The sequence below is a fragment of the Molossus molossus genome, unplaced genomic scaffold (assembly GCF_014108415.1).
Source record: "Molossus molossus isolate mMolMol1 unplaced genomic scaffold, mMolMol1.p scaffold_m16_p_10, whole genome shotgun sequence".
NCBI classification, from domain to species: domain Eukaryota; kingdom Metazoa; phylum Chordata; class Mammalia; order Chiroptera; family Molossidae; genus Molossus; species Molossus molossus.
The window spans coordinates 22,757,487-23,045,844 of NW_023425345.1; the positions used below are offsets into that span (position 1 = coordinate 22,757,487).

Genomic DNA, 288,358 nt, shown 5'->3' on the forward strand with positions numbered 1-288,358 from the left:
TTTATATATTCTGGATATAAGTTCTTATCAGATATACACATTGGCAATATGTTTTCCCAGTCTTTGACTTATCTTTTTATTCTCTTAATAGTGTGTTTCAAAAAACAGAAGTTGTTAAATTTGTGAAGTCTAGTTTATTAATCTTTGTACTGTAGTTTGTAACTTTTTGTATATTATCTAATAAATCTTTGCCTAGACATTTGTAGTTTTAGGTCTGTGATCTACTTGATCTAACTTTTATATATGGCGTGAGATATGGCTTAAGGTCATTATGTTCTTACAGATATCTAATTGTTCCAGTATCATTTATGAACATAAATGTTCCTTCATTGAATTTCCTTGAAAGCTTTGTTGAAAATTAGTAATCATATACATGTAGGTCTATTTATGCATTTTTTTTCTGTTCTATTTATTTATCCTTTTACTTTTACCCCACTGTGAATTTATAGTCAGTCTTGAAATGAGGTAGTATAGTCCTCCAAGTTTGTTTTTATTTTTCAAAATTGTTTTAGCTGTTCTAGGTCCTGTAATTTTTTAATATAGATTTTTAGATAAATATATTATATATATATGTTATTTTGTACATGTATGAATACGTCGGGGGGATTTTCTGGGTCAGTGGGTACTTTCAAATAGGCCCACAAATTTAACACTACAGCAATACATGAATTAAAATGCCTATATCTCTAAATGCTCATCAACCAGAGGTGTAGTGAACCAAAGGCTCCTCATGATCATGATGAGTTTCCACTCGGGGCTCTATGCTCAAAGGATAATGATGAGTTTTCACTTAGGAGAAGGTCTTTCAGGTTCTTCACATTGGATCAGCTAGAAGACAGACCTTTCCCTTTTGGTTAGCAATAATCTTCTCTACCGCAAAACTCTGATGGTAATCAAGTCTGTATTTTCACAGTAGTACTGAGATTGTGAAGGAAATAAAAGGTGGGTAGAGAAAATTGTTCTGGTACATGGGAAAGGGTAAGAAAATGATGTGCCAAGAGCTAAGGAAGGAGTGATTTTCAAGGTGGAGGGAGCATTCACCGGCATAAAATGCTAAAGAGACATAAAGTAATATAATGAGAGAAGAGTGTGTAGTGAAATGGACAATAGGGAGGTCATTGTTCATCACCTTTCATTGGCGTGCTGGTGACAGATGTGACATAAATAGGAGGGAAGGAAGTGGAAACAATGAGTTTAGAAGTGCCTTTTAAAAATTTTGTTATGGCAGGAAGGAAAGAGATAGTATCTAAATAAAGGGTTATATGTAGAGCCCATGTATTTTTACATATATATGAGAATAACTCATGTTTGTAACTTGAGGTAAAAAATTAAGTTGAAAGGGAGAGATTTTAAAAAATGCATTCAAGACCAAGATCTTTGAGGCACTGGATGAATATGAGACCCAAAGAACAAATGGACTAAATAATCTGAGGTGGAAAGTATGCCCTTTTCCCCATGGACAAGGGGAAGATGGGGAAGGATTCTGATACGTTTGAAAGTGATAGGGAAGGAAATGTACACTGTTCTTGTCTGGTGAACTCCATTTTCTCAGGTCACATGCTAAGAATGAAGGAAGAAGTGATAGGTTTGGGATGTATGGAAGTCAGAATTTTGGAATTTCCACAAAGAGAAAAGAGAGACATCTGCTTAGAGACAATATTGCTGGTCAGCATGGAGAGCTCAGTTGAGGCCCGAGGCCTTATATGTTAGAGATTTTAATCAGCACTATTGCACGATTATTGGCAGCAGCCCACATCAGACTAGTTGTAATAACAGAGAAGTCAAATGGTAGGAATGGTGAAGGGTGGGGATTATACAGGGTGGTTTCAGGGGAGGAAAAAAGATGTTAGGAAAGAAGGAGTCAGTATAGAGGAGCCAAATGGGGGGAGGTCAAAGGATTTAGTGGGTTTTGATGTTCTGGAGCCACACCTCTGGCCCTGTAAAGACTTCATTTGTTAAACAAGGACAGTCATTTTTAATATCTCAAGGATTGGAAAATGTTGGCAAAGGACAAAAATTTATTCACTCATTTTTGGAAATTTTTTTTTCCATTTGGGTATATTTTCTTTCAGGCCCTGTAGCAGAGAGATCTGGTGTACAGGTAGCACGTAGCTGAGGGTCATATCTGAGAGCCATAAAGGCTTGGGTGTATGGAAAAGACACCTTATCTAAGGAGGCCTCATCCTCCATTCACTTCCCTTAGGAACAGCAAAACAGGTCTAACTGCAGATAGTATTAAACTTAATGGTGCCATTAACTGGCCAAACCTCTCCATTGCCCACTTTATAGTGGGGCCACACTATGTTGTAAAAGAAGCTTGAGGAACTCAGGGTCATATTTCTCCCAGTTGGTGAGTATGCACCCCAAGGGGTATCTTAAGGCACTGTGGACTGTTTCCCCATCTATGGGGAGACAGATAAATTCTAAGCTGAGAGTTAAAGGCATCCTTGCTAGTCTCTGGGCTGTCCTGTGGTCTGAGAACCACAGTAGGGCAGGTTTCCTATCACCTGGGAACTACCCAGGGTACGGAGTGCATACCCTGTGCTCTGAAGGCAGGCTTACCAATGATCTCTGTGGTGGCCGGTCACAGGGAAGAAGGACTTACTCTGCTCAGACAGGTGGACTTCACTCCACAGGGATATCGTACCATTTCAGTGCCACCCAGGTGTGGAGTGTTACCCCGTGCTCTGAGGGCACTTACCAAAGGTCACAGTGATGGCTGGGCACTGTAACCAAGGACTTACTTCACTCTGACAGGTGGACTCCACCCTATGCCAGCCAATCTCAAGCGAGGTGTCCCTGCCTATCTCCTCCAGACTTAGCCGGCCTTATCTGAGGTCTCCCATATCATATCTGTCCGACAAGGGGTGTCTAATATCTTTAGGACAGAAAACGCATCCTAAAACTTTAGTTTCCAGTTGTCGGGCTAGTGACCTGTTGCTCTGCCTTTCATGTTCCCCAAAGCCCTGGTCCTTTAGGAGGCCTGGGAGAGAGAGAGCAACCGCCCCTCAAAAGGAAGGGAGAGTGCCTGTTAAGTTATCCCTGGGTTTCTCATAGAAATTGGAAATACAGAAAAGATGGTTAGGAGTTGAGGGTGGTCCCGTTCCCCAGTTTCAGGGACCTTAAGGAGTACACAGAAAAGGTCTTTTTTTAAAAAAAATCTTTATTGTTGAAAGTATTACAGATGTCCCCCTTTCTTCCCCTCATTGGCCCCTCTCCTAAAAGGTGTTCTAAAAAACAGGTAACTCACAAGGGATCAGAGAAGGTTCCTGGTGACCTATGTATGTTAGCTGGACTGGCCAGACAGAGACAGCGCCTCAGGTCCTGTGGGCAAATCCTGTTGGCCTTCTCTAGAAAGATTAGTCCCTTATCTTTAGTGTTGTTATTGTTAATCCTCACCTGAGGATATTTTTTCATTGATTTTTTAGATAGAATAGAAGGGAGAGAGAGAGAGAGAAAGAGAGAGAAACAAGATGTAAGAGAGACACATTGATTGGCTGCCTTCGGCATGACCCGGACCATTGAACCTGCAACCCAGTTATGTGCCCGTCAGTCTGCAGGCTGATGCTATAACCGCCGAGCCAAACCAGCCAGGGCTGTTCCTTATCTTTGATGCCAAATGAGTTTAGGTTCTCATTTATTTGGCCAAAGGTTTATTTCAGACCCTCAGAAAGCAATTCCAATTGAAAAGCCAAAGTTAAAAAGCAGCCATCCATTATTTCGTCTGTCCTTAGTTATCCTAATTTTTATCTTTAGCCTAGGTTCTCTCAACTCTTAACCCTTAGCTCTACCTTGAGGATTTCAAAACAAGCAGCTCAAAGAAAGCCAGCCTCTTACTTTAAAACAGGAAGGTCTGGAATTCCAAAAAACTCACCTGATTTAGATAGTGATATCCTAGACTTATCCATAATAAGATAAGACTTTTTGGGGAGGGGCTAAGTGTATTTTATTTTATATGTGTGAGAGACGTGATTCTGTAGCCAAATGACAGATTTAGTAAATTGTGTTTCCAAAGGTGGCCACAACACCTCCAGCTACATGCTTTTTTATAATGTGACCTTGCTTCTCCTCCCTCAAGATATGGAGTTTGTTTCACTTTCTCTTGAATATAATTTGACGCTGGGATGCTCTTGACCAATTCATGTGATAGGAGTGATACTACATAAATTCCGGGACTAGTTCATTAGTAATCTTGTAGCTTCTGTCTTTGTTTCTTGGAACCTTTCTCTTGAGAGCTCTGAAATGCCATGTAACAAGTCCAGCTATGTTGCTGGAGACATCGCAGAAGAAGCCCCAGGCTGCCTGAGAGGGAGAGAGGCCAAGCTGTCCAAGAATCCCAGATGACTTCAGATGATTTCAGTTTCAGCTGCTATCTGCCTGCAATTTCATGAGCAACTCCTGGCAAGACCATCAGATGACTCACTCAGCTAAACCCAATCAATCCATAAAACTTTGAAATATAATAAATTGGTTGTTGTTTTAACTTATTGAATTTTGGAGGGATTTGTAATATGGCAATACATAAATGAAATAGGTATTATCCATTGTAAGATGTGTTCCAATTTCAGAGATGTTAAAATGTGAGAAATGTGCAATTAGGAAATGAAACAAAAAAATAGAAACACATGCAAATTACATGAATAGATAATTTGTAGAAGAAGAAATCTTAATGGCTAATATAAAGAAATGCTCTATCTTTCTAGTTTTCAGAGAAGTAAATATTAAAAGCATCAAGAAATAAATGTTCTATTTTAAAAAATGAAGAAACTAGAAAGTTAGATAAATATGACAAGAATATGGTAAAAATGGGACCCCATTATGTACTACTGGAATATAGAATACATTCTGGCCGAGTACTGAAATTAAGTTTCTGTGTATCCTTTCATCCAACAATTTCAATCCTGGTTCTATAACCCAGATAAATGATCACACATGGCAGTAAGTTGGCATGTATCAGAATATTCAGAGCATTTGTCATCAGAATTAAAAATTTCCCAAACTGAAAGTCAAAGAGAAGAAAGACTAAAAAAATAATAGGACAGAATATCCAAGAACAAAAGGGACAATTACAAAAGGTGTAACATATGTGTTATAGGAATACCAGAAAGAGGAAAAAGAGAGAAAGGAACAGAAGAAGTACATAAAGTAATAATGACCAGGAATTTTCCAGAAAAAATACAAAACCCACAAAAACAAACAAACAAAACAACTACACTAAAATATGTCTTATTCAAACCACAGAAAATCAAAGACAAAGAGAAACTTCTGAAAGAAGCTAGAGGAAATTTAAAAAGCTTTGCCTGCCCTGGCCAGTTTGGCTCAGGGGTTGGCGCGTCGGCCCACGGACCAAGGAGTCTCGGGTTCGATTCTGGTTAAGGGCATGTACCTTGTTTGCGGTTCGGTCCCCAGCCCCGGTCAGGGTCGTTCAGGAGGTAGCCAATCGATATGTCTCGCTCACATTGATGTTTCTTGCTCTCTCTCTCTGTGCCTCCTACTCTATCTGAAGATAAATGGAAAAAAAATATCCTTGGATGAGGATTTTAAAAAATAAAAATAAAAAAGCCTTTCCTGTAGAGAAAGAAGGATAAGAATTACATTGGACATCTCCTAAGAAACTATGCAAGCAAAAAGAAGGTGGAGTGAAATATTTGGTGTTGATAGAAGAAACTCACCAACTTAGAATTCTTTTCTTTCTTTATTAATTTTAGAGAGGAAGAAAGAGGAAGAGAGAGATAGAAACATCGATTGAGAGAGAATATCAACTGGCTGCCTCCTGCATGCCCCACACTGGGGACTTGGCCCACAACCTGGGCATGTGCCCTGACCAGGAATCAAACCGGTGACCTCTTGGTGCATGGGTCGATGCTCAACCATTGAGCCACACCGACCGGGCAACTTAGAATTCTATATCTAGATACATTATCCTTCAAAAGTGAAGAGAAATAAAAACCTTGCAATGCAACCAAAAGCTAATTATTCAAAAAGATTAATAAAATTGATAAAATTTTAGCCGGGCTAATCAAGAATAAAGATAAAAGATACAAATAACTAATATCAGAAAGAGGTCACGTCACAATTGATTCTATGGAAACTTGAAGGATAATAAAGCAATATAATGAACAAATTCATGCCCATAAATTTGATAACTTAGATGAACTGGACAAATTCTTTGAAAATTATTATCTATCAAAACTCCCATATGAAGAAATTTATCATCTGAATAGGTCTATATCTGTTAAATAAAATAAATAATTAATAATTTTTAAAACAGAAAGTGCCAGCCCCAAATAGTTTCACTGGTGATTTCTACCAAACATTTAAAGAAGATATGCCCTGGCCTATTTGGCTAAAGCGGTTAGAGCATCGGCCTGTGGACCAGAGAGTCCCAGGTTTGGTTCCCGCTAAGGGCATGTACTTCGGTTACAGTTTGTACCCACTCCAGTTGGGGTCGTGTGGACGGCAACTCAATGTTTCTCTCTTGCATCGATGTTTTTCTCTCTCTTTTTCTCCCTCTCTCCCTCCTGCTCTATCTGAAGATAAATGCAACAAACAAACAAAAATAAAGAAGACATGACACCAAATTCTCTACAATCTCTTCCAGAAAATAGCAGCAGAGGGAACGCTGCCTAACCTATTCTATGAGACCAACATTACCCTAACAGCAAAACTAGAGAAAAACATTACAGGAAATCTCTCTCATGAACAATAATGCAAAAATTCTTAACAAAGTATTAGCTAATTAAATTCCACGATGTGTAAAATTAATTCTATGCTATGATAAGTGGGATTTATTCTACGTATGCAAGGCTAGTTTAACTTTTAAAAATCAATGTAGCCTGGCCGGTGTGGCTCAGTGGTTGAGCGTTGACCCATGCACCAAGAGGTCACTGGTTTGATTCTTGGTCAAGGCACATGCCCAGGTTGTGGGCCCAATCCCCAGTGGGGGGTATGCAGAAGGCGGCCAATTGATATTCTCTCTCATCGATGTTTCTATCTTTCTCTCCCTCTCTCTTACTCTCTCTCTAAAATTAATCAAAAGAAATAAAAGAAATTAAAATCAATGTAATCCATCATAGTAATAGGATAAGGAAGAAAAATTATATGATTATAACAATACATGCATAAAAAGCATTTGAAAAAAATCCAACATCATGATAAATACTCTCTCCCATCTAGGAATACAGGAGAACTTCCTCCACTTGATAAAAAACACTTATAAAAACCCTACAACTAACATTATATGAATGGTTAGAGACTAGATGCTTTCTCCTTAGAACACAGAAAAGGACAAAGATATCCCCTCTAACCATTCCTATTCAACAGCACCTCGAAAGTCCTAATACAAGAAAAGGAAACAAAAGGTATGCAGTTTGGTAAAGAAAAAATTGTCCTTGTTTACAGATTAACATGATTGTCTATGTAGAAAATCCAAAAGAATTGAACCTTAAGGGAGGTTTGGGGCAAGGTTCCTAGCTTTTGATTTTAAAAGAATAACTAGTAAGGGGAATAACAGAATTTGAGAAGGAAAAGAGCCAAGTAAGAGACCAAAGTTTATGGCTAAACTGACTGAAGGATTCAGACTTTTCCTCAGACTAAAACAGTTCTTCCAGGCTGGGCAGAAAGATCAGTAGATTCTTTAGAAACTTTATTTACAAAAAAAATTTTTTTTTCTCTTTATTGATTTTTTTTAAAGAGAAAGGAAGGGAGAGGGAGAGAGAGAAACATCGAAGAGAGAGAACATCGATTGGCCGCCTCTTGCATGCCCTCCTCTGGGGATTTGGCCCACAACCTGGGCATGTGCCCTGACCGGGAAGTAAACTGATGACCTCCTGGTGCATGGGTTGACGCTCAACCATGGAGCCACACTTGCGGGGCTTCTTTGGGACTTTAGAGGGAAGATCTGCATGGAGCACCTGGAAGGCTGGATGCCAGGCCCAGCCATGTGTGTTTGTTCAAAGATTTCTATAGTCAAGAATAACAAGGAGGCCACAGATGGTGGATCTAAAAGGGTCATGTGGACTACAGGCAGACGAAGGCAGTAGGGTGGGATACAGCACCTTGATCCTATATCAGATCACCAGGTGGGAAAATCCTTAAAATATTTGATATAAATTTTTGTAGTCCAGTGGGACTAAGTTTACAGATTCACATCTTATTTATAAAAAAACAAAGAATGTAATATTTCTTATAGAATACACCTATTCTGAAACAAGACAAAACAGCTTCCCCACCCCCAGGACTGTGAGTGCACTTCTGTCCACAGGTAAGAACAATTTGTATTAGGTACCTTATTTTGTTATCTTCTTATTTTTAATTTCCTCTCATTCTCTCTTCCCCTTGTCTAACTTTTAAAATTGCTTACAAGGTTTTTTATAATTAAGAAAGCAGCAGTACTCATATTTTTAACCTTTGCTGCCACCGTATGGCTATCTTTCATTACTGTACGTGAAAAGAGGGAACCTCAGAGCTCCTGCTAAGCCATCAAAACAGGGACAAGTGTAGGGGAAGCACATTAAAATAAAACTGCAGAACATCCAAGATGGTATTTCACCATAATGCTTACTATCTTAAACATGAATCTAGTATACGCTATATGTATCTCTTATGTATCAGTATTTGTCCCTTAAAATCTTACTGGTTTGTGTCTAATCTTATTTTAGTAGTCTTTCATTTCTCATCCTACTTCAAACCAGGATGCATAATTACTCTGGAAATACATCACTGCTGATCCCGACTTGCCAGTTAGTGTCAATTGGGGCTTTTAATGAACCCCAGAAAAAAAAATTGCTTAGGAAGCTGATTTTATCTACAGTAGGCCTATGTCTTAAAATTTCTTTGTGGAATTTCATTTTGGTTTGGTAATGGTGCAAAGCATTTTGGCTTTCCCCTAAATGGTTAGAATTAAAGAATACAGTTTTAAGAGGTGTAATATACTCACAACTCATTTTCAGGCACATTTTGTGTGTGTGTGAGAAATAGGGACTAGTTTAATAATCTCCTTGCCACCTGTCTACCACACTAGCCCCTTTCTGTTACTTGTGACCATCCAAAATCAAATCTGATCGTGCCACTATTCTCTTTTTAAAAGATTCGATCATTCATTTGTTGCTTTCAGTTCTATGTCCCACATATGAGTGAAATCATATGGTTCTTAATTTTTTCTGTCCGATTTATTTCACGTAGCATGATATTTCCAAAGTCCATCCATATTGTTGCAGACGGCAGTATTTACTCTTTTATTATGGGTAGGTCGTGTTCTACCCCTATGTTCTTTGCAGCATTATTCATGGTGTCCAAGACATGGAAACGACCAAGTGTCCTTCACCAGATGATTGCATAAAGAAGATGTGGTACATGTACACAATTATAGACTTTCACAATAGCAGGTCCCTTACAAGGATGTCTTCTAGAACTGTGAAGGAAAAGCTCAGTGTCTGGTAACCTGGAAAAGGAAAGAGAGAATAATTCAGAATCAGGTAGGCCTCATCTTTCTTTCTTTGGCTTGATTCAATCTTTATCCTTTGAGGAACAACTCTTAGTTGACTGATAGCCTTCAGACTCAAATCGACTGTGCTTCCCAACTGATCACATGTGTGGATGGGATTATAAATTTTAGAATAGGAACCTGAGGAACTAGAGAAGAGGCTCCTTGGAGTAATAAAAACTCAACAGTTTTGGAACAATTAAAGCAATTTTTATTCCTCTATAATACCCAATACATGGCTCTGTTCATAGTAAGAGATAAATTCTTTTTACTGACAGACTGAATCTATCCATAATTATATTTCCAAATATGTAGAGAATAGACATTTTTCAAAGTGTAAACTTAAACTTACGTGTACAAAATGAGAATGGTGTTCTTGTGTTGCTAATAAAATTGATCACATTACTCTATGGTAAAACTGACTGTGCTTAATATATCTAGGCTGATAGCATATCATCTATCATCTATCAATTTTTTATACATGTGTAGTAAGGTGAGGTTGACATAATCACTGACCAACTTATGGGAATACTTCCTACCCTTACTCAGCAACTTTCAGCAGGGTTTCTAGATGATCAGGCCTGTTTGCGGTAAAGCGCGTTTACTTGAAGTAAATAGAAATATTCATATTCCCATTTTAGTAAAACAAATCTATATCCGCTGGCCTCTCCCACCCCCACTGCTTCTCATACTCCAAGTTCCAGCGAAGCCTGCAGGGAGGACAGAGAATTTAAAATATTATCTAATGGAACAGAAAGGATGTGGTTTTCCAAAAGGCTTTCCTTATGCTTGCTCTTATATTATGCACTTCCCAGGTGCAAAGACCCACCTAAAGGATACCCAACCTGATGTGTCTAGCAAGGCTGCAGGACCCTTACCTGTTTCACATAAATACAGATATTGTTCTTGCTCTCTTCTATCCTGCTCATGCTAGATAGTTCAAATTGAGGAAAAAGGGAGAAATCACTAACGTCACTTAATAAATAAAGTCCTTGGGGTAAGCGACAAGAGGACAGTGGGACTAAAGTCTATATAAAAAGAAGCTGAGATTAAATTCTTTTCAGTGATATCTTGACCACTGTTTATTTTACTAATGAAAACTCATTGCTAACCATTAGGCTGAATAAAAGCCACTAATTTCACAAATGAAAACTCATTGTACATTTATTATGATAATTAGCAAAGCCTCTGTTACTGATGGGAAAGGAACGTAATTGAAATGCTCCTAGTGGCTGACTGCAGCACAGCCTCTGAGATCAGTGTTTTTCAGTTCCCGGTGAGAGGAACTTTGGATAGCTTTATGCATTCCTCACCCCAAACCTATTTAATCAGACTCTGGTGTTGGTGCCCAGGCATAAGTACATATTTAAAAGCTCTGTAGATGATTCTAATCTACAGATCAGAATGGAAGGATTTTAATGTGAAGGATTGAGAAATACTGGCTTAACTGATCATATTTGGAACATGAATTATTGATTAGGTTAGCCATTGTCCATTAAGCAGTAACTCTCATCCTGTCTGTACATAAAAATCAATTTCAAAATAAATAGTGCTGCTTACACTCCCATCCCAGGCTAATTAAACCAATTAAATAAGAATAGTTTGGCATGGAACCATGGTAGTAGTAAAATGAAGCAAACCAAAATCCTCCTTAGGTGATTGTGATATTTGACTCTTGTCCCTAAAATATAGCTCATTGGTTCTCCTAGGATCACATGAAGGGCTAGTTAAACCCGATTGCTGAGCTCTGCCAATAGAGTTTCTGACTCAGTAGGTCTGGGATGGGGTCCTAAGATGAGCATTTCTGTCAAGTTCCCAGTTGATGCCAATGCTGCTTGTCTGGAGACCACTCTTTGAGAATTGGCTTAAAGCAGTGGTTGAAACTTGGTTATGCATTAAAATTACCAGAGAGGCTTTTTAAAATTCGAATGCCCAGGCCACATTCTAGAGCACTAGCTTCTACTAATTAAACATGCTTAATAATACCACAATGTCTATGCTAAATTATTTAAAATAAATAACAGACATCATAACAAGACTGTGAGACCTTAAGAAAATTTCTTAACCTACATCTCAGTATGTTGACTTAATACCATTATTGTTATTTACTTAATATGTAAAGAAGTGAATGATAAAATTCTGCCATCTCTTGGGTGTTAGGTTTTCTTTGTAGAAATATTAGATGGATCAGGGTGAACAAGTGCTATTCAATTTTATTTTATTTTTATTTTTTATTGTTGAAAGTATCACACATGTCTCCTTTTTTCCCAGTTGACCCCCTCCCTCCTCGGGCTCCTGCTCCCACCCCCTCCTCTCTTCCCCAACCTAATGCTCATGTGGATTGATTGTGCATACATACATATAAGTTCTTTGGTTTTTCTCTTCCCACCCCTCCCACCCCCAATCCCTCTGAGGTTTGTCAGTCTGTTCCCTACTTCCATGATTATGTATCTTTTTTGGTCAATAGCTTATTTTGTTTGATTTTAAATAACTTATTTCTTGTTTTTTTTTTTTTTAAGTGGACAAAGGCTGAGGAGAAAGAAAGAAATATTTGGGAAAAGGAGGAGAATCAAAGAAGTCTCAAAGGAGAATCAGAGAAGGAAAAAGAGAAGTAAGAGTAGAAAAATGCTTTTCACAAAACAAGATATGAAGAGTATTTGAGATTTAAGACCAAATGAAGATTATGAGGTTAGATGATCTTTAATTGTACTTTACAGAGTAAGTATTCTTTCTCCTTATACAAGTTGGAAAGTACTGAATTCAATATTTCTTCTTAGTATTATGCTTTTTATTAGTTGGATTTTAATTTAATTTTCAGAATAGTAAATATGTTCACACGGTTCAATAGTTAAATAATTTAAAATGGTATTTAGGAAGTGGTCTCTTTCTCAGCCTTGCAAACTTTCACTTACTTTTCCCTGTTCCTATAGGTAGGTAAACACTTTTTGGTAGTTTTTTTTCCTCCTGGTGGGTATCCTTCCAGCCTTATGCTATGTAAATGCAAAAATTATGGACATATTATTTATGCCTCTGCCCGTTTATTACATAAAGGGGTCTATACTTGGTACCTTGTTATGCGTACTATTCTTTCATAACAACATAATCCTGGAGATATATCTGTATTGATAGAATGCTTCCTTTGTATTTTGCTGTTATTTAGATGTTTCCTAATAAGTCGTATCCTAAATTCTTGCCAACTCTTTCATAGAATAAGTTGTTATACCCTAATCTGCACATTAACTTCTGATTTATCAGTTGGGTCTAAATATATTTTAAAATAATTTATTTTTACAAGGTAGATTCAAGTATTCTATTTCTTTCTGTTTGCATTTCTATCATAACTGCCCAAATGAATGCTCTGGCCAACTGGCCCAAAGTGGGGAAAGATGAGTTTGGTGGTAAGGTACATAAGCAAATGCAAGATATTATTAAATTTCAAAATAAAACATAACACACTCTGTAAACTAACCCTACCCAACTCTATCTTATTCCCTGTCATGTCTCCATATACCTTTATAGAAAGAAGAAATCTCAATTCACAAAATTAGATATTGTCAAGACAGACCACTCTTTAAAATTTTGCCTAATTTTAATTCCCAAATTTCTATGCCACTATTTTTAATTATAATTAGGCCCCTTCCTCAGGGTCATATTAGAATTTGGATATGATACCTCAAAATAATTATCCAAATATGTGTTTTTTCTTTATTAATATTTATTATTAAAAAAATTTTTTTTCCTTTATTGATTTAGAGAAAGAGGAAGTGAGAGGGAGAAAGAGATAGAAACAACGATGAGAAAGACATCGACTGGCCGTCTCCTGCATGCCCCCACTGGGGATCAGGCCCACAACCTGGGCATGTGTCCTGACTGGGAATCAAACCAGCAACCTCTTGGTGCATGGGTTGATGCTCAGCGACTGAACCACACCAACCAGACTTTATTGATTTTTAGAGAGAGAAGAAGGAAGAGGGAGAGAGAGATAGAAGCATTGATGAGAGAGAACATCGACTGGCCACCTGCTGCATGCCCCGCACTGGGGATTTGGCCCACAACCTGGGCATGTGCCCTGACCTGGAATTGAATCTGCGACCTCTTGGTGCATGGGTAGATGCTCAATCACTGATCCACACCAGCTGGACTGTACTTTTTAAAAAAATTCATCTTTATTGTTGACTGCATTATAGATGTTCCCCCCCCTTTTTTCCTCATTGACCCCTCCTCTTTAATCCTGCTCTCCTCCTACCTTCCCCACACTATCGTCAGTGTCCATTGGTTATGCATATATGCATAGAAATTCTTTGGTTTATCTCATCTCGTATTCCCTCCCACCTTTCCTTTGAGGTTCATCAGTCTAACAACCAATTTGTACTTCTTAATTCCCTCATCTTTTTCACCCATTCCCCAACCCCCGACCCATCTGGCAAGCAACAAAAAGTTCTCTGTATCTATGAGTCTGTGTTCCGCCTGCTCATTTTGTTTGTAGATTCAATTGTTGATAGATATGTATTAATTGCCATTTTATTGTTCATATTTTTGTTGTTCTCCTTCAAGAAGACCTTTCAACATTTCATATAATACTGGTTTGGTGTTGATGAACTCATTTAGCTTTTTCTTGTCTGGAAAAGTCTTGATATGTCCATTGATTCTAAATGATAGCTTTGCAGGATAGAGTAATCTTGGTTACAGGTCATTGCATTTCATCACCTTGAATATCTCTTGCCACTCCTTTCTGGCTTGCAAAATTTTTTTTTGAGAAATCAGCAGACAGTCTTATGGGAGCTTCTTTGTAGGGAGCAAACTGCTTTTCTCTTGATGCTTTTAAAATTTTCTCTTTGTCTTTAACCTTTGGCATTTTGATGATGATGTGACTTGGTGTGGACCTCTTTGAGTTCATCTTGTTTGGGGCTCTCTCTGCTTCCTGGACTTGTATGTCTGTTTCTTTCACCAAGTTAGGGAAGTTTTCTATCATATTGTTTCAAATAAGTTTTCAATTTCTTGTTCTCGTTCTTCTCCTGCTGGCACCCTTATGAGGTGAATGTTGGCATGCTTGAAGTTGTCCCAGAGGCTCCTTACACTATCCTCATTTTCTTGGATTCTTTTTTCTTTTTGTTGTTCTGATTGGATATTTTTTACTTGCTTATATTCCAAATCGATGGATTGCTTCTTGGTTTCTCCTACTCTACTATTGATTCCTTGTAAATTATTCTTTATTTCAGTTAGTGCCTCCTTCATTTCTGACTGGTTCTTTTTTATGTTGTTGATGTTCTCAATAAGTTCCTTGGAGGTCTCCTTAAGTTCCTTGAATGTCTTACTAAGTTCCTTGAGCAACCTTATAACCAGTGTTTTGAACTCTGCATCTGATTGATTGCTTATCTCCATTTTGTTTAGTTCTTTTCCTGGAGTTTTGTTCTTTTCTTTCACTTGGGACATGTTTCTTTGTCTCGTCATTTTTCCTGCTTTCCTGTGATTGTTTCTATGTATTAGGTAGAGTTGCTATGTCTCCCAGGCTTTGTAGGGTGGCCTTTTGTTGTAGATGTCCTATAGAATCCAGTGGCAGAGTCTCCCTGATCACCCCAGCTGGTCCCTCGAGGTGCACCCCTATTGTGGACTGTACATCTTTCTGTTGTAATTGAGTCTCGATTGCTGTTGGCATGTCAGTGGGAGGGATTTACTCAGGCTGATCAGCTGCAAGGACTGGCTGTGCTCACTGACCACTGGCCTCTGACTACCTTGGAGGATCAATGGTATAGGGACCCACCACACAGAGCAAGACTTACTTCATCAGGGCTCTAGTACCCACTGAGTCCGCTCATTGAGTGTGTCACTTGTGGAGGTATTTGGGTGGTGGTGTTCCGATGTGGTCTGAAGTTGTCCACTGGGTGTGCTGACTCTGGGGCAAGGTTAGCCACTGCCTGTGTTCTATCTGGGGTCACCCGGTAAGCTACAAAGTGATCTGCAGATGGCTGCTTTTTGTGCTGGGTTTGGAGGTGCCCAGGAAAAGCCAAGTTGTGAACCAAGTCTGGTTGCTTCTAGTGTCAGGCCTGGGGTCCCTTAATGAGAGACATGGGGCTCTCTGAGACCAGATACTGTTTGTTTGAGAGATTTTAGCAACTCTGAAGCAGGTTCCAAGACAAGCCAATCCTATGGTAAAGCCTTTGGAAACAGCTTGGGTGGGTCTGAATGTTGGGTGGGGCAGGGCCTCAGGGAATCAGCAGGGCGGGGCTACCAGTGTGAGCCAGGTTGCTGGAGTCCCAGATGTGGCAGCTGTCTGCTGCCCCAGGGAAGGGCTCACCAAAGGAACATCAGCCTCTACCAGCACATCTGTTCAGGAGAAAGCTGCCTCTCCAGGCCTCGTCCTGAGGCCAAAGAGTTCAGTTCTTCTCTGTATGTCTCTGGTGCCCCTCACGCTGTCTCCCCTCCAAGCTCAGAGGGAGCAAGTCCAAGTAAGTCTGTGTGCCCTTTAAGAGGAACTGCCTGAGGTTCCTGCTGCTGCACCCTCCCTCAGCCTCAGCCTCAGTTCCTCCTGTTTTTTAGCCAGAAGTTATGGGGACTTCTCTTCCTGGCACTGGAGCCCTGAGCTGGGTGCCTGGTGTGAGACAGGGTCCCCTCACTCCTCAGAGAGGACCCTCCCAGTTAAGGTGTCCCTCCTGATTTTTATCCGTCAGAGGTGGGTACGAAAGAAATCAGCCTATTGGTTGGCGCCTCTGGCCCTCCTACCAGTCTCGATGTGGCTGCTTGCTGCTTTTTAAAATTCATAGTTGTAGGACTTCCATTCAGCTCCATTTCAGGTGGTTCTGAAAGATGGTTGTGTTGTAGTTTATTTGTAATTTTGATGTGGTTGTGGGAGGAGGCGATACTGTGTTTACCTACATCATGACCAGAAGTCTCTCTCTCTCTCTCTCTCTCTCTCTCTCTCTCTCTATATATATATATATATATATATATTTAACCCTGCAGTGAGTTTCTCTAAGATATGAATCCTGTTTTATTTTATTTTATATCATACTATGGAATATAAATGTTTTGGGAATAAATCATCTCGGTTCAAAAGATACAACTAATAATTTGCAACAAATATATCCTTTAAGTACATTTACAGTTATGATTTCCATATAAACAAAGAAAAAAGAGCTAGACCAAAGTGACAGAATTTATTTATTTATTTATTTTATTGAAACAAGCAATTAATATATTTTATTTTCATATATTAATAGTTTTTCAGAGAACCATGACTGGTAGAGAGCAGAATAAAAGAAATAAAGATTGTGTTCTGGCCAGTGTGGCCCAGGGGGTTAGGTGTCATCCCATGCACCAAAAGGTTGCTGGTTTGATTCCTGGTCTGGGCACATGCCCGGATTTTGAGCTCAATCCCCAGCAAGGGTTGTTCTGGAGGTAGCAGATTCCTCTCTCTCTGATATGTGTTGCAGGTAGAGATTCCTACTGGCGCAACAAAAAGAGTTCTCTATGCTTCAGCTGATGTTTCTGTTTATCAGTCAAGTCAGCCTCGATTGTAGTTTCAGATTCTTCCTCAATTTCTTCTTGATTCTGCTCCTAAGTTTCTGGTAGCTGGAATTCCCTGGGGGCCCTCTTCTCCTCTACTACACCCAGCCTGACCTGCCACTAGCATGCTTGTCTGCAAGCATTGTAAGCGTGTTGGAAACATCTCGTCGTCTATAAAAGCACACTACTTCTGCTTCCACGTTGCCATTTGCAGTCTTGTTGAGTTCTTCTATCCTCCTGATTAGGTAGGGGTTGCTGGAGGAATTCTCAAAGTAGACATAATCTGTTGGCCGCCACGTCTGCCCGCGGAGTCCGAGCTGAGCCCTGGCCGCCTCGCCACCAGGCGTGACAGAATTTATTATAATCATTTTACCTTGTTTCCTTTAGTCATTGACCTAATTTCTTTTATTTAAAAAAATTTTTTTCTTTATTGATTTTAGAGAGAGAGGAAAGGAAAGGGAGAGAAAGATAGAAACATCGATGAGAGAGAACATTGATAGGCTTCCTCCTGCATGCCCCCCAACGGGGATCCGGCCCATAACCTGGGCATTTGTCCTGACCGGGAATTGAACCGGCAACCTCTTGGTGCATGGATCAATGCTCAACCACTGAGCCACACTGGCCGGACCCTAATTTATTTCATATTCTGTATTCTGGGTTGATGTGCAATTGACACTAATTATGTTTATTTGGTTCTGAACATGTTTTCTCCTGGCCTTCTTGTCTGAAGTGTGTTGGAGAGGCAGCATGGTTTGAGGTTGAGTGTGGACTTGGAAGCCAGACTTTGTGGTATTGAATTGTGGTTTTGCCATTTACTAGCTGAGCAACTTTGTGCAAGTATGTCACTCTGTGCCTCAGTCTCCTTATTTGTTATAATAGTACTTGATTCACAGGGTTGATATATTAATACCTGGTGAGGTTCTTAGTGTAGAACCTGGTATAAAAGTGACAGCTTTTATCTTTTATTTTTTTTAGCCTGGAGACAGAGCTAGGGATGCTTGAACTTCAAAGTCCTTAGAGTTCTTAGCTTATACCATTTCAGATCCTATTACACTAAATCAAATGGAGAGGACTACTAGGGATTCCCCAGAGATCTTCCCTCTACAAACTCGGAAGACACTTCTCCAAAGAGGACATACAGATGGCCAATAGACATAGGAAAAGATGCTGAACATCACCAATTATCAAAAAAGTGCAAATTAAAACCACAATAAGGTATCACTTTACACCTGTTAGAGTGGCTATCATCAATAAATCAACAAACAAGTGTCGGCGAGGATGTGGAGAAAAGAGAACTCTTGTGCACTGTTGGTGGGAATGCAGACTGGTGCAGCCGTTGTAGAAAGCAGTATGGAGTTACCTCAGAAAATTAAAATTGAAGCTGCCTTATGACCCAACAATTCCACTTTTGGGAATATATCTGAAGAACTTGAAACACTAATTCAAAAGAATATAATAGATAATTTTAATACGCATGGTATCTGAATACCTCCTTGATTTTATATCTAGTCTTTGATCCTGGGTCAAAGTTCCAGAAAAAAGATGCCCTATTTGAGCTCTGAGCACTCTATTCTTTCTTCTAAGAAAACTCTCTTCTGCATGCATCACCTCTTCAACAGTTTCAATCTAGCATCCTTTACTGAATCTGAAACCCAAGGTTAACTGACTGATTATTTATATTAATCAGTGGTAACATTGGTTCTAATTGGGGACACATAACTCCCAATTCAGGTTACATTCTAGTTAACTATGCTGTCTCCTGATGTCAACTTTGTATTTCATTACTTCCCTTAAATGTGGAATGTCTTTTCTAGTTATGTCAGTCTTTTATTTTCTTATGAAATGTACTCTGACTTTTTCCTAGAGTATTCCCATAACCAAACACATTTTATGCTCTCTTCATACATCATTTAATATTTTTTTCCCCTGAAACCCCTACATGAAGCCTACTCAAACCAATATCACTGTACCTTTTTTCATTTTATGAAGTCTCTCAGCCCTTGATTGCTATGAATTTTTATTTCAGAAATTTATTTCATGAATTTTATTGAATGACTGAAGACAGACTCATAGAAATTGACTAGAAAAAAGTTTATTCATTGAGGCTTCAAAGATACAAACACTTTTTTCTTTCATGGAGACCTGAGTTTGTGGAACAGGGACTCCAGGGAAGCCATTTCCATTGATGCAGTCTTCAAACATTTCCTTGATCTGTGATATTGGAAAGAATAGAAAATTAAGATGGACTTGGGTTTTCTGAGCATTGATGATTCCTTCTCTTAGATCTGGGTAGTACACTGCCTAAGGAAACCAATAAGTATAGTGGAAAACAAGATCCATTATTTATAATGATCAAATCAGCAATCCTATGAACTATCTGAGGTTTGACCATCAGTGGCCTTTTCCAAATAAATACTTTTTTAATAATAAGTTGCACTATGAGCAACATAATGTCTACAAAGAATACTGAGCCAGCATTTTATGGAGGAGATTTGAGGGACAAGACCAAGGGGTTCCTACTAAAGGAGTGTGAATTACTTACCTTTGCCGCAAGGAGCACTGTACTCAGCAACTGCAAACTCATCTGAATAAAAACAAAATCATTAGGTGAAGTGAGAGGGATAGCAAACACTTATGGGATAGGTTAGTGAAAGAATATTGTGGAAAAATTGTATCGTGTCAGAAACATCAGCGTCACTCACTTGATGCCTTGCTGGCTTCCTTATATTGTTAACTTTTCAAATGCAGTATATTATGTTTCCCTTTACCCTATATCCTAAAGGGACAGTTCAATGTTGTAGTTATTTAAATCTAATATTGTCATATAGTTGATTTAGCTGAAGAAAAGGGAACTAAATATCCTACAGTTATTTTGTATTAGTTGGCAGAGTGACACTATAGGTAGTTTCTACAAGGTATGTATAGACGACAAAGAGGAGAATCAGACTTGAAAGAGACAAAACTAAGTGATAAGAGCTGTTGATGTAATGAATTACCCCTACATGTTTCTGAAGTCTAAATTTCTGTGACCAGGAACTTAATTTCTGTGTGGAAGTTGCTCACACTCACCTGTCTCATAGTAATCGTAGACTTTCACTACGGCTGGTTTCAGATCTCTTACTGGGATGTCTTGTACAACCGTGAAGGACAGGCTCAGTGTCTGAATTGTCACCTAGAACGCAAAAGGGAATCAAATGAGCTTCCTTCTCTCTTTTTTGAATGGATTTAAGTATTTATTTGTTTTTTTGGGGAAAAATTTTTTTTTTCCTTTTATCAACTAACAGGGTCCTTAAATTGTGCAGAAAACTCCCAGGGTTGAAGAAAACCTCCTCAAATGGTTTCTTAAATAAATAAAGCAATTCATATATTCCCATCAGTGCTAGTACATGGCTTTATTTATAGAGGTGAATGACATGGCTTTTATTGGTTGGATAGCTATGTTTCTTTTTGAATAACCAGAGATTTGGCACCATTTCATTTCTTTACCTTGTAGAAATATTTGTTTTGACTCAAAAGGAATATAAAAGGTCAATCACTGTAACCTTGTTTAGATTTCATAAATTTTTAAATTGTAATATTCATCAATCTGTAAATAAACTATGCTACAACACATAACTATAAAATTAGAGTCGTTTATTGGTGTTCTGGTCTTATTATTTTATAGCCCAAGTCCTTGCTGAGATTGACAGTATTTTCCCCTTTTATATTGTTGATATGTTGTTCATATAATAATTGACTAACCCAATGGTTACTTCCTTACATTACTCAATATCTTCAAAGTAACTTGAGAACATACTAAGCACATTTTGTGGAGAATTTCTGGCTTATGGAATCCTAGAAATATTCATATCCCAATATTATAAGTCATTGTCATAGTTCCAGATATAAGACAAAGAAGGAGGGGAGAACATTTACTGAAATTAATATTAGAATTCTCAAATATTTAGCATGGAGGCGATGTCCAAAATGTCTTCACTCAGTTCCCAGATACCTCCCTTTGAGATGTTATTATCTACCTTTTTTTTTGCAAATAGAATGGCAGGGCTCTCACCTTATCCAGGTAAATCAAAACATGGTTGTTGCTAACTTCCGTTCGGCTTACATTATTAGATCTTTCAAGCTGAAGAAGATGAAAACATTACAAATTTTAATAAACAGAAGAAAGCCCTGGGGAAACCCAGATGAAAAGAAGAATTTTTATTACAAAATTAAGCCTGAGGGTAACATTTCTTCTAATATTTTTGTAAGTAAAGAGAGTAATGTGGTAAAAATAAAAGATAATTGGGATGCAGAGTTTAATATTAGTATGACACATAGCCTATGTATAAAGTTGATTTACCTGAAAAAAAAAAAAGGGAACTAAATATTTTAAACTTGGGAATTGCCCATATTTCAAGGTTTAATTGACATTCTATTCCTTAATACAAGAGGTTTTTTTTTTTCTTCTTTTGCTTGCTCTAACTTGTAGCAATCTCATTTTGTCTGACCTTCTGTAATACTTATAGTTTATATCAGTCTCATTTTCACACTTTTTCACTGATTTATATGTAGATTCTTTATCTTCAAAATCATAGGCTACATGAAGGTAAGAACCTGCTGACAATCTATGTTTTCTAGTAGGTGTGGCTTTCAGTAATGTTATGCACATGGTGGGCACCAATACAAAGATGCTAAGTGATATTTCTCACTTAGAGGAAGTATCAATCCTTTTTTTATTTTTAATTTTTTATTTATTAATTTGTTTTTGTTACAGATGTTTCTCATTTTCCCCCATTGACACCCTCCTTCCTTCCCCCCCACCCTACCCCCAGCTTTGTTGTCTATGTTCATTGGTCGTGCATACATGCATGTAAATTCTGTGGTTTATCTCTTCCCCCCCAAACCCCTCTCCTCTAAGGCTTGTCCTCTATGTCTCTGGGTTAATTTTGTTCAGCAGTTTGTTTAGTTCATTATATTCCACAAATAAGTGAGATCATGTGATATTTGTCTTTCTCTGCTTGGCTTGTTTTGCTTAGCATAATACTCTCCAGTTCCTTCCATGCCATCTCAAAGGATAAGAGATCTTTCTTTCTTACAGCTGCATAGTATTCCATTATGTACATGTACCGCAGCTTTTTAATCCACTCATCTACTGATGGACACTTGGATTGTTTCCAGATCTTAGCTATTGTAAATAGTGCTGCTATGAACATAGGGGTACATATATTATTTCTGATTGGTGTTTCAGGTTTCTTGGGGTATATTCCTAGAATAGGATCACTGGGTCAAATGTCAGTTCAATTTTTAATATTTTGAGGTAACACCATAGTGTTTTCCACAGTGACTGCATCAGTCTGCATTCCTATCAGCAGTGTACTAGAACCCCCTTTTCTCCACACACTCGCCAACACTTGTTGTTTGATGATTTGTTGATGGCGGCCATTCTGACAGGTGTGAGGTGATACCTCATAGTTGTTTTAAGGAAGTATCACTCTTTCATCGAGGTTGGTTTAATAGAATTATAATATTTACATTGTCTTAGTCTGGAGAAATATAAAACAACAAGTAAAATAGGGACTCCTGGGTTCATAATGAACCTACCTTTTTCACTGTTGGTTTCAGGGGAATGAAGCCAGATACCATCTTCACATCAACAATTGCCATGTTGGAGGCAGGACGGTTTCCGGTGTAACTGCAGATCCAGAGAAGGAAGAAAGGAATTGGGGCTTTTTTTGGTTTTGCCATTAAATAGTCTTTTTTTCTATTTCCACAGTAAGAACTCAATAGCCCTGAAAGGTACATGAGAATCTTCCAAGTGTCCTACCTAAGTGGTTCAGAAAACTGGTTCTGCTGTAGATTATTCAGGGAGCCTGTAAAGCCACAGAGATCAGCCTATTCTAGACCTGAAGAACCAGAATTTCACATGTGGACTCTGAGGATGTGTGATTTGAGAAAGCTTTTCAAGTGATACACAGCTGAGCTTGTATCAGGTATTTGTTTCATACACTTTATCTTAACTTTTTTCTTGAATTAATATCTCCAACCAGGTTATAATATTCTTGGGTAGAGATATATTTTCTCTTTGTCCATTGAAGCATTTTATTTGTACAGATGTACTACATTCATAGAAAAAGGAATCCCAGGATTTTTCCTCCTGTGTGTTTTGTTTTTTTTTTTATCCTCACCCGAGGATATTTTTTCTATTTTTTGTTCAGATAGAGTGTGGGAGGGAGAGAGAGAGAGAGAAACATTGACGCGAAAGGGACACGTCGAGTGGTTGCCACCCACACGACCCAACCAGGGCCAGGGACAAACTGCAACCGAGGCACATGCCCTTAGCGGGAACCGAATCCGGGTCTCTCAGGACCGCAGGCCGATGCTCTAACCGCTGAGCCAAACCGGCCAGGGCCTCCTATGTGTTTTTGTATTGCTTCTTCATGGTTCATGATGCCCGCTGAGGTTGTCAGTACAATGAAATCAAAATGATGGGATGGAAACAGGTTTTTCTGCCATTTTTCTAGATCTTTTTCTAGAATCGGGCATTTGCCTCTCTTTTCGGCATTGTTAATATTCTCGAGAGCATCAGCCAGGACATTTCATACGCACTACTATGATGGCATGAAAGGATGGCAGAAAGAATTACAGAACAGCCTGGTGTGGCTCAGTGGTTGAGTGTCGACCTGTGCACCAAGAGGTTGCCAGTTCTATTCCTGGTCAGGACACATGCCCAGGTTGTGGGCCTGATCCCCTGTTAGGGGCATGCAAGAGGCATCCAATCGATGTTCTCTCTCATTGATGTTTCTGTCCCTCTCTCCCTCTCCCTTCCTCTTTCTCCAAAAATAAATTTAAAAAAAATATAAAAAGGAACTATAGATACAGTTTTTTATAAGCCTTGTAACTATTTAAATATTGTTTTATATATGTGTATTTTTCCCCAAATTGATAATTTTTAGATATAATCTGAGATTTAATTATTGCCAGCAGAAATTTTAGAGAGTCACAACTTTCTTCTACACATGTTTTTCAAGTAGTCCTCATCTTGCTTTCTCTCCCTTGCTGCTTGAAGATCGGCTACCATCCTGAAGGACAAAGTAACTATCTGGACCAGGAAGTTCAAGACCAACAGACTACTTCAGTGGAAAGAAATGGTCACTGTTGTTCTTTACCTTGGGAAGAGAGCAATAACCAAGACAGAAATTTGGGAAAAACTAGTCAAAATCTATGTCATTTTTGTGTTTGGATTTAGAACCCATTTTGGTGGTGGCAAGACAGCTGACTTTGGCATGATTTATGATTCCGTGGATTATAGAAATAAAAATAAACCCAAACATAGACTTGCAAGACATGGCCTGAATGAGAAGGCCTCAAGACAGCAGAGAAAGGAACACAAGAACAGAATGAAGACAATCAGGAGACTGCAAAGACCAGTGTTGGCGTCGGCAAAAAAGTAAGCTGGAGATGGGACAATAGAAGGAGTAAAGATTCTTCAGTGACTTTATCTGTGGTGATTGTGCAGATTTTTCTTGAGACGATTAATAAATTAGGAACTTTAAAAAGATAAAAAAAAATCCTCATCTCTGTTCTGGATAGGGCAAGAATATAGGATTTCATTATAGTAGAATAAAATTAGGATGAATTATTACATTATAATGAAATAAGAAATTCAGGTCAGAGGCAAGGTATAATGTTCTACCTTTATTATTGAGGGAAATTAATAACCTTTAAATAATGAGGTGTGACAGTAATAGATTATGGAGGTAGAGGACGTACAATGTAAACCTCATCACTGAGAAATTCTGTATCAACAATAGAACACACTACTTTTTCCATAAATGTAGGGCCAACATTTGTCGTTCCAGTGCTCTGCTTAATGGGGGGGTTCTAATAAGATTAGTTGTTATACCCAGAATTAAGTGATTCAGTCAGAAGGTCTTACCTGACATTCAGTGAGATCTGGAAGCTTCTGTCGGCTTTGGGTCCATCACAAGTTTGGGGCAGAGTCTGTACCTCCAATGCAAATGGGGACTCTTCTTTTTCTGGGAGAACATTGTATTTCAAGGATGTCTGTGGAGCATCAAAGACAAAAATCTGTGTTTCTCCTTTTCTCAATATTTTTCCCTACTTGATTTGTTCCATCATTTCCTGAATCGGGACTTTTCAGGGAGAATGGTTTCTGTGTACCCTCTGTCCTCATCTCCCCAAAACTCTCACCTGGAGGTAAACACACCCTTCTCCTGTTGCTGACATGCTATATTCTCCAGGCACCTGTGGCAATGACATCTGCTGCAATAGCAAGCGGTTGTTGTTGTCTACTCGTAAATTCTTGGAAAAAGTCCCTGAAGATTTGATGGTCACCTGTACAGCCTTCCCAGTCCTGGTGAAAGTAGCTGCTCCATATTTGGACAAAGCATGGAGAGCCACCACTGTGTCCTGAGAGAGACAAGTGAGAGAACCACTTAGGTATGATGACCCTTCGAGGACTCAGAGGCCCATGTTAGCTGCCGCAAAAGGGGCTTTGATATCCTTTTTGCTATTTTCCTCACTACTTAAACATTGAAGTTCTGATTTCAATATCAGTTATAATTCTTAAATAAATGACAACACCATAACATAGCTTTCTTGGATTATATGCTCTAAAGTTTACTTTATTTCTTAGAAAATTGCTCCTTTTCTTTCTATAAATATATGTGGGATATGAAATGTAGAAAATATATATGAATGAGAATCATTTATTGGCATTAGCTATTTGCCTAAGATATATATTCCTGCGGGTGAATAATGTTTTTTATTCATCAGACAAAGAGTTTTTGGGGTTAAAAATATTATAAAGCTTAATCATACCTGTGCATTTTTCTTTTGGATGATTCCTAAGATTTAATTAACTTCCACATTAAAAATCTAGATTATATATATAATATAATTTGCTTTCCACTTTCAGTGTACATATTGAGAAAAAGAATGAAAACAAGTTCATTTATCACTCTCAAAGCATTTGAAAACTTGACAACTGTGGTTATATCTGCCACCACCCAACCAAGGTTCAATTGGGCTCTTGCCCCCAAATTAAATTCTACTCTGCTACTGAGGTCAGTGCCCCAAAAGAGCACAATTGCAGCCATGGTCAAGGTCATGTTCTAGTTTCTTCAAAGGAAATAATAATTATCTCCTTGAGTTATTGACATTTTTATTTGGCTCTTTGTTTTTTACTGGAAGTTTGAATTCCCCTATTTATATTCATATTCTCAATTCTTATCAACACTGAAACTGGATGATATCCTTTAAATAATATATTTACAAGAAGTAAATGTTAATAATTCTAACAAAATTATTCGGTTTTCTTCATTCATATCAAGTACAATGAGAAAGGATGGAATGGCATTTTGTCATGGGTACATAGGCTAACAAGTAAATTATTTAAAGTTAAAACTTTCTGCTATGTACACAATGATAAATTTTTTAGACATAAAATTAATATAGTTAGGCTCAGGAGGTTGGATGAATAAAGATAGTTCTTTATGCTCCTGATGAATAAATGGATAGAAGCATAAAATGTGTCTACTTTTAAAACAACCAGTTAAAGGAGATCTAAGAATGGAGAGATTTTCAAGGAGAGAATATTGAGTAGTAATCCTGGGAATAGTTTGAAAGGGATTCTTAGAACTTCCAAAAGGTTGATAGAGTTTTAATTTTTAATGTGTTTTTATTGATTTTTTTTTTTAGAGAGAGGAAGAAACATCGATGTGAGAGAGAAACACTGATGGGTTGCCTTCTGCACACCCCCACTGGGGATCAAGCTCGAAACCCGGGCACAGACCCTGACCAGGAATCTAACTGGGAGGATGCTCAATCCACTGAGCCACACCGGCTGGGCTGATAGAGTTTTAAATTCATTCCACTATGGCTGTTGATAATGGTGTTTTAGGGAAGGCAGAGTTGTTATTGGAAAGAAACACTGTGATGATAACACAGGGATGGGTACCAGAATTCTAGGCATTTTCTTTTTAGCTCTCGTCGACTTTCATTTTCTTTTATTTCTCACCATCCCTGAATTCAAATAGTATTTTCCTCATTTCAAGTTACTCTCATCTTTATGTGTTATTCTTGAATATGTTTATATCTTGATACTTGATACTTGAGAGTGAAGTAAAAGGTTCTGAGAAACTACAAACCTGGGTGGAGGAGAAGCCCCCTTGGGAATTCTGTTGTTTTGTGATCCACTTGACAATGTGTGATGCAGAAGTCAGCTCCTCTGCGGTTGGGGCAGGCTGGCCCACGAGGTGAGCGAGGAGCACATAGGATGTCATCTCCACCTCAGCAGAGGGAGCCTGGGGTTGGTAAAAATGCTCCCTTGGTGCCCTGGGTTTCTCGGGTCGTGTCCAGTGAACAGAATTATCTGGGGGTGAGAAAAATAGATCTGTAAGTGACTATGCATTCACATTTACTTTAAGGTGAAAGTATCCAGGGCAGGGCGGAAGCGAGAATTGCATTCCTATAATAATCTCTTCAACCTTATCTAGATGATTTTTCTTCTGTGTAAATCTGAACAAGGTTTGTTTCAGCCTGGTTAAGGAAGAAAATGTTGCTGGAGTCGGAAGCCCATAGCCATCTCAGTTTTCAAATGGTTGCTATAGTTGTGTTGGTGGGAGAACAAAATAGCAGAGCAAATTCTCTCACCAGTCATAATTTCCTATTTCTGATATTTTGCAGACCTTATCTGGGGTTTGTTAAATTTTCCATAAGGCCTGCTCTTAGAGGTTCCTTGTGAGGATCACAGATCACTTGAGATAATGGAATTTGTATTCATTAGAGCAGAAAAAAAAAATACAATAATCTTCAAAGTACTGAAGACTGACATGGGTGTAAAATAGGGGAAACTGATGTACTTAGCTGCGGGAAGTGAACTGCTCTCTGAAGAGCAATTTGGCAATGTCCAGCAAAGGGGAAGATGTGTTTAGCCTACTATTCAGCAATTACACTTCTCGAAGAATGACTTTGAGAAATTCACACACACGCACAAGGAAACATATATGCATTCATTGCAGCATGGTTTGTTATAGCAACAAATAAGAAAGAAGATCCATGAGGAGAGACTCTCCATATAAATCATGAGCTTTTTATATATTGCAATATGTTATGCAGCAGTGAAAGTTAGTGAACTAGAATTACAGCCACCCATATAGGGGACTTCTCTTAGTATAACATTGAACTTAAGAAAAACAAAGGCAAACAAACACACAAGAAAACAAGATACAGAAATACTCAAAAGTATGATGCTGCTTATCTAAAGATAAAGAACCATAAAAATTTTGACTATTATTTAGGGACACATATGCAGTAAAACTATAAAAAAATCCACAGAAATTATAATGACGAGTTCAGGATAATGATTCCCTTTGGGAGTGGGAATGATGTGCAGGAAATTTTTCCTAGAATGGTAATATGTTATTTCTTAATCTGGAAGGGAGGTATAAAAGTGTTTGCTAATTATTCTTCATGCCTTTTTGCATGTCTGAAATATTTCCCAATATAATTTTTAAAAATATTTCTTTTTTAAATGTTTTTATTTAATTATTATTATTTTTTTTAGAAAGAGAGACAGGGAGGGAGAGAGGGATAGAAACAGCAATGTGAGAGAGAAACATCGACTGGCTGCCTCCTGCATGCCCCTTGCCAGGGATTGAGCCTGAAACCCCAGGCATGTGCCCTGACCGGGAATTGAACCAGGACTTCTCAGTGCATGGGATGACTCTCAATCTACTGAGCCACACAGACCGGGCTCCAGTACAATTTTAAAAATAAACAATTAACAGCACAGTCAAGGGAAAAAAGTAGAATATGTTTTATTGGGTATCTTTTCATTTGCTTTTTGTTCTCTGTTTCTTTGATACCCCCCCCCCCCATATAGACCATTCTTTACAAGGAAATATTGTGTGAATATAAAAAAATTTGTCAACATTATCAGTTTTGTGAAATGAGCATAAAATATAAGAATTTATTCATGGGGTTACTTCTTTCAATTCTTTTTTATGTTTAAGATGATATGATACACCAGGTAAGGGTTGAATATATATATTTTTAATCCTCACCCGAGGACATTTTTCCTTTTTTTTTTTTCAGATAGAGTGGGAAGGAGAGAGGGAGAAAGAGGAACAGCTTTGTGAAAGGGACACATCGAGTGGTTGCCATCCACACGACCCAACCAGGGCCGGGGACAAACTGCAACCGAGGTACATGCCCTTAGTGGGAACTGAACCCGGGTCTCTCTGGACCACAGTCCAAGTCTCCGACCGCTGAGCCAAACTGGCCAGGGAAGGGTTGGATATATATTAAGAACTGATATCTTAATATCAGTAGCTCATACTTTTATAGTACTTACTATATGTACTCAACCAGTGCTTTATATGTATTAACTCATTTAATTCTGACAACAGCCCTATGAGGTAAATGCTGTTATTAGCCCCATTTTACTGATGAAGAAACTGAAACACAGGCAAGTTGAGTGACTTGCTCAAGGTCATATATGTAATAAATTTTGGAGCTGGTCTCCAGAGGCCAAGCTACACACTACTATGGTAGCCTCTTAGCTTTTGATGTGTGAATTGATTAAGAAATTCGAGATTTTTATAATATTATAGACAAAAGAAGAAAGAAGAAAGGGATCACAGGAGGTAGGCACAGGGGATTTTTGCAACTTAGTAGTACTTGACACAGAGAATGTGGAATGGGAGAAAGATTTCAGGTGTGCTCTCACCTTCCTTCACTGCTTCCTCATTAAGTGACTTGAGGACTTCATTCTTTTTGTCCTGGTTGCCTGACAGGGCAAAAGCATAGGCCAGCAGTGCCTTGGTGTAGACATGGCTTCCATGGCGTCCTTCCTTGATTGACTTCCAGGCTGACTCCAGGCAGAACAGGGCATTACGGACAACAGGGTGCTATGAAGGGAGAACAAGAAGGGAACTGAGCTCGGTGAATAGGGAGGCTAGCATTCCCAGGTAAATATACAGATTGTAGCACAGGAGATAAAAAGGGATTTCAAATGCATTTGTCCACTATCCTCATTCTTATGGATAGAGAGAATAGTATTTTTCATCTGTTATTGTCACATAAGGCAGGAACATAGGCCATATATTTAGAATTCATTGCATGTGTGTTGGGGAGGGGAGCTCTTAGGGAATAAATAGTTTAGGAGTGTCACTGGGAAAATATAAGTCTTTCTTGATGGATTGACCAAATTTTCTACTGAGCTGGGAAGCATTAGCATTGCATAGAAGGAAAGTTGACAGTGGCTTTTAGTAGGGTGATATTTCAGACAGCAAGTCAGTAGTTTCATTGCATCCAGAACTAAGCTTCAGCAGGGGAAGGAAGTGGTTCCTACAGTGACGGGAAGAGGAATCTCCAGAAGGGCAATGGTGATATAGGCAGAGAGGGTCTCTTCATCTTCTACTCCACCCTGTAAATATGAGTGAAAGAGAAAGATCTGAGTACTTGAACTTCTGAGAAGGCTCTTAGTCAGCTTTGTGTTCTGGTGTCATGGAATTTATCCTTTCTCATATTCATCCCAATGGGGCAAAATACCACAATCAACCTAAATACTATTCCCTCTTTCTTGGTGCTATCCAGGTTTCATTTTCTTCTGATACCTTCCCTAAGGAATTCCTACATTATTACCACCTCTCCTCATCCTTGTACACATCATAATGGACAAATCAAAGCTCTGAAATACTTCACCTTAATGGCATTGTTAAGCAGCGACCCAGAACTTCTGAAACAGCCATTGTCTTTCTGCTTTGCAGAGAGCCAGGTGAGGGCTTGGGTAATGTGTGCTTCATCAACGAAGATGTAAGTTCGAGCCTGGGCAAAAGTCTTCAGTACAAAGGCAGTGAGCCTGAGGCGGGAGGAAGTGATGATGATATTTATGTGGTTACATAAATGAAACAACAGGCTTAATAGGACATTTCTTGCATTGGCATAAGTCATCTCACAGGAATTCTTGTGTACAGAGAGGTCCCATCTCCTTTGGACTGCTAGGTCTAATTAGTTTTCTGGGTCTAATAGTTCCTTGCTGACTTACATACTCTTTGCTACAAAAGAGTCTAAGTACTTCTAATGTTACTTAAAAAAAAACAACAAAACTTATTTGAGTAAGGTTTTAAATCTTTCTTCTGCTTAGCGATTTCCTTCTGTAGAGGGCAGAATCTTCTTATACACAACTCTTACATGTAATCACAACCTCTAGTATTACTTTGCCTTAGAGATTTTATAACTGTTTCATGTCACTGGTGCTTCTCATTTCATTCCTCCTGTTGGTGAATTTATTCTCAGTCAAATTGAGTATGATCTAAAAAAACAATATAATCTGAAGTGAACATGGTTTATCTAGAAGTTGTATGATATGTTCATTGGCCATATCATTAAAATGCTCATGGTTATGAAAGTTATTTCAGAAAAAATGAACTATTTTAAAAAGAAGACCTTGCTGTATTATTAACAGGATAAATTTGGGGGTCAAGTGTAGCATACATATACTTGAATCTCAACTTTTCTGCTTGTTACTTTGCTAATCTTGGTGTATTTATCTAGCAGAACCAACTATAGGTTTAATAATCCATATCTGAGGGTTACTGTGAATATAAATACAATAACATATGTAAATGTGCTGGCACAAAAATTGGAACTCAAAAAACTCTTTTTCTTACCAGGTATTACCTATGCTCCTGCCATGGCTTTCCCCAAATGTGCTATAGGAGCCATCGCTGTGTTTGTAGTTCAGCTGTTTCTGATAGCCTGGAATGGAAGATTAGTGAAACAGCATGAAGAATTGTACAGGCCTGAGAAATGCAAAAATGCCTTGGCCTCTCTTGTGATACTTCCTAACTTTTGCTGCCATATATGTTAGAAGGTTTTGAATCCTAAACATTTTATTGGAGGTTGGACACTGGATAGTTACCAAGAAATTAACTGTCATTGTATTCTTATCATAAGAATTATCATAGTATGATAAGCTAATGTATCATACTATTGATAAGTAATTCAAACCAATTGGGAAAGCCAATCTTTTGTTAAAGTAACATTGTGAAGTTTTCACTCACTCATTCAATCACTCACCAGTATTAAGGTAACCAATGGCCTTCGACTTGACCTCTGGAGTCAGTTGCTGTGTTTCATTTAGATAATTCAGAACATAGATGTTAGGAGCGAAGAGGACCATATTCTGTTCTCCACAGCCATAAGGCATTTTGAGGAGATTTTGTGTGTTTCTCATGGCAGAGGCTAATATGTCTCCTAGGGAATGGGAGAGATGGGAAGTCATAAAGCTTATAAATGATAACTAATCAGAATCATAAAGAATAAATAAATTATTAGCTGAGGTAAAGAAATGAGGATTTTTAGGACAGAAGTATGATTGGTATCAATAAACAAGCCTGAAAAAAGGAGAGAAGAAAGAAGTTTAAATTATACTTGTTATTTTGATAAAGTATTTATGGAAAAAAAGGTAGTAGAAACTGTCAATATAATAGAATAATCTACTAGGGCTGGAGACTTACCCAAAACTGAGAAGGAGGCTCGGGCAGATTCTTCTACCACATTTGGCGGCAGCTTGAGAGATAATTGATCAGGCACCTCAGCACCTAGGGAAAAAAACAAATCAGCCATAATGAAAATTATTTCTGTTCTATGTCTTCTTGAAGAGCTCTGAGACCAAGAAGTAGAACTAGGCCTTACAACTAAACTTCTGAAAAGTGACTTTCTTTCAATATTCCAGTTTTTTATATCTTAAATGTGTATGAACAGGACTCAGATTTTCCAACCATTTTTTCTCCATATGTATAGAGTTACATACCAAGGGAAGTCTACACATTTACAAGTGGCCCTGATGTTATCCTATGACTGACACAAGATGGTTATCACAAAATGATATATTTAATGTCCATCCCCAACCTCCTCACACAATAGTTGTATGAGAAAAAAAACCCTTATGAAAAATAAGCAAAATAAAAATATCCAAAAATTCCTGAATTCTGCAATAATACTCTGTCTTAACTGCCATCAAATCTCACCAGATATGAAGATAGTATTTTTATGGAAACCCTAGACATAGGGGTGGGGCTGAAGATGAACACAATTTGACTCATTGAAAATAAATAAAATAATTGCTGCTGATAAACATGCATTTACTGCCATTTTAATGTTGGTGAATTATGTGAAGATGAAAAAAAGAGAAATGTTATATCTCTTTCTCATAAAATTAATAAAACATTTGTCAAAGGGAACAAAGTTTTAGTTATGCAAGATGAATAAGTTCTAGAGATCTACCATACAACACAGTGCCTATAATTAGCAATATTGTATTGTATACTTAAATATTTGCTAATAGAATATATCTTATATTAAATATTCTTATCATACAAAATAACAGAGAGTGGGAGGAAACTTTTGGAAATGATGGTTAGGTTTATAGTATAGGTTGTGGTATATACTTAAATCTCCAAACTCATCAAGTTATATACATTAATTATCTGTTTTTAAATTATATAGATTATATAATTAAATTTAAATCCAATCATGTGATTAAATATATAATATAATTATGTATGAAATACATATACTTATATTAATTATGTATATGTATTATTTGTATATAAAAAAACTATTACTTTCTTTTAAAAAAAAGAAAAAGAAAACTTCTGTAAGGATGCCATAAGTAACATAGAAAGACAAATTACCAACTGAAAGAAAATATTGGTAACTTATTCAATAGATAAAGATTCAGTGTCACTCAGCTGAATCAGAAAAAGATCAGTCTCCTCCAGCATGAATAGTCAAGGATATAAAAGCAATTCACAAATATGTACAAATAAGCTCATCTTTACTTGTGATTAGAGAAATATAAGTTAAAACAACAATATACTGTTTCATCCAAATTTTTGGTTAAAAATTAAAAACTTTTATGGTAATAGACGATGATGATCATCGTGGGAAATGTAAACTGGTGGAAATATAAAGATGAATTTAGGTAATAAAGAGAGAATTTTTAGTTCTATTAAAAATAAGAATACATTTATTGCCTTTTAATCAGGAATTTCACACTTTGATATCTACTTTAGGTACATTTGTGTATGTACACAAGGGGTCTGCATTTATGTATGTACAGAGTGGGGCAAAAATGGGTTTACAGTTATGACTATGAGAAATAATTTATTCTTTGACCAAAAAAATCAAGCAGAACTATAATATATTGATAGTATGAAATTAAAGAGAACTAAAAGGAATTACCTACATTTGTAATTTAACACAGATAAATTTTGAAGACAAGTTGCTGAGTAAAAAATACAAGTTATAGAATGAAAGTTATGCCATATATGTAAATTATATAGACAAACACATTCATCTACACATTTATTTCTAAACATACACGGATGATCATTAAAATTTTGGAAAAGGCTGTAAGGGGTGACACTAGCCTTTAATATGAAGTTCTATTTTGTTTTGTTAAATAGAATGCATTTTTGTATTACATAGGTAATTAAAGTTAATTCTTTCTTTTTTTATCCTCACCTGAGGACATTTTTTTCCCCATTTATCTTCAGATAGAGCAGGATGGAGAAAGGGAGGGAGCGCGAGAGAGAAACATTGATGTGAGAGAGACACATCTAGTGGCTGCCACCCGCATGACCCTATCCGGGGCCAGGGTCAAACTGCAACTGAGGTATGTGTCCTTAGCGGGAACCAAATCCTGGACTCTCTGGTCTGCGGGCCAATGTTCCAACCGCTGAGCCAAACCAGCCAGGGCTAAAGTTAATTCTAATAAAACTACCTGATGATTAGCTCTAGATAGATGTATGAGATACATCAAAATGAAGAACTCAGAAATGGAGGAGAAACCATGATAAAAGGATTTGGAGCTAACACTAAATTCACTTAAATGTAGAAATAAGGCTAAACAATTGGGAAATTATGTTTTTAGAATACATTTTATATATTTAAAGCCTTGATGATATAAAATCACACTTGACAGAAATTAGTAGGTAGAAAAAGGCAAGAAACATGTATGTGATGTTGATTTGACATTAATTTGAGGTAAGAACACATTGTGTGGATAAATTTCTTAGTGTACTAAATTTCTATAAATGTTTTTGTTTAGAAAATTCTCCACCAAGATGAAGTTATATCTTTTACTGTAAACATCTTCAGTCCCTACCAAAGGACTGACAGAGCATTATGAACAGGATTGGCATCAAACAAATACTGATGTGACAGTAGTGCTGATGGTTATGATAACTTCTTCAGGAAAGAGCATGGTCCCAATTACCAAATGCCATTGGTTCCACAAACCTCATGGGTGGGGTGGCCTGAAATTAGGTACCCATATATTGTATTACTAAATATTCAAGGAAATAGCCCCTTGGCAATATTCCGAAATTACCCACTTTCTACCTATAATCACATCATACATTGGTCAGGAAGACATTTTGGTGGTTGCATTGCTGCTGTAAGAGAAAAAGACTCAGAATGCATGAGCTCTGGTATTTTCCTGATCAATTTACTTGACCTCTCTAAGACCAATTTTCTCATTTGTCAAATGGGTTGATGGTTATTTGAGTCTTACTTACCTGATAGTGTATGTGTAGAAATAATATATAAAATTATCTGAACTTCAAATGTTATACAAAGTTTAGTGAAGGTTATTCTAATTATTAAGGTTGATTCTTACCTGATGGGCAAAGCATGGAGTTGAATGTTACTTCCTTCTCTAGTCCTTCAGGCTTTAGGTGAAAAGAAAGGAAAGTTAGACGTGAGAATGGACCGACTTTCAGGGCACTTGTATTGATAGGGTAAGCACAGATTTCTTGATAGTAAAGAGAGGAACTGGAATTGTTTTTTTCTAATGTATTATATAAATAAATTCTATAAGTAAAAGCAATATGAAGGAGGAGGGTTGATAGATAAGAAAGTGAGAGGAAAATGTGAAAATAAATTAAGAGACAGAGATGGAAAGACAGAAATAGAGACTGATACAGAGATCTATATCTATAAAATAATATTATGAAATAACTCATGACCATATCTCATAACTATATATCTCATGACCAGGACCTTCTTACCTAAAAGTAATAATCTCAACTGGATTCACCATCATTTTTATTGACTCATGGTGACCTATCAAATGGGCAGGTTTACTCACTTCAACCAAAAGGGACTTGATGATTGTGTCTTTCTTTCCATATTGAGGGACCACAGCCACCTCAGTCCCGCAAAGTTCTTGAGACTCCAGTGCCTCAGCACTCACGGTGAAATCCACAGCCCCTGAAAAAAGGGCCAGTAGAGATGAGCACTATTTCCTCTTTCCTTCATACCTTCAAACTCCAAGATTTATAAATGTCTGTACCCTACTTTTTTTTTTGTTTTGTATTATAAAAACACAGGTGCAGGAAGAGAAACAGCAAAAATGAAAGAATAATGATACTGAACATCCAAGGTGGATATGGAGGTGAGGGAAGTAAAAATTCTAGACATCCTAGAATAAAAGACAGAGAAAATAATCCTACCATCTGGGGTGTGGGATGTCTTTGCCTGAGGGAAGTAAAACTATATATAAGAATCCCACTGATATACAATCTTTGAGTAGGATTTGAGTTGTTTTAGGAATCCGTCCCTCACCTAATGACTTTGGGGTTACTGCCCAGGACACGGTTTGTCGTCCATTTCCACAGATGCAGTGAGAGTCTTGTTCCTTCTCCCCTGGGACAGCTAGGAATGCAGAAGAGGCTTCCAGCTGTACACGAACCTGAAACCACATATGAGACAGAGATGAGATCAGAGGAAGAAGAGGACCATAGGGAGAATGGCTTGAAATATAACATTTTTGGAGGAGTGGTTAGATTTTAGGTTGCTTAATATTGAAGACCCTATAGGTAGATTTGAACTCTAAATAATAGTATTTTGGTATAATCTGTTCTTTCATGTGGTGGGATCAGAGGTGAGGAAAAGTCATGATGGCAAGTTGCCTGTGGAAGCTCTACTTCTTTGGCCTGGAATGTTGACCATTCTCTCCGCTTTTCCAGAAGAGTACACAAGATTTGTAAACAGTTATGGTTTCAGTGGAGGTAAGACACTCAGATAATTTTTAATTAGTGATGCATGAAAAGTTACATATATGGGAATATAGAGGTTGAAAACTTGAGGAATCTAAAACATGTAAATGGAGCCTAATGATTTAGATGTCCATATCAGAAATCTTCATATGACACAAATTTCTTAACCTTAGAAGATTGTGATAAGAACCTGAAACTTGTGACAACATGGATGGACCTTGAGAATATTATGCTAAGCAAAGTAAGTCATTCACAAAAAGCTAAGAACCATATGATTTCACTCATATGTGGGATATAAAATTGAAAATCATAGACACAAACAACAGTATGGCAGTTATAAGAGGGAAGGGGATAGGAGATAGCACAGGGTAAAAGGGGCCACGACAATGCAATCTATAAATCATGTATTATAGAAATGTATCCTTGAAACCTATATTATTAAACAGTGTCACCCTAATAAATTTAATTTAAAAAGTCTTAGAAAGGAAAAAGTCAGAAACTTGTTTTAAATTACAATCTGGTATTTGGAGCTATTAATAACTATTGTTATGAATATGCATATGAAGATCTGATAGTATTCTTCCTCTGGTGAGCACATTTTACACACAGGAGTTTGTTGGTATTCTTAGGAATGCAATTTTAATTTAATTAACCTTGTGTTCAATTTAGGAGAGTGAGGTCCTTACCCGGATGCATTTGGGAAGGTAGTTTAGTACAGTAGCCTTGAGTGTGAATGCCTCTCCACGTATCACAGAGTAGGGCATTGTGAGCTCTACAAAGAAGGGCTGGAAGGCTTGTAGAGAGGCAGGAAGAGAGAGACCAAGTCCAGTGTCATTGGACAGGCAGAGGGCCCCTGCCTTCCACTCAGTGATGGTATCAGGGACTGTTACTTTTACTTCAGCAACACCTGATGAGCTGGGAAGGACAGCAATGTGAAGAACAGAAGGTAAGCAGTTAAATAAATCCTTTCTAGAAAGAGAACCCCTATAAATGATTCTATGGTCATGATTTGGATGCACTCAGAAGAAATACCAATAATGAAGGGTATAAATGAGACATAAAATAGGACCATATATCTCCTTTGCTTCCAACAGTGTTTTCAATTCTAGTCGATATCAGAATCTCGTATAGACATATAGTTGTAGCATAATCTAATATAGATAATATAGTTATAAACAAAAGATGTAATTCAAGACTGTTCTTAATTTTTTTCTCTAAAAAATATTTTTCCACTTAGTGTAGGTTTATAATATGTATAGTTGGCGTGACTGATTCTATTCTTAATTCAAGAATGCTGAGCAAAAAAAGGGTTTCTTATAGTTGTTAATCTATACAGTTCTTGGTTATATTTAGTCATTATGCCTGTTTTCTGGAAATCTTTGAATTAAATTCATGCATAATATTTCAGCGCTGATGCAATTATAGTAGAGAGATATCATAGCAGAAGTAGTTAGGTTCAACTTCTAAAAACAGCAATGTGTCTAACTGAAATATTGAAAAATTAGCTAAAAATGGAAAATTATGAGGAATCTCTACTGTTGCATCTTCTATATAAAGGCAGTTACTTACTCTACTACCACCAAGTCCCAGATCCATGTCTCAGGGAAGTACTTTCGCACCGTCTCCGTGAAATGCTCTAATACAGCGTGTGCTTCATAATGATAGTTGCTTTCCATTACATCTGCGGTGGGTGAGGAAGGAGAGAGAAACAATAAATGTAAAGATCAATCTTATAAGAGATTATAATAAGTACTACAATAGAAATAAACAAGGTGATGAAATAGGAGCCGGGAGAGAACACTTGGGTGTTAAGGAAAAGCTTCTTTATGGAGGTAATTTTTTAGCTAAATTCTTAAGTATTAAAATAAGCTAAGAGTGTGGTGGGTGAAGAAAACCACAAACAGAGAACAGAGATGTACAGGCAGAAGGAGCCTTGGATTGTCCGTGGGGCAGAAAGGAGGAGTGCTGTGTGGCTACTGTACTTTGTGCAAGTGAAGATTTCTATGACCTGGGGGAGGGAGGGGTAGAGGAGCCCAAGTTTCCATCTGGTATATTTCTCTGTGGGAGAAAAAAAATCATCTGGTATATTTCTCTGTGGGAGAAAAAAAAATCATAGCCATCATGACAATGGCTTTGTGAAACAGTTTATAAGAATGTAAGGATAAAGGATTAAAAAAAAGAAAAGCTCTTTATTCCCTTATGTGTTACAAGATTGGAGTTAGGATCTCTTATCCTATTTATCTTCTTCTGTTAATGGTGTGCTGGTAAATATTTAACAATCAACTCTGGAATAATTAAAATTAAAATTATATATAGCCAACTTATCCTCACTGAATTTTTTCCTTGATTTCTGAAAAACTCTTTGGTTTGTACTCAACCTGTATTCAACTATGATTTGACAATCTCAGACTATATGCAAATTCTCGATTACTCTCTGACTCATCAAAGAAGTAGCCCATATTGAAAAATGACTGTGATTTCAACATGAATATTGGCTGATGATTTTGCGATGTTAAGGAACTTCTTCACTTGATTGGTGAGAATGTAGTTCTGACTTGTGAATGTTTCTGTTTCTGTTTACATTGATCCTATGCCTGAAAACTTTCTCTTCCTTTTTCAGCTCCACATATCTTTATTTAGAAGATACAGATTCTTTATGACTGGCTTTCCCGATTTCTCAATCAGATTTAATTTCTTCTTTTATTCCACACATCTTCCTTGTCTTTTAACACTTTTCACAATCTGCCTTGTGTTCTCTCCAGCTTTGCATATATGGGGGCTTGAAACAATCAGAATGTTGGGGTTTGTATTTCTATGTGATCTTGAGCAAGAATCTTAATATATCTGAATCACAAGATTTTTGGTAATTTTATCACATATTATCTTTAAAAAAACTTCTTTTATTTGGTTCAGTATATTAGGCAATTAATTATAATTATTATATTTTTACCTGAATAACTTAATAGTCTTGGAGCACTGTTCAGATAATAGCCATCAAAGTGTAAACATATTTTGGGTTTATAAATCTTTGAGTTGGTGACTACCCTTAAGCCCATATCCTGTAAAGAAAATGATCACCTAATCAGTACATAAATGTTATAAAAATATATATAGGCACATACTTTTAAAATTGAAATGAACAATCTAATTAGTTTAATATTAAACTTTTAATGTTCACATCTGTATACTTATAGAGGTCATTTCATTCTTTTTAAACAACACTTTCAACAGTAATTATTTTATATATTTTATATTTATAACAAGGAAATAAACTTCAGTAAAAAGAAGGAAACTTAATTAATAGTCCAAAAAGTTGCAGTACTGGCTCTTTGTTATTAGATCTGTTCTTCTTAGTGACTTGGAGAAGTCACTTGAGCTCTATATGTCCCATTACCCTCAGCTATAATATGAAGGCATTAAAATAATTGATTTTGAAACATGTATAATATTTTTTAAACCTTAAGAACTGACTATGTACAATATAAGGACTTTACCTTTAGGAAGCTATACATATCTTTTTCATTTGTATTTGATACTGGGGAATAGACGATTCCATTGACATAGACCTTGTGGCTGACACAGTCTCCATTGTCTTCCCTCTGCTGATTCAAACTCCTAGGGAAATCAGTGAGGTCCTTTACTGGTAGCAGGTTATAAACCTGTACAAATGCAAAGGATAAAATGGTAAACTGATTCATGGTTTATTTTTCTTAAGTGGAAGGACAAAATAAAAGAATAATCACCATTAGTCTTTGAGTATCCCCATTGCTTAGATATTTTATAGAGAAGATGATTTTGAAAATGTTTAACAATTTTAGGACAAGGTCAAAACATTCCCATCTAAGCAGGGATCATAATACTTTGTTACATAGTTCAGAAGCAAATTTTAGACTCCATACTGGAATGAAATATAACTTTATTAAGAGAAATTGAAGTCTGCTATATGTGAGACATTGTACAAAGCTTTAAGATGATAGAATGAAATGATAGTTTTGTCTCTACCTGGTGGTGAGCAACTTGCTCAGTGTATAACAAAGTTCACAGATACATGTTCTAAGCAGGTACATGAATAAGTATATATCCTCTATATAGAACAGGGTAGTATTTTCTTATGTTCATGGGAACAAAATGCTCCAGATCTTTACAAATACATACAACTTGAAGTATAAAATACTGAAAATGATGCTTTCAAATTCATTTGAAAAGGAAGAGTAAGGCAGACATAAAAATGCTGATAGAGGTATTGTATTATTTGCATAGGAATTTAAAATTGATTGATAAGAATAGATTAGCAAAGTGAGTAATGTAATGAAATTAGACACTTTCTCAAAGGAGCTCCCTCTTACTATTCTGTATCTTCCCTCTCTGCTTATTTTTCTCCAAAGCATGCTATATAATTATTGTCTGTCTTATCTATGAAAATGTGAATTCCATGCAAACACAGAATTTTATCTTTCCAGTAATTCACTACTAGATGCCTAGAACACCAGCACACAGTAGGCACTGGATATGTGTTGAATGAATAGTTTATGCTACTTGGAGCAAAGTGTTTCATTAGTAAAACACTATCAAGGATTGAGAAGAACTCGTGTTTAACCCAGGTCTGCTACTAAATACTTGAAAGCTTCTGCTTTATTATTAGCACGTTAATAGAATTTTCTGCCTTTTCTACCCACCAGGGTTGTTATAATAATAATAAAATACATTGAGAATTATAAAATTTTGTTATACAAACACAAAACATTAATGTTATTTTCCCACATATCCCCTTAATCTCACTATTGAAATGTACTTGATACTTTCGTTGGATGCATTCTGATATTTTCAATTAAATTTCACTAGAAGGATCAAAAAAATAATCCGTCTTGTAAGTTTTTCTTTTAAAGAAGTAAAAATATAAATGTCTCTTTGTAAAATTTTGTTGGTGAAAACATCAATAAGAGGTTATTCCAATTAGCTTCATATTGAACACTTTAAGATATGAGCAAGTGACTATTAGAACACATTGTTAAGTGGTTTCTTATTGTTCCACTCCAGCGCACACTTTTTCTATTTTTTGTTAACCCAATATTTTAAAAGAATCCAGTTATTAATGTAATTTATTATATAGTAATTCATTTTTCCCGATTTTTACTCTTCAGAGACGTTACAACATTTTCCTTCAGAAAATTGTGTTTCTCTCAGGATATTCAGTATTTCAACTGATACAATTCTTATGAAAACAGAAATTTGATATTTCCTTTAACCCGTGCAGTCTTGGCGCAAGTAAATATGTAATTTCGTAAGGCTTTTCAAAATGTTAAAAATAGCTTGAAAACTCCATTATTGGTTTCATAGAGCTCTAGGATTTCAGGGACTTGGGATGCAGCATGCTTTTATCTATAGCTATATGTATGTATGCAATCCATCTATCTAGCTCCATATGTAATCCCTTTCTTGCCAAAAAAGTGCACATCAAAAAGCTCAAAGATAAATATAAGTGTAATAGATCCTATCCTACCAAAAAGATATCTCTTCTTGCTTGGAGACCCTTACCTGGCCCTCCCTGACCTGAGGCTGAGGGCACTCACCGAGGATGGGGAGAGCTCTGTCTCAGGCTTCATGAGCAGCACACTTTGGTCCACTGCACGGAGGGCACAGAGGGACTGAGGAGAGGCTGTGACTCGCAGGTGGGTCTGTGAGGCTGGAAGACCTTGTGCTGAGCTAAAGCTCAAACCCACCTGAGAAATTGGGGAGAAAGATCAGAAAAAAGAAATTTTCTTACTTAACCATACATTCAGCAGCATTTTGTAAGTGCTATTCACATTTCATGCATAATCCCTTTGACTTCTTGGTGGTTGGCACTGTCTGAGACCTGAGGCTTTTTGTCCCCTACACTTCACTTTGATATCCAAGAATCAGTTGAGCCATTATAATGACATCTAATTATTTTTACAACTTATTAAATTTGTGATGTCATAGTTACCTTTGATGCACAGTGAAGTGTTCATTAACTGCAAGGTAGAGTGCAAATAATTCTAGGTGCTCTTGTATTTTTCTTTTGTTTCTTTAGTAGTCTTAAAAATACATTTTCTAACATTTCATCATATAAGAAAAGAACAAGGTTCTCTGAATCGTATCATATGGTAAGAGATAATGCATGAGAATTTTGCACTAAGAATGGCTTCTTAGTGTGACTCTGCCATTACCTTGTTGAAATCCTCTGGGAGTTCATTTAACCCCTTTGGTCCCAATGCTCACATGTAGAAAATAGTAATGATAGTAACTTCTAGTTTAATGTTAAACATTTATGGCATGAAGCACCCACCTTGTTGGCCAGACAATTTTCAACATCATATTTTGCAGAATCCCCCACCACTTCCCCATCAGGTAAAATGGCATAGATGAGCACTCGAGCGACTGGAGCAATATCTGATTCCACAGGGAATGACACAGGAAAATGGCCCTTCACTGGAGCACAGAGACAATGAGGAAATGATTATGAGTTAGATATCTCCCCAGGGCTAAAATGAATGTTTTCTATTGCACAAAGCCATGTTAGGAGCCTGGTCTGGTTAACTGTTTCTATTAGTAGGTATAATAGATATAATAAACAGTGTGTCAGAAATGGATGATTACCCATAAGAACCCTGTATCTCTAAGAACTCTAGCTTTAGGGGGAAAATGTCTTATTAAAGCACCCTTTCCTCTCTTAAATTATGATTTCTCACCAATTTTAAGTTTTTGCTCATGTATATACAGTTCTGATGCTGTGTAAGGGTATGGAGACATTCAGGTTGCCACTTCATCTAGATGGACCTCACATTAGAGGAGGGAAATAGAACCTGAAGTTGTGAGTTATAACATTAAGAGTTTTAACACAATTATTTTATTTATCCTTATGTCCTCTTCAATCCTTTATGAACAAAATATTTCTATTCTTCTTAAGAGGAACACTGTGCTTCTCTGGAAGTTATTTTTTAATGTCTACGTAGATTCTTAAGAGGTTGTATTAAACTTCTGTAAGTCTTCTGTGTTAGTATGAAAAAGCAACAGAAGAGCAGTTTACTGATAGTTTTCTAGCAAGTTTCTCTGATAAGAGAAACCATCAGATTTATATTGTTCCGTATTTGTTCATGGGGAGAGCAGAGTCCATTTCAATGGCTGAAGTGCCCAATTAAGCCCTTCATAAATGATAACTATCTTCGAAAAGAAAAAATGATACATAAATATAAGTCACTCAGCACAAAACCTAGTATATAGAAAGCACTCCAACATTTTACTTTCTCTCCACTGATTAAAACAATTTTGAAATATTGTTTTGTGAAGATGGTATATGAATGTTTATGATTTGAAGGTTTGGAATAAGAATGGATTATAAAACCACTATATCTACATCTAGAATAATCTGAACAGAATACACTGAAGGAAAAGAAATATTGGATGAAGAAAGGAAACACTGCTTTTTCTTTCAACTTCTTTATTGTGGTTAGATAGAAATTGCCTATCTTTATTTGAAACGAATCCTGAGATTTCTTCAGTGTACGGTTGAATGTGTCAGAGTGAGGGGGGAATATGGAATTATGAAAACACTTACTGTCTCCCTGCTCCACAGACAGTACATGAACCCCAGTTCGGACAATGCCTCCCTTTGCCATTACCTGTGGTGGGGGGTGGAAAATAAAAGGCAATGAAAAAGATCTTACCTCAAATCTTTCCCTTTATGTGATATGCTTGTCTTATTTCATCCCTGTTGGCAACAATTAGCCCTAAAAGAAGTCAGACTTTCAAAAGAGAAACAGACTTTCTAAAGAGCTTCATAAATCTTTGCTCCACAGAGAGTGTCTGTCTACAGATGAATCAATGCAGTGGCCTTACTTCTCACCATGTAATAGAACATGAGCTCCTTCAGCTCCTGCAGAACCTGTCCATTCAGAACATAATGGGCTTGGACTGTTTGAGTTTGGCCGCAGGACAGTTCATGAGGTATGGTCTCAAGCTGGACAAAGCTTTTGCTTGGAGAGAATACAAGATTAGCAATGTGAGAAACAGCTTCGTGATTTTCTGACAGCCATTCGTGGCTATAACAGTAGGTATCATCCTTGTGTTTGACCTAATGAATTAGAAAAACAGTATTATTTCACAGGTTATATCTCATAGAGAATCAGTGTTCTCACAAAACTGTATTAGTTGACTGTTCTACTTAAACTAGTACCTAGAAATCTTTTGCTCCATAGTAAAAAGTGAGAGAGAAGCCGGCGATCTTCTTTGTTTATCTGTATTGCAGGCATGATTTGTGCCTTTGCACCAAAGAGGCTCCTTGGGTTGGTGTTTATCTTTTTGAAGAGCATAAGGTCGTTCAACATTTCTTTAACCGCTTTACTATGCAACCAGAGCCACTGGAGCTATGAAACCTCTTTGAGGAGACTAAATAATCTCCAGAGACTGAATAAAGTCAATGACTCATTTGTGATGAGTTCCAAACAGGTATTATGAGTGAAATGTAATATTGCAACTGTAGGGGTCTGAGAATATTTTCCATATATACCATTGGTTCAATAGTTGACTTGCTGAACTAGCTAAAGTCCACCTCTCCTGAGCTGTTTTAGGCTGATTCTTTTTAGTGCTTCCTGAGATTCTGGACTCTTAAGCTTCATAGGCATTATTTGGGTTGTATTTCAATTTTTCTCCAGGTAGAAGTTGTTTGTTAGTTTTTTTTCAGGCTCCCCCCACCCTTATCTTTACCTCCCAGTGTCATGAATGGAAGCTTTTGGCAGCAAACCACTTTGTTCATGTCTCAATGTATGTTCCAGTGATAAGGTGTAAATGCTTATCAAAAAGAGCTAGCATTTAAAAAATATTTTCATTTTTTCAGTGTTAGCACACTGCCTAGCACATAGAAGGTATTCAAGATACTTCTTAATAAAATGAATGAGTAAACATTCAATTTTAAGTTATTAGAGGTAAAGGCTTTTATGCCAACTATTTAAAGGTTAATTAATAAAATATATTATTTATCCCTTTTTATGTTTATATAAAAATTCTAAGAGGCAGGGGTTTTTCATCACTATTATTATGTGATATCTATTGTGAAGCCATATATCTATAAATGTATATCCAAATCTCCATTGATGAATAGAGGACTGTATGCTATAAAAAGCAAATGATATGGGTATGGACAGAATCTGGAGAAAATTAGAATAGCAGGACAAAAATAAAGTAAGAACGATAACTTATAAAGTTGAAATGCTAATGATGTTTGAATGGGTTTTATAGTAATAATATTTAGCAGTTAAAGGGGGCTTACTAGGTGCTTTAACATGTAATATCTCTAATCCTCACAACAATTCTTAGAGTTAGGTACTAATATTGCACCCATTTTACAGATAAGAAAATGAAGTATAGAGGTTTATTTGCTATTAAAAAGAGTTGAGCCAAGATTTTAATCTCATTTATTTGATTATAGAAACTACACCTTTAAAAAAAATTGTGGTAAGAAACACACAACATAAATTACCATTTTAAGTGTATAGTTTGGTGTGTTAAGTAGTGTGCAACAAATCTTCAGAATTTTTTCATCTTGCAAAACTAAAACTCTACATCCATTAAACAATAATTCCCCATTCTCCTTCTTTCCAGCCCCAGGCAGCTACCATTCAACTTTCCATTTCTATAACGTTGACTACTTTAGATACCTCATATAAGTAGAATCATACAGTATTTTTTTTTTTCTTTTTTGTGACTGGGTATTTCACTTAGCATAACGTCAACAAAGTTCATCCACATTACGGCATGTGGCAGGATTTCCTTCCTATTTAAGGCTGAATACAATCACATTATATGTGTATACCACATTTTGTTTATCTATTCATCTGTTCATAGATATTTGGGTTGCTTTTACTTTGTTGCTATTGTGAATAAGGCTAGTAGGTGCATGGGTGTGAAAATATGCCTTTGAGACACTGTTTTCAATTCTTTTGGCTACATTTACAGAAGTGAGATTACTGGACCATATGGTAGTTCTCTTTTTTGAAGAACTGCCATACTATTTTTCAGAGCAGTTATACCATTTTATATTCCCAGCAATAGTACACAAGAAGAACCCATACTTTTTTTTAGAACCCACAGTTTTAACTACAAAACTACACTGCCTCTTTTTAATAAATGTTTTCACAGTTGATCTTAAATTGGTTTCTAGTTTCTAATGTTTTTCTTTCTGTAGCAATAAACACAACTTGGAAATCTAATTACTTTTAGGTTGTTACCATTTTCCAAGCTATTTCATATTATTGGTAACTTCTTTCCAAACTTACCTCGACTCCGAGGGAGGAATCCTTAATGTTGTTAGTGTTGATGGTGAACTGCACTAGGCCATGCTCATCAGTGGTAGCATTGGAGGAATAGTTAGCAGCGTATGCTCTGATGAAGATAAGTTTATTTGGCATGGGGTTACCTTTCCCATCCACTAGGCGTACCTGAAGATTAAAAGCTGTGGATCAGTTATATTGATAATCCCCAATAGGCACCAAGCATATTCATTTTATCAAGAATATTTGTTGAGTGCATCCATAAGTTGAACATGGTTCCAAGCATTGGAGATATACCAGTGAACACAACAAAGTTACTTCCGCCAAAGAGCTTACAATCTAGTAAGAGACAGGTGTTAAATAAATGCATAAATAATATACACTTATTTAGTAGTAGTCAGTCCTAAGGAGAAAAATAAAGCAGTGTTATATGGGACCAAGTGGGTACTTGAAATATTGGGGGGAACACTCTGTAAAGTACATGACTGTCTAGCCACTATGCTGTACATCTGAAACTAATATAGAATAATATTCAATGTATACTGTAATTGAAAAAATTAAAAATTACAGCAGTGTAGGAGGATGTGAAAATGGAGACGGAGAGAATAGAAGCTACACAGATGATCCCCCAGGACCAAAGGGGAATTACAACTAAAATAAAGACAAATCCTCAGAAAAATGCAACATAAAAGCAGAAGGACAGGGCCATATAACCAGGGGCACTGGTAGGATCAGCAGAGGCATGAGAGGGTGGTGGGCTGGGAGCCCACGGACTGCAGCAGTCTTAGCTGTGAGCAGTGCCCTTGGGGAATAAAGACCAAGCTCGTTCCACATCACAGAGAGCCAGGACTGAGTGCTAAAATAGCCACAGCCACTCACCTGGGGGCTAGGCAGAGGGAGGGAAAACTAGGCTGGAACTCTGTGGGGACACCCGGGATTCTGAGTTTTTGCTGAGTTGTGGACACAAAGGACGGTGGCCAATGTGCTCCTTCGCAGAGCTGTGCAGAAAAGCAAGCAGCCTTCCCCTTTGGAGATTCAGCCTTTCCCAGGTGAGGCAAAGAAATGCAAATTGAGGCTCATTAATAACCAGCATCTATCCCACCCTCTGGAAATCCTCTTATGCAGAACACCAGGGCTACATTCCAAGGCACTGAGTAACTGAGACTACTAGCCACCAGCAAAAAGCTAGAGTATAACTGAACCTTTCTTGGGCTTGCAAATCTACCCAGGAAAGTAAGACTTGACAGTGGTTTTTAACATGGGCCTACCCAGGCCCATCCAAACCCAGGAAGGAGCCACAAATAGCAGAACACCAATACCCAAAGGGAAAATTTGGCAGGCTCCAAAACCCACTGAATTAGCCAAAATGGTAAAACAAAGAAACAAATCCCAAATGAAAGAACAAGAGAACTCTATCCAAGATGAGATAAATGAAATGCAGTTAAGCAAATTATCAGAGGTTATAAAGAGTTCAGAGCCATGATCTTGAGGAAGCTCAATAGGATGAGTGAGGACATCAGCACCATGAGTAAAGATATAAAAACACTGAAAACCAACCAAGTGGAAATGAAGAATGACATAGCAGAAATAAAGAACACATTGGAAGGACTAACCAGCAGAGTAGAGGAAGCTGAGGACTGAATCAGTGAATTAGAAGACAGGGTAGAAAAAAATCAACCAATCAAAAAACCAAAAGGAAAAAAAACAGTTAAAAAAACAGAAAGACAGCCTAAGAGAACTGTGGGACAACTGGAAACGTAATAACATTCGCCCAAAGAGGAAGAAAATGGGCAAGGGTTAGAGAATATATTTGAAGAAATAGTGACAGAAAACTTACCTAACTTGGTGAAGAAAGAAGGCATTCAAGTTCAAGAAGCACAGAGAGCCCCAAGTAAGAAGAACCCAAACAGGCCCACACCAAGACACATAGTAATTAAAATGCCAAATTTAAAGACAAAGAGAGAATCTTAAAGACAGCAAGAGATAAGCAACAGGTTACCTACAAAGGAAACCCCATAAGGCTCTCAGCTGACTGTTCAACAGAAACATTACAGGCAAAAAGGGAGTGGCATGAAGTAATCAAGGTCATGAAAAACAGGATCTGAATCCAAGACTACTCTATCCAGCAAAGCTATCATTCAAAATAGAAGGTCAAATAAAGAGCTTCCCAGACAAAAAAAAAAAAAAAAAAAAAAAAAAGCTATGGGAATATATTAACACCAAACCAGCACTGCAAGATATGCTAAAAGGACTGCTGTGACTAGTAGAAGAAATAGGAAGAAAAATAGAACCACACTAAACAAAAATGGCAATAACTAAGTATATATCAATTATCACCTTATATGTGAATGGTCTGAATGCTCTGATAAAAAGACACAGAGTAGCTGACTGGATAAGAAAGCATGACTCACACATATGTTGTTTACAAGAAACCCACCTCATAACAAAAGACTCACATAGGTTGAAAGTGAAGGGATGAAAAACAATCTTTCAAGCAAATGGAAAGGACAAAAAGCTGGGGTAGCAATACTCATACCTGATAAAGTAGATTTCAAAATGAAAGACAACTAGAGACAAAGAAGGTCACTACATAATATTGAAAGGATCTATCCAACAGAAAGATATAACCTTGGTAAACATATATGCACCCAATACATATTAAAAATCTTCTGGAGGATTTTAAAAGAGAAATCAACAGCAATACAATCATAGTGGGGGACTTCAACACCCTGATGACATCACTGGATAGATCATCTAGACAAAAAATTAACAAGGAAACACAGACTCTAAATGAAACACTAGATCAAATGGATTTAATAGATATCTACAGAGAATTACACTCCAAAACTACAGCATTCACATTCTTCTCAAGTGCACATGAGACATTCTCAAAGATAGACCACATATTAGGACACAAACCAAATCTCTACAAGTTCAAGAAGATTGAAGTCATATCAAGCATCTTCTCAGAAAACAATGGCATGAAACTAGAAATCAATTGCAACAAGAACATGCAAAGACATTTGAAAACATGGAGGCTAAATAGCATGTTATTGAACAATGAATGGGTTACCATGGAGATCAAGGAAGAAATTAAAAACTTCCTGGAAACCAGTGAAAATGAACATACAACAACACAAAATCTATGGGATGGAGTGAAAGCAGTTCTGAGAGGGAAGTTCATAGCACTACAGGCCTACCTCAAGAAACAAGAAAAATTTCTAATGGACTATCTAACCTCACAACTTAAAGAATTAGAAAGCAAACAAAAAGAAAACCCTAGAGCAAGTAGAAGGAAGGAAATAGTAAAGATCAGAGCAGAAATTAATGACATGGAGACCAAAAAACAATTCAAAGGATCAATGAAACAAAGAGCTGGTTCTTTGTAAAGATAAACAAGATTGATGGACCTGTAGCCAGACTCACCAAGAAACAAAGAGAGAGAACCCAAATACACAAAATCAGAAATGAAAGAGGAGAATAATAACTGAAACCACAGAAATACAAAAGACCGTTAACAAATATTATGAATAATTATACAGCAACAAAAGTGAAATGGATAAATTTCTAGAAAACATAGTCTCTTAAAATTGAACCAGGAAGAGATAGAAAACTTGAACAAACCAATAACAACAAGGAAATTGAAGATGTAATCAAGACTCTCCCAGCTAAGAAAAGCCAAGGCCCAGATGGCTTGACGGGGAAATTTCACTGAACATTCAAAGAAGAACTATTTCTCCTCAAACTATTTCAAAAAATTCAAGAAGAAGGAACTCTTTCAAGCTCATTTTATGAGGCCAGCATAATTCTAATTCCAAAACCAGAAAAAGACACCACAAAGAAAGAAAACTATAGGCCAATATCCCTGATGAACATAGATGCCAAAATCCTGAACAATATACTAGCAAATTGAATCCAGCAATACATCAAAAAAATTACTCACCATGACCAAGTGGATTCATCCCAGGGATGCAAGGCTGGTACAATATTAGCAAATCAATAAACGTGATACACAACGTAAACAAAATGAAAATAAAAATTATATGGGATTAGAGGGATCATAGCTTGACATAATAAAGGCCATATATGAAAGACCTACAGCCAACATTATACTCAATGGGCAAAAACTAAAAGCATTTCCCTTAAGAACAGGAACAATACAAGGATGCCCACTTTTACCACTCCTATTTAACATAGTACTGGAAGTTTAGCCACAGCAATCAGACAGAAAGAAAAAATAAAAAGGATCCAAATTGGACAGGAGGAAGTGAAACTGTCATTATTCGCAGATGACATGATACTATACTTAGAAAACCCCAAGGACTCCATCAAAAATCTACTAGAATTAATAAATAAATTTGGCAAAGTAGCAGAATACAAAATTAACATCAAGAAATCAATGGCATTTTTATACAGCAATGATGAACTCACAGATAGAGAAACTAAAAAAAAAAAAAAAAAATCTCATTTACCATCACAGCAAAAAATTAAGATACCTAGGAATAAACTTAACCAAAGAAATAAAGAACCTATTTGCAGAAAACTACAGGACATTGAAAAAAGAAATAGAGGAAGATATAAAAAAGTGGAAGCACATACCTTGTACATGGATTGGAAGAATTAACATCATTAAAATGTCCATACTACCCAAAGCAATCTATAGATTCAACGCAATCCCCATCAAAATACCAACGACATACTTCACAGAACTAGAACAAATACTTCAAAAGTTCATATGGAACCAAAAAAGACCCCGAATAGCCACAGCTATCTTGAAAAACAAGAACAAAGTTGGAGAGATCACATTATCAGATTTCAGGTTATACTACAAAGCCACTGTAATCAGAACAGCCTGGTACTGGCACAAGAACAGGCAGATCGATCAATGGAATATAATTGAGAACCCAGAAATAGACCCAAGACAATATGCTCAATTAATATTTGACAAAGGTGGCAAGAGCATACAGTGGAGTAAAGACAGCCTCTTTAATAAATGGTGTTGGGAAAATTGGACAGCTACATGCAAAAAAATGAAACTTGACCATTAACTTACACCCTACACAAGAATAAACTCAAAATAGATAAAAGAGTTAAATGTGACTCATGAATCCATAAAAATCCTAGAAGAAAATGTAGGCAACAAAATTTCAGACATCATACGCAGCAGAATTTTTACTGATACATCACCTAAGGCAACAGAAACAAAGGAGAAAATGAATACATGGGACTACATCAAACTCAAAAGCTTCTGCACAGCAAAAAACAAAAAACAAAAAACAAAAGAAACTACCAAAATGGAAAGGTAACCCACCGTATGGGAGAGCATAATTGCCAATGATACATCAGATAAGGGGTAAATTTTCAATATATAGAGAGTGCTCATACATTTCAACAAAAGGAGGACAAAGAACCCAATTAAAAAATGGGCAGAGGAGCCCTGGCCAGTTTGGCTCAGCGGTTAGAGCACCGGCCTGGGGTCTGGAGAGACCCGGGTTCAGTTCCCGCTAAGGGCACATACTTCGGTTGCAGTTTGTCCCCGGCCCTGGTTGGTCGTGTGGGTGGCAGCCACTCGATGTGTCCCTTTCACATCAATGTTTCTCTCTCTCTTTCCTTTCCTCTTTCTCCCTCCCACTCTATCTGTACAAAAAATGGAAAAATATCCTCGAGTGAGGATTAAAAAAAAAAAAAAAATGGGCAGAGGAACTAAATAGACAACTCTCCAAACAGGACATACAAATGGCTAAGAGACATATGAAGAAATACTCAACATCACTAATCATCAGAGATGCAAATTAAAACAACAATGAGGTATCACCTCACACCTGTGATAATGGCCGCCATCAACAAATCATCAAAGAAGTGTTGGCGAGGGTGTGGAGAAAAGGGGACTCCAGTACACTGCTGGTGGGAATGCAGACTGATGCAGGCACTATGGAAAACACGATGGTGTTACCTCAAAAAATTAAAAATTGAACTGCCATTTGACCCAGTGATTCCACTTCTAGGAATATACCCTAAGAAGCCTGAAACACCAATCAGAAAGAATATATGTACCCCCATGTTTGTAGCAGCACTATTTATAATAGCTAAGATCTGGAAACAGCCCAAATGTCCATCAGTGGACAAATGGATAAAAAAGCGGTGGTACATATGCACAATGGAACACTATGCAGCTGTAAGAAAGATCTCTTATCCTTTGAGACAACATGGAGGGACCTGGAGAGTATTATCCTAAGCAAAACAAGCCAAGAAGAGGAAGACAAATATCACATGGTGCCAATTATTTGTGGAATATAATGAACATAAGCGTCTGAGGAAAGGGTTATCCCAGAGCCATGGAAGTGGGTTACAGACTGACAATCCCCAGAAGAGAGGGTTGGGGGCCAGAGATAAACCGCAGAATTTATATGCATGTATGCATGAACAATGGACATGGACAACAAAGCTGGGGACAGGGCGGGGAGGGTGGGGGAGGGATGTATCAGTGGGGGAAAGAGAAGTAACATCTGTAACAAAAATAAATAAATTAATTAAATAAAAATAAATAAATAAATAAATAAAGCAGAGTAAAAGGATAGAGAGTGATGGAGATCATAACAGAGGTGACCTGAGTAATGTATTCTGTGGATACTTTGAAAATGCTGTATATCATGTATTACTCTTGCAGAGTCACAGAGCACAAGAAATATATAGTGATGAAAATTTTAACCCACTACAAATTTAATTGAACCCTTCTTATTGTGGGGCAGACAATTAACTTTTTATGAATTACCGTTCTGAAGTATAAGAATAATAAGTGTACAAGTGAGCAATTACTACATTGTCTGCTCTGCTTCTCTAGTTGTTTTATGCGTGATATCTGTTTCTCAACCTAGATTTTTAATCTTTTGGAAAATAGGCAGATTTTATGAGGCACTTGCCATGTGAAAAATGTAAAATTGAGAAGCACACAGTATTAATAAAGGCTTAAAGTCACATTACTGATAATATTAAACTCAGCAGATGATTAGTCTAGTTCTGACTATGAAGATGGTGATTCTTTTTCAGTATAAATTACTTATTATAGTAGAAAGAGGCACTGCAGCCAACTTGGATCAGTATTTCTTACTGAACTGTCAGCTGCATGTACAAAGACAAGGATAAAATTCAGATTTTTCTCTCCTGATGAGTCTTAAGACCTATTTAGCAGGAATAAAATATCAAAAATGTATAATATGCCACAGAGAAATTTAAAAATCTACTTTCATTTTAGAATGTGACCAAAGTTTCTGAATATGTTTGCTATCATAACATAATCAAAACATTATAAAATTTATTCCACCACTCCTTTGATGAGTCTAGTCCCTCTCTTTTGTACTCTCCACAACTGAAATCTTAGAACATTTCTGTTAAGAACATGATACACAATAATTACACATGAGATACATAAAACTGTTATCTCAGACTTCTGGAGTCAGAAAGGTCCATTTGCACATCTGTTTGTAATAGAAAAATAACAATGTAAAATTTTTTTGTAGATCTGTGAGAAAATTTATATTTTTAAAAGCTGAGAACCTTAAATAGCATTTTTTACCCTTGTGTGTATTGTTTAAAAAAATACTTGCTGTTATAGACAAGGTATTGTAAATATAATATCCACTAAAGAAATACTAGGTGCAGTAGAGTCTTTTATGTTTCAAAATAAAAATTAAAACCATCTACCCACTCATTTTCATATAAAGTTACCGTTGGAAGGTTAATGTATGTGGCCACCATGAATTTTGAGATTCTTGTGAGGAAATACCATAAAAATATGAGACTGCGTGGGAAACTGTGGAAAGGACTTTGAGTGACATCACACAATGCTGTTCCAAAAGTGAAAAAACTTTCTAATTTTGATAGTGTTTAAAATGATTTTATAGATTTCATATACAGATTTACAGAGGAGCAGGTTTATTTTTATGTGGTTTTATACCTTTGCTCATATTAATCAACAGGTAACAATAATCAAGTTTTAGCAAATAATATAGTTTTAGCAAAATATGTTGTGTATATTAGGTGACGAGGCACAGTCTGACTTGTGAACTGAAAAATACTCCACCTGGCCAAAGAAGGGGATCCCTTGTCTGAAGTTTGGGTCCACTTTGACAAATGAGAGTTTGGTTATGGTGGTTGTTATTTCACTGGACCCTTTTCCAGTTAACTCCACCTCTGAAAAAGGAAGAAGAAAAAGGTAAGTTATTTTTTGGAAGGATGATCTCCCTGAACTTCTTCTACTACTTCCCCCCTTTGAATTCATACTTTGGCAAATGAAAGAAATCAATGTCTATGGTCTTTTCTCCCACACCCATATGGTGTACAAACCTGTTCCTTCTTCTTTGATCTTGGCCTCCACTTCAAGTTCCATTTTGTACCCACCTCTCTTCATCTGGAAGACCTTAGTTTTTACTTGCTGAGAGAAGCAACCTTGGCTGTTTAGCTAAGAAGGGATAAAATAAAATACAAGAACGTAATACTAGACAAATTAGTGGCCAGTTAATTTGGTGAGATTTGTATGTGTTGGGGCAACATAATTTAGGTATTTCCTATAAGAATACCATACCTCTAGGGACTGGTTATCATTAAATTTCACAACAGTATCTGGTTTATAATCGACAGGTGTATTCCCTAGTATTTAAGATTTCCTAGAGTGAATGAGAGAAATGCCCTAAAAATGTTGGGGTAATCTTACTGTATCAGGCAGATAATCCTTCACCAAAGTCTGGCTCCCCCTCCATAGTGTACAGCTATGGCTGAAAAGTGGCCGCCCATCTGGGGACTGTGTTTCCTACCTAACTGGCATCTAAGTGGGGCCATACGACAAATTCTTGCTCATAGAAAGAGTAGAACTGATACTCTTCCCAGACAAGGTGGTTAAGAGGTATATGTTTTTTTCTCCTTCCTTCATACAAGTGGATGCCAAAAATGTCTTTGGGTGCTGGGTATTGCAGTTGACTCAGCTTCCATTATTCTGTGTACTTGCTGCACCAAGAACACCCACAATGGACAAATACATGAACCAAGTAATTCCTATTGTGCTAATTCATTTATTTAAAAAATATTATGGCTAGCATATAATTTTCTTATAGAGTGTTCTCTTCCTGAGTTAGCACCACATTGTAATTCACTATTTATTAACAATGCCTTAGTGTTAGTCCCTAGAAGAGTTTTCTACCTACCTTATGACTGAATTTCTCACAGATAGCTTGTGACTCCCCACCAAAGCAGTTAGAAGGATTGTTATACTTTCTGCACATGCTTATAGTCACATGTCCTGGGACAGGCTTCCCATATGTGTACCTGTCATAAGAATATTGCCAAATGAATCAAAGCAGATATTGAAAAGCCACATTTTTCTACCTATTAATATTTCTTCTTTTAGCTACAGTATATGTGCTTCTCTTCACTTCCCTCGAATCTGTACTCCCACCTGCAGGGCTCAAACAGTATTGAGTGTGGTTAAATAATGACTCTTCTCTTCTAGAATTCTACAGCGCAATGTGCTGAAACTTACTATAGTCCTCTTTTTTTCTTTTTTTGTCAATCCTCACCTGAGAATATCTTTCCATTGATTATTTTTAGAGAGAGTGTAAAGGAGAGAGGGGGGAGGGAGGGGAAGAAAGAAAGAGAGAGAGAGAGAGAGAGAGAGAGAGAGAAACATCAATGTGAGAGAGACACACTGATTGGCTGCCTCCTGAATGACCCCGAGAGGGGTGAGGATTGAACCTGCAACCCAGGCATGGGTTGGTGCCCTTGACCAAGAATCAAACCCATGACCCTTTAGTTCTCTGGCCTACACTCTAACCGCTGAGCCAAACTGGCCAGGGCTATAATCTTCTTTTATCATGTCTTTTATTTTCCTAAATTTTAATTTTCAGTTTAATCTTTAAACTATCTTTTGTATTACCAAAGCTATAACTGTTCTTACAAGAAAAACCAACATCAACAAACAAAACAAAGAGAACGAACACCCTCAATTCTACCTAGGAATATAAACTATTAATATGAAGGTGTCTCTCCTGTCATTCTCTCTCCTTGCATAGCCATCCCTATTTATATAGAATTTTACTTGCTTTTGAAAAATAAGAATGGGATTGTGCCCTAAACATATTATTGATAATTGCTGTATTTTCCAGAGTATTTGTTTCCTTCCCTATTTAAGATTTTTTCTATGTCTCTATTTGCAAGAGTATTGGCTCAGTAGTTTTGTGGGACCAGGAACTTGGTGGCTGTTACTCTGAGACTGTGCTAGGGCAGGACCCAGTTGAATAGTGGGTGCATCACATAAGCAGCCTTTGGCAGGACTGGTTACATCACTGCTCTTTCTGCCAGTACTAGTCTGGGCTACTGCGCATGGGAACATAAGCTCCTGGAAACATGAATTTTCAAAGTTGGAAAGGATCATACAGAGAGAGGTCTGTAACATGCCTTAGGTAGACTGATTTGTTAGATGAGATTTCGGTATTATGTTGATATTGTGTGTATCTTAACAAATTCTGGACCTAAGTTATTTTTCTATCATGTATACAAGGTCAGGTACATAATATGTTAGTGACTCAATTTCCTCTAAAATCTGGTGAAAGGAAAGACACCACTCTTCAACACTACCCTGTGCGTGTGCGTGTGCGTGCGCACATGTAACTTTGTTATTTCCAGAATCCTGGTAGCATAGTCTCTCTAGGAACAGTTGCCTGTATCACGATAGTTATAATAATGCTGGCAAGGACATGAAAGAAAATAAGAGGAAAAAATAAGAAGGCCACAGAAGAGGAAAGTTCTAGAGATGGTGCTATTTCAGGTATTTCAAGTATCTGTGCTGCCACTACTCCTAGAAACACTACCAAAATATCCCAAATGCTGAGTCTTTTAAAAATAATTTCCCTCCAAAGGTGAAAAAACATATAAACTCACAGGCCACACACTGACACATTCATCACTTCGTCCAAGATAGTGATCATCCTTGGTACTGTCACTTGCACCTCAAACTTGGGAAGCACTGTTGATTGGAGGTAAAGGAAGCTTGTGATTAGTTTTCAATTTGGGGGCATTATCAGTCTCAGGTTGTCTGTAACAATTCCCTAATACTATTTTAGGCCCCTGAAGAGGCAGCTTTCTTCTCCTATATATCTACTTTGCTCTTAAATGGAGACTGGTTGAAGGACTGTGACAGATCATTGTAACCTTAATGAATTAGGGAGGATGCCACTAAAACAAGGATATTTCATACTTTTTGGAGAAGTAAAAATTGCTATAAAAGTAACTAAATTATATGAAGTTCCATTCACAAATTATTAATTGTCTTAATTGGAGTGAGGCATATAATGGTTCTACTCCAACCCCAGTATCACCCAGGAGAAGGGAAAGGAAGCCAAATAAGCTCAAATTCTAGGCTCTAAACGTTTAAATGTGAAGACAAGTATTCCAGGATTTTCCACAGTCCATACCAAATTCCTCCACGGTGAAGGGATGCTCTGTTATTTCACCAGATTCCTTCTGTACCATCACCTTGTAGGAGCCCTGAATGGGCTCTGAGGAGAGGGGAAAGCTCAATTGCTTGAGGCCACTCTCTAACTTGAGTGTCTGCCATTGTGCAATGCGATTTCCTTTGGGGTCCTATAGATACATGAATTGAAACTTATAAAAGAGCTTAGAGCGTTAGAGACAATACAGGAAATCGATACAAATTTCTATGCTATCCACAAAGGGAAAATAGGATGGTCATAAGGAGTGGGGAGGGGAGATGAGTTAGAACCATCTGTGTTATTATATGAGTTTGAAGGCTTCTCCTTTAATAACAAATTTCTGGGATATTGTGAGAATCTCTCAAATGAGGGCATTTCCCTTAAATTTATTACTTTACATGTAATTATGGAATGTTTCATCTCACTTACCCTGATGAATACCAGTGGAATCTGAAAGACAAATGAGAAAGAAAGGAGTTTAGAATTGTTCACAAATATTCTCACTTCTAATTTATATGCAAGACAGTTTTACATAGAATAACTTTATCTGTAGTAAAACACAAAAAATTACAGTTTAAGTTTTACAGACTTTCAACTAATAATTTAAAACAATTAATAAATAATGATAAAAATGTAATAGGCCATCAGCAACAAATACACATGTGCACTGCCATTCCTTAGGAATGAGATTTACTAACATTACTTAAACGTGTACGGCATCTCAGTGAAGAACACTCTTTTGCTTCGAAATGTTATATGTTAAGAAATGAATACTAATAGAACTATAACTAACCATGTTCAGACCCTAATATTAAGATGGGTCACAGAATTCTTAGTTCTAAGAATAAGGAAGAATGGGAATAGCTCCTCTGCTATCAATGTTTATTCATTATTAAAAAGTAATATTTATTGTCTACCATGTGCTGTATGTCATTCTAGGTTCTGGGAATATAATAATGCATGAAAAAACAATGTATCTGCTTTCATGGAGCTTACTTTTTAATAAGAAATGAATACATAAAAAATATACATATATGTATATATGTGCATACAGTTGATATATATATTTGATATCTATATATATTTGAGATTAATTGAAAACTTTCTAAGTTTAAGTGGGTGACAAACTGCCTAAGTGTCAGTACCAAGACAGAAAGACTTAACTACTCTCTTGACCAGAAATAGTGTTTGAAATGAGGATCTTACACTATTGTAATGCAAGAAATTACTGTTATTGATTTCTCCTTTCCCTGGTCCTCCCTCAACACCTAAAAAGACTCCCAGACAGGTTACACAGATAATAATGATTCTGTATAGATATTAGGAGACTTGCCTGGCTGGTGTGGCTCAGTGGATTGGCTGTTCTCCTGTGGACTGAGAGGTCCCATTTGGATTCCCAGTCAGGGCATATGCCCGGGTTGTGGACTTGATCCCCAGCAGGGGGTGTGCAGGAGGCAGCTGATTGATATGTCTCTCTAACATCAATGTTTCTGTCTCTCTCTCTCTCTAAAAAAAATCAATAAATACAAGAGACTCACCAACTCATTCAAGGGGTGGAAATTTTCATCCAACGAGACAATACGGAACTTCACTGAAACAGAAATATTTTCCATTAGTCCTAGAAATCTCAAACCTGGCCTATAGGCTGGTAAGACAAATTATTAAGAAATCAGGATTATAGGGCTTTTGACTGGGAAATACATAGGGGAGGATCTTTTGTTTTTGAAGTTGTCCTGACTGTAGACCTCTTTGTACCTGTCTGTCCTGGTTTGTAGATGGGTTTGTCTGTCTGGACGAAGACCAGGCTCTTGTGGTTTTTAACCACCACTGTGGTCTGCCTCCTGAATTCTTGGGTGGCTCCTTTAACTTCAACAGTAAAAAACATTACCTCTTCACTGTGTGAAGATCTTGGGACCTGAAATACAGGAGACATCATGAGAATCCATTCAGTCTTCCATGTTTCTTCCCCCTTCCCTGTTTCACTCCTCCCTGGAGATCTTGCCTCTTTTACTAACCCCACTCCCTCATTCTTATCACAGAAAATTGGCATGGACGGAAATTACTTCTGTCATTTTACAAGTGGGGAGGCAGAACACAAGATGGAAGAAAATACATTGGTAAGAAAGGTCATAAATGAGATTCACGTCACCTTATATAGATCAGTCTTGATTCAGTTATACACTGAACTTGACCGAGTTTTTGTTATGTGCTAAAAGGGCATGGTAGAAGCCTATATTTAAGGCTATGAGAAAGAAAAGTACAATATTTTATTGCTATGGGTTGTGAGCATTTTACATATGGGCAACACTGAAGAGTTATTGGATATTTGCTCAGGGAACTTTGTACAACTTTCACTCTTAGAAAGAGTATGAGTTGATATATTCCTGTCAGCCCACGACTGGGGGCTTATATTGAATATTGGCCTAGTTTGCTTTATTCATATTTTTTTTCTATTTTATTTTAAGAAGTCACATTTTCCCTTGGTCTAGTGCATACTGGTTGTTTTTTCCCCCAAGCTAATGGGAATTTTCTTTGATCATTAAGTTGATTTTAATATGCCTATAAATATTTGTTTCCCATAGTTGGTAATTCTTGCATTGCTGTTTAATTTCTATACCTAGTTGCTATATTCAGATTCCTTTCTGAAGTCCTTGCCATCCTCTCAAAGCCTTATCTTGACTGAATTCTGGACCCTGTGACCCGGGCCAATGGAACCAAGTATATTAAGTCAAGCAGCCATACTCACAGTGAATGAAACACAGTGGAATAAGTCCTTCTCTGCCACCATGTTAGTGACGAGGCTCCTGTTCTCCCTGAGAGACTCCAAGGAAGCACTTACAGTCACTGTCTCATTCAGGTGGCTCAGAAGGAGGCAGGCCTTCTCAGGGGTCTCAGTGTGGAGCAAGGAGGGGACCAGCACCATAAATTGCCTGGAAATGAGGGAGTCCAGTTAGAGGAGAGTGTAGGAGGAGAGGCATTGTTAACAACAGCACTATTTTTCATAAAACTTATTGGTACTATCATTAGTTCTATATCAAGAGAAGACATATTGATAAGCATGAAATTAATCTTTGCTGTTGAATGGCATACACTGGGAATTATTCCCCTGTCCATCACCAGTGCCATGGCAGTGAACATTTTGCTTGAAATGAACTTTAAATAGATTAAAATGAGCAGGTTTACCCTATTTTAAGAAACCCCAAAAGTGTAGGCTTCTGAATTCAAATTAAAAATATTCTAATTATATATATTTATGTTGTAAATCTATTTTACATTGGGATTTCTGTAGAAAGCAAGCAAGCTCTCAGGTGAGACACTGAAAAACCAATCAATTTATAGAACTTTCATTGAATATCTGTATTCTATCTATCTATCTATCTATCTATCTATCTATCTATCTATCTATCTATCTATCATCTGTCTATCTATCTATCTATCTATCTATCTATCTATCTATCTATCATCTATCTATCTATCTATCTATCATCTATCTATCTATCCATCCTGAGAAATGGTATGGTAAGTACTTGCTTGCTACTAAGACATGAAATCTGAGACTTAAAGCAAGTGAGTCATTAGTTTAAAGTCTCAGTTGTGGTAAACAACTAATGAAATCGTAGTGTTTAATGAAGCCCTGGATGTTTACATTTTAAATATTTGCTTTTCATCTCCTGCTAGACAATGATTCTAGTAAAAAAATTATCTTCCAGTGATTGAATTTTGGGTCTTGGTAACTCATGAGTAAAACAGAAACATTCCCAATACTCTCATATATACTTTTATTGACCCTGTAGTTTTCAAACATTTTTTAATTGAGTTTATTGGGGTGACATTGGTTCATAAAACCATACAGGTTTCAAATGTACAACTCAACAAAACACCATCAGCATACTACATCGTAGGTCCGCTGCCCAAAGTAAAATCTCTTTCTAATCCTATTTATCCTGCCTGTGTCTTCTTCCACCTCCCTTACCCCTACCCCCTTTCCCTTTGGCTATCATCATACTGTTGTCTGTGTCTATATGTTGTATATATATATATATATATATATATATATACACACACACACACACATATATATATATAATTTTTTTGCTTAATCTTTTCACCTAGCAATTTTGTTCACAGAACTCTCACAATAATTTTTAGACAGCATGCATTCCTTACATATTTTCAAGAGAACATCTACTTTTTAAATCATAAGTTTAAATAATAGCAAAATATGTTATTTATGATGATATTTTAAGTTAAAACATATCATTCTTTAATAAGTTTCCCATGAAATCTTAAATATCATGGAGATAAAATACCCAATATAACTGATTTATAAAATAAATCAAAATGTTCTTTTTGTGATGATCAGAAATTCAACATCTTTCCCTTTTTTTTCCTCATGCCACTTACTACAGAGAAGTTTATCCTAAGATTTTTATGCTTCAAAATATTTTATGAATTACTCTTGCTTCTTCATTAACAAGTATACATATATGTATATATACTTATAAATTTAATATTATATATGGGTATATAAATTTAACTTTAACTCTTCTTTTTAATTTAATGTTACCCTAAAGTTGTAAATGTTACACATTTTCTTCTCGATTCAGTTATTTTCAAAATCCATACTTATATACAACTGATCAAAACAAAATAAATATATTATAATACATACATATTAGATATAAAATCAAAATACTTTAGAAGCACATATTTAATAGAATGATGTGCTTTTTTTTATGTATCCATAGATGGATATTCCTTATTGCAAGAATTAAACAAGGTCTAACATTAACTCTGTTGCTATTTTTGGTTTGTGTAGATGTAAGTACCATGAAAAATTATTCACATAAAAGTAAGCATATGACAGATAAAACAATTATATCATTATTATCAGTTCTTGTAAACTTCTTCTACGTTACATGCCAGAAATCACCCAGTGCCCTATTAGCAAGAATTGCTTCTAGTCATATATCAGCTGGTATTTCCTTTAGGTTTTCCTTCAATTTTGATGAAACAAAAAAATTTGTCACCATATAATCTGCAAAAGAATTTTCTTCCCTGTCCATAGAATGCTTTGCTTTCTCAAACTAAACATCAATATTTCAAATTGTTCCTTTCTTTGGCACCCTAAAGATTTTTATACTCTAGGACAATGCTCTATGGTAACATCTGATTGAGGGAGAGATTTGCCTTTCTCTTATAAAGTGAAAGATGGGCAATTAAGGAAGGGGAGGTAAGAAAGGATAAATAGCATGGTCTCAAGCTGATCAGTGTGAATGTGAGAATCTGAAAGCTGATTCCTTTAAAAGTATCCATTTTTAATGTTCTTTAGAAAGTTTCGGTATATCCTCAAATAATTTAGAAGTTCAGAGTTCAAGAGAATTGGAGAAAAATGGTTAAGAATAAGTAAAGAATTAATAAACCAGATTTATAAAATCTCATCCCTGAAAGAGACCTCACAAATAAGAAGGTAACAGTTTCATAAGGAAAACAAATGATATAAAGGAAAATCTAAAATAAAGAAAAGGATTCTTTTTCGGAACTCTTAAAAGTGCACTTTAATGAACCAAGCAGGAGTTTAAAACAGATATGGTTGCTCCACAGAGTATTTCAATTCAAAGCAGGAAAAATGTAAGGACTCTAAGTTTATGCTCTATGGGAAACTCACGTTTGTCCAGAAACAGAGGCATTTGTAGTCAGGAAGACCAGAAGGAGCAGAATAAGACTTGGATGGAGTTTGTTCTTCCCCATGTTGCAGGGAGAAGGGGCTTAAGGAGACCAGACTGTATTGTACCCGACTCCCTGCAGTTGATCTGGTCCCAAGCATTCCTCAGAGCAACTAGGTTTTATGTTGCTCTCTGAGCAAACAGGAAGTTCCACCCACACCAGATGTCTAAACAAACTAGAGGTCTCTGAATGTTCCCTGAAAGGGTCATTGCTCTCAGGGGCCTAATTATGGTCAAGGTTAATTCTTGGCGGGCCAAATAGAATTCCTGGAGGGATAAAAATCTACATTCCCGTAAGTGCTCACTTTCAGTTTTACTATAAAGCAGCTAATCGGCTTTCCAACCCTGTCTCTTTCTTACTCCCTTCTTCCACTTCCCCACAGCACCTTTTCTGGCATTCCTCACGTCTTCTGCATGAGGAGGTGGTAAGGGAAACTATAATTTAAGCAACACTGGACAGGCTCAAAATAGATATTTTACTGCAGTTAGTGAGCCTGCAAGTCCTCTGTTAGAGATGCCTACCTTAAATGTTGAAGCATTTTCAGAATTCAGTAGTTCTCTATGGAAATGATGTTGGAGTAAGCTAATACGTGTTTTTTTTTTTTTTTTTGTAAATCTTCACCAGAGGATATTTTTCTATTGATTTTTAGATAGAGTAGAAGAGAAGGAAGGATAGAGAGAGAGAAAAACTTCGATGTTAGAGAGACATAGTTGTCTCCTGAATGACTCTGACTGTGGCTGGGGATTGAACCTACAACCCATTTATGTGCCCTTGAACAGGAATTGAACCCATGACCCTCCAGTGCTAGGCTGATGCTCTAACTGTTGAGCCAAACCGGCCAGGGCAAGCTAATAGATTTTTGACCTTAGGTATATCACTGGATTGCAGATGAAGAGTCAGTCCTAGAAGAATGATAATTGAAAATATTTTCCTGTATTAAGAAAGTGAAAAGATGAAAGGAGAAGTAGCAAGATCTCAAAAACAAGCTTTGACCTGTGTCTAGCAAAGATGACAGTTGACTTTACCTTCGACTCCACAAACAAATTTTGTTACTGACTTCTAAATATGCTGCTCCTTACCAATCTTTAATCATATAAACTATTTCATCTATTTATTCATTCATTTGTTCATCCAACTACTTGTTGTTTTTTTAAATAAGTATTTTAGAACCTAGTATAGGGTTAGTTATCTTGCAAAATCATGGAGACGGAATTGGAATTGGTACAATTGTATAGGTGAGAGATGATACTATTTTGAATTAGGGTATTCATAATGAGTTTGAAAAGTGGATGACAGATGTATATCATATTTAAAAGGTAAAATTATAGTATACAATGAATATATAAGTGTGATGGATAAAGGAGAATGTGCTTTTCGATTTTCTTGGCTGGTCACTAAGTGAATTGTGTTGCCTTTGATTTAATGAAACAGAGGAAACACAGGGTAGGGACAGAAGGACAGAAGGACTGAGGGCTGGAAATATAGAGTCTAGTTTTAGAAAGTTCTTGTGGGATATTCAAGTATTAATAGTCACAGGGAGATTATCATTTTCATCTAGAGTTTAGAGCAGTGTTGTCTAATAAAAATAAATGTGAGCCTCCTGTGTAACTACTTTTTCTAGTAGCCACATTAAACAAACAAACCAACAAAAAACAGATTGAAATTAGGTTTTATTTAACTCAGTGTATGCAAAATATTATTATTTCACTATTTAATTAATATAAAAATTATTAATGAGATTCTTGACATTTTTTGGTACTAAGTCTTTGAAATCTGTTGTAGATTCTACACTTACAACACATGTCAGTTTAGACTAGCTATATTTCAAGTGCCTCATTGCCCATGTGGCTACTGGTTACCATATTTGACATAGTAAACTTACAACTATGTTTTTCAAATTATGGGTCACATTATCGTGAGTTATATCAGGATCAATGAGTCATGACCAAGGTTTTTTTTTTTTTTTTTTTTGGTTGATTTTAGAGAGAGATTAGGGGGGAGAGAGAGAGAGAGAGAGAGAGAGAAACATCAATCAGCTACCTCCCTTATGCACCCTGACCATGGATTGAACCCATAACCTGAGTATGTGCCCTGACCGGGAATCCAATTGGTGACCTTTCAGTTTATAGGACAATACTCAACCAACTGAATCATACCAGCCAGGGCTCATGACCAAGTTTTAAAATATTGAAATATAATATAATAAAATAAAAAATACAGTGAATCAAGAAGAGTAAGTGAAAATATTGATTTTGGAAACACCTGTTTTATATAATTTTAGCAGAAACTGCTGGTTGAGTCCTATTAGTCCTTTTCTAATTCTGTCTTTAATAATAAAACTCCCAAAAGAAAGCCTCTTACCCTTTGAGATGACATGGGACTTGGAGAATATTATGTTAAGTGAAATAAGCCAGTTAGAGAAAGACAAGTACCATATGATCTCACTTTTTTTTTTATCCTCACCAGAGGACATTTTTGCATTTATTTTTGGATAGAGCCGGAGGGAGAGAGAGAGGAAGAGAGAGAGAGAAACATTAATGTGAGAGAGACACATCAACTGGCTGCCACCCGCATGACCCCAGCCGGGGCCTGGGACAAACTGCAACCGAGGTATGTGCCCTTAGCGGGAACCAAACCCACGACTCTCTGTTCTGTGGGCCTACGCTCTAACTGCTAAGCCAAACCAGCCAGTGATCTTACTTTTTGTGGATTATAGTGAACAAAGTATATCCAGAGGCATGGAAGTAGGAAACAGACTGACAAAACTTAGAGGGAAGGGAGGAGGGGGTGGGAGGCTGGAAGAGGTACACCAAAGAAATTATATGCATATATGCATAACCAGTAAACACAGACACAGTGCGGTGAAGGTGGCAAGTAGGGGAGCAAGGAGCAGGGTGTAAATGGGGAAAAATAGGAGGGACATCTGTAATACTTTTAATAATAAAGATTAAAAAATAATAATAACTCCTGAGTTTTAGCTGGGCACAACATTTTGTTTCTCTCTGGAAGTGAATAGGCGAAGTTCTGATGATCGGAGTGTGAGTGGAAGTGATGTCTTCCTTACCACTGGTTGGTATGTGAACAGGATGACTGTAGTCAGACCTTCTACCATAGACCATAAGATGGGGGCCATGTGACAAGGAAGAATAACTAGCAAGACACAGTCTCAGTCCCTGAATCATCTAGATTGGACTTTCACTTCAGAGAAAAATGATTTCTTTTATTTAAGCCATTGCATCTTTTTGTTAAAGCAGTAAAACTTATATCCTAACTCATATAATTTCTCCTTTATCACTATCTCCTTCCATCATCTCTATCCTTAACTATGAGTGTCGTAGGTCACAATGTAAAAAAATTTACACTGTGGGAATGTGATTATAGTGTTATACTGTGACTATGAAAATGTACAAAATTTATTACTGTAGGTTAAAGTTAAAGCAATCTGAACACCAACAGTTTACCAAGATCTGGCCTAATTAGACCGATTAAAGATTTATTAGCTTATTGGGAGAGCTGGTGTTATTGAAATAGATGATAATACCTAAGTAAGGTATATTGATGAAAAAAAAAGAACCCAAGGCAGAGCCCCAAGGAATACCAGTTAGGGCTCGAAAATGGAACAAGGGACTGAGAGGAAAGGAGAACAATCAGGAAAGTAGAGACCTGTGAGTCCCAAAGAAGAGACAATATTAAGGAAAAAAATCAAGAGAAGACTTTTATTAGTCAGAATGATTGGGGCTTTAGCCAAGACACCAATGTTAAGAGCATACAAAATAAAATAAAAAATCTTTTCAAAAGTGCATGATTTTATAATGTGTTAATTAAAAATATAACAGACTTTAAACTGTTTTTGAGAAACTAGAAATAATTAAACACTTATTTGTAAGATTAATTATTTAAAGTAGGAGGGGACAATAACATTGATAGCATTCATTTTGTGCCTGGTCACAAATTACAAAAACGATCTGTAAAGATTAGTATTGCTAAATCCCTGTCTATTAATCTCAAATGCCACTGTGAAATCAAATGACAGGTTGAATAATCATTGATCTGCTGTTGGATTTAGGAACAAGGAGAATATTGGAATCCAGCTGTTTCAATGTTTGTGTAGAATCTGGAGTGTAGCTTGTGGAAGAGTGAGAGGACCCAGGACCAATTTCCCAGTTTGTCTGGAGGGGAAGAGAATAGTAAGGCAGTACTTGGCGGAGATGTGAGAATGAGAGGGAGGTTTCTTTAAGAGGAGAAAGACTTGAACAAGATAAAATAAAATGTTGCTTCTATAAATGCTGAGTGGGAGGTGCAAATGAAGGGGTAGAGGTTGAACATAGTGCTATGAGAGAGAACTCTGAGGATGTGGAAGGTGGATGTATTAATAAAGTAGGTGCAGGCGTTATCCTCAGGAGAAGTAATACCACTTTGGTATATTCATAGATGAAGAGGAACGTTTTATCTAAAGTGGTCCATTCAGCTTGCTCTCTCTTTCTGGATCATGCCTCGGCCTTCTCCCTTTTTTCTTCCCTAGGGTGTTTACTTTGACTTTCTTCTAAGCTGCAAGGGCCCTTCTTTTGAACTCTATAACTTGTTTTCTGAGCCCACGCAGCCCAGCTGGCTCACTTCTTCCATGGCTCACTTCTACCTCTGTGACTTTCTAAATAAATTTTGCTTGTAAAATTTTTAAAAAGTGCTCTGTTCACTAAGGTGAAACTTTCTCTTCTTGGGAAAAGGGAAAACAAGCTTAAATGGATCAGTTGTTAGGATGCTGGAGTTCTATTTTTGACTCAGCCTGGGTAACTACTCTGAACTTCAGCTTCCTCATCAAAAAATGTGGGGGTAATAATACCTGTACTATCACCTTCACTGGTGATACAGTTTTACACAAGATGCTATCTATATGTAACAGGGTTTTTAAACCTGTAAATCTTACTGTATCAATGAAAACTAATATTTATATTTTAAATCTTAATGACTGAGGAAGAGTTCTATTTCATACCTGTTTTGGGCTTTAGTATAAGATGACCAAATAAATGGATGGTATATGATCCAAATACAGGACGTTAGTTAAGTAACAAGTCCTTGCAAGAATACAGAAGGCATAACTTGGACAAGTTCTATAAAACTTTGAAGTATTTAGCAAAAAAGTACTGTTAGAAAGCTGATGCAAAGGGGCAAGAGAGAAAAGAAAAAAAAAAAGAAAGTTTATGGAAAAGAAAGTAAGGAAACACAATGCAGGAAAACACATGTCATTAAAAACAAAGGAAGATTTTTTGGGAATTGAGAAAATAGGATTAGAGTATATATAGGCCTTAATAAAAGTAGAATAAAAATTTCCCTTGTACTGATGTAGTACTAGTCAGAAACTAAATAGAACTTCTTTAATGGTACCAATTGTTACACTTAGTTTACTTTGCTTGAGGAAAAGAGAACATTTAGGCTAGTGTAATTCCTAATAATAATGATAATGAGGGACATTTTGGCTGTTTACATATTATTTATTTATTAAATTTTACCTGAAGATATGTATACTGATTTTAGAGAGAGGGAAAAGGTGAGAGAGAGAGACAGATAGAGAAACATGGATCAGCTACCTCCTGTACAGCCCCAACTGGAAGTTGAACCCACAACCTAGATATGTGCTCTGACCACTTTTTGGTGTACAAGATGATGCTCCAATCCACTCAGCCACAGTGGCCAGAACTCTTTTTTAAAAATTGAATATAGTGGGGTGACACTGGTTAATAAAATCATATGGATTTGAAGCGTACAACTCAATAAAACATCATCTGTATACTGCATTGTGCACTCACCACCCTAAGTCAAGTCTTTCTCTTTCCCCATTTATCCCCTCTTTGCCCACTTCCACCTACCCCTACCCCCTTTTCTCTCTGGCTATTACCATACTGTTGTCCATGTCTGTGTCATACATATATTTTTTGCTTAATCCCTTCACTCTTTTTCACCTAACCCCCAACCCTTTCCCCTCTGATAGCTGTCAGTCTGTTCTATGTATCTGTGCTTCTGTTTCTATTTTGTTTGTTAAATTATTTTGTTTATTAGATTCCACATATAAATGAGATAGTATAGTATTTGTCTTTCTCTGATTGGTTTATTTCACTGAGCATAATAATCTCCAGGTTTATCCATATTGTCACAAAAGTTAAGATTTCCGTCTTTTTTATGGTTGAGTAGTATTCCATTGTGTACATGCACCAGAGCTTATTTATCCACTCACCTTCAAAACCAGGAAGCTCATTTAATGGCATACCATACTCACTCTATCAGAGAGGTAACTTGCTTTATCTTTGCCCAAGTATTTTTAGATAGAATGGAAGGGAAGGAGTGAGGGAAGAGAGAGAGAGCACAAAACATCAATGTGAGAGATACACATTGATTGGTTGCCTCTTGCGTGGCACCGACTGGGACCAGGGATCAAAATCACAACCCAGGTGCATATCCTTGACTGGGAATCAAACTCATGACCCTTCAGTTTGTGGGCTGACACTCTAACCATTGAGCCAAACTGGCCAGAGCCCTTTTCTAACTTTTAATGAGAAAAATATTTGAGCGTACAAAGAAAGAGTATGATAAATTCTCAGATTATTTCTATTCAAACAATATGCTTGCCATAGTTTCTTAAAATTATCAAGGGGTTTGGATTTTATCTTTTAAGTTAAAATCCAGTTTCTAAAGAGTACTGATATTCACAAATAATCTATTTCACTAGACCCTACATTGTGATACAGAGGAATTAGTGCCTGAATTAAAACAGTTTACTATAAACAATAACATTTAATGGCTGTTCTTACATATACATACTTTTGCGCATATATAAGGATTTTTGTATCATGACTTTATACTGTATTTTTGCTATGTCAAAGAGTATATTCATTTAAAACTTTTTATAAGTACTGTCAAGTTGCCTTTCTAAAATGACTCTGCCAGTTATCTTCTATGAATAAGACTAATCCTTGAGTATTAGTAAAGTTGAACACATTTTGATATACCTATTGGCTATTTGTATGTCTTTTTTTGCACATTTTAAAATCAGGTTATTTGCTGGTTTTTGTTGCTGTTGCTTTGCTTTTGAGTTGTCTGAATTACTTATATATTTTGAATTAACCCCTTGTCAGATATACAGTGCACCAATATTTCTCCCATTCCACAGGTTGCCTTTTCACTTTGTTGTTTCCTTTGCTGTGCTGGTGTAACTGGAACCCAAGTTCTGCTGCCTACTGCCACAAACACCAAACTTATGAGACAGATGCCGGCGAAAAAGGACAGTTTTTATTCAAGTGCCAGTCACCTGAGGAGATGGGGGACTCTTGTCACAAAGCCCACATCTCAGCGCAGGCAGAGGTTTTATAAGGAGGGAGAGGAAAGCAGAACAAAGAAATCAAGGGGAGGGTGCTGCAAAGTTCTCTGCATGCAAGCCAGGAGAGTCCATTCTTGTAAGGACCTGGAAACTGGTCAAGTGATGGTTTGGTATGTGTCATCCTGATTTTGTCATCCTGGTCTTACAGTTGAAGGCCAGCAGTTCTCCTAGAGGTGGGATGACTGAAGGTCAGAGTCTGTATCTTCTGAAGTTAGTTCCTAGGAATCTTATATAAACATGCTGTTTATCTGCAAGTTACATATTAGTCAGAGTCAGTATTTGCAGAAACCATGTCAAAAGAATAGTGGTGCGGGTTACAATTTTCCACTGTGACACGGGTACGTTTTAGTTCAGAGTAACCCCATTTGTCGATATTTATCTTTGTTGTCTGTGCTTTTGGTGTCATATCCAGGAACTTATTGCCCACTGTCTAGAAGTTTTTCTCCTTTCTTTTCTTCTGAGAGTTGTATTGTTTCAGGTTTCACATTTAAGTCTTTAAGTCATTTTGAGCTAATTTTTGTGTACAGTGTGAGATAAGAGTTCAATTTCGTCCTTTTGCATCTGTGAAAAATTGGCATAAGTGGAGCCAATTTAAAATGGAGTCAGGCCGCTATTCCAGAGGAACTGTATTTATACATTTTATTTCTTGAAACTTTGGAATGTTTGAACTGGGCAAAAAAACCTTTGGACTAAGCCAGAGCAGCACTGTCTTCCAAACAACTGTTTGGCTAATAGAAAAGCAGATCTCCTGACTATGAGAACTAATAATTAAAATTAGTCTTTAGAACTGATTAATAGCCTTGCATACCCAAAGAATAACTTAGCTTATTAGCATTAATAGAAAATCATTTCTTCTATTTATGTAGTTATTTTCCTCTCTTTTATTATGAAAACCCTTTGCCTTTACCCCATAATAAAATTTAGATTTCTGCCTGAAACATTTGTTGCCTCCTACTTTTGATATTCAAGGTTAACACATTTGTATGTCCAATTTCCCCAACACCATTTATTGAACAGACTACCTTTTCTCCATTGTAAATTCTTGGCACTCTTGTTGAGGATCTGTTGACCAAACATGAAGAGATTATCTTTAAACTCTATTCTGTTTTCCTGGTCTCTATGTCCTTTTTTTTTTTATGCCAGCACATACTATTTTGATTACTATAGTTTTGTAATATGTTTTGAAATCAGGCCATGTGATACCTTCAGCTTTGTATTTCTTGTTCAAAATTACTTTGACTATTTGGGGTCTTTGTAGTTCAGAATGAATTTTAGTATTGCTTTTTTCTAGTTCTTAAAAAACTGCCATTGGGATTTTGATAAGAATTACAGTGAATCTATAGATCATTTGGGAAATATGGACATTTTAACAATATTAATTATTGCAATTCAACACAGGATACCTTCCCATTTACTTGTATTTTAAAATTTCTTTCATCAATGTTTTGTAGTTCAGTGTTTAGCCCTTTACCTCCTTGGTTAAGTTTATTCTTACATAGTTTACTATAATTATTATTTTATTATTATTTTTTAATCCTCACCCAAGGATATTTTTCCATGAATTTTCAGATAGAGTGGGAGGGAGTGCGAGAAATACAGAAACATTGATTTGAGAGAGATACATTGATTGGTTGACCCCAACCAGGGATGGGGATCGAATGCAATTGAGGTATGTGCCCTTGACCAGAATCGAACCTGTGATTCTTTGGTTTGTGGGCTGATGCTCTAACCACTGAACAACCGGCCAGGGCTATTTTATTATTTTTGATGCCATTGTAAATTGAATTGTTTTCTTAATTTTCATTCAGATAGGTTGTTAGTGTATAAAATCACAAATTATTTTTGTTATCTTGATTTTTTATCCTGCAGCTTTACTGAATTTATTTATTAGTTCTAACATTTGTGTGTGTGTGTGTGTGTGTGTGTGTGTAGTCTTTAGTGTTTTCTACGTATAAGATCATAACGTCTGTAAACTGAGATAGTTTTATTTTTTTTCTTTTTAAGATGGATGCCTTTTATTCTTTTTTTTTTAAAAAAAATAATTGTTCTGGCTAGGACTTCCACCAAGAGTGCACAGGTTTCCAATTTCTCCACAGTGTTTTTGATATCTTAGGAAGTGTGAATCCTCCAACTTCTTTCTCTTTCCAATTGTTATGGCTATTTAGATTACCTTGAGATTTTAAGAAGGATTTTTTAAAAAGTGTGATTTTATTATACTATGCATTCTGCTCTGTAGTTTTTTCCAATTAACATATATATTGGAGATACATTTTCATGTCAGCATAAATATCTATATTAAGAGAGACATCCTTTTGAATAATTACCTTATATATGTATTATAATTAATCAATGCCAAGTCAATATTCAAATAGTCTTTTTGTTATTCTAGTTATTGCATCAATGAGCATTCTTGTCTTTGATGAGTATACTGTAAGGTAAATTACTAGAAGCAGAATTATTGGATCAAATGGTTAATACTAGGATGAAAATTTCACACGGGAAATGATTTTGTTCACTGCTGTATTCCCAGTGCCTAGAAGAGTACCTGGTGCAAATTAGGTGCTTAATAGATATTCATTTAATGTTGAAGGAAAAAAAATATGCATTTTCTGAATTTCTAAGATATAATTAAGAAAATATTAGTTGAGCACAGTATGGCAGACGTTGATTATTGGCTCAACTACCTACACAACATTCTGCTCCCTATCCATCTTTAAGGTATGGGTGGCTATTCGACCTAGTCTGGCCAGTGACATATAACTGGAAAATTTATGGGTGGGCTTAGGAAAAACTTGCTTTCTTAATAAAAAGAGAAAGTTTGAGTGGGCACATCACTGAATGTCCTTCTTCATTGTTCTTGCATAGAAAATGGATGTAATACTTGAAGTTTCGATGGTCATCTTGAGATGATGAAACAACACGCAGGAGGATGAAGATCTGCATGCTAAGCAAGTCCAAAAGACAGAAAGGGTGTTAGTCTCTGACAGCATTATTGGACAATTGCATCAACCTTGAATGTCAACCTATGCACCTCTTTTTTATTTGTTTAAGTAAATGTTAGTTTCTTTTCTGTTATTTATTGCCAGAGGGATTCTTAGCTGATGTGCAGACATCTGCAAAATATATTCTAAATCGATAGTTTGGTGTGACCAAAGACATAGGGTTGTGAAACAACATGGGATATTAAGTGATCTGCAAGTACAGAAGGAGCTGGGGCTTAGGGCTAAGATTACTAGGGAAAGAGAGTTAGAGCCTTGTATATTATAAGAAAGAATTTGGATTTTATTCTTTAGGCAGTTATATAGACAATAAAGTAAGTTAGACATGGGAGAAACATGATCCTTCTGGTAGGAATATGGTAAATTGCGATATGCTACTGATGGTCAAACACATCCTGATTAAAAAGATGTGAAAAGGCCAGGCTGGTGTGGCTCAGTGGCTGAGTGTTGTCCCATGGACCAAGAGGTCATCAGTTTGATTTCTTGTCAGGACACATGCCCAGGTTGTGGACCCGATCCCCAGTGAGGGGCATGCAGGAGGTGGCCAATTGATGGTTTGTCTCATTGATGTTTCTATCTCTCTCTCCCTCTCTCTAAAATCAATAAAGAAAAAAAATAAAAATAAAAAAAATAAAAAAAATGTGAAAAGATGTGTATCTTAGAATCATTGAAAATAACTAGTCTTTTTAGGTATAGTGTGCTTTGATTATTTTAGTTAATATTCTAAAAAATTTATAAAATAGTTATAAACTTTTCCATTTTAGAGATGATAAATAGAGAACTCTAGGTTCCTCCTTAGGGCAAATGTGTGTATGAACTTGCTAATAACGTAGAAAAAGTAGGAGGTAGTCTTAGATATGTTGAATTTGAGGCTTTCTAGAGGTAACTAGTGAAACCCTTTAGTAAGGAGTTGGGTATAAAGTTCAGAAGTTAAGGAAAAAAGGGATTGACTCATTGAGTTATCCATTTATTTAGTCAATATTTAAGGGCCTGCTATGAATCAGGTACTGGAGAGGCTGTGACAAGCAAAGCAGTCAAGTGAAGAAGATGGGTATTATTTAGTCAGTCCACATATATTTTAATGCATACTTTGTACCAGTCACTATTTTGTGGTTAACAAAAACCATTCTTTCTGATATTGGGGACTTTACATTCACTTGCATCAAAATTAAAGAATATGGCTGGTTAAAAACAGGTGAGCATGCTGACAGATTTACATTCATGACTACAGACTTCGGTACAGACACAGCAGCTCCTTACAGTGCTGCCGTATTGCTCAAGTAACCTTGTTCTCCCACTCGCCCAGGCCAGTGTTCTACACCTTTTATTATCTCTTCAATATTCCAAATGCCTTTCTTCTTGTAGTCTTTCAACTAATGATATTGCTTAATTCACTGCGAGAACAGAAGCAATCAGAAGTCAGAGTTCTGATCATCTTCCCCCAATACAAAAACTACCAGCTTCTGTGCATCAGTACTTGTGTACTCTGCCTTCTCTTGTGCTAACCTGGATGAGCTAAATCTAAACCATGATTTTATTTTTGTACTGGACCTTAACCATTTTTTTTTGCACACTCAAAAATTTCATTTCTAAAATTACTTACCTCTTTCTATTGTACTATAACATTTCTCCTGTTAGTGTCATTATTCTCATCAGTATATAAATACATATTCCATCTGTGAAGACAACAAAATCCTTGACTATACATTCCCCTCTGTCTACCACCTAACATTTTTATTTTCTTTGTCATAGTATTTGTCCAAACTTACTTCTTCCACTTTGTTTTTCTTATTATTTCATAAACCCACACCCATCAGGCTTTATCTCCACCATCGGATCTAAACAATTTTTGGCAAAGTCACCAATGATCTCCATGTTGCCAATTTCGGTGGTCAGTTCTCAGTTCTCTATACTTAGTGAAAGGGAAATGGCCAGATTTGATAGCAGAAGCTTTGAGGATAGCCATTATTTGAGCTACAAAGCCTATTTTTAGTCTTCACAGCATAGGGTAATTGGACACAGGGACTCTTAAAGAGAGGGGAGTAGCGCCCATCCAGTGTGGCTCAGTGGACGGAGCGCCGTCAGGGACTGAGAGATCCCGGTTCCATTCCCAATCAGGACACATGCCTAGATTGCAGGCTCGATCCCCAGTAGGGGTGTGCAGGAGGCAGCCGATAATGTTTCTCTCTCACATCTGTGTTTCTATCTCTCTCTCCTTTCCTCTGTCTCTGAAAAAAATCAATAAAAACTTATTTTTAAAAAAGGGGAAGATCTTGTGATAGAGGTAGAGCAGTTTCAGTTGTTTCATAATATCTGAATGAGTAACCATTCAGATTTTATATTTGAGACATACAATTTTTGTGTCTAGTTAATGGAATACAAGGTAATCATGACAAGAACACAGGCAGAGTAAAGAGGGGGGCTGAGCAAGCAAAGACATGGATGACATATGTCCTTACCCCCTGAGTCCAGCACTGTGAGAAACCACTCTCTTTGGCCTTCTTACAAAACAGAATCAAATGACACACTGTTTCACCATGAAAAACCTGGGGAAAAAATCTTTAAAGATGATCCAAAAAATATCTGAAATAGAATGTGAGGAAGAATTTGGTAAGAAACGAGAGGTTGCTCAAGGGATTAAAACGGACAAGAGAAGGGACAGGAGGTCAGATCAGCCAGAAGCCTAAGACATTCTCTCCTTATCCAGACCACTTTTTATTTCATCTTCGTGTTTTCCAAAGAGTAAAGAATAAATTGTGTACTAGTTCCTTTCCTCAAATCACACATATAGTAATACTTATCACTATGCATTTTGATGCCTTTCTCCTAAGGTTAGGTATTGCTGATTCATTTTTACATAAGACATCGGAACAACAGGAAACAGAGATTAACATTTTCTCAATAAATCACTGCTTTCAGAAAAACAGATGTCTCCTAATGCTAGTGCTCTTTATAGAAACCTGGGATTAAAATTCCAGATTTCCAGGACCATACTTTTACTTGCACAAGCAGAAAGAATGCACGCATGGGGTGGTAATGACTCTCAAAGAAGAAATTAAGGAGGAGGGTAATTTTACCCACTACTTTATAGGAAAAGTATAACCTGGGAACCTAGTACCAGAAGTCTCTGCATGCTTTTAATCAGTAATGTGAGGTTGTGGAGATATGTGTGTAAGAATGGGAATTCTCAAACTGATAACAAGACTAGCTCTACCCCCTCCACTTACCTTTTTCTTTCTCTTTCTTTCCAAAATAATAATAAAAAAATAAGTTACATAACTATACTTTAACTAAAACGCATGTTTTTCTTTTCCCCCTAAAGAAGTGAAATACTTGTTTTTCAAGCTTTCTTCCTTGACTAACATGGAAGGATAATGGATTGAAATATTAACTGGTGTTTTGTTTTTACTGATGAAAAGGATTTGGAAAGAATGTGATCCATGCTAATTCTGATCCTCTGGTATTTTTCCCTTTCCTGTTTGAAAAGCATAGCCAGGCCCTTGTGTTCCTTTGCTTTAGGAATTTTCAAGGTTAGAAGCAGAGGTTGCTTTGTGAAAATCCTGGCTCCTTAAACAAATTACTCTAAGTTCTCCTGAAGAAGAATGGAAAGAAATCCTTTGCAAGAAAGAAAGAGTAGAAGCCTAGGTGGCAGGGAGAATCCAAAGCCAGGAGGTTAAGTGGAGGTTTATGGCACCCAGGATAGTGGCACCAGGGGTCCCCTCCATCATTGCAACCAGGGGGAAAGACAGGACCTCTGAGTTAAATGGTTGTGTGAGCAGACTCTGGGTCACAGTGCTCCCAGTGATGGCAAACATTCCCGTGTGCAAATATAACAGAAGCAGCCAAACAAACCAGACTTCAAAGTGGTTGACACGTTGGACAGTGGCATGGTCACATCAGGAGTGATCAGTGTCAAGCAAAGACTAAAGCAATCTTCTAAAATATTTTGCTTTACAAAACGCAGTGTGAGGAAAGCTTTAATAAAAACTAAGATTCATTCATATGAGGACATTTGGGGAAATGAATGCTAGAGTCAGATTTAACCCCTTCTAAAGGAAATAAGGCAAAGTTAAATTTCTTAAATGCTATAGTTTATGGTTCCAAATTTATGTCTGCTACAGCAATAAGTCTTCTAAAAATATGCCAACATTTCTATTTCCTTACCCCTGAAAGTTGAAATTTCTTATTCTCACTCACCATTCATTGTGAAATCACTGTGACTAATTCAAGGCCTAGCGTAAGTAATCAATATCTTTATTTCCTTTGAATTATTTTTATTGAGGTATGTATGATTGACACAAAAAGCTGTACATATTTAATGGATATATCTTACTGAGTTTTAAGATAAGTACATACTTGTGAAACCATTGTATACAATGCCATAAATTTAACCATAACCTGTAAAAGTTTTCTTTCTTCCTCTTTTTTGATAAGAACATTTAACATAAGAACTACTCTTTTAAAATTTTAAGTACATGATACAGTATTGTTAATTATTTGAAATATGCTGTACAGTAGTAGTTCTCTCCTACTTATTCATTTTACAGAAGTAAAACCATGTACCCTTAACCAACATCTCTCTGATTCCCCCTGCCCCACTGGTACCCACCGTTCTACCTTCTGCTTCCATGAATTTGATTATTCTAGATTTCTGATACAAGTGAGATAACATAGTATTTGTTATTCTTTGTCTGGCTTATTTTCCTTAGCATATGTCTTCCAAGTTCACCCATATAGTAGCAAACAGCAAGATTTTCATTTTTTAAGGCCAAATAATATTCCACTGTATTATATACCACATTTTCTTTACCAGTTCTGTGGTCAATGAAGACTTAGGTTGTCTCCATATCTTTGCTATTGTAAATAATGTTGCAATAAACATGGAAGTGCATATCTCTTTAAGGTCCTGATTCTAATTCTTTTGAGTATATACCCAGAAATTGGATTGCTGGATTATATGGTAGTTTTATTTCTAATTTTTTGAGGAAACGTCATACTGTTTTCCATGATGCCTCACCAATTTACATTCTCATTAACAGTGTGCAAGGGTTCCCTTTTCTCTACAACTTATTGACCTTGTTATCTTTTGATTTTTTTATAATAACTATCCTAACAGTTGTGAAGTACTATGTTATTATGATTTTGATTTGCATTTTTTCTGATTATTAATAATGTTGAATGCCTTTTCATATACCTCTTGACCATTTGCATGTCTTCCTTGAAAAATCTCCATTTGGAGAAATGACCTTTTGCCCATTTTTAAATAGGGTTAAAATGTTTTGTTTTGGTTTTTGCTATTGAGTTGTATGAGTTCCTTATATATTTTGAATATTAACCTTTATCAAATATATAATTTGCAATTTTTTTTACCATTCCATAGGTTGCTTATTCATTTTGTTGATATCTCCTTTGCTGTGCAGAAGCCTTTCAGGTTGATGTTGTACCATTGGTCTATTTTCACTTTTGTTGCCTGTGTTTTTGATGTCATAGCCAAGAAATCATTGCCCAGGCCATTATTAACAAGATTTTGATCTATGTTTTCTTCTAGTAGTTTTACAGTTTCAGATCTTATGTTCAAGTCTATTTTTAGTTTATTTTTCTGTATGGTGTAAAATAAGGATCCAATTTTGTTCTTTTTATGTAGATATTCAGTTTTCCCAAGACCATTTATTGAAGAGACTATTCTTTTCCCATTCTTGCTCCCCTTGTCAAAGATTATTTTACTGTAAATGTGTGGGTTTATCTATTATGGTCTCTCTATTCTGTTCCTTTGGTCTATGTGTCTTTTTTATGCAAATATAATACTGTTTTGATGACTATAGCTTTATATTATACCTTGAAATCATGAAGTGTGTTGCCTCCTGCTTTGTTCTTACTCAAGATTGCTTTGACTATTCAGAGTCTTTTGGTGTTCTCTCTGAATTTAAGGATGATAAGTGATCAATTCCAAAATCTCTTTGATCGGCTGTTCCTGAAATTATTGTTTTAGCAATGTATTGTAAAAAAGATGATGAAGCCCTGGCCAGTTAGAGCGTCGGCTTGTGGTCCCGAGAGACTCGGGTTTGGTTCCCGCTAAGGGCACGTACTGTACCTCAGTTGCAGTTTGTCCCCAGCCCTGGGTGGGTTGTGCGGGTGGCAACTACTCAATGTGTCCCTTTCACATTGATGTTTCTCTCTCTCCCCCTCCCACTCTATCTGAACAAAATATCAAAAAGTGGGTGAGGATAAAAAAAAAAAGATGATGAATAAAAAAACTTCTATAAGTTTTCTATCTCGCATTAGTAGTACTTGTCTCTATTAGGAAACAAAATAGTTCCTGAGAGAGAAAAATATATAAATAAAAGGATAAAGAATAGACAAGAGGCAAGTAAAGCTTGGTCTTCAGATCCTTCTCTCTGCTTACACTCACTCCCCTGGGATTTCACCTAAAGTTAAAGCTTTAAATATCATTGCTATGCTAATGACCTCCAAATTTTTATTTAGCTCAGGCCACTTTTTTAATTATGGAGCTGTAAAACCAAGGGCCCACTCAATAACTACATGTATTGTTTGTTTAGCATTTTTTTTTTTTTTTAATGACTTAAAACAACAACCATTTATTATTTCTTATAAGTCTATGGGCCAGATGGGCATCTCTGCTGATCTGGGTTAGGCTCAGTTCATCTCACTGGGCGTGTCATGCACCTGTGGTCAGCTGGCAGGATGGCTGAATGCTGGCAAGCAGGATCGACTCATCAAGGGTGCCTCTGCTCTCATCCTTATGTCTCTCACATCCTTCTACAGGTTAGCCTTGGGCTCCGGCAGAGAGAGGGCAGACTGGACTGGAGCTGTGTTGGGACACTCGGGTTTGGAGGGCACTAAGAGCTTTTGCTGAGTTGCAACCACGCAGGACAGTGGCCATATTGCTCCCTCCCAGGGCTCTGGGGAGAGGCAGCAGCCCCTCCCTCGGAGATCTGTTTAGTATTTTAAAATTAATATATTCAAAATAGAAATTCAGATTTCTCCCTTTTAAAAAATAGAAATGTACTCTCCACAGGCTTTTCAATCTCAATGAATGGTCAATTCATTCTTCAACTAATCAGACAGAAACCTTAGAGTTACCATATTATGTCAGCTCTACCTCCAAAATATATCAGAATCTGGTTACTTATCATTGCCCCCACTGTTATCTCTGTAGTCTACACTGGCATTATCCCTTGTCTGGATTATTAAAATAATTTCCTACTGATTGCTCCTTTTTAGCTGCTCTGTCCCCACCATTTATTCTCTAATGTAAATCTTTTATGTGATCCTTAAAATACTTAAATAGTTTACATCTCACTCAGAATAAAAGAAAAAGTATTGCATTGTCTACAGACCCTACATGATCTGTATCCCATCCTTCACCTCCTATATTCTGACATGTATTACTTTCTCTTCCTTCCTCTCCTTCAGATACACTTTTTTTTTCATGGCATTTGCATGTTTTACATCTTCACTTTCATTAGGTCTTTGTTTACATGTCATCTTTAAGAAGAAGGCTCTAATAACACCACATACACAATGTATATAGAAACATGTACATGTATACATATACATATACATATACACTCACATCCTATCTACTTTCTCCTGCTTTATCTCCATCTCATTAATCACAAGAATAAAGATCCATGAGAATAGGGACTTTGTTTTAGTCACTGATGTATCTTCAGAATGTAGAACAACATGGGGACATGGTAGGTACTTAATGAATACATGTTAAATTTCAAAACTGCTTAAGGTACAATACCAACCTACTACTTATAACCCCCTGTAATCATCAACTCAGCATTTCAGTTTTTGCATCTATAAAAATAGAGATAGTAGCAGTACCAACTTTGTAATGTTACTTTGAAAAACAAATTATATAATTCACATAAATAATTAAGCACAGATCCTCAGTAAATGTATCTTTAATTAAGTAAAATAAAATAAAACACACATATACACACACCGCAGTTATCACTGCACTCACTCTCCCTATTCATTATTTTTTTTTTATCCTCACCCAAGGACATTTTTGCATTTATCTTCAGATAGAGTGGGAGGGAGAGAAGGGGGGAAGAAAGAGAACAACATCGATGTGAGAGAGACACATCGAGTCGTTGCCACCCACATAACCCCAACAGGGGCCAGGGACAAACTGCAACCAAGGTACATGCCCTTAGTGGAAACCGAACTGCCCGGGGGACTCTCTGGTCTGCGGGCCGACGCTCTAACCACTGAACCACACTGGCCAGGGCTTTCACTATTCATTATTATATACAAACCTATATAAGAAAAACTATAATACTCTAATAAAAGAAATTTAGAAAAACTAAATGAATAGAGAGATATTCCATGTTCATGAATAGGAAGACTCAATATTATCAAGATGTCAGTTCTTTCCAATTTGATCTCATTGCAATTCCAATCAAAATCCCAGCAAGTTACTTTGCTGATATCAACAAACTGATTCTAAATTTCATATGGAGAGGCAAAAGACCCAACACAATACTTAGGGAAAAGAAGAAAGTTGGAGGACTGACACTACTGAATTTTGAGACCTATTATAAAGCTACAGTAATCAAGACAGTGTAGGACTGGTGAGAGAAGAGACAAATAGATCAATAGAACAGAATAGAGAGCCCAGAAATTGACCCACATAAGTATAGTCCACTGATCTTTGAGACAGGAGCAAAAAAAGCAATATAGTGAAGCAAAGAGCCGTTTCAACAAATGTCTATGAGACTATATCACCTTTCTGTTTAAAAGCTTTTATTTGCTAGTCATTATATCTGGAGTAATATTCAATGTCCTTGCATGATCCAGACCTTCCTACCTCCTCAAATTCATCTAGTATCACTGTCCTCCCGGTTCAATGTGCTCCATTCACAATGGCTTTCTTTCTTATCCCTAGGTGCTCCAAGAGCTTTTCTACTTTATGTCTTTTACAGGTACTAACCCATATGCATGGAAAACATTTTTCTAATCTTTTCTGGCCAGCTCTTACTTATACCTCAAAGATCAGCTCAAATGTCACTTCCTTTTCTGGATACCTACTAATCTGTCTTCCACATTACTACCAAGATGAAGCACAAAACTGATCACATCTCTTCTCTATTTTAGAATCTTTAAGAGGCTTTTTGCTTAAACACCAGATCCTTATGTTCTGGCCCCTGCCTCCTTCTCTGTTCCCTACTCCTCTTCTGCTCCTCACATTTGTTTTTTACTATGTACAGTGCATCACTGAGACCACACCTTTTCACATCTCTTCTTCCCACTCTGTCATCTGAATAACTACTAATCTTCCTTCTAAATTCAAAGCCATAGGTATCATCCCCACGAACTTCCTCCCCTGTCACATACAGGTGACCCTTACCCTCTTCTCAACACCATTTGAGTCTTTCAAAGCACTTGATACACAGTGATGTCATTTTTTATTTATTCATCTGTCACTCACTAGATTAAGTTCTCTCAAGGCTTTTTTTTTTATCTTTCGAGTAAGTTTGCATATGATTGTGAAATAAGTTTACACAAAGTAGCATTGTGGATCTGCACAATTTTGTGTTTTGATTGTGGATTTATAAATTGTGCAGTTAATTTTTTTCAGGTAGTTTGAATAAAAATTTTCAGTACTCATTCAACTTTCAAGTCACTTAGCTTGTTTTCTTTAAAATTTTTAATTTATGGTTTTTTATAGGTAGCAGTCACATGGCTCAGGTACATAATATATAATTACATGTAATATATATGTCATATAGTAATATACCTCTAATTTTCCAAACTTCCTTTGTTGATTCCCCAACAATTATTATCATTAATTGTTATTTCCACCTTAACATAAAAGATAACATAAACATACATTTTATTTTCACATCGTATATCTTAGACATGATTCCATATCAGCACATAAAAATATTCTTTTTTTTGCCCTGGCCAGTTTGGCTCAGCAGTTAGAGCATCGGCCTGCAGACCAGAGTCCCGGGTTCGGTTCCTGCTAAAGGCACGTACCTTGGTTGCAGTTTCTCCCCGTTCCGGTTGGGATCGTTCGAGTGGCAACCAGTTGATGTGTCTCTCTCAGGTCGATGTTTCTTTCTCTCTCTTTCCCCCCTCTCTCCCTCCTGCTCTGTCTGAAGATAAATGCAAAAATGTCTTCGGGTGAGAATAAAAACAAAAAAAAGAAATATTCCTTTTTTTCCCCTCACAGTTTCCCAGCATTACATTGTGTGGATGTCCCATAATTTATTAACCAACTTTCTTTTGGTGTAAATTTGAGTAATTCCAGGCTATTCTACTACAAACAACTGAAATAACCTTGAACATAATCTTTCCACAAGGGTATTAGTATGATTGTACACTGAATTCCTAAAAATTTAATTGTTGAGTCAAATTATTTGTGTAATTGGGGGGGGTGGTGTTAAAGTTTTGATGGGTACATTTTGTATTTATTGACAATTATTTAGTAAGCTGACTTACTGAATTCTCTTATTTTACAAATTTATTTCTTGGTTGATTTTCTTATTTTTTCAGGTATGAAATTATCTTATTTTCAAATAATGATCATTTCACCTTTTCCCTTTATACTTAACACCTCTATTTTATTTTATTTGTTTTGGCTAAAACATAGAACAAACTTGAAAAGTAGTGAAAATAGCCTTTTTGTCCTATTTCTGATTTATTGTAAATAACATTTTCTTATTAAGCATGGTACTAGCTTCCAGGGGAAGAATATATGTACATATAAAATACTACACAATTATGAAACCCATTGTTTACTCTTTTATTGGATATTTTTATGAAAAATAGATGTTTAATTTTGTCCAGTGCCTTCCTACATCTGTAAAAATGAAATCAATTTGGTCATGGTGCAAAATCAGTAATTCTTTAATGCATTGCTGGATTATGTTTACTAACTTTTCACTTAAGATTTTGTCAATATTTATAAGTGAGATTAGTCTCTTGGTGTTATCTTTGCCAGGTTTGAATGTTGATACTAATTTGGTTTATAGAAAGAATTTTAAGTTTCTTGTTTCTCTGCACTCAGAAATGTTATTGATATTATTGTAACCGGCAGTGTGCTTTGCCATGAGAAATTGCTCCACCAGTGCCACCCTGGCTGCAATGTTTATTCAGGTGGTGTCCAGGTCCCAAATGTCAATGTTCTACATATGCCAAGATATTACACCCACATGAGTTAACAAAGAAAGAAACTCATTATATTTTGGGGAAGAGTTAATCACCTTGAACTCACTGCATGCTCAAGAAATGTTGTAGATGGGTAAATGGAAGGAAAGAAAAAGAATAAATTAAATGAATTATTGGTAGTATAGATGAAGAGGTAGCCATTTTCTAACATGGTACTGGCAAGGAATTTTTTTAAATCATGATACCTTTATGCAAAATAATTAGAGAAATGTGAGTCACATATTTGTTAGTGAGTTCATTGCTTAATTTACAATCAAATTACTATACCTAGAAAGTTAGTTAATAAATATGTTTAACTTAGAAAGTGTTCTCTAATGGAACAGAACACTTCAGGTACTTAATATTTAGTCTTTTCAGTTCTACATGTTCTGTCAAGTGACTAAACACACGAAAGGAATGCTTATTCATTTTGCAAATAGTACAGGGCTAGGAGAAACAATGTTCACAGGAACATTGGAACCATTTTGAAAAACTAAAGGTATAAATTAGCATTTGTCAACACACAGTATTCTTTTACGCGTTGATTTTTAGTCATTTGTTCTTTCAACAATTATTTATTGAGCATCTAGTATGAACAACTGGGTACTATTCTAGGCATTAATATGTATATGTATTTTGTATATAGTAAATATATATACATAATATATAATTAGATGTAATATATCTGTCACACAATTATATATATTTATATATGTCATATAATAACATACATAATGAAATATGCCATTAAGAATAAAAAGCAGAGTAAGGAAATTGAAGAAATATGTAGGCTGTTTTGGGTAGGATGGTCAGGAAAGGCCTTTGTAAGGAGGCACTGGAACAGAGCAATGAAATAAAAGAGAAAACCTTATGCATAGTCCAAGTGACCCAGCAAGACTAAACAGAGACTGTGAAGGCCCAAGGCAAAGGCAGGATATGTGTATTCTAGGAATAGGAAACAGACCAGTATGACTGTAGCAGAGTGAGTGGGATGGTGATGAGCAGTAAATGATGAGGTCAGACAATGGGAAGAAATAGAAAAATCCTACAGTGTCTTGTATGCTTTGGTAAAAAATTTGAATTTCATTTTAAGAATAATAGGGAGCTGTTAGAGGGGATACCGAGGGCATAAAATAATTAGATTTTCAAATAATATTTTTTTTTGAGAGAGAACAGATTATATGGGAACAGTGGGAGAAATGGGGAGACAAGTTAGGAGACTCTTGCACTAATATAGGCAGGGGTGATGGTGGTTTAGACTAGAGTGATGATAGATGAGCTAGAGCAAAGCGAGCAGATTAAAGATGTACTTTGACTTGCTGTCAAACCAAAGATGAATCCACATATTTTCTTTACCTGAGCTACTGGTTAAATAAAAATACTCTACACTGAGGGGTAAACTACTGGGGGGAGAGGAGGAACCAGACGTTTAATTTTAAGCTTGATGGTTTGGGGTGCCTATAAGACTTAAGTAGAAAGTCAAAGTATGAAGTTATGAATGCAATTCTGAATTTGAAAGGAGAAATCAAGAGTTGGACACTCTGCGATAAGAAATTATTTAAACATCGTTATGAAGCAATACAATATTTAGAGCCCTAAATCTGCAATTTCAGCCTATGTGCTACGGCATACTGGTGTGCCACAAGAATTTTAAAACATGCAATACATGACTATTTGGTCAGGTGCACTGACCTCTTTTCCCTTACATTGTTAAATTAAAAAAATGACAACAGACAACACAATAGCCAAGTGGTGTGAATGAATAAAAATTATACCGCTATTTTTTATCAGATTGGCAAAAAATATATTTTTTGGTGTGCCTCAGAATTGCAATAATTAGTTTACTTGTGCCATGCCATAAAAAAGGTTGAAAGTCGCTGCCCTAGACCAAGCAGAGACAACCTTTGGAGAGTGTATGACTTGAGAAGAGATGAACGCAGAAGACTGAACTTTGAGACACAGCAATATTTAAGTGTCAGGAAGACAAATTGTCAGCAAAGGTTTCTGAAAATAACTGACAGAAAACCCTGGAGTAGGGGGTATTGAAATCCAAGTGAAGAAATCCCTTCAAGAACAGAGTGAGTAACTATGTCAGTCAATTCTGAAATCTGGCCATTTCCCTTTCACTAAGTATACTCTAGGCACAGCCTCTATAGCTTCAGCCTCTCCTTTATCCTGTGAAACATTTATTTCATCACTAAAAACTTTTCAAATTACCTTCTCTGTGTTTTGTTTCATCAACTGACACAATATAAAGGCTCACAGTTGGGTAAAACAATCGGTTATACAATATGTCTTTTATGTTTTCTTCTGGCTCCTTTAAAGTTTTTAAAGTCCAGTTTTGGACCAGGCTCAAATCCATGCTTTTGTAGGAATCATAGATTCTGTACGATTCTATTTGTATGAAGCTTACAAACAGGCAAAACTAATCTGTGGCTATAAAAGTCAATATATTCATTACCCAGGGTGTCAAGAGGAGCGTTGACTGAGAATGGCCATCTGAGAGCCTTTCTGGGATTCTGAAAATGTTTTCTAAGGTATAATCATAAATACAAAATTATCAAGCCGGGCCCTCAATATGTGTGCACTTTATGGTATAAGAGTTGTCTTAATAAAATTGAAGGCCATTATAAATATTTTCATAAACAACTAGTTGTTTCTATAATAAAGAGACCATATATATATTTTCTTTTTTTTGTTACAGATGTTTCTCCTTTTTTTCCCCCATTGACACCCTCCTCCCAATTCCATCCCCCTCCCCAGCATTATTGTCTATGTCCTTGAGTATAAGTCTTGTGGTTTATCTCTTCCTTCCCCCCACATCCACCTCTTCTGAGGTTTGTCAGTCTGGGTCCGTTTTGTTCCTCAGCCTATTTTGTTCATTATATTCCACAATAAGTGAGATCATGTGATACTTGTCTTTCTCTGACTGGTTTATTTTGCTTAGCATAGTTCTTCTAATCCATGAACAAGGTATATGCTTTCATTTTTTTTTTTTTTTTAATTTTTTTATCCTCATCTGAGGACATTTTTGCATTTATCTCCAGACAGAGTGGGAGAAAAAGAGGGAGGAAGAGAGAGAGAAACATCAATGTGAGGAAGACACATCGACTGGCTGCCACCCACACGACCCCAACAGAGGCTGGGGACAAACTGCAACCGAGGTACGTGCCCTTAACAGGAATTGAACCTGGGACTCTCTGGTCCATGGGCCAGCACTCTAACCATTGAGCAAAACTGGCCAGGGCTGCTTCCACTTATTTATATCTTCCTCTATTTATTTCTCTAGTGACCTGTAGTATTTTGCAACTAGGTCCTTTACTTCTTTGGTTAAGTTTATTCCTAGATATTTTAATTTTCTTGCCACAATGGTAAATATTTCTCTTTCATTGAGTTCGTTGTTGGTGTACAAGAATGTGGTTGATTTCTTGACGTTAATTTTGTAACCTGCTACTTTGCCAAATTCATTTATTAAATCTCGTAGATTTTTGATGGAGTCTTTAGGGTTTTCTATGTACAGAATCATGTCATCTGCAGATAATGACAGTTTCACTTCCTCCTTTCCCATTTGGATCCCTTTTATGTTTTCTTCATGTCTAATAGCTGTGGCTAAGACTTCCTGTTCTGTGTTAAATAAGAGTGGCGAAAGTGGGCAACCATGTCTGGTTCCTGTTCTTAAGGTAAATGCTTGCAGTTTTTGCCCATTGAGTATGATGTTGACTGTAGTTTTTCATATATGACCTTTATTATGTCAAGATATGATCCCTCTATCCCCACATTGCTGAGCATTTTTATAAAAAATGGGTGCTGGATTTTGTCAAACGCTTCTTCAGCATCTATTGATATGATCATATGGTTTTTATCTTTCATTTTGTTTATGTGGTGTATCACATTTATTGATTTGTGAATATTATACTATCCTTGCATCCCTAAAATGAATCCCACTTGTTCATGATGAATACTTTTTTTGATGTATTGCTGGATTTGATTTGCTAATATTTTGTTAAGGATTTTGACATCTGTTTTCATCAGGGATATTGGCCTGTAGTTTTCATTCTGTGTAGTGTATCTGGTTTTGGACACATAAATTTTCAACAAGAATACAATGAACTACCTAGAAAAGAGTAAAAGAAATGTGTATATTATATATATATATATATATATATATACACATATATATATATAATCTTTAAGATACCACTGAAAGACACACAAGAAAACTTAAAAAAATGAAATAATTAAAGCACAAAACACACCCTTTTCTTGGATAGGGAGGTCAAACTTAAGAAGCTGACAATTCTCCCTATGTTAATGTACACATTTGATGAGATTCCAGTAAAATATCCAACTTTTGTTTTAAATAGAGAAGCTGATTTAAAGATTCAGGTAGAGGATCAAATAAGGACACAGCTGAAGAAATTTAGAAAAATATATGCAGTAAGTGGGAACCAGTCCTATGAGATATTAAAACACATTATAAAGACTTGATAATTGAAAGTGTGATTCTGGCACAATTATACACACAGAGAGACCAAAGAAACAGACTAGAAATTCCAGAAATGCTGACTGAAACATGTGGGAATATAATATATGCTGTAGGGGGTGATCAAGGTGTCCTTTCAAATTAGTGTAACAAAGATGAACGACTCAATAAAAGCTTCTGGGACTACTGGATGGGTTTATATCTATACTTCACCTCTGTGTGGGATTGTAGTATTTTTCTTAATTATTTACTGTTGCTCCTGTAAGAGAACTATATATTTCTTTACATTGCTGTGTGTGCTTCTTTGTGGGAAGAGTCACTCTGACTGCAACCTACAATTGAAGTCAGGCTTCCTGTGTGACTTGCTTTAGTCAATGAAATTGTAAATGGATATGATATATACCTCACCTGAGTTGAAACTTTAAGAACCACTGCTTGATCCAGCTATTTTCTTACTCCCCTCCATGAGAATAGTTTATCCTCAATGATACTTTGAGGTAGGATCTGTTATTATCCCTATTTCTTTGTGAGAAAGCTGAAGTAGAAGTCTAAGTAACTGCCCTAGTCACTCAGCTGGTGAGGCAGGGATGGAGTCAGGATTTGAATATAGACAGTCTGGCTCCAGTGTCCAGACTTTAACCTCTGCACAGTGCTGCCTGTCTCCAACACATTCTCTAACTTTAATCCTTTTATTTTCTTGTGAGGTCCATTTTTGTTGTCTTAGCTTAGTGACAAAGACAAATATTTCCTGTTTCCTCTCAAAAAATATTTATGCCTTCCTAGTTACTGATCAATACTTTTCTCTCAAGCTTCCTAGACCACTGAATACTTCTTTTCCCTAAGGATTCTCAGAACATAAATTATTTTCAGTTATCCTTTAGTTGACTTTATATGTTATGTTCATAGTTGGAATACAAGCCGATGAATTACAAGTCTGTACTCTTTACATTACTTAAAACAATATAACTCATTATGTAAACATGTTTAATGAGTAAATGATGGAACAAATAATAGCTTAATTAGAAATTATATGTTTATTCAGTAAGCCTTTTTGATGTCTGTTTTACAGAGATAAACAACACAATTCCTTCTAAGTAGAATCACAGGACAGAGAATCCAGAAAAATCTGTAGCCTAATCATAGTCGTCAAATATTTTCTTGCTCTGCATCTATGGTGAGAAGAGAAACCTAAGTGGGATGTAGGGTTTTTTCAGGAATATTCCCTCAGTGGAGTCTGGGCAGTGTGTGTGAGCTAAAGCGGCAGTCAGCAAACTTTTTCTGTGAAAGCCCAGATTCTAAATGCTTTGGGCTTTGTAGGCCATATGGCTTATGTCATAACTACTCAGCTCATGATAGCAGCAATGGAAAATAGTGATATAAAGAGTGTGGCTCAGTTCCAATAAAACTTCATCTATAATCATGTGTTGGGTTAGATTAGGCAGGAGAATCATGATAGTCAGCCCTTGGGATGAAGGAAACCAATTAGTTGTGATGTGAAGTCTTGTCTATTACTGATGGCTATCTTACAAACAAATTAATAAACAAAACGTATTGACTTTTCTAATAATAGAGTGAATGTCTTAAATTGGAGAGTCCACCTACAGAGTAAGTATTCTTCTCCAGTTTTCTCTTTGTGTGAGAATGTGCCACATGAATGGTCTCAGATTTAGAAGAATATGTAGGAAGCAAAGTTAATGGGGTATGATGTTGGTCATTGCATGTGACCTCTCACCTATGCTGCAGAGGGCAATGTACTCAGCAACAGCAGACTCATCCAAAAGAAATATTAGGTGAAGGGAGAAACAAAAAATCTATAAACCAGAGGCCATATTAAGTCTATTTACTTTACTTTTGGTGAAAATTACATCACATCAGGATTTTTAAAACTCCATTTAAGTAGGCCAGAGTTGAGTAGGATAGTTCCCATATCTATATTTTCCATCTAGAGTAGAGGAGGGGTATTGAAGACTGTTCAGATAGCAGCTACTCAAATTTTAAATTCTTAGGAAGATGACCATTGTTGCATTTGCTTGTTAGCTCTCTCTTCCATGAACTCTTTGCTTCCACTCATTTTGTCCAGCTTGCTTCTGAATCTCTTTTCTAAGATTATTGCTCTAGCCTAAAACACTTCCTACTTCTTTCTACGTTAGAAGATGTACTTGTCTGTTAGGATCCAACTCAGATCGTTCTTTCTCTGTTTGTCCTTCTTTTTTCTTTGTTCATCTTAAGCACTAGCATTCTGTGCTGTTATCACTTCCCCAACTTCCCATTCCATAGCTCACTAACACTCACTTATCATTAACTGTCTTTTCTTGTTACATTATCTTTTCATATGTATTATGTTCTCTGTGTCTCTAAACTATCTGAGGGCAGTCACCAGATATTATCTTTCTTTGTAAACTCTTAAGTTTCTGACTTAGTAAACATTAATTGATCAATTTGTTTGTAGGTAGTTGATATCTTGGAGGAAAGGTATAAAAAGATATAATATTAATTGAGTAGTCTAAAACCAGGATCTATTGTCATAGTAGCATCGATTTCTTGGTTTGGGGTTGAAACTATTTAATTGTCTCAGTTTTGTCTCACTTACCTGTCTCATAGTAATCATAGACTTTAACAATTGGTGGTTTTAGGTTTCTTACTGGGATGTCTTGCAGAACCATAAAGGAAAACTTAGTGCCTAATCTGTCACCTAAAAGGAAAAGTGGGAGTTATAAAGAAGTTAGAAATTCTCTTTTCTCTTCCTTGAGTAAAACATATTCTTTATTGTTTTCTGACTCTTCTTTACCTGGGTCTTTTAAGTAAGCTAACATTTGTAGATGTAAAGATGAGTTTGGAAGGCAACCTTGGGAACTCTTTACAGTGAACAAAACCCCGCAGATATTCTCCTAAACAACTGAGACAACTCATACGCTCTTGTGGTTCTCTGTAAGAAATTAACTCTGAGTCTATGTGAATGTTTTCTAAGATGCAGAGACTTGGCTTTGTATCGTCTGTAATTAAAATGCCAAACTATTTGTGTGTGTGTGTGTGTGTGTGTGTGTGTGTGTGTGTGTGTGTCTAGATAAAACATTCCTTTTACTTTATAGTTGACTTTGAAGATATTCTTGAGGTCTACATTTTATATACTGATATATTAGAATGTTAACACTATCATTAATCAACCACAGTGGTATATTTATTCTTTTGGTGAATCTTTAAAATAACACACATGATAAACATTTATTATATTGATTTTCTACTGGAAATCATAGAAATACTTGTATTCCAACTATAACATAATTAAAAAGAGAGCAGGACATTCCATGGATTTAAAAGGAGATTTACCTTTTATTCTCTTTAGAATAGAATAGCTTTCTAGAAGGTGCCATTAATTATTGCTTTTCTCATATTACTTATCTTCTAGTGAAGAGACCCACTTAGAAAGACCAATATGTGTATAGTCTCAGCCCAAATGCCAGAACTCTCACCTGTTCCACATTAATGATGACACAATTATTGCTCACTTCTGTTCTCATGTGGCTAAAACTTTCAAGCTGAAGAACATTAGAAAACTCAGAAAGTTAGAGAATAGGTATGAGAACACTGAGACCTAGAGCAGATTGTAGTAGGGGACAAATGTTTATTCTTTAAACAATGTGAGGATTAGGATGCCTATGACTCAACTGCAATATTGAACAGTCAGGGTGCATTAGCTATACAAAAGAATGGGAGAGGGGAAGGAATCGTGTTTGCAAACAGGCTTCGGAGTTGTCATGTCTCAAACTGTGAAAAAATATTAGGTTTTCTATCAAGAGAAGGAAGCCAGGTATTTTCAGGTCAGGATTTTCACTATGCTTCAATATCCAAGTAACATGTTAGACCCTCTGGCATCTTGAATGATTCCAGCTCACATTAGTTTTATCATTGCCAATTTTTTGTGTATGCATATTAGTCAATTTGGTACTTAATCATAGTTTATCTTTCTTGCTTGTTATTGTATTGTTTCATGCCTATGTGCCTCAAGTTCCCAACTAGACCATGAATGGCCTAAGGGTGGGGTCTCCCCTTGTATTTCTCTGGTATCACGCAGGTCCCTTAGCTTAGAGCAAAATAGTTACTGGATTTAATTTCCTTGGTTTGGGAAAAATAGTTTTTGAGGCAGGATGATATTGATAGGGCTTTGATATAGGTATGGTATCAGTTTAAAGAGACAGACATCCTTTTGTACGAGATCTACCAGGCTTAACCTACCATTTTTACTGTTGGTTTTAAGGGAATAAAACCAAATACCACTTTTACATCAACAATCACCATATTAGAGACAGGACAGTTCTCTCTGTAACTGTAGTGTTAGAGAAAAAAGGAGTTAGGCTTTATAATGTGAAAGAAAGCCAGATTTCCTCCTTCAAGACCCACCATAAACCTGTCCAGCTTCATGAAGTTTTCTTAAGATTATTACCTACAGAAACCTGTGTTTCCTGGACATGTATGATATTGATGTTTAGAACCCTGAATGTACATCAGATCCACAGCTTACTAAAATCATAGATGTTCAAGCCCCAGCCCTAACCTATCAAAATAGAATCTGTAAGAATGGAACTTGGTAATCTGTTTTTTAGCACATCTACAGTTTTTGGACACTCCACCTATATTACTTATTTTGTTATTTAGTATGTCTTTTATATTTTTAGTTAACTTCTTGAATGTAGCAGGTCTCCCAAGAATGGCTTCAAAATGTGAGGTCAGATAGAGTCTTAGACTTTATACTTTGATTAAATTTATCTTTAACAATTGGACTGATTGCCTGAAATATCATTTGTTTTATAATAGTAATGTCATTATTGTTAGATACAAAGCAGTATCTAACTATGTTTTCTGCAGACTCCTGCAAAGTTTTTGATGGTTTAAGATAGGGCAATCTCTACATTTTATATGTAATTTATATTTTGTATTTAATATTAGCATTTATTATTTATTCATTTGATTTGAAAAAAATAAGATAGAATATAATTATACAGAAGAGGAACAGGCCTGGCCAGTGTGACTCAGTAGTTGAATGTCAACCCATGCACCAAGAGGTCCTGGTTTGATTCCTGGTCAGGGCACAGGCCTGGGGTTGTGGGCCAAATCCCCAGTGGGGGGCATGCAGGAGGTGGCCAATCGATGTTCTCTCTCAATGATGTTTCTATCTCTCTCTCCCTCTCCCTTCCTCTCTCTCTAAAACCAATAAAGAAAAAATATTTTAAAAATTTACTAATGAAAAGGATAATTTCATAATGATAAAAGACTAACTTCAATAGTATATATATATATATATATATACATATATATATAAATTTTAAATTACATTTATCTAATAGCATAGCTTCCAAATATATTATTAATTACTGATGGTTCCAGATAGCTTTTAGACTCAGGATTAGGTGATTTAGTCAGAAGGTCTCACCTGACATTCAGTGAGATCGGGAAGTTGGTATGGGTTTGGGTCCACCACAGGTTTGGGGCAGAGTTTGTATCTTCACAGCAAATAGGGAAGGATATTATATTTCATGGATGTCTGTGGAACACCAAGAACACAGTCAGTTTTTCTCTTTTCCAGGGATGCCTCACTTTTTCATAATTTAACTTCCCCAGATTTGCCTTTTGCTTGCCCAGGAAGCAAAGAGCAGAACTTCCTTTTCAGTAGAAGGGGTGAAATGAACTTTTTTCAATATAAGTCCAGAGTCTCAGCTGAAGATACACACATTTCACTGTTATGGCATATTTCCCAGGCAGCTCTGGCAATGAGACCTGCTGCATTACCAGGAGGCTGTTGCTGTCCACTTGGAGTTTTGTGGAAAAGATCTGTGAATCATGAATTGTCCCTTGTGCAGTTTTCCATGTCCTGGGGAAAGTTGCTGCTCCATATCTAGACGGGGCACGGAGAGCCACCACTGTGTCCTGGAAGAGGTGAGTGGAGAACCCGCACCCAAGGAGTAAGTTTTTGGTGGCTGAAATTTTCCTCAAAAGTCTGTTTTAGTTTCTACAAAGGGATGCTGGCTTTCCCTGCCCTAACGTATGCATCTGCTAATTACTTTTGCTTTTTTTCCTTCTTTAAGGCATAATCAAAGTCATGCTATAGTTTCTTCAAATGAAAAAAGATTATTGATGCAAATTAAACTCACAATTTAATTTTACTTGTGTTGGCATTGTCCGGAGGGACTATTTCTATGCCCAGAAGTTGTTCCCTGCTCTTTCTCATCAATATTCCTTTTTTCTATATCTTTCAAAGAATAGGTTTAAAATTAAAAAGTTAAGATGAAAAAAGTGACTGTCATTTACTAGACAGTCATTTAAATGGAAGAATTAAGGAAATTGGCTGTGAATTGGTATAAGACAAATTACACTTTTCTGTTTGTTTTCCCCTTATATAGTTTTTATTTGCCACATCTAATATCCCTGAAAAACAAAAGTTTCCATTTGTACATCCTAAATATTGAAAGAAGGTGTGTAAGAGAAAAAATTCAGATTCTCTGGATGTCTAACACAATCATTTTTACACTCAATAAAATATTCCCAAAATTGTGGTAGGAAAAATAATTTAAGAGCTTTAGCTTAAAAACAATCAATTTAAAGGGGGAGTAAGAAAGGAGGTCTCAGGGCAGTTAAAAAGGAGTAGAGAGTCTGAATTCCTTAGAGTGGTTAAATAGAACTTTTCAATCATCCCATGAAGATTAAAATGAGCTCTTTGTGGTCACTCTCCTTTTAATCACACAATGTTCTGGTTCATCTCAGATAATTTCTTACAGGATTCTAAAGATGTATGTAGTGTATAACACTGATTGTCAACCAGGGTTGATTTTGCCTTTTCTCAACTGGAGGTAGGATGCTACTGGCATCTGGTGGGAGAGATCAGGAGGCTGTTAAACATCTTCCAATGGCCAGGACAGCCCCTCACAACAATAATTATCTGGAACAAAATGTCAATATATTTATATTCAGAAACCCAAGTCTAGAGTGTGGCTATTGACCAATGTGTGCTAATGATATAATATAGCTTTAGCGAGGAATGACATTTATGCTTAAGTAGCTGTATTGAGAGGATAATGCAGGGCTTAGTGAAAATTGTTTTGGGGGAATGTCTTAAGTCTTTTTTCCTAATTGTCCTACTATTCTCAAACATCTTCAAATAATTCTCCCATGATTTAATGATTCATCTTCTCTTTTCTTTGTAACTGTTCTGTTTTCCAACTTCCCACCTGCCAAGGGAACCTAGAGAAGAATACTATTTGGGAACCACAAACCTGGGTGGAGGAGAAGCCCTCATAGGAATTCTGTTCCTTTGTGACCCATTTCACAATGTGTGATGCAGAAGTCAGGCCGTTTAAGCTTGGGGCAGGCTGGGCTGTGAGATAAGCAAGAAGCACATAGGACGTCATCTCCATCTCAGCGGAGGGAGAACAGGGTAGGTCAAAATACCCTTCTGATCTCCTTGATTTTGAGGTCACTCCCAGTGGACTGTGTTGTTTTAAGGGTGAGAAAAGGAGAAAATTATAACTATTGGTAGGCAATAAGTTAATATACATTCATATCATATGGAGTTGAAAATAATAGAGAGATGAAGTAAGGTCCTCTCTGTCATAAGCCTTCAAAACTCACTAACTCACATTTCCTTGCTGCGCTCAGTTTGGTTGTGTGGGCCTAGGACTGAGAATGTTGTTGGAGGAAGAAGTATAGTGCCCACTTGTTAATCTCTCAAATGTTTCTTTCAATTGGATTGGTGGAAAGTGACAGAAAGAGTTCTCTTACTATTGGTAATATTTCCTGGGAAATGGAGTATAAAACGATATAAAACCTGCCTATTACACTTCTCCAAAGAGGAAATACAGATGGCCAACAGACATATGAAAAGATGCTCACAACATTACTCAGCATCAGAGAAACACAAATTAAAACCACAATGAGATATCAGCTTACACCTGTCAGAATAGCTATCATCAGTAAATCAACAAACAAATGTTGGCAAGGATGTGGAGGAAAGGGAAGACTCATGCATTGTTGGTGGGAGTGAAGATTGGTGCAGCCACTATGGAAAAAGAATATGGAGAGAATACCCAAAGAAACCCAAAACACTAATTTGAAAGAATATATTCACTCAGCCCAGCTGGTGTGGCTCAGTGGTTGAGCGTCAACCAATGTACCAAGAGGTTGCCAGTTCAGCACATGCCCAGTTTGTGGGCCTGATCCCCAGTGTGGGGCATACAGGAAGTGGCCAATCATGTTCTCTCCCATCTCTCTCTCTCTCTCTCTCTCTCTCTCTCTCTCTCTCTCTCTCTCTTTCTCTTCCTCTTGCTCTAAAATCAATAAAGAAAAAAAAAAAAAAAAAGAAAGAAAGAATATATGCACTTCCATGTTCATTGTAGTGTTATTTACAATAGCCAAGATATGGAAGAAACCTGAACGCTCATCAGAAAGCAAGTGGATAAAAAGCTGTGAGATATATATAATGGAATGAAATTTTACCATTTGTAACAGCATGGATGGACCTAGAGAGAGTTATGCTTAGTGAAATAAGTCAGTCAGAGAAAGACAAACACTGTATGATTTCATTTATATGTGGAATCTAAAGAACAAAACAAATCGACAAAATTCAAACAGACTCATAGATACAGTGAACAAACTGATGTTTGCCAGAGAAGAGGGGGCTTGTGGGGAGGGGGGGAAGCTGGTGAAAAAAGTGAAGGGATTAATAACTACAAATTGTTATTCACAAAATAGTCACAGGGAAGTAAAGTACAGCATAAGGAATATAGTCAATATTGTAATAACTATGTATGGTGTCAGATGGGTGCTTGAAATATCAAGGGTACCACTTTGTAAAGTATATGATTGTCTAACCACTATGCTATACACCTAAAACTAATATAAAATACTATAAAATAATAATGAATATAAACTGTAATTGAAAAATAAAACCTACCTATTGATCTCAGAGAACTTTTGTAATAATCTATCTGGAAAAGAGAGATAATAACACATTGAAAATGTTAATGCACTTTCTTTAGTATGGCTTTTTGTTGTACCCTTTTCCATCCAAGTATGCAGGCACTTATCACATAAAAATATATATATTTGCTTAATATATTCATCTCAGCAGGTAGGAATAAAATTTCATAATGTTCTACAGCACTATGTCTATATAGTTTAACATATGCAATCCCAGAGGAGATATTTTAATAAAAGGTGTTCTGATCTCACAGTATGTGACTTGGCTAAAGAATTCCAGACTTGTTGCTTTTAGCAGGAATATATTGCTCCTCTTCTTATAGAATCTGTGTAAGTGGAATTTATTTTTAACCTTTGCTCTTACCTTCTTTCACAGCTTCCTCCAAAGAGTTCAGTATTTCTCTCCTCCTATCTTGGTGTCTTGCTAGGGCAGAAGCCTAGGCTAACAATGCCTTGGTGTAGCCATGGCTCTCATGGGTTCCCTCTTTTGTTATGTCCAGGCAGACTCCAGGCAGAGTAGGGTCATTTGAACAAGAGGGTGCTGTGAAGACAAAGAGGTGGTGTCAGACTAGGGCAAGTAGAGGGTGGAGCAAGTCCTGAGCTAGATATTGCTTGACAGATGTCATTCATGGTTCTCAGCCAGTCAGGTAGACAGCCAATATCCACCATATTTAAGTTGAAAAAAACTTAAAATCTCTTAACTTTATAGTTATGTCTTAAAAAATAAGGCTAGAGAACCTGTGTTTTTAAGATTAGTTTTGGTACGTAGTCCACAGGCTTTACTGGGCAAATATATGTTTCCCTTAATGGACTGACCAAATTGCTCACCTAGTTGAGAAATGCCTCACCATTGAGCAAAAGGAAAGTTGAGACTCAGCTTTTAGTAGAGTGGTAGTCCAGACATCAGGCCTGTAGTTTTTATTTTTTATCCTCACTCAAGGACATTTTTGCATTTATCTTCAGATAGAGCGGGAGGGAGAGGGGAGAAGAGAGAGAGAGAAACTCAATGTGAGAAAGACACATCGACTGGCTGCAACCCACATGACCCCAACTGGGGCTGGGAAAAACTGTAACGGAGGTATGTGCCCTTAGCAGGAACTGAATCCGGGACTCTCTGGTCCGCAGGCCGATGCTCTAACCGCTGAGCCAAACTGGCCAGGGCCAGGCCTGTAGTTTTCATGGTGGGAAATAGGACTGAGGTGGGTCTTACAGTGACTGGATGAGTACTCTCCAGAAAAGCAACAGTCATGTAGACAGAGGGTCAATTCATCTTCTACTCAGCCCTGTAAATGAGAAAGAAAGAGAGAATTTTGATTAATTGTACTTGATTACTTCTACTTCTAAATATTAGCATATTATTCTCTTCTGTTTTTTTAAGTGCAAATTGTCCTCAGTATCTTCTCTATTTTTTTTTTTTTTTAATCCTCACCCGAGGATATTTTTCCATTTTTTGTACAGATAGAGTGGGAGGGAGAGAGAGGAAGAGAGAGAGAGTGAGAGAAACATTGACATGAAGGGACACATCGAGTGGCTGCCACCTGCACGACCAACCAGGGCCGGGGACAAACTGCAACAGAAGCACGTGCCCTTAGCGGAAACCGAACCCGGGTCTCTCCGGACCACAGGCCGACGCTCTAACCGCTGAGCCAAACCGGCCAGGGCAGTATCTTCTCTATTAAGCAAAGTAACACCCTCATGCAAAGCACCATTTTTTTCTTTATAATTTTCATGTTTAATATTCCTTCCTGGACGCCTTCTCTCATTACCTAGGTCTACAACTTTGTGATTTCTCTGTGCCTTCTTTATCCTCTCATTCTCGGAAAAAAATTTAAAAAAAAATATTTTAACTTATCTTTATTGTTGAATGTATTACAGATGTTCCACTACCCCCTTTTTCCCCATTGACCCTCTCCTCCCTAATCCCGCCCCCTCTTGCCTTCCCCACACTATTGTCTGTGTCCATAAGTTATGCATATATGCATGAAAGTTCCTTGCTTTATCTCATCTCACCCTCCTTCTCCCCTTCTCATTGAGGTTCATCAGTCCAACAACAAATTTGTACTTCTTAATCCCTTCATCTTTTTCACCCATCCTCCCAGCCTCCTCCCATCTGGCAAGCAACAAAAAGTTCTCTGTATCTAGGAGTCTGTTTCTGTTGTGCTTGCTCATTTTGTTTGTAGATTCAATTGTTGATAGATACGTATTAATTGCTATTTTATTGTTCAAAATTTTGTTCTTCTCCTTCAAGAAGACCCTTCAATATTTCATATAATACTGGTTTGGTGGTGATGAACTCCTTTAGCTTTTTCTTGTCTGGGAAACTCTTGATATGTCCATCGATTCTAAATGATAGCTTTGTAGGATAGAGTAATCTTTGTTGTAGGTTGTTGCTTTTCATCACCTTAAATATCTCTTGCTACTCCTTTCTGGCCTGCAAAATTTTTTTTTTTTTAGAAATCAGCGGATAGTTTTATGGGAGCTCCTTTGTAGATAATGAACTGCTTTTCCCTTGCTGTGTTTAAGAGTCTCTCTTTTTCTTTAACCTTTGGCTTATTGATGATGATGTGTCTTGGTGTGGACCTCTTTGGGTTCATCTTATTTGGGACTCTCTGTGATTCCTGGACTTGTATGTCTGTTTCCTTCACCAAGTTAGAAAAATTTTTTGTCATTATTTTTTCAAATAGGTTTTCAATTTCTTGCTGTCTCTCTTCTCCTTTTGCACTCCCATGATACAAATGTTGATACGCTTGAAGTTGTCCCAGAAGCTCCTTTATTTTACTATTCTGATTGGGTATTTTTGCTTCCTTATATTCCAAATTGATGGTTTGCTTCTTGGCTTTACCTACTCTATTATTGTTTCTCTGTAAATGATTCTTTATTTAAGTTAGTGCATCTGTCATTTCTGACTGGTCCTTTGTTATATTGTTGATGTTCTCACTAAATTCTTTGGAGTTCTCTTTAAGTTCCTTGAAGATCTCACTAAGTCCCTTGAATGTCTCATCAAGTTCCTTGAGCAAACCTAATAACCTGTGTTTTGAACTCTGCATCTGATTGATTGCTTATCTCCATTTTGTTTAGTTCTTTTCCTGGAGTTTTGTTCTGTTCTTTCATTTGGGACATGTTTGTCTCCTCATTTTGGCTGCTTCCCTGTGATTGTTTCTATTTATTAGGCAGAGTTGCTACGTCTCCTAGGCTTTGTAGGATGGCCTATTGTTGTAGGTGTCTTGTAGGACCCAGTGGTGCAGCCTCCCTGATCACCCCAGCTGGGCCCTTGAGGTACACCCCTAGTGTGACTGTACACCATTCTGTTGTAAATGAGTCTTGATTGCTGTTGGCATGTCAGTGGGAGGCATTTACTCAGGCTGATCAGCTGTAAGAACTGGCTGTGCCCACTCACTACTGGCCTCTGACTACTTTGGAGGATCAGCTGTGTAGAGGCCCACCACACAGAATAAGACTTACTTCAGCAGGGCTCTGGTACCCACTGAGTCCACTCATTGAGTGTATCACTTGTGGAGGTAGTTGAGTGGTGGTGCTTCGATGTGGTCTGAAGTTGCCCCCTAGGTGTGTTGGCTGTGGGGCAAGGTCAGCCTCTGCCTGTGTTCTATCCAGGGCCACATGGCATAAGCTACAATGTGATCTTCAGATGGCTGCTTTTTTTGCTGGGCTTGGAGGTGCCCAGAAAAAGCCAAGTTGTGAACCAAGGCTGACTGCTTCTAGAGCAGTGGTTCTCAACCTGTGGGTTGTGACCCTTTTGGGGGTCAAATGACCTTTTCACAGGGGTCGCCTAAGACATAACAGTAGCAAAATTACAGTTATGAAGTAGCAATGAAAATAATTTTATGGTTGGGGGTCACCACAACATGAGGAACTGTATTAAAGGGTCGTGGCATTAGGAAGGTTGAGAACCACTGTTCTAGAGCCAGGCCTGGGGCCACTTAACAAGAGGTATGGGGCTTGCTGAGACCAGATGCTGCTTGTTGGAGATAATTTAGGTAAATCTGAGGCAGGATTCAAGACAGGCCAATTCTATGGGAAAGCCACTGGAAACAGCTTTGGTGGGCCTGCAAGTTGGGTGGGGCAGGGCACCAGGGAATCACTAGCATTGGGCAAACAGTGTGAGCCAGGTTGCTGGAGTCCCAGATGTGGTGGCCTTCTGCCTGCCTTATGGGGGAAGGGCTCACCAAAGGAGCAAAGGCCTCTCTGTCCCAGAGAAAGGCACATCTATCTCAGAGAAAGCTGCCTCTCCAGCCCTGCCCCAAGGTTGAACAGCTGAGTTCTTCCCCCTATGTCTCTGGGGCCCTTCAAGCTGCCTCCCCTCCAAGTTCAGAGGGAGCAAGTCCAAGTAAGTCTGTGTGCCCTTTAAGAGGAACTGCGTGGGGCTCCAGCATCCTCAGCCTCCCTCAGCCTCAGTTCCCACTGGTTTTTACAGCCAAAGTTATGGGGTCTTCTCTTCCTGGCACTGGAACCCTGAGCTGGGAGCCTGGTGTGGGATGGGGACCTCTCACTTTTCAGGGAGAACTTCACAGCCAAGGTATCTTCCTGATTTTTTTCTGCCATATGTGGGTATGGGACCAGCCCATTCATTCCTCCACTCCTCCTACCAGTCTCCATGTGGCCTCTGCTTTAATATTGTAGTTGTAGGACTTCCATTCAGCTAGATTTCAGGCAGTTCTGAATGATGGTTGTTCTGTAGTTTAGTTGTAATTTTGATGTGGTTGTGGGAGGAGGTGAGTACCACGTTTACCTACGCCATCATCTTGATTGTAAGTCTTTAAAAATGTTAATATTCATGAGGTTCAGGATAGGTACTCACAGTTCCTCACCTTAATGTCATTGTTGAGCAATGACCCAGAGTTCCTGAAACAACCATTGTCCTTCTGCATTTCAGAGAGCCAGGTGAGGGCCAGGTGTCCTTCATCAATGAAGATGTAGGCTCTAGCCTGGGCAAAAAGTCTGTAGTACAAAGGCTGTGAGCCTGAAGGGTGAAGAAGAGTGGGGTGCTGAGACCATCTGTTTTTATACAGCACTTTAGTGCATTGTTTTGCACATATTAATTCCCTCTCTCCCCAAGTCACCCTCATGAGGATGAAAGAGCTATTACTGAGAGTTTGAAAACGTTTTCTGTTAACCTGGCAGCTTCTCTCTCTCTCTCTCTCTCTCTCTCTCTCTCTCTCTCTCTCTATTTTGTTGTGGCGTATTGTTAAATGCATTACCAAGGATTCTTGCTTTCAAAAGCATTTCTGCATCACTTTAGAGATTTAGGTTTCTCCTGGTTTTCTTGGGTGGTTAAGATATTTGCTCTTAGAACAAAGTGAAAGGGATCACAATACCAGATATTAAGTTATACTACAAAGCCATTGTAATCAAAACAGCCTGGTACTGGCACAAGAATAGATAATATAGATCAGTCAAACAGAAAAGAGAACCCAGATATCAACCCAAGAGTATGCACGATTACTATTCAACAAGGGAGGCAAGAGCATACAATGGAGAAAAGACAGTCTCTTCAATAAACGGTGTTGGAAAAACTGGACAGCTACATGTAAAAAAATGAAACTAGAGCACCAACTTACACCATACACAAGAATAAACTCAAAATGGGTAAAAGACTTAAATGTAATTCGTGAAACTATAAAAATCCTAGAAGAAAATGCAGGCAGCAAAATCTCAGATATCACATGTAGTGGAATTTTCACTGATACATTGCTTAGGGTAAGAGAAACAAAGGAAAAATTAATAAACGGGACTACATCAAACTAAAAAGCTTCTGCATGGCAAAAGAAAGCAGCATCAAAATGAAAAAGGAACCCTCTCTCTGGGAGAACATATCTGCCAATGATACATTGGATAAGAGGTTAATACCCCAAATCTATACCATACTCATACAATTCAACAAAAAGAAGACAACAATCCAATTTAAAACAAACTAATGAACAAAATAGACCCAGAGTCATAGAAGTGGGGTACAGACTGACAATCCTCAGAAGAGGGGGTGGGGGGAAAGAAAGGGATAAACCACAGAACTTATATGCATAACCGATGGACATAGACAACAAAGCTGGGGATGGGGTGGGGGAGATGGGGAGGAGGGTATCAATGGGGGAAAAAAGGAGAAATATCTGTAACAAAAATAAATTAATTTAAAAAATTTATTATCTAGATATAAAAAAATAAAGAATGAACTTGAAGCTTAGAAAAAATACCAGAGAAGAAAAATAAATAAATAAATAAATAAATAAATAATGCCAGAGGACCTGAATAGACACTTCTCCAAACAGGACATACAAATGGCCAGGAGACGTATGAACAAATGCTCAGCATTTCTAATCATCAGAGAGATGCAAATGAAAACAACTATGAGATATCACCTCACACTTGCCAGAATGGCCGCCATCAACAAATCCTCAAACAGCAAGGGCTGGCAAGGATGTGGAGAAAAGGGCATTTTAATACACTGCTGGTGCAGCTACTATGGAGAACAACATGGTGTTTCCTCAAAAAATTAAAAATAGAACTGCCATTTGGCCCAGTGATCCCATTTCTTGAAATATATCCTAAGAAGCCTGAAACACCAATCAGGAATAATATATGCACCCTTATGTTCATATCAGCACTATATACAATAACTAAGATCTGGAAACAGCCCAAGTGCCCATCAATAGATGAGTGGATAAAAAGGCTGTGGTACATTTATGGAATGGAATACTATGCAGTTGTAAGAAAGAAAGATCTCTTATCCTTTGAGATGACATGGAGGGACCTGGAGAATATTACATTGAGTGAAATAAGCCAGTCAGAGAAAGACAAGTACCACATGATCTCACGTATTTATGGAACATTATGAACAAAATAATCTGTTAACCAAAATGGATCGAGAGTCATGGAGTATGGAACAGACTAACAAACTTCAGAGGGATGGGGATGGGAGGGAAGAAATAAACCAAAGAACTTATATGCATATATGCACAACCAATGGACACAGACATAAAGTTGGGGAAAGGGGAGAGGGGTGGGAGAGGGTCAGTAAGGAAAAAAGGACATCTGTAATACTTTCAACAATAAAAAAAGGAAGTTACATAAAAGATATTTGCTCTTACATTCTGGAGTTTCTGTATTTATTTATTTATTTATTTATTTATTTATTTATTTATTTATTTATTTATTTTTTATCCTCACCAGAGGACATTTTTCCATTTTTTGTTCAGGTAGAGTGGGAGGGAGAGAGAGGAACAGAGAAAGAGAGAGAGAAACATCGATGTGAAAGGAACACATTGAGTGGCTGCCACCCGCACGACCGACCAGGGCCGGGGAAAAACTGCAACCGAGGTACGTGCCCTTAGCGGGAACCGAACCCGGGTCTCTCAGGACCACAGGCCGACGCTCTAACCGCTGAGCCAAACCGGCCAGGGCTCTGTACTTATTTATTTCCAGATTTCTTACTTTGTCTTCTGCAGTTAATATTCTATTGGACTGCCTTCTTTTAAATGTTCTGTTTCAGTAAATCTGTTCCTCTACATCACCCTGCCTCTCCACTACGTTTTGGGTCACTGATTTCCTCCTATTTTCTTATATGATCAGACTTGAAAAAAATAAAGGAAAAAGAAAGAAAGTGCTGTCCTGGTTCCTGTTATATTGCTCCCCAAATGTGGAACCATCTTGATGTTTGTAGTTCAGCTGTCTCTGGAACCCTGGAATAAAAGGTTCAATTAATTCAAGAAGTATTAGAGAAAGGCAGGATAGCTGTAGGTGCAGGCTGATGTATTCAGGCAGCATTGATGTTTCATGGCCTCATGTGTAGAATCTGTCATAGTTTTATGGCTATTCTGCATATGTCAAAACTCAATATACTATTAGATGGTGGGAAACTTTTCATTACTACAAAAAATCCCCATATTAGCTTGATCTCTGGAAATGTAATGTAAGCTTCATGACGAAAACTCTCATTAGAGTAACATTGTCTCACCACTGATGAGATAGCCAATGGCCTTAGACTTGATCTCCAAAGTCAACTGTTGGGTTTCATTCAGATAGTTCAAGACATAGATGCTAGGAGCAAAAAGGGCTGTGTTTTGTTCTCCACAGCCATTGGACATCTGGAGGGTTTCTGTATAGCAGAACTTAGTATGTCACCTGGGGAATGTGAGATTAAATGTCAGAGTAATTTAAGTTCATATGTAGTCAACATTATTAAAACAAGTGATTTTCATATTGAAAGTCATATACTCTATCTATCTATCATTTAGACAAGGAAAATTTCATATTTAGAGAGAGTAAGCCTTCCAGAGTCCTATATAAATAGATGCTATCAATAAGTTGATATTTAGAACAGAAATACATAGAAATATATAGAGAAAAGTTATGGTGGCAGCTCGTTTGTCCCAAATTTCCTAGATGCAAGATAATTCACCCAAAACTGAGAAAGAGGCTCTGGCAGATCCTTTGACCACATTTACTAGGAGCTTTGTGGATAATTGCTCATATATTTCAGTACCTGTGGAAATAGACAATCCATATGAAACAATGACATCTGTTATAGCAGTATAATGTAGTGGTTAGGAGTCGGGTTTTAGAGCCACACTACCTGGATATGATACTGGCCCTGCCATTTACTAGCTATGGACCTTGGACAAATTACTTAACCTCTTCCTAGTCTAACCTGCTAATGTGATGACTCAGTGAAATAATACATATAAAACATAAATTAGAACAACTTCTGCAACATCTTAAATCTCAATACATGTGTGTAGTTATTATTATTATTATTACATTTAGAAATAGCACTATTATGTCTCCTTGAGAAACCCTGCATCCAAGAAATAAGAATTTTGACTTATGATGAAATTACCTTTAATAGTCCAGCTTTCCTTGGCACTAAATTACTTCCTGAGTCCTTTTCCTCTCTCGCTTTACCATGTTCTGTGTTGCTGTGCACAGTAGCTCTCCAAAAGAAGGCTAGTTTCATTTTTTTTGCATGTAGATGTCCAATTTTCCCAACACCATTTATTAAAGAGGCTGTCTTTACTCCACCGTATGCTCTTGCCACCTTGGTCAAATATTAATTGAGCATGTTGCTTTGGGTCCATTTCTGGGTTCTCTATTCTGATCCATTGATCTATTTGCCTGTTCTTGTGCCAGTACCAGGCTGTTTTGTTGTTGTTGTTGTTGTTGTTGTTGTTTGTTTGTTTGTTTGTTTTATCCTCACCCGAGGACATTTTTCTTCATTTTTTGTTCAGATAGAGTGGGAGGGGAAGAGAGGAAGAGAGAGAGAGAGAGAGAGAGAGAGAGAGAGAAACATTGATGCAAAAGGGACACATTGAGTGGCTGCCACCCGCATGAGCAATCAGGGCCAGGACAAACTGCAACCGAGGTACGCACCCACAGCGGAAACCGAACCTGGATCTCTCTGGACCACAGGCTGATGCTCTAACCACTGAGCAAAACCAGCCAGGGCCCAGGCTGTTTTGATTACAGTGGCTTTGTAGTATAACCTGAAATCTGGTAATGTGATCCCTCCAACTTTGTTCTTCTTTTTCAAGATTGCTGTGGCTATTCGGGGTCTTTGTTGGTTCCATATAAACTCTTGGAGTATTTGTTCTAGTTCTGTAAAATATGTTGTTGGTATTTTGATGGGGATTGCATTGAATCTATAGATTGCTTTGGGTAGTATGGACATTTTAATGATGTTAATTCTTCCAATCCATGAACAAGGTATATGTTCCATTTTTTAATATTTTCTTCTGTTTTTTTTTTCAATGAACTGTAGTTTTCTCTGAAGAGGTCCTTTACTTTTTTGGTTAAGTTTATTCCCATGTATCTTAATGTTTTTGCCACAATGGTAAATGGGATTTTTTAAGTTTCTCTTTCTGTGAGTTCATCGTTGGTATATAAGAATGTCGTTGATTTCTTGATGTTCATTTTGTATCCTGCTACTTTGCCAAATTCATTTATCAAATCTGGTAGATTTTTTATGGTGTCTTTAGCATTTTCTATGTACAATATCATGTCATCTGTAAATAATGAGAGTTTCACTTCCTCCTTTTCAATTTGGATCCCTTTTATTTTTCCTTCATGTCTGATTGCTGTGGCTAAGAATTCCAGTACTATGTTAAATAAGAGTGGTGAAAGTGGGCACCCCTGTGTTGTTCCTGTTCTTAAGGAAAATGCTTTTAGTTTCTGCCCATTGAGTACGATGTTGGCTGTAGGTCTTTCGTATATGGCCTTTATTATGTTGAGATATGATCCCTCTATTCCCAGATTGCTGAGCGTTTTGATCAGAAATGGGTGCTGGATTTTGTCGAATGCTTTTTAGCAGCTATTGATAAGATCATATGGTTTTTATCTTTCATTTTGTTTATGTGTTGTATATCACATTTATTGGGAAAATACGTATTTTTTAAAAAGTGTGGATTTATATATGTGTGGAAGAGAGAGATGCATACTGAAACATTTGATGTAGCCTAGAGAAGAGAGTCCAGTTCTGCACAAATGGGTTGTGTATCTGGAGATCAGCAGAAACTTGCTCTCTTCCCGTCATTGCCTAGAAGATAAACTCTCATAATGCGAATCTCGAATATTCTCTTGCTAAAAAATTTTCAGTGTTTTTTATTAACAAATAAGAAATATTGTTTTAGTCTTTCATCATTCTTGTAATTTTATTTTTGTCCATCCCTTTAAATTTTTTCCATGTATACATTATTTTCTGCTTTCATAAAATTAATCTTTAACTTTGCATTTCAGTCCATATTCAGAAATTATGTCAGAATGAGAATTCATTTTATGTGAACTGAATAAAAATAAAATGTCTAAATAGAGATGGCTGCATACTGTAAAATTTTGACATTCATAATCATTATAAATTCATTCACATTCATAGCTGTATTAAACAATACCCAATTGACTATGGAATAATTAACTTGATAAATTGATTTTAAAGTTTTACCTGGTATAAAAATGAGTTTAGTAGTGCAACAAAAAAAAAAAATGTGAAAACAGAAAAGCAAGGAGTCTATGAAATAATAGACTATCTAGCTAATCATAGAACAGAACAAATCACTCAGAAACGAACCTTAGAATGTATGATAATTTAATGTGTGAAAAAGGAGGCACTTTTTATTAGCAGGGAAATATATAATTGGTCAATTAATGATAATGAGATTATTAGAAAGCTATATGAGAAGGAAAGTCTATTTAGATACTTATCACACAACAGACAACAAAGTAATTTGAGATAGAATTAAATGTAAAAACTCCAACCAGGACTTTTGTTTCACACATGCAAGATTTCATCACCATTAAGATCTCTCTAATGTTAGCCCTATATAGTCACCTCCTTCCCCCTTGCTCTACCATTCATAACCCTTGGAGATCACTAATTTATTGTTTATTTCTGTAATATTGCCATTTCATGAATGTTATATAAAAGAAATTATACAGTATGATGGTTTAAAATTGGCTTTAATTTCACTTAGCATGATGTTTTGAGATCCTCTCAAGGTATGTATATCAACAGTTTTCTCCTTTTTATTGCTGAGTAGTATTTCATGTACCACAGTTAGTTTAACCATTCACCTAGTGGTCAACATTTTAACTATTTTAATACTTACAAACATTGTTGTTGGTTTTTTTTCTACTTTCCTGTGGGCTACATGAATATTTTTTGCAACTCCATTTTATCTCTAGTGTTTTTAAATGCACCTCTTTGTATAATATTTTAGTGTTTTTAAAAACACTGGGGAATAGATACATGTTTCAGAAGGGAAATGTAACATTGATAAAGAATAAAAGAAAAAATAGAGTTGTAAATGTCATAAATTTATTCAACATACAAATTTTATCTATTTCCAATTTTTGTCCCTTCTTTCTCCCTTTCTCTGTCTTCTCTCCTGATAAGTCTTTGTTCTTCATTTTTGGAGAAGTTCATTTGATGAGGCCCATAAGTTTTCATTTTCAAGCATTTCCATGTTCAGATTCTAAACATTAAAAGGAAAGGTAGAAACATTAGGGAAATTCTGTGATCTACTAAAGGAATTTTTCATATATTAATTATAAATATTTGAACTTAATATAGTTTAATTATTTTTAATGATAAAACTGTTCTAAGTTTTAAAAAATATTTTAAAGTGGAGAATTAAAGGTCTCACAGAAAGTGATATATTGTCAAAGTTGAACTGTGTCAACCAGTCTAGAGGAAGGTCTTGCAGATCACATCTTTCATGTGGTGCTATATGGATAGTTACAGTGAAAAATTTCCTAGTATAAATTTAGAAACATTCTAGGAAGGTCATGGGCGATAACTGTATTACCACTAGGTACAGAATATAAACTAAATATTAGATGATTTGGTTATTATATATGGCAAATTATTGAATTCATCTTCAAACAAGTTATCCCAGTAATTATATTTCACTTGCATTTTTTTCTACTGAGAAATTCTATAATACATTTGAAATAATTTAATCCATAAATGATAGACCAGGAGGTTTTATAGTATGATAAGGATATATTCAAGAAGTAGCTTCATGCAGACAACAGATATTCATTTTCTTTATGTTGGCACTAGATTTTTCTATTCAGACTTTACCAGCACTGCATGGAGCACTGTACTCTTCAATGGTGAATTCCTCTGAAACACAAAAATGATGAGACAGAGAGGGTGAAGACACTGAATAATAGTCGCACATGCATTGAATTGTAAATAAACTGTATAATGTAAGCTAAGAAAGGAAGTATAAAAACAGTCATGGAGCCAATAAAAAAAGTGACTCCCTTCTGCACTAAGCCACTTGGGATTGTGGTAGAAACATGGATAAGAGAAAACTGGGCTTGGATACAGAATGGAGGGGCGGGTTTCACAGATGGAAGACTGCTCTATTTATAGAACATGGCACAGCCCTTTGTCACAGCTGTGTTTTTCTCACTGAAGTTCTTTCTCTCTGAACCTTCCCTTAATCTAAAAGGAGCAAAGTTTTTTTTTTTTATCCTCACCTGAGGACATTTTTGCAATTTTTGTACAGATAGAGTGGGAGGGGGGAGAGAGAGAGAGAGAAACATCGACGTGAAAGGGACACATCTAGTGGCTGCCACCCACACGACCGACCAGGGCCGGGGACAAACTGCAACCGAAGTACGTGCCCTTAGCGGGAACCGAACCCGGGTCTCTCCAGACCGCAGGCCGACACTCTAACCGCTGAGCCAAACCGCCCAGGGCTAAAAGGAGCAAAGTTTTAACACTACTAACATGCTGTGATGTTGGTAAGTTTTCAGTTCAAAGTTATGAGTAAATGGAAGGATTTCCTGAAGCTTCAAATTTTGTGAGACAAGCCAAGGCACAAGTCAAAAATAGATCCAATTTTTGGTCTCATATCACATATCAGTACTGAGATGTAGTTTTAAAGTTATTGCTACTCTTCAGGGAGGGAGGGGAGCGGGGAATCAGTGGGGGAAAAAGAAGAAACATCTGTAACAAAAATAAATAAATAAATTAAAAAAATAAAGTTATTGCTACTCTTTATTTCCCTGGAATAATTCAGTTCAGAGCAAACAACTTTATAGGAAAATTTAGAAGGAACTCATCCTCTTATTGTTTCAAGATCAATTTATAAGAATGGTTCTAAGGCTTGTTCGGGGAGCACATGACAGGTGCATGAACATGATTATCTGGTGGCCATAACTCACTTTTTCTTCCAGTGACAAATTGTGGAGTTTTGTTTTCATTAAGGTGACCCTTTACTAGGTTAGTCTTTTTTTTCTTCTTCAAAGTTCATCATGTTTGAATCCCACTTACCTGTCTCATAATAATCGTAAATTTTTACTGCAGCTGGTTTTAAATTCTTTATTTGGATGTCTTGATGAACCGAGAAGGAGAAACTCAGGACTTGTTTGGTTAGCTGGAGAGACAGAAAAACTGCTTTAAAACTGAAGATTAACTTAGTTACTAATTATCATCCTCTCTTCCTACGATATTATCAAACCTCATAGTTATGCTATTCATTTATAACCAAACCTATGGAAAGAATGAGACATTTTGGGACTTTTATAACACACTCAGTGACAGATAAAGGGGCAATTCTATGGCTAGTCAAATGTAGAAATTGAGCCTTGTTGACCAGTCTGGCTTCATTTCCCTACAAAGTTATTTTCTTCTCCCTCACATGTGCATGTGAGAAACACTATTTGGAATCTATACTGGTTTGTCGGAAGCTAATAGTTCTTCCAGATCTAGCAGAGTCACAGAATCCTACCTCTTCAAAGTAGATCAGGACATGGTTGGTGCTCACTTCAGTCCTTTTTATCTGAGGCATTTCTTGGAGCTGTTGATCAGGAGGATAAAATAGAGATAAAGGATGAAGAAATTTCAGGCTGAGAGTAGTTTTCAGGTATTTATAATCTAAAATGGTTGTTCAGAAATATCCAAACTGCTAATTTTGATTTATTCAGAATATATTATAATATTTCACATTTATTACATATACAGGGTGGGGCAAAAATAGGTTACAGTTGTTCATATGGAAAATAATACGATAATTAATAAATAATAATACAAGTTTCACACTCATAACTGTAAACCTACTTTTGCCCTACCCTGTATGCATATACATATATATAATATATTCTCTCTTTTTCTTTTTATATATAGTTGGAATATAATTCAATATCATTCCATATATCCCTAGGGCCTGCTGGAACATTATTAATCACATTTATGAAATATGCCTTGTACTTGGTACCATATAAAAATGATACCCACTATTAAAATGATGGAAACACTCTAGAGAAGCAAGTATGAGGGAGTAAACCTCTTAAACACTGAATTAATAAAAGAAAGTTGATAAGCATAAATGGCAACATTTATCATGACTCTGCTGTCTGCAAGGACTTAAGGTTTACCTTTTTCACTGATGGTTTCACAGGTATGAAGCCAGATATCATCTTTACATCAACAATGACCATGTTAGAGCTGGGTCGTTCCCCCGTATAACTATGGAGTCAAGGCACAAGGAGAAAGCATTCAAATAAAATTCTTTGGAACTCATTCAAGATAGAAATCATTCCTTCTCATTTATTTCTAGTATTCCCTTTTCCTAGCAACCAATCAGCTTCTCCATCTATTCTATTTGCTTCTGCTATGGTTGTTTGGAAAACTCATCTTTATGAAATTGTACTCTGCAGGTATGGCAACATTATATTCTCAATGTTAAGACTTTTCAGTAAGAGTGAAGAATATTTTCTTGTCATTAAATATTGCAAGAATTTAATCTTCATTATGTGTGACTTTGAAAATCAATTTTGTCATATTCTACAAAAGTTCAGGTAGTGATTTAGGATTTACCTAATGTTGACGTGAATCTGGAATTTCCTGTGGGCGTCTACTCCATCGCAGTTCTTGGGGACAGTATCAACATTCAGAGTGAAGGGAAGTTTCCCTTCTTTCTTGGGCAGGATGTTATATCTCAGGGATGTCTAAAGGAAATTAATAAAAGATCTTTTATTTTTGCATGCAAATAATCTATTTCATCTAGGTGATTCATACTTTCCCTTAATACACATTTTTTTTTCTATTTTGAAATTCAAATCTAATTCTTGAGACTTTCCCCCCCATTTGTAGCACCCCCGAAATCCTGGCAGTCTCACCTGAAGATACACACATCCTGACCCTGACACTGTTGTGCTGTACTCCCCTGGAACCTCTGGCAATGCAACCTCTTGCAGCAATAGGCGATTGGAATCATCTACTTGAAATTCTTCTGAGAAGGTCTCTGAAGACTTGACAGTGACTATGGCTGCTTTCTCCCTTTTAGAGAAAGTTGCTGCTCCATATTTGGAGAGGGCTTGAAGAGCCACTACTGTGTCCTGGGGGGAAATGAAGAAGTTTCATCATTCACGTAGCTTGTAATATATGTAGGAAATAATATTTGACACAAAGCAGTGGCTATTTAACAATTTTATAAATTAAAAAATTTTTTTCTTTATTTTAGAGAGGGAGGGAGGGAGAGAGAGAGAGAGAGAAACATTGGTGGGGGAGAATATCAATTGGTCACCTCTTGCATGCCTCCCACTGGGGATTGGGCCCACAACCTGGGCATGTGCCCTGACTGGGAACTGAACCAGCGACCTCTTGCTTCATGGGTCGGTGCTCAACCACTGAGTCACAGTGGCTGGGCAAAAATTTATACATTTATATAATAATATTTATTGTAAAACTTTAGAGAAGGTTAAAGAAATTGGAGCTAAAATAGTAACAGAAGGTGAGAAATATCATTTTTGAATAATGAGAAAAGTTTCTATAGACAGAATAGAGACATTAGGGAGTGTCAGGTGTGGGAAATGTTTTAAACAAAGACACAGAAAAGGGAGAGAGCCGATTTCAGAAGGAGTGAAAGGATTAGCCTAATTAGACAGAAATATTCATGTTTACTGGGGAGAGGAAATATTTTGGGTAAAATATTACATAATTTTAGTCTTTGGATGAAAACTATGTTAACAGGATAGTAATCTTATGAAAACACTGCTTTAGGAAGATTAGTGTACTTTACAGTTGAGAATCACTAAGGAGCAAAGATACAGGACTGTATAGAGGACAGAGCAATAATCCATATATAAAATAATGTGGCTGGAACCTTTGTGATGATGGAGAAATGAAGAAAGTATGAATTAGAAACACTACTCAATTATTCAACTCTTAGAATATGGTTGTGTCAACATATGTATTCATGTATTTGGTTTCCCCTTCTAGAATCTCTCCACAGACCTGAGTGGAAGAGAAGCCCCCATTGGGGTTTTGTTGCTTGGTGATCCATTTCACAATACGTGAGGCTTTAGACAGATCTTCTGAAGATGGGGTAGGGTAGGCGGTAAGATAGGCAAGGAGCAAGTAGGATGTCATCTCCACTTCAGCAGAAGGAGCCCGGGGTTGATAAGAGAATGCTTTAACTTCTTGAAGTTTCCCAGGACGTTCCCAATGGATTGAGTCCTCTTTGACATGGAAGAAGACACAATCATAAGCTTAGAGAATGGTTTCAAAACCTAATTTATGACATCATTATAATTAGAACTCATTGACATGAATTGATGTAAATGAAGTAAAAATATTAAGTAATCACCAATCCAGCAAATCTTTGCCAAGAGAGTAAATTAAGGTTTCAGCAAATCCTATTGTGTCTTTCTGTTTATTACATACTTGAATGATATTAGCAGTTGGGTTGCATAGAGTCAGTACAGTGTAAATTGGTAAAATGATTCATGTTACCAGGAGAATTTTTTGATCAATGATAATTATTCTTATTATTAATATAATAAATATATAATATAATATGGCATGATAGTTGTGAGTTCAATAGGTCCTCTCCCTTCTTGTCATCACTGGTGATTTTGGGAAGTAAATTTTGTAGTAGTAGTTCTTACCTTCTTTCACAGCCTCTTTGTCCAGTGATTGAAGCAGTTCTCTTCGCTTGGCCTGATTTCCTGCTAGGGCAAAGGCATAGGCCAATAATGCCTTGGTATAGACAAGACTTTCTTGGGCTTCTGAAATGGATGCCCATGCCCATTCCAGGCAGACTAGAGCACTGTGGACAATTGGGTGCTATAAAGAAGATGAAAAGACATTGTAAGATAGCAGAACCAGGCTAATGAACTGTCCCCAGTCTAACTCCTGATTAGAAGCCCAATGTGCCTGTGCAACCTCACAGCTAGAACCAGAAAATAATTTCCTCTGCAGCTTCCAAAAAGATGTAGTCCTTTGTGTTCCTGTGAAATATACCAAAATTAAATAATACAAAAACTACAACTCGTTTCCTCAAAGATTGAGAGTTTCATGATTTTTTTTTTTTTCTTACACTTGTGAGAGGTATGTACTGGGGATGTGCTGGTACATACAGTGACAGGCAGTCGCATCTCCAGCAGAGCAATGGTGATGTAGGCAGAGAGCGTCACCTCATCATCTACTCCACCCTGTAAGGATCAGAGGCAGAGATGCTTAAACACTCCAATATTCATCAGCCAGAGGCAGCTAACTTGACATTTATCCTTGGGCATCTTCAGTAAAAAACATATTTTCTTGAGAGTGTTGTTAGTGATTTTTTTCCTTCTTCCTCCACCGTAAAATTCTTGAATCTGTCCCAAATCCATTTCCCTCGCTTTTAATAATACATTGGGGTATTTTTTTCTTTATTGATTTGAGAGAGAGAGAGAGAGAGAGAGAGAGAGAGAGAGAGAGAGAGAGAGAGAGAGAGAGAGAGAGAGAAATATCGTTGGGAGAGAACATTGACTGGCTGCCTCTTGTATGCCCCCACTGGGGATTTGGTCCACAACCTGGGCATGTGCCCTGACTGGTAATCGAACCAGCGACCTCGTGTTGCATGGGTCGATGCTCAACCACTGAGCCACACTGGCCAGGTATTGGGATATTTTTGCACACTATTTTTATTCAATAAAAAAAATTGTTAATTGCTAGATTTCAGAAGCTTTAAAGTCTACCATCCTCCCTCAAAACTATGTCACCAGAACTTGAGGAATCAATAGAAGGATCATTGCTCTGATATATCACCAGTTTTAGGAACCGGAACAATGTTAAATGTATTACCTTAATCGCATTGTTTAACAGTGATCCAGAGCGTAGGAAACAGCCATTTCTCTTTTGCCTCTGTGAGAGCCAGAGGAAGGAACTGGTGATGTGTGAGTCCTCCACAAAGATGTATGACCGGGCTTGAGAAAAGGACTTAAGCACAAATGCAGTGAGCCTGTCCAGCAAAGAAGAAACTCAGTCATGAGGACAAGCTCACTTTGTGCACTGCCTCAAGACACTAATTTGCATAATTCAGTGAAGGAAATTATATGAAGTTATGATTTTCATAATTCAGTAGGGGAAATGATACTAGAATACTGAATATTCTCTTGTTTGTCCAACAAGTATCTGAGTCTCTTTTGTAAATCTGTCAATTTTATTGGTTTCTCCAGAGTTGATACTTTTCCTTTTTTTTTAATCTCATGAAGTATTTGTTGGAACTTCCAGGCCTTCCTACCACCAAAACTTCCATTTTCTGAATGATTTTATTACAGCACAATCTCCTTCTGTCTTTTCTAGGCTCCCCTTTCTTATTGTATAATGTAGAAGCTTCTTTCTTGATCGTTTCACATTAGGACACTTTCTGCCTTATATTTCCATTTTATGGGATCCTTATTTTACTGCTATCTACTGTGCTATCAGAGCAGGTGAGCTTTCATAGATGAATGGTGAGATCACCCATACGGATTTTTAAAGGATAACAAATTTCCATAAAAGAACTTCAATCAGAGAATAACTATTTTCATAATTCTGAAATATGGATCTACAAAGAGCATATGGACATCATTATCTTACCAAGTGTTTCCTTGACTTGTACCTCCACGATCCCCAAAGGTGCTGTATGAACCATCGTTATGCTTATAATTCAACTGTCTTTGGTACCCTGAAGAAGAAATTTTTCATAGATTTATGAAAGAGCAGATACATTGGATTATTAAACAGTTTTTTTTCTTAATACCTGTTGAGGAGTCATAGGGACACTGCTATTTTATTAAGATATCTCCAAGACTTGGTCATACCATTGAATTTTCTGATTGGGTCATTTTATTGGATATCATCACAACAGTAATTATAAAATCTTAACCAAAGGGATACTGATATGCATTCACAGAAGGAGATATTTAGGGATTCAGTTAACATTTCTCCTTTTGGGTAATCTCTTACCACTGATGAGGTGGCTGATGGCTTTAGACTTGATATTCTCTGTCAGCTGTCGTGTCTCACTCAGATAGTTCAAAACATAGATGTTAGGGACAAAAAGAATCATATTCTGCTCTCCACAACCATAGGGCATCTGGAGAAGATTCTGAAGGTTTTTCATTGCAGATCCTAGTATATCACCTGGGGAATAAAAGGTATAGAAAAATCAGAGGAACTCAGAGTTAGTTTGTGTTGGAATAGTAAGATAGACACCAGCTAACTGAGAGGTCAACTTACTTATAGAAGGGAGGACAAGAAAGCATAGGAGGCAAATAAATACAAAACAGAAAGAAAAGAGAAAAGTAGGAAAAATAAAGTAGATGGTTCAAGGATTAAAACAAACAAACAAACAAACAAACAAACAAAACTGATTGGCAGGATACATCTTTTTTGATGAGTGACATGTCTGGTAAAAACCAACTATATTCAAATATATGGGGAAGCATTACCACATACTCAAGTCTTTGAATATGAAGACACAGAGAGGTGACCCTTCTTACTTTTTAGAGTATATCAAGATATATGTTACAACATCTATTCAACCCCTTTTCTGATGAATACACAGTGCAATCTTTAGCTTAGTGTTCTTTCTCTCAATTCAGTGACTTGAGTCAGTGATCTCATTAACCTTGGATGGTGAGATAGACAGCTGCTTCCTTTGGGCTGGGAGACTTACCCAAGACCGAATATGTTGCTCTGGCAGATCCTTCAACCACATTTGAAGGAACTTTCAGTGACAGCTTTTCAGGTACTCCAGTTTCTAATGAAAGAAGACAAATATATATACATATATAAGGGAGGGAAAAAAACAAACACGAGAGAAATGTTCTATTTTTGTTTGAATATTTTTTCTCTATACAATCAAGATCCAACCTATCATTTCTCTTGGTTTTTATATAATTTCTTTGATGCAATCCATGTTTCTCCTAAAGCCATGATTCATATCATAGTGTAGCTCCTATTAATCATATATATATGTACTAAATTCCTATTAATCATATATATACATATGTGTGTGTGTGTGTATATATATATATATATATATATATATATATATATATTTGCACTAAATTTCTATGGATTTCCTATGTGTATACTTTATGGCACACTTATTTTCTTCTCGTCATTGTTTATGTTAATTTCCAATATTGTTAGTTTTTTTAAAGATCACATTTAGTCCCTAAATATGTATAAAGTGTGTGCTATGTATAGGTTATATTTTAAGTGCAATGATATAGCAATTAAAAAAAATTGTTTTTAATTGATTTTAGAGAGAGAGGAAGGGAAAGGGAGAGAGCGAGACAGAAACATCGATGAGAGAGAACATCGAGTGGCTGCTTCCTGCATGCCCCCAATTAGGGATCGGGCCCACAACCTGGGCATGTGCCCTGACCAGGAATTGAACCAGCGACCCCTTGGTGCATGGGTAGGCACTTAACCACTGAGCCACACCAGCCAGACAGTGATATAGCAATTTTTAAAACAAATGTCCTGACTTCCCGGAATTTTCATTTTAATGAGAGTAATAAGATAACAAATCAATGTTTAGAATAATAGATGTTAAGTTTTATAGAGAAAATTAAAGCAGAGGAAGTGTTTACATAGGTGAGCTAATAAGAAAAGGCAAATCAGGAAGTGCAGGGTGTGGGGAGAGGGCTCCCTACTACAAAGCTCTTTGGTAAAAAATCATAGGTGACTTGAGACTTTCAGTAAGTCAGGGAGTAAGATTTATAGATATCTGGGGAAGAGACTTCTAGGAAAAAGGAACAAAAAGTGCAAAGACTCCAGAAATTAGAGCATGCCGGATGTGCTCCAAGAGCAGATTAAACCTAAATTTCTTCTTAAAATTATTGTTTAAATAAAAAATATGAGTACATTAAAACTACCAGTTGAATAATAAATGTACTAATACACAGATATTTCAGTATTTTTGAAAATAGTTTAGAGAGAAGTTTGGGAAGCAATTCTGTATTGGAAGGGATCCTTTCCCACACTCATCAGCTTTTGCCCTTATTATTAGCCAAGATCTTTTAACTTCTCTGTGTCTTCATCTAGAAAAGGTTGTTCTTTATCAAATATCCTTAGATTTGTACATGGAAAAGCATACAACATTTCCTCCTTAGGACAACATGCCCCAAAGGGCATTTTATAACCACATAATTTGGCAAAGTGGCAGAATATGAATATTTTGTCTATTTTTGACACTTACCTACTGCACAGAGAAGTGTGTTGAAAGTTTCCTCCTTTTCTATTCCTTCAGGCTTTATATTGAAAAAAAGAATCAAGAAATGAAGTGACACAAAATCAGTCACTCTTAAGTACAGGAGAAAATGTTAGTAAAAAATTGAATTGTGAATATATCCATATTTGGGGGGATTAAATGTCCCATATACATATTAGATAATGCTTTTTTATATAATAAGGCCTCTGAGAAATTATACTTACATACCTCAACTAGTAAGGGCTTGACTATCGTATCTTTCTGTTTAAGCATTGGGACTCGAGGCACCTCATTGTTGCACAATTCCTGAGACTGCAGGGCTTCCGCAGTAGCTGTGAAATTCACCTTTCCTGAGGAATAAGATTCTTAAGGAGTTAACACAGCAATTCTATATTGAATGTTTTTTCTTTTTGAATTTCCCCAATATACATAATGGTTTTCTTTCAAACGATCATTGTTAGAGGAAAAAAATAAACATATTTAGGTCAGAGAGAAAAGCAAATCATTACTACTCACCCAGTGACTTGAGGGTCACAGCCCAGGACACAGTTTTCCGCCCATTTTCACAGACACAGTGAGATTCTTTATTCTGCTTTACTGGGACAGCCAAGAAGGCAGGAGAGTCCTCCAGCTCCACACTGACCTGTCCACCATACACACCCACAGGTTTGAGAAAGAACACAGGCGGAGGGTCAGAAATAGGAAACTGAAACTCAAAGGGACCAGGCACACTAATCAATAGGCAGTAAGGAATTGTTCAGAGTGAATCCTGTCAGATACTTGGTTGTTTAGAGGTTTGCAATAAGAGAATTGAAAAACTGACAAGAATTAGAACACATGCCCAGGATTTAGGCTTGTGCCAACACAAGGAAGAGATATTTTTCTCGGTCAGAGTGAAAAAATGAAGTAATCAGGTGGGAATTATATTTGAAATTAGGAATACACAGATAATATAGAACCACAGATGAACATAACCATACCACCTTGGACATGTCAGATAGTTTTGCTCTAAGTAATTATTCCCTTCCAAAATTAAGTTATATCATACTCAGTTATGATTTACAGGGAGATTGCCTAGGAGACCTAGGTAGTGAATGGTGACTGTGCTCCTTTCTTCGACCTTTGCTCACCTCTAGAGAAGTGACCTTACCCGAATGCAGTGGGACAAGTAGTTGAACACAGTGGCTTTGAGTGTAAAGGCTTCTCCTCGCACCACGGAGTAGGGGAGGGTGAGCTCTAGGAAGAAGGGCTGGAAGACTCGAAGAGACATGATGGGGGAGAGGCCAAGCCCTGTTGTTCCAGACAAGCAGAGTGCACTGGCCTTCCACTCCGTGATGGTGTCAGGGACCTTTATTGCCAACTCACTGCTACCTGATAAACTAATAAACAGAAAAAGAGGAGGAAAGTGAATAAATAACCCTCTGCCCTTTTTTTTTGGTATGGACCATAACTGATCTTAAAGCATGACAACTCAGTAACCTAGTGTGGCAAACATTAAACTTTATATAAGGTTGGTCACTGTAAATGAAGTCTCTGAAAGTTTTTCTTTTCTTTCTTTTTTTTTTTTAATCCTCACCCAAGGACATTTTTTTCATATTTGTTCAGATGGGGGGGGGGGAGGGGGGAGAGAGAGAAACATCAACTTGAAAGGGACACATTGAGTGGCTGCCACCCACATGACCCAACCAAGGCCGGGGACAAACTGCAACTGAGGTACGTTCTTAGCAGGAACTGAACCCGGGTCTCTCTGGACCGCAGGCCGACACTCTAACTGCTGAGCCAAACCGGCCAGGGCATTTTTCTTTTTAAGGGCAAGACTAAGCTTCCTGCTTTCTATTATTTTAGATACCGCAAGACCAAATTAGAAAAAAAAATTGCATTATTTCACCATCAGGTAAATGAACAAGGAACCTACATATTTGCCAGAAAGGAGTGTAGAAGAAATGAAAGGATCAGACACAGAGGATAACAGCAGAATCACAAAGGAGAATTCAAATCTTCACCTAAACTAAAATCCATGCAACAGGTAACTTACGAGAGTGGCACCAAGTCCCAGATCCAGGTCTCAGGGAAGTAATTCCGGACTGTCTCTTTTACAACTTCTGTGATCATCATTGGCTGACTGATACCAGCAGCTCCTACAGGTAAGACTGGTGGAACCCCTGCAAATGCACTTCCTGGAACCCCTGCAAATCCACCTGGTACAACCCCTATGAAAGGAAACATTCAGGGCCCAATGTAAAACTCATTGTTATCATTAATTTTTTCTAGTTGCCTTACTTATCTATTAGAATAAGGCCAGTTGCTCAGGGAATGTTTATTATTGAAACAATTTAACCTACCATCTTGTTATTTATATAGGAAGGCTAATCCTATTACTTATTCAGTCTAGAGGTAAATGTACTTTTCTCTAAAAACAAAAATAAATGTAGCTCTCCTTCAGCTGATTATTCAACTGGTAGAGAGAAGAATAAAGAGTAATTTAATATGTCAAATATTGCTTTTATATTGATGTGATGATCATGTGTTCTCCATTTTCAGTGAGACTCAAACTAGAGAAATAGATAGTAGCTATCGCAAGAGGATTTTAAGAATTATTTTTTATTTAACAGAACATGAGATATGGAGACCTAAAAAATAGGATGTAGTACATCCTATTATAGATGTGTGTGCTATAGACAACAGACACTCAATAAAGGACAGAAAATAAGCTTTAGATTGTCCAGAAAAGACTTTTCCAAAGTAGACTTTAAGATGATCATTGAAGGATGAGAAACAGGAGAATGGAGAAGGCATTTCAAGGGAATGGTGATCTGAGAGTACACACAGAAATTGAAAGGGGTGCTCCCAAAAACTTACCTCTCTGGAGCAGAATGTCTATTTTGGGAGTGTGTTTAACAAAGCTGAGTAAATAGTAGGTGTAATTATGTAATAAAATACCATGAAGACTAAGACAAAAAAATTAGATCTATTAAGGAAGAAGTTTAATTAAAAAAACTTACTCCAGAGATCAGAAGATGCATAGTGACTATGAGAAATAAATGACATGAAAAAAGCAGTGTTTAAGGGTGATATACTTTTCACTGTAGATGGGACAGATTAATGTGGAGAAAGACTGGAGGCAAGGAAGGTAAATTAGTGTGGTTTTTAAGTAATAATGTGGTTATGAATAACAATGGACAGGACTAAGGTGGTGTAACTGAAACTGAAAGAATAAATAGATGACAAATATCAAATGCAAAATTTGTATAGAGTATTGCAGAATATCTGGGGTAAGAATATAATGATGGTACTTTGATTTTAGGTTTGCTGGATCATTTCATCAGCATATTTTTATTTTAGAATTAGAAAAAATTATATAGTTTATTTTAAAAGTGATATCAAAATAAAGTAATAGTTTTTTAAGTTTTTCTTAACAAAGAACATGCTATTACATGGAATCATAATTATATTATTTCATTTTATGCTAACACCTCAGTGACTTTGGTGTTGTAATTCTGACATTAGATATGAAGAAATTGAGCTTCCAAGAGGTTAAGTGAGTCTTCACATTTTATTTTTTTTACTTTTTAAATCTATATTGTTGAAAGTATTACAGATGTCCTTCCTTTTCTTCCCCATTGACTCCCTCCTCTCTGCTCCCACCCCCCTCCTGCTTTCCCCAAACTACTGTCTCTGTCCATTGGTTATGCACATATGCATATAAGTTCTTTGGTTTATCTCTTTCTACCCCTGTCACTCCCCAGCCCTCTGAGGTTTGCCAGTCTGTTCCCTATTTCCATGTCTCTGGATCTATTTTTATCAACAGATTATTTTGTTCATGATGTTTCATAAATAAGTGAGATCATGTGGTACTTGTCTTTCTCTGACTGGCTTATTTTGCTCATCAAATACTCTCCAGGTCCATTTATATTGTCTCAAAGGGTAAGAGATCTTACAGCTGCATAGTATTCTATTGTGTAAATGTACCACAGCTTTTTTCAAATGTACCATTCACTCATCCATCTACTGATGGACACTTGGGTTGTTTCTAGATCTTAGTTATTGTAAATAGTGCTGCTATGAACACAGGGGTGCATATATTCTTTCTGATTGGTGTTTCAGGCTTCTTAGGATATATTCCTAGAGAGTCTTCACATTTTAAGGTCACATACATCATACCAGAGAGGGATATGCTCTCAGCACAGTGTTGTTTTTCACTATAGAGAATTTTCTTTCTGTTGAATATTTTCATTCACTTTTCTGTTTTCAACTAGAACTTTATTCCTTGTCTTCCCAGGTAAATAACTCCTACTATTTTTTTTTAATCCTCACCTGAGGATATTTTTCCATTTATCATCAGCTAGAGTGGGAGGGAGGGAGAGAGAGGAAGAGAGAGAAACATCGATGTGAGAGAGACACCTCGACTGGTTGCCTCCCCTATGACCCAACCAGGGCTGGGATGAACAGCAACCGAGGTATGTGCCCTTGACCGGAATTCAATTTGCAACTCATTGGTCTGCTGGCTGACGCTCTAACTGCTGAGCCAAACTGGCCATGGCAATAATTTTTACTTTTTAAAAATATGTGTTTATTTTATTAAAAAATCACTTTATACCACCACATTTCTTATTAGAAAGTAGTATTAGTAGACATCCAAGCATGCAGAGAGAAAATTTTCTAGATCTGATAGCTAGAGAAAAGAATTCTCAGTGTTGGAATCTTTAAAAATTTTCCTCATTTCCAGGTATACTTGAAACACACCAAGAGATTAATAGGATATCTGTCAAAAGATGCATTATTCTATCTCGTTCAATATATAAAAATCACTTTGATTTTCATAAAAGAATATGACAGGGTCAATTAATAACCATATGCTCCTGTACATTTCTCTGCCTCCCTTGTGCATGTGATACATGTTACTTCCACCACTGGCCATAAAAGTCATGTGCAAACCTGTATCTCTTACCCATAGTAGTAACATTGAAAGATACATTGGAGAAGATGGAGTTGCAAGTTAAAATCAGAATGAATGGCTTTGATTCATGATTGGTAGGGAGTTGTTCCAGAGAGCTATTGGACTTACAGCAGTTTTTGTGTAAAAGAAAAACAAAAACCCACCAAACCTGTTATATGCTTAGTCACTGATATGTAGGGGTTTGTTTGTTACTGCAGTAAAACCTAGCTTATCCTGATTAATTTAGGTATTGAATTCCCAGTGGATAAAAAGAATTTGAAGAAGCAGGACTATTAAAGGCCAGAAATTAGTCAATTTTGATTTGAGAGAAAGAGAGAGAGAGAGAGAGAAAGAGAGAGAGAGAGAGAAACAATAATTGCCTTTAAAAGTCTTATTTGTTAGGGGGGAAATGTTAATTAAAGAAAATGTACAAAGAAGTTGCTGTAGAGTCACAACATTCAATACTTACAAAAATAGTTTTATCCCAATCCAACCTAGCAAAGTATTATTTTTCTTTTTTCTATTTTCTATTGTTTTATTTTATTTTTTTGTTTTGTTTTTTAATCCTCACCTGACGATATTTTTCTATTTATCTTCAGATAGAGTGGGAGGGAGGGAGAGAGAGGAAGAGAAAGAGAAACATCGACATGAGAGGGACACATTGGCTGGCTGCCTTCTGCACGACCCTGTCCAGGGCCAGGGATGAACCGCAACCAAGGTTTGTGCCCTTGACTGAAATCGAACCTACAACTCTTTGGTCTGGGGACTGACGCTCTAACCACTGAACCAAACTGGCCAGGGCAATTTTTTCTAATGTTTTATAATAGCAATATGACATAATAATATTTTCTATTATTCTAGCAGAGAAATAAATCTCACCTCCAATACCCGAATAAGAGCCCACAGGCGCTGATGCATATACCAAAGGCGGATAACAAAAATTTGGTTTGTTGATTTTTGAGTTGGTAAAAATATTTAATCCTGCAGACTGGAAGAAAATTAATTATTAGAGCATATTGGCAATCCAATTTTAAGACTGGAATATTTTCTTACATTTGTATTATACTTTCACTGTTATTATACATATAACTCATAGGACTGTGAAAATTCTACACAATAGAGAAGAGAGCTATTTTATGAATATAAAAATAGAATCACAGAAACTCTAGTTTAGGGAGAACGAAGTAAGAAATAAATGTTTAGGTGAGAAGGGTGAAGGGATTAGCAAAGAAAAAAAAGACTCATGGACACAGACAACAGTATGATAACTGCCGGAGCAAAGGGGGGATGGGAGGAGCTAGAAGAAGGTAAAGGGCAGATAAATGGTGATGGAAGGAGACTCGACTTGGGGTGGTGAACATACAATACAATATACAGATGAGGTATTGTAGAATTGAAACCTATATAATTTTATTAACCAATGTCATTCCAATAAATTCAATAAAAAAATTAACCAACCAACCAACTGAACAAACAAAAAAGAAGTAAATGTTTAAAGATGAAACAGAGACTTAATCAACCTAGAGTCGTCTTTCTGTGCTACCACCACCAATGGGTTTATGACTCTGAAAATTAAGAAGGGGGAGGCCTCAATTGCTCTCAGCTAGGCTGCAGACCTCTGTTGGAAGATTTACATAGATTTTATTCAAGGTACAATGAGACTTTTTATTCTGTTTTGGTGGTGATCAGATTTAGTCTCACAACCTGGATAAACTTCCTTTTCATAACTCTACCTAGTTATACTTAATTCCAAAGATACACAGTTTATCTAACATACCTAAAGCATGCTAATATCTCTACCCCAAGCATTGTAAATATTTTCTTTATGAAAGGCTACTTTCAGTCTCCTGAAATTTTACTGCTTGGAGAGAGATGGCTCAATGATTGTACTTTGTGCATTCAGTCATCCAACATTTATTTATTGTGCCAATGACAATTATATTGGCTGCCAGTGAGGTGCTCACCTTTCCAGAGATATCAGAGGCAGTATAGAAAATGTTTTTTTTTCACATATTAGAATCTCTGCAAATCACTGAGAGGGGCATATGACAGTGGTAACTAGCTTTGAGATCAACTTAATTAAGGTTGTAGGCCTTAAAAGTATCCCACTTGCTATTTAAAGTGCCAGAGAAATTCATAATTAAATATCTGTATGTATACAAAGTTAGCTATGTGTCTGAGGTCTTCATGTTTATCTGTGAATCGTAGTTTTGTTTGGGGAAGGAGGCAGGGGCAGGGGCAGGATCAGATTCTAGAGCTTACAAAGACATAGAAGTCAATTTGGTTATGTTTTTAGGAGGAAGAATTACCTCAAACATACTGTAAACATTATCATCCAGAGGTTGCTTTGGTGTGTAAAGCATTCCGTTGTGAATGATGTCTTTTGCAACTGTGCATTCTGCAGGGTTGACATGAATGAAACCTGTATGCGGACTGTTCAAGTCATTCTTTACCGGTAACAAACTATAGACCTGCAAAATCGAGAAAAGAAAGAAAACACCCTTGTAGTTTTTTTTTTTTTTTCTTATTTTACATGGGATAATGTTAAATCTGGTATTTAAAAGATCATAGTGTTTAGCAATCTCATGTTAACATTATAAAAGGCAACACAGGGAATCATGGAGAGATATTAAAGGTTACAGACCCTAAGCCTCTTGTTGTACAAAAGAAATTGATATAGAAAGAAATAAAATTGATTGATTAAAGTCTCAGAGCCCAGTTTGGTTGTGTAACAATAAAACCCAAGTCACCTGTCTCCCAGCCCTTATGCCTACTTTCATTTTATTTTATTTTTTATTATTGATTTTTTTAGAGAGAGAGGAAGAGAGAGGTAGAAACATCAAGGTGAGAGAGAAACATTGATTGGCTGCCCCTTGCATGCCCCCCAGTGGGGATTGAGCACACAACCTGGGCATGTACCCTGACAAGGAATTGAACTGGGACTTCTCAGTCCATGAGAAATGCTCAATCCACTGAGCTACACAAGCAGGGCCCAAATGCCTACTTCTAAAACAAAGCAGAGAACGTGCCTCGTACAAAGAAGTAAACGAGAACAAAAGCTATTTATAATCCTGTCATTCAGGAATAAACTCTGTAAATACTTGACTTATATCCTTTTTCCACGTTATATGATTAAGTTCTTATCAATTTTTTGTTTTGTTTTTCAGGAGGAAATACTTATCAAGTTTGAAAAAAAATTTTTTTTTTCAAGTTTATCATTTTAGGACCATGCTTAGCTTAAAAAAACAAAAACAGAAACAAACAAAAAAACTAGGTACAGTTTTTTCTTTGGAATAAATCAATTTCAGTTCAGCTTTTGCCCCAAATAAGGCCACTTTCACAGTCACATAGTGTTTAGGCCATTGAACACACACTGTGCTCTATGCAGACCTCCTAATTTGGTTGCTGTCATTTCTTTCTTTCCTTTTTTTTTTTTTTAAATCTGATAATTTTTTATTTTTGTTTATTTATTTTTAAATTAATTTTTATTTAATTAATTATTTTTTGTTACAGATGCTTCTCCTTTTCCCCCCATTGACTCCTTCCTCTTGTTCCTTCCCCCGACCCCCCGCATTGTTGTCTATGTCCCTTGGTTAGCTTATATGCATCAGTTCTTTGGTTTATCTCTTCCCTCCCCCACCCCCTCCTCTGAAGTTTGTCATTCTGAACCCTACTTCTGTGTCTCTGGGTCTCTTTTGTTGATCACCTTATTTTGTTCATTATATTCTACAAATAAGTGAGATCATGTGATACTGTCATTTCTTACCTGAACTATGACAATAACCTCTTAACTATTTTATGTTCATTCATTCTTGTTTTCATATGTTCAGCAGCAAACAGGTTCCTCTTAATAGATAAATCTAAATTGTCACTCCCCTGCATAGAACTTCTCAGTAATTTAGCATTGCATTTATCGTCAACTCCAAACTTTATTCCAAGTCAGCAGTTCTCAACCTGTGGGTCGTGACCCCTTTGGGGGTCGAACGACCCTTTCACAGGGGTTGCCTAAGACATAACAGTAGCAAAATTACAGTTATGAAGTAGCAATGAAAATAATTTTATGGGTGGGGGTCACCACAACATGAGGAACTGTATTAAAGGGTCATGGCATTAGGAAGGTTGAGAACCACTGTTCCAAGTTAATAGAGCTTGTCATACTCTTCCTTACTTTCCATTCTACCTATGGCCTTAACCATCCTCTTCTGTTACTATATATTGAGTCATTACCTTACCCTTTTTTAGAACACTCTATACTTACACTCTTTCTGACCTCACACCTTCAGGCATACTGCTTTCAATCATTGTAATGCCTGCCCCTGTTACTCCATTACCTGACAATATAAGAAGACACCCCTAATCAATATATCAAAAATTTCTGAACTCTTTTATTTGTTATCTCAACATCCTTTTTATTCCTTTTATTACACTTATCAAAACTGGGAATGACTATATGTTTTTGTAGTTTATTTGTTTGTTTATCCTAATATGTCACTAGACTCTAAATCTGAAATGGTCCTAGACCACAAATGATTGTTCACCATTAGAACTCCTATTTATAGAGCAGTATCCATCCTATAGTCAAGATGTCATGAATATTTGTTAAACAACCGAGTGTACCATGAAGCCTGTAAACTATAGAACCCCTTTGAAAATGCTTTAGTGTAACAGATGTCTTTAAAAGACAAGTTTGAGTGGAAACTCTCTTTTGCTTATAATTAAAACCAGTGAGTAAGAGCCTGGATTTTGAAGAAAGCTTAAAAATCTGGCATTTCACATACTACTTTGAAATGTGGTGCAGAAGTGACATTAAATGAAATTTGGTTCAAGTTCCATCTTTAAAATATATTTTTGGCATGCTCTTTTGATATTTGCTTAGTCTATCCTAGGTGTGTTTTTTCATTTATAAAATTGAGGTAATAATACCCACCTTAATGAATCATTAATTCATTACTTAAAATGTGTTGAGCATCTTTTATATATAAGGTACTGTGCTAGACACAGGGATTGTAGTGGTGAGCAAGATGGTTCCTTCACTGAATATATTAAAACAGAGAGTGAAATGAGATGATATATCAGCATCTTGTGCAATGTCTTTTATGGGACAGAACTGAATTTCAACTCATACATAACAATACATTATGCCTAATGTGCTGAAGAACTCTTCCTTTGTAATTATAACTTTCAACTTTCAAAAATGGTCTTATTATAGGTGCATTTTGTAATATTCAAGACTGAAATAAGACTCACTGATTGAGGGGAGAGCTCAGCTTCAGGCTTCATTAGCAGCACACTCTGGTCCACTGCATGAAGGGCGCAAAGGGACTGAGGAGTAGCTGTGATCTTCAGGTTGATGTCTGAGGCTGGCAGGCTCTTGGCTGAGGAGAATCTCAAATTTACCTGTCAAGAGAATATGATTGTAGCAGAAAACTTTCTATTAACAATCTCAACATTCTCGTCTACTCCAGCTAGGTCTAGTAAAAGAACACTTCCTTTCTCTTCATCTATTTTAGAGTAGGATTAAGAGGAGAATCTACCTAGGGATGACCTGGGAACCATCTCTGGAATAAACTGAAAATGTGGTTCCAGTGAACTCAGCTTCCCACTCCTTATATAACTGGCGAAATATAAATTGGTTTTAATCACAATGAAATCAAGACCTAAATGGCAATGAAAACACACATGCTAACAAAGATACATACCTTGTAGCTGACCCAGTTCCATGCAGTGTTTTTGTGATGAATGTGTGCATTTTGCATGGTGTTGGGGGAAAAGAAAAAATCACACTTTAAAATCACCCAAGTCTCCTCTGGTTGGCAGTTTTAGTTATCTGACATTCGAAAGAAGTGTAGTAATGTTGTAAGAATCAGAAGTTTACTGGGTCTTAAAAATTAAACATCTAATATGCATCCTAAGAGTTAATTGGTTGAGAAAATTTAAAGAACTACAAATAAAAAATACAAATTAAAAAATAATGAAAAATTATGCACAATTTTTTTCAGAGATTTGATTCTACTCTGGCCAGTAGCAATTCATTGGTAAGTGAAGCTATTGGTTCCTTATGTTCGTGTAAACATTTCTTGAATAAAATCCGAGTTTCATCTTATAGTCAAAACATAAAATAATTTAGAATTAAGTTACTGTAGAAGCATCAGGTTCTTGAACTGAAAGCTAATTTGCATTGGAGTAGAAAGTCCATGTGTTTACTAACATATTTGACTTAGATTGCTGAATTTAACTATGTAATCCTGTTATGTTGTCTAATGAGTTAATGTAATGGTTTAAATTTATGTATTATGAGACATATATAAAAAATAAATAATTCATCAAGATGCTATGGTAGTCATTCTCTACAGTTCAATATGTTATGAAAATACTGCTTATGGAGAATTCTATTTTAAACATATTTGTTTTTATTTTTATAAAATTTAAGTGCATTATAATATGTTTGTGAATATGTCCAAATCAAGTCAGTTATTTGGAATTATAATCAACTGGAAATATTTTTAACTAAGAAGTGGATATGTTAGAAAACATAAAATGTTTTACTAATTTGAGATTCAAAAAATAACTTTAAGGCATATGTTGGGAGTCTACCTATCTATAATAAACAATGTTATACTCAATAAATAATTATATCCAGTTAAGGATGACAGTCAATTTAAACTGTTACATAGTATTCAAAGCATATACTAAATCTGTTATTTTTAAAGTAAGAAAGGGGTATATGAATTTTGAATAGAAAACAGTTTTTTTGTTTTTTTTTAACCCCAACAAAGATTGAAAAAAATATTTAAAGTATGTTGGTTTGAGGAATGCACATCTCACACTGACTTGGATTGTCCCTCACATTCTCAGGCTACTCTTGACTCTGTTTGCTCTTCATCTTGTCAGAATGTCTAACTTCTAGGGGTCTTCATTTTTAACTTTAATAGCCATCTTTTATAAATTTTTGGTGATACAAAATAGTCAACTTTCTTCTAAGTACTGCATAAATCTTCATCTATAATTACTATTTTTTATAACTGATCTCCATGTCTGATCAATGATAAGTTAGAAGATATTTGACATAAGGTCCATGGAGTTTTGCTTCTATATGGAAGATTTATGCTGTTATACAGGAGTTTTCAGATGTTTTGCACCACAGAGAGACCATTACTAGAATGAGTAAAGTGTGTTGAAAATTGTGGTATAACACAGCCATTCTTAGGTTTTACAAACAACTAACTGTCCATGATTAGCAATACGGGCATTGAAGTACAAAGCAGGAATTTCTTCTGGTTCATATAAAATACACAGAACATCCAAACAGGACAGAAATGATGTTCTTGGGCACATGTTCTGCTTTAATAGCCTTCATTAGTAAGGTGGAATTGAAAGTTTATATCAGAATCCGTTGTGTATTTTTCTTAGATCATTGTATATTAAGACATGGATAACCTAAATATAGTTCTCATTACAGGAATGTTCACTTGGTATACATACATATTGTTTTAATAACCATAAATAACCCATGTTCAAGAGTCCTTCTAGGTATATATTTAAAAAGATACCTGAAATTGGTGGATCCTATCTAATTGTTACTGTAAAGATTACAGCACCAAATTCTGTTAGGATAAAACTTACTTATATCTGAGTAGGCTTCTCATTACAGCAATGTATATTTTGGAAATAGAGGAAGATCTCATTTGCAACTGTTATATTTTTTATGCTGAAGTCATTGTTAGAGTGTTCAGGCTTTGTTTCTCAAATCGGGGTACATACATATACACTTGTTCTGTATTATCAAACTAAATTTAAACTCACAATAAGTGTATCAGTGGGGTATGATGGGATAAAATTGACACATCCTTGTAAAACATCATTTTTAATTGAAAAATTTTAGAACAAACCATTTCAAAATGAAAAATATTAAAGGTCTATAATGGAATAGATTCTGAATTTCACATAAGTTTTAGGATAAATCAAGAGAATTACCGAATTGTGTTTATGGCAGTCTGCTTTGGACTCCTCCACTGGAACTCTCAGGGTGTGGCATCACTCCCTGCCTCTAGGGGTCCTTGGGAGGCAAGTTTTAGGAGCAGTATATGGCAGTCTTTTAATGTATATACATTCTTATTTTCCATACTTCAGAAACAGAGTTGGATCAAAGAACTGGGCTTAAATAAAACACTCACCTTATTTGCAAAACATTTTTCAATCTGGAGTTTCTGTATATCTGCAACAATTTCTCCATTAGGTAAAATAGTATAAAGAAGCAACTGGGCAGTAGGAGCAATGTCTGATTCCACTTGAAAGGAGAAGGAAAATACCCCCTTCACTGGAGAATAAGGGAAGATAAAGAAAATTTATTAGGAAGAGAGAAGAGTTCTCAATTTTATAAAGAAGAGGTTCTCAATAATTTTACTTATTCATTTTTGGATTATACTGAAGTAAGAAAAGACTTGCATTTATATCATTGGGCATGTAGTAGTGTTCAATAAATATATACTGAACTAATGGCATGTTTACTTGAAGATTTAGGTTAGGTTAATTTGTTTGTTTCCTCTGCTTAAGTGGGATAAAAAACATTTAGTATATGTCTCAATTTTTAAATTAAAAAAGACTTATTAAGAAAGAAGCCAAGAGAGAAGAACTTCTAGAAACCTTTCATTATCTCCATCTGTAGTCCAAAATCAGCACAATTCTTGTCATATTCATGAGGATAATTCAAAGAACACAACACAGTCACCACCTTCAAACCATTTACAAAAGAGCAGAGATATAGGTACAAATAATCACATGTAAAACAACCTGTGCCTCTGATTTTTATAAAAGAAGTCTCTGTATTTATCTTAGTAGTTGCATAGTGCTTATATAATACACTTGCTAATTTTTCCAAAAATGTTCTAGGTTTGATCTTTGTTGCATAAAATTCTTTAAAAAATATGGATTTTCTGTATCCATAAAATATTTGAAGGCAACTTGTGGTAAAAATACACAAAATAGCTGGATCAATATAAATTTGAAGCAATAATACTAAAACTGTATAAAAGTGGATTTCTGGAGCAGGATTAAACATAGACAGGAATTAATTTCACTAATTTTATTTAAATAGTTATACTCTAGAGTACTTAAATTTAGCATTGAGTTTTCTACAACTCAAAGACAAATGAAAAAGCAACAATTTATATAGTTATCAAATAAGATATATATATTGCAGGCTGAAAAAATTTAAGCCCATATTATAATAATTCCAAGGCTACTCAGCTTGATAACATTTCATTTTACAAAACACACTAACAACCATTATTTAATTTGAGTCCAACAATCCTGTGAATTAGATTTAAAGAATTTCTAGCTAGATGTGATTTCAGAGTTTGTCAGGTTCAGTTATTTAAAATATATTTCTTCTTAAAGAGATATTTTCTTCTTCTCACTCCACCTCTCTATGTACTTAATCCATATACAATTTAAACTCTATTATGAGAACTAATGTTGAAGAAATGGCTTTTTGAGGCACTTTGATTTTTGATATGGTGTTAGCCACAACCTTAATATCACATGAAATTTTGTAGAATGCATTTAAAGCAGTATTTTGAGGGAAATGGATAGCACCAACAACTATATTAGAAAAGAAGAAAGATCTCACTCAGTCAGCGACCTCAGCTTACCCATGAAGAAACTGAGAAAAAAAGAGTATATTATATGCTAAGTAAGCAAAAGGAATAAATGATAAAAATCAATGGATATGATGATATAAATGTAGAAAAACAAAGAGAAAATCAATTCAACCGAAAGCCAGTTGTTTAAGAAAATCAACACAATTGATAAACCTGTAACATGACTGATCAAGAAGTAACAAGAGAAAATACAAATTATCATTATCTTGACTTAAAGGGGTACTATTAGTATAGATATTATAGCCATTAAAAAGTGATTATTTATGTTAATATTTATGTTATAGATTATTTATGTTAATAAAGTAGACAATTTAGAGAACTAGACAAAGTCATTGAATGCTATACATTATCAAATCTCACTCAAGAAGTAATAGCTAACTTAAATTGTACTTTATCTATTAAAGAAAATAAATTTTTAGCCAAAACTTTCTCACAGAGAAAATTTCATACCCAGAGGGATGCACCGATAAATTCTACCATATATTTAAGGGAGGAAAAAAAAAAACACCACCAAGTCTAAATAAATTCTTCCAGAAAAATGAAGAGAAGGATAATAAATCCCTTTAGCTATCTCAGCAAGACCTAAAAAGGGAGATAGAATTATGCAAGAAAAATCTGTGGATAATCTTATTGTTTAATGAAGTGACTGTGACATATGGGACACCCATAAGATTTCTGAGAAATTTTTATCAGCAGAAACACTGCCAGTTTAGACCAAAAGGGTCAGAGAGAGTATAAAATGAAAGAAGGATATTAGACTCATCAATTTCTACAGGCAGGAAACAAGCTGATTAAACTATTAAGTTGCAAACAAATACTATGCTTTATGAAAAAGAATGATTCAGAAAGTGGAACCTTGAGCTCAGGTAGTAAAAGCATGAACCAAAGAAGATTTTTACCAGATCTTGAAACCTAGTGTTTTTTGTGCAGCTGGATTTCAACTTTCTTGGGACTGATAACCCATTTTGTCCTAGAATCGATTATACTTAGGGCATCACCAACACCTAATTTAGATGATTCAGATGATGATATTTTGGACTTTTGAGTTTATGAGATTCACATGAGATTTTGGACTTGAGTTAATATTATAATATATTGAGGCATTTAGGGATGTTGGAATAAGGTGAATGCATTTTGCATGTGAGAATGATATGGATCTTTTGGGCCAGAGGGAAGTTTGTGGTAGGCAGAATCATATTACCTTCCAAGATATTCATGTAATAATCTCAAATACTTGTGTATATGTCACTTATATAGCAAAAGGGACTTTGTGGAAGCAACTGAGTCAAGGACCTTGAGATGGGAAGATTATATCTGGTTATCCAAGTGGGCCCAATGGAATCACAATGATGTTTAAAAGAGAAAGGCAAGAATAAGGAACTAGAAATGTTCTCTTTTCTTGTTTATACAGTATTTTATTTTTATATACTCTTTCATTTTTCAATTACAGTAGAAATACAATATTATATTAGTTTCCAGTGTACAACCCAGTGATTAGACATTATATAACTTACTAAGTGAACATCCTGATAAATCTAGTATACATATCTTTTTTTATTTTATTTTATTATTATTTTTTTTTAATCCTCACCCGAGGACATTTTCGCATTTTTTGTTCAGACAGAGCGGGAGGGAGAGAGAGGAAGAGAGAGAGAGAGAAACATCGATGTGAAGGAACACATCGAGTGGTTGCCACCCGCACGACCAACCAGGGCGGGGGACAAACTGCAACCGAGGTACATGCCCTTAGCGGGAACCGAACCCGGGTCTCTGTGTACCGCAGGCCGACGCTCTAACCGCTGAGCCAAACCGGCCAGGGCTAGTATACATATCTTTATGGCACTGGTAATTCACTGTGATACAATTTCCCATTCTAATAAATATTTACTTTAAAAACTCAAAAAAAAAAAAAAAAAAAAAGAGAGAGAGAGAGAGAAAGGCAGGGATTTAAAAGAGATTTGAAGATGGTGTGCTGCTGGCATTGAAGGTAGAAGGCGCCATGAATTAAGGAATGCAGGAATTCTTCTAGAAGCTGGAAAAGGCAAGGAAACAGATAATCACCTAGCTCTCCAGACAGAAAGTAGTCCTGCTGACACCTTGCTATTAACCCAGTGAGACTTATGACCTACAGAACTGTAAAGAATAAATTTGCATGGTTTTAAGGCAGAAAGTGTATAGTAAGTCTATTACAGAAGCAATAGGAAACTAATAGAAAACATACAGACAAAATTTTTTCTTTGGTGATTTTCTGCAGTTTTCAATTTTTTTTTTCATTTTAAGAACCATTATAAAGTAAATATTTTAGGAATAAATTAATACATAGAAATACTATAAAAAGAAAAAAAAATACTAAATGGACTAAACTAAACCTAGATGGCATCCTTTTGTATCAACGTTCTCATCTTTGGTTGATGGAAGAAGGTTGTTGACAATTTTATCTACTGTAAAAAGAACTCATTCTTACTGAAATGTTCAAGATTTAACACTATGAGAGAAAAACATAGGAAATTCCAAAAGTGCTTACTGTCCCCTTGTTCAATGGACAACACATGGATTCCTGATCGGGAGATGCTTCCTCTTGCTATAATCTGAAGACAGAGGAAAATTCATTTATTATTTTAAAAGGTACATATTAAACTTAAACATATTTATAATATATAAATAAATAATAATCTCACTACTGCAACCCAGAAGTTACTTTGAATCATCAAATTTCTCTTCTACTTTCTTATATGTATAGTTATGTACTTTAAGTAAAAACATATACTTCTACAAAGGTTTTATATTTTACTTAATATTTACTTTCTGTCATGAATATTAATATTTAAAATGTATATATTCTTTTAACAAATATTTAAACATCTATTATATATAAGCAACCTATAATGAAGGCAGATATAAAATATATGTAAATATTTTTTATAGTCTTTATTGAAAAAAACCTAAATGTATTGACCTTTTCTGTGTGCCAACCACTAAACTAAATAACTTCGTTTTAGGATTTTATTTAATTTGCACAGTAACCTCATGAAGTTGTTATAAATACCAACTCCAGTATTAGAGTGAGATGACTGACATTTCTCTTTATAGATAAGATGAGAAAATGCCCACAGACACATAAGTAGGAAGCAATAAAGCTAAGATATAAACTTATTGTCAAATTTTTAATATTTTCACAGAATTTTTAACAATATTATTTATAGTTAATGCTTCTATACAGAATTTCCTACACATACATTTTTTTTCTTCTAACAATGACTTACTTGGGCAACTACCAACTTTGAACAGTTTTAATTTGGGGACATAAACATGTATATTGGCCTAAAAATATCATGCCTATTTATATTATGCCTGTGAATGTACTTCCCCCTGCCATTACACCAGTCATCAACTTTGTAAATTATTAGAACTTTTTAAAGTACAAAATGATACTGCTTTATTGTTTTAATTTTCACTTCTCCAATGAATGTCAAAATTAAATATTTTTCCAGAATATTTTTCAACATTTTTATTTCCTATTGAATAAGCTCTTGCCCTGGCCGGTTTGGCTCAGCGGTTAGAGCGTTGGCCTGCGGTCCGGAGAGACCCGGGTTCGGTTCCCGCTACGGGCACGTACTTCGGTTGCAGTTTGTCCCCGGCCCTGGTTGGTCGTGCGTGCGGGTGGCAGCCACTCGATGTGTCCCTTTCATGTCGATGTTTCTCTCTCTCTCTCTGCCCCCCACTCTATCTGAACAAAAAATGGAAAAATGTCCTCGGGTGAGGATAAAAAAAAAATGAATAAGCTCTTGAGTATTATCTTTTGCTTACTTATCTACTAAAAAAAACTTCTCTTCAAGCATGAAAACCAAAAATATACATATTCATATTATCTTATAAAGGGCATTACTTAGATAGGAGCACACTCTTTTGGGGATCTACACAATTAGGAAGAGCTACAATGGCTTTTATTCTTACCAAGTAATAGAAAGTTAACTCTTTTTCGTCTTTCAGAATCTGTCCATTCAGGATGTAGTATGCTCGGATCTCTTGGGTTTTCCCACAGGCTATGGTATCAGCAACAAGTTCAAGGTGAACATAACTGTTGCTTGGGGAGAAAACTTGCTTTACAGCATGCTCTGCTTGCAGATGAGTTTCTTCAAGCCACCATGGATCGAAACAGTTGCTAGGTTGTTTGTACATGACCTAATGTAAGCAATAAAGGTCTTAAATAGGTTATTTGTTATCAATATATATTATGTATTTGTTAGTTACTCTCTGTAATTTACTGAAGATTTTATATGAACCACACTTACTTGGTTCTATTATAGGCTGCTTTCCCAAATAAAGTGTAATCTATGAATGACTTTCCCTTAAGTTTATTTTGGGTTATACTGTACTGATTTAGTAGATATTATTCACTCACGATCAAGACCAATTACTTTTTAAAAATACTGTTATGGTAGTAAATTACACAAGATCATTTGAATATTCTACATAAAACAAAAATAGTGGTATACCAAAGAAACCAAGAAAAACCTAATTTATTATAAAATTGTAAAAATATCAAAATTTTTAAGGGAATATCAAGATGGTCTAACAAATATCTCCTGAAGCTAGATCATGTTGTAAACAGTTTAGATCATGTTGATCTAAAGTAAAAGTTTTCTGACAAATAATTTTTTGTTTCTTATAATTTAATTCTCTACATTGCTTAATTTCTATTTTATTCTTTATCACCTTTTCTTTTATTCCTGAATTCATGTGCTTCCCATATTTCTTTAAATTACGTGGCTTTTGTGAGCTCTATCTTTTTAGTCCCAGATGCCCCTTTCCTCTTACCATAACCATAATTACAGCTGATGTGAAGCTGGTGGTATCAATGGAAATGTTTGCCAAACCGTGCTCATCAGTAGTAAAGTGGAAACGTCTATTTATATCCAAAGTGACAAGGAGAGTTTCATTGGCGATTGGCTGATTCTTCTCATCAACTAGAAGAACCTAGAAATATGAAAGTGATAGCTGGTTTCCAGTGTTATACAGCCACGACATCTTTCATTCTTTGTTGTGTTCAACCTTAACGTCTTGGTCACTGTCATTGACTGAATATCTTAGTATCTAAAAATGAGATTTGCTTTCTGGACTCTAAATTATTTTCCTTTTTGGTATTTCAATTTAGAAAACTCATGAGCATTAAACTGAAAATATCCCAAAGTGAACTCATGATGTTACCTTTCTAAATTTTCTTTGTGTTCAGTGTTCTCTATCTTAGTATATGGTGCTCTGTCCATCCAATAGTTTATGCAGGAATATCAAGGGCTTTGTTTTTTCATTTTCTCTTTCACTACCTATAGATAACCTATTGCCAAGTGCTATCTCTTCCCCTATAAAACATTTTTTTTTTTTTTTTGCTATCTACTTCTCTCCAAACCCATTGCTACCATTCCAGTTAAAACCACAATATTTTTGTCCATCTGGCTTCCATTAGCTTTCTATTTAATCTTACGCAGTCAACTCTCTTGCTGCTTCATTCTTATTTCAAACCATTCTTTATACTGCCCTCAGCTCAACTAATCATATTATTCTTTTTAAAATCTTCAGTTTAAAATTTTAAACATATACTAAAAGGCCCTTTAAGGTCTGTTCAAGTTTACCTACACCTATTCAGTCAATCTAGTTATATCTTCTATCTCAGCCAGTCAGTCACACTGGCTACCTCTTAGTTCTTTGCTCTTGAAAATCTACTTCACACCTAAAGCCTTGGACTTTCTTCCATTTTTCTTAAATTTCTGCCTAAGTTATATTCATCTTTCAAGTCTTCAGTTTTTTCATGCTTTTTTGCCAACCTGAAATGACCTTGTCCAATCATATCTACATATTACTATTATTTTTGCCAATTTGATATGAAGTACTGGAATAAATGCAGATAATATAAAACTTATAATATGCCACTAAAATAAAGAAGTTGGCTGTATACTGTCAATTCAAAGATTAGTTACTACAAAACAAAAATGCCCAGAAATCTTGAATTTCTTTCTTTCTTTCTTTCTTTCTTTCTTTCTTTCTTTCTTTCTTTCTTTCTTTCTTTCTTTCTTTCTTTCTTTCTTTTTTTTTTGCATTTATCATTAGATAGGGCAAGAGGGAGAGAGGAAGAGAGAGAGACACACAAATCGTCACCACCCACACAACCCCAATTGGGGCCGGGGAAAAACTGCAACTTCTAGATACATGCCCTTAGTGGGAACTGAACCTGGGACTCTGGTGCGTGGGTCAACACTCTAACTGCTGAGCCAAACCGGCCAGGGCTTGAATTTCTTTTATGAAAGAAAATTGATAGTTCACTAAATTGCATATTGGACCTAAAATTGACCAATATTACTACCAATATTGAGCCTTGAAATTGGAAAAACTTTTCAAAACTATGAATAATTAAAAAAAAATTAATCATGTAGATGGAAAACTATTTTGTCTATAGTAGATTATATTACAAAATCATTGTTTAGAAAGAGTCAATCAAATAATATGCAGCCAAACTACTCAGAAAAAAATGAATTTTATAGGTGTGTCAAGAAGCTGATTAATAAAATATGCTTTATTTTTCTGGATTTTGTGATGGTGTTTGCCTTTTATAGTTGTAATTTGCTATAATTTATTTTCTTACTGTAAATAAATATTCATTTTCCATAATAAATTTTTGATTTTGTGATATAAAACTCATTTTATTAAAAGCCACATCCCCCAAGTTATGATTATATTGAAAAATATTTTACCTGCCCAAATAAAGGGAGCCCAGGTCTATAATATGAATCAATTTTTGTAAATTTCAATTTGCTTAAGGTACTTGTAATTTCACATGATCCATGCCCAGTTAACTCCACCCCTGAAAAAAATAAAAATGCAGTTGGACATTTTTATGTACTTAGTACACCTCCTACCTTCATCCCAGCTTCACTCCATCATAACAAAATCCCATCCATATCATTTTTTCTTATTCTTCCCAGGGTTTTTCACACTTCGAAAATATAAGCAATTTGACATTTAGCTTCACTTTCATATAAAAAATTTATTGGATTCCACACTTGTCCAATTCCTCTGGTTTCACAAGTATCCTACTTGTTCCACCTATGTTCTTAAGTTTTTCTCATTCTCTGTGATTTTGCTCCGTCTTTGTTTCTGTCTCTCTCACATCCCTTCCCTGGCCCACAATTTTTTTACATATAACATAATTCTTTACATTGGCCTAAAAATATGCTTAAATTACTTATACAAATAACTTCTCCAGCAAGACTCTTCTTTTCACTCAAAGGCCTATCCAAGGTATAATCAACACCTGATGCGTTTCTATTCAATAATCTGTATTTTGTCTTCAACATCTAAAGTATTACTCTATCAAAGTATAAAAGATCCCCTATTTGCTTTTAATATAGTAGTCTCATTTCAGGCTTAATAAAATGAACTCTCAAAAGTAATTCATACATAATAAGTATAACCAAAACTTCCAATGGTTTCTAAGAAATCATATTTTTAATTTTTCTTCTATTCTTCTGAACTCTAATTTTATTATGTTGACTTATTTGATACTATCTTTTAACTACACAGTAGTACTCCTTATCTGTGGGGATATGTTGCTAGTCCCCCAGTGGATGCTTGCAGCCATGAATAGTACCCAACCCTATATATATTATGTTTTTATCTATGTATATATACCTATAATAAAGTTAATTTGTAAATTATGCATGCAACTTAAAACTTATGAATTGTTTATTTCTGGAATTTTCCACTTAATAATTTTGGATTGTGGCTGACCATGGGTAACTTAAATTGTAGTTGTTTCTGTCCTTGGGCCCTTTCTTGTCCAAGTCTAGTCTCAATTTAGCAATACTAAGTGAGCTCACTTGTAGAACAATTGCATTTACTCTTAGGAGGATATGGACACAATAGAAATGGTTCTATATTCACATTTCTTGTCTTGATTTTGCTCTGGCTTTCTTTTAAAATTATCTACTGAATGAATCAATTTTCATTTTGATATTCCAAATTATAATACATTTTCTTGGACACATTCTCATCACCATAGTTCTTTTTCATCTACTCCTTATCTTGGTTAATGCCATTTTCATTTTCCAGTACCCAAATGTGTAATCACTGTGGTCATCTTTGAGTAATGTTTTGATGTATCACATTGTAATACATCATCTAGCCTGTCCTCTTCATGTCAGTTAGGATTATTATTTATTTATTTATTATTAATTTATCTTGTTATAGATGTTTCTACTTTTCCCCCCATTGACACCCTCCTCCTGCTCCCCCCCACCTCATCCCCAGTATTGTTGTCTATGTCCATGGTTATGCATACATGCATGTAAGTTCTGTGGTTTATCTACCCCCAACCCTGCGCCGACCCCCTCTTCTGAGGTTTGTCAGTCTGTACCCTACTTCTATGTCTCTGGGTCTACTTTGTTCATCAGTTTGTTTAGTTCATTATATTTCACAAATAAGTGAGATCATGTGATATTTGTCTTTCTCGGAAAGATCTTTTATCCTTTAAGATGACATGGAGAAACCTGGAGAGTATTATCCTAAGCAAAACAAGCCAATCATAGAATTATCTTTTTAAAATATCAATTTATTTAGGTCATTCTCCTGAAATATATCTAAAGATATCCAATGCTTTTTATAATAAAGTCTAACTTCTTTAGCATATGCTGTATTTTTTTATTTTATTTTATTTTATTTTATTTTTTTGTACAGATAGAATAGGAGGGAGAGAGAGGAAGGGAGAGGAGTGAGAAACATCGACGTGAAGGGACACATCGAGTGGCTGCCACCCGCATGACCAACCAGGGCCGGGGACAAACTGCAACCGAGGTACGTGCCCTTAGCGGGAACCGAACCCGGGTCTCTCAGGACTGCAGGCCGACGCTCTAACCGCTGAGCCAAACTGGCCAGGGCATATGCTGTATTTTTCTATACAACTTAACACCCATTTGTGTTATGCTTACCATGCTTTCCCAGATCATCACTATCTTTCAAAATAGTATTCATTCTATGCAAATCAGCTCAAATGAACTTTCTTTGGCTTTGTGTTAGAATTAATTATTTATCTCCATATTCATTTATCCCTTGTATTTTGCATTTCTTGTAGTTAATATTACTATAGTTATACATTTATATATATATATATAATTTCTTTTAAGATTTATAATTCCTTGTGGACAGGGATCATGCTATTTTCATAGATCCTCAGAAAAAAAGTGTTTTACATGGAATAAAATTTTGATTAATGTTTAAAATTAATAAGTTGATGAATTAATATTTAAAATAATACAAACCTGTTCCCTCCTCTCTGACTTTGGCTTCCACATTTAATCTCATGTCATATCCTCTTCGACTCAGCTGAAATAACTTAGTCTTTACGAGTTGTGTGAAACAGCCTTTATTGTCTGCCTGAAGGAAAAGAAAAAGAATTCCTGGGTCCTCTGATTTGCTATCAGAAGAGTCAATTATCAACCTAAGAAAATTATTTTTTGGCTATAGAAAAATAATTTACAAATGTTCTGACAATTTTTTAGTTGCTTACCCTTTCTTAAGCCCAAAAATGACATAAAAGTCTTCATCAATTATTCATTGAGTTACTGTTGCCAATTTTTGTCTTCTTCCCTTTCTTGAAAGCCTATCCCATTTTTGCCATATTAAACTTCCTAGAGTGTCCAAATGTGCCACAGTATTTTATAATTCTATTTTTGTATATATTATTCATCAAATGATAACATTCTTTCTCTCATTCTTATTTTAAAGACAGCAGTTATTGCTTTTCTAAACTCAACTCAGATATAACTCAGAAGTCTCTGTAATCATTCCCACATAAATATTGGCTAAGGATTATATTTTCTCAACTGCATTTTCTCAATGTCTCAAACATTAATTGAATAGATATGGCTTTCTGTAGTATGTACAGTCATCCATCACTTACCAATGGGAATACATTCAGAGAAATGCATTTTTAGGTAGTTGTGCAAACATCATAGAGTGTACTGAAACAGACCGGGATGGCAGAGCCTATTACACTCTAGGCTATATGGGATAGCCAATTGCTCCTAGGCTACAGGCTTATACAGCATGTTACTGTACAAAACAACATGATCAAGCAGAAGAAAAAATGATGCAACCACAGATACACAGTAAACATGAGCTGTATGAGGCTGCTGCTGTATGACATAGTATACTGTTTTATAACTTTTTTTATAAGTAGAGTATATTCTAACAATAAAAAGTATAGTATAGTAACTATATAAACAACATAGTCATTTATTATTAAGTATTATGTACTGTACCTAACTGTATGTACTATACTTGCATTAAGGCTGTTTACACTGGCATCAACACAAACACGAGTGATGTGTTGCACTGTGACATTATGGAGAGAAGTGGACCAGGCCTACTGTTGACTGAAACATCATTATGCAGCACATAACTGTAATCAGATTTCCAAACTAAACATTAGGAGCCATGTTTTAATAAAGTTTTGTTTTTATTTTTGTACTTACATAAACATATTTATTGCATAATAACATTTACTTATATTTAATAATATATTGAGGTCCTGACTCACTTGAAAATAAAAATTAGTCTCTCTGATATATTAAAGATTTTGGCTTAGATTTATCTCATGTTTATCTAGCCAACTTTAAATACTTTCACATTCTTTTATGCCCTATACCTGGCATGCTGATTGCCATTGAAAGAAAGTTACACAACTAGACAAATAAATATCACTGTAAATGCATGAGCCTGACCCTCAAGTGAGCTCCTGATGTTGCCATGCAATTAATTATACGATGTTTCCCTTACTTCACAATTTTTCAAGGTGACTATTTCAATCACTACTCTCTATTGTACCGTATTCAGAATACAATGTTCTATTGTTTTTTCCATTGTGTTATGATCCAGGAGAAAAAAAGATTTGGTTTTAGTATCTTGGGGAGAGTAGTTTCCATATACCTGTTGACTGAATTCTTCACAGAAATGTTCTGAATATCTTTTATTACAGATGTTAACATTTTGTAAATATTTTCTGCATACATTAATTGTCACCAGACCAGGGACAGGCTTTCCATATGTGTATCTAAAACAATAAAGAAGTCATACAAAAAGATTTTTAATGTCAATAACTATTGTTTTTCTTCCTGGTTTGATCCATTTATATATCCATTTTATTCATCTACAGCAATTGTATTTCCTTCCATAGCATTTGCATTTTAAGAGCATTTATTCTGTAACCATCTCACAATTATCCAAGTAAGCATACATCTATATATCTAAGAGAAAATAGTTATTGAATATTTTGAAACACCTCCAAATGAAGAAATAACAATGTGGTTTTCCTCAGAACTTTCTTCCACCTTAGTTGAGGTTTTCTTATAAACCTATTTTATTTCTGTCTTCCTCTGTTGCCAGACTCTCTAGGTTATGATTACAGCTTTGGAAACATCTCCTTATTGTTATGTATTTTAACAGCATAAAAGAGAAGTTAAATGGGAACGCACTAACTATGAAACAACAATGTTTAAAATGAATAGTACCATAATGACTTATTCTGGTTCTGCCATTTCTCATGGAAGGATATAATGTGCTATGGTCTTAATGTTGAGTCCCCCCAAATTCATATGTTGAAATTCTAATCCCCAAGGAGGATGGTATTAGGGTATAAGGCCTTTGGGAAGTGCCTAAACTATGAGGGTAGAGCCTTCATGAATGGGATTAATGCTTTTATAAAAGAGGTTCCAGAGAGATCCTTTGCTCCTTCCACCATATGAGCACATTGCCAGAACACCAGCTATGACCAAAATTTAGCCGTGCTGTCACCTTGATCCTGGATTTCCAAGTCTCTAGAAATGTGGACAATAAATTTCTTTTGTTTATAAACTACCCAGTCTGTAGTGTTTGCTATGGTAGCCTGACTGGAGTAAGACATGATGTGAAATTGAACTTAGTTTATTGTTTCTCAAAATATGCTTTACGGACCACCTACATTGAAACTACCTGAGATATGTATTGATATTAAGTGTCCTGAATCTCTCCTCAAATTTATGATTAGAATCTCTAGAGGTGAGGCCAATAATCTACATTTTAACTAAGCACCTCCAGATTTTGATTTACCGAAGTTTGAAAATTATTGCTTTAGCACAAACTGTGAGGAAGGGGGGATTTTGCCTCAGTGTCCCCAAACTTCTCCTTTTTGAAATAATTTCCCCCCTGAATTTTTACAGTGCTAATAAATTAATTACTAAATTTTAATCACTTTGTTGAATCTTAAGTCTGAATCAAAAGGTGTTTCCTCTGATGGAAAATTTTAAAGCATTGAATTCTACATCATATATCTAGCATTTAAGACAAGGAGTCAGCTTAGCTTCTTCTAACTTTTCATAGTTTAAGAAATTTGGAGCAATAAAAAAATGGGGATAGTAGGACACAGAATAACACAGAAGTTACGGGCATGAGCTTCAGAGTTGGACCGCCTGGGTTAAGTTTAGCACTGTGTCTAGGATACATACATTCTTCACAAAGCCATATATATATATATATATATATATATATATATATATATATATATATAAAATTGGTGATGAGATCAGAGTCTGAGCCAAACTGTTGGATTTAAATTACAGTCTGTCATTTACTACCTGTAGGAGCTTGAGCAACTTTTTATTTTTATTTTTATCCTTTATGTGTTATAGTTTCCTTATTTGTAAACTGAGGATAACTATTCTCATCTCATAGGGTTAGTGTAAGACTAAAAATGTTAAGTGTACGGCGCTTAAATCATTGTCTGGCCCATTATAAGTGTTCAGTAAATGATTTTATTAGTAATGGTAAAAATGTCATATGCTACCATTCCTGCTCCCTAATCAGGGTTCAGGAGAGTTGGAGAGAATCATTCCTTCTTTAATTAAAATACTTCAAAGTCCAGTAACGGTTATTTTCAATATAGATAGAGTAGAAATATAGAAATAAGATGAAGATAACTCACATGCCACATGCAGATACCTCAAATGTTTCTTCTAGAATACTAATAGTCCTGGGCATTTTCAACTGGACCTCAAATTCGGGCAAAACTGTTTTCAATAGAAAAAAGAGAAGTAAGAGTGGCCAGGAAATCTTGCAAGTGTGAGTAATGATTCTATTAGAGAGCCTTATATCATAGGGTTACATGGAATGATTTCAATTACAATTTAGAGCAGCAGGGCCACTACTGAGAAAGGAGATATCATTCATAATCACAGGCAATTTGTACCACATTAACTTGGTAAGCTGGTTCTATATTTCCTAGACTCTCCTTGTCTGAATTTGGCTGAGATTTCAAAGGTGGAAAGAAAGCATCACCACAAGTCTCTGAAGATCATCAGTGTTAGATGTAATAACAGGTACAGTGAGGCCAGTCGGTTCCAATTTGTTCTTATTCTCTCCCTCTGTGTCCAGCTTTTCTTCTCAACTGCTCACCCTGCTGACTAACACAGGCCCTAGACCCACAACCAGGCACTTGGTTACAGAATCATTGAAGTGATATATAGGATTCTTCTATCAGTTTTCCTCTGTGGTCCAGCCTGGCAGCTGAAGGTACGCTTGCCAGGTTCTGGTTTATTTGTTCCCATCATTGCTTCAGGAGAAATGGTTAGTAATTTCCTTTGACACACCAACTCCTGCTGAACACTTACTTGCTTGCCCCTCCCACAGTTGTATGAGGTTAGTTATTCAGATAGTAAATTCCTCTTCTATAATTCTTATATGTAAAAAAAAAAATCCAAATAACTGGTAACTAATATGATGACTTTAATGTCTGATTATTATGATTTAGTGGAGGTAACCATTATAGACCACAGGAGATAATCCCAGGAAATACCTTTAGTTATAAAATATAGATAAACAGATTAATATAGGTAACCCAATGTTTTAACAATATAAGTTTGAATAGGGTCAAATGGACTTATTAAACTCTCTCTTGTTTCTTATTGGTGCTGTGATTTTGGTACATTATTAACTTTTCTAATATTGATATGCTTATTTATAAAATAGAAATAGTTGATATGCTCATTGACAAAATAGTATCTTCCTCATAGAACTGCTGTGAGGATTAATTGAGATAATGTATAAAAAGAGTTTAGTGAAAGATCTCTTATCATTTGAGAAGACATGGAGGGACCTGGAGAGTATTATGCTAAGCAAAACAAGCCAAGCAGAGAAAGACAAATATCACATGATCTCACTTATTTGTAGATGATAATGAACTAAACAAACTGAATGAACAAAATTGACCCAGAGACATAGAGGTAGGGTATAGACTGACAAACCTCAGAAAACAGGGGGGAGGGGGTTGGAGAGGAAGAGATAAACCACAGAATTTATAGCATGTATGCATGATCAGTGAACATAGACAACAAAACTTGGGATGGGGCGGGGGGAGGGGTAAGGGGAGGAGTGTCAATGGGGGAAAAAGAAGAAACATTTGTAACAAAAATAAATTAATAAAAATAATTTAAAAAGTGTGTAGCAAATATTTAAGTAAATAAAAAAGACTGCTAATTTTCAACTCTTATATGCTAGATTTTTGCTTGTCATCTATGTGTAAAAACTAGCCAATCTTAAATACTCCAATGTTATAAATATCTTGGACACATGCAGATTTCTTACCATATTCTTTCACTTCAAAGGAGTGCTCTATTTTTTTCCCTGACTCCTTCTGCACTATGACCTTGTAGTGACCCAGAGTGGGATCCACTGAGAGTGGGAAAGAGAGCTGGTTGAGTCCCCCTTGTAATGTGAGTCTTTCCCATTGGAAAATTCGGTTCCTCTTGGGATTCTATAGGTAAAAACATTGTGAGTTTATGGAAACAGTTGAAATATATACTTGTGAGTAGAGGGACATGGGGAAGGTTGACATTGAGACTTGGACAATGGATGGTTGGTAAAGTGGCACCAAAGGATTCGCAGAGTTTTCTAAGAATTCCAGATTGAGAAAAGGACAATGACTTTACCAGCTATGAGATATTACAGATGACAGTACCTTCTTTTTTAGATTAGGCATATTTATTGTGGTCAGAAATATTGGAAGAGTCACTATATTGCATAATCTCAGGGAATTTTGTTCTTTTATGTACGTCTTATACACTTTTCAAGGGATTTGGGATAAACAAGGAAAACAGTGCTTATGTAGTTTTGGTGAAATGCTAGTGGGAACAGAAGAGGTGGAGAGAGGCAGTTTAACACAACTTGAATTAAGTCCTCATCCCAAATAAGGTACATAGCATAGTTCTTACCTCAATATAAACCACTGGAAACTGAAAAGAAAGAAACAACATGAGCATGAGATAGAGTTTAGAAAGGGAAAATTGTGATATCAGCATTTATAATGTATCTGGGTGAGAGGAAGTGAGTCTACATATTTCTCATCCAAGCAAAGAATTATGCCCCAGTTTGGTTCACAGCACTTTATACGTTTAGTTTTGGATGCCCAATGAAATAATGTACAATTAAGGAAACATAAACTTAGGTTAAAAAGGTCCCAATAATAAGTTCATTTTGCAAATGATATTTATCTCTAAGAAATTCTTGATTTCTCTAAGAGAGAATTCAAATACAGTTAGTTTTCCTTTGTTCAATAAAAATAACTGGTACTTTTAAGAAGATAATTTAAACAATATTTATTTTATTCTGAGAATGTAATTGATGAGCTGATTTCCCTTATTCTCCAGCAGTGGTGCCCTCAGAAAATCTTTCTGTGGTAGATTTAAGTATCTCATACTGGTCTCTGGTTCACCAAAAGTACAGGCTGTAACTTTTTGCCTGTTTCACCCAACCTCACCCATTGTTATGAGACTCACCGTTTCATTCAAAGGGTGAAAACTGACATCCACAGAGACAATTCGGAATCTCACTGAAATAGAGATTTTCCCCATGAAATCCTCCAATGGGAATTCAGATAACAACATGCCAGGACATTTTCATGATGGCAGAATAAAGTAATAAAGAATCCCCCCACAACCCTCCCCTTAACGTCCTTGTTCATTTGTTTCCTTATACCTGTTTGTCCTGGTTTGTAGATGGGTTTGTCTGTCTGGACAAAGACGAGACTCTCTGCTTTTAATAAGTGTATTGTCTTCCTCGTTATGAACTCCTGGGTTGGCCCTTTCACCTGCACAGTAATAAGTGCTGAGGAAGATGGCAACTCTGGAATCTATAAAACAGAAATATGAGCTGAAGAATCTGTCTAGACTGACCCACTTCTGAATGTCTCAGCCTTTATGATATTCTCATTTCGCTGATTAGTCCCATGAGCTTTAGTAGAAAATATGGTCAAAGATTATTACTGCTTTATAGATTTTTGTGATTGTGTAACATTACAGTAACGATTCATTGATTTAATTCAAGGGAAAATGTCATTGCAATAAAACAAACTTCAACTAGTAATGATAGTGACGGAAATAACATGCCTGTATTTTCACAGCAATTATATGCTATTGTTCATAGTAAGCCAGTATGATTAACTAAATATTTAATATCTTAAGTATTAGAAGGACAATACATTAACTATCAGCCATCTGTGTGATCTTAGATAAGTCATTTAACTATGAATCTTACTGTTTATATCTGTGATGGCATGAAGATTGTCTTAGAAGTTCAAGAGCAAATGAAATCTTTCCTATAATTACGGTTAGATTTCTTATATTGCACTAGATCTGTTTGTAAATATTATCTAGGCACATTCAGTAGAATTTTCATGTTTAGAATTTAAAGTTCACTCCATACTTCACATTTTGTTTTTCATTATGCTTTTTTATTGTTGGGGATCAGAACACAAGGCATCGACTAAATATGTGCTTTCATTAACAATCTCTCTTATCCCAAAGAATGATACTGACAATTAAGGGGCTGCAGTAGAAAGAGTCCTTCTCTGTCACCAGGTCCGTAAGGAGGGCCTTGCTGTACTTTTCATATTCCAGAATTACATTAAGTGTTACTGTCTCATTTAGGTGACTAAGCATGACACAGGCCTTCTCAGGAACCCCACTGTATGGCTGTTTTGGGATCACCACCAGGTACTGCCTGTGGAGAGGAAGAATCTAAATCAATCGTGGAGAGGTTAAAAAAAAATCATTATTTTTATTTATTTATTCATTATTTATTTATTTGTTTGTTTGTTTAATCCTCACCAGAGGATATTTTTCTATTTATTTTCAGATAGAATGAGAGGGAGGGAGGGCGAAACAGATAGAAAGAGTGATGAGAGAGAAACTCTATTGGCCACCTCCTGCACACCCCCTACTAGGGATTGAGCCCAAAATCTGGATGTGTGCCCTGACTGGGAATTGAACCAGTGACCTCTTGGTGCATGGGACAATTATCAACCAACTGAGCCACACCCGCTGGGCAAGACATCATTATCATGGCTGTTCCCTAGATAATCTTTGTTATCGTCACCAATCAGAACAAAGCTATTTTCATCAGGCATATAGAGGGTTGTACTTTTCAAAAACCAATCCAAAAGATCTTAGAAACTCAGAAACCCAACAAGCTAAACATTAATATGCTTTTCTTGTGAAAATAGTCACCCTCGTAATATTTGTAACCCTGTTCATAAGTCATGGGTAAGCAATCCATGAGTTATTATGTAATTTGTATTTTCAACTTTAGGAATAAAGAAAATGTGGTTATATACAAGGAACTATCATTCAGCCTTAAAAAAGGAGGAAATCCTGCCATTAACAATGACAGGGATGGAACTTGAGGACGTTATGCTAGGCAAAATAAGCCAGACAGAGAAAGGTAATACTGCATGGTATCACTTATATGTGAAATCTAAAAGAAAGAATAAAAAGAAAGGAAGGAAGAACATCAAAGTTATAGAAATAGAGAGTAGAAAAGCGGTTGCCAGGGTGGGATGTGGGAAGAACAGGGAGAGGTTGGTAAAAGGGTACAAAGTTTTAGTTACAAGACGAATAAGGCCTGAGGATCTAATGTATAACATGGTGATTATACTTGATAACACTCTATTGTATAATTGAAATTTTTCTAAGAGAGTAGCTTTTAAAGGTCTCACCAAAAAAGAAAAAAAGAGAGTAAATATGTGATAAATGGATGTGTTAATTAACTCAATGAGGGGAATCTTTTTACAATGTATACATATATTAAACCATCACACTGGACACCTTAAATATCTTATACTTTTTTTTTTTAATTCTCACCCGAGGACATTTTTCGATATTTTGTTCAGATAGAGTGGGAGGGAGAGAGAGAGAAAGAAACATCGACTTGAAAGGGACACATCGAGTGGTTGCCACCTGCACAACCCAACCAGGGCTGGGGACAAACTGCAACCGAGGTACGTGCCCTTAGCGGGAACTGAATGCGGGTCTCTCTGGACTGCAGGCTGACGCTCTAACCCCTCAGCCAAACCGGCCAGGGCAATCTCATACTTTTTGATCAATTGTTTGTCAGCAAAGCTGAAAGAAACATTTTATTTTCTTTAGCAACAACAAAATTGTGATCAATTGATTAATCATCACTGAAACCATTCAGGACCTGTCTTCATGAAGTCATGGGTTTCATATGGAAGATATCATGAAATTTCATTGTTCCAGAAAACACTAAAGAGATACCATTTAACACATGGGGAGGTGTTGAACTGCTTTTTACCACTGTTTTAAAAGCAACTTTAGTTCTTTTCTGTCTTTCACTCTCTGGTGATGAAAGAAAAGCCACACCAACCTAGCCCAGTCACTAAACACATTCCCACATGTAGCCAGGAGAAAATCTTACTCTCCTCTGGCTTTTTGCTTGTCATTTATAATCACCCAAACCTGCTGCATTTTGCAAAGCTCTGCTTGCCCATGCCTTTTCTCCTTCAGAGGTGTCCCTGTCTATCTGGAAAACGTCTATTTTCTTCGTAAGACTTACCTTGAAAGCAATTTTCTCTGTGCAGACTTCGGTGACAGGTCACATAAGGAGTTAAGTTTCCTTTTTAAATAGGATTCTGCAATACTGGTTTTGCACTGCATTTCATTCTGTGCACCAACTTTCTTATCTACACTGTGAGTTATTGAGGGCAGGGTCCACATTTTGTTAATCTTTGTATCCCCAAAATCTAATGCCAGTCACTAAAGTTTTGCTGAAGGATTGAGTGAACCGACATACAAATGCTGGCTTATCTGTAGCTAAGCATCCGTTTCGTTAAGCTCTGATGGGAGAAAATCAAATGACTGAGTCACTTCACAGGGACCATGAAACTGCAGCCTTTTTCATGAGCCAATAAAGAATTTATCTGTTTTTGGCAGGGGGCGGGTAGTTCAGAATTCTCTGTCTTTATATTTTACAAATGCTGTAGAATTCTATATTCTTTAACTTTTACTTTTTTATTTTAGAATTTTATGTTCTTCTTTTTGTTTTAATCCTCACCCGAAGACATTTTTCCATTTTTTGTCCAGAAAGAGTGGGAGGAAGAGAGAAGAAGACAGAGAGAGAGAGAGAGAAACATCGACGTGAAAGGGACAAGTGGTTGCCACCCACACGACCCAACCAAAGCCAGGGACAAACTGCAATTGAGGTACGCGCCCTTAGCGAGAACCGAACCTGGGTCTTTCTGGACCACAGGCCAGCGCTCTAACCGCTGAGCCAAACCGGCCAGGGCAGAATTTTATGTTCTTATTTGGTGAATGCTTCATAAAAGTTACTGCCCTATGTTTGAGTTTTCTAGAATTGGAGTATACTTCTTTCCATGTGAGCAATAACAACATTAAAAAAATATTTATTGTATTTATTGGGGTGACATTGGTTAACAAAATTATATAGGTTACAAGTGTACAATTCTATAATATACCATCTGTATATTGTATTGTGTTCACCACCCTAAGTCAAGTCTTCTTCCATCACCATTTATCCCCCCATACCCTCTTCTACTTCCCCTCCTCCTTTTCCTTCTGCTAATCACCATACTGTTATCTGTGTGTCTTTTTTTTCTTAATCTCCTCACCTTTTCCACCTAGCTCTCCAATCTCTGTTCCTTATGAAAGTTATCAGTCTGTTTTCTGTATCTATGAGTTTGTTTCTATTTTGTTTGTCTGTTTTTGTTCATTAGATTTCACATATAAGTGAAATGCAATAACAACTTACTGACCCTTCCAAGACCTTTTGACAACAGATCATTCCACAGAGAATCAGAAAATAAATAAAAAGACAGACATCAAGAAGTAGATAACAGCCCTGGCCGGTTTGGCTCAGCAGTTAAAGTGTTGGCCTGCGGTCCTGAGAGACCCAGGTTCGGTTCCCACTAAGGGCACGTACCTCGGTTGCAGTTTGTCCCCGGCTCTGGTCAGTCGTGCGGGTGGCGGCCACTTGATGTGTTCCTTTCACATCGATGTTTCTCTCTCTCTCTCTGTTCCTCTCTCTCTCTCTCCCACTCTACCTGAACAAAAATGGAAAAATGTCCTCGGGTGATGATTAAAAAAAGAAAAAAAGAAAGAAGAAGTAGATAACACAATGGGAAACAGGAGGACAATAGACTTTTCTGCAAATGTCACTTACGGTTTTGAAGTAGCTGAAGCATCTCTGGGAAGGAGCAGGAAAAGCAGAATCAAGACTAGATAGGGCAGTTGGCTTCTCATGGTGTGGAGAGGGAAAGGAAATGATGGGAATCTGAGCCCTTGATTCCTTGAACTCTGCTCTTGTTCCAGACCCACTGGTTTTATTTTACTTGATGGGCAGTGAAAGTAAACTGTTAACCATTTATTTTCGTAACATATTAACTACTTCCAGTATTAAAAAATCAATTCTAGATAATTCCCACAACTGACAGTATTCTTTCATCTATTTTATCAAATTTTCTAAGAACTTCAAAAATAGTGCTTTGAGGCTACATTGGTTCTGGTTATTAGTCAGTACTTTCAATATTTTTAAGGAAAAACAAATAAATTACATAATATAATGAAATCAACCAGCATTCTTGATTTCTCTTTCCTTTAAACAATTGTTATTTAATTTAATTTTTTTAACTTTATTTTGGTTGTTGACCCTATTACAGATGTCCCCATCCCACCCCCTTTTGCCCAGGGAATATCACATCTTTTCCAAAGATTCATTCTATATGGTTCTTTAAGGAAACACAGAAATAAAATTTATCACAGGTATTTTTGTTGTTGTTTTTTAATCCTCACCCGAGGACATTTTTCCATTTTTTTGTTTAGACAGAGCGGGAGGGAGGGAGAGAGAGAGAGAGAGAGAGAGAGAGAGAGAGAGAGAGAGAGAAAGAAACATTGACTTGAAAGGGACACATCGAGTGGTTGCCACCTGCACGACCCAACCAGGGCCAGGGACAAACTGCAACCGAGGTACATGCCCTTAGCGGAAACCGAACCAGGGTCTCTCTGGACCGTAGGCCAACGCTCTAACCGCTGAGCCAAACTGGCCAGGGCTCTCACAGATTTTTAACCAAAATCATTTTGAAGATAATTTCTCTATTGTTTAAAAGATCAATTTTTGCTTTTTATAGCTATCCTTATGTTTGTTTATTTACAAAAGTCTATTGTTTATGTCTATGTTTATGTTTGTTGATAGTTCACTTGGATATAACAACCCATATAACATAATTTATTGTTTCTTAGTTCATTTAACATCTAAAATATAAAGCCAATTAATTAATTTTATTCTGTAAGAAAATGACCTTTATTTGATGAACATTCTTATTTAATTTAAGCTTGAGCAATATAAAAATATTTTGTGCCCCAGCTGGTGTGGCTCAGTGTATTGAACATCGTCCCATGGATTGAGAAGTCCCAGTTCAATTCCTGATCAGGGCATATGCCCAGGTTTCGGGCTCCATCCCCAGAGGGGTTGTGCAGGAGGCAGCTGATTGATGTATCTCTCTTACATTGATATATATATTATATATATATATATATATATTAGATAGAGGAGGGGTGAGGGAGAGAGAAACATTGATCAGCTGCCTCCTGCTTGCCCCCACACTGGAGATTTGGCCAATATGGGCATGTGACCTGACTGAGAATCCATCTGGCGACCTCTCAGTCCATGGGACGATGCTCAATCTACTGAGCCACACCAACTGGGTACAGAATCTTTATATTGTTTCACTCCAACTGATATTCCCAGCTCCCTGTCCTCCACTCTTACACTGCCATAAATCAATACACTTATTTTCCACTAGCTTAATATGGGATAAATTAACTTCTAATAAATAATAATGACTTTTAAGAGGTTCTATATTACTTCTCACAGGCATAATTATACTGTTTGGATAGTCACCAAACCTGTATTTTGGCCAAATAACCAAGTATAAAAATGCATAATTGGATAAATAAAAAATTATCATCAAAATTTGAACTTATGGAATGGAAGAATAAATGTGAAGTGTTATCAAAACTTCATCATTATTCTTTATAATTGGAAATTGTAGTAGACATATTTAAAATGTTTCCTATATGACATCAACAATATTTTCGCAGCATTCACAATGTAGACTTCTATACTCTGTGTTCTTCAAATTTTCTCCTGTATTCACAATAAAAAGGATTTTATTAAAATGTAACTCTTTATATATACTTAATTTTGAATCTAAAATTCTTCATCAGGAGCAAGATGACAAAAATGTATTATAAAAGACTAACATTTAATAAAATAAAACTGTAATATTACTTTTTATTTTTTTAACTCATCTTTATTATTGAAGGTATTGCAGATGTTGCTCACTTTTTCCCCCATTGACCCCCTCCTTCCCAATCCTGTCCCCCTCCTGCCTTTCCCACACTGTTTTCAGTGTTCATTGCTTATGCATATATGCATAGAAGTTCGTTGGTTTATCTCATCCTGCCCTCCCTCCCCATTTCCCTTTGAGATTCATCAGTCTAACAAATAATTTGTACATCTTAAATGCCTTCATCTTTTTCACTCAACCCCAGCCCCCACCCATCTGGCAAGCACCAAAAAGTTCTCTATACCTATGAGTCTGTTTCTGTTCTGCTTGCTCATTTTGTTTGTAGATTCAATTGTTGATAGATACATATTAATTGCCATTTTACTGTTCTTATTTTTGTTCTTCTCCTTCAAGAAGACCCTTCAACATTTCATATAATACTGGTTTTGGGGTGATGAACTGGTTTACCTTTTTCTTGTCTGGGAAAGTCTTGATATGCCCATCAATTCCAAATGATAGCTTTGCAGGACAGAGTAATCTTGGTTGTAGGTCGTTGCTTTTCATCACCTTGAATATCTCTTGCCAATCCTTTCTAGCCTGCAAAGTTTCTTTTGAGAAAGCAGCTGACAGTCTTATGGGAGCTCCTTTGTAGGTAATGGACTGCTTTTCTCTTGCTGCTTTTAAGATTCTCTCTTTGTCTTTAAACTTTTGCATTTTGATGATGATGTGTCTTGGTGTGGACCTCTTTGGGTTCATCTTGTTGGGTACTCTCTGTGCTTCCTGGACTTGTATGTCTGTTTCCTTCACCAAGTTAGGGAAGTATTCTGTCATTATTGTTTAAAATAGGTTTTCTTTTCTTTTTTCATCCTCACCCGAGGACATTTTTCTATTTTTTGTTCAGATAGAGCGGGAGGGAGAGAGAGGAAGAGAGAGAGAGAGAAACATCGAAGTGAAGGGACACATCGAGTGGCTGCCACCCGCACAACCAACCAGGGCCGGGGACAAACTGCAACCGAGGTACGTGCCCTTAGCGGGAACCAAACCCGGGTCTCTCTGTACCGCAGGCCGACGCTCTAACCGCTGAGCCAAACCGGCCAGGGCTAAAATAGTTTTTCAATTTCCTGCTCTCTCTCTCTTCTTCTGGCATCCCTATGATGCAAATGCTGCTCTACGCTTGAAGTTGTCCCAGAGGCTCCTTACACTATTCTCATTTTTTTGGATTCTTTTTTTGTTTTGCTGTTCTGATCGGGTGTTTTCTGCCTCTTTATATTCCAAATTGATGGTTTGCTTCTTAGCTTTACCTACTCTACTATTGATTCCCTGTAAACTATTCTTTATTTCAGTTAGTGCATCCTTCATTTCTGACTAGTCCTTTTTTATGTTGTTGATGTTCTCACTAAGTTCCTTAGAGGTCTCCTTAAGTTCCTTGAAGACCTCACTAAGTCCCTTGAATGTCTCACCAAGTTCCTTGAGCAAACCTGATAACCTGTGTTTTGAACTCTGCATCTGATTGATTGCTTATCTCCATTTTGATTAGTTCTTTTCCTGGAGTTTTGTTCTTTTCTTTCATTTGGGACATGTTTCTTTGTCTCCTCATTTTGGCTGCTTCCCTATGATTGTTTCAATGTATTAGGCAGAGTTGCTATGTCTCCTAGGCTTCATAGGGTGGTGGCCCATTGATGTAGGTGTCCTGTAGGATCCAGTGGCATAGTCTTCCTGACCACCCCAGCTGGGCCCTCAAGGTGCACCCCTAGTGTGGACTGTACACCCTTCTGTTGTAATTGAGTCTTGATTGCTGTTGGCATGTCAGTGGGAGGGATTAACTCAGGTCGATCAGCTGCAAGGACTGGCTGTGCCCACTGACTACTGGCCTTTGAATACCTTGGAGGATCAGCTGTGTAGGGGTCCACCACACAGAGCAAGATTTACTTCACCAGGGCTCTGGTACCCTCTGAGACTGCTCACTGAGTGTGTCACTTATGAGGTGGTTGGGTGGTGGTGTTTCGATGTGGTCTGAAGCTGTCCACAGGGTTTGCTGGCTCTGGGGCACTGTCAGCCACTGTCTGTGTTCTATCTAGGGCCACCCAGCATAAGCTACAAAGTGATCTGCAGATGGCTGCTTCTTATGCTGGGCTTAGAGGTGTTCAGGAAAAGCCAAGTTGTGAACTAAGGCTGGCTGCTTCTTGTGCCAGGCTTGGGGCCACTTAACAAGAGGTATAGGGCTCACTGAGACCAGATGCTGCTTGTCTGAGAGTTTAGGAAACTCTGAAGCAGGATCCAAGACAGGTAAATCCTATGGTAAAACCACTCGAAACAGCTTGGGTGGGCCCAATAGTTGAGTAGGGCAGGACCTCAGGGAATCACCAGGGCAGGGAAAACAGTGTGAGCCAGGTTGCTACAGTCCCAAATATGGTGGCTGTCTGCCACCCCTTGGAAGGGCTCACCAAAGGAACATCAGCCTCTGCCAGCACCTTTGTCCAGAAGAAAGCTGCCCCTCCAGCCCTCGTCCTGAGACCAAACAGCTCAGTTCTTCTCTGTTCTCTGGGGCCCCTCAAACTGCCTCCCCTCTGAGCTTAGAGGGAGCAAGTCCAGAGTAAGTCCATACACTCTTTAAGAGGAACTGCCTGGGGCTCCCGCAGCTTAGCCTCCCTCAGCTTCAGTTCGCTCTGGTTTTTCCAGCCAGAAGTGATGAAGATTCTCTTCCTGGCACTGGAGCCCTGAGCTGGGCGCCTGGTGTGAGACAAGGATCCCTCATTCCTCAAGGAGGACCTTCCCAGCTGAGGTGTCCCTCCTGGTTTTTATCCTCCATACGTGGGTTTGGGACCAGTACATCTGGGTCTCCCCCCCTCCTACCAGTCTCTATGTGGTGGCTTCTTTAATTTCATAGTTGTAGGACTTCCATTCAGCTCAATTTCAGGCGGTTCTGAATGATGGTTGTGTTGTAGTTTAGTTATAATTTTGATGCTGTGTTTACCTACACCACCATCTTGACTGGAAGTTTTAATATTACTTTTTAAATATTCCCAATAAAATGTAAATATGGTGGTCATTTGTGGCCCATTTAAAACATACGTGAAATTTTTTTAAAATTTAAATTAATTAATTTATTTTTGTTACAGATGTTTCTCCTTTTCCCCCCACTGATTCCCCCCTTCTCCTCCCTCCCCGCCCTCTCCCCAGCTTTGTTGTCCATGTTCGTTGTTCATGCATACATGCATATAAGTTCTGTGGTTTATCTCCCCCCCACCCACTCTTCTGGGGATGGTCAGTCTGTATCCCCCTTCCACGTCTCTGGGACTACCCCATTCCTCAGACTGTTATGTTTATTATATTCCACAAATAAGTGAGATCATATGATATTTGTCTTTCTCTGTTTGGCTTATTTTGCTTAGGATGACACTTTCCAGGTCCCTCCATGTTGTCTCAAAGGATTTAACATCATTCTTGTTTCTTCTTGATCTTGTATTTTCATTTTAATTCCCTAGACAATTTTTATCCTGGTGTTTTATGCCTCAATATATTTTAATGACCACCACATCATACATTTCTGTAACTAAAATAATAACAAATATTTTAAAAGTTTCTTTTATCTACAAGTTTCTGAGTAGTAGTATATTTTTTCTGGATTGAATTATCAGTACAAGTACTATCAGTGTATTACTTATCAAAACTATATATTGATACTACAGTCTTAATAAATATTAAATCTGAGAAATAAATTTTAAAAAAAATTGTCTCTTACTAAACTAAATTGTATATTCCATCTATCTGACATCCCCAATCAGATTTTTGTATCTTTGAATGTTACTTATTGCAGGATTGAAATAAGTTTTGACTCTCTGTTTACTTCTGTTTTTCTAGTCTACTCTATTTCTGTTTAGAATATTCCTATCCATTTCTTAATGTATATTGTAAGTGCCAAAAAACTCTGTTGAAAGTAGGTGGAATCACAATACCAGATATCAGGTTATACTACAAAGTGACTATAATCAAAACAGCCTGGTACTGGCACAAGAACAGGCATATAGACCAGTGGAACAGAATAGAGGACCCAGAAATGGACCCAAGGCAATATGCTCAATTAATATTTGACAAAGGTGGCAAGAGCATACGGTGGAGTAAAGACAGCTTCTTTAATAAATGGTATTGGGAAAATTGGACAGCTACTTGCAAAAAATTGAAACTAGACCATCAACTTACACCATACACACAAAAAAACTCAAAATGGATAAAAGACTTAAATGTGAATCCATAAAAATTCTAGAAGAAAATGTAGGCAACAAAATTTCAGACATCATACGCAGCAGAATTTTCACGGATACATCACCTAAGGCAATAAAAACAAAGGAAAAAATGAACACATGGGACTACATCAAACTAAAAAGCTTCTGCACAGCTAAAGAAACAACCATCAAAATGGAAAGGCAACTCACTGTATGGGAGAACATCATGCCAATGATACATCAGATAAGGGGTTAATTTCCAAAATATATAGAGTACTCATACAACTCAACAAAAGGAAGACAAAGAACCCCATTGAAAAATGGGCTGAGGAGCTGAACAGACACCTCTCCAAACAGGACATATAAATGGCTAAGAGACATATGAAGAAATGCTCAACATCACTAATCATCAGAGAGATGCAAATTAAAACAACAATGAAGTATCACCTCACACTTGTCAGAATGGCCGCCGTCAACAAATCATCAAACAACAAGTGTTGGCGAGGGTGTGGAGAAAAGGGGACTCTAGTTCACTGCTGGTGGGAATGCAGACTGGTGCAGCCACTATGGAAAACAATATGGTGTTACCTCAAAAAATTAAAAATTGAACTTCTATTTGACCCAGTGATCCCGCTTCTAGGAATATACCCTAAGAAGCCTGAAACACCAATCAGGAAGAATATATGTACCCCCATGTTCATAGCAGCACTATTTACAATAGCTAAGGTTTGGAAATAGCTCAAGTGTCCATCAGTAGATGAATGGATAAAAAAGCAGTGGTACATATACACAATGGAGTACTATGCAGCTGTAAGAAAGAAAGAAAGATCTCTTATCCTTTGAGACGACATGGAGGGACCTGGAAAGTATTATCCTAAGTGAAACAAGCCAAGCAGAAAAAGACATATACCACATGATCTCACTTATATATGGAATATAATGAACATAACAGTCTGAGGAATGGGGTAGTCCCAGAGACGTGGAAGTGGGGTACAGACTGACAATCCCCAGAAGAAGGGATGGTGGGGCAGAGATAAACCACAGAACTTGTGTGCATGTATGCATGAACAGTGGACAAGGACAACAGACTCGCGATGGGGTAGGGAGGGAGGGAGGGGGGGGAATCAGTTGGGGGGAAAAAGGAGAAACATCTGTACCAAAAATTAATTAATAAAAAAATTTAAAAAAATTATTTAGGCATCTAAGTTATAAATCAAAGGCCACATTATAATCATCATTCAAAAAATAATTTTAATTATCTATCAGCTGATAGATTCTCCTTAATTTTGTTGAAAGTACAGCATTAGAGTACCCTATGTTCATTGCAGCATTGGTTACAAGAGCCAAGATATGTAAGCAACCCAAGTGTCCACCAATGGATGAGTGGACAGTACATATATACAATAGAATGTTACTTGGCCATAAAAAGAATGCAATCTGGGCTTCCAGTCAAGATGGTGGCTAGGTAAGTGTGGTATCCCCTCCTCTGACAACCACATTAAAATTACAAGTAAACTACAGCACAACCATCATTCATAACCACCTGAAATTAAGCTGAATGGAAGTCTTACAACTACAAAATTAAAGAAGCCACATCAAGATGAGTAGGAGGGGCAGAGGCGTGGACGGGCTAGTCCCACACCACATATGGTGGATAAAAATTAGGAGGGACACCTCAGCTGGGAACGTCTCCCCTGAGGAGTGAAGGTTCCCTATCCCACACCAGCTCCCAGCTCAGGGTCCTAGTGCAAGGAAGAGAAATCCTCATAACTTTTGGCTGGAAAAACCAGTGGGAACTGAGGCTGAGGGAGCCCCAGGCAGTTCCTCTTAAAGGGTGCATGGACTTACTCTGGACTTGCTCCCTCTAAGCTCAGAAGGGAGGCAGTTTGAGGAGCCCCAGAGAAGAGAGAAGAACTGAGCTGTTTGGTCTCAGGACGAGGGCTGGAGGGGCAGCTTTCTTCTGGACAAAGGTGCTGGCAGAGGCTGATGTTCCTTTGGTGAGCCCTTCCAAGGGGTGGCAGACAGCCGCCATATTTGGGACTGTAGCAACCTGGCTCACACTGTTTTCCCTGCCCTGGTGATTCCCTGAGGTCCTGCCTTACTCAACTATTGGGCCCACCCAAGCTGTTTCGAGTGGCTTTACCATAGGATTTACCGGTCTTGGATCCTGCTTCAGAGTTTCCTAAACTCTCAGACAAGCAGCATCTGGTTTCAGTGAGCCCTATACCTCTTATTAAGTGGCCCCAAGCCTGGCACAAGAAGCAGCCAGCCTTAGTTCACAACTTGGCTTTTCCTGAACACCTCCAAGCCCAGCATAAGAAGCAGCCATCTGCAGATCACTTTGTAGCTTATGCTGGGTGGCCCTGGATAGAACACAGACAGTGGCTGACAGTGCCCCAGAGCCAGCAAACCCTGTGGACAGCTTCAGACCACATCGAAACACCACCACCCAACCACCTCATAAGTGACACACTCAGTGAGCAGTCTCAGAGGGTACCAGAGCCCTGGTGAAGTAAATCTTGCTCTGTGTGGTGGACCCCTACACAGCTGATCCTCCAAGGTATTCAAAGGCCAGTAGTCAGTGGGCACAGCCAGTCCTTGCAGCTGATCGACCTGAGTTAATCCCTCCCACTGACATGCCAACAGCAATCAAGACTCAATTACAACAGAAGGGTGTACAGTCCACACTAGGGGTGCACCTTGAGGGCCCAGCTGGGGTGGTCAGGAAGACTATGCCACTGGATCCTACAGGACACCTACATCAATGGGCCACCCTCTGAAGCCTAGGAGACATAGCAACTCTGCCTAATACATTGAAACAATCATAGGGAAGCAGCCAAAATGAGGAGACAAAGAAACATGTCCCAAATGAAAGAAAAGAACAAATCTCCAGGAAAAGAACTAATCAAAATGGAGATAAGCAATCAATCAGATGCAGAGTTCAAAACACAGGTTATCAGGTTTGCTCAAGGAAATTGGTGAGACATTCAAGGGACTTAGTGAGGTCTTCAAGGAACTTAAGGAGACCTCTAAGGAACTTAGTGAGAACATCAACAACATAAAAAAGGACTAGTCAGAAATGAAGGATGTACTGACTGAAATAAAGAATAGTTTACAGGGAATCAATAGTAGAGTAGGTAAAGCTAAGAAGCAAACCATCAATTTGGAATATAAAGAGGCAGAAAACACCCGATCAGAACAGCAAAACAAAAAAAGAATCCAAAAAAATGAGAATAGTGTAAGGAGCCTCTGGGACAACTTCAAGCGTAGAGCAGCATTTGCATCATAGGGATGCCAGAAGAAGAGAGAGAGAGCAGGAAATTGAAAACCTATTTTAGCCCTGGCCGGTTTGGCTCAGCGGTTAGAGCGTCGGCCTGCGGTACAGAGAGACCCGGGTTTGGTTCCCGCTAAGGGCACGTACCTCGGTTGCAGTTTGTCCCCGGCCCTGGTTGGTTGTGCGGGTGGCAGCCACTCGATGTGTCCCTTCACTTCGATGTTTCTCTCTCTCTCTCTTCCTCTCTCTCCCTCCCGCTCTATCTGAACAAAAAATAGAAAAATGTCCTCGGGTGAGGATGAAAAAAAAAAAGAAAACCTATTTTAAACAATAATGACAGAATACTTCCCTAACTTGGTGAAGGAAACAGACATACAAGTCCAGGAAGCACAGAGAGTACCCAACAAGATGAACCCAAAAAGGTCCACACCAAGACACATCATCATCAAAATGCAAAAGTTTAAAGACAAAGAGAGAATCTTAAAAGCAGCAAGAGAAAAGCAGTCCATTACCTACAAAGGAGCTCCCATAAGACTGTCAGCTGCTTTCTCAAAAGAAACTTTGCAGGCTAGAAAGGATTGGCAAGAGATATTCAAGGTGATGAAAAGCAACGACCTACAACCAAGATTACTCTGTCCTGCAAAGCTATCATTTGGAATTGATGGGCATATCAAGACTTTCCCAGACAAGAAAAAGGTAAACCAGTTCATCACCCCAAAACCAGTATTATATGAAATGTTGAAGGGTCTTCTTGAAGGAGGAGAACAAAAATGTGAACAGTAAAATGGCACATAATATGTATCTATCAACAATTGAATCTACAAACAAAATGAGCAAGCAGAACAGAAACAGACTCATAGGTATAGAGAACTTTTTGGTGCTTGCCAGATGGGTGGGGGCTGGGGGGTGAGTGAAAAAGATGAAGGCATTTAAGATGTACAAATTGTTTGTTAGACTGATGAACCTCAAAGGGAAGGGGGGAAAGGAGGGCAGGATGAGATATACCAAAGAACTGTGCATATATGCATAAGCAATGAACACTGAAAACAGTGTGGGAAAGGCAGGAGGGGGGTGGGATTGCGGAGGTGGCGTCAATTTGTAGAAAAGGGGGAAACATCTGTAATACATTCAACAATAAAGAAGAGTTTAAAAAAATAAAAGTAAAAATAAAAATTAAAAATATGCAATCTTACCATTTTTAAAAGCATGGATGAATCTAGAGGGGATTATGCTAAGTGAAATAAATCAGACAGAGAAAGATAAAATCATATAATTTCACTAATATGTGTAATATAAAGAGAAAAATAAAGAAGCAAAATAAAAACAGACTCATACATGCAGAGAACAAAGTGATAGTTGTCAGAGGGCAGGGGGATTAGGGGACTGAGTTAAAAAAAGTCAAAGGATTAAGAAGCACAAACTGGTAGTTACAAAATAGTCACAGGGATATAAAGTACAACACAGGGAATATAGTACATAATGTAATAACTTTGTATGGTGCCAGGTGGATACTTAAAATATTTGGGGAACCACAGTTAAAATATATGAGAGCCTAACCACTATGTTGTACACCTGAAACTAATACAAAATTATATTGAATAGAAACTATAATTTAAAAAAAATTAAGAAACATCTAATATACTTAATTATACTTTTATCAATATAAAACATCATAAAATGTTTTTATCTTATTATAAAAAACTATGACTTACATATATATTTGAATAAATTTCTAGAAAATATCCACCAATAAGCTAATTTTCAAAGCCCGTTCTAATTATCAAAATAATCAGTCAATTAGACTTTTTTCTGATAGAAAAAAAATTACTTAAGTTTAAATTTTAATAAACTCACATATACATACCTTTATGACAGTTATCCCACTTTTGAGTTCTAGGATAAGGTAGAGAGTTTTGCTGGTATTCATTTCCAGCTAAAGTAAGATTTTCACTTCAGTATTTCTTTCCATGCTCTCTGCTTTACTCTTAAAAAAAAAAAAAAAGACATAATTGCTAAATTTAATTAAACCACTATACGCAATTCTGCCTTGTGAAAAAAATGTTCCTATCGAAATCACACTGTGATGTGAGTACAGGTTTGTTTGTTTTTGTATAGCTCTAGGAAAATGTTGGCACCACATGCATATTAATAAGTTTTAAGGCTTAGTAAAAATACAGATGAGTAATTTCTTAATGCAGCTTAAAGGTTGGGAATAGGATACTACGATTAATGGATCTTCTAAGGACCAACAGTCACTAATGTATTGAGTGCACCTTAAACCCACTCCTAAGGCCGCAGTGAGGCAAAGAAAGGGGGGAAAGATGAGTAGAAAGGTAAGGTGGGGAGTTTTGTCATTGCTGCCCAGAGTTCATGGTTTCCTCATTTCCCAAGGCCTCTCTGGTCTCCCCTGTCTACACCCAAGAAATCCCTGCCAGTGACTAGAGAACTCTTCCTCTATTTGGCTGAGGGGGGGGTGGGGTGAAGCCCTAAGGGCCAGCACTACAACCTCAGGGCTCTTCTTGACAACCCAATTTGGAATTTGCGAATTATTTTCTGGTATGTTGAAAAACAAAACAAAACATAGTCATAAATAGTATTTTATTTCCACCATTAGAACATTTCAATGTAAATTAAACCAGTTAGTGTGTTTGGGCTTAAACACTAACCCCAATTTATGACATTTTTTAAATGGGGAAAATCTTCTGAATTCCGTACAACTTTCTTCCTTTTTTTTTTTTATCCTCACCCGAGGACATTTTTCCATTGTTGTTCAGGTAGAGTGGGAGGGAGACAGAGGGAGAGAGAGAGAGAGAGAGAGAGAGAGAGAGAAACATCAATGTGAAAGGGACACATCTAGTGGCTACCTCCGGGGACAAACTGCAACTGAGGTACGTGCCCTTAGCGGAACTGAACCCAGGTCTCTCTGGACCACAGGCCAATGCTCTAACCGCTGAACCAAACCAGCTAGGGCCATACACCTTTCTTATAAATGGCCATTTGAAGAGAAGAGATAGGAAGTACTTGATAGATTCACAAGGAATGAATGTTTCTTGGTTCCAAAGTCAGCAGGGCAATTGAAAGGGGAAAGCTATCGGGTTGACAAAGCCATTGGCAGATCCCCTCAATATGCCATAGGAGAAATTTTGCCTGATGGATTAAAGTAACACAATTTTGCCAGCCCATTATCTTTGCTGGAAAATATGATGGAATTGGCCCCACTTGAGACTTTGCTGCCGAACTACTTTATCTCCTGGCCTAAGGTCTCGAATCTCTTTTGGACACTGTGACTAAGGTCCAGAGATTCTGCAAAGCTTTATAAAAGGTGGCCTAAGAGAAGTTTTTTTTTTTTTTTTTTTTCTCTTAGGTATATCTGAGCTCCTGACTTTTTTTTCTACAAAGGTGTCAGAAATAGACTAGAGTCAATAGTCACTATAAAAAGCTGGTATTTCAAAATGGTTCTTTAGATATTATTAAATAATTCAAATCCAAGAACCCAAGGTTCTCAAACATGTCTTCTTCCCACCAACAGAAATAAAGTAAAACCTATGAAGGATTTGAATAACCACATTACTGGAAATATCTGGATAGAGTTTTGAAGTTTTGCAGAAATCAGTGGGCCTTGTTGATAGGAAGACTGTAGCTTATGAAGGGAACTGCCCACATCCTTGGTGAAGAGCAAAGGCCCAGGTTTGAGGTTAATGAGAAAAAGAAAGAAAGAAAACAATTTACAAGAAACACCAGCTAGTGAAGAGACCAGTCCCTCTTGAATGAAAGGCAGAGATCCCTGTGTTAGATCTGACCAAGGTTTCAAAATTCTTAGGATATATTCATAGATGTGAAATCACTGGTCAAATGGCAGTTCCATTTTTAATTTTCTGAGGAAACACCATAGTGTTTTCCATAGTGGCTGCACTAGTCTGCATTCCCACCAGCAGTGTACTAGAGTCCCCTTTTCTCCACACCCTCGCCAACACTTGTTGTTTGATGATTTGTTGATGGTAACCATTCTGGCAGGTGTGAGGTGATACCTCATAGTCGTTTTATTTTGCATCTCTCTGATGATTAATGATGTTGAGCATTTTTTAATATGTCTCTTGGCAATTTGCATGTCCTGTTTGAAGAAGTGTCTATTCAGGTCTCTGCCCACTTTTTAATTGGATTCTTTGTCTTCCTTTTGTTGAGTTGTATGAGTACTCTATATATTTTGGAAATTAACCCCTTATCTGATGTATCGTTGGCAATTATGCTCTCCCAGAGAGTGGGTTCCCTTTCCATTAAAAAAAATTTTTTTTTCCATTTATTGATTTTTTTTTTTTTTTTTTTTTGCTGTGCAGAAGCTTCTTAGTTTGATGTAGTCCCATTTATTATTATTTTCTTTGTTTCTCTTGCTCCAGGCGATGTATTGGTAAAAATTCTGCTATGTGTGATATCTGGGATTTTTCTGCCCACATTTTTTTTTTAGGATTTTTATGGTTTCATGAGTTATATTTAAATCTTTTATTTATTTTGAGTTTATTCTTGTGTATGGTGTAAGCTGGTGCTCTAGTTTCATTGTTTTGCATGTAGCTGTCCAATTTTCCCAAAGCTATTTATTGAAGAAACTGTCTTTACTCCATTGTACAGTTTTGCCTCCTTTGTCAAATATTAATTGAACAAAATGTGTAGTGTCTATTTCTGGGTTCTCTGTTCCATTCCATTGCTCTATATGCCTGTTCCTGTACTTGTACCAGGCTGTTTTGATTACAATGGCTTTGTAGAATAAGCTGATATCTGGTATTGTGAACCCTCCTACTTTGTTCTTTATTTCAAGATTGTTGTGGCTATTCAGAGCCTTTTTTGGTTTCATACAAACTTTTAGAGAATTTGTTCTAGATCTGTGAAATATGCTGATGACATTTGAATAGGGATTGCATTGAATCTATAGATTGCTTTGGATACTACGGGCATTTTAATGATCTTTGTTCTTTCAATCCATGAATATGATATATGCTTCCACTTTTTAATATCTTCTTCTATTTTTTTTTTTTCCAATGTTCTGTTTTGTAGTTTTCTGAGAACAGGTCTTTTACCTGCTTGGTAAAGTTTATTCTCAAGTATGTTAATTTTTTTTTTGCAATAGTAAATGAGTTTTTTTGTTTGTTTGTTTGTTTTTTTAGTGTCTCTTTCTGAATGTTTGTTATTGGTGTATGAAAATGCCACTGATTTCTGGATGTTAATTTTGTATCCTGTTACTTTGTCAAACTCATTTATTAAATCTAATATTTTTTTGGTGGAGTCATTTGGGTTTTCTATGTACAATATCATGTCATCAGCAAATGACAATTTCAGTTTCTCCTTTCTAATTTACATACCTTTTATTTTCTCTTCTTATCTGATCTCTGTGCCTATTTGAATAGGAATGGCAAAAGTGGACATCTCTGTTTTGTTCTTGTTCTTAAGGGAAGTGCTTTTAGTTTTTTCCTATTGACTGTGATGTTGGCTGTACGTTTTTCATATATGGTTTTTATTATGTTGAGATGTGGACCCTCTATTCCCACTTTGCTGATCATTTTTATCAGAAATGAGTGCTGGGTTTTGTCAAATGCTTTTCAATATCTATTGATATGATCATATGATTTTTTATCTTTCATTTTGTTTATGTGGAGTATCACATTTATTGATTTGCAAATATTGTACCAGTCTTACATCACTGGAACAAATCTTACTTGGTTGTGGTGAATAATTTTAAAAATATATCTCTGGTATCCAATTTTCTAATCTTTTGATGAAGATTTTGTTGTCTATGTTGATCAGGGATATTGGTAATTTTCTTTCTTTGTAGTGTTTTTATATGGTTTTGGAATTAGGATTATGCTGGGTCCATTAAAAAAGCTTGAAAGTCTTTCTTCCTCTTGAATTTTTTTGGAATAATTTAAGAATAGATGTTAATTCTTCCTTGAATGTTTGGTAAAACTCCTCTGTGAAGCTGTCCTGCCTAGGTTTTTTGTTTGCTGGGAGTTTATTGTTTACTGCTTAAATTTTGGTAGTTGTTATTGGTCTCTCCCTGGCAGAGTTTTGGAAGACTATGATTCTAGGAATTTGTCCAGTTCATCTAGTTTGTCCAGTATGTTGGCATATAATTATTCATAGTATTTTCTTACAATCCTTTGTATTTCTGTGATATCATTTGTTACTTCACTTCATTCATTTCTAATTTTTAAAAAAATCTTCACCAAAGGACATTGTTTTCATTGACTTTTCAGATGTAGTGGGAAGGAGAGAGAGAAAAACATCAATGTGAGAGAGATACACCAATTGGTTGCCTCCTGCATGACCCCAACCAGGGCCAAGGATGGAACCGCAATGGAGCTATGTGCCCTTGACTCGAATCGATTCATGGGACAATGCTCCAACCACTGAGACAAACTGATTTTAATTATTTGGGTTCTCTCTCTTTTTTCTTTTTTCTTTTTTTATTTATTTATTTTATCCTCACCCGAGGACATTTTTCCAACTTTTGTACAGATAGAGTGGGAGGGAGAGAGAGGAAGGGAGAGAGAGAGAAACATCGACGTGAAAGGGACACATTGAGTGGCTGCCACCCGCATGACCAACCAGGGCCAGGGACAAACTGCATCCGAAGTATGTGCCCTTAGCGGGAACCGAACCCGGGTCTCTCCGAACCGCAGGCCAACGCTCTAACCGCTGAGCCAAACCGGCCAGGGCCTCTCTCTTTTTTCCTTGATAAATCTGGCTGAAGGTTAATCAGTCTTGTTTATCTTTTCTTTCTTTCTTTTTTTAAAATTCTTACCTGAGGATATTTTTTTCCATTTATCTTTAGATAGAGTGGGAGAGAGAGCGAGAGAAACATCTATGTGAGAGAGACACAATGATTAGCTGCCTTCCTCACTACCCTGACAGGGCCAGGGACCAAACTGCAACCAAGGTACATGCCCTTGACTGGAATCAAACCTGTGACTCTTTGGTCTGCGGGCTGATGCTTTATCCACGTAGGTGTGGGACCACCCATTCTCACCTCCACCCCTCCTACCTGTTTCAATGTGGCTTCTTCTTTAATTTTGTAGTTGTAGGGCTTCCATTCAGCTCTGTTTCAAGTGTTTCTGAATGGTGGTTGTGTTGTAGTTTAGTTGTAATTTTGACGTGGTCATGGGAAGAGGCAAGTACCACATTTACCTCTGCTACCATCTTGACTGAAAGTTACCCTATTTCTTTTGATTGGAGGATTTCATCCATTTGCATTTAAGTTTATTTTTGATAGGTACTTAATTATTGCCATTTACCCCCTTTATACCCATCTTCCTCTCTCTCTTGATTTCTTCTTTTTCTTAAAGCACTCCTTTTAATATTTCTTGCAATGCTGGTTTGGTGGTTGAGGACTCCTTTAGCCTTTTTGTTTGTTTGGGAAGACCTTTATTTCACCTTCAGTTTTATATGATGGCCTTGTTGGACAGAGTGCACTTGGGTTCAGGTTCTTGTTTTTCATTACTTTGAGTACTTCATGCTCCTCCCTTCTGGCCTGATGTGTTTCTGTTGAGAAATCAGGTGATATTCTAATGGGTACTCCTTTGAACATATTTTTAAACCAATGTTATTTGCAAAGAAAAATATGTTTACAGAGGATTGAGAAACTATGAGTGGGGGAGCATGAAAGTGTACTTGCCACCTCAGTGTACATTGGGGGAGGTAGAGTTAGAATCATTGGCATATGTAGAATGAAATTAAAGTTCATATTAACACATGAAACATTTATAGCAGTATTTTGAATAAAAGAAGGAGAAATCTAGCTGTGATAATTTATCTTTCATGATAGCTTATTGATTTTCTGTATATATATTTTTCCTTTTCAATGTTTGGCCTAGTAGAGAGAAGGCTGGGAAATTCTGGGATTAATGGACACATTTTCACCTTTTAAGTATTTCCTGGCACGAATTCTGAGAGTCAAGACAATGATAAAATGAATATAAAGAATGTGCAATTTTTTGTTTTGTTAAAAACCTCACTTTGGTCATGCTGGTTCAGAAATCGGGCCAGTGGTCTTGTCAACTGAGTTGTTCAGACTCCAGTAATATTTTCTTCACACACATCATTAAAAACTGTCCGTGTGGCAAAATAATGTTCTATCCAGACCAATGTTCTTCCTCTGAGTCATCAGTGGAAGGTTTGTCCAGGAGAAAAAAGAATTAGGCATGGCCCTGTGTGCCTTGCCCAACTCTTGGGCTAAACTCAAGAGTGAGACAAATTAAATCACGGCAAGCACCCTCATTTGGGTGTGGAAAACCCAGGAACATAAGTAGTTGCTGCTTAACTTCTGATCTAAAACGTTTGAGAACAGCAAGGCTGCCAAAGCTCTTCATGCCAGGAGGCAAGGCAAGGGCAGTGAAATTGTACTACAACACAGAACTGAAGATCATGTTCTCTCTGCCCTCTACCCCCTACACACACCAGATTTATGTGTGGTTCTGTTGTATATTGGCTTAATATGAGTTCAAACCCACTTGTTTATGACTTAGGTGAAGTTGTCTTAATTTATTTATAACAAAGACCAAAGAAAAATTGCTTTGATATGAGAATAAAATAAGTCATGCCAGAATGTCATCACTCTGTATCTATTGTCACTGATATGTAGCCAGCAGCCCAGCTGCTAAGGTGTGCCCTGGAGGCTTAAGGAAAAGAACAAGTGAAGTAGCAAGTATGACAAAGGGACATTATAGACTCTAAATACTGAGATTTTGTGAGGACTATCTGAGAGTTTCACAGTGACATTTTTCTAATCCTAAAACTCTCCCAAGACCTTTGAGACATTTACTACCATGGCCAAGGTGACTCTTTGGTCAGTAGTAGTGTTAAACCATCGGTCATTCTCAGGAGTGATAATCCTTAGAGCTTCTGAACTTGCCTACTAACATTGGAGTTTTGTTCCTAGTAACATGCTCTAGCAACAGGAGACTTCTACTTTGGGTCTGGCAGTCAGAAATTAGCTTATTATTTTTATTTTATTAAAAATAAAAATGTAAAATTTTCAACATGAAAATATCTGTATTATATAATGATGCATTTTTTTAGTTCTTTTAAAATATTTTTTCCTTTATTGATTTTTAGGGGGAGTAGTAGGGAGAGGGAGAGAGAGATAGAAACATCAATGAGAGAGAACATTGATTGACTGCCTCCTGCATGCTCCCCACTGGGGATTGGGCTGCAACCTGGGCATATGCCCTGACCAGGAATTAAAACAGTGACCTCTTGGTACATGGGCTGATGCTCAACCACTGAGCCACACTGGCTGGGCTTAATTTTTTAATTTTTATCTTTTTTGTTAATCCTCACCTGAGGATATTTTTTTCCACTGCTTTGTACAGAGAGTGGAAGGGAGGGAGAGAGGGAGAGAGAGCGAGAGAGAGAAACATTGATGTGAGAGAGACACATCAACTGGTTGCCTCCCACACATGCTCCAACCGGGGTGGGGATTGAATCTGCAACCTAGGTATGTGCCCCTGACCTGGAATTGAACCTGTGACCCTTTGGTGCAGGGGCTGATGCTCTACCCACTAAAAAACACTGGCCAGGGTTGATGTATTTTTTTAAAACAGCACTTCACTGTATCTAATTGAAAAAGCATTTTTTTTTTTTTTTTAGAAATCAGAAACTTGTTGTATAGTGTTACATTTTCTTTAACACCTACTAGGATTATCATCTGATAGTTTTCTTTTATACTTACACTTTTGATTTACATTAATTGTAATGTTACTGATTTCTGTATATTAAACTATTCTTCAATTCTTGCAGGAAAGCATACTTCCTTCTAATATCTATCTATCTATCTATCTATCTATCTATCTATCTATCATCTATCTATTTAAAAGCTTTTTAAGAGATTAGCAAATCTATGTTAATAAATAAGATTTATCTGTAGTTTTGTTTTATGGCTTTAAGTCATATAGAAAGATAAAACATAGTATTAAAGGATAAAAGGAAACATAATAAAAAAAGAAAGTTTTGTTAGTGTTTAATATTTAGTAAGGATAGCAATTATGTACAATACTCAAGTATATGTTTATTTTAAAAGGGAATACAATGAAAAGTAAGATAATAGAATAAATATATTAAAATATATTGAGCTAAAAATAATTAAAAACATTAATTTAAAATAAAAATAGATTAAGCCTGGCTCAAATTAAAATTACTGACCTAGATAATAAGTATGAAGTGAGAGCAAAATAATTATAAGTTGAAAAGGATTTTAAAAGGAAATAAGTTTGATGTTCAGAGAAAAATGATCCAAAATAAATATGACCTGTGTCTCCCAAAGCATACTAACAAATAGAAAAGGCATATTTAAGAATGAAGATATCACACTTCCCTTTTAAATTGAAGGTCACCTTTTGTATGTACAAGAAGAAAGATAGAAAGAATTAGCAAACTGGGAAAAAGTGATGTGTTCATGTCTCAGGTAGGTGAAGGGGTTTGCTTCAGTTGACAATAGAAATAAAACAGATATTAAGATACAAGCTCCAAAGTAAATACACACCTCAAATTGCCATTTTTTGATGGAGCATTGATAAGAGTCATCATTGAGTACAATCTAAAAGATGCAATTTAAGTGAATAAGACTTCCTGAAACAAAATTTTATTAGAGACAATGCTTACTATGATCTCTCATCTTTACCAATCACTTTTACTTTATTAAAACATGTATTTTGGTTGCAGTTTGTCCCTGGCCCTGGTTGGGTCTTGCAGGAGGCAGCCACTTGATGTGTCCCTTTCACTTCGATGTTTCTCTCTCTCTCTCTCTCTCTCTCTCTCTCTCTCTCTCTCTTTCTCAACCCAAAAATGGAAAAATGTCCTCGGGTGAGGATAAAAAAAAAACCACACCAAAAACAATTTTGATTCTGACTTGATAAGAAAGACATTTAAAGGAAATGTCAGTTATAAACCCATCAGAATTGTGCTGATAAAATTAACCTTATCTTTCTAGGCTGGTGCCTGATGTAATCACCACAGAGCAGCTCCTGTCCTTCACCGGGCTAGATCCCTCCAGTCGTCTGCTATTCATTCAGTAACAAAGCAGAGTGAGTGGACGCCAGGGAGGCATCTGGGGTATACACACTAAAAAAAAAAAAAAAAAAGAAAAAGAAAAAAAAAATCTTGGGGGAAAAAAAAGAGATTGATTGCATATTTTGTGAAATTTTATTCCTAGTTGAATGAACATTATTCTAGGCTGTTTTAGAAGCTGAAAATCAAGTAAGGAAGACTTTAGGGGGCTGAGTGCCATGGGGGAGAAAAACCCTTGCAAAAATTAATTGTCCTTGTCAGTAATACTGCAACAATGGACATATGATTTTTCTTAAGTACGTAACTTCTTTAGTCATGTAAAAGACATCGATTATAAAGGAAAATTAGAAACCCTGAAGTTTTGTTCAATAAATCATTTTCTAAAAGAATCCTATTCTTATAACAAAGAATTAATTCAACCATTTATTTCCCAAGGGAATGAAGACTAAATTGAGTACTATTTTCAGTTTTTTAAAATTAAACATGTTTACATTAGTTTACTTTCTCCTGTATATCCTTTGGAAAAAAGTTAATGCACTTCACAAGTTCCTGAAAAATCTGATTTCTAAAGAATTAAGGAGAGATTTAGGAAGTATTTTTCCTAATTAAGAGTGACTTCCTTCCCAAGGACAAATAAAAGTGTTTGTTTCTTTTTTAATTCATCACAGTGGGGCCAAAAATGAAGGACAACAATAAACAACAACCAGTCAAAATAATCCACATTCATAGCAGTGCTATTTACAATAGCTAAGATCTGGAAACAACCCAAGTGTCCATCAGTAGATGAGTGGATTAAAAAATCTGTGGTTTACAATGGAACACTATGGAGCTGTAAGAAGGAAAAATCTCTATCCTTTGAGATGACATGGAGGGACCTGGAGAATATTATGCTAAGCAAAATAAGCCAATCAGAGAAAGACAAATACTATATGATCTCACTTATTTGTGGAATATTGTGGACAAAACAAGCTGACAAACAAAATAGATTTAGAGACTCGGAAGTGGGGAGCAAACTGACAAACGTCAGAGGGATGAGGGTGGGGGGATTGGGAAGATATAAACTCAAGAACTTATATGCATAACCACTGGACACAGACAATAGTCTGGGGAAAGCAGGACGGGGGTGGGAGTGGGGAGGAATCAAGTAATTAGATTAGGTATGCTTGGCTTGGACAACCTCTAATAAGAGTGGGGGAAATAAGGGGGTCATCTGTAATACTTTTAACAATAAAGATTTTTTAAAAAAAGGATCCACAAATCCTTATTTTGTCTTCTAAGCACAACACCAAACCAATATTTATTATGCGAATTGGAATGTCAACTCTGCCTAAAGACAGAAAACTCTGTGTTCAAACAATCCTCAAGCACAAAGCAGCACACTGCTCTCTCATGGCAGGATTTCCAGGACGTCCTGGGTGGTAACACCACCTTTAGTTGATTTCTCTGTAGGATCTTTGGCTGATTTGTCGAAAACAAACAAAAAAACGATTGAGAAGAGAAAGAAAAACTGTCACTCTGTCACTTGACAGAGTTAAAGAAAAATTCTTAGGAATATATCAAATGTTTTACAGTCATCACCACAATGCCAAGTTTACATTCTATTTTTCAAATCCAAATTTGAGAAGTGAAAAACATAGAGTTTTAACAGAAGTCCTCTTTCTTGGCTAGTCTCTTAATATAAGTATATTCAATCTTCTTTGGCACAGCTACAAATCGTCCTAAATTTCTGGTGCAGGATAAATATGACTCCATTGAGACACTAGTAGGCTCTCCTGGGAAAATTCAATTATCCAGAGATTTTAAATATTACTGTTCTATAAATGAGCTTCAGGGATTATATGAGCCCCTGTAAAATTTATGCACTCACATGAAAGTGAGAATATAAATTTTTATGTTTAAAAAGTCTGAAGCTTTGATTAGATTATTAGAGGTTGTCCAAGCCAAGCATACCTAATCTAATTACTTGATTGCATCCGATTTAATCTTTCCGTTTGCATTGATTCAATTTACATTGATTTAATTGCTGCTCCTTAAAAGCACATCTTTGTGGTGTCTCTCTTCTTTGAGTTCAGAAGTGGAGCACTTGCCATCCAGGGTAGGTTATCATTTATCCACAGAGGAAGAAGTAAGTTGGATTTAGCAGAAAACTATTATCAAGGTTGTATAATTCTTTTAGGGCAAGCACGTATACACGAGATGACAAGAGAAAATTCACATTTGATGATGAAAGTGCTAAAATTCTGTGTTCAGGGCATGCTTCAGATAGAAGAAATGTTGTAGGAAGAAAGTATGAATGGCTTGAATTACTTCACTACCTAATATCTCTGTGAGATCTAGAAAATTACACATAACTGTAAATCAACTTGTGAGGATTAAGGTAGCATAAGGATGAAGAATGAGTTCACTGCAGCTATATTGAATTTGTCATGAGCCCCAAATTGAGCACAGTATCACAAAGGCATTTAGGGAAAGCCAGAGACTATAGAACTCTCTCCAACTTAACTGCAGTGATCGAATTGCCTGTGAAAATTTCAACTAAAATCTATTGGATAAAATTTAAATCTATAGCCCTGGCTGGTGTGCTCGGTGGTTAGAATGTTGGCCCACGAAGTGAAGGGTCTTAGGTTCAATTCCCAATCAAGGACACATACCTGGGTTGCAGGTTCAATCCCCAGCCCCAGTTGGGGCATGTGTGGGAAGCAACCAATTAATGAGTCTCTCTCACATTGATGTTTCTTTTTCTCTCCTGCCCTTCCCCTCTACTCTCTCTAAAAATAAATAAACAAATAAATAAATAAATGGAAAAAATATCCTCAAGTAAGAATACCAAACAAGAAAAGAAAAAATTAAATTTTGGGGGATAACTATAGCCTTGGTTTCACTTTATCATCTGAGCAACAATATTTAGCAAGAAAAAGAGTCTCACACCAATGCCAGATTTAGTTGTCTACCATGTCAATAAATCTGAGTGGCAACCTTATGCTCAAAAATCTTATCAAAGCAAAAATCTCCTCAATTTTATCCTCCAGAAACATTCATTGGGCATTTCTTTGAACCTACTTCAAGGAGAGGATATCTCCCGTAAAGTTTGTTTTTTTACAACACTGTTCCTCTCTTCAGAATTTGTGGTTATTATTGTTTTATCTGTTGTCTTTAGGATTCTTAATATTTACCTATTGACTTCTTCAACATCTTCTATCCTGGCTAAGAAAAGGGAAAAAAAATCAAGGCTGAAGACAAGCCTATATCTTTTAATTTTAAGAATTTTAGTCTTGTGTGAATTTGAGCCCTTACTATTTTCGTTTCACTCTAAGACCTGAGTACGTGTGCCACGTCTCATCTCTTATAGACGGTGCCTGACAATCAATCTCTCTCTCAGTCTCTCTCTCATTATTTAATTGTTTGTTGGTCTTTTTCTTCTTTATTTCTACTAATTTGTTCTCCATTCCACCCCACTGGTTCCATACTCTAATTCATGAAGTTGGGGGTTTATTTCATGCTGAGTAAGAGAAGTATTCTTTGGTGAAATATGTTGTTACAGGAGAAATCAGTGGGCCAGATTTCCCCATCACTTGTGGAAGTGGGGTTCTTGGGGTACTGCTGAAATAAGCATTTTCAGAAACACCCATGGGATAATGAAATGTAGTAAAAGACTTTATTTGTGTGGGGTTACATTCCTTGGGTTCTAAAGTCCCATGTCCCTTAATCCAGTCCTGAAAAAGGTGCAGCTTTGGGTTCAGCAAAGCTAGAAGCAGGGGAAGTGTCCAAAGTTTCCTTTCCATGATGAAACTGGGTCTGGCAGAATATCAGGCAAGATTCAGTCCATTTATCCAGTAGTCCATTGTGTGGAGTCCACATGACCTTGGACCACGTGGGAGAATACTCTCACTGCAACCAGAGTCCCAAGAGGACCAGGAGAACCAAGAGGCAAGAGAACGTGAACTTTCTTTGTGCAGGAAATTGTGCATCTCAGATTTTGTGCACTTGCAGTTGTCACACCTATTCTGGTCAATTTCTTGTTCCCAAGAGTGATTGACAGTAGGCACCTTTCCCCATCACCCACACCTTTCTGGGCATATATCTAAACTGCTTTTGTCTAGTCCCTTCCCCATCAATCTGTGGGGAATAGAACTGGAGAGTGTTAACTGCAACTTTCTGGCAAAGCTGTATAAATGGCATGCCTGTATTAGCTAGTCTTCCCTTTATTCCTTTCCTGTTATATAATAACCAGATTTTTAGAATGGTATTAATACCTTCCTAGGAGGCTCCAGTTTTCACCATTTCCCCCCCTCAATATCAGGTAAACCTGTCCTTGCCAATTAATTTCTGGTAAAGTTTTTACAAAAAAACTATGAAATACAAGATGTTCAAATGTTATTGGAGATGCCAGCAAACAGACAAAGAAATGGCAGGAAAGATCAATGCCCCTGAAGATGCTTCATCAGGTTTAACTGTCCCTACAAAAGGTTTTGCAAGATAATTGGGGTGGGGTAAAATGGTCCAGATGGGATATGAGAGACAATACATTTTCTTCTTGGTTTCTTGTATTTGCTCAAACCTATTTCACGTTTCTCGCCACTATCAATTAAATTGTTCCTGCATATGTTCACCCTTTTATGTATATATTCCTGTACACATGGGTCCTGATCTCAAATATCACTGAGTCAGGAAAAATGGGCGTTTGACATTTTTCCCTTCAGGGCTTGTTGTTCATGAAGAGTCAAACTTGAACCTGGATAATCAAGAGGTAAAAAAGAAATCTTTGCCTTCTGAGAGTGACCAGGATGAAGTGCATGAAAACAGAGAAGATACTAAAGAAAACCCACCCCCATTCTAACAAAGAGGTAAGGCCAATAGCAATTTGTGAGCCAGATTCATCTCTCAAAATGCACATCTATTTTTATGTCAGAGGAGACATCCTTGAAAACATTTTCTTCAACTTGGTAACACTAGAAAGTAAAAGATAGTGGTTTGTAATACTTAAAATTTCCCAAAGTTCAACTGATCTACAGAGTACACAAACATGACAATTTTTCATTGACTTAAAAATGAACAATGCAATAATACAATTTTTTAACTTTTAAATTGAGCAAGACTGATAATCAGTATAATTAAATGTATTTTAATGAAGGTGTGCCTGCTCCTCAAAATGGAGAGAAGATTTTTTAAAATGTTGCATGAATTAACGAAAGAAGTGAAAAGCTATGTGAGTACCCTTTCTCTCAATCTGCCCCATAGTCACTGAATAATTCTCACTTCCTAATACCTTTGTTTGTTTCTTCCCAATGCTTATTTGGCTTGACCAGCAGCTTTGGCCTTAGGTTCACATAAACAATGAAATCCATGAGCCTCAAAAGCTTCACCCTTCCCAAATTTACTTTCTCTATGAAAATATGCAGGAAAGGCAAACAATTTTTGAGGAACAGTGTAGCAGAGGTCTTCCAGAGTAACATTCTGACATCCCCAAATCATGTAACAGTTAGGATGCTAGTGGTCATGAGGTCACCATAGATAGGGTTGAGCTGGCTCAAGAGAGCCATCAATTGTGAGTACTTTAAGTTTTTATGCTTTGTTAGTCATATCACCTTTCCTGATGATCATCCCAGGCATATGTGACTGGCCATCTTCTCTGGTGTTTAAACCTCATCACCACCAGTTACTCTTTACTGAATAAACTTGACAATGTGTACAGGGTAACCTCATCCAGATGCTCATTTATCTTAGATCTGATGTACTCATAAATATTTGAGTTAGGGTGTCAAGGAGAATTTGACCAAAGATAAAATCTCCAGGCATTCCTGTGGCTGGAAGAAAAGTCAGCTTCTCCTTCTCTGCTTGCTATTTCTCCTTGTCCTTTTGTGTGTATCATTCTCTTTCTCTTCTTATTCTTTTCTTTTTTGAAGGGCATCTTGTAATAAATTTATTGTATTTTATTACAGTTTTCACTTTTCTCTTAATTCCAACTGTATGCTATATAATTAACTGCTATTCCAGAAACAAAACTTTTTAAACATAAAAATATAAATTTTGCACTTACATGCATACCCTCTCTTAGAATTAGGGTGGAAAGTCTTCTTACAAATCTTAATCTTAGTCCATTGAGTTGTTCTGTAGAATACCATTGAAGTATACAGAATAAACTCTTCAGGCCAGACAGGAAAACATCTCTTTTACAATTTGTTTCTAAAATATGTACTTTATCCAAATCTCCAGCTGGCTAGAAATACACAGAGATGTGCAATTAATTTAAATATATATTCTTTCATATTTTCCAGGAAAAACTTATTCCAAATATCCTTCATTTTCTGAAATGAGCACTGCTTTTAGAAGATCAATCAACTAGCCCTGGCCGGTTTGGCTCAGTGGTTAGAGCGTCGGCCTGTGGTCCGGAGAGACCCGGGTTCGGTTCCCGCTAAGGGCGTGTACCTCGGTTGCAGGTTGCCCCTGGCCCTCGTTGGTCGTGCATGTGCCAGCCACTCGATGTGTCCCTTTCACATCGATGTTTCTCTTTCTATATCTCTTTCTCTTCCTCTCTCCCTCCCACTCTATCTGAACAAAAAATAGAAAAATGTCCTCTAGTGAGGATAAAAAAAAAAAAGGTCAACCAAATAAAAATATTTGTGAATTTTTTTAGTGACTTATGATTGGTGTATTATTAATACATTTACTTTTCCTTTCAAATACTGAAACATTGTGAATATACATTAATGTTTTTAACATTGTCCCTCTGCTTACTTGTGCCAGTACAATTAAGAGTCTAAGAGTAAAAGCTAAGTATGGGAGATGTCTTTTTAAAAATAGTTTATTGATTTTTAGAGAGGAAGAGAGAGGGAGAGAAAAAGAAAGAAACATCGATGTGAGAACACAACATTGATTGGCTGCCTCCTGCACACCTCCTACTGGGGACTTGCATACCCCTTTCTGGAGATGGCACCCACAACCTAGGGATATTCCTGTGACCGGGAATCAAACTGGCAACCTCCCAGCGCACAGGACGATGCCTAACCACCTGAACCACACCAGCCGGGGTGAGAAATGCTTTATTTTTATTTATTATTTATTTATTTAGTTTTTAATGCTCACCCAAGGATATTTTTTTATAGACAGAGTGGGAGAGAGCAAGAGAAAGAGAGAGAGAGAGAGAGAGAGAGAGAGAGAGAGAGAGAGACTTTGATATGAGAGAGACACATTGATTGTTTGCCTCTTGCACGACCCTGACCAGGGCCAGTGATGGAACCTGCCCTTGACCAGGAATCAAACCCACAACTGTTTGGTCCACAGGCTGACACTCTAACTGCTGACCCAAACTGGCCAGGGCAAGAAACGCCTTTTTAAAAGAAACTTTAATTCTGATTGGTGAAGAATTTAATGAATGCAAATTGTTGGTATAAATTGCATTAAAAGATGTCTAAATATTAAATTACTCTTGCATTTTGTAAGCAAAACTTGTTTTTTTATATATTTGATAATGTTTCATTTAGAATTTTTATCTATTGTCAATTGATATTGATGTTAGTTTTTGTATGTGGAGCCATATCTCTTGAATTTTGGCATTATGAAATGAAATGGAGGTGCTAGAATAGTTGAAATATTATTGGAAGTCTCTATCTCTCTAAAAGTTAGATATACCTCAGTAAGGAAGCTATACTAGGTGACTTGATTAATAAAATTACCTTGCTAATCTTCTCAGTGGTGTTTACTAGGTGCCTTTCTTTCCCTTCAGGTTAATTTGTCAACTATTTTATATTAAGAAATATCTGTTTTCTCCTTAGTTTTAAATTATTTTCCTGCTACTCATTGTAATAATCTCTTATCATTAGGATAGCTATTCACTATATAGCCCAATTTAGGATTTTTGAGATCAACTGGCTGCTGTCAATCATTTAAGCACAATAGGTACCGGCCAGTTAGTTTTGGGCCAACAGAGATTTAGGTTTTTCACTCATAAATTTTGTATTGCTTGCATAGGCATAACTTGGGTATTCTTTCTCATTCCAATGTTGTTTTTTCTCTCTATTCTTACCATTTTGTGAGAGGGCTCATTTTTAATATTTGCTTATTAAAATTTTGCTTTTGCTATTATTATTTTGTTGTTGTTAATCCTCACCCAAGGATATTTTTCCATGGATTTTTAGGTAGGGAGGGAGAGAATGTGAGAAACATCGATGTAAGAGAGACACATCAACAGGTTGCCTTCTACACAACCCCACCCCCACCAGGGTTGATATCAAACCTGCAACCCAGGTATGTGCCCTTGCCCAGAAATCAAACCCATGACATTGGTCAGGGGTCAATGCTCCAACTGCTGAGTCAAACCGGTCAGGTCTGATGAAATTTGCTTTTAGATTTTGTTGTTTTTCAGGTTTGATTTTCTGTTTTATTTATTTTTACTTTGACCTTTATTAATTAACTTAAGTTTTTTTAAATTAGCTTTTTGTTATATTATTTTTAATTTTACAAAGTAAGTCAGCTCCACTTTATTTATAGTCAGTTTGGTGATCATATGTAAAGTAATACATTTTCCTCAGACTACTACTTTTCTTCTACCCTGGTGGTTATGGTATGAAGGGTCTCTGATTTTCATTTCTCTTCAAATTGTAATCTCAGTTGTATTAACCCTATAGTATATCTGAAGTAATTTTTAAAATAAAATACAAATAATATATGTGTCCAAATCTGTGGATATATAACAATAATGTCATTAATAGATAGGGTATGCATTTATTTCCAGAAAATATTTATATTAATAATATGCAAACACATTTTACATCCATATAACTTTATCTACCATGAAAAATGATTAAAGCGTAGTAGGCAATCTGTACTCTTTTTATTTCTTTCTTTATTGATTTTTAGAGAGAAGAAGGGAGAAAGAGAGAGGGATAGAAACATCAATGAGGGAGAACACTGATCAGCATGCACCTCCTGGGAGTCGGGCCCACAGCCTGGGCATGTGCCCTGACCGGGAATTGACCAGCAGCCTCTTGGTGTATGGGTTGATGCTCAACCACTGAGCCACACTAGCCAGGCAGCAATCTGTGATCTTAATTAACACATACTTGTGAAAAGTTAAAATAAAAAAGAAAGGCAATAAATTCTATTTCCAGTCCTGATGAAAAAATAGTCTGAGTCCCAAAGTCAATTTTGGAATAAAACTTTCTTTCTGCCTTATGTCCTTCCTACCTTTCAGCTTCACTTTCTTTAAAGTATGGTTCCTTGGGTGTTATTTATAATTTTTACTATTAGGGAAATATAAAACTTCTGGAAAGAACCCTAACCATTTTGTAACCTTTGGCTCTCATTACTTTACATAACTTTCAATGTTAGGTAATGTTTCTTTTTACAAAGGCTAAAGGGCTTAGGGGTAATCTGCCAGGAGCTTACTGTGAGCCACAAAACAAATGAGAGCTTGTTCTTCCCTCTGCAGGACCTGTTCTTATTGTGAATTCCACCCACAACCTCAGTAGGCTGATGTGTCATATAGTAGATGATGAGCCACGCTCCTCTGTCTTCTGTCTTAAGACCTCTCTTTGTGTGAAAACCCACAGAAGTATGTACCTGTGGTGGGACACTGTCAGGGGTAGCAACCTCACAGTGTTCTCTTCTAAATGACCAATTCTGAAAATAATAGAGTGTCTGTAAACCTGAGTTTGGCATCAAAGTTGTCACAGAAAGTTATAACAATTTTCAGAATCTTTCCCCAGCAGAGGCAGATTTAATCTTTCAGTCAGAGTGTGGCTGGGAATGAATGCACCTTGCTGGGAAAGGTTTATAATAAATGCAACCAACCCCCTTGTATAAAATAGTTATACTTTTGTTGAAGCCCAAAGGAAACTGGATTAACAAATCCCATCTTTTAAATATCAGTGTATTAAGAAATTAGTTTGTATGTAGAATGTTTCTTTCTTTCTTTGCAAAGCAGTTACAGGAAAGTGCCAACGTGTCTCACAGCCCGTGTTTGGATCCTTGGGAGAGAGAGAGAGAGAGAGAGAGAGAGAGAGAGAGAGAGAGAGAGAGAGAGAGAGAGAGATTGATTGTGGAAATCCTTTTGGTATTGCTTTCAAAATACACCTGGAATTTGATTGCTTTTTACCACCTCTTCTGCTGCAATTATGGTCCAAGACACCGTTATTTTTTACCTGGATTATTGCAGTGGCTTCTACCAGGTCTCCTTGCTTCTCCTTTGCATTCCTGTAGCTTATTCACAACACAGAAGCCAGGTGATCATTTTAAAACCTAACCAGATAGGTTACTCCTGCATTCAAAACCCTTCTTTGGTTCCCAGTTTCACTCAGAATGAAAGGTAAAGTCCTAATAGTGACCCTCAGTCCCCTACCTATTCTGCCTTTCCATTATAATTTCTATCTCCTTACCTACTACTGTATGCTCCTCTTTGTTTTCTCTTTTCTGGCCACCCTGACTTAGGGTGCTCCCTGGAACACAGAGAACACACTTCCACCTTATGCCCCCACAATTTACTTTTCCTAGCTACTCCCATTGCCTGGAATATTCTTCCCTTAAACATCTATCTGGCTAACTCCCTCACCTCCTTTAAGCTTTTGCTCATATCTCAGTGCCTCAATAAAGTTGACCCTACATTTCCTACTTGGTATTTTAGTTTTTCCCCTCTTCTCATCAATTATCAATAGTAACTAATAGAATATAAGAGAGGAAAGCAATTAGGTGATACTCATATGATTGTTTGGTGATGATATTATCACACATTGTATAGGAATCTTAGTAGAATATTGTTTTGGGGTAGATGATAGATCCTACTAAAGTGCCTGTTGGACATTTGGTTAAATGGCACAAAAGGTAGAGGCTTACATGGGGTTAAATGAAGCTATAGGGCATTTATTTGAAATAATAAAATAAAGATGGTAATTTAAATCACAAAATTATTAGCATGTATAGGAAGAATAGAAGAAGGCTTTCTACACTCATTAAGAAAATATTATTTAATGTTTGTGCAAATAAATTTGGACCAAAAAAGATTAACAAGTTTCCAGAAAGTGAGAAGAAAAATGTGTGTATATGGGAAAGAAATACAAATTTTTAAGTGATGATGGAAGCAAAAAACAAACAAAAAACAAACAACAACAACAACAAAAACAGGGAAAGGTGTCAAAACTAAAGAAAAGAGAGAGAAGACAAAATTGATGACATGAAGAGGAGGCCAAAGAGGATGGCATTTCTAGAAGACAGTAAAAGGGATGTTAAGTATTTCAGGAATTAGTTAAGTGTATGCATAATTTAATTCAAACCGTAAAAAGATTGTGTAATGTCTATGTAAGAATATAATAGATAGAATGGATTCCCATTGTCCAGAGTACATTTGTGTGGAGGGGAAAGAGGAGCAAATGATGCTTTGATAACACAAGCCTCATCCAAACCAAAGCTATACAGCCTCCATGAAATGTTCCATGGTGGTGTAATTTACCATAGACTTCTTAAATACACATACACACACACACAAAATCATATCAAAGCTTGGCATAACCTATTCAGTACTCCTAAGCTCAATTTTCTATTAAAATTTGAACCAGGGGAATGACTGGTTTTCTGTCCAAACTAAGCTGGAGAGAGGTTTCCATGAAAGGGTAGGTAAAAGAGCTGTATTGTTCATCTATAGTCTTCAATTGTTTCAAAGATATTTTGATCTCAGTTCCTTGTTACCTCCCATATTCATTGTGATACCAAGAAAATTTTCAAACCTAAACATTGAATCCCAGACGTTCTCTATGCCTTGAGGTACCACATGAAGTTGACTCAGTACATGCTCCTTGCTTGCTTATAATTTGAGGTGCAATTTTATTATGTGAGTAGACTAATATTGAATACATGTCAAGTAAAATGAGGACTAAGAATTGATTACTTTGGTAAAAAAGTGAGTTTTCCACCAAGAGAAATTATTTACCTCAAAGTAAATTTTCTTCGTTTTTCTTGAACTGTTAATACAAAATATATTAGAAGAGTCACATTTTCCTTGAATGCAATCTTTGAATAGCTGTAGAGCCTGGGCTGATTTTAAAAAATATGAACTCAGTTGTCTCACCTACACATGTGATGTGACATGTTTTGGTAAAACAGTGAGCAGATAGAGGCAGGTTAGGCAGTAAGGGAGGGGACCGTGGGAAGGGAAAGCAGAGATGGGAGGTTTGCGAGGACTTGGAGCTTAGCACGAAGGCAGAACCCAGTGCACGTAGATCTGGAGGTTTATTCCGACCCTACATGTCTCAAAATAAAACTAAAATCAACATGGAAATTGTGCTTCCAAGGCCAGAAACTCCCAGACCCCATTAACACTCCTGACTTATAGAAATGAAAAACTTATCTTGATTGCTAATTAGAAGCTTTTAGAAGGAGAACAGGTCAATTACATAACAAACCCCCCCCCCCAGAAAGGCTTGTTTCAGGCAAGAAGGGAACAGTGATTGTATAGTTCCTTTTCCTGGGACCCTGATGGGTTTGCAAATGACTTTTATTTACTGTTAAAGAATATAGTGCTGGTGAGCCTGATCTATTCCAATGAATATATCTACTGGTTTCCGGCAGCAAGCAACAGGATTGCTGTATGAGTTCTGCTGTGAAACTAGAGTGTGTTTCTATTGCAGAAAACCAGGTTGCCTTTAAACGGATTATAGGAAACCAAAATTGAGTTTAGAAAAGAAACCAAAAGCTGCTCAAAGGGCATTTCCTCTCTTCCTCACTAATAGTCAGGGAGAAGTTGAAATTATCATAAAAAGAGAAGCTACCAAGGCCCTTATAGATACCTCAGGCTACTTTATTTGTTCTTAACCACACCCAGCTAAGTTGTCTCTTTCCTGGGAGTAAAGCTTCTGTACAAATGTCAGGGATACGTAATCAGTGTCTGTTTTTAAATCAAAACCTGTCCACTTCCACCTAGAGAGTGTTGTGTGACAATATATCTTTGCTAATCAAATATACCCCAATTGACCTGACAGGGCAAGCCTTTTTAAATCACTGATGCCGACTTATGCGTTTAGAACTAGATGACTTAGGGCTAAACCCACTTAGGTGGGAAACACAAGATTTAAAATGTACAGCTGTTGCTAAGGCAGAATTATTTGAAAGGACCAATCACAAGCTAGCAAGGCATATATCATTTGTCCTTTTGTCTGTGAACTCATTCTTTGATTTTGCAAGACAACAAACCCAGATCTGATCACCAGCGCTTGGTTTTAACAGGAGAACTGAGATGATATGAAGAAATTCTTAACACAGTAAAATAAACTTTTGTAGTATTAGACGTGGATGGACCTTAACAGTTTATCTATGGTAAACCATTAATAAACATGTATTAAGGGCCAGCTGTAATAGGGAGGCTACAAAAATAAATAAGTCTAGCTATCTTTTATTAAAATACTTTATTTTAAATTTGTTGAATATTGATAGAGTCTAGGATACTTTGCTTCCAAATTTCTTCACTCCAAAACTGGAAAATGAATCTATGGCTATTTTTTCTTTTTCCTGTCTGCAGCAATATCTCAGCAGAGTCAGAAGCCTGTGTTAAGGTTAGTAGAGAAATTGTTTTCATTTCCATCCTTATTTTCTCCAGTTTCTTCCTCTTCCCTCTTCTCAATATTAATTCATTGCACTGATAGTAGTGTTAAGTTAAGCAAAGGACAGACTTTGAGTATTGCTTTTCAGTAATAAGTGATAAGCTCAGAAAAATAAAATAATTTTAAAATGATAAAATGCCCTTGGATTACCTTCTCAATCACGAACATAAGTTCAATAAATCCATCAGTTAATATGTTTTTCTAAGCAATCTCCATCATTCTTTGATGATCTTTTACTGAAAAGACTCTGTGTGTTTTTGGTTTTTATTGTCTTGAACTCACTTGAAGTTCTTTCCAACGGAGTCTCTTTCTCTACTCCTCATCAACCCCAACTTTCTTCTCTCTTTCTCTGGATGTTGGGAGATTCCATATTTTCCACAAGCCATAACGTCTAAAACCTTGAATTCAGAATTGACAACAATAAAGCAAATTGTTTGCTATCAAATGAAGTCTTGTGTTTTCTAGGATGAAAATTATGAATCAAGTACTGGACAAAATGAAAGTCATAGACTCAAAAGTGAAATCACAACATTTATTGGATAATAAGGAAATAAAATATGAGAAGTCACAGCAGTTTTCAGACTATGCATGGTTTTCTTTCAGGTATGATTCAGACGAATAAGTTTGTTCAAAGCAAATAGCTTTCCACCTGGGATTTAAAAACATGTGAGTGTGTGTGTATATGTACAAATATACTTATATACACACAGAGATACACCCACATATACATTTAACATATACATGAATATGTATAAATATATGTACATACTTATATGACCTATCTATCAACTTATGAAACAAAAATGATATCTTTTTTAATGAAAGATTTCTAAAAGGTACATAAGTAGTTGCACAGTCTTTCAAACTATTTTAAAGAAATTAATAAAATCTTAATGACTACCAGAATACTCATCTACTGCACAGAGCTATACAAACCTCATTTATTGTATTATCTTTAGGTTTTAACTTTCTTACCAGATCATGTTTTCAATGGTCTGTGATGATACAATGTCCTTACCTTTTCCTATGATATGTTTTGTCTCACAGAGAAGTCTGAACCACTGTTGACATTGTAAGAAACAATGGCATACTCATCTGGAAAATACAGAGAAAATTCATTCTTATTAGATCTCCAACTTTTCAGATATGCCAGATAACTGTAGTCACATTAGGTCTAATCTTTTAAGCAGTTTTGCAAGATAGTCAATCATGTCTCTGTTTTTAAATACAAAAAAATATCTTATTAAATTTTAAGGCACTTATCCTAGCCAGATGGCTCAGTTGGTTGGAGTGTCATCCCATACACCAAAAGGTTGAAGGTTTGATCCCTGGTTGGGGCATGTATGGGAGGTAACCAATCAATGTTTTTCTCTCACATCATTGTTTCTCTCTCTCAAAATCAATAAAAACATATCCTATGAAGATTAAAAAAATGTTTAAAGCACTTGGTGATGTATATTCTATTAGTAATTGATAGAACTAGAATTCAAATACATCTTGATAAACTTTACATACCATTCAACAAGGAAGTAATAGCACTAACAATCCAGGGAAATTTTTTATGGTCTCTACAATAGCTTAGTAATTGGGTTGGAACCTAATCTATCAAAATTTTCCTATAACATTTCAGAATATTGCCCATTCCCCTTCTCAAATTGAAGTTCACAGAAGTATCATGAAGTGGTAAGTCTTTCCATTAACAACAACAACAATAACAAAGACCTGGCACTTAGTATAGTTTGTATTTCAAGTTAAAGGGATGTTCTTTCATATTATATCAAAAGGATTCTAGGTTGTTGCAAAACTCTGGTAACTGGAAACTGGCCCAGTCAGAAGATATATCACGAAGTAAAAAAAATTCAGTATATGAAGTAAAACCATGTATTGTATAGTCTCTATAGACTAAAGGTGATTTTGGAAAATCTGGTAGCTCAGGGAATCTTAGATATAGATTTCATGTTCAATGACTTTAGGGTGTAGTTGTTGCTTTCCTACCTTTTTCATAACTGTAGACCATAACTGGGGCTGACTGAATGTTGGACACAAGGTTGCTTTGCTCAACAGAGAAAGTGAAACTATATGCTGTATGAGAAATCTATAAAGACACAAATTACAAATAACATCAGAGCAGATCTGGAAAAGAAATCACTGAGAAAATTATCTCCAGAAGTTCATAATCTACTCAATTAAATAGATCCAAGTTATCAATATCTTACATAATTTTACATAATGACTTAATTTTAGTAAGTTAGGTAACATCAACTTGTATAATATTTTAGTTTCATTGCTTATATTGAGGTGTAAGAAATTTAGTTGAAAGCAGTAATGTAGGCATTTATGTGAATGGTAATAAAGTTTACATAGAAAAAAATGACTCTAAAACTCATGTTACCTTAGTTGAAGTTGAAGTCAAACTATAAAAGAATTATACAGACTAATGTTAGATGCCATGAAAAACAGGGAAATTATGTTTCTAAACTTGAGAATTATCTCGTCAGGTAGTCATGTAATACCTGATATAACATTAGAGTTAACAGGGAGAAGATAGTGACTGGGATAGTAGACCAGTGATAATCTTTAATGTCCCAAATTTTTGAGAAACCCTGTCATGTACATTTATGAGAAGTAGTCATCCAATTACCCTCAAAAGAAAATAAAGAAAACCATAGAAGGAAAAAAAAAAAATGGGAGAAAAAAATTATTGCTCAACTTACACTTTTCAAGTAGAAAAGAACGTGGTCATTCTTGACCTCAGTATTCATCACTTGGCCATTATTTTCAAGCTTTGAAGAAATTGGCAGGGAAGGATGAGGAATAAATATTAAAGAGTATTGCTCCAGTATTGAATACTACATAGTTTTTATTTAACCCATTGTTGGGAATCTATCTTATGGAATGTCCCCTTGTGCCATGACGTTTTCATAAGCACAAGTAGAAACTAAATTAAGAAATAGACTATACTCTTCCTTGAATCTTCTTTCATTCCTCATTGCTGTCTACTCTTAACAATTGTTTTGACTTTTAGAGGCCGATATCTGTGAGTTCCCATGTTTCCTTTTATCTCCAAATACACAGGGACTGTATTTATTTTTTACACCCTAAATGGCTAGCACAGGCCTGGCACAGAAACATATTTAGTGTTTGTTCCACTGGATTTAAAATGTTCTTATTTTTTATGTTGATTCTATGAAATTAGGGAAAGATAAGGGGGCAGGGATCACAATGTAGGGGTTTAAAATTAAGCTAAATATTTTCTTCTGATAGTTGCTGAAAAAAAAAGTTCTCTGGTATTCAAAATCTGCCCACAGAAGACTTGGGAATGGAGAAATGTCTAAACAAAAAGATTCATTTAGCTCTGATAATTAACAACATAAAAGATAGAACATGAATAAGCTGGCTTTGTTTGTAAATAACCTTTATGGTCCAAATAATTTCTGTGACAGAGACTTCCTTACTTAATATTGCAGCATCTCTCAAATATAAACAAGAAAAACAAATTAAAAAATTAGACTATAAACTATGAAAAATGTCTGCCAATTGCTATAAGTTAAGAATACCATCCCTCCACTGTTACAGCAAAAATGAAAATGTGACTTCTTGAATAAGTTTGTTTAAATGAAGAATTCCAAAGCTTGGCTTTGCTAACCAGTTATTTAATCTATACACTATTGCTGTGATAAAAGACTGGGCTTCCATCATTTACCTTCTCAGTGGATGACATGATTGGAGTAAATCCTGATAGCATTTTTACATCAACAAGGACCATATTGGCGGTATTGTGCACTCCAATGTACCTGAAATTTAAAAACAAAACACTAGTTTATACATCAGTTTTGAAAAGTGACGTATTTTATGGCAAGAGTTGTGAGTACATACATGCTTATTAGCCATAAATCTGGAGAAAAGGCACCGCTGAAGAGAAAACCCCTGAAGAAAGTTATTCTCAAATACTTTAAATAGACACAACTAGAATGATAATGGGTGAGATGATACCAAGCAACATAAGTTGGAGTAAATAGTGAATTATCGGAACCTAGAATCTCCCAAACCCTGCTTTTAAGATTACCTGGAGTCTTAGAGTCAGAACTTATATACAAAGCTTGTAAATTGATATTACATATACCTATGGTAGCCTTAGATTTGCACAAAACTTAAAGAAAATCTTTGTTTGAAAAGTGGGATGTTGGTAGAATCATAGAGTAGACATATCCCTAAGAGATCTTCTAGGATGTGTTCCTCACACTGAATAGGATCGTTGAGGCATGAAGTTGAGTTCTACAATATATTTAATTCTTATTTTAGCTCTTGTGTTTATGATATTATCATTTGGAAATCTTAAGAAAATCCTCTAAACTAATTTTTCTCAGTGTTTCTTTGCATATTAACTAAGGTTAAAACTCAATGACATCTATATTTTATATTTTAATTTAAGATAATTATTTTGCTTTTCTAGTCTGAAAAATAAAAATCTAAAATTTTACTCTATATAGTTATAAAATAAGCATTTGTAGGTTTTCTTCTCTGGACCCATCTGTGCTTGTTTTTAAGTGAAAAAATAGTATCTCTATTGTCCCAAACTGACAGTACTTCTATACTATAAAGAAAGAAACAAAAAACAAAGAGCAGAAGCATTGCTGCAGTATCAGTGTGGCAGAACAGAAGCTTGCAAGTTATAATTGCATAATTCTAGCTCTGATTTACAGAATTAAGATGTACTCAATTTACAGAAAGCTGTAAAGGGACTATGCTATACATATTACACACCAAAAAGTAAACTTATCATGGTTACCATTACTCTTATTTTGTTGTTTTGCTACTGTTTAAAATAATTTTTTTTTTTTTTTTGGCATATTATCCTCTCTCTAACTGAGAGTTGATATTAAAATGGGATACTTACTTGATGGTTATTGTCAGGTCAAAATTAGTTTGAATTTTATCTGAAGAGTTTTTCTTTACCATTTTCACAGAAAGGGAAAATCCAGATTCCTTCTTAGGTAGTAACACATTATACCTAAGGGTAACCTAGAAAATATAGCAAATCATTAAAAAAATCCATTCATTTATTCTGCATTAAACACTGAAGGACTTATTGTTTCTCTTATTTTCATTATTAATGCACTTTTTTTTTTTCCTATCTCTACTCAACATGTAATTGTTTAGTTTTCAGAATATACAAGTATCTTTTTTTTTAATTTTCACCGAAGATATTTTTGCATTTATCTTCTGATAGAGTGGGGGGGGGGGGAAGAGAGAGAAACATCGATGTGAGAGAGACACATCAACTGGTTGCCACCCACACGACCCCAACTGGGGCAGGGACAAACTGCAACGGAGGTATGTGCCCTTAGTGGGAACTGAACCGGGGACTCTCTGGATCACAGGCTGACTCTCTAACCACTGAGAAAAACTGGCCAGGGCTATACAAAAATCTTTAACAACATAATTTAATAAAAATACCAGAATACTTTCTAACAGTGACATTCCTCAAGAAACTTCTCACTTATCCAGTTATCCTTAAGAATAAATTCCTCTTCATAAAATAACCTGCATTTTCAGCTACTAAGTGGAACATACCAACAAGAGAAAGTGTAGAAATAATCGCGGATTAAGCAAAATGGTAATATAATATTTCATATGTAACTAATGAACATTCATCTCCCTCTTAGGTAGATTTCTGTTACCTGAATAAATGCAGAACCTTGTCCTTTCACATCTAGGGTGTATTGTCCATATGCTTTTGTTAGTTCTGAACGTTGGACCAGTAAGCGGTTGCAATTGTTAACCTGGAAAGTCTCATTGTAGTCTTTACTGCTAAAGGTGACAGTGTTTTGACCATTAAAGAATGATAACTTCATGTAATAGGTTATAGCATGAAGACAGACGGCAGTGTTCTGCAAAGAAGAGTACAAGCAACAATGCAAGCTCTGTTATACTGCAATATTAGTCATCATTTGACTGTAGTTTAAGTCAGTCCATAGAAATGATCCTAAAACAGGTAAATAGAACACCAAGAAGCAATACTATTTAAAAAAATTTTTTTTTCTTTATTGATTTTAGAGAGAGAGGAAGGGAGAGGGAGAGAGAGATAGAAACATGATGAGAGAGAACATTGATTGGCTGCCTCCTGCATGCCACCCACTGGGGATTGGGCCCACAACCTGGGCATGTGCCCTGACCCGGATTCAAACCAGTGACCTCTTGGTGCAAGGGTTGACACTCATCCACTGAGCCACACCAGCCGGGCAAGAAGCAATATCTTAAAGAATAAGGAAATGTATTTCTTTGTACTAGTTGTTTCCATTGAAATTGATTTTCTTCTACAAACCTTAATCAGATTTTTATTGTCTAAAGGATTATATAAAGTATAATTTCTGTGTTGAAAGTAGTGCCAGATCTTTTCTGGAAAATTAAGATGTTATTAATTAAGCTGCCACAGACAATGCTCATACCTAACTATCTTCAAACACGGGAATTTAGAATCTGGAAAGGCTGTTGGGAGATTCATTAACATGATTTTACCTAGAAGCTAAGACTGGAAAAAAAAAAAAAAGAGAAAGAGGGAAGTGAAGATTTTCCTTGTGGGAATAAAACTAATTTTTTTTCCTGTTAAGGAAAAACATAGATCATTGTTTTTCATACATATTTCTTCTGCTATTCATTCATTTCTTCTGCTTTTCTCAATGTGTAGACCACAGAAATAAAAAAATATATATTTCTTCTTGGTTGATAAGTATTTTGACCATAATGTCATCAGATATCTACTTATCAAGACTCTGGTATTTATGACAAGAATCTCTTCTAGACTTACATTATGTTTTTACTGTGTAAATGGAGATATAAATCAGGCATACATTCCTTGAAAAGGGGCCTCATTTTATTCACCTGTACATTGAGATTTCTTAGTAGATCCCTGATACAAAAGAAGTGACCAATAAATAATTGTTACCTCAGATAATAGAATTTATAATAGCAAATATCCTTCATATCAGCAGGTATTTTCTATGATTATTTTTGCTGTCTAGATTATTGTAGTCTGACTTTTGCATCAAACATACTGCTATTAATATTAGACCCACACCAATCACCTGGATGGAAGAGAAGCCTCCATAGGAATTCATTTGTTGGGCAAGCCACTGCACAATCTTACTAGCATAGGTGAGGTCAGGAGATTTTTGGGAAACGATGGCCAACAACACATAGCAAGTCTTCTCAGTCTCAGCAGAAGGTGCCCAAGGAATAAAGGATGGGGATGCTCTTGTATTGGGTTTCTTAGCTCTCTCCCAATATATAACATTATCTGAGAAAAAGAAAGAATTTTCACTCAGTTCCTACAAAGAGAACTAATCACACATAGGAATGATGCAAATTCAATTCTTGGCCTCTCAAATGAATTGAATTGTATCCCTCAAAATTCACATGTTTCAAGTCCTACTCTCCAGAACCTTAGAATGTGACTGTATTTGGAGTCAGGGCCTTCAAAGAGGTGATTAAGTTAAAATGAGGCCATTAGGGTGTGCCCTAATCCAATATGATTAGTGTACTTATCAGAAGAGGAAATTTGGACACATGAAAGGGATACCAGGGATGCATGCACACAGAAAAAAAACAACAAAAAAAACACAATGTGAACATGGAGAGAAGAGATGGCCATCTACAAACCAAGAAAAAGGCTTCAGAAGAAATCAGACCTGCTGACACCTAGATCTTGGAACTCTGTCCTCTAGAACTAGGATAATAAATATAAATATAAATTTCTGTTGTTTAAGCTACCTAGTCTGTGGTATTTTGCATGGCAGCCTTAAGAAATGAATACAGCTTTAAATAACAACTTCATAAGGTCAAAAGTGGCATTTGATTAAGTTTTACAAGCAATTTTCATTATCATTGGTATGTTCACTATGCTTGATGTGTTTATTTCACTCATTTAAGAAGAAGCTAGAAGAAAAGAGAAAATATATAAATTATTTAACAATAAAGTGCCATTCAGAGATTACATAAGAGAAATAGAAATACACTAGTGAAGAGTGTTCCTATACGATTGTTAAATAGGTTTTATCATTTTATTCTCAAGGTCATCTCTAATAGCAAAAGTAAATAATAATAATGATTACTTATTTTTGTAGCAGATCGATCCAGGATCTGTAGTAAGGATTTCACTTGCTTCTCTTTTCCAGCTAATGCAAAAGCATATGCTAGCATTGCATGATTATAGTCATTGGTGACACCATTCTCCAATGCCTCCTCTAGGCAAAGGAACCCAAGTTGTAGAGCAGGGAACTAATCATGCAGAAAAACAATATATTTTAAAATAATACCTGAACACTTTATAAGGTTGTTGAATATTTAAACCAATTATTCTTTATACTGTATATTATGTATCCTTACAGTATATTTTATATACAAACCTGTTCATATGGATGCATATGTATTATAGTTCATAAATATCAATAAACTTTTAAATGGATTATTAGTACTATCTGAGAAATAAAATTTAGATAATCTGAAAATGCCAGTTTCTTCAGTCATATTTTAGTTAATGATATGAATTTCTTATGTGTGGTAAAAAATACAAATGTATTTTTAGACCTAAGATATGTTATTCTAATACTAAAATAGAAGCTTATATTTCTAAAGATGATTTTTGAGATAGACAATAACTCTGCAAGTTGCAAGTATCTTCTTTCAGGAATAGATTGTTCTTCTTTCAGCAATCAGATAATTTGACCTTTGGGTTGGGAGGCAGCCAAGATGAACAACATTTAGGTTGAAATGTTTACATATTGAATTAGAGAAACAGAATCTAGGTTATGATTATACTTAGAGCACAGGTTCTTAATCTGAAATGCATGGCTGAACTTCAGGAGATCTGTAAATACCTGAAACGGTATGAAAAACAGTATGTGTGCACATGTATATTCTTCCTAGGGAAAAACCCAACAGTGTTCATCAAAGTTTTCCATGAATGAAAGATGCTTGAGTAACATCAACTTAAAGAGAGGTGATGAATGAAATGTTCTTTTGATATTTCATCCAGCATAAGAATTTCTAATCACTCTTATTTCACAGTCTATTTAATATGCATTCAGTTGACTGAAACTAAGAGAAGATGAGAATTCTTACAGTAAAATTGAGCCCAGCTTCAAGGAATGCTCCAACAACATATGCTGTGAGTAAAATGCCATCTTCTTCTTCTCCCTGAACACAAAGGAACAATGAGTCATACAGGATAGCACAGTACAAAAGAAAAGCTATTCTTCTGAAGTGAAATGAGGTATAAAAGAAACATCGAAACAATTACCATTATTCATAAAAACCTGAAAATGTGTAATTTTTAAATTAAATTGTTAATAACTATCATACTGTCTGAGCAAAAATCCATCAAGATCCTGTGTAATAATGGATTAAAATTTACAATTAATCTTAAGTATACTTAATGACATATATAATTATATTTATGTGGCCTGGTGTTAAACATAAATTCCACCCAGCTGGTGTGGCTCAGTGGTTGAGTGTTGACCCATGCACCAAGAGGTCACCAGTTCAATTCCTAGTCAGGGCGCATGTCCAGGTTGTGGGCTCAATCCCCAGTGGGGGGCATGCAGTAGGCAGCCAATCAATGTTCTCTCTCAATATGTTTCTATCTCTCTCTCCCTCTCCCTTCCTCTCTCTCTAAAATCAATAAGGAAAAAACAAACAAACATGAATTCCAAGCAATTCATATGAAGAGCCATATTTTACTTAATTTAGTATTGGTTTGAAAAAGCAAATAAAGAATTTCTCATGAGATGGAACAGGAAGTTGCTGTGAAGCTTTCAGAACATCCCGGGAAAAGAATCCTAGTGGATAACAATGATCAGATCTCATGGATTCTTGTGGTGAAAGATTAGAAAAACATCGGTAAGTTCTGTGGTTTGCAAACTGTGCATAAAAATACCTTGGGGAACTAAAATAAACTATTATCCATAGAAGAGATTCTGATTCAGAAAGTCAGGAATAAGGTTTAGGGAAATGAATTTTAATGAGTACTTTAGTGATACTGAAGCAAATAACATTCAGATGGCATTTGGGATCCACGGATCTAACAGAAACTTCTTGTTTTATTTATTTAAGCAGAAGATCTAAATAACTGTAGATGTCGGTTATAAATAAGAAGTAGGGACCTAAAGCATACACTTAAATTATAGCAAGCTGTATCACCATTCCTCTGCAGTGCAAGATTTTATTTTTTCCTCACGTGTACACACACACATGTGCATGCGCGCGTGCACACACACACACACACACACACAATTATGGAAAGAGGATTGGGTGAGATCAGACAAACTGAAATAATGACCAGTAATGAATCCAATAAGAAGAGATGTGGAGATTTTTCAGAAGAGAACATGAAAAATGCTAATTTTCTACATAGGAACAAATGTTATTTTCCATCAGGGGCCTCCTGTTGGGAGAAATAGGCTTAAAATAATTTAAAGACTATTTATTCTATATTACATAATAGTAAAGCAATGTGAAAACAATTCACATTAAAATTACATACATACAGAACTGCCATTCACCCATATTTTGAAGTGGATTAGCTTTACATTCCCCAAATCCCAAAATAGAAGTGGTGCTTATGGAGGACACAAAGAAAAAGCACAGGATATTTCAGAGGCTCTCGGGGCATGATAAAATAGCATGATTAGAGATTTACATAGGGAAATGCAAAGGTCAGGAAATGAAGGACACACAGGATGGGATGGAGGTGGGCAGCAATCTACAGAGAATGGAAAACAGCAAGGAGAATGTCCAGTGATTTACTTACATATGGACAGGAAAAGGGAAGGCGTGATTGCTGCCCAAGACGTACTTCATCTCATTTGCATTTTGACCCAGGGCAAGCTAGGCCTTCCTGCTTTGACTTGAGAAGGTATTGGAAGAGTGCTTCATTGAAACAATGTAAATTACAAAATACTCTCCCATGAATAGGAATGAATTACCTACTCAAGGCCCCTTCCTTGACATATCTTTTGGCTCCAAACTTATGAATGTTTCCTTTCTAAGTTCCTTTTCTCTCCCCACTCTCTTATTTCTAGTTTATATCCTGACACAAATAATACATTCATGAGGAGTTATATTTAGCAGTGATGCATTGACAAATATACCATAGGCCTATGATTGCAGCAGACTCAGAAAAGGTAATCTTCACAAGAAAAAATATTTATGTTCCAGATAGGCCAGAGGAAGGGAAGGTAGGCAGTACAAAGGAGCAAGGAATGTCTACTTCCTTTGCTGTCTCACCTCCCAAGCCTTGTTGGAAAGCTTGCCATCACCTTTAAAGCAGCCATTGCTATCTTGTTTGCTTGAAAGCCAGATCAAGGTCTGTTGTTGAACTTGTTCATCAATGAAAACATGTTTCTTCATTCCTTCTAATGTCTTAAAAGTAAGGGCACTGAGCCTGGAATGCACATCACCAGTTAGACAAAAGTTAGATAAGAAAGAAATGATAATGTCAGCTACTCAACAGATTAATCACCATTGTTCCCTTTGGGTAATAGATGCATCTAAGCTAATGTTGACTGTAATGAGTGTTGATAGTGGCTCTTTCCTTTGGGGCAATGAAGTGTTTTGAATAGCAATATGAAAATAAGAGTAGGTAATTTCCAGAGTGTTTATACACAAAGTTCTCCCTCTGTAAATTTATCAGATTATCCTTATGTGGTGAGAGAGTAGGTGTAATTAGATGCTTTGGGGACATCTAGTTTTACTTTCCTGAATCTACATGGGACTCTGAGAAATGCAGACTAAGTTGTTGCATTTTCCATGGAGTTAACAAGTTATGGAAGTAGAGGAGGTGTCAGTAAATTTGCCAAGAGATTTCAGGTATATTGCATTAGAACTGAAGTAATCAAATATTTTAGAATTATCTAATTCACCTCTGTAAACTCATTTTGAAACCCAATTTGCTTTTAAATCCCCACTGAACTCAACTCTCATTCATAAGCCTTCCTCAGATCATTTCTACATTATTTAAAATAAAATTTTTATGTCTCACCATATGCTTCCTTTCTGATTTCTCTGCCAAAACATTCTATATGAGCCATCAGAGTTTTTGAAAGACAACTGCTTTTGATAGCCTAAAATACAACATTGTAGGAAATTACTTTTTAATATAAGAAAGTTAGAAGAAAAAGAATGGTGTAGTACAAGCCCTGTGTTTTGGTGTTAGACAGTCATAAATTACTAGATGATCATTTCAATTTAATTTCTGAAACTCAGGTTCTCTATCCATACTGAGAAAAAAATAACTTCTGGCTTATAGAGTTTTAATGATGCTATGTGAAATTTATAATAAAATAATAAAATAATTAAAAAAAAGATATTACATGTGACTGAGCCTAGTTAAATAATTGACATTTATAAAATGTCATTAATGTTATTTTGTTTGTGATGTCTTTCTGCAAAAAAAAATATATATATATATATCACTAGAGTTTTTCTTAATATCACATTTTAAAAGATTTATACATCTTTTTCCTACATGCAAATCCAATCCCTTCACTGCAGTGAAACACAATTGAAAGATAAATGTAGAGTTGATAAATGAACCATTTCCGGCTACTATTAATAGCAGTAACAACAACACACAAGGTGGCTGGGAAAAATATTAGGCGCTCACAAATCTTGAAGCCATAATTTGAAATGTTACAGTTTTAAACGGTAAAACTAAATGACCACACAGGTATTAAAGTCTGAAAAAAAAAACAACAACCCCCAAACAAATAACAAAACATAGTTCAAACTCAGAGTACCTCAGTTCAGATCCATTTTCCCCTCACAGGACTACCTCATAATAACAGCTTTTTGACATCTTGGTATCAGGAACAACTGATTTCATCTCTTACGGGCAGAAATTACTTAAACCTTCTCACCATTAGATAGTAAAAAGAAAGCCTGAGATTCAACTTCCTCTGTCAGTTGTTTAGTGGATCTCAGGTAGTCAAGGACATAGGTATCGGACGCTAGCCCGGCGATATTCTGCTCTCCAAAACCATCGGGCATTTGGAGAAGGTTCTCCAGATTCTGCATCGCAAGTCCTAGAATATCCCCTGAACACAGGAAAAGCAGAAAGTTACTATTACTTAGAGTTGGCATCTGACATTAATAACTACAGATTAAAGAGGCATAGTGGAACTAGAAAATATTTAAAATTGAGTCTAAAAGGTGGAAACATGGAAAGTGTTCCTGAAGTAATTCTAAAAAGGAAGTGAAGTTAAAGAGGTTTCTGGTATGAAAACTATTTCTGAAACATCTCATTACCAGAGAAGAGAAAGTTAAGAAAGGATATTTGCTTACTTGTTTGTTTTCTGAGAAATTGGCCTTATGAACTGTAATCCATCCCTTTCCCCAAAAGTGTTCATATTAATAATAGATAAACAAGTTTGACTTGTAAAACAGATTTCTCCTATTACTGAGGAAATTTCTAGCATTTATAACATGCAAAGATTATTCTGATTCTCCAAAGGGGAATTTAATAGTTCAGAATAATATAGTAGAACTCTTTGTTTTCTAAACACCAATTATCATCCACCAGAACAAATGTTTCCTAGGGATACAGATTTAAAAATGATGCTATAATTCCTTCAGATCCTCATATGGATAGAAGATAATACTCAATAATAATTGATGGCATTAAAAAAAACAACAAAAAATCTTTCCATCCTGTTCTTTTAAGAAATTTTTAAAGACTACCTCAATCAAGATTTTTCAAATCATTGTGAAACACAAAAATTAACTAACTTACGCACAACAGTGAGAAAGGCCCTGGCTGATCCTTGTACCACGTTGTTTGGCAAATCCAAAACTACCGGCATGGAGACTTTGGTGCCTGGAAAAAAAAGATACATAATGTGATGGCTTCCTTTTATAAACAATAGCAGAAGTCTTGTGGGACAAAAATATTATGAAATATATTCCAGTATTATTTTTTTAATTTTACAAGTTGCTGGTTAGGAGAGATAAATTGAGGTTTTGATCTAGTATAGAAGAAGAATACATTCAGAAAATGGTATATGCATCTGTGTGTTAGACAATGGCCCCTATACTCTAGTATTTTAGTGCCTATACTACATAAGTATAAAAATGTGTCAAAACTAATGACTGTGACATATAAAATAGCGCACACAATAGGTAAATCTTGGAGACACTTAGTAGGCATTAAAATCATCTCATTATCAACCAGATAAAACAATACTCTGATGGTCATTAAGCAAGCAACTGAGGGGCTGTGATTATTTCATCCCAAGAGTACAAAAGCAGAGGTTACATTATGTGTAATTTGGGCATACTCTTGATTTCCCACTGTCCAACAGTTTGTCACAATCATATGACAAGAGAAGCCTAAAATATACAAGACAGGAAAAATATGTTGAAACAGACCAATGAGTTGGGTAAACTACAAAAATAAAAAATAAAATCCTATAAATACTATAGTTTTTGTTTGCTAAAATTATATCGTAAAGGTAGGACATGAATTAAAATAATCCTCCATTAGGTGTTTAGAATGAAATCTCTGACGTATTCAGTATGCCAGTGTTGATAAGTTTTCTTTAACACCAAGTCGACCACCTAAAAGACCCTCTTACCTTCTGTATAGACAAGGAAACTTTGAGTCACTTCTTTTTCAATACCTTCAGGCTGGCAAAGAGTAAACAAAAACAAGCACAAAATAATGAGTCTGGATTATCTTTCCATGAAAAAAAGTTAATCAAGCATTGGCTTACATAGGTATGGCTAGATATATTTGTCCTTGGGAGAAGATCCATTCATTGTCCCCTTCTGATTATATCTGGAAGTCACTGTACATTACCAACATCCATGTTAGGCCCCGTGACTCCCATATTTTGGACAGAGATACTTTGTTGTCATTTTGGGACACTTTCAACTCCCCTAATATTGTCTAGCATCTCCAATAAACAAATTGTTTTACCCAGTAGGAACATGCCAAGAGGTTATGATGATGGAAAATACATAAGACTCTAAGACAAGTAGATTTCTCTTGGATTTGAGTCCGTTAAAAAGGGAAAGGGAAGCCCTGGCCTATACATGAAAGGTCATAGGTCCAATTCGAAGTCAGGGCACATACCTAGATTGTGGGTTTAGTCCTAAGTTGAGAGGCAACCAATCAATGCTTTTCTCTCACATTGATGTTTTTTTCCTCCCTCTCTCTCCTCTCTCTGACTTCAATAAATAAATAAATACATACATACGTACATACAAGAAGGGAAGAAGAATAAATATACAGGAAACATCACGAGTCAGGAGCAAACAAAAAACCATCAAGTCTGTTTTAAGTGATATATTTTATTTTTTAATTAGAAACCATTTTTTTCTTTATTGATTTTAGAGAGAGGAAGGGAGAGGGAGAGAGATAGAAACATCAATGAGAGAGAACATCGATTGGCCACCCCCGCATGCCCCCCACTGGGGATTTGGTTCACAACTTGGGCATGTGCCCTGACAGGGAATCAAACCAACCTCCTGGTGCATGGGTCAGTGCTGAACCACTGAGCTACACCGGCCAGGCTAAGTGATACGTTTTATTATCCTGGGTCAGGTATTTGTTAAGAAAAGGATGAATTTTATTACTGTTTGAAATCATTTAAGATGACATGTCTATGTCAAAAGTAACTATGGTCAAATAAGTCTCTTCAAAGAGAAGGTCTTCTAATATTTAACCTATTAGATACTATCTATTTCTTATCTGGAAGAGCTTGATAGCTATGCGTGTACACACCTCTACCAACAAACTCTTGACCACAGTATCTTTCCAGTTTAGTTTTTGCTGCTCAGTTGTTCCATTTGGGCAAGCATTACTTCGTTTGGACTCAGCAACTACAGTGATACTCAATTTACCTGGAAAACATTCCCAAACATAAGTTAATTGATCATTGGCCCCTTCTATGATGGAAAACGATAGACTATGAACCACATTTTGAATCGGACGAACTGAATTCTGTCATATTTATGCTTAGACCAAAATACCTTCCTCTTTTTCCTGATAGGAAATAATTTGGTATACTCTGTTTTAAAGTTCCTGATATTAAATAAGGGATTCATTTACTTAATTAAAACTTATGATATTTTTAAGAAAAAATAATAGTTCTGCAAAAGCAAGTGAGAGGATTTCTTAATATTGTTTATGTTATATATGACAATATAGGGACCTAGCATCTGATAACCAGTGCTCCTAACTTATTCCAAGATCAAATAAAAACAGGAAAATATGACATAGTGGAAAGGACACTGGATTTAAATCAATTGTTAGCAAGGAATTTTTTTGAACTCCCTGTGATATCACAGGTCACATAACTAAAACTCATCTCCAGTTTCCTTACTTGTAAAAATTAGAGGATTGAGAAACAATCACTTCACTCTTAGAGCTGTGTCTCCTACTTAATGCCATAAATCCAAGCAATTTAGTACCGCATTCTATCTCAATTGCCAGGGTAAAATTTTTGAAGACCTTGTGTAGTTAGAAAATTGAAAAACTAAAATCTAAAAGGAAAAGTAGTCTTAGGCAGATAAACATCACAGGTGAATTAAAATGATCTCATAAAAATACCCTATGTTGGTGAAGGAAGGAAATTTGACCTGGGTTTGTAAGCATGCAGTGCCGTACACAGATGATGTATTATAGACTTGTACATCTAAAACCTATATAATTGTATTAACCAATGTCACTCCAATAAATTTTAAAAACTCAAAAAATAATACAATAAATATGAAACATGAAATCAAGAAAATTCTAATGACAATTACTGAAATCAGTGGTAATGACCACCCTGCATCTACCACATGTCATTCTTGGTTTATTAGAATCCTTTTAACTTTTCCCTTCTCTTATATTTTTAAGAAGATACTTGCAAATTTATTTTTATATATTGCAGGTAATATATGCACTGAGACAATGCTTCTCACTGTTTCATCTCCATCCAAGTGCTCAGTGTTTTTGGTGTCTCATGATATTTAGTGAATTTGCAAATCCCTGGCAATCATTGTGATTGAGGAGCAATTTTTGTATAGGTGACACGGGTTCATGATGATGGGCAAAGGAACAAGTGAGAAGTAAAGGAATTGATCAGCATTAATGAAAATATGGCCTTCATTTGGGATAATATATAGAGACTTGATAGGTCATGCAAATTAGCATTTCTATTGTATTTCGATCCCATTATACAAGTGAAAAGTGATTTTGCTTTACACAAACATTAGCAACAATAAACATTAAAAATTAGATTATAAAAATAAGATTTTCAATTGAGAATTTTTAAAAAGAACAATGAAAAATGTAATGAAGAAAATTATTTGTATAGAGAATTTAAGGAAAATAAACAGAGGCAATAAAAAATGGCTGGTTTTCCATGACAGACTGGCCATAGATACATGGCTGCTTACCCAATTTCTTAGGTACAAGAGTCCAGACATATGTGTTCCTCCCACCACCTTGAATAACTTCATTGCCATTGTTTTTAGGGGTACGCCTATGTGCCTCAAAATTCTGAGATCCTTTCATTTCAACAGAAATCTAAAAAAAAAGTCATGATAATGAGGGTGGTACTCTAAATACTTGTCTGTTACTATTCTTCCTCCTATCTTAAGAAAATTCTGCTTTACCTATTTTAAGTTAGCAGAAATAAAAGATACTAAATGACTTTTCTCACACAAAGATAAATATGGTAGAACACATATCATTATGAACTGACATTCTTAAAGCAGTATTTAAGTCATTGCTGTGAATGAAAGCAACTGTTTTTGTTTGAGGAGTATGAAAACAAGCCTTATTACTTTATAGCACCATTTTGCATTCGAGAATGAAAAGAATATGGCAATATTCAAAGAAAATGTTAAGGATGTTTTTGCCCTTGTTAGATTTTTATCTCCAGAGCAAAGGGAACAACTTACCTCTACACATGTGTTCAGGTAGCTGAAGACATTGACAATCACATCAGATTGCTCATTTCGAACAACTGTAGAGGGCAACGTCATTTCAATAAAGAAAGGTTGGGAGGCTTCCAGAGCCACTGTTGACGAAATGCCAAATCCAGCATCACCGTCCACACAGAAGCCATTTGTCTCCCATCGAGTTATAGTATCAGGGATGACGAATGAAAGATTTGCTGAACCTGAGGAACTATAAGGACAGGTTATTGGTAAAAATATATATATTTTTTTGTATAAACTAGGAACCTAAATTCAGTCCAGAGCAAGCAAAGAAAGTATTAACTGAAGGTTAAAAATGACTTTTAGTGTTTAGTCATTAAATAAAAGTCATGAGAGCTGTATTCCCATGAAATTTAACATTTAAAAAAGGTTGCATTCCTTCAAACACCACATTGTTTTTAAAATTTTGAGGTATGTTACAATTATCTGCATGAAATTAATAAAAGTGAAACAATTCTGGAGAAAAAAATTAGGTAAAATATATGGTCAGCACATACAAATGAGAGGCAGTACATATTTTACAAATATGGTACTGCTCTATATACCTAGAAATAGAGTTTAATACATTACACCAAAAAGAAAATAGAAATGAAGACATGTTGGAGAGAAAACTGTTGAAAGCTCACTTGACACTGACGATGTCCCATATCCATGTCTCTGGAAAGTTTTTTCTGACTGTTTTCGTTATAGCCTGTTCTACAGAATTAAAATCCTCCTTCTTGACTTCACCAGGTAAAAGAAAAGAGAAATGCATTACTTTGGAAGAATAAAAATTTCTGTTTCAATGACACACATCTATAAGCTACATCTTTAACCATATATGCTTAGTGTGAAGCAGTATAGAATTTGTTCCTAGGGCTCATTGCCAATAAACGTATATCTCAACTTAGTTATCAGCGTCTTGACGCTCAAATCTCTCCCATCATTAACAGCAAACAGTCAGCATACATTGTTCCTCCACAGCCAGGTTTAGAAAAAATGATGTCTGTTCACTGGATGGAGTTTCTCATCTGACATCCTGGTGCCAGCCAGAAAGCAGTCCGGTGCCTGCCAATTCCACTATGTTAACATGACTTTCACTAAAACTTCTGATGACATTTATATTGCTAATTCTTGGGAACACTTTTTTACTCAATTGGCCTTTAGGTTATTTGACATTTGTAATCATTGTGTTCCTTTCAAGAGTCACGGTTGTTAACTTTCATAATACCAGCTCCTTCTAGTTGTCATCTCATCTCTTTTGCCATTCTTGTTTGAGGATGTAATCTCTTCATTGACTTGTTCCTAAGAGCTCTGTTTAGGCCCTCTTTTTCTTACTGTGCACTGTGTCCTCACTGATATTCTCACATGTGGCTTCATTACAGTATTTATGCAGAAGTATCCTAATCTGTATCTCCCACCGGGACCTCTCTTCTGAGCTCCATGTTGCACATGCAATGGCCTGTGCACATTTCTTTTTGGATGTCTCACAGGCATTTCAAATTAAACTGTTCAAAAAGTAAACTCATTATATCTTCCCCTGCTTCTCTCCAGTATTTCCCATCTCCATGACAGGTACCAAAATCTTCCCTCTTACCCAAATGGGAAATTTAAGAATTATCCTTGGCCCTTGCTCCCCATATCCTGTATTTCTTATCAGAACCAACCAAATGAAAACAGCCCTTTTATTAGTAGTTCAAGCACCACTGTCTCTCAACTCAATTACTAGCTTTCATAACATTTCATATAGTCAGTCTTAGCGCAAGTCCCAATCCAATTTTTTCCACAGAGCAGTCAGAGATATCTTTTGAAAACACATATTAGATTGTTTTATACTTATCAACAGTATTACTGAATTAGAATGAATTCCAAGTTCTCTAAATGCCCAGAACGGTCTTCATGACGTGTCTGTTTATCCCTTTTGCTTTAGCTATTTTTACTCTTGCCTTCAAACCATACCTTCTGCCGTTTTTGAAGGGTTTTTAGTTTCCTACCTTATTTTTCATAGAACTTCTCTCTGCTTGGAAAGTACTTGTAACTCTTTGTGTGGTGTAGTATCATTCACCTTTCAGGTCTTAGTATAACTGTAACTTTTTCCAGAAGGACATAATAGGCCCTTGAAAAATTTAGGTCATTACTAATTTATCTTATTTCTCTTTAATGCATACTTTCAGGGCGTTTGTAATTACCTGTTTCACTGTAAGTCTTCCCTGTTAGATTAAACATTCCAGGAAAGCAGAGATTTAAGCTATTGCTCTTACAATATGTTACTAAATTTCTGATCTCAATAAATATTCATTGAGTGACTTAATAAATGAATAACTGAAGAGTTTAAAATGAATGACTTTGGGTTTCAGTACATTTTAGTCAAAGATACTGAAAAGTTTAGACGTATCTGAGAAAGCTCAGTAAATATGGTTTAACCTAGTAGCAGAAAAGTAGACCATTTCAACCTCTTGACCAGGACTTCAAAGTGGTTTCAATTTCTGAACTTTATAGGACCCCTTGAACTCAGCGAGTCCACCCCTGCATGACGTTGTCAGGCCTTTCGTTTTTCTCAAGAGGTGTTTCTGATACCCAGCTTCTGATATCCAGGATCAGCCCCACTTAAATTCCTGGACTAATCTCAATGGTAGGCCGGAGGGATTTAAGGGATGTTTTTCAAGTGTTTTCAGATCTGGAATACAGCTTTGATATGGTTTTATTCTGATGACCTTGTTTCATTTTGCTTCCCTGATGAAATTTCTGTATTGGAAATCTATCTATTTACCTTATTCATCTAAGACTCTGACCGAGTTTTGTGTTTACAGTTCTTCCAGTAGGAAATGGACTAGTGTTTGAAAAAGATGCCAGCTGTTGGGCTATCTGGGAATCAAAATATTCCCTGCCTTAAACTGAATTATGGTCTATACATAATAAAGGCATAAGGGTCCCATAAGGACAACTTATCCTCCTGTATCACACTCACTCATAATGACTATCTTTTCATATCACCACACATTACCTACTCCTATATGCTTCTGACATTGTGTTCTACCAATAAAAATAAACTTCCTCTCATATCTGAAGCTAATTTTTTTGTTTAGCCCAAACCCTTCCCATCCTACCTTATTCTATGTTATTTTGCAGGATGTCTAGTTGTAGCCAAAAACATGGCATAATTCACATACAAAATCCCAATTTTTAATAGTTTTATTCCAATACACTTTTGGCCATCTCCCTGACACAAATTCTAGATTACTCACATGCATGTTCAGGTGGGGCACTGTACATCAGTTTATTTGTTTTCTTGGCTAAATACAATGGCTTGGAGAATGGTTTCCATTCCACTGAACATATTTCTGGTTTCCGATAATGGAGATTAGTAAAGACTTTCAGACCCATGGCCTTCAAAGAAACAAACAACGAAAGAAAAGTTGTGCATTTCTTTCATGCAAGACCTAAAGAAGGTCTATCAGTTACATTATAATGAAAAATATACATCTTTCCTCTGCTAGAAGGGACTTAGATTTTGGAAATTAAATCACTTGTGTGAAAAATATCTAATTTGGATTAAAAACAATGATCAATCTGTTCTATCTAGCACTCATTATGTGCTAGGATCTTGCTAAGTATTTCACATCATTTTCCATTTAATTCAAAGGGGAAAATACTTACAAAATAGGCACTATCATTCTCATTAACATCAAACACAGATACACACACACACACACACACACACACACACACACACACAATGTGCAGTCAGTAATTTGAAGAGCCTGTGCCTTTTTTCTTTTATGTCTGTGACATCAATTATAAAGATCCATTCACAGTGGTCTCAGCATATCTAATTGATAGCCCAGGTGTGGATGGAGTCCAGATCATATTCTAGCCTCTTGATTTGACTATTTCTGCATAATATTTATCACAATAAATTAAAGACTGTCTCATTACTTCAAACATGAAGTTTTATCATTTATTTTCAACAAAAGAATCAACAAAAATGAATATCGTCTTTTTTGTAAGACAGTTTCTGAGTGTTCTTTATACAGATTGCTGACACCTATCTCAAAGAAAGAAAACAATCTACATAAATAATAAAACATAGATATGCATTTTGAGTACTAAAATTAAATTTGAGATAAAACAAATTTAAAAATTGTAATTGCTCTCACCCTGACAATGTCATAGGTGTCTCCATCCCCACTGTTGCTTACAGGCATGTAGTATAAACCATTGTAAAACACGTTCTTCTCAGGAATGCAAGGATCTCGCTTGGCATCGTCAAGGTTGAGACCATGATAGGAGTAATCATTAAGTTCTATATTTGGAAGCAGGCTATACACCTATGAGAAAAATCACATGTTTTTTTAATGATTTTAGGCACTCCTTTTATTTTTACAAAATTGGAAAACGTGTGCCATAATAATTTATTGTTTTTTTGTTTGTTTTCTAAGTACAGCCATAATATTGAATTCAACACCTTTGAGTCAACTCAACTCATTCTTCCAGAAGAGGAAATCTTCAATTTTGTCTTAGGTGGTCAATGACATGTTTGCAAAATTGTCCAGCTTTGGTGCAGGATTAAGATATCATGTAAGAAAGAGAAGCCTGAAGACCTATGGCCTACGCCAAGGCCTAGTGTAAAGAAAATTCATTGCAATTACTAGGCCAGAACTCCCAAGTCTGGACAAAAATGGTAGCTGCCTGATTCTAAATCTTCTCACATATCATTTTAAGGAAAACATAAAATCAAAGAGAAGTAACAAAATCCACGACGTGTGTTTAACATTACGAGGATACAGATGATACCTTGACCTTCAAATTACATGTTCGTAGAGAAATAACACTAAATTTCAACAGAGCTTCTACTACTGCTAAAAATGTAAGGGTAGGGAAAGCTGGAGAGGAAGGCTTAAGAGACTACATGAAGAAAGAAGAATAGCCTGGGGAGAGTAGAGATAATATACACCAAATCAACTTCAGATAAAAGAAAGTACACCATCAACTGTCACAAACTGAATCATAATTCTCAAACTGGATAGAAAAGGGAATGGGGTTGAAATGAATGGGCCAGAAAGTGGCAGCTTTCAGAAAGCATGGCTGATGGGGAATCACCAGATCATTCAAAGAGGTGTGGGGATTCTTGAAAATGGGAAGGATGTCGGAGGGTAAAATTTAGGACACTGTAGAAATGAGGGAATGAAATATGCCAATCTCTCCACTGCTATTTCTACCACCAACATTTTAAAAATATATTTTTTTTCTTTACTGATTTTAGACAGAGAGGAAGGGAGGGGAAGAGAGAGATATAAACATCAACGAGAGAGAACATCGATTGGCCGCCTCCTGCATGCCCCCCACTGCAGATCAGGCCCACAACCGGGGCATGTGCCCTGACCGGGAATTGAACCAGCGACCTCTTGGTGCATGGGTTGATGCTCAACCACTGAGCCACACCGGCCGGGCCCAACATTTTTATTAAAGAAATTCCATTTCCCTGAAATAACTGGAAAGGGTACTCTTTACCTATGAACACTGTCCACAAATTACCAAGAATTGGAAAAAAATAATTCCAACAAAATGACTGTAAGATAAAAGAGAAATAAACCCTAAATTATTAGGAGCTCAAGAAAAAAACTAGATTGAAAGAAAACATTAAAAAGTAGCATAGGGAAAAAAAAGAATAAAAATGAGAGTAAGAATAAATGAAAATAGGTCATGTACAAAGTGGTTGAATTGGAAAGCAGGCAGAGATAAAGCATATTTATAAAGTTTTACTAGAAAAGGGGAAAAGAAACAACAGAAAAACCAAAATTTAAAATTGTAATCATAGACAAATTCTGGAAATAAACTATCTGTATTTACACATTGTTATGGGTCCACTGTCTACTTAGTAAAACTTCCTCCAAACAATAAATTCTGACAGATATTTTACTAAAACTATTAAATTCAAAATATAAAGGGAAAAAGCCCTCAAGGCCTTCAGGCAAAAAGATTAAATAACTTATAAGAGCAAATGATTTAGACATGTCAAAAGTCTTAAAAGCAATATTCCAAGCAAGGCAATAGTGGAGCAGCATTTTCAAGAAACTTAAAGAAAGTGGAAACCTAGAATTTAATATACAAATAACCTGCCCTTCTCATAACAAAACTTTAATAAAACATTTTACATTGAAAAAAATTTATAGTTTATGTCATGATTCATGGTTATTAGCTATTAAGTTATTAATGTTTATAGCTTTATAAAACTAGATTTACTCTAGTGTTAAAGGCAAAATACAAAATTGCATTTTTCAGCGAGATCTTATTTGTGAAATATATATGCCTCCTTCTCTGGAGCACACCACATGGTTCCCTTCCCCCTCTTCTCCCCCCACTCACCCCCCCAGGCCTGTTACCTTTGCCTCTCTCTCTCCTAAGCTCCAAGGGCGCTTCTTCTGCGTCTGTAACTTGTTTTCCAAGCCTACACAGCCCAGCTGGGTCATTTGTTCTACCTCTGTAAATGTCTAAATAAACTTTCACTTATAATTTGAAAAAATGAATAAAAATTACAACAAAAATGTACATATGTCTAAGTTTTATGATTATGAGTGATTTTAAAGATTTCCTCTTTTATCCTTTTATTTTGCACATTTTCTACAATACACAGGTGCTGTGGTCTAAACATTTGTGTCTTCTCAAAATTCTTATGTTAAAACCCTAATGCCCAATGTGATGGTATCAGGAGATGGGACTTTTAGGAGGTGATTAGGTCATGAGGGCATGAATGAGAGTAATGGCCTTACAAAAGATGCCCAAGAAATCTCCCTTGTTCCTCCCAACAGGACACAAGGAGAAGTCTGCAGCTGGGAAGAGACACTACACCTGATTGTGCTCGTATCCGGATCTCATACTTCCAGCCTCCAGAACTGGGAGGGAAAAAAACTTCCGTTGCTTATAAGCTATCCAGTCTGTGGTAGTGCAAATGTTACAGCAGCCAAAATGGATTATGACAGTAGGTATAATTTTAAGAATAAATTTTAAAAAACATTATTAGATTAGTCTTAAATATAATCAGAAATTTCCGAAAACAAACAAAATTGAAACAAACTCACAGATACAGAGAATGAAGTGATGGTTGCCAGAGGGGAGAGGGGTTGGGGGACTGGGTGAAGAAGGTGAAGGGATTAAGAAGTACGGATTAGTGGTTACAGAATAGTCCTGGGGATGTAAAGTACAGCACAGGAAATATAGTCAATAATATTGGAATAACTGTGTATGGTGCTAGGTGGGTCCTGGAAATAATGGTAGGACTACTTTTTAAAGCATACTTATCTAACCACTTTGTTGTACACCTGAAACTAAAACAAAATAATATTAAATGTACACTGTAATTAAAAAATAAAATAAAATTCCATATTTATATGTACTTGTATTAAAAATAAAGGGAAAGTATCCAACAGTTATTAACTGAAACAAAGTGGTATAAAATTCTGGGGTTGCTGGTCTGAAAATACTTATGAAAATATAAGATGAATTAATAGATAGTAACTTTAAATTGTATCCAAGCATATCTTTCAACACAGATTAATCTCTAGGTTTTCACATACATATATTTACATTCATGATTTTTTTCAAAATCACATTGTGTTATGATCCTTACCCTATTATCGTTATCTATTGAATTCTGAATTGTTACGAGTGCTGGGTCAGCCAAGAGAAATAATTAAGTATATAATCCACAAAGGAACAAAGGAAGAGAATATTAGATATTTTCAGCAGGTTCTATCTCAAAAATATCATCTGAAGGGTTAGACTTGTAAGAGTCCAGATGGAAATGAGGAAAATGAGGAAATCAGAGAGCTCACCCTCTTAGCTGACAACTCTTTTTCTGATTTCAGTAGAAGAACACTTTTATCCACAGCTTGGAGGGCACAGACGGAGTTGGGGGCGGCTTGAAGATACAGGCTAGTATTGGAGCCAGGGAGTCCCTGCTCCTTCGAGAACTTTATGCTCACCTGAAGGACAGGAAGAAAAGGAATGAGAGTCAGGCCAGTGTGGCCCAGTGGTTGAGCATTGACCCATGCACCAAGAGGTCACCGGTTTGATTCTTGGTCAGGACACATGCCCGGGATGTGGGCCAAATCCCCAGTGGGGAGCATGCGGGAGGTGGCCAATCGATGTTCTTTCTCATCGATGTTTCTATCTCTGTCTCCTTCTTACTTCCTCTCTCTCTAAAATTAATAAAAGAAAAAAAAAATCAAAAAAATAAAATCCTGCCCTGGCCAGTTTGGCTCAGCGGTTAGAGCGTCAGCCTGCGGTCCAGAGAGAACCCGGTTTGGTTCCCGCTAAGGGCTCGTACCTCGGTTGCAGTTTGTCCCCGGCCCTGGTTGATCGCATGGGTGGCAGCCACTCGATGTGTCCCTTTCACGTCGATGTTTCTCTCTCTCTTCCTCTCTCTCCCTCCCACTCTACCTAAACAAAATATGGAAAAATGTCCTCGGGTGAGGATTTAAAAAAAAAAAATCCCAAACTGTTAAAAAAAAAGAAATGAGAGTAAGAAAATTTCATATGAAAATAATTTGAATGCACTCTATCTTTTCCAAATAAATCTTTATAGATTTCTTTTTTTTTTTTATCCTCATCCGAGGACATTTTTGCATTTTTTGTTCAGACAGAGCGGGAGGGGGAGAGAGGGAGAGAGAGAGAGAGAAACATCGATGTGAAGGGACACATCGAGTGGCTGCCACCCGCACGACCAACCAGGGTCGGGGACAAACTGCAACTGAGGTACGTGCCCTTAGCGGGAACCGAACTCGGGTCTCTCTGGACCGCAGGCCGACGCTCTAACCGCTGAGCCAAACCGGCCAGGGCCTTTATAGATTTCTGTATCTGTGTTTCTCCTGCCTACCATCATCACCCTCAACTCTCCTTACAGGGACAGCCTCCCCTCATCTCAGGATTGGCATTGCTGTCAAAAGTTATTTTTCTGTTTGGTGATGCTTTCATCCCCTAAGAATTTACTTACAGTAACATTTATTGTGAGACTACCATATAAAGTTTATAGTAGTGAGATGACAGGGGGAAACTGCTCACCCCTCTCACTCAGGACCAGCAAGAAACTGAAGAAACATCACCTTGTTTTTAAAGCATTTGTCAATCTGGAATTTGACAGTGTCAGCCACAATTTCCCCACTGGGGTGAAGGGTATAGACGAGCAAGACAGTCACTGGAGCCAGATCAGCGCTGATGTTGATAGGGAATGAGAAGCTTCCATTCCAGGCTGTGTAAATAGGAGATGTCATCAACAGATGCAATGCCAAAAGTTTCCTGGCTCACTGGGTACATTTAGATAAAAGAGAATGGCTTATGGATAGAAAGAGCAAATTGAGCTTTATTTTAAAGGCAAAGGAATTAAATAATGGGAACTACATATACAAATATGAACACTGCATAATTTAGGCAACAATGATATTTGTGTTTTGGGCATCATTTTTGTATAATATACTGATAACCTGGCAATAATAAAAACAAGTTGAAATCTCCTTCATCAAACTATTTGGTAAGTTTGCCCTGGCTGGTTTGGCTCAGCGGTTGGAGTGTCGGCCCGGGGATCAGAGTCACAGGTTCAATTCCGGCCAAGGGCAAGTACCTCAGTTGGGTCATGCAGGAGACAACCAATTGATGTGTCTCTTTCACATTGCTGTTTCTCTCTCTCTCTCTCTCTCTCTCCCTCCCACTCTGTCTGAAGATAAATGAAACAATATCCTTGGGTGAGGATTAAAAAAATTTTTTTTGGTAAGTTACCTTGGGCCATGCTAATTGTTGCCCACCATTTACAAATTGTAATGTTAAGCACTCTTCTAACCTAACATTTTCACTCTACCACTATAACAGTTTCTTTAAAATAAAGAAAAATGAAGATGGAGTATGTATTAAAAAATAAATGTATACACCTTTGTTTCTGATTTCCTTTTGTCCACTGAGCAAGATAGCTCCTTTTGCCATCATCTGTAAAAAAAAAAAGCACCCCATGTGAAATCATATTATTTAATATATTATATAATTAACAATCTAGTGATCATTTTATTCAGTAAGATAGGATATTTTCCATGACCAAATATTAAATATTGACTTTTCACAACTTGGAAAAGATCAGATAAAATCACTACAATTGACTGAGAGCCTATTATGTGCTAGAAACTTGTTGAATGTATGCAGTCCCCTATGGAAGGGATGCATTAAGCTCTGAAATTGTTTAGACTGGCTGACTGTGAATAAGCCAATTCATTTCACTTCTTTGCCTGTTTTCTTATTTGTAAGAAAGGTTTATCCAGAAGGTTTAATGAATTAACGTGTGTAAAGCTCTCATAACACTGCCTGACACAGAATACTTACCCTAAGAGATGTTTTATTATTTCCAGTTACAAATATATAGTGGAGAAAGCTAAGGTTTCAAGAGTTTAAGCAATTTGTCTAATATCAACTAGCTTGCATGAAAAAAAGGAGAGGGTGGAGGATTTTAATTAGGCGTCTTATTATCCAAGTCCGTAGCTTTTCACCTTTCCATATGCCTTTTAGAGACAAAACAAATAAATATGGGGACAGAACCAAAAGGGCTAATTTCTTTTATTGTTTATCAAAATCAGCCTTCCACTTTAGTCTCCGGTATCTGCCTAATATTTTACTCTCACAGGGGACATAAATATTTACTTCATGTGAGTTATAATTAAATGCTTAAAATAATAGACTCTGAAGAGTAAGTGTTGCACCCTGAGGGAACTGAAATTGCCTTGATCTTTTATGTGTTCACTTACTGGTTTTTGTGTTTATTTTGAATGGTTCCAACAGCATTCACCAGCAAAGTGAGGCCAACTCAGGCTGGCATGCATGACTGATGTACAAGTTCTAAACTGCACTGTGCTAAGCAGATAGACAAGATCCAAGAATCCACCAGCTGAGACTTACCAAATAAAAGAAGCTTATCTTTGAATGTTCCCTATATGCTTCTCTGTTCAGGGAGTAATGCACACTGACAATCTTTTGTTGATTGCATCTAAGCTGCTTTGGTTCAGGAACAATCTTCAGGAAGCTATTGGTTCGGGAGTAAAATCGTGGGACTGAAATACGGGCATCCGAATACTCAGGTGTCAACCAGCTAGGAACTTGGCAGCTCTTTGGGTAAACATATGTGGCCTGAGAAGATAAAAGAAAGCAAAGGACCTTAGGGCTAAAAAGACCTTCCAACCACAGTAATTACTACAGAATAAAAGGCTTCTTATCCTTTCAAAGTAAGGAGAACCCTTAGCTTCTGGCTGACTTTAAACATTATGTTATTGGAAGTTAAAATAATAAAAGTACTCTCTCTTTTTGTGTACAAAACATGGCCAAAATTGTATGTCTATTTCAGTTGTTTTTTTTACTTTGTAATTGAAGTCAGAGAATAGCTGTAGGTCCTGTGTCTTTCAGCCACATTTAAACACTGATAAATTAATTGTAAAATTCTGTTTAAGAAGCAGAAAAAGAGAAATCATAGTACTAAGACTTCTAATCTATGCATACTGTAACCAATGGAAAAATGTCAAATCATTTTCATGAGCTATTTCTAGTTTCTCAGAAGCAAATAATTTGTTAGAGAATTTATAACAATAATAATAGGCCATTATTATCTCATCCTCTTGAAAAAGCATTCTCACGTATTATCTAACAAACAAGCAATTTCATAAAAGTCTCTAAATTTTAAAACTTTATTAAAATATGTTCTCAGTACAAGTGATCTTTTAAAAGATTCTTAATGTTCAAAATTCCTAAGATTTGAATCCTCTGTGGGATCTCATCTACTCTTTGATGTCTTACTTTCAGGTTGAACTCTGGATCAAATATATCTGAAGTGTCGATAGATAACTGAGCTTCACCATTTTCATCTGTGGTGTAATTTCCTATAAGTTTGCCATTGAGCTCCAACTGCAATAACTTGTTCACCATAGGGACATTATCAGGACCAGAAAATGTAAGCTGCACCAAAAAAAAAAAAAGAGAGAGAGAGAGAAGCATTAATTTAATTTTTAAAGTTCAAAATGCACATTTCTACTGAGAAGAAATTTTCTATTCATAAATGTAATCATTTCTTTGTATTTTCTTAAATTCTAACAGTCAGATGTTCTATTAAATAAATATATAATATGGAAACAGCTATAATTTTATCTACGACTTTCTTTTAGTCTAGAACTGTTTCCAGTATATCAGATGCAGTAATGCTGCAAATGTGTTATGAAAGCAGGAAAAACATGTCCAGAAAATTTGCAAGGGCAATCTATGATCCAAGAAAATAAAATGACAACATATATTTTTTAGTCAATCCTACTGTGCCAAAATAAGGAATTCCTCTTCTGTAGAAAGGGTCCATGTTCTCAAAGTTCACAGTCCCAAGAAATGAAGTGATAGAAATAGAAGCCTTTTCACTGATCTGCACACCTATAAGCAATAAAAAAAAATGTCAAGGAAGATCATTTGATCTTTATTATATGTACAATCTTATATGTTTCTCACTAACTTCTGCACTTGTAAATGTTTCCAGTTGTATTAAATCAGAGGTTGACAAACTTCTGTAAAGCTTTGGTAGTTACTGTTCTAAGCTTTTGGGCCACATGGCCTTGTGTCCCAACTACTCAACTTTGTTTTTGTAGCTCTTAAGCAAGGTAAACAAATGTGGTCCTGTTCCAAGTTGAGTGTAGCATTTACACAATAATTTTAAATATTATTAGGAAAGGCTTATTTAAAAGCAACCCTCAAGTTGATCTATTAACAAATGTACTCCACAGTACTCTACTGAACAATGATTGCTTTGTAGTTGGTGAGTATTGCTAACTCAGTAACCTTCTCCCCAGTAACCTGCATATGTCCTCAAGTTGCCCATAAAACACCACCGTTACCTGTCCCGGTTTCTGTAGCAGTTACAGTGATATGAAATAACATGAAAAATCCAGAACGGTAGAGTTGGAAGACTTTTGTATTTATAGTTTGAGAAACACAACCATTTCTCAACTGAAAAATAAAGAGAATATACAATAAAAAAGTTAGAGATTGAAAAGTTTTAAAAGAATATGGAGTTTTATTACAGATACATATTCCCCCCATCCCCTGACTCAATGGCTCCACCTCACAAAAAAACTTGTTGAAATGACTACAGACTTACAAAGATGGAGGGAGAGAGGTTGTCATCAGCAATTTAAACAAAATAAGGAGATAGTGTATATTTTACAGATTTCAGGGTTATTCTCCTGGAAATAATGTGGATGGGGAAAAGTTAAAAGATACAAATAGAATTTATATTTTAAAGATAAGAAATTAAAATCATCTGGAGAGGCACTAAGAACAGATGGAACAGAAGCACACCTCAAATGTGTAATACCAAAACACGATTTAATGTAAACTCGCCATTTAAAATAAGGAAAAATCTATGGATAAGCTTTCGTTGGTGATGTCAGTAACTAGAAAAATATAGATTTAGTTATATTTAGAATAAAGAGTATTTATTAATTCCAAATTTAAACATGTTAGAAGAATGTATCGATTCATTTGATTCTCAAAACTGCTATATGAACTAAACACGGTGATCATATTCATTATATGGATGAATAAACTGAAGCACAGGTAGATTACATAATCTGCCCAAGGTCACATAGTTAGAAGGTTTTGGAACTAACTGACCATTCCAATTTCAGAGTGTGTGCTCCTCTGAACCATCAACTATAATATTAACAATAATAAAATAGGAAATTTTACTCTGTATCTAATGATGATTATCTCCGAATACAATCAATTTAAAAAGAAATAATAAAAGTACTCAGAAGAACCTTAATTGCTTTGAAATTAAGAAAAAATATTTTCCAGTAATACTGAGTCAAAGAGAAAATGTAAGGTAAATAAATCAATATGAATCTAGATATTAGTGTCAAGGGAAAAAATGCTTTATATCAAGATAGATGTTGTTTAGCTATGGTTGAGGAAAATGTAGAACATTATGTTTTCAACAATAAGAAACAACTAATATATTTTAAAAACAACAAAATCAACTAAATTTTTATGGAAAAGAATTAATAAAAAAACAAAAATTTATTTAGGAACACAGAAGTAATATTAGAAAGAAAATTTAAAAAAAAGTCAGAGTAAGACCAATAAATTAGATGAACATTTTATAAGCATGATTGAGAATAAAAAGGGAGAGCAAAACTGTACAAGATTAGGTGCTAACACAACTGAATATCCATCTGTAAGAAAGCAAAATTTCTTATTTTAGAACATAATAAAAAAGTACTTTATATTGTTACTAAAATGTTTAAAATCTTAAGAGTGTACTTAGCTTCACATAAAGCATAGTGGCAGGAGAGATCTTTTCTAAGGCTGAGAACTCAGAAATATTTAGAACTTTGGTATTTCAAATATACCACAATTGAAGTCAATATTTAAATAATACTTGAAAAACAATATTTGCTTAGAGACCAGAGGGAAATATTTATAATAAAAGAAAGTTTCAATTTCACAGAAACAGGAAGAAAAAGAATAATTGAGTTCTCAGAAAAACAAATCCTAACTGATAGCAAAAATATGAAAATATGCTCAAACTCATTAGTAATGCATACTTAAACAAAATAAATGTGTCTATCAAAATGACAAAAATTTTAAACCTTTTATACATATATATTGCTGACAGAGGTTTGAATTCTTAAAACTTTTTTGTACAGCATGCTAATATTTTAAAATTAAAATTATATGTGATTCTACCTATCTATTTATCTATCTATCAATCATCTACTGTGACTCAGAAAACCAACTCCTAGTAATCTATTTTAAATAAATAAGACCTCTATGTATAAAGATAGTTTTAGCCGATTATTTATTGCTCTATTTTTCACACTGTGTGTGTGTGGGGGGGATAAAACATTAGCTGAATGAACACCCATCACTTGGGAAAGTCACTAAATCACATTACAACCACACCACAGAATAACATGCTGCTGGTGTGAAAAAATTCCACTCAGCCTTTCTTAGCCTGTAATTGCTATCTAAAAGATAGGTTTCTGTCCATCTTTACCAAATCTTGATTTACCTAAAGAATTTTCACCAAATTTGGTGAGTAAATTCTGCACAATCAAGCTTAAAATATAAACAGTGAAGTATATGCAAAAATACACTTTTGAAGTCCAGAAGTGATTGTCAGAGAGGTGGGCAGAGTTGTTCACCTCAGGTTAAAGTCCTCAGACCAAGAAAGCAAATGGTGGCTTCAAAAATGAACTTCAAATCTAAAGTGATAAATGTAGATATTCTGAACTGCAGATGTTTGCAAATAATCTTTTCTCGTAGGAACAATTCTAGGTTGCATTCAGAATACCAGAAGGGATTCATTTATTTAAAGGATAATTAATGATTCCCTAAAGAAAGATCAGGGAGGTCACCTAGACAGAATATAAAACAAGGAAGCCAATAAGAGCTTTTACTTCTAAAAATTTATTACTCTATAGGTGGGTAACAATATACGTAGCCTAGAGAATAAGAGACTATTGTTAAACATTGTATTTTTTTCCTCCTTTACCTTACCTAGCTGAAACTTCTATATTCACAAAATGTAAATAGTGTTACATCCCTTTTATAAATGAAATGAAAGAAAGAATAATAAAAAAATGAACGAGAACTTTTTTGAAATAAAGATCATGATGTGTACCTGTACAATAAATTGTTCACATATTTCATTGATGTATTTCTCACAATTCCTAGAGGAAAAATATTTTCTGCACACTCGAATTGTGGCTTTCCCTTGCACAGGTTGGCCAAAGGTGTACCTAGTAGGAGAAGGTGTACTGGTAATTATAGATGAAGAGAACCATGGTAACATTTTATGGTCTTTTTCAGAAATTATACATGAAATCACTAAACTATGATTACCCCAATGACCAAATTCCATTAGGAATCCTCCTCATCTATTGGTGATATCGTCCAACCAGGATTTAGATTAAATTAGGCATCTGATTGGTGAGCAGGATTCAGTTGCTTTTAAAAAAGAAATTAAAGGTAATGTATATATGACTCAAACATATCAGTGAATAGGATATTTCAATTTAAAAACTCACTAAATTGAGTTTTTAAAATTATATTTTAATCTGATAGAAATATAAAAATTGAGCCTGGCCGGTGTGGCTCAGTTGGTTGAGCGTCGACCCACGCACCAAGAGGTCACCATTTTGATTCCTGGTCAGGTTGTGGGCCAAATCCCCAGTGTGGGGTATGCAGGAGGCCGCCAATTGATGTTCTCTCTCATCAATGTTTCTATCTCTCTCTCCCTCTCCCTTCCTCTCTCTCTAAAATCAATAAAGGAAAAAAAAAAAGAAATATAAAAATTGTTTGCAGCACTTTTTTCTTTAGCAGAAAATATATGTAAACTAAATATGCTTTGACTAAAAGTACAGTGTCTTTATGGAGTGAAGTTAAATAAATATCTAATTTTTTTAAAACACACAAAAAAACCCCTAATACAAGTTTTTAAAAATTTTAATCAAAGGCAAATACAATTGATCTGAAGTTTTGTTTTTTTTTTTGTTAGTTGAGAATTTGGTCCACTAAGATTCAGAAAAACAGATAACAAATGTGAATATGAAAAAACTCAATATAATTAAATTTATCAATACTACTTTCTAATTGTTGAACACTACTATATATCCAGTGTTTACTTAGCTTATTTATTTGTCTAAGTGACCCTGAGATGTAGGTATATTATCTCATTTTATAGATTATTAAACTGAGATCAAGTAACTCACTTCTCCACATTGTAATTGTTGGAATTAAAACTCAGACTCAGATCTTCTTCACTCCTCAGTCCATGCTCCTTCCAGTGTACTAATTTATTTCTCTCTGTTTAAAAAATCTTAATATTTCTAAGATTTTGACTCAACCCAAATGATTACATCCCTTGGTCAGCTCTAAATATTAATTACATGTGAAAGAAAGGCAAGATTAAGTTATATCTGAAATATCTTACTTCTTCTTACTATCTTTTATTTATGAAATAAAGCTCTTATTGTATTATTATCTACAAGTAAATGCATGCTTGTGAAATATGCAGCTAAAATTTTCATACACTTCAAAATAATCATTATTTCTTGTTTTTAATTAAAAGCTTTTGATGGCCCAGCTGGTATAGGCTCAGTGGTTGAGTGTCGACCCATGCACCAAGAGGTCGCTGGTTCAATTCCTGGTCAGGGCACATGCCCAGGTTGTGGGCATGATTTCCAGTGGGAGGCATGCAGGAGGCGGCCAATCAATATTCTCTCTCATTGATGTCTCTATCTCTCTCCCTCTCCCTTCTTCTCTCTCTAAAATCAATAAAATAAAAATTATTTTGAAAAAGCTTTTGGTGGCTATTAATTCAGTTTGTTAATATGTCTGCCTGTCAGCAAGTTTTCTTCCTTCTTATAAGAGCAATGCATCTCTGAGGTTGTTTGCTAAAATAATCTACTTTGCTGTTGTTTTCTCTAGCTGCTCCAAGCTAAGTTCCAGGGTATTCTAATGAAACAATGCACAGACACAGTGTTATACAACTTGAGCTAGGCAACTGATTCACTGATGTTAACTTCTAGACATGCTGATTCTGCTCATCATATTTTCATAGCCTGCCCAGAACTAACCTTGTAGCAAGCATAGCTCCTGTGTCTCAATTGCCTGGTCTTGTTTAAAGATATTATTATTGCTGATACTACAGTACTATTTAATGTCAACTATAAGTAAAATATAACATTAAAGAAGTTTCAAGAAGTTCCAATTTCAAATTAGTATTTAGCTTAGCAAGTCTTTTATGAAGGTGATACTTGATAAATATTTTGGTTCTTCTGATAGGTGTTTTTAATATACCATTGGGCAAATAAATTGTAGATGTTAATCTCATTGATAGTTCTGGCTTTGTGAAGGGTTTTTAAGTGAAGTCAACTTATGTTCGTGGATTTCTTAAAGCTTATGTTGACTATCCCATTATTTTTTTTCTTTTATTTATTTATTATTAATTTATCTTTATTGTGTTTTTTTTTAACACAGATAATCTATGATCTCTTGTATATTACATTTTTGAAATTCTGGCATATATTCAGCTACTTTTCCTGAAACTAAAAAAAATGTGATTATTATTCTAGAATCTAAAGAACATTTTAAATGCTATACAAAAGCTAAAAACTTGTTTTCCCACAATTCTTTGTGGCATCCATGAGCACTACCCCTACCTGTTGATTAGACAGCCCTTTGTAGCTTTGATATACTGCTGAAAATATTCAAAGGCAAGTAATTTGTATGTCATCAATTAAATAGTGTTTAAAAACTATGGCAAATAGTAACTTATTGTTGTTGTGGTTAATCCTCATTTGAGGATATTTTTCCATTGAAAATGGAGGGGAGAGAGCGAGACAGAGAGAAAGAGAGAAACACTGATGTGGGAGAGACACATCAACTGGTTGCCTCCTGCAGGACTCTGATGGGCTAGGGATCAATTGTGCAACTCTGGTACGTGCTCTTGACCAGGAATCGAACCCACAATCCTTTGGTCCATGGGCCAATGCTCTAACCTCTGAGCCAAACCATCCAGGGCAGGTAGTAACATTTTTAATTGTCGACATGAGATACAACAGTTTTTGGTTAGGAAAAATAGCTCTGAAGTCAAGTAGCATAGGTCTAAATCCAAGTTCTGCCATCAAAAAGCTCCATTAATGCTGATAAGTTATTTCAATTTTTTGTGTATTATTATCTTTCTATATAAAATTAAAATGATAATAGCTCCTATCTCATAGCATTTTGGTGAGAATACAATGAATGCAATGCTTAGCCCAGTAACTGGTACTCAATAAATGTTAGCTATTTTAATTATTTTTTAGAAATTTGAGAAAAGGCATCACACTTTTTAAAAAGATAAATGGCATTAGAAATAATTTCCCAAAAAGAAAATAAAAATTTCTCAAATCATGTAGGTTTTTTGTTTTTATTTTTTCATTAAGAGGATTCAAATTGCCCTGGCCAGTTTGGCTCAGCAGTTGGAGCATCGGCCTGTGGACCAGAGAGTTCAGGGTTCGGTTCCCACTAGGGGCACATACCAAAAAAAAGAGGATTCAAATGAACTCAACTAAATTGATAAAATGCCTTGTTTTCACCAAAACATTTTTAAAAGTTTCCTTTCTTTTTTTTTTTTTAAATGAAAATACTCATGTTGATGAAGGTGTAATGAGGCAGGTACTTTTGTACTAGCTGTTGGAATTGTACATTGACACAACATATTTAGTGAGAAATGTGGTGATCAAAAGACTAAAAGAATGTTACACGTTTTGTTTTGGTAATTCCAATTGTAGAAATTTTTTGTAAGTACTTTTTAGTTCAAAAGCTACTTCTTATACACTTTTATACAAAGACATATACTATAACAGTATTTATTACTAGGAAACAAAATGGAACAGCCTACATGTTATATAATGAAAGAATGCCATCAAAAAGCTCCATTAATGCTGATAAGTTATTTCAACTTTTTGTGTCTTAATTTTGTAAATATTGTCACTGTGTGGTTTGTAAGTTGGTCATGCATTCCACACTGCATGCAACAGCTGCTAAGTAAATTTGGTCTAGACACCTGGAGATATTTATGCAGCAAGGAACTGGAATTCATGAAAAGATTGGCATAATGTAGGGACATGTTTTCTTGATTATAGTGGGTAGAAAAGTATATTTGCAATTGTGAAACTTCATAAAAGGTTAGAGGAGAATAAATCACAATGTTAATAGTGTCAGTAGAATTAATTATAGGCAATTTCTTATGTTCTTCTTTATATTTTTAAAATATCTTACAATGAGATTTCATTACTTATCTGATAATTTTAATATACACATATAAAGAATTAAAGTTATATGGTTAATTTAATTTCTCATTCTCTCTGAGCCTTGCATTGACCTGTGAAGTCAAATCTTTGCAAAAAAGTACTTACTTAGCACAAGCATCCACTTGGAATTCATCATCTAAAATAGTTACTGTTCGTGGTACATTGACCTTTAATTCAAATTTAGGCAACACTGGAAACAAAGAGAAATATATTTCAGCCCCCACAATCACGGGAGAACAAAACTCATTACAATTCTGTAACTAAGTGTACTCTACACAATATTTTCCTCTGTATATACCTGTATAGACCACATTTCAACTGCCCCAAATTCTGAGTGGCAACAGTGAGTGATGCTGTCTCATTAATGATTAATTATTCCTCTTTATTTTCTCCTCTCTATTCTCATAATTTCACATTTTATTTGTTGTTATCCTTCAGATCCTTGCTAGAAGATTGTGCTGATTCTACAAAATGAGATATGTCTTAGGAAGAAAAGGCAGAGGTCAGAAAAGGGTGCAGGCAAGGAATGAGGGGCAAGAAGGATAAAGCAGAACAGGCCAAGAGAGGAAGATGGCAGAAGGCCAAGTAGAGCCCTGCCTACTTTTCTTAATCTGACACAAAGGCTGCTTTGCTAAGTCCTTCGAAATCTTCGTTCTTGTAGAACAACTATAAGTAGCAGTTGGTTACCATATCTTTTAACAGTAAATTGGTGTATCAATATCTTTCCCGATGCTCTTTTCACAACAATGGAGTAATTGCCAAACATTGGTTCTGAAATCAATCTGAATGAAAGTTGGGTAATATTTTGAAAAGAAGTCACATTTTTCCATTGAGAAATCCCATTTTTTTGAGGATCCTAGGAAATAAAGAAGTTATATGAAATAAAGAGGTTATATGAAAGTATTATCTTTTCCTTCTTCATTTGGGTACTTTCTGTAGTTATGGGAAGTAAAGAACGCTCTGCTATTTGAGTAACCTAATATCTCAAATTGTAAAAACAACATAATTTCCTTAGATATTCAAATTTATTCTAATAGCATATCTCTCTTAAGCCCAAAAAGATAGGAAAAAAATAATCTATAATTAATACTTTTAATTTTGGTCTTTCTGAACCAGAGTTGCATAGTTAAAGAATTTAAAACTCAGTCTCCATGCTTCAGAGTAGTCCTCTTTCAAGTATAGTGACAAACACCAGTAGATGCACAAGGAGATACTTATCTTTCCAAATACTTGTGAATATTGTCACTGTGTGGTTTGTCAGTTGGTCATGCATTCCACACTGCATGCAACAGTTGCTAAATTCTACAAGAAAGGATTGATAATGCCACCCTTTCTCTGTCATTTGCTGTTAGCCTATTGCGGCTTATGTGAGCGTAGCTCAATACATTTACTGATATGACCCAATTGTGATCAAAGAAATCCTGATGAAAAGATTTCTACAAAGAAACAAAAACATTATTTCCTACTCACTTTTTTTCTTTCCTCTACAATAAAGTCTTGAAAGCGAAATTAATTTCTTGGACTTCCTTTCAATAAGGATTGCCCATGTGACTCAGTGCTGGAAAATTAAATGTAAGTGGCAGTCACTGGGTAAAAATTCTAAGAAATTCAGACTCAGCTGGCATTGAAAATAAAACAACACAATGAGGATGACAAAGAAGTAGAAGAAGCCTGGGTCCTGGGTAACTATGCTGTTACTGTCCTAACTCGGAAATATCTACACTCAGACATTTAAACTAATATTAGTTCTGCTTCTGTTGCTTTCAATGGAACACAATACTAGTTGGACTAGGTCATGAAGATAATAATCTTCATAGGTTATTAACCATGCAGGAAACATAAAAATGACTGACTTGACATTTACCCTACTAGAATGATGAGCTATTTTTCACTCATATAACAAAGTCAAAAACATTCAAATTATAAGGATTATTTGAAGCATGTATTTATACACATAATCATTAATAATAAACCTAGATTCTGGGTACTAGCTTTTAGAATTAGTTAATAAAAACAGTACATATGTTTTATGCAGAGATTCAAATATATATGTTGGAGTTGATTGTTATTTACTGATAGGCATAAGACTTCATATATATTTGAATGTCATACTACACACGACATTAAAGATTTGAATTAGTGGAGACTCCATTACCTATTTTTTTGAAAGCAAACATTCTATTTTATAATATTATCACCTTCTAGCTAACTTCTAAATTTGTAGGTATCTATGTTTTCTATTTTCTTAAAATAAGATATGGATAGATTAAGATTTGAGAAGGGCCAGCAGCCAAAGTAAGTAATTTTAAACTTAAACCTCCTTTACAAAGAGCCCAATCTTTTCCTTGAAAACCTAAGTTACTACATTTGCCACATAGACTATACCAAAGTGACAGCCCTCTATTTAGATCTTCATCTTACATTGTGTACATAAAGATTTCTCCTCACCTATTTCAGTTATCTTAATTTGTAACTATGCTTAATAAAAACTAGACACAAGCCACTATTTATCTGAATATTCAAAATAATGAAAATGAAAAAAACAAAAACAATCTTTTACCTGAAGTGTGATTAAAGGATACTAAAAGAGGAGAAAAAAACAAACAAAACAGGTTAATATTGTAATAGTACATTGCTTTTTGGCCACATATTGTATTTATAAAGATTATTTGATTTAATTTAAGTATTGAGACTTAGCCCTCACTTTCCCAGAGGGTCGATTCTACTGCAAAAATTTCATGCAACCCATATTATCCTCACATGATGAAAAGTCTTAAAGAAATATAAATTAACTCACAATAAAGGAAAGTTTTAGGTGTAAATTTGAGGTTTAGCAATGAAACTATACCTATATAGTTCTCTATGTTAAAATCTATTATTACACTTATGAAAAGTTTCCTAACGACACCTTATATAGCAATAGATTTGTTTAATTTGCTTATATTTTATTGTACCATTAGAAATTATTGAACTCACCAACTCCTCAACAGGTTTGAACTTGGTATTCAGTGTCACAATACGAACTTGAACTAAAAGAAAAGAGAAAGAGGGGGCAATATTTTTTTCTTGTTATTTCTCTCCCAGGTAAAATTGCTTATACATAAACAGGGAAATTAATTGCTTTGCTATCATAGAATATTTCCCTGCCTTCTCCCATAGCTCTGATTTGATCTTTTGAGATCTGAGATCCATTTGGAAAGATCTTATATTGCATATGTGTAATTCCTCTGTTGACAATGCTGGTTGTTACCAAAGCTGACACTAGCCACTGCCACCATCGGAATTGGTGGCAGAATGAGTCATAGAAGGACAAATGTGAAATACGTATCGTAGGAGTTAGACAATCTTTCTGGAAAAATATATTGATTTTAACAAACATTATAGTATGTTAATTTTAGCAGAATTCTAGAAAATCATTTTAGCTACTTTTGAACATATACCTATCCGCATGGCATTTTAATAAATCCAGAGAGAGAATATAATGCAGCAAAATAATCTCACCATATAAATTCTGTTTTAACTTTTTATTTATTTTCAATAAATCATATATATATGATATATATATTAGAACATGTATAGATGCTCTCATTTAACCCTCTATTTTATAAATGAGAAAACTAAAGCTCTCTAAGATCAGAATTTGCTTGGCAAAAGCCAATAATTTATTAACAGAGTCAAGACAAAAAATATATTCTTCTGAACCCTTGTTTGTTATTCATTCTGCTACCTTCTGATTACAATAATAAAGAAATGAGAAGATCTTTGGTTTGGTTTTCAGATTTATGGTTACTTCTACTGGTCTGAATAATAATAATAGTGATAATAAATGTCATTTATGGAATCTTTACTATATGGTAGGTACCATTTTATATTGACTATCTTATTTTATTCTCACAATATTTGTATAAGTGAGATACTTTGATTATCTTCACTCTGAAGATTTAAAAAATTGAGTCTAAATAGAGGTTTAACTACTTTACCCAACTGGTAAATTATGGAACAACTATTCAAACCGAATGATTTTGTTCCACATGCCATGTTTGGTACCACTGTGTTATGTAAGCCTGTTACTAGAATTTGTACAAAGTAAAAGTGGCATGCAAAATTTTAAGAAGCAAAGCATTCAATTATTGGAGTGGGAGGGAATTACTTTATAATTGACCTAGTCAACCAGTAAAAATTCTAGAAATTCACATTCCTATAACATTAAGAATAAATTTAAGACTAAAATCTATGTGTTTGGTTTGCTCTAAATTTGAAGAATGTGTTTGTAAGGTCAATGATACAAAGGAAACATGAATATTGACTTACCATTCTCTCCAGGTTTATAGATGGGTTTATCTGTCTGCACAAAGGTTACTGTCTCTTCTGAAGTGAGTGCTACTGACCTTCTCTCAAAGATTTTAAGAGTATGTCCCTTAGCCAACAATGTCACAAAAGCTAACTGTTCAGAGGGCTTTTGAGAGACCTGTTTATGTTAAAGAACAGAGAATGGGATGATTATTTTTAGACATTAAGAAGGAGAACAATCTCTTAATTTGGCTTCTCAATCTGAGAGAGTTTTGTAAATCCATTATTTCTTCACGAGAGACTTAGTGATTACTTGTTACAATTTCTATATTTAACATAAGAATAGTTTCTAACTAACTTCTTTTTATGTCTTCTTGTCTTTTTTGTTGTTGCCCTAAATCCCAATTCTGCTTCCCTTTACCTAGATTCTGTTTTCTCTTATTGTTAAACAGTTCTATCAAAAAATAGTAATTATGTCTTATAATCACCCCAATAATAAAAATGACAATATTTCACAAGGTTTTTTGCCTATGATAATTTTTATTTTATTTCTTGCCTCTCAGAAATTTTCTAGTTTTATCCTCTAGCTTCTATAATTCAACTGAAATCAAAACTTGTTATTCCTTTAAAACTAAATTTTAAATAATAATTTCATGTTCCCATCTAAAGTTCTGGAATGGCAAATTCAGTGCCTCACCTTGAAATCTGCACAAGCATAGAAGTTCTCCTCCTCCACAGATTGGTCAAAAATAGTGATACTGACTTCAGCATACTCTACGACAACACTCAAGGATACAGACTCATTCAGGTTTAAAAGGTGGAGACAAGCCTTTTCTGTAGAATGACTCTGAATTACAGAGGAGACCCACAGAATATATTGCCTATGCAAAGAAAGTAATGAACACTCTAAACAAGTGTAGAATAAATGCAGAACATGCATTAAAAGCAATGTTAGCTTACTGAAATAGTCTTGAAACACACACATTTTTCATTATAATAAACTTTAAGTATGAAGAGAGAGGCATCTTAAGAAAACTATGTCAATTCCCTTTATACACTTGTTAAACATTTATAAGACAAATCAGCACTGAGTCTTAGAAGTGGTAAAATATCAACTTATGTAATAAGGCCACTTTGCCAGTACTTTAATATGAATAGAGAGTATAATATTCCCTTACGGTTCTGAAGCCACAGCAACAGTAAAATGAAGCCAGAAGGTGCTCAGGAAAATGTTAGGCACCATTTTATCCCAATGCCCGAACAATAAAGACTTCAAGGTAACTACTTTCTCTGTCTCTTTGTCTTTCTTTTTCTCTTATTAGAAGTCAGCTGCCTCAACTCTCCACTGTCTTTCCTTTCCTCTGCTCTGATTTTATAGCCACACAATGAAGGATCAATTATTTTTTTGGAGCAAGTATCATGAGAACCATCAATCACACTTAGATCACCTTTCCCATTAATTCTCAGGGGCTGTTACTTAATATATGACTTCCTTCTTAAATTCACGGATGCTGCTGTTTTTGGAATTAGCAGCACAGGCTGGACAGGAAGAAAGAGAAAAAACAAAGAAAGCAGTTGTGTGACAGTTAGGAGTTCATTAGTTTAATTTACTCCCTCACTCAGAGGGCTGCCTGCAGTATCAAAAGTATTCATTTGTAGGAATTAGCACACATAAGAAAACTGCCCCTCTAAAGAACTGAAGTCATTCTAATTCCTAAAAGGTAAATTTTCCAGGCTTCTGAGAGAAATAGCATATCTAATGTTGTCAAAACCAAGATGAAAATAGATATCTCAATGCAGGCTCATTTTACAGATAATTGAAACTGTTCAGTCATTCTTTTATAATTTCATAATAAAGAATACAGCATTTAAAATGCTAATATGGCCCTGACCGGTTTGGCTCAGATGTTGGAGCATTGGCCTGTGGACCAGAAAGTCTTGGGTTTGGTTCCTGCTAGGGGCACAAACCAAAAAAAAAAAAAAAAAAGAATAAATAAATAAATAAATAAATAAATAAATAAAATGCTAATATGCATTCAGCATTTACTCAGATTTTTCTTAGTTAGGTTGTCTTTTTTTTTTTTTTTTACAATGTTCAATATCCTTTTATATAAGAAAAAAATGAGCCCGGGCTCTGTGGCTCAGTGGTTGAGCATCAATCCCATGTACCAAAAGGTTGCCAGTTTGATTTAGGACACATGCCTAGGTTGTGGGCTGATCCCCAGTGGGAAGCATACAGGAGGCAACCAGTAGATGTTCTCTCTCATTGATGTTTCTATCACTCTCTCCCTTTCCCTTCCTCTCTCTTGAAAACCAATTAAAAAAAAAAAAAAGCCTTTTTTTTTTTTTTTAAATGAAAGAAAATGTGATAAATATGTGTGAGTGCATACACACATAAAATCACTTTTGGCAAAAACGAAAAGAAAAAACGATTTCTATACTTTTGATTGCAAACCATTTCTACAAGGAAAGTGAGCCATACCAAAGAAATAGGCAATTTCCTGACAGAGTTTCCAGTTTGATAATTCTCCCTTTGCCATGTTTTCTTGAACATCCTTCCTATTTCGAACACAGTGGAGCCTCGATTCTCAAACTTAATTTGTCTGGAAGTCTGTTCCAGAAAAGATTTGTTAGAAAATTGGTTCATTTTTTTTTCCTATTAGAAATAATGTGAATTGGATTAATTTGTTTCAACACCCAAATGATTCCTTTTTAACCTTTCTATGTATAGTACGTGTCTAATGTACTATTTAATCTATAAACAAACACCTCTTTTTTTAAGATTTATGGAACCACCCCCTACTGGCCTTAAATGAATCACACTCAGCACATTCCGGGGTGTCTTTCAGGAACTCAGCATGCGGCTTCTTTGCTTTTCCACATATCATTGCCTTCAAAATGCTGTCATCAGACTAACTGCTTTCTGTTTATCCAAATCAACAATAGTTTTTCTACCTCTTCAATTGCCTTTGATCATTGTTTTTTCATACCATTAGCAACATTAGCACTCTTGATGGCCTCCTTATGTTTTAAAATTGTGCTATTCATCCATTTGCCAGCAAAAAACACACAAAAATATTCACAGCACAATTTCCTGAGATGCTAGCAGTAAACTAACTACTATTGGCACATTCTCTCTTTTCTCTGTGGCCTGAGAGATGCTTTTTGTCATGCTGATGTATAAGCACAAAAGGGTGGTCAGCTCTTGACTTCCAGTCAAGATGACCACAGGTAGATAAACTCAGTATTCGCATCCTCCCACAACCGCATCAAAATTACAACTAAACTACAGCACAACCATCATTCAGAACTGCCTGAAATCAAGCTGAATTGAAATACTACAACTACAAAATTAAAGAGGCAGCCACATCAAGACCGGTAGGAGGGGCGGAGGTACAGACGGGCTGGTCCCACACCCACGTGTGGCAAACAAAAATCAGGAAGATACCTCAGCTAGAAAGGTCCTCTGAGGAGTGAAAGGTCCCTGTCCCACACGCACCCAGCTCAGGGTTCCAGTGCCAGGAAGAGAAGTCCCCATAACTTCTGGCTGGAAAAACCAGCGGGAACTAAGGCCGAGGGACACTGAAGCTTCTGGAGCCCCAGGCAGCTCTTCTTAAAGGGCCCACGCATGGACTTACTTAGACTTGCTCCCTCTAAGTTCAGAGGGGAGGCAGCTTGAAAGCCACCAGAGACATATAGGGAAAAACTGAGCTGTTTGCCCTCTGGGTGAGGGCTGGAGAGGCAGCTTTCTCCTGGACAGATGTGCTGTCAGAGGCCTTTGTTCCTTTGGTGAGCCCTTCCCTGGGGCGGCAGACAGCCGCCATATCTGTGACTCCAACAACCGGGCTCACACTGTTTGCCCCACCCTGGTGATTCCCTGAAGCCCCGCCCCATCCAACATTCAGGCCCACCCAAGCTGTTTCCAAAGGCTTTACCACAGGATTGGCTTGTCTTGAATCCTGCTTCAGAATTTTCTAAAATCTCTCAAACAAGCAACATCTGGTCTCAGTGAACCCCATACATCTTGTTAAGTGGCCCAAGGCCTGGCCCTAGAAGCAGCCAGCCTTGGTTCATAACTTGGCTTTTTCTGGGCACCTCCAAGCCCAGCACAAGAAGCAGCCATCTGAAGATCACTTTGTAGTTTATGTCGGGTGGCCCCAAATAGATCACAGGCAGCGGCTGACTTGGCCCCAGAGCCAGCACACCCAGGGGACAGCTTCAGACCACATTGAAACACCACCACCCAACCATCTCCACAAATGATACACTCAATGAGTGCACTGAGTGGGTACCAGAGCCCTGATGAAGTAAATCTTGTTCTGTGTGGTGGACCCCTACACAACTGATACTCCAAGGTAGTCAGAGGCCAGTGGTCAGTTGGCACAGCAAGTTATTGTAGCTGATCAGCCTGAGTAAATTCCTCCCATTGTTGTGAAGACAGCAATCAAGACTAGAGTACAACTGAAGGGTGTACAGTCTACATTAGGGGTACACCTCAAAGGCCCAGCTGGAGTGATCAGAAAACTGTGCCACTGGATCCTACAGAACACCTACAACAATAGGCACACTTTGAAGCCTAGGAGACATAGCAACTCTACCTAATACATAGAAACAATCACAGCAAAGCAGCCAAAATGATGAGACAAAGAAACATGTCCCAAATGAAAGAAAAGAACAAAACTCCAGGAAAAGAACTAAACAAAATGGAGATAAGCAATCAATCGGATGCAGAGTTCAAAACACAGGTTATAAGGTTGCTAAAGTAACTTGGTGAGACATTCAAAAAAGTTAGTGAGACCTTCAAGAAACTTAAGGAGACCTCCAAGTGACTTAGTGAGAACAACGACATAAAAAAGGACTAGTCAGAAATGAAGGATGCACTAACTGAAATAAAGAATAATTTACACAGATTCAATAGTAAAGTAGGTAAAGCCAAGAAGCAAACCATTGATTTGGAAGATAAGGAAGCAAAAAACACCCAATCAGAATAGCAAAAAAGAAAAATGAATCCAAAAAAAATGAGGATAGTATAAGGAGTCTCTGGGACACCTTCAAGCATGCCAACATTCGCAGGGGTACCATAAGAAAAAGGGAGAGAACAAGAAATTGAAAACCTAGTTGAAACAATAATGACAAAAAATTTCCTTAATTTGGTGGAGGAAACATACGTACAAGTCCAGGAAGCACAAACAGTCCCAAATAAGATTAACCCAAAGAGGACCACGCCAAGACACTTCATCATCAACATGCCAAAGGTTAAAGACAAAGAGAGAAGCTTAAAAGCACCAAGAGAAAAGCAGCTCGTTACGTACAAAGGAACTCCCATAAGACTGTCAGCCAATTTCTCAAAAAAACAACAACATTGCAGTCCAGAAAGGAGTGGCAAGAGATATTCAAGGTGATGAAAGCAGTGACCTACAGTCAAGACTACTCTATCTTGCAAAGCTATCATTTGGAATCGATGGACATATCAAGACATTCCCAGACAAGAAAAAGCAAATGAGTTCATCACCACCAAACCAGTATTATATGAAATGTTGGAGGGTCTTCTTGAAGGAGAAGAAGAACAAAAATATGAACAATAAAATGGCAATTAATACGTATCTATCAACAATCGAACCTACAAACAAAATGAGCAAGCAGAACAGAAACAGACTCCTAGATAATGAGAACTTGTTGTTGCTTGCCAGATTGGCAGGGGCTGAGATGATAGGTGAAAAGGATGAAGAAATTAAGAAATACAAATTTGTTGCTAGACTGATGAACCTCAAAGGGAAGAGGGGAGGGTGGGTGGAATGAGATAAACCAAAGAACTTCTATGCATATATGCATAACCAGTGGACACCAACAATAGTGTGGGGAAGGCAGGAGGGGGGCAGGATTGGGGAGGAAGGGGTCGATGGAGAAGAAAAGGGGTAACATCTGTAATAAATTCAACAATAAAGATGAGTTTAAAAATAAACAAACAAACAAACAAAAAATGAAGCTTGTTTGACAACCAAGACATTTTTTCCATGAACAACTTGGTCAAGAACCAGATTGTTCTAGATGAGAGAAGGTTGAGAACCAAGGTTTGACTCTGTATAGATGGAATTAATGCCTCTGGCTTGAAGAATATTACATTGGGTAACAAAAGACAGGAACTGGTGTCAGTCTTTTAGAAATAGGCTTGTAACACTGCAACAACTAATACAAAGGAAAGAACATAACCAATTATAACAGATGAGAACTGTAATGGAAGGTAAAATACAGGCAACTAGGAGAATAGGGAAATGTGACAACAAGTGTTTCTTGACCACATTTCATATTCCAATGCAGAACTGTGTTCATGACAACTCTGACCATGTTGTTCTCTCAGTTGAATTAAAACATGTCTCCCTTCCCCATTCCTGTTTAGGACATTTGTTTTATTTCTACCTTTCCTCTAAAGAGCTAATCCTCAATTGTTGACCTGCCCTACCCATTTTAAGATTTACTTTCTTTCCACTGGATTGTCAAACAAGTTAGTCTATGTTTTTGAGCAATACTTTTCCCTCAGTCCCTTAGGCTTATTATTAGAACCACTCTCTACACACTGTTCTCCATATTCATAAGATAAATTAAGTCACTAGCTTCCAAAACAATGGGAGTGAGGCATGCAAGTTAGACAGACATGAGTAGAGTAAGGATGATGGGCTAGGTACAGAAGGTCACGCTGGAAAACTGTAGGATGGGACCTCATTCCCAGGGTGACTTTTCCTTTCCTAGCATGTCGATGGTCATGTGGTTTGGGTCCCCTGACCTTTCCTTACTAGAGATAACATCTAGGCTTCAGTTGTATTTTAGCTCCAGGCTCAGAAAAGTAGCAAAACCAAACAAATGATGCCACTACTGACCTCAGGTACAGCTACATTGGATAATGTCCTTCTGTCCTGAATCCACCAATCAATCAGTGAAAACCCCAACCCTGAAAGGACACACCTGGAAAGCTGATAAATATGCTATTGAGATCTTCCTTAAAATCTCTACCCTTAAAACCCTTAGGACAGAGGACCCAGGGTACTTTCCCTCCTGGGAGTAGCCTGCGCTTTTCCCCTTACCCTCTGCCTCCTCTTTCCCATGCCCCCCAGGTGTGTCACCTTGACCTTCCTCACTTCTAAGCTCTAAAGGCCCTCCCTTTGCTTCTGTAACTTGTTTCCTAAGCTCGTTTCCTCTATGAATTTCTTCTTTTACCTCTGTGATTTTATAAATAAATGTTCTCTTGTAGTTTGAGTCTTGGCTCTGAATTCTTTCCTAGCCAGTTTCAGTCTGATCCCATGGGTCTAACATCTGGTGCCATTTGTACCGTCACCAACAGAAGCTCACAACTTTCACTCATCAGCATTTAGGACGAGCAGTATCACAAGGCAGATTGTTTATAAAGCAAAGCAATCAAGTCTTTATTCTCAATACTAATGAATCTGAGGTAATAAAACTGCTTTAAAATAGTTTTATTTTTCTAAGTCTAATTTTTTTTTGCTGAGTAAATGATTCTGTTTATCTTATCTGGTTAACATGGTCCTGAGGTTAATGGGCTCTTATTCCAGAAAATTCAGATAGAATCCAACAAGATCTATTGAGTACTTGTAATTTATTAGCAACAGTGCTAGTTTCTAGAAAAAACAAGATAAATAAGACACAGTTCTCTAAAAGAGTTTACCTTCTAGTAAAGAAGGGAAGAAAAAAAAAGGGAAAGGGAGAAAGGAAGAAGAAAAGTGAGGAAGAAAGGAAAGGAAGGAGGAAGAAGAGGAGGGGGATGAGGAGAAGAATGACAATAAAGCAAAGGAGGAACTGTTGAAGAGGGAGGATGTTTGCTGAATACTTAATAATTAGCAAGCAAGGTGCTAAATGCTGATATTGACAGTATCTCATTTAATCTTAAAAAATATAGTTTTAAATTTATTATTTATTCTCATTTTATAGATCAGAAAAAGCCATTAATTTTCATAGAATCACCCACACAGTAAGTGATTGGGAAGAATTTCTTTTAACAATTATAAATTAAATGAGACTAAGGGATAGTTTCATATGTAAGCATACAATGGGACATAGATTAATGTACTATGTTCTAAATTCTCAATATGTTTCTACTGAACAAAGGGAAATATAATAAAAAACAGATATTATATTATTATCACTTGACAGATTCAATAGTATTTAGATTATTGGTGTTTCCTGCTATAGAAATACTTCTATTCACATATTCGTTCAGTACATGTTTCTTGATTACCTATTATGTGCTAGAACTATGGTAGATGGTGGGTGTAAAGAGGTGAATATAAGTTGTTGGAGTTATTCTATCAGAAAAGGCAGAGGTTAAATGACTAATTGCACAAATAATTATTTCACTACAATTACGGCAAGTGTTACAAAGCAAAATGAACTATAAGGCATCATTAGAATGTACGTTGGGGAGGACCTAGTATTGAACCAGGCCCTGAAGATAAACAGATGAGTAAGACCACGTCTTAGAATAGTTCACTGTCCTCTTAGCAGGATATGTAAACATAAATTGAAATGCCATTTCTTACAAAGACTGTCCTATTGAAACTATGAACAATGCTCAATAGAATCACATTAAAAAGATATATAGGACAGCTGAGAAAAGAATTTAATAAGAAGGCTTTGAGTTGGAAAATTAACATGATTATGACTTTTTTCAGGTAAAGTAGAAACTAAAGAAATTATTACGGAAATAACAGCTTTGTGAAGAAAAGTATACAGTTATAATCAAATATTGTATGTGCTTTAAAATAATAGGTTCAGTTTGGGTGGAAAACAAGAGTGTGGTATGAAACGACATTAAACAAGCCTACTGGTAAAAGGCTGTGGTTGGCTTGTAAAAAGTGTTTTTCTTGTATCATGAGTTTGAATGCTATTTTGAAGAGCAATGAGTATAATAACAATGCACTTCATAGAAAAAAGAAATGAATGATAGTAAGATAGTGGTAAGAGAAGTGTGAGTCTGCTCAGAGACTGTCCTAGGTTACAGAGGTGAGGGCCTGAACAATGGCAATGTCAAACAACATACCTTTACTCCAATTGTTAGAACTTGAAGAGGTTTTATCTAGGGACGAAGAAGACAGAGAGGGTAGGATTGATACTGATAATGAATGTTGTTGCAATTAGACAAGAGAGGGGAGACAAAATGAACATAAAGATGAGGTGATAATTTAAGTTTGTCATGATAAGTGTGGGGCTATTGAATACAACAGAGATATGATACACAGTAGACAGTTGAAATAAATCTGGTGCTCTAAAAAAAGTTGAAGATGTTGATAAAGATTTGGGAATAATTACAACACATACGTGACATTTGATATCACAGACATTGCTAAAATTATATGGCAAAAACATTTACAAAGGAAAAAAAAGATAACCAATGGAAAGAGAAAGACTAGTGAAGATCTGGCTGGCTACTCTACAACTCTAGCTGGGTGCTATTCATTAGGCATGGGGTAATATTGGTTTATTTTCTTACCACCATTGAGCTGACTCTGAAGTAATGCCTTGAAATGTTATTTTGATATCATATGTTTTAAAAATGTTTAAAACAAGGAAACATTTTATTGACTTTTTCAGCTGCATAAATAATGATGGTCCATTTAAGTGTCAGAAATTTAAAATCTATTTTAAAGTTCCTGAGAACATCTTGAACTTCTAGTTCACCTTTTTGAAATGTTTAAGCAAACACTACAAATAAGAGTATTGCCCAAGATCAGTAATGTATAGGCTGTTAATTATGTCTTAAAGTAAACTAAACTATTTAGTTTCTGATGTTGTAATCCATTAAAGGGGAAATCACCCTTTCTTTATAAAGGAACAAACTGCTTGACAAGTGAAATTACCCTTCTTGTTCTCAGATGTTTATCTCCTGCAACACTGACTGATTGTTAGAATTGCCAAGAAATTTCTAATGACACAATACCTACCTGTGGATGAGTGACCAAAAAAAAAAAAATGTAAAGGGAGGAGAAACAGGGGGATAATGGGATAATGAAGGGCCAAGTAAATACTTATGATGTGACTTGGTTTACAGAGCCAATTTTTTTCTTAAATGGGCAATGTTCAAAATTTTTAAAGATAGGATTTTATTCTAGGTCACTTAGGGTCAGTTTTTATATTTCTTTTTGCCTAAGCATCCTCCACCAATCCTAAATTCTATTAGTTCATCCAAACAAATAGACAAATTAAGAGACAAATGCCAAACGGAGTCTCTCCAAATGTTAGCACCAATATGGTACTTCAGACATGTTTAGTTTTAAAATTTTTTTCTTTACTAGAGAAAATATTAAAATATTGGGGTGAGGGATAGATAAGGTAAAGAAAGGATATGTAATAATGATAAAAATATAATGTAGTAATTATGTAATTAGTCACTGAAAGTACTATCCCCATGGAAATTTCTGTTACTATCTTTGGAGAAACATGGCCTTAGAAATATTTGGACTTTAACTAATATTATCCATTCAATACAGAGATTTATTTATTGGCTCAACAATATTTATTGATATGTATTTTTAGATTTTGTGATTGGGTAGAAATAAAAAACATAATAATATATAGTTCATTTTCTTCAAGAATATGGTGACATAATCTCCAAATCAACTCCAGACAATAACAGAGAAAGAAACACTTTTAGAAAATTTTCTACCAGGAGAAGGGCAGGATCAAGGGGATTGCATCAAAGAGATGTCACTTGAAAATCTTCAATTTTTAAATTTTGTTCTAAAACTTAGAAACCTTAATTAAGTGTTGTACTCCATGCTTAGGATTATTATTACACATTGACTTGAACAGGCTAAATGATGCAGCAACAAATGAAATTTGGAGAGGTTATTAAGATGTGGGGCCAAAATAATGTTTAATTTGGAGCTTGGACATTAAGTATTTGTGATGAGGCGTTGTCTGATGGTGGGGTAAAGGTGTAATGGGCATCATAACATGAAGGTATCTTGAAATGGAAGAATGATGAGGCAATTTCATAGAATATAGCAGAATTTGTTATGGGGTAGTTGACTCATATTGATGTAGGGTCGGTGCAGACAGATGACCCAGCAATCTGTACAGAGCATTCTCCACTGACAGACTCTTGTTACAGGACTTTTGAAAAACACACAGTAGTATAACTTGGGTACTGATGATTGACAAGACAAAGGGACAAAGAATGCTATACCTCCTGGTCATCTAGTGATGGATGCTTTTTTATAATTGATACTCTCACCTATTTGATATTTGTCTTGGTTGTCATACCATTCTGGTCATTACTAACAAAAATATTTATGGCTACATTTTAAGGAACATAGATAATCATCAACTAGAAGGCTTTGGTATGCTTGCTAAGAGCAGTGAGGTGGGTTAAAGGTCACAGCATGAAAACTTAAAGACATCTGGGACACAGAGATGGAGTACATTTTATCCAGGTGTGATTTTCACCTTCTCTTCAGAATAAAAGGGATAAAAATGATCTAATCTGTGGAGCACTCCCTCCTTCTATCCTCAACTCCTAGATTGATGAAACAAATTAAGACGGCACTTCTGTGAAGAACAAGGGCAGTGCTGGAGGTTCTATCCTTGTTTTCTTGTGCATCTTTCCCTTTACTTGCTAAATGAAAAGATAGTAAAGTAAAAGTGAAATAACCTTAACTGAGTGGCTCTGACCTACATCACTGTGATCATCTGAGCACTTATCAAACTACCTTTAGTAACCTTTCTGGTCTGAACGCCTAGCTCCCTGTGGTTACCATTTTGATAGTGAAAAGAATACTTTATATATGACTCTTGCCATAGTGTTTTATATAACTTTACATATCAGTCTTTCTGCCACTTTCTAATATCACAGTGGTGCAGTGATGATACATTTATTGAAAATATGTTGACTTGCTATGCCTAAGTCATATTTTCAAAAATATTTTTTCACAGCTTTTTTTATTTTTTTATACCTGAGGCCAGGCCAAATATGCTCCTAACTCTGACTTAGTGTTTCTGATGATCAATATCAACCACATTAATCTGAATTGCTGTTATGACACTCATGGAACAAGATATGACATAATTCAATAATCTGGCTCAATTGCCGTCCTTAAATAAATGCATTCATAGGTGATAATGAATATTCAGGGATACCTCCAAGGCATGTCACCAAATTACTAACTGTGTGTAACACATGGGAGTTAATCATTTCCCTCTTGTTTTGGACTCCTTTCCATGCCTATTACCTAAACATTGCTTGAAAAGGCCTCCAGGTAATTAACTAGGCAAAGATTTGAAAAGTAGGATAATTTGTTTAAAGGAGTTTGTTATTCATTCAACAAATAATTACTGGATGCTTGCTATCTGCCAAACCTTAAAATAGGCACAAGGAATTCAACAATTGATGAACAAGGTATATGTGATTCTCACTCTAAGAGATTTGACAACCTAATGGGAAACACATTTTTGAAACCTGTTACAACATAGTGTGATTAAGTGCCTTGGTAGGAGCAGTGCCAGGCGGGAAAAGAGCACGTGAGACAGGTGCCTACCACAGACCCGAGCACCAGGGCTGATAGTGCGAAACCTCATTGTTGGAACAAGTAGTAGGTCCCAGATGAAGTTAAAAAATGTTCTACAACCTAGAAGTAAGAAAGAGTCTGTCAAGTACATGGACCCAGAGTGGCCAGAGCAGGCTGAATGCAGAACAGGAGATTAGGATGTATTGAAACTGGAGGCACCAAGCAAACTGAGATGCCAAATCACGAGGCCTTTTTGTTTTTATTTCATCCAAATGGCAAGTGTGACCCACTAAAGTGTTTTAGATGGGAAGGGACAGAAACAGTCCTTTGATTGGGAGTTGGATTCCAGAAAGTTCCAAGATTGGTGTTATTCAAATTAGCTAACCTAAATATTCAGAAAATTTAGGATAAACTTGAGTAATTGCATGTATCAATTTATCCAGCATCTCCTCACCATGTATGATTCCCAATTTTTATTTTTGAAGAAATGTTTGGTGAGTTGTTTCAGATACCTTATTAGGTTCAGGAATGGATTTATGCATGGAGAAAAATGCTTATGAGAAAAAATAAGATTAGAAAGAAAAATAAGGAAAGCAACATTTATTAAGCTTTTACTACATGCCAGACACTGTGCCGGGTATGTTCATGTACATTTTCTCCTGCAAATTTAGCCTAAGAAAAGAGAGGTAATGAGGAATGCACTGGATTAAATGGTAACTAACTCAGACCCATGTGGCTTCAAATATGGGTCAAAGTTTCTAGCTGGTGTCATAGAATCCCAGGAAATAAGGCACTGTTGTCCTTTCTAAGAAATGTTGCCCTGAACTGCTACCTAACTGCTATCTTTTCAACACAGGATTTTCTTTACTTCTTTGATCTCCTAAATCAGTGTTTCTCAATCTTGGTATTATTGACATTTGGGGCTGGATAATTCTTTCTGGTGGGGACTGTCCTGTGATTGTTGGATGCTTAACAGAATCCTTAACTTCTACTCATTAGATGCTAATGGCACCTCCCCCAGTTAGGACTCCAGATTTTGCTAAATGTCCTGGGGGGCAACTCCACTTAAGAACCACTAGAGCAATGTTTCTCAACTGATGATGTAAAATATCAGAGAATAAGATATAGGTGTTGTTGACAAAGTTTGCATTAATCCTTGGGGAATGAGACCTGACAACAAATTAGGTTCTTCATTCTGAGTTTACATTCTTTCCACATTTTTGCTATAAAATGTTCTTTCATTTTGTATAGTAATGGTAAACATAAGTGATTGCACTTTAAAATGTGTTCCCTTACTTTGCAAAACAAAAAACCAGCTAAATTTTTGTCAATTTTCTAATTTTTATTTTGTGTTATTTTATTGATCTACAAAATCCAAAATATGTTCTGTAAAGAAAATTTAATGACTACTTCATCAAAAGAGAAATATTCTTACAGAGTCAGGAAGGAAAGAGCTGGACTAATCTGACTAAATAGGAAATATTTATCTATAGGAAAAGTTTATCTTTTATCTATTTTATGTCTCCTCTGAAGAACCTATTTCTATCACTTATAAAGTTATTCTGATAATAATAATGAGAGTGAAAACTAATCTGGGGTAAGTGTATTTTAATGTAAAGCAAGTATGTGCTAAAAAAACAAACAAACAAACAAACAAAAAAACACTTCAAGGCCAAAGGAAAAGTCTTTTTAATAATAGAATTTCAGGCACAGACAATAGTGGAGATATTAGGGACAGGGAGTCAAGCTTAAATTATATTAATTTTGCTGCTAAGATTAATCTTATATAGTTATATAACTTCCATAGAAATTTTGAAAAATCAATACACCTGCATACTGAGGAAGAAAAAGTAATAAAGTGATTTTTTTTTTTTTTAATAATCTAAAATTATTTTTTTTGCAAGTTACAAGCACTCTTTTAATAGTTTTTAATAGGGATTTGAAACTACACTTATAAGGCATGATACTCTTTTAAGATGCTAATATGTTTCAGGGCATTGTAGAAGATGAGATAGTATAATTCATCTGTGTGAAGCGAGGACAGTGACTGGATTTCTAACTCCTGTGGGTGAATCTATCCTCAGATCTGTGCTATTGTAGGATTTTTGACAAAGCACCGAAGTACTGTTCCTGGCTAGTCCGTAGCATTACATGTCTCATATTCCTGAGTCTTCTGTTTGGTTACTTATCCTTCCCTTCCTATTTCTGCCATGCACAAAGATCTGCTGTCCCCTGCATTGCCAACATACAAAGTTGTTATATACTCACAGGGGATGCCTGCCTCGGAGAGAACAGATACTGTGCTGAGAGCTCTCCTGAAGTCGCCTCACAGCCCTGGAGGTGAAATCACTCCAGTCTAGTCTGAACGGGCTTCAAAGTTAAAACAACTATTTGGGCAAAAGTAAAAGCATACAGTCTTTGAAGAAGGAATCTTTGTCCTAATAACTTAACAGAGTCCTGAATGTGACCAGGAACTTTTCTTTGGAACACTAAAGGAAGAAAGACCTGCTACTCTTTCATTTCCCTAAAGTCAGGGCTGCCACAGCTTATATGACATCTTTGTGTGAGGAGAAAAAAAATCTCTTCTTCCTGGTGGATGCAGATTATGTAACATTAAATTCATGGAACAATATGAATTTTCTATTACTGATATTATACATGTTCTAGTGACATTAATTTTAATATATGTATTCTGTAAATACAATTTTGATGAACTTTTTCAATGAAAGTTTGAGAAGTCACTGTTTTCTAATTTGATGTTTGGTGTTTCTAATTCAGTGTTTTCTAAATCACTAACTTGGCTAACTTTTTTATATTGTTTCTTTTCTATGTGCTATCATACATGATTTAAAAAAAATACATTTCCATGAGAGTTATAGAGGAGTTTTTATTTTTATGGTACAAATTTCAAAGTGAATATTGGTGTATTAGTTATTTAATATATATTTCATGGATCATCATTGAGAACTATTATCTTGAGCTTCTTGAAGCTAGAATAATGTCTAGTCTTACTTAGTTTGTACTACCAGACATCAGTCTGGGTGGTATAAAACCTTTCTACTCAAATCGTGGTCCCTAGACCAGCAGTAGAGGCTGCCTATTAGAAAGTCAGCATCTCAGACACCATCCCAGATCCACTGCATCAAAATCTGCATTTTACCATGGTTCTCAGGTTATTTGTGTGCACATAAAAAAATAAAATAAAAAGACTATGACCAGCTGGTGTGGCTCAGTGGCTGAGCATCAACCTGTGTACCAAGAAGTCGCCGGTTTGGCTCTCTCATCAATGTTTCTATCTCTCCTTCTCCCTTCCTCTCTCTCTAAATTCAATAAAGAAAAAAATAAAATACAAAAAGCTTCCTTAAAAAAAAGACTAGACTGGTAATTAAGCCATTTGCTTTATCCTTCTGGTTTATCACTGTTTAGCAAAACTACAGACTTCTAGACTTTGTTCTCTTTATAAAACAAGAGTTTAGAACAGGATAATCTCTAAATCCTCTTTAAATTCTAAAACTCATTTTCAAATATGTAGCAATTTTAGACATATTTCAAGAAGGAACTTAAACTTTAAATGTTGTGTTTTTTAAAATTTAAGAAATCATTTGATCTCATTTGAAAATAATGAGTTTGAAATAATGTGAAATTATTTCCATACGAAATGCTTCACTAAACAATTAATATTTTACATTATTTAACACCCCCCACCTTTACCTTAATATGTATGCTTGTCATTATTTTCTTTCTTCAGACCGGTAAGTTTTAAATTATTTATAGCATTTTTGTCTTTTAATGGTATGAGACAGTTGCATATGTTATGTTGACAATGTCCAAACGAAAGGGGCACTAAAACCATTGCATGAGAACAGTTCTGAGCTTTGGATCTGGTTCAATTGGCTAAAACATTCCAAAGTTTTATTAGTATTTTATCTTCAATGTTCATGCTGTAGAATATGTATATTTTGCTTTAGAGAAAAAAATGGATATTTCCATTAGAATACATCCATTCAGCATTGTGTATTGTGCTCTGTCTTCTCTAAGTATGGACACTGGTTGTTCACAAGGGTTTTTCAGGGAAGAGCACAATGCAGTAAGTATGAGGTAATTGAAATATAAAATAAATGAAACATTTTATTGATTTAAAAGTATTCCTAGGAACAGCAGGTCAGCTCAGCCATGGAGACTTAACCATAACCTCCTGCACTCTACTTTTTCTATCCTTTCTCGCTATGGTAAGCCTTGGAATTATAAAAATGTATGCATGTGTGTTCTGAGACACTCTAGAGAAAGTTTAACAGCTTCTGTTAAAAACAGCCTACTTCATTACAGACATAGAACCTGGAAGTGCCAGAATTTCTTCTCTTTCTTTCATGAGGAGAAGAGGAATCCTTAAAACTTTATGCCTGGTGTATATGCTTCAAGACCTTCTTCCTTGCTCCTTCCTCTGCATGGGATGCTCTCTTTCCATAAATTGTTATGGTTCACACCCTCATCAGCTTCAAGTCTTTCTCAAATGTCAGCTACTCAATCCACATGGAGAACCTGCCTCCCTATGTCATCCACCTGTTAAATAACAAAATTTAACTGAGTAAATTTGAAGATTTAATGGTCTCCATTAAGCCATTTATGAATTTGGCAGCAAACAGAAGGGCATTAAGAAGTGTTGTACAACATGGAAGGTTTTAGAGGAAGAAGAGTGTGGCAGGGGATACATTACAAAAGAAAATAAAGAATTATTTTTAGACCAGGACATCTTCTTTTGGGTGGACGGGAGGGCAAGGCAAGCGTTCTAACGTGTAGATCGCTTCTTCTTCCTATGGGCAATGGAGAGGGCCCAATGACAGTTTACTTCATTGGTGATGACTAGAAAATCCAAGATTGGTTGATAAAAGGAGAAACATATGTAACAAAAATAAATTAATTTAATTTAAAAAAGATTATATTTCCGTAAAAGGTTGAAACTTCAATTAAGTCAGGAATTGGATCTTGGTTTGGTATCATGGGCTTTTAGCACAGTGACGCCATTTTGAGCCTGTGGTTTCTTTTTAACAGTTCTTGCATTTACGGGCTGATTAATATTGGGCACATTGAAACCTCTTGGAAACTAATTTCTTCATCTGCAAAATGAGGAAATAACAGTACCAATCTTACAGAGTTTTTATAAGGGTTTAAATGAGGTTTGTGGGGATTAAAAGTGTTTGGAACGATACTTGGCACCTAGTAAAAACTCAATAAATCTTAGGACATAAAGGTGAAATAAGACATTAAGCAAAGTAAAATTCTTTGACTTGGCCTCATGTTTGCTTTTGTAGAATATGGCTATTGTAAAGTACATAATCTCTATTATTCCTATGTTTATACATCTTATCTCTGTGGTTAGGTAGGTATTACAAACCACAGACAGAATCAGTTGTTTAGAGAAGCAGTGGCCATTTGCTTGGTTCCAAGGCAGTGACTTGCATTGTTCCAGGAAGGAGAATGTTTCTTGCTATGACTGGACTCTGCCCAACTGGCCTGGAATTGTGCAAATTAGTACATAATATTTTATTAATTTAGTCCAACACAAATATGGAAAATTTTTTTTCCTGACCAACTCCATTCACCAGGACTGAAAAAAAAAAAAATCCAAATGTAACTGAGCTTTTATAAAACCAGGCATTTTCATTTCTAAACTTAGAATCGTATAAATAAGAAAGCATTTATTCAGGATTAGAAAATATTCTAAAGTCAATAACTCACTGGTGTCTTTGTTGAAAGCCTTTTAAAGATCCGAATGGTGTATATTTCCTTTTGTTCAATGACCTGTGATAGTTTCAAGGTTTTATAAAGAAGTAAAGAGATGATTTTCTAATCTATTGTCTCACGTCAAACAATGAGAAAGAAATGCAATATTTTTATTGTACAATCTTTATTATTCTAGAAAGCCCTGATTAAGAATAATGTACTCTTATAAAGAATAGACAAACAAACAAAAAAACAACAAACACAGCCTACTTTTGAAGAAATAGCACAACTATACAAATTAATCCCTTTTAGAGCAAAACTTTTGGTGGATCAGCTAAGTAAAGTCATTCTGCATTACTGGTGAATTCTTTTACTTTTTCAAAATTTTATCCTATTACATCAGTAAAAATGAGATCATCACACGTGACTTCACATCTGTCACAAGCTCTCAAATATATTTCAATCCATTTTTCTCAACTTCTTTCTTATGTCAGAAGAGTAAGTGTCCCTTATGCATTTAAGGTCAATTCTTCCTCCACCCATATTTTAGATTTCATCCTACCCATGTCTTTGAAATCTTACTTTTTAAACAATTGGTCCACGTTTGAAACAAGCTAATATTTTAAATTAGTTTTTGCTTCATAGTATCTATAAGAATACCTAGTCTTGATAATGCCTTTGCAATGTGCAGTTGAACAAAAAAACTAGATGAAAATACTTCCTTTCTCAATATTTAAGTCATTTGCTTTCCCCTATATTGCAATACCCAAGACTACTGATTTTAGTCCAACTAATGAATATTATCAAGGTTAAACCTGAGACTAGTGGAGCTGGGCAGTAGATGACCTTGCATGGTGCCAGTGTAACTGATGAAGGTCAAGATGCTAAATAAGCTAAGGATGCCTCTTTGAAGTTGTGGAGAACTGGCACTCTTTGTTTTACATGAATTTCACTTACATAGCTTTAGAATAACACAAATTTTCTAGTTAGAACTTGTTTTCATTTTTTCCAAACCCCACTTTATAATAAACAAAGTCTAAACTCAACAAAATTCTATAACAAAAGCAAATGACTTTTAAAAACAAGTTTGCCCTACTTCACACCTAGTGGACTTCTTCCAATTTCTCAAATAGAAAAGTCTTTCTTACCAGAAAGCTTTTGTCCATGAATTTTAATGTATTTTCATAATGTGTCTGGATGTAAAATATAAATCCATTATTTTAGGACAATATTATCTCTTACTGGGAAAACAAGAACTTTTGGCAGAAACTATTAGGGTTTAAGAACACTAATATCTAGATATCTCAGAAGACTATGTACTTTACTATGCTTTGATTATAAGAATCCTGCCTCCCTTTTTCTTTCAAGATTATATTAAATTTAAATTAATATTGGAGAGTGTCAGCTATATTACAAGGACTGACCAACATGCTTGAAACACAAAGATGAATACAAAATGATCCTTGTCCAATTTAGTTTGAAAATATGCATCATTGTGTTCTTTGCAACTACAGTTATATAATTTTCTTATCTTGCTGTTGTAATTCTCATTATGCAGGATGGGGCAAAAGTAAGTTTATGGTTATGAGTGCATGAAAGTTTACTCTTATGTTATTATTTATTAATTATTGTATAATTTTCCATACAAACAACTGCAAACCTACTTTTGCCCCACCCTGTATAATCCAAGTATACATCTTTAAGCAGTGTTGACTTAATAGATGTCATTCAAATCAAATCGAATTACATATTAAATAAACTTTTCCTTATATACGTGTTCTCTAGTCCAAGTCAATGAATTATAAATGCCTACATCTATAAATGATCAATCTACTGAATTGTGTACATGGACAGACTCCATAAAATCATCTTGGCTTTATTTACAATCCTGTCCCCAGTGTGTATCTGTGTATTTTTTCTTGAGAGTTCGTATGTGTTATAACAGAGGCATGGACATGTGAGTCCCCAAATGTCCAGATAACAGTTTCCAGTTCAGTGGAAGTCTTACTCCTACTAATGAAAATATATTTATTTCCTGGGTTCTAAAATATCTAACTCAGAAAGGTCCATTGTCTGAGAAGGGAGAACAAGTATTTTACAATGGCCACTGTCAAATCCGCACCTTGGCTCCCAGAGTCATGGGTCTCCATCTCTGTAGAAAGAAGAACAAGCACTTCAATATAACTCATTCTTTTTTTTTTTTTTTTTTTTTTTTTTATCCTCACCCGAGGATATTTTTCCATTTTTTGTACAACTAGAGTGGGAGGGAGAGAGAGGAAGGGAGAGAGAGAGAGAAACATCGATGTGAAGGGACACATCGAGTGGCTGCCACCCGCACGACCAACCAGGGCCGGGGACAAACTGCAACCGAAGTACGTGCCCTTAGCGGGAACCGAACCCGGGTCTCTCCGGACCGCAGGCCGACACTCTAACCGCTGAGCCAAACCGGCCAGGGCCAATATAACTCATTCTTAAACCTCCTTGTACCAACCCCCCAAATGTCTTATTCTAATTTTATTATAATCTTGCAACAGATGCGTTATAGCATGGTAGTATATAGTATTTCATTAAATATTTTGATATTTTACTTTCTCAGATGTCATGTGTTTTATCAAGTATGCAGGGTGTATATCTTTGGGAAAGCTAGGAGGAAGATAAAGGTATAAAAATTATGTAAATATTTATGGATAAAACTTCAGCAACCCACATCACACATTGGTGGAAAAGTTAATTATTCTCCTGTTTACCGTTAATGAAGCGCCCATTGAGAGTGAGCATTTGGGGATCACATTTTCACTGTTTTATTGTATACTACTAGACTGATTACTTCTAAGAGCTCTAGGAAAATTAAAAAAGGAACGACAAGCCCAGAACTTTATATTAACCCTCTCATCCCGATTTCTGTAACAGAATTAATTCCTAAATTCTTGATGGATGTAATGAATTACTTTCTCTCTTATGCATTTGGAATAGTACTATGTATGTACCCTTCTTGAAAATACTGAGAAAATAGTCATGTAAAGCATTCTCTGTGGGAATTAATTCTCTCATATTACTAGTTGAAAAAGTTGTTCTAAAACCTTGACTAAAGATATACACTGAAGACAGGTGTCACCAACATGACAACATAGGAGTCTCCAAAATTTCCCTCCTTCCATGGGTGCACCAAGAATATAGCTACACATGGATCAGTTCTCTCTGGGAGAAATAAAAAAAAACTACTTAAGTTGATAATATAAAGAATTATCAACATGGATGAACATGTTGATTAATATAAATGATTGAACATTTTTGGTTCAAAGCTTATAGAATAACTAACTTAAATACATGATAATATGATTTGTCTGTTCATTAAGGACATTTCACACTTTATTAAGACAGTAAATTCAATAAATATAGACAAGTTCTATATTATAAATATAACACTATATTGTGATATAATACAGATGCAGTTCTACTTAATATACTGTACTTCTATATTGCTCCCTAACCTGTTTCTTGCTTCTGACTTTGTCCTCCATAGTTGTTTGTCCATATAGAAACCAAATTGATCCCCGAAAACTAAAATGGAGACAGACCGTGTTCGCGCTCTTCTCTAAACCCTGTAATGACTTCCCATTTTCCACAGAAGAAAGGCCTAAGTCCTCGCAGTGGCCCACAAGTACGATTACATGATCTTACCTTGTCATCTTGCTATGCCCTCATTTATTCAGCTCCAGGCCTTTTCACCTTTTTGCTGTTTCTAGAAATATCAGCCATACTTTTGTTTCTCACAGGCTTTTCCTTCTCTCTAGGTCCTTCTCTCTTTCACGGCGATAGTCTATTGTTTAACACAGCTCCTTGATATTGTGTTGGCTAAATCTCTTACCTTCGCTAAGCCTTTGCTCATTGTGTATGTCTGACTTTGATCATCTTATTTAATAGCAATGTAGGCCACCACCACCCCTCAAAATCTCCCCATTTTCCTACTTTTTTCCTTCTCTAATATTTGTTACTTTTTACATTTATTGTTTACTTTTAGTTTGATCATTTCCAAATGTAAACATTATACGGTTCCGGGATCTTTCTGTGTTCTGTTCACTGACGTACTCCTAGTACTGCTAAAATATTAGCAAGCATGTAGGTCAATCAGTATTCTTTCAATAAATAATTGACCCTGAACTTTAATGTACCATAAGTATGGATTAAGAATATCAAAGACGTGTTAAATATATGTAAAACATATAGAAACAAAACCATGGTAAGAAGTTTTGCCATACCACAGTTTATATTTACTGGGTTCACTTGACTAAAGATTCACTAGAAGAGACTATAACACAAACAATAGGGCAAATTCATGAGCTATTTAAATATGTACTTCAGAAAACACATAATTTCTTTTTCTATTAAAAACATTTTTTTCTTTATTGCTATGAAGAGAGAGAGAGAGAGAGAGAGAGAGAGAAGGAGAGGGAGAGAGAGATAGAAACATCCATGAGAGAGAACATTTATTGGCTGCCTCCTGCATGTCCCCCACTGGGGATTTGGCCCACAACTTGGGCATGTGTCCTGATGGGGAATCGAACCGGCAACCTCTTATGCGTGGGTCGACGCTCAACCACTGAGCCACATCTGCCGGGCACATCATTTCTTTTTCAAAAAAACACAAAATACAAGGTTAAATATTTTGTCATTGTTTTAGAAATTATTAAACATTTTAAACAAAAAAACTCACTCTTCTAAATCTTGAACTATAAATAATTTCAAATAGTAACTATAGAGTGTTTACAATAAATGATATTAACAATATTGCAGGTGAAATATATGAGATGTGGCCCAAGTTTTATCCAGAGAAAATGTCACTGTCTTGAATGCTCTTAGTGTGGATGAGAAAATTAAATTGATGAGATATTTGTCACTTACTCAAGATCATACAATTCCGATGGCTAGATTAGAACTGGAATCCATTTATTTTCCAGTTGTATAAGCTGTATGACACTCCTGTTTAGAAAAGACTTTTAGAGAAAAAAGAAAGCTATCAACAGCCTGTCACAGCCTCTGTCTTATCTCTGAAGTAAACATAACAAATAAAAACTAAGAAATAAATTGGTGCTGATAAATTTAAAATTACATAGTGTTCACATAAACACTAAGAGACAAGATTTCATAGATTGATGCATTTCCTTGACAACAAATATAATCATTTCAACAATTAGGATATGAATCCCTTAACACCAGAAAGTGCTTTATTTCTTGTTTTATAAAAACAAAAATGACAGGTGTTTGTAACAGAGTATCATTAGTAACACCCACTTCATGACTTGAAGTTAAAGATAGAGGAACAGTATAAAAAAACTGTCCAGTGATCTACAGGTGCATAACAAATCACCCCAACACACAGTGGCTTAAAACAACCACAGTCATTTTATTATTTCTTGCAAGCTCGGAGGGAGTGACAGGCCCCAACCAGGTGCTTCTCTGTTAGGCTTTCTAGTTAGGTAATCTGTTTGATAAATTCCTATGATCCCCTAAAAGATCTTGCTATAATCAACCTGCTTTCTGGCCTAGTACAAAATCCTTGTTTCTGCCAATAAAAGTCTTTTCATTTTTGTACAGCTCCTTGAAGTTTATTTTTATCTGCTAGATTAAATGCTGCTTGGTTTGAATCCATTTTTGGTCAAAGAAACTCTTAACATTTTAAATTATGCCTCAGTTTATTATTTAACAGTGACAACCAAAATGCAAAGTGTAAACCTTGATTAGATCCTGGACTAAGAATGTAAGGGGTTATAAAGATATTTTAGGAAAATGTGATTATAAAATATATCTTAGAATATACATTTAATTATTTTTAATTTTTAAAGATTTGTTTATGTGTGCAACTTACTTTCAAAACATTCAGAAAAAAGACAATAGAAAGCAAGAGAGGTAGGTAAAACATATGTGAAAAGTTTTAATAATTTTAGAGAAGATACTCTAGGTAAGGAAAATACCTTTGGTAAATGTGAAACTTTCCCCTTAAAAATTGCACTTCATTCACTGTAGTTATGCATTACAGTCACAAGGGGGCAATAGGGTCACTTTTGAATGTGTATAAGAACACTCCTATTGTCAAAGGAGTATCAAGAAAAATAATATTTCTTTTTATTTTATTTTATTTTATTTTATTTTATTTTTTTAAATGAATTTTTATTTATTTTTTTGTTACAGATATTTTACCTTTTTACCCCATTGGCACCCCCCACCCCACCCCCCCTCCACCCTGTCCCCGGCTTAGTTGTCCATGTCCATTGGTCATGCATACATGCATATAAGTTCTGTGGTTTATCTCTTCCCACCCACCCCCATCCCCATCCCCTCTTCTGAGGGATGTCAGTCTGTGCCCTACTTCCATGTGTCTGGGTCTACTGTATTCCTCAGACTGTTATGTTCATTATATTCCGTATATAAGTGAGATCATGTGGTATTTGTCTTTTTCTGCTTGGCTTCTTTCACTTAGGATAATACTTTTCAGGTCCCTCCATGTCGTCTCAAAGGATAAGAGATCTTTCTTTCTTACCGCTGCATAGTACTCCATGGTGTATATGTACCACAGCTTTTTTATCCATTCGTCTACTGGTGGACACTTGGGCTGTTTCCAGATCTTAGCTATTGTAAATAGTGCTGCTATGAACATGGGAGTACATATATTCTTCCTGATTGGTGTTTCAGGCTTCTTAGGGTATATTCCCAGGAGTGGGATCACTGGGTCAAATGGAAGTTCAATTTTTAATTTTTTGAGGTAGCACCATATTGTTTTCCATAGCGGCTGCACCAGTCTGCATTCCCACCAGCAGTGTACTAGAGTCCCCTTTTCTCCACACCCTCGCCAACACTTGTTGTTTGATGATTTGTTGATGGCGGCCAAGAAAAATAATGTTTCTTAATATAACATCCCCAAATGCTGGCTCTAGAAGGAGAAATGTGTAAAAAAAAAAATCATAAAGCAAGAAATACTGAATAAAATTAATACTTCATTGGAGAAATTAATATTCAAATAGGCATGCTGAAAGTTGAAGAAACTCTGAAACAGGAAGAAGCAAGTACTGATCATTTTGTAGATATCTAGGTTCTAGACCCGGCTCTTTTTTTTTTTTTATTAATTTATTTTTTATTTATTAATTTGTTTTTGTTACAGATATTTCTCATTTTTCCCCCATTGACACCCTCTTCCTTTTCCTCCCTGCCCCATCCCCAGCTTTGTTGCCTATGTTCATTGGTCATGCATACATGCATATAAGTTCTGTGGTTTATCTCTTCCTCCCCTACAACCCCCCCTCCTCTGAGGCTTATCAGTCTGTACCCTACCTCTATGTCTCTGGGTTAATTTTGTTCAGCAGTTTGTTTAGTCCTTTACATTCCACAAATAAGTGAGATCACGTGATATTTGTCTTTCTCTGCTTGGCTTGTTTCGCTTAGCATAATACTCTCGAGATCTTTCCATGACGTCTCAAAGGATAAGAGATCTTTCTCTCTTACAGCTGCATAGTATTCCACTCTGTACATGTACCACAGCTTTTTAATCCACTCATCTACTGATGGACACTTGGGTTGTTTCCAGAAATTAGCTATTGTAAATAGTGTTGCTACGAACATGGGGGTACATATATTCTTTCTGATTGGTGTTTCAGGCTTCTTAGGGTATATTCCTAGAAGTGGGATCACTGGGTCAAATGGCAGTTCAATATTTAATTTTTTGAGGTAACACCATATTGTTTTCCATAGTGGCTGCACCAGTCTGCATTCCCACCAGCAGTGTACTAGAATCCCCTTTTCTCCATACCCTCGCCAACACTTCTGCCCATTTTTTAATTGGGTTCTTTGTCTACCTTTTGTTGAGTTGTATGAGCACTCTATATATTTTGGAAATTAACCCCTTATCTGATGCATCATTGGCGATTATGGTCTCCCACATAGTGGGATCCCTTTCCATTTTGATGGTTGTTTCTTTTGCTGAGCAGAAGCTTTTGAGTTTGATGTAGCCCCATGTGTTCATTTTCTCCTTTGTTTCTGTTGCCTCAGGAGATGTATCAGTGAAAATTCTACTGCGTGTGATGTCTGAAATTTTGTTGCCTACAGTTTCTTCTAGGATTTTTATGGATTCATGAGTCACATTTAAGTCTTTTATCCATTTGAGTTTATTCTTGTGTATGGTGTAAGTTGATGGTCTAGTTTCATTTTTTTTGCATGTAACTGTCCAATTTTCCTAACACCATTTATCAAAGAGGTTGTCTTGACTCCACTGTAAGCTCTTGCCCCCTTTGTCAAATATTAATTGAGCATAAAGTCTTGGGTCCATTTCTGGGTTCTCTATTCTGTTCCATTGATCTATTTGCCTGTTCTTGTGCCAGTACCAGGCTGTTTTGATTATAGTAGCTTTGTAGGATAACCTGATATCTGGTAATGTGATCCCTCCTGCTTTGTTCTTCTTTTTCAATATTACTGTGGCTGTTCGATAGACCCGGCTCTTCTGATATTTAATTTTCTGACCTTACCTAGTCAGCTGTGAGTGCTCTCACATGCAAATGAGCAAATTGGACTCTGGAATCTTCGGTTTTCTTTCCAGTAGTAAAAGACATAGCTTCTCTTTTAGGTTCTACTTGAATATGGTAACTCTCTAATAATGTACATCCTGAGTCTTAGTCTTCTGAGACGACACTAGAAGGAAATGACTGATAAACTCAATTGACATTTTGTTGCTGTGATAGGTTCCTATGGAGAAGGAAACATAGTTTCTCTTAAAATATGTACATATATAATCATAGGTACACATATAACTTTTGTGATGGAAAAAAAAAAGCTTGTTCTGAATAAATTATCCTGTGAACTTTCTCATGGCACAGGCAATTCATCTTTTTCACGATCCTCACAAACTTTCTGACATGCCACACCCAGGAGCCTGGCATCCTTTTACTCTCTTCTGACTGATTCAAAGTGTCCAGATTTTTCCTCTTTTATAATGCTCATTGTTACAAAATGTTACACTTCCTTCTTCCTCAAAATTAAACTCTATTCTAAGCAAAACATATTTTCAAACTAATGGACACATTTTATTGATTGAATGTCCCCTTTCTGTCCTCACTCTTCTCATTTTTGTGGGTGAAATTGAAGACTTGTTGAATCGTTCCTTGGAAAACACCTCTGTGGTCATCTAGTACCAACATCCCAATTAACAGAACACATTTCTCCATATACACTGTGTGGAGTATGGTACAATTAGAAATAATTTTAAAGCATTGTATGTAAGTTGAGTAAAAAAAATTAGCACCACTTCTGATTCTCTACCCTTCCTTGTGCCCATGCCCTTTGTAATGTGCTTTTGTGCCTCTTCTCTTCAAGACAAGAAGTCTATTTCCGACACCCCTTGATTCTGGGCTTGCCTTTTGACTTGATTCGACCCACAGAATATGGTGAAAGTGACAGTGTTCAACACAAATGTAGGCCCCTCTGCCTCCTGGAACTCTGCCTAGCCAGCATGTGAACAACGTGAGATACCCTGATGGGGAATAAAAAGCGCGTAGAACTATCAGTAAAGTGGACAGTACGCCAATGGCCCTGCAGGTGCTGAGGTCATTCTATACCAGCCAACCTTCAGCTAATCATTCGGCTGCCTACAGATGCATACATTGGCCCAGACAAAATTAGCTGCACTAGGACCAGATCAGTAGTAACTTCCCACTAACTATAGTCCCACTTCAAGATGTCATGGAGTGAAAGTTAAAACTATCAGGGACAGCTGAGAGCCAAGTTCCAGTCAACGTTTTGTCATAGGATTAAGGAGATAAAGACAGGAGCCCTGCATGGTGAGGTCATACTTCATTTGAGAAACAACAGCAAAACTCTGCTAAAACTGAAAAAAAAGAAAAGCAAAATTAAAATAATCAGAATTTCTGATAGCATATTTGAACAATTTTTTGACAGTATTTTTGAAAGGAAAAATAATTTAATATTTTGGGGAATTCACCCCTATGATGCGTAGGAGATAATATTTGATTACACTCCCATCTGACAGATCTATGGCATTAAAAAGCCTTCAGGGTTTACTAGACTTTCTGTAAATAGAAATCCAGACTGTTCTATGGAAGGAGTAAGGGACAGGAAGACAGGCAATTTTGTGTCAGGGAAATATGGGGTAAGATTATTTAAGAAGGGAGATTATTTAGAAGCTACTTGACTTCCTTTTTCCTGAAAAACAACTTCCAAACTCACTTTCTGGTTTTCTTTCATTAAAATAAAATAATAGCTACTCAGAAGCAGCCAGTGAGTGATGAGACAGAAACACAGTTCCCACTATTCAGTAAGTTCTCCTCCACTTCCTCCACACAATCAACCTACTCTCTTATTATGTTTGCTGCTTAACTCCTGTTCACTGAAAATTCATCTCAGGCTGTACCTCCTCAGATAAACTTACCCTGACTCTCTGGAGTAAGCACTTTGAGTGGAGAGACCTGTCCATTTTATTTCACAGGAACCAAATATAGTAACAGGCCTGTAATTGTTCAATGAATGACTGACTCAAAATACCCTTCTTACAATAGATTATTTGTGAGTGGGTATTTTTATGTGTGTATGTGTGTGTGGGGGGGCTCCTGCCCAGAGCCCCCTTGTGTGTGTGTGTGTGTGTTTATGTTACAGAAAGGAATAACATAAAAATATGGTTGCAAAGAAAATTTCTTTTCTAATTAGTTAAATAACGACCATGAGCAGTTTCGGTCATGTATTCAAGTCCTCACCAGTTCATTTATATCCTGCACTGTGACCATTGCCGTATGTTTTGTTTTACAGCCTTCTAATCTTCAATCATCTTTCGTTTTTCTTAGAAACCATTAGTATGTTTCTTAGTAACACTTCCTCTATGGTGGACAGAGTTGAGCTCTAAAGACCAGAGGAAAAATGAAAAGATAATGAGAAGACTGTCAGCTTGGTGTGTTTTGAGAAAAATTGTGAAAAACATTGCAGACTGTTCTATTGCCCTTCAAAGCTGGTCCTTCCGTGTCCTCCCCAGGTTCTAGTGCCCACTTTGAAACTCTGGTGTTCCATCCTGCCTCCGTTGTCCTCTATGGCCCAGCCCTTTCAACAATGTCACGCATGTCACGTTTTTCTCCATCACTAGGCAGCCCATCCAAACCTGTTTGTAATGTAATAAACAAATTAGACAAACAAAATAGAAACAGACTCACAGATACAGAGAACGGACTGACAGCTGTCAGGGGAGAGGGGGCAGGGGCTGAAGGGCTGGGTGAAATAGGTGAAGGGATTAAGTCGAGGAAAAAACCAAAACCCCTAGATACAGACAACAGGACGGTGACTACCAGAGGGAAAGGAGAGTGAGGGTAGGTAAAAAAGGACAAAGAGGGGAGTAAATGGTGACAGAAAAATACGTGTTTGGGTGGATAACACACAATACAATATACAGATAAAGTACTATAGGATTATACACCTGAAACTTATATAATTTTATTAACCAATGCCACCCCAATAAAATCAATACAAATTAAGAAAACAAACAAACAAACTTGTCCCATGACCTACCCCCTAGCCTGTGGTTCTCTGGCAAGAATAAACCAATCAATGGTTTTGAGCTAACTGATTTAATTCCTCAAGTTGACCTAAAGCCCAGGCTTGAAAAGGGATCCTTTTGGATTAAAGGTAAACAACTTTCATCAGGATTGCCCTGGAATGATTACAATTATCAGCTATTTCTGTGTTCCTTTTACAGCGAAGTTTCTTCAAAAGGGATAACTATGATTCTCCTCTTCACTTTCCTCCTGTTCTCTCTTGAAGCCATTTATTTGCATTTTTTTGGTACCACTTCCCAAATCTGCTCCTGTCAAAGTCAACAGTAATCCCCATTTTGTCTAAATTCAGCGCCAGCGTCTCTGCCTCCCTTGCCCAGAGGCAGCCAGCCTCGCCCGCAGTTCTGGGTGGTGGTCTGGCAGAGTTGGGACCAGGTCCGGAGCTACAGGCTAGAAAATGATTCAGGGCGGGGTAAGGCCGCATAGCTCTCAGTAAGCTCCTGGAAACCTCGCCCAGCCGAGGGGCAAAGCAGACGCTGGGATGCGATACAGAGAAACTGTCCTTCCTTCCCTATTCCAAGTGCCAGTTTCAGAGCTTAACCAGAAACCTGCAGACACCAAAAGGGACCAGGGGGAGGAGAAGCCGCAGGAGAGTGGGCGTAGCGCCCTACAAGACAATGGACTATTAAGTCCAGTAGGGACAGAATGTCCCCACCTAGCCATCCACCCCTTCCCATCCTTGCCTCACCCTGCCACCTGCCACATCTGCAGAGAAAGAGAGAAAAAAAAAACAACCACCGTGAAGCTGGTACACCACTTCCTTCCCCTGATACAAACCAAGGGAGGCGAAAGTAGGTTTACAGCTGTTGCCAGCCTTCATTAGCTACACATTTGTATAGTCTACTTGCTGTACTTAAGCACACTTTGGCAGAGTGTTAACTCACTTTTTCTCACCCCCATATGTTGTTTCTTCCCTTGATGGTTCTGTAGAATCCTCTACTTGAATCATGGAACAGAAAGAAACATGATAAAGACATTGATCTCTTTATTGGGAGTGTTATCAAATCTCCTACTAATTATCCTGGCAGTATAACTACATGGATTTTGTTGATATTCCTGTATGCACAATATCATTGAATCCTTCAAGCTACCCAGTTGATCTGCAGCCAGTTGTAAAGAATCTGTTATCACTAAGCCAAATAATCCAATTGGGATGTTGGAAGTGGAGAAGGTAATTTAAAAGTAAATTTTGGATTTAAAAGAAACCTACACGTATAATGGGGAAAACTAAAAGGAGTGATCAATTTAAGAAAACCTGAAGTTCTGCATTTGGGGGGGTTGAGGTAGTGCTGCCTCAGTCCAGAAGGGGCACCTTTTTTAATTCTTCAACTCAGCCGAGATACCTTTACATGAAAGCTCCCTGCCCTCCCACCCCCTCCCCAGCGTTGTTTTTTTTCTCATGTGGGCACAAGGCATGACACGGTTAGCAGCAGTCTTGTCTCAGCCCCTCAAAGTTCACAGGAGTTGATCTCTGAGTTAAATTATCTCCAGTCATATGTGACAAGACAGCTTCAAACCATTGCGGCCCCTGGGGCTTATTGAGGGAGTCACATCAAAAAGCCACACCTCAAAACTCAAGAGGTAGAGGGCTGATTATGAAATTTCAGCCTCCTAGGACGGGGAGGCCTCCTCTGACTTTGCTCAGAAAATAAGTGATTTTGCCAAGAGCACCAGCAGGTAGTCCTCCAGGCTCTCTTGTGGTGTAGGAACCAGGCTGCCTGGTGGGAATCCTTGGCTTTCTGCTTATTACCCCATGTGAGCTTTAATTTTATCTTCTGTAAAACGGGGAGGGAGTATGTGCAGTTGTCATCTATAGATAGTTTTCTTTTACTCAGAAGCTTGTCTGAAGCATCCACAACCAGTTAGAGGTGAGAGTTTGTGTCTTCAGTGAAGAGGACCACCTCAGAAGCTCAGAACAGGACTCCAGGCACCTCAAACCCTCCTAGTTCCAAAGACTAGACTCATGGGGGCCGACTTCAGTGGCTTTGCTGGGTTGATGTTCAGACCTTTCCAGGGTACTGACCAGGATTTCCAGGACTCTTTTTAGTGGAGAAACAGACAATTTCATAAGACTACCAACACAAGACCCAGGGGAACGAGAATTACTGACATAAGTGAATGAACTGATGAGGTAAACCATACTGTGGATGTTTGAAATACTGTTGATGTTGTTTTAATATTAAAGAAAGCCCTTTCTCTGTATTTTTAAGCTATCTATAACTGTTAAGAATCTACTAGATTCGTTAGTAAACCAAAATGAAACATTTAAAAAATAATATCTGACTTTTACTGTCGGCCTTCTCCCCAAATTCTGAAATATATTCTTTATTTTTCATGGCAACATAGTTATTTGCAACTGTTACAGAAAAAGAAAGACTAGAAAACTCAGAAGACAATAGTGAGAGTTAGTTCATGTGTCCCTGTTACATGCAGTAAATGTGAGTTTGATCAACACACCCTGTTGTTGAGGAATTATCAATCTCAGGAAACTCTCTCCTGAACAAACCTCTTAATAATCTGGGACCAAAATAATGGTATGTAATAGATATTAGCAAAGAGTGATAACAAATATCTCCAAATCCAGATATTATGAAGGAGAAGGAAAATAAAGCCACTTCCTTTAGAAGCAAGAAAAAGCAGGAACTATTTGTAAGTGCCCCTCTAATATTTCTAATAAGTACATTTTGTCTCACTTTTATGAAGTTCAGTGTAATTTCTAAACCATGTATTTCAAGCTGCCATTAGATCCACCTAAAAAGACACAAGCTCCATTGCCGCCAATGCAAGAGTCTCAGAGTGCCCCACAGGAACTTGGTTACACCCAAAGGAGACCATCTTTTTGTGTGTGTGTGTGTGTTGACATTGGTTAATAAAATTATGTAGGTTTCAAGTGTACAGTTCTATAATACATCACCTGTATGGTTACCACATTGTGTTGTTACCACACAAAGTCACATCTCCTATTTGACCTCCTTTACCCTTACTCTCCCTCACCCCTCTTTCACTTGAGTAACCAACATACTGTTGTCTGTGTCTATGAGTTTTTGTTTGTCTTGTTTTTTTTTTCATTTGTTGCTTGCAGTTTTATATTCCACATATGAGTGCAGAGCAGTTCAGTCATACAGTGATATTACAGTTTCTAGGACTTGACAGTTATACCAAATGCTGCTACTCTTCTCCGTGGGTAAACCTAAGTGACTTCTTGAGGCCACCAGAAGACCATGAAGTGTGTTTTGGTCTAGGTATGCAGCCCAGCCAGACTCAAGCTCTGTGTTACCACTGTTGGCAGGACTCTAAGAATGCTGATGCTCCCAACCAACAGTGATGCAAAGGGGCATTTTTTGAACTCTGTATTCTGGCTCTCTAGATGGAGGTAGGGGTTATCATTTACCCTCGGTTGTGAGAATTCTATGACCTAATTATTCTCTCTACAGAGTTGTGGTGCAGCCAGTGTACAAAAGTCAATGGAATCCTCCTCTCAAGTAGGGGTTCTTCACTGGCTCCTGCACTGTTTCTGATGTAATTTCCTAAATTAGGGTAGCTGGCCTGTGTGGCTCAGTGGCTGAGCATTGACCCATGCACCAAGAGGTCACCAGTTTGATTCCCAGTCAGGGCACATTCTCAGGTTGTGGGCCCGATCCCCAGTGAGGGGCATGCGGGAGGTGGCCAATCAGTGTTCTCTCTCATCGATGATTCTATCTCTCTCCCTTCCTTTATTCTCTTTCTAAAATCAATAAATAAAAACATAATAAAGAAAATGATGTGATATGATCATGGTGCAAAACTCAAACATGAGGCACAGTTGAGCATTTGTGCTATTATCAAATTTTGTTGAAAAATAATGGCTCTCCAGAAATCTCAACACTTGATTCTTTTCCCACACTTATAAATTATTGCATATACACAATTGTAGCTTAAATTTTAAGTATATAATACATTTATTAAAAAAATATTTTGCTTTATCTTTCAATATAAAGACTACTTAACACCCCTCCCCCAGTTTATATAAGTAACCTTTTTCTGGTACCAATTATACTTGTACATTGAGGACCTCTACTACATAGCAAAGTGATTTATTTAAGAAATAATAAAATCAGATTTGGAAATGGTTAAAATAATTTTATGATTACGTTATTTTTTCCACTCTATATGCCTTTGCATCAACTGTGTCTCCTCTCACATTTAACACTATTCTGAATAGAAAGTTAAAAGCAGATAATAATGATAAAGTTAAAAATAAAATTTTAAATAATATGTGGTCAAAATATAAGAAATGTTCACGGATAATGAAAGTCAGGGAAATTATAAAATTCAGAATGTATGTGTATACAGTGAGTTTCTTCTTTCATCAGCACACATACACACACAATAGACATTTTTACAACATATGGTGAGTTGCAGTGATCAAATCCTGTGTAGCTTTGGGCCAAGCCCTGCTTTTCTCTGATGAAGTTGAAATAAAATCAGTTTAGAGGAGATGTTATCTTCCTTTTCACAGAAATTGTACTTGATCTCTAACCAGTTTCCCTTTGTCTTATACTCCAGAAATCAATTCTCTCCTTCAGTATTAGTATTGTTTCCAAAATGACCACATAATTATCTTTCATAAGGTCATTTAGAATATGTAGTTCACCATGTCTTTAATTGCTCTGGGCTTTTATTTTATTATTTGCTCTATATAGACTACCAATAACATTTTAATTTCTTCTTCAGAAGTAAAAAGGTTCTCTAAATACTTAGGTTATATATGCTTATAGTCCATCAGTCACTTTTTTAGTCTCAAGAGCAGCAGACCATTCTCTCCTATATTTGTTTTCCGTTCTTCTGTGCAGTTAGTTTTCCTCATCAAAGTAGAGACATATCTTTCCCACAATGCCATGACCTCAAAAAGCACTTGTTAATAGTTTTGTATTGATATTAATAATTTCTTTCATAATCTTTTAAACATGTTTACAGTAACAGTATTTTCTGATTTTTAAATGTAAATCGGAGTTCACTTTCAGCAGAGATGAAACAAGAAGAAATAGATTTACTACCCATTAAACTATATATATAATCACGTTTTTCATAGTGAACACAGATCAAAATTTGTTTTGTAGTATTAACAGTTTTGAAATGGTTCTTTTTGAACATCATAATTTGTTCATGGTAATATTAGGTTTATGAAGTTATTTCCCGTAATACCTATGATATTGGGGGATAATTAAAATGTTCTTGTTCAGAGATAAATCTTAAACACTCTTTGACTTAGATGACCCTCTTTTTCCAATGTGTCCCAGATATCCTCATTGTGGTGGTGTAGAATATTTTATGTTACCTGACAGGAAGGAAATTCTATTACATCTAAACATTGGATGACATTTATTTCCTCTTTGCTTCTGGATCTTGGTTCCATAGGATCCAGTCATATATCACTATATGACATCTGGCCATGTACCTTTGTGTCATGAAAGAAGGTAAGCCAGTACTGTGTAGGTTGAGTATTCTTAGAAGCCACACCTATACCAGGAAGGCAAGCGAGAACCAAAATATACTTAGAAATGACAACTTACATACATTTATAGGCCTTAACTAAACTAAAAATTTATGCCACCTCAACTTCCCCTGCAGATGTTCAAAAAAATGTTTGCTACCCTTTCAACACAAGTGGAAAAAAATGCAGTATGATGGAACAAAAGTCAGAGCAGAAAGAGACAGCAGCAGTTGTAATATCTTAGGTTACAAATTTTAGAAAATTATACAACTATGAAGACACATTGCCAAGGCTCATCCAATACCTTCCATGGGGGGCAAGAGGGGAGTTTGCAGATTCAACTTCATCAGCTTCAAAGTAGATCTACCACTGAACACATTCCTATGCTTTTCAGAGAGTAAGTGCTAAATGAATAAATATTATTTCTCTAAATGTGGAAGCCTGGGTCGGGATCTGGGATTACAGAACATGCCAAACAAGCAGAAGGGACCAGCAGAAGCTCTCTCCTTCATTTCTGTCCCAGGTTGTCAGCTCCAGCTCAGAGCCATCCCTAGAATAGAGAGCAACATTCGTGGAGTGGTCTGACTCATGCTGGACAGGCAAAGTAGAAACATCTTGCTCATTTCAGACCATTTGCCTCTATTAATCTAAACTAAAGTGGCGTTGTTGTTGTGTGTTTCTTCTTTTCTTCTCTGGCAACCTTCTCATGACATTGATGCATACTGAGCTTGTAGTCAACTAAAACTTTTTAATTCTTTACACTTGCTAAACCAGTCGTCCCTCCTGTAACTGAACAATTTAGGTTAATATGATGTGTCAACTTGACTGGGCTAAGTGATGCCCAGATAGCTATGTATTTCTATGTGTGTCTGTGTTTCTGGAAAAAATTAGCATTTGAATCTGCAGACTGAGTAAAGAGCACCCGTAAAACTTTTATAATGTTGTTAACCAATGTTATCCCCCAAAATTTAATTTAAAAACTAAGTTCACCCTCAGCAATGCAGGCGAGCATCATCTAATCTGGTGAAGGCATGAACAGAACCAAAAGGCAGAAGAAGGGAAAATTTGCTCTTTGCTTGAGCTGGAACATAAATCTTCTGTCCTTGGACACAAACGCTCTTGGTTCTAGAGTCTTTGGAATCATACTGAATTATACCACCAGCTTTTCAGAATTTCCATTTGCATGCAGCAGATTTGGAACTTTTCTGCCTCCATAATTGCATTTTCTATCTGTGATTAGTTCTGTTCCTCCTGTCTGAAACAACTTAGAATGCAAGCTGTTTGCAAAAATGGCTCTTAGGAACACTGTACATAGACAATGAAAGATGGTCATCTCTAAGGAATGGAGAACAAGTAGGGTATGACCTACAGTTGCCCTTGCTTATTGACTTGAGATTATTGTCATCATTAGTTATTTAAAAAATAAAAATTAAAGCCAAAATTAGATACCAGTACATGTGTATCATAATGTACAAAATCAAAAAAATTGATCACAGTAAGTGCTGGCAAGGATATACAGCTATTGGAATTCATATGTTGATTTTTGGGGAACAGAAAATGGTACAACCTTTTTGGAATAAATTTGGCAACTTCTTAAAAAGATAAACATTGTGCCGAGTGGAAGAAACCAGTTACAAAAGACCACATACTATATAATATTATTTATGTATATCTAGAATAAGCAGATCTGTAGAGACAGTACTTAGAATTGTGGTTGCTTAGGGTTTAGGGTGGGTAGGGAGGGGAGCACAATGTTTTATGCATAGTTGCACAATACTAAGTATGTTAAAAAACATTGAATAGTACTTTTTTTGGAAAAATTGAGTTTAGAGAGAGGAAGGAGAACACAGAGAGAGAGAGATCTAACCCACAACCTGGTATGTGCCCTGACAGGGAATCAAGAATCAAACCCACCACATTCTGATGTATGGAACAATGCTCTGACCAACTGAGCCACCACCAGCCAGGGCTAATAGTACATTTTAAGCAGATGAACTTTATGGTATGTAAATTATATCTCAATAAAGTCATTTTAAAAAGACAAAGTACACACACCATATGACTGAGTCATTTCACTCTTAGGTTTTATTAAAGAACAATGAAAAACACATATCTATCAACAATTGAATCTACAAACAAAATGAACAAGCAGAACAGAAACAGACTCATAGACACAGAGAACTTTTTGTTGCTTGCCAGATGGGCAGGGGTTGGGGGGATGGGTGAAAAAGAAGAAGTATACATTTGTTGTTAGACTGATGGATCTCAAAGGGAAGGGGAGAGTGAGGGCGGGATGAGATAAACCAAAGAACTTCTATGCATATCTGCATAACCAACGGACACCAACAATAGTGTGGGGAAGGCAGAAAGGGAAGGGAAGAGGGGAGGAGGGGGTCAATGGGAGAAAAATGGGGGGAACATCTGTAATACATTCAACAATAAAGATGAGTTAAAAAAAGAACAATGAAAGCATGTGTTCACAAAGAGACTTGTATAAAAGTGCTCGTAACCACTTTATTTGTAAAAGCCCAAACTGAAAGTAAGCCAAATGTCCATCAACAAATGAAATGATTGAAGAAACTGTGGTATGTTCACATAAGGGAAGACTATTCGGTAATACAATAGCAGTGACATTTGGTATATAAAATATCATGACTGAGCTTTAAAATAATCATAGTGAATAAAATAAGCCAGGTAAAAGAGTGCATATATTTTCATTCAGTTTACATAAAATTCCAGAAAATTCAAACCTAACTATAGTGACAGAAAACAGCCTAGTAATTGAGATAAGGTGGAGAGAGGCATTCAGGAGGATTACAAAGGATCAAGAGTAAACTTGTGGGTAATGGATATGTTCATTAGTTTTACTGTGGTGATGGTGTCAGGTGTATACATATATCAAACTTCATCACTTAAAAAATTTTTTTTCTTTATAGGTTTTAAAGAGAGAAGAAGGAAGAGGAAGAGAGAGCTAGAAACATTGATGAGAGAGAACACCAACTGGCTGCCTCCTGCATGCCCTCCACTGGGGATTTGGCCCACAAGCTGGGCATGTGTCCTGACTGGGAATCAAATCAGCGACCTCTCAGTACATGGGTCGACACTCAACAACTGAGCCACACTGGCCGGGCTCATCACTTTGTATTTTTTAAACATTTTATTTTATATCAATTATACCTCAATCTGTTAATTTTTTTTTTTAAATATAGTTGAAAAATATGATTACTCAAGTAATATACAAAAAGTTGTTTCATGCAGTTTTGTAGGTTGCTATAATCTTTAATAATATATAGGTTGTAATCTAAACAAATGAAGAGATAGTTAATGCTCTCAAATGAGCTATTTGCTCAAATAAGAATATTTTCAGATGACATTGACAATGTATTCTCTTTTTCCATAAATTGTCAGTTTATGTTTTCTGCCATTTTTTTTGTTTTTGTTTTTGTTTTTTGTAACTGATTAGGAAAAGCCCCTCATGCATCTATGTGTCAGGGCTATAACTCTTTGTTTTACGTATACATTGCAAGTGTTTTTCATTTTATTTGTCATTCATTTTTCTTATAGTGTACATAGCTTTACAGTTGACTATTAATCAATCAAGCCATTTTTCTTTATTGTTTCTGTATTTTCTACACAGTTATAGGAAATCATTTTCTAAATAACCTATTTCTCTTTTGAATCTTTTAAACCATCCCCCACATGAACTGTTCTATGGTTGTTCAAAGACCCCTTTGCCCTGCTCTCTTAGGCTTGGAGACCTTAAAGTTCCTAATTTTGATTATTTTACCTTTCAAAATGGTGTTTCCTCAGTAATTTGTAATTTTGAGGATATTCTTCTGGTTGAACCAAATTCACAGTTTAAAAGGATGATTATTCACACAATACTCACTGGTGAAATTTCTTGTAGGATAAAGGAATATTAAGTAAAGACTTTTAGGTGGAATAGAATACATATCTTTGGGAAAAAACATTTAAGATATGATATAACCACATGTTTAAGAGTCCAGGCTCTGTGTCAGACTGCACAAATCCAAATTCTAGTGTCAGTGCTACATTAAGTAAGTTGTTTTCTCTGCAGCTCAATTTTCTCTTCTATAAAATAGGGATAATAGTCCTCCTAGAGTGGTTTGAATGGTTAAATGAAATAATGTGTATGCTTTAACATTGTAAATACACAATACAATTTTTTAAAAATGTATTATTTAAATAAAAAAAATATAAATCATAAAAATATTTATTTTCATTATTTTTAAATAGATGAGTACCTAGCTCATCCTTTCCATTTCCTGTCTCCAATCATAGTTATGTTTGTGTAAGCAAACTGTGCTTTGCATCAGGTGGGTTTTATTGACCCCATTGTGACTTTATTTATTTTTTATATCTATATATCTATATCTACATCTATCTATCTATCTATCTATCTATCTATCTATCTATCTATGTTTTAAAGTTACATTTGTCAAGCATTCTGCTAGGTCATGTAATTCCAAAGGTGAAAAAGAAACTACCTTTGAGCCCTGGTCAGTTTGGCTCAGTGGTTAAAGTGTTGGCCTGTAGACCAAAGGGTCGCGGAATCGATTTCCGGTCAAGGGCAAGTATCTGAAATGCAGGTTCGATTTCTGGCCTGATTGAGGTTGTGCTGGAGGCAACCAGTTGAAGTATCAATGTTTCTCTCTCTCTCTCTGTCTCTCTCTCTGTCTCTCTCTCTCCCTTCTAAAAATCAATAGAAAAAGATCCTTGAGTGAGGATTAAAAAACAAAAAACAAAAAAACTACCTTTCATACTTACACAGGTAACTCCAATACTCATGCTATAAATAAAGGACATAAGAATTTATAGTTAACTGAATGATCTTGAGGTCAACCTTGCCTCTTTACTCTGTTCTTTCAATTACTATACATTCTATTGTAATAATATTGTTATCATTTCTTTTTTTTAGGACACTATCTTTTTCTTCACATATTTGCCATATTCTGCCCTCTATTTCCCCTACTCCCCTTTAGCCCCATGAATAATAAATAATCTCTTCAAGTAAATATACTCTGAAAAGATCTTCAAGTCCAAACCTTCTCATTTTCGTATCAGCTCTGTTAATATAGCTGGCTGCTTCATATCTATTTACCTGTATGCTGGTCTAAATTATTATTTTATTGTGGAAAATTTTAAACAAATGAGGAAGCACAAAAAATATATGATAAAAGTTTAGGTAAACCACAGTCTACAAAACATGCCTAAGAAATGGCATAACCACTGCTGAGAGGAAATTAGGTACCAGCAAAGGAAAACACTGTGGTTTTCCTTCCACATCTCCTTTTCTTTGATATAAAAAAAGGCATCTGCACACAACTCTAAGTAGAATGAAGCAAATGTGTCTAGAATTCAAAGCACAGAATAATCGGTGGCCTATGTACCGAGAATATTTAAAAATTTTTTTTTATCTCTGTGTGTTTTCTCTGTCACAGTAGGTATATCTTTGTTTCCAACCAAGCCACTTGTACTCTGGAATGCATCTCCTTTTAACCGTTGAAAACACTGCTTCTGTAATTAATGATCTTTCACCCTCTTCTCTCCACAAGATCAGTTCTGATCAATGCCACTAAGGACTTCTATGTTGTCAAATTCTATGGCCATTTCACTACCTTTTTTTTTTTTCCTCCTCATCCGAGGACATTTTTTGATATTTTGTTCAGATAGAGTGGGAGGGAGAGAGAGAGAGAGAAAAACATCGACGTGAAAGGGACACATTGAGTGGTTGCCACCCACACAACCCAAACAGGGCCGGGGACAAGCTGTAACCGAGGTACGTGCCCTTAGCGGGAACCGAACCCTGGTCTCTTCGGACCGCGCACCGACGCTCTAACCGCTGAGCCAAACTGGCCAGGGCCATTTCACTACCATTTTATTTCTCAACTCTTCAGCAACATTGGATACAGTTGACCGGCTCTCCCTTAACAAAATCTTTCTTCCATGGGTTTCTGAACACATTCCTATTTTTTTCTCCTACATTCCTTCTCAATCTCATTTAATGAAGTTATTCTTTGATCAAGTTGTCATTTATAAAATATTCTATCTGACAATAGCAGAATGCACATTCTTCTTAAGTTCGTATAGAGGTTCACCAAGATAGACCACATTTTCTACTATAAAATGCATGTTAACAAATTTTAAAGCATACAAAGTATGTTCTCAGAATAAGGTAGAGTTAAACTAAATATCAATAACAGAATGATTGCTACCCTGGCCAGTTTGGCTCAGCGGTTAGAGTGTTGACCAGTGGATTGAAGGGTCGTGGGTTTGACTCCGAGTCAAGGGCATGTACCTGGGTTGCAGGTTTGAGCCCCAGTCCCAGTCAGGGTTGTGTGGGAGGCAACCAGTAAATGTGTCTCCCTTACATGGATGTTTCTCTCTCTCTCTTTCTCCCCTTCCTCCCTTTCAGTCTGTCTAAAAAAATCAATGGAAAAATACTGTCAGGTGAAGATTAACAAAATAAAAAAAATAAAAAGCTGCTGAAAAATCTGCAAATATTTGAAACAAATAATATACTTATATAAACCCATGGTTTTATGTAAGAAGAAGTCTTAAGAGAAAATTTTAAATAGAAAAAAAAAAGTACAAAATTAAAAATTTTGAGAGGGGAAGGGAGAGGGAGAGAGAGAGAAACGTCAATGAGCGAGAACATCAATTGGCCACCTCCTGCATGTCCCCAATGCGGATTTGGCCCACAAACTGGGCTTGTGCCCTGACTTGGATTTCAACTGGCGACCCTTTCATGTGTGGGTTGACACCAACCACTGAGCCACACCAGCTGGGCACAAAATTAAAAATTTTAAAACACTAGAAATAAAAAATGAAAATGCAACTTGCAGATTTTTGTGAGATGCTATGAGGTAGGGCTTAGATGAAAATTTATATCATTAAATAAATATATTATAAAAGAAATATCTGAAGTCAATAACCTAAAGTTCCCTTAGTTAACTAGAGAAAAGAGATTAATTTAAACCTAAAAGAAACAGAAGACAATAAATAATATATATCTAAGAGCAGAAATAAATAAAATTAAAAAATAAGAAAACAAAGAAAATCAAGAAAACCAAAAGCTTTGAAAATATTAATAAAATTTATCAAGCTCTAATCAGGCTAAAAAAAAAAGAGAAAAGACAGAAATTGCCAATATCAGATATAAAAAATTTTATGGCATTAAAAAGATAACATAGGAATACCACAATAACTTTATTGCCACAAATTTGATAGATAAAATGAGCCACTTCCTGGAAGTATACAAATTACCAAAACTCACACAAAAAGAAGTAGATAAATTGAATAGTTCACTTCTATTAAATGAATTGAATCAATAATTAATAACCTTATAAAACAGAAACAAGGCCATATGATTTCACTGGTGAATTCTGGAAAAATGTAAGAAAGATATAATACCAAATCTTTACAATCTCTTAAAAGAAATGGAAATCAGAGAGCATATTTAATAACTCATTCTATGAGCCACAGTTAATACTGAAAGCAGATAAAGACATTAAATGAAAGTAAAAGCACAGACCAAAGAAAATCCTCAACTGAACATGATCAAATTTAATAAAAAGATCTACAAAATGAAAAAGTGGGTTTTATTTCAGTTATAAAAAGCAGATACAACATTCAAAAATCAATAAATATAATTTATTATGTCAACAAGCTTAAGAAAAAAAGCATATGATCACGTCAACTGACCCATAAAAGTATGTGACAAAATCCAATGCCTACTAATGACAAACACTCTGAGCAAATAGAAGAGAATTTCCTCAACTTGATAAAGAATGTGCCTACAAAACAAAAGCTACTGCTAACATCATATTTCACGATAAGAGACAAAATACTTCCCCCTTTATGATCAGGAACAAGGCAAGGATGTCAACTTTTATTTTTCACATTCAATATTGTATTGGGTGTTCTAGCTCATGAAAGAAGACAAGAACAAAAACCAAGAGAAATACAGATTAGAAAAGAAGAAACATCAGTGAGAGAGAACGTTGATTGGCCGACTTCTTCATGCCCCCCCATTGGGGATTGGGCCCACAACTTGGGCATGTATGCTAACCAGGAATAGAACTGGTAATCTCTTGGTGCATGGGTCAGTGCTCAGCCAGTGAGCCACACCAGCCAGTCAGTAAAAAATTTTTATATACAACACTAAAAGTACTATGCATGAAATAAATTAGTTGGATTAAATTTAAATAAAAAACTTCTGCTCCACTAAAAACACATCTAAGAGAATGAAAAGACGAGCCAGAGGCTAGTAAAAAATATTTGCACAACACATATCTGATAAAATGGACTTATATTCAAAATGTACAAAGAACTCAATACTTCACAATAAGAAAAAAAAAAGTCATTTGAAAATTTGACAAAAGATCTGAAAAGATACTATCAAAGAAAATGCACAGCTGAATATTTAGCACATGAAAAGGTACTCAAACATGAATTGTACTTAGGGAAGTGTAAATTAAAACAAGGAACTACCACTGGACACCTATTAGAGTGCTGAATTAAAAAACAACAAGTGGTAATACTAGTTGCTGGTGAGTTTGGGGAGCAATGGGAACTCTCATTAATTGTTGGTGGAAATGCAAAATGGTATAGTTACTTTGAAGGCAGTTTGGCAACTTCTTTCAAAACTAAACATACTCGATCATATGATCCATCAACTACCCTTTTATTTACCTAACTGATTTGAAAATTTCTATCCCCACAAAAAAGCCTGCACATGCATGTTTAGAACAGAATTATTCAAAATTGCTCCAAACTGGAAGCAGCCAAGATATCTTTCAATAGGTGAATGGATAAGAAAACTGTGGTACACTCATATGATGGAAAGAGTAGAAAAAGGAATTATCTATCCAGCCACAAAAGTATACAGATAAATCTCAGATACAAATTTCATATTGGAAAAAAAACCAATCTGAAAAAAATGATATTAGATATAATTTCATCTACATGACATTTGGGTATAAGACAAAACTGGAAAGAAGGTAAACATTGTCAGGATTTGTGAGTTGGGTTGAAAAATAAAACAAAGGGGACTTTTTTAGGGCAGGGAAGCTATTTTGTGTAATACTATAATGGATTCATGACATTATGCTTTAGTCAAAACTTCATGGCAGACTGAGCCTTAATGTATGCAAATAAAAGTAATTTTGAAGGCTATGGAACCCCAGGGTGTAATGTAAAAACTTCCAGAAGAATCTGAATATATTGTAAATGTATGAAATGGCCTCCCTGAAGGGTATGGGGTCAAGTTTGCTAATCTAAGCAACCTTAGAAATGAGTAGTCTTAATTTGTAAGACTGACGACAAAGGGAAGTGTATATAATTACTATAACTAATAAAATAATTTTTTACAAGGTGTGGGATAACAATTCTGAAACCACTAAATACGTACACTGGGATTGAACAATTATGTGAATGAATGGTGATGGTATTAGACATGTTTCTCACTCTAGGAGTAGAAGAGCATAGAAATACAAGGGAGAAGGTTAGCATGATCCATGTTGTAATGTACAGAGGGTAGGCAAAAGTAGGTTTACAGTTGTCCATCTAGAAAAACCATACAAGTAAATAACCAGCCATTGTTACCTAAAAGATAAATCATACGTACTCACAACTGCAAACCTAGTTTTGTGCACCCCTGTATTGGAGTCGGAGACATTAATATAAACTTGTGGAGCCAACTAAAAGCATTTCCAATGGCTGAAGTTGGAACAACGTTAGCAATTAAACGAATAAAATAGTATTGAATTATAACTCCAAATATAACATAAATATAAATGAGTTTATAGTGAAACAAATGATTTAATAAATAAATAATTTAATAAATAAATGGGAGACTAGACAAATATCCCTTGCAGAAGAATTCTAAATACTTTGTCCTCAAAGAGATGAAGCATGCCCAGCCGGTGTGGCTCAGTGGTTGATCGTCGACCCGTGCACCAGGAGGTCACCAGTTTGATTCCCAGTCAGGGCACATGCTCAGGTTGTGGGCCAAATCCCCAATGGGGAGCATGCAGGAGATGGCCAATCGATGTTCTCTCTCTCTCTCCCCCTTTCTCTCTAAAATCAATTAAAAAAAAAAGATGGAGTATAACTCTTGATGTAAGTGTGAGCTGCACAATTTGACTTCCTGTCAAAGAGGACAGTATGGAAATGGAGACAAGGGTAACTTTACAGTAGATAAAACCTAACAAATACTACCACAGTAAAGTGGTTGAAGTTAACATCCTATCAGTAGTGATAAGCCATGTTGATAGTATGTACCATTCCTAAAATGTGATAATGTCAATTTATTTCTGTCATCTTCCATTGAAAACCTATAACCCAAGTACAATGATGAGAAAAGTATTAGACTACCCCCATATGGTAACAGATCACAAAATATCTGGCCAACATTCCTCAAAATTTCAAAAGTTATCAAAAACAAGCCAAAAGTGAAACACTGTAGCAGCCAAGAGGTTTCCTGAGGAGACCTGAGGACTAAATGTATTGTGATATCCTGAATAGGATTTTTAATAGAAAACGGCATTAAGTAAAAACTAAGAAAAATATATGATGTAAAAAGTGAATACAAAGTAAATGGACTTTAGTTAATAATAATGTATCAATGTTGATTTATTAATTTTGACAAATGTACCATACTAATGTAACATAATATTAGGGAAAGTTGGGTTTGGGGTACATGGCAATTTATTTAGAAATCTAAAGATTTTTATAATTTATAAATTTAATTTATTTATAAATCTATAATTATTCTAAAAGAAATTTAGAATGAAGCTTCCCTCACTTTAACCACATCCTTTGTGGCTTTAGAGCCAGCCTTCTGTTTTATTTCAATGCCACTGTTCTAACACAGAAACTCTGCTTTTGTGAGGTGATATCTCTCTTTACATTGAATTCAAAGATGGATTATTCTATTTACAGGCTGTTTGGACAGGAGCAAAACACAGAGAGATCAACCATGCAGAAGCTGAGGAAACATCCCTATCATTGTCAACACAAGTGGACATGCAGAGGTAGGAATCCATAACTCTCCATTAGACCACAGATTGTAGAGGTAGGATTTTTTGTGGGTCTTTTAATGAGAACTTTTAAGAACTTGAACTAGAGTTTATTATTCAAATAATTCATTATCTTAATTTGAAGTAATGTGCTTACATAGATGTTTCTGCACTGGATTGTATGGTCTGCTATCTCTGTAAAAACATCTAGCACACTTTCTGGCATGTAGTTATATGTTTAGAAATACTATGGGATATAATAGATCAGATTTGACTTGACTGTGTTAAAGATTGTGAAAGTGTTATAATGCTTATTTTATTGAAGCAAAGTATAAATTGTAAACGTTAACATCCGAGTTTTGTTTCATAAATTAATATAAATATAAAACTTGTATTTCAAACAGGTTTTGGGAAGGTGACTACAATACTCAATTTTATTTATGTTTCTCCATTAGATATTCATTTTTACTCTTATTCGATTATTTTGGTACCACTTATATTTTACCTTCCTGTGCCTTAATCCTACTTAATATTATCTGTGTAATTCAATCAAGATGCAAGTGAAGGTACAATACAAATTTTAGTAGAAATGTTTTGACTAATCAATTGATCAGTGAATATTCACTCACTTGTTGTAGAAATGTTAGTTTTGGAACAGAATTGTTAACATAAAAAGGATAATCAAATAAAATATATGACCTTTTATTTAGAGTCAATAAACCTGATTCTTTTTTTTAATTTAAACTTATCTTTATTGTTAAATGTATTACAGATGTTCCTCTTTTTTCCCCACTGACCCCCTCTACCCCACTTCTGCCCCTCCCCCGCCTTTCCCCACACTGCTGTCTGTGTCCATTGGTTATGCATATATGCATATAAGTTCTTTGGTTTATTTCTTCTCACCCCCCAGTCCCCCTTCCCTTGGAGGATTGTCAGTCTAGCAATTAATCTCTACTTCTTAATCCCTTCACCTTTTTCACCCATTCCCCCCCAAACCCCCTCCCATCTGGCCACCAACAAAATGTTCTCTGTATCTATGAAAATGTTTCTGTTCTGCTTGTTCATTTTGTTTGTAGATTCAATTGTTGATAGATATGTATTCATCGACATTTTGTTTGTTCATATTTTTTAATCTTTTTCTTCAAGAAGACCCTTCAACATTTAATATAATAATGGTTTGGTGGTGATGAACTCCTTTAGCTTTTCCTTGTCTGGGAAGCTCTTTATATGGCCATAAATTCTGAATGACAGCTTTGCAGGATAGAGTAATCTTGGTTGTAGGTTCTTGCTTTTCATCACTCTGAATATTTCTTGCCACTCTCTTCTGGCCTGCAAAGTTTCTTTTGAGAAATCAGCTGACAGTCTTATGGCAACTCTCTTGTAGGTAACTAACTGCTTTTCTCTTGCTGCTTTTAAGATTCTCTCTTTGTCTTGAACCTTCTGCATTTTGATGATGATGTGTCTTGGTGTGGGCCTCTTGGGGTTCATCTTGTTTGGGACTCTCTGTGCTTCCTGGACTTGTGTATTTGTTTCCTTTTCCAAGTTAGGAGACTTTTCTGCCATTATTGTTTCAAATAGGTTTTCGATTTCTTGTCCTCTCTCTTCTCCTTCTGGCAACCCCAAGATGCAAATGTTGTCATGCTTGAAGTTGTCCCAGAGGCTCCTTACACTATCCTCATTTTTTTGGATTCTTTTTTCTTTTTGCTGTTCTGGTTGGGTGTTTTTTGCTTCCTCATATTTCAAGTCAATGGTTTGCTTCTTGGCTTTACCTACTCTACTATTGACTCTGTGTAAATTATTCTTTATTTCAGTTAGTGCCTCCTTCATTTCTAACTGTGCATCCTTCATTCCTGAATAGTCCCTTTTTAAGCTCTTGAGGCCCTCACTAAGTTCACTGAGGTTCTCACTAAGTTCATTGAGCATCCTTATTAGCAGTGTTTTGAACTCAACATCTGTTAGGTTGCTTATCTCCATTTCGCTTAGTTCTGTTCCCAGAATTTTGTTCTGTTCTTTCATTTGTGACCTGTTTCTTTGTCTCCTCATTTTGGCTGCCTCCCTGTGTTTGTTTCTATGTATTACTTAACGAGAGGTATGGGACTAGCTGAGACCAGATGCTGCTTGTTTGAAAGAATTTAGGAAAACCTGAAGCAGGATCCAAGACAGGCTAATCCTATGGTCAAGCAACTGGCAACAGCTTAGGTGGGCCTGAAAGTTGGGTGGGGCACGGCCTCAGGGAGTCACCAGGGTGAGGCAAACATTTTGAGCCAGGTGGCTGGAGTCCCAGATATGGCGGCTGTCTGCCACCCCAGGGAAGGGTTCACCAAAGGAACAAAGCCTCTGACAGCACATCTGTCCAGGAGAAAGCCCCCTCCTCTCCAGCCCTCGCTTCAATGTCTAACAGCTCAGTTCTTTGCTGTATGTCTCTGGCGCCCCTCAAGCTGCTTCCCCTCTGAGCTTAGAGGGAGAGAGTCCGAGTAAGTTCCTGCGCAGGCCCTTTAAGGAACTGCCTAGGGCTCCAGCTGCCTCAGCCTCCCTGAGCCTCAGTATCCACTGGTTTTTCCAGCCAGAAGTTATGGGACTTCTTTTCCTGGCACTGGAACCCTGAGCTGGGTGCCTGGTGTGGGACGGGGACCCCTCAGTCCTCAGGGAGGACCTTCCCAGCTGAGGAATTCTCATGATTTTTATCCGCCACACGTGGGTGTGGGACCAGCCCGTCGCACCTCTGACAGTCCCCATGTAGCAGCTTCATTAATTCCGTAGCTGTAGGACTTCCACTCAGCTTGATTTCAGGCGGCTTTGAATGATGGTTGTTCTGTAGTTTATTTGTAACTTTGATGTGGTTGTGGGAGGATGTGATACCGCGTTTACCTACGCCGCCATCTTCAATAAATCTGATTCTTTAAGGATAATTAAATATATGTTCATGTCAAGGTAATTTACACAGAGATTGTAGATTTCTTCCCCCACCTTCAGATAATGCGTACCCTCAAAATTTTCATTTCTATGACATATTTTTGAGTTCATTATAAATGTCAAAATATTTCAGAAATAAAAATTAATCATTGCAGATTATCCTGAGTGCCCAAAGTGGCATAAGACTGCCCTGAGACTGGCCAGCATTGCACTGCTTACACTCATTGCTGCAGTGATAGGACTGACCATTTGGAGTAAGTACATTGAAAGCTATGTATTCAACTGTAGAGATTAACATATTTCCTTTGGAGTTCACCTTGATTTCTCTAACATTTTGAAAATAATTTTCCACATTTGCTTGATGACGTTTTACTTTATTATTTTAGTTATGTTGGTAATAAATGACACAGTTAACAATATCATTAATAATTATTAGTTTTTCCCTATACAGAGGAGGCAATAAACTAATTTATAAAATCTATTCTGCTCATAATTTTACTAAATTGGTAAATAGTGTGGGCTTAGTAGTCATAATTCTATGAATTGAAGTTTGAAGTTTTATATTTTGGTAGAATTACTTAGTTCCATGAAAGTTGATTTGGCCCTTATAAAAAACTTTCAAAAGCTTATTGGCCTTTTGGCTAATCAAATGTAAAAAAAAAGTTTGGACTCTATGCCCTCGCTGGTGTTACTCGGTGGATAGAGCATCAGCTCATGCACCAAAGGGTCAGGGGTTTGATTCCCCATCAAGGGCATGTACCTTTGTTGCAGGTTCAATTCCCGGTGTGGGAGGCAACCAATTGGTGTGTCTCTCTCATGCTGATTTCTCTCTCTCCCTTTCCCTCTGTCATTTCTACTCTCTCTAAAAAAATCAATGCTGTCTACAAGAGAACCACTTCAAAATGAATGGTACACACAGACTAAATGTAAAGGGATAGAAAAAGATAACTCATTCAAATGTAAATGAAAAAAAAGCTGGAATAGCAATACTTATATCTGACAAAATAGACCTTAAAAGAAAGACTATAATAAAAGACAAAGAAGGACTCTACACAGTGATAAAGGGAGTAACCCAACAAGAGGGTATAACCCTTGTAAACGTTTATGCAACCAACATAGGAGCACCTAAATATATTAGGCAAATCTTGATGAACATAAAGAGAGAGATTGACAGTAATATAGTCAAGTAGGGGACTTGAACACCCTAATGACATCAATAGAGTGATCTTACGGACAGAAAACAACAACAACAACAACAACAACAAAGCAATAAAAGCCTTAAATGATACACTAGAGCAGATGGATTTAATTGATATCTTTATAGCATTTCATACCAAAGCAGCAGAATATACATTCTTTTCAAGTGCACATGCAACATTTTCTAGGATAGACCTTAAAGACTTAAATGTTAGACTCAAAGCCACAAAAATCCTAGAAGAAAACATAGGCAGTAACATTTCAGACATTTCTTATAGCAATATTTTTTCTCATATATCTCCTTGGGCAAGGGAAACAGAAAAAATAAAATAAACAGTTGAGACTACATCAAACTAAAAAGTTTTTGCCCAGCAAAGGAAACCATCAACAAAATGAAAGATAGCCCACTGAATGGGAGAACATATTCACCAATGATACATCTCATAAGGGGCTAATATCCAAAATTTATAAAGAACTTATACAACTCAACACCAAACAAAACAAACAATCCATTAAAAAATGGGCAAAGCTGTCTACCTGCTCTCTCTCTATGAGTCTGTTTTTATTTTTCTTGGTAGTTCACTTTGTTCATTAAGTTCCACACATGAGTGAAATCATATGGTTCTTGTCTTTCTCTGACAGGCTTATTTCACTTAGCATAATGTTCTCCAGGCACACAGCTCTAGTGGCTGGGGGTGGTGGGGGGTGGTGGAGGGATTGGGCAACAAAGAAAAAAAAGAGAAAACTCAGGGACATGGGCAACAATGTGGCGATTGCAGGGGTGGGGGTGCAGGTGGAAGAGGGCAGAGAGGGGATAAATTGTGATGGAAAAAAAAAAAATAAGCAAAGGCTGTGAATAGACAACTCTCCCAAGAGGACATACAGAGGGCCAAGAGACATATGAAAAGATGCTCAATAACACTAATCATAAGGAAAATTCAAATTAAAACCACAATGAGATATCATCTTACACCTGTCAGAATGGCTTTTATCAATAAATCAAACAAGTGTTAATGAAAATGTAGAGAAATGGGAACCCTTTTGTGTACTGTGCAGATTGGTGTAGCCACTCCGGAAAGCAATATGGAGTTACCCGAAAAAGTTAAAAATGAAACTGACTTATGATCAATGATTCTACTTCTGGGAATATATCTGTAGAAACCCAAAACACTAATTTGAAAGAATAAAAGTACCCCTATGTTCATTGCAGCATTGTTTACAATAGCCAAGATACAGAAGCAGTCTAAGTACACATCAATAGATGAGTGGATAAAAAAAATCAGTGGAAATCTTACCTTTTGAGACAGCATGGATGGACCTGGAGAATATTAAGCTAAGTGAAATAAGCCAATCAGGGAAAGACAAATATCATATGATTTTACATATATGTGTAATCTAATGAACAAAATAAACTAACAAACAAAATAGAAACAAACACATAAATATAAAGCACAGACTGACAGCTGTCAGAGGGAGACATTAGGGGCCTGGTGATAAAAGTGAAGGCATTAAGCAAAAAAAAAAAAAACAACCCTCATAGACAGACAATAGTATGGCTATTACCAGAGAAAAACAGGAGGTAGGAGACCATAAAGGGGGGATAAATGGTGATGGAAGGAGATTTGACTTGGGGTGGTGAATACATGATACAATATACAGATGATGTATTGTAGAATTGTATTCCTGAAACCTATATAATTTTATTAACCAATGTCACCCCAATAAATTCAATGAAAAGAGATATTTTTCTTAAATAAGCTCTACATTAATAAGATATGTATAATTATATCTGTTATTATTTCTGTTTGTTGTGATCTTCTACATGTTAGGAGTTTGGATACACATTTTTATACATCATCTTTTAGCCCTACAAGAACTCTAAGTTTGTTAAGCATTCCCCCTTTTTATATATGAAGGAACTGAGAAACAGAGCATCTTCATAACCAGTTCCAGATCACAAAGAATTCTAACCTATCATAGTGAACAGATGCACATGTAAATATATTTTAACCTTACTTAGATATTTGTTTTATTTGTTTCTACTTACTTTTTTATAAGTAGAAATCTATCTGTAAGTTACCTGTCCTTTGTCAAATTAGAGGGTTGAAATGCTATAAACAACAGTTTGTGCGTTCACTTACAGTTCCATTTGAATGGATAAATAAAAGGTACAGTGTTATAGTTGTACAAATCTAATTGGCATTACTCCTTTTCTTTATTTTAGTAAGTCGCCCAAACATACATTCCTTCAGTGATAATCACAGCGTGAAGATGTTTGGTAATGAGAATGGAGCCAGAGATTGCGATTGTATGAATACTCTTCCCAGGCAAATACTGGGCACTACAAACTTCACAAGTAAGTGATTTTGTGATTTTATTTCATTATGTTGTAGGGGAGAAAAATCTTTCCCTCTGCTCTGTGAAGTTTCAAACCTGAGGGACTGTGAATAAAACTGACAAAAGAACAATTTACAGAAGAAAAAAGTTTATGTGCACACCAGAAATAACAAAAGTGATATGCTAATATATCTAATTTAGGACAGAAAAGGAGGAGTAAGTAAGAAATGACTTCCATGGGAAAACACTTTTCTTTAGAAAAGGCAAGTTCTTTCTTTTTGAAAGAACAAACTTGAGAAAGTTTGTGACAGTGTCTGTTTATGCAAGTGAAAATAGTTTTTCCCTCTTCTTCATGGCTATACAATCCCCCCAGAGAGAGGGCTTATGGTGAGTTTGCTCTCAGTCTTTTCCTGAGAATGAATCACCCCAAAAACAAATTTATGGCAGCCTCATTTCTCAGAATTTTTGCATTGAGTCAGGTAAGAGTAATTCAGAGGAGCATCTGCTGAATCTCAAATGTCTTCAGCTTCAAATAATTCTTATACCAAAATGAAATATTTGCATCTGGTATATTCAGATACTCTTCAGTATTTTGAAGATGATTTTTTAAATTTCAGTTCTTTTCCTCCAATCCTGCTTCCAGTTAATCTGTTCAGGCTCACTGCTCACATGTGCTGGTGAGTGTAGGAGGTGAAGTGTGGGTTAATGATGATATGACAATAGTTACTTGATGACAGTAGAGTCATAGTCCTCAAATATCGATTTGATTTGATAGAAAGTAATCTAGATAATATATTAAATCAAGCTTACGAATACATTAAAGGGCCTGGCCAGTGTGGCTCACTGGTTGAGCATCGACCCATGCGCCATGACATAAGGTCATTGGTTTGATTTCTGGTCAGGGCAAATGCCTAGGTTGTGGGTCCAGTCCCCAGTGGGGGGGGAGGGGCGTGCAGGAGGTGGCCAATCGATGTTTTCTCTTATCAATGTTTCTATCTTTTTCTTCCTCTCCCTTCCTCTTTCTCTAAAATCAATAAATAAAAACTATTAAAAAAAACATACATTAAAGGTTAGAATGTAATAGCTGCATGAACATTTAAAACGAAATCAATTTTTCAGGAAATTGTGCATAGAAACTTAAGGAACAAGTTCATTGTCTTCCATCGTTCGAGATGATTTGGTGGAAAACTGTGAGGTGCATTGGCATACAATAGTGTTGTTGATATAATTGCCCTTTACTCTACTACCCAAGGACATTATACTAGCATTTTAAAGTGCCTATTTCTATCCATTAGATGCCACATCTGTACTTTAATAATCACTGTTTTGGGACTTATTATTCGTCTTAATGTGTGATAGAATGTTTTAGATCATTCTTTGGAAATTATAATGTCAAAGATTTAATTGTAAGATATTTGGAGATCACAATGTTTCATGAAGAAGGGAGTTTTTAGTAGATACCTATTTTTTCTCAATGCTGTAGCCATCAGGATCTTTGTAAAATGCAGATCAGGGCCAGGACATACTGAGAGAGACATACTGAGGACATTACCGAAGACATACTGAGAGAGAGAGAGAGAGAGACAGAGACAGAGACAGAGACAGAGACAGAGACAGAGACAGAGATTTGTTGCCTTCCATACATACCCCGACTGGGGATCAATCCCCCGCAACCCAGGTATGTGTCCTGAACCGGAAATTGAACCAGCAATCTTTCAGTGCGTGGGAAGACAACCAACAGAGCCACTCTAGTCTGCCATGGGCTTCTTTATTGCTGTAGTATGTGAAATTCAGGCAAATAAAAGGAAGAGTATAGTGAATAATGCATGTTTTATTGTAGAGGCTAAGTGCTGTCATCGCAAAGGGCGTATAACAAGAAACCCCCGAATAAGCATGAGAGTTTAAAGTCATTTATTTTTGTCAATAATTTATGATACTGCATATCAGCAAAACTAAAATTTTTCTTTAGCTTTTATGTCAAATATTGTTGGATAATTTTCCTGGGCAATGCAGATAAAGCCTAGTTTATTAATACACGACTTCAATGACCACTTTGTTGTTATTACTTATAGAATAAAATATCTTGGAAAGACAGTTGTAAAGAATCAGAATACTTTGCCAATTAAAAACAAAAACTTAATATGTAATTTTTTCCGAAATAATACAATTTCTCACACAGTCTCTCAAAAAGCTTCTATAGTCCCTAATGGTAACAACTAACTTTTGTAAAGTATCTTATAGTTTATATTTTCATAAGATACTATAAAGTTTCTTATAGTTTATAAACATATCAGATAAGTTTTTATACAAATTAGTAGATATTTTAAAAATAATATGAAATATTTAAGATATAAAATTTTAATAGAATACATACCTACTGTTCAGCTTTTAATATAAAAAATTGTTAGTTCAGTTGATACCTGTATATGCTCATTTCTGAGTATAGGTTTATTTTAATGTCTATTTCAAGTTTTTCCTTTTTACAAAGATGAGTCTGGTGGCCATTGAGTCATA

The 288,358-nt window shown here is 36.2% G+C and overlaps 4 protein-coding genes and 1 long non-coding RNA gene across 5 annotated transcripts in view; 2 read left to right on the plus strand and 3 right to left on the minus strand.

The window, feature by feature from the left end:
* Window positions 1-19,078: 19,078 nt before the first annotated feature.
* LOC118624307 (alpha-2-macroglobulin-like) lies at window positions 19,079-64,659 on the minus strand. The gene is made up of 36 exons (XM_036252464.1): window positions 64,494-64,659; window positions 61,572-61,755; window positions 60,581-60,740; window positions 60,364-60,416; window positions 59,255-59,275; window positions 58,808-58,976; window positions 58,275-58,359; window positions 56,543-56,663; window positions 55,689-55,803; window positions 55,426-55,535; window positions 47,352-47,513; window positions 44,924-45,151; window positions 44,636-44,699; window positions 43,367-43,509; window positions 42,630-42,779; window positions 40,554-40,718; window positions 40,010-40,118; window positions 38,629-38,740; window positions 37,746-37,974; window positions 36,626-36,752; window positions 36,150-36,271; window positions 35,679-35,730; window positions 32,512-32,595; window positions 32,072-32,248; window positions 31,663-31,750; window positions 30,695-30,851; window positions 30,342-30,416; window positions 29,718-29,898; window positions 27,136-27,359; window positions 25,178-25,396; window positions 24,903-25,030; window positions 22,568-22,658; window positions 21,039-21,107; window positions 20,057-20,159; window positions 19,530-19,571; window positions 19,079-19,198 (listed from the first exon to the last, which is right to left on the minus strand). Exons 1-36 carry the CDS (start codon window positions 64,574-64,576, stop codon window positions 19,182-19,184), a joined length of 4,419 nt encoding a protein of 1,472 aa, XP_036108357.1. The 5' UTR covers window positions 64,577-64,659; the 3' UTR covers window positions 19,079-19,181.
* LOC118624308 lies at window positions 22,864-37,039 on the plus strand. The gene is made up of 3 exons (XR_004958352.1): window positions 22,864-22,956; window positions 24,033-24,413; window positions 36,943-37,039. It is a non-coding gene; the product is annotated as an uncharacterized LOC118624308 (long non-coding RNA).
* Window positions 64,660-94,009: 29,350 nt separating the features above from the next.
* LOC118623323 (pregnancy zone protein-like) lies at window positions 94,010-156,765 on the minus strand. Its single transcript, XM_036250836.1, is given in 54 exon segments — window positions 94,010-94,126; window positions 94,824-94,914; window positions 96,019-96,052; window positions 96,055-96,102; window positions 96,105-96,133; window positions 96,307-96,512; window positions 97,856-98,046; window positions 98,049-98,078; window positions 99,922-100,053; window positions 100,056-100,098; window positions 100,768-100,816; window positions 100,818-100,840; window positions 104,384-104,515; window positions 104,517-104,536; window positions 107,168-107,248; window positions 107,524-107,661; window positions 107,664-107,690; window positions 107,968-108,051; window positions 112,141-112,182; window positions 113,344-113,446; window positions 113,801-113,869; window positions 114,447-114,537; window positions 114,889-115,019; window positions 115,191-115,409; window positions 116,308-116,531; window positions 116,961-117,138; window positions 117,432-117,506; window positions 118,138-118,294; window positions 118,915-119,002; window positions 119,284-119,460; window positions 119,996-120,079; window positions 121,529-121,580; window positions 121,769-121,890; window positions 122,057-122,183; window positions 122,691-122,919; window positions 123,576-123,750; window positions 125,186-125,189; window positions 127,399-127,464; window positions 128,786-128,947; window positions 131,724-131,873; window positions 134,651-134,793; window positions 138,660-138,723; window positions 140,090-140,317; window positions 140,954-141,112; window positions 142,882-142,991; window positions 145,444-145,558; window positions 147,113-147,236; window positions 149,142-149,226; window positions 150,800-150,968; window positions 151,426-151,446; window positions 151,990-152,042; window positions 152,189-152,342; window positions 153,028-153,211; window positions 156,686-156,765. Coding segments are annotated over 54 exon segments (5,889 nt in total).
* A 35,198-nt stretch (window positions 156,766-191,963) lies between these two features.
* Window positions 191,964-234,298, minus strand: LOC118623324 (ovostatin homolog 2-like). Its single transcript, XM_036250837.1, has 36 exons — window positions 234,234-234,298; window positions 233,753-233,936; window positions 233,077-233,233; window positions 231,742-231,794; window positions 231,326-231,346; window positions 229,453-229,621; window positions 228,871-228,955; window positions 224,589-224,706; window positions 221,800-221,911; window positions 221,232-221,341; window positions 220,724-220,882; window positions 219,836-220,063; window positions 218,824-218,878; window positions 218,005-218,150; window positions 216,736-216,885; window positions 213,061-213,231; window positions 212,149-212,290; window positions 211,799-211,809; window positions 209,551-209,642; window positions 208,886-209,114; window positions 208,379-208,508; window positions 206,718-206,836; window positions 205,567-205,618; window positions 204,726-204,809; window positions 203,854-204,030; window positions 202,977-203,058; window positions 202,223-202,379; window positions 200,060-200,134; window positions 199,051-199,216; window positions 198,025-198,236; window positions 196,621-196,830; window positions 195,837-195,961; window positions 194,643-194,733; window positions 193,654-193,722; window positions 192,935-193,034; window positions 191,964-192,034 (listed from the first exon to the last, which is right to left on the minus strand). Exons 1-36 carry the CDS (start codon window positions 234,296-234,298, stop codon window positions 191,964-191,966), a joined length of 4,377 nt encoding a protein of 1,458 aa, XP_036106730.1.
* A 44,983-nt stretch (window positions 234,299-279,281) lies between these two features.
* The window catches only part of LOC118624751 (killer cell lectin-like receptor subfamily F member 1), a 13,164-nt gene continuing 4,087 nt past the window's right edge, over window positions 279,282-288,358 (plus strand). Inside the window, exons 1-3 of the mRNA XM_036253230.1 lie at window positions 279,282-279,412; window positions 282,466-282,564; window positions 285,732-285,863. Of these exons, the coding sequence (XP_036109123.1) occupies window positions 279,301-279,412; window positions 282,466-282,564; window positions 285,732-285,863 (343 nt within the window). The 5' untranslated portion in view covers window positions 279,282-279,300. The remainder of the gene's footprint in view (window positions 279,413-282,465; window positions 282,565-285,731; window positions 285,864-288,358) is intronic.

Coding starts and splice junctions, on each gene's coding strand:
- LOC118623324 (XM_036250837.1), bottom strand. CDS start 234,298: ATGGTGCCTAACATTTTCCTGAGCACCTTCTGGCTTCATTTTACTGTT. Junction 233,937..234,233: donor GTTGCTGTGGCTTCAGAACC/GTAAGGGAATAT, acceptor TTCTTTGCATAG/GCAATATATTCTGTGGGTCT. Junction 221,342..221,799: donor TGCTACAGAAACCGGGACAG/GTAACGGTGGTG, acceptor TATTGCTTATAG/GTGTGCAGATCAGTGAAAAG.
- LOC118624307 (XM_036252464.1), bottom strand. CDS start 64,576: ATGGGGAAGAACAAACTCCATCCAAGTCTTATTCTGCTCCTTCTGGTC. Junction 36,753..37,745: donor ACCTTCCCAAATGCATCCGG/GTAAGGACCTCA, acceptor ATGTGGTTTCAG/GTTCGTGTACAGCTGGAAGC. Junction 27,360..29,717: donor TGAGGAAGCAGTGAAGGAAG/GTGAGAGCACAC, acceptor TCTCACCCCCAG/ATAATTCTGTTCACTGGACA.